General features: G+C 48.8%; 2 protein-coding genes and 2 non-coding genes across 8 annotated transcripts; 1 reads left to right on the forward strand and 3 right to left on the reverse strand.

Moving 5' to 3' along the window:
• Positions 1 to 59,037: 59,037 nt before the first annotated feature.
• On the forward strand, positions 59,038 to 145,250 carry TP53BP2 (tumor protein p53 binding protein 2). Of its 5 annotated transcripts, none has more exons than XM_063919012.1 (19): positions 59,038 to 59,156; positions 61,455 to 61,590; positions 83,615 to 83,762; positions 109,232 to 109,345; positions 117,488 to 117,567; positions 118,278 to 118,382; positions 118,830 to 119,001; positions 119,277 to 119,458; positions 125,848 to 126,012; positions 127,251 to 127,467; positions 128,355 to 128,462; positions 130,398 to 130,546; positions 130,906 to 131,311; positions 131,429 to 132,240; positions 132,925 to 133,062; positions 134,358 to 134,491; positions 135,607 to 135,773; positions 137,637 to 137,836; positions 144,624 to 145,250. In XM_063919012.1, exons 2-19 carry the CDS (start codon positions 61,564 to 61,566, stop codon positions 144,663 to 144,665), a joined length of 3,366 nt encoding a protein of 1,121 aa, XP_063775082.1. In that variant the 5' UTR covers positions 59,038 to 59,156; positions 61,455 to 61,563; the 3' UTR covers positions 144,666 to 145,250. The 5 variants fall into 5 exon arrangements, with proteins under 5 accessions (XP_063775082.1, XP_063775081.1, XP_063775084.1 ...); XM_063919011.1 differs by lacking the exon at positions 59,038 to 59,156 and adding an exon at positions 59,258 to 59,367; XM_063919014.1 differs by lacking the exon at positions 59,038 to 59,156 and adding an exon at positions 59,258 to 59,367 and having other exon boundaries at positions 127,278 to 127,467.
• Positions 145,251 to 153,578: 8,328 nt separating this feature from the next.
• LOC134910694 (calpain-2 catalytic subunit-like) lies at positions 153,579 to 219,517 on the reverse strand. Its single transcript, XM_063919017.1, has 21 exons — positions 219,114 to 219,517; positions 203,006 to 203,075; positions 195,152 to 195,270; positions 193,975 to 194,108; positions 193,351 to 193,519; positions 191,611 to 191,694; positions 191,155 to 191,240; positions 188,173 to 188,247; positions 184,015 to 184,175; positions 181,445 to 181,614; positions 180,778 to 180,789; positions 180,299 to 180,510; positions 180,030 to 180,066; positions 173,776 to 173,841; positions 171,477 to 171,534; positions 163,901 to 163,965; positions 159,074 to 159,142; positions 158,007 to 158,085; positions 155,262 to 155,378; positions 154,932 to 154,990; positions 153,579 to 154,616 (listed from the first exon to the last, which is right to left on the reverse strand). The coding sequence occupies exons 1-21, from the start codon at positions 219,348 to 219,350 to the stop codon at positions 154,593 to 154,595; spliced, it is 2,103 nt and encodes a 700-aa protein (XP_063775087.1). The 5' UTR covers positions 219,351 to 219,517; the 3' UTR covers positions 153,579 to 154,592.
• On the reverse strand, positions 176,042 to 176,155 carry LOC134913385 (U5 spliceosomal RNA). Its single transcript, XR_010177152.1, has one exon. It is a non-coding gene; the product is annotated as a U5 spliceosomal RNA (small nuclear RNA).
• Positions 177,844 to 177,954, reverse strand: LOC134913567 (U5 spliceosomal RNA). Its single transcript, XR_010177292.1, has one exon. It is a non-coding gene; the product is annotated as a U5 spliceosomal RNA (small nuclear RNA).
• Positions 219,518 to 288,358: the final 68,841 nt, after the last annotated feature.

Consider the following 288,358-nt stretch of genomic DNA (forward strand, 5'->3'; position numbering starts at 1 on the left):
ACCTCTTTTTTCTTTTCTTTTTCTTTGCATCATGTGCTGATTGGGGAGGGTTTTTTGGAAGGGACATCCTGCGTGACACTGCAGTGCCACTCCTAGATGGGCCCGGTGTTTGTGTCGGCCACTAGGGTCGCTAATCTTACTCACACAGCTACCTCATTGCGCCTCTTTTTTTCTTTGCGTCATGTGCTGTTTGGGGAGGGTTTTTTGGAAGGGACATCCTGCGTGACACTGCAGTGCCACTCCTAGATGGGCCCGGTGTTTGTGTCGGCCACTAGGGTCGCTAATCTTACTCACACAGTCAGCTACCTCATTGCGCCTCTTTTTTTCTTTGCGTCATGTGCTGTTTGGGGAGGGTTTTTTGGAAGGGCCATCCTGCGTGACACTGCAGTGCCACTCCTAGATGGGCCCGGTGTTTGTGTCGGCCACTAGGGTCGCTAATCTTACTCACACAGCTACCTCATTGCGCCTCTTTTTTTCTTTGCGTCATGTGCTGTTTGGGGAGGGTTTTTTGGAAGGGCCATCCTGCGTGACACTGCAGTGCCACTCCTAGATGGGCCCGGTGTTTGTGTCGGCCACTAGGGTCGCTAATCTTACTCACACAGCTACCTCATTGCGCCTCTTTTTTTCTTTGCGTCATGTGCTGTTTGGGGAGGGTTTTTTGGAAGGGACATCCTGCGTGACACTGCAGTGCCACTCCTAGATGGGCCCGGTGTTTGTGTCGGCCACTAGGGTCGCTTATCTTACTCACACAGCGACCTCGGTGCAAATTTTAGGACTAAAAATAATATTGTGAGGTGTGAGGTATTCAGAATAGACTGAAAATGAGTGTAAATTATGGTTTTTGAGGTTAATAATACTTTGGGATCAAAATGACCCCCAAATTCTATGATTTAAGCTGTTTTTTAGTGTTTTTGGAAAAAAACACCCGAATCCAAAACACACCCGAATCCGACAAAAATAATTCGGTGAGGTTTTGCCAAAACGCGTTCGAACCCAAAACACGGCCGCGGAACCGAACCCAAAACCAAAACACAAAACCCGAAAAATTTCAGGCGCTCATCTCTAGTTTTTTCATAACTATCTAGGTCTCTCTTGTTTTGTTCAAAAACCCTCTGGAATTGACCATCCTGTTCCCATTGTTCTAAGGTTTTACCCAATGTATCAATTTCTTTTTCACATTCATCCAGCATTAAATTATCATGCTTCAGTAAGATGTTCGTAAGTTCATGTGAACATCTTAACAAGCATGTTTCCCATTCTGTTTTTAATGCTTCTGTGGCCAAGGGAAAAGCAGGAAAAACTTTCGGTCTCAAACCCCTAGGGTAAATGCGTTGTTTTTGATAATTCTCTAATGTGGTCAAATCCCAGCTGATTCTCAACTGTTTTTGAAGAACATATTTTAACTTATTAAAGTCTTCTTCCCACTTGGGGTTTGTGTCCGTGTGATTAATGTCACTGGGAAATATGGTACTGATGTCCTCATTAATTTTACGCCTTACAGTCAATTCATTTTTTAAGCTGATGCTAGTCATCTCAAAGAAGTATTATACAGTGTTCAACTCTACAATCCTATCTCAAACTCTTCCCAAAAGAAAATAACGATACCAGACAAGTATATTGGCCTATAAAAATATTATATATATATATATATATATATATACTAGGTGCTTCATCGCGCCCTACGGGCGCTCTTCACACCGTCGCAAGGGGCTACGCCCCCTTAACCCTTGCATGCCTTTCTGGGGTTCAATATTTGTGTTATATGGAGTATCACCTGCATTCCTTTGTTAGTGGTTAAATATTGCACAATGAAAGGGTGTGCGATGGTGAAGGAGGCGCAGCCCCTTGCGACGGCGTGAACAGCACCTGCAGACCACAATGTACAGAATGTAGCGGGTGCGGGGGGTACTGCGGATGGTGTCTGTAGATGCTGCGGATGGAGGGGGGGCGGAAGTGGGGGTGGGGCCCGGATGGGGAAGGGTTGGGAGGTGCTGCGGGTGGGGGAGGGGCAGAGGAGTGGGGGATGCAGATGGGGGAGGGGTCCGTAGGCACTGCAGGTGGGGGAGGGGCAGGGGTGCCATGGGTGGGGGAGGGGCAGGTGTGGGGATGTTGCAGATGGGTGAAGGGTTCCGGAGGTGCTGTGGGATGGGAAGGGGCGGGAGTGCCACTGGTGGGGTAGGGGTCCGTAGGCGCCATGGGTAGGGGAGGGGCAGGTACGGGTGTTGCGGCAGATGGGGAAGGAGGTCCGGAGGTGCTGCAGGTGGTGGTGGGGCAGGTGCGGGGGTGCCATTGGTGGGGGAGGGGTGGGTGAGGGGGGGACCGCGGATGGAGGAGGGTGTCTGCAGATGCTGCGGGTGGAGGGGGGCAGGTGTAGGGGAGACATATAAGGGGGGTGAATGGTGGAGGGGGCCTGGAGATTGCTGGGGGTGGTGAAGGGGCGGAGGAGTGGGAGCCGCGGGTGGTGTAGGGGGTCTGGAGGCACAGCATGTGGGGGAGGGGTGGAGTGCCGCATGTGGTGGAGGGGAAGGTGCGGAGGTGTGGTGCATTGGGGAGAGGTCTGGAGGTGCTGCGGGTACTGTACCTGCCAAAAAGGTAGTTGGAGGGTATGCAGTAACAGGGCCAGGACAGGGGTGACAGGGTCAGAACAGGGTTGACTGGGCCAGGACAGGGGTGACAGGGTCAGAACAGAGGTGACAGGGTCAGAACAGGGTGACGGGGCCAGGACAGGGGTGACGGGGCCAGGACATGGGCGACGAGGCCAGGACAGAAATGACAGGGACAGGATAGGGGTGACAGGGTCAGTGTAGGGGCGGCAGGACCAGGACAGGGGTGTCAGGGCCAGTATAGGGTTGACAGGGCAAGCACAGGGGTGACAGGGCCAGGATAGGGGTAGCAGGGCCAGCATAAGGGTGACAGGGCCAGGATAAGGGTGAAAGGGCCAGGATAAGGGTGAAAGGGCCAGGATAAGGGTGGCAGGTCAAGGCCAGGGGTTACAGGGACATGACAGAACACAGGGCACGGGAGAGATTGGTATTAGGGACAGAACAGTGGTGACAGACAGATGTGTCTTACCGGAGTCACTGCTGCTGGCTGCTGCTGTTCCACTCCAACCTGTTGGCATCTGCTGCTGGTGGAGACTTGGCATGGCTGACTCTCTTAGGCTGTATTCCTGCTTCCTCTGCCCGTCCGCATCACTCCCCCCCTCCTCAGTCACACACCGCAGACCTCGCGCAGCTGCCGGGCACTGTGGTAAGGTGAGACTGGGAGTGACTGGTTAGCCCCCAGGAGATGCTGCGGCTGGAGGGAGGAGGGGGTCATAGCATGCAGGTGGCGCGGACCTCACGGCTGCTGGGCACTATGGTAAGGGGAGACTGGGAGTGACTGGTTAGCTCCCAGGAGACGCTGATGCTGGAGGGAGGAGGGGGTCAGAGCCTGCAAGCAGCGCGGACTTCTGCAGCGCTACCCGCCGGCTAAAGTGTGTGAAGGAGCTGGGCGCAACTCACTGCGGGTGGCAGCGCTGCAGCTAGCGGTGGGGTCGCAGGGGCTGGAGATAACAGAGGCAGTACGGAAAGTGCACAGCGGCTGGTGACCCACAAAACTACAGCTAAGAAGCGTGGAGTGTGCCAGAATGTGACGCTCCTCCCTGCCAGAGAGACCCTGCTGAGTATGCTGATGTGGGGGTCAAGTATGGCATACCCCCTCACACACCCCCATACCTCCCAAATGTCCCAATTTTCGCGGGACAGTCCCATTCTTTGGGGTCTGTCCCGCTGTCCCACCCGCGGGTCGCAGTGTCCTGCGGTGGGGGGGGGGGGAGCAGTTGGAAAGCTCCTGTACTCGCTGTTCTGCTTAGCAGAGCAGCGGTGAATAGTGGAGGGAGAGGGAGAGGGGGCATCAGGGGGTACGGATTAAGGGGGGGTTCCAGCAGCAGAGCTGGATTAAGGGGGGGGCAGGCGGTACGTACCGTTGGGCCCACAGTTTTAGGGGCCCCCCCGGCTCGAGTAGCTCTGTCCCAGCTCAGAAGCTCCCCCGTCCTGCCAGCAACAACGGCAGCATTGTGCTACAGTCAGCACACGCTGCTGCGTATTGGCAGGTCTGTGGTGTTGCAGGGAGGCAGCAGTCTCCCTGCTTTCTTCTGCCTGTGCGGGTGTGTAGGGGGAGCGACCACCTCCTCTGGATTTACCTCTAGCTGAGGGGCCAAAATACCATTAAAAAAAAAAAAAAAAAATATCCCGGAATTTGCATAATGGGGCGTGGCCTCGCGTCCCGCGATTAGGCCACGCCCCCAACCCACAGCAGGCACAGCAATGAGATTGGGCTCCCCTGTCTCAAGTACCCTGTGCCCCCCGGACTCATAATCAGCCCCTGGGGCCATGCCAGCAGCTCACAGAGCGCTGGGCATGCCCCCTCACTGACGAAAAAATTGGGACATTTGGGAGGTATGGGGGTGTGTGAGGGGGTATGCCATACTTGACCCCCACATCAGCATACTCAGCAGGGTCTCTCTGGCAGGGAGGAGCGTCACATTCTGGCACACTCCACGCTTCTTAGCTGTAGTTTTGTGGGTCACCAGCCGCTGTGCACTTTCCGTACTGCCTCTGTTATCTCCAGCCCCTGCGACCCCACCGCTAGCTGCAGCGCTGCCACCCGCAGTGAGTTGCGCCCAGCTCCTTCACACACTTTAGCCGGCGGGTAGCGCTGCAGAAGTCCGCGCTGCTTGCAGGCTCTGACCCCCCTCCTCCCTCCAGCATCAGCGTCTCCTGGGAGTTAACCAGTCACTCCCAGTCTCCCCTTACCATAGTGCCCAGCAGCCGTGAGGTCCGCGCCACGTGCATGCTATGACCCCCTCCTCCCTCCAGCCGCAGCATCTCCTGGGGGCTAACCAGTCACTCCCAGTCTCACCTTACCTTATCCTGGCCCTTTCACCCTTATCCTGGCCCTTTCACCCTTATCCTGGCCCTGTCACCCTTATGCTGGCCCTGCTACCCCTATCCTGGCCCTGTCACCCCTGTGCTTGCCCTGTCAACCCTATACTGGCCCTGACACACCTGTCCTGGTCCTGCCGCCCCTACACTGACCCTGTCACCCCTATCCTGTCCCTGTCATTTCTGTCCTGCCCCCGTCGCCCATGTCCTGGCCCCGTCACCCCTGTCCTGGCCCCGTCACCCCTGTTCTGACCCTGTCACCCCTGTTCTGACCCTGTCACCCCTGTCCTGGCCCAGTCAACCCTGTTCTGACCATGTCACCCCTGTCCTGGCCCTGTTACTGCATACCCTCCAACTACCTTTTTGGCAGGTACAGTACCCGCAGCACCTCCAGACCTCTCCCCAATGCACCACACCTCCGCACCTTCCCCTCCACCACATGCGGCACTCCACCCCTCCCCCACATGCTGTGCCTCCAGACCCCCTACACCACCCGCGGCTCCCACTCCTCCGCCCCTTCACCACCCCCAGCAATCTCCAGGCCCCCTCCACCATTCACCCCCCTTATATGTCTCCCCCACACCTGCCCCCCTCCACCCGCAGCATCTGCAGACACCCTCCTCCATCCGCGGTCCCCCCCTCACCCACCCCTCCCCCACCAATGGCACCCCCGCACCTGCCCCACCACCACCTGCAGCACCTCCGGACCTCCTTCCCCATCTGCCGCAACACCCGTACCTGCCCCTCCCCTACCCATGGCGCCTGCGGACCCTACCCCACCAGCGGCACTCCCGCCCCTTCCCATCCCACAGCACCTCCGGAACCCTTCACCCATCTGCAACATCCCCACACCTGCCCCTCCCCCACCCATGGCACCCCTGCCCCTCCCCCACCTGCAGTGCCTCCGGACCCCTCCCCCATCTGCATCCCCCACTCCTCTGCCCCTCCCCCACCCGCAGCACCTCCCAACCCTTCCCCATCCGGGCCCCACCCCCACTTCCGCCCCCCCTCTATCCGCAGCATCTACAGACACCATCCGCAGTACCCCCCGCACCCGCTACATTCTGTACATTGTGGCCTGCAGGTGCTGTTCACGCCGTCGCAAGGGGCTGCGCCTCCTTCACCATCGCACACCCTTTCATTGTGCAATATTTAACCACTAACAAAGGAATGCAGGTAATACTCCATATAACACAAATATTGAACCCCAGAAAGGCATGCAAGGGTTAAGGGGGCGTAGCCCCTTGCGACGGTGTGAAGAGCGCCCGTAGGGCGCGATGAAGCACCTAGTATACAATATATATGCACTGTTGTATCTTAGATTGGTACAGTATTATTAACTCTAATGATATAATCTGTGCTGGATCTTCAGAGAGCTAGTGAGAACTAGCAGAAACAGTAGGAAGAAACATTTGTGATGATCCGCAACAAGATACCCCCTTGTTTGTGCCTGGATGACACAGTTACACACAAATGAACACACGAGGGGGGTTAATTCTTTAAAGAAAACCAAATACCTATGATTACTCGGGTAGATTCACCATAATACAGGGTTGGTGTTGCTCCCCAGAGTCAGAAAACCAAATATTCTAGAAAGAGAAAAGAAGACTCTATCTTGGGGGCACTCTTTGAAATATAAATAGGGCCAGATATACCCTTAGGTATCATTAAAATATAACCTTTAATTGTATCTTTAAAATTAATAGGGATTTGAAAAGGAAAAATATATAAACACACACACAGGTTTATTCATATACACCTTGGGATCACTTGTCTATCACAAGGAGTTCAAAGAACACTGATTGCTCACTATGGAGCTTATTGGTTCAGAGAACACTGATTGCTCACCGAGGAGCTTGTTTTAATTATTTTTATTCAGATTTTTTTATAACCAATTATGATCTCTCACTGTTTAAACAACCATATCATGAATAGGTATTGATTTACCGAACGTCAGCTCCTATATTCTCAAACACATGTATAATTATAAAAATTAAAAATTTGCCCAAATGGTATATACACAGTGTTGAGAGATGCAGAATGCCCATCATATTTATATGGTATCTTATGCGCTCATTAGTAGCCCGACATAAATAGTTGGTATAGAGAGAAAAAAGGAAAGAGTAAAAAAGATGATCAGTATGCCATGGTACATTGCTTCTACTGTCTCACCGTCACGAGCTCAAGGTTTTTGTTAGCTCAGCGGCCGGTGGATGAGAGGGCAGCGACCTTGAAATTTCTGACCAGAAAGAGGATAAGTGGCCGTACTGCTTTCCCTGTTAGAGCGGATGGAATGTCTCGATATCCTAGGACATTGCAGGACACTGCAGGACATCTTGATTTTTCATGTGGATCGAGCTGAATTGAGGACACGTCCGCAATTTTTGCCTAAGGTGGTTTCTTCATTCCATGTGAATCAACCTATTGTGGTGCCTGTGGCTACAAGTGACCTGGAGTATTCCAGATCCCTGGACGTAGTCAGGGCCTTAAAGATTTATGTAGCCAGGACGGCTAGAATTAGGAAAACAGAGGCTCTGTTTGTCCTGTATGCGGCCAATAAGATTGGCGCACCTGCTTCGAAGCAGACTATTGCTCGCTGGATCTGTAATACGATTCAGCAGGCTCACTCTACGGCTGGATTGCTGGTACCAAATTCGGTTAAGGCCCATTCCACTAGGAAGGTGGGCTCTTCTTGGGCGGCTGCCCGAGGCGTCTCGGCATTACAACTTTGCCGAGCGGCAACTTGGTCGGGGTCAAACACTTTTGCTAAATTCTACAAGTTTGATACCCTGGCTGATGAGGACCTAGCGGATGCTCAGTCGGTGCTGCAGAGTCATACGCACTCTCCCGCCCGATTGGATGCTTTGGTATAAACCCCATGGTCCTTACGGAGTCCCCAGCATCCTCTAGGACGTAAGAGAAAATAAGATTTTAAACCTACCGGTAAATCTTTTTCTCCTAGTCCATAGAGGATGCTGGGCGCCCGTCCCAGTGCGGAAACTCTGCAAGACTTGTATATAGTTGTTGCTTACATAAGGGTTATGTTACAGTTGACATCGGTCTTGGACCGTTACTGTTGTTTTGTTCATACTGTTAACTGGTTATGTATGATCCAGGTTACATGGTATGATTGGTGTGGGCTGGTATGAATCTTGCCCTTGGATTTCTAAATCTTGCCTTGTATTGTCCATCTCCTCTGGGCACAGTTCTCTAACTGAGGTCTGGAGGAGGGGCATAGAGGGAGGAGCCAGTGCACACCGATAGTAAAAGTTCTTTTTAGGTGCCCTATCTCCTGCGGAGCCCGTCTATACCCCATGGTCCTTATGGAGTCCCCAGCATCCTCTACGGACTAGGAGAAATAGATTTACCGGTAGGTTTAAAATCTTATTTTATATATATATATATATATATATATATATATACTGGAAAGACGAGGCGGCACTCAGAGGCTTGTAACTGCAATCATATATTTGTGCAAATGGTGCAAATTGATATGATTTGCACCATTTGCACAAATATATGATTGCAGTTACAAGCCTCTGAGTGCCGCCTCGTCTTTCCAGTATACATCACCGGTTCCCGGTTGGGGAGGGCACCAGAGCAGCATCAGTCCAGTATTGGACTAAGTGGAGTGCCGGAGCATCTGTTCACCTTATATATATATATATATACATATATACAGTATACATATATATATATATATATACATATATAAATATATAGACACACACACACACACACACACACACACACACACACACACACACACACACACACACACACACACACAGTGTATATATATATATATATATATATATATATATACTCTTTATCTTCTAGATTCAAGCAGCACACTCCACTGGGTGCTGGCTCCACACCACAACCCCTCACTTCAGAGGCCGTCCGACTCCTCCTTGTTCCCTGCAGCCTTCACAGATGATTGGGCAGCTGAGCCGTCGCTCAGCTGCCCTGCCTGTAGCTCAGCACCCTCGTGGCATCACTGGCATGCGGCGCTGCGCCTGTGTTTTGTAGTTGCAGATGGGAACCAGGAGAGCTGGGACAGCCATTGCCCAGCTGCCTGCCCTGCTTGTGGCGTGGCCGCACAAGCATCTTGCAGTGCAGTGGGGAGCCGCTGCCAGGAGCACAGCACCGCAGATCGGATCAAAGATCCGATCTGTGGTAGGTGGCGGGGATGCAGGGAGCCCTTTTAAAAAAGGGGGCCCGGGTTACATGCCCCCAGGGTCCCCCCCCCCCCCCCCTTAATCCTGCTCTGAGCTGAGGCGACTTGCGGCTGGGGCATGTTGGCGGGTCCTCCCCCCTCCCATGCTCCGTAGTACGGAGTATGGGAGTGGGGAGGACCCGTCAACATGCCCCAGCCGCAAGCCGCCTCAGCTCCACTGTATGGAGTCCGTACAGTGGAGCTGAGGCGGCTTGCTGTGCTGGGGCGGGCTGCGGCTGGCCAATGGAGCTGTACGGAGCTCTGATGCTCCGTACAGTGTTAAACAGGGTCGTGACTGTGCGCTCCCCAGGGCTCTTTCCCTGTGTGCGAGGCCCCTCTCGCACACACCTAGTTACGGCCCTGTCTGTTTGTTTGTCTGATTGTGATACACTCTGAAACCAAAGTGCCTAAACCTAACCCCCCACACCCTACAACCTCACCTCCCTCCCCCCTTAGTGCCTAAACCTAACCTCCCACACTCCGCAGCCTAACCCTCCCCCTTAGTGCCTAAACCTAACCACCCTGCCCCTGCCCTGCCTAAAACCTAACCGCCCCCCAGTGGTGCCTAACTCTAACCGCCCTGCCTAAAACCTAACCGCCCCCCAGTGGTACCTAACCCTAACCGCCCTGCCCCTGCCCTGCCTAAAACCTAACCGCCCCCCCAGTATCCCGGCTGTCTGTATCCCTGCTGTCTGTATCCCGGCTGTCAGTATCCCTGCTGTCTGTATCCCGGCTGTCTGTATCCGGCTGTCTGTATCCCTGCTGTCTGTATCCCGGCTGTCTGTATCCCTGCTGTCTGTATCCCGGCTGTCTGTATCCCTGCTGTCTGTATCCCGGCTGTCTGTATCCCGGCTGTCTGTATCCCGGCTGTCTGTATCCCTGCTGTCTGTATCCCGGCTGTCAGTATCCCTGCTGTCTGTATCCCGGCTGTCTGTATCCCTGCTGTCTGTATCCCGGCTGTCTGTATCCCTGCTGTCTGTATCCCGGCTGTCTGTATCCCGGCTGTCTGTATCCCTGCTGTCTGTATCCCGGCTGTCTGTATCCCGGCTGTCTGTATCCCGGCTGTCTGTATCCCGGCTGTCTGTATCCCTGCTGTCTGTATCCCGGCTGTCTGTATCCCGGCTGTCTGTATCCCTGCTGTCTGTATCCCGGCTGTCTGTATCCCGGCTGTCTGTATCCCGGCTGTCTGTATCCCGGCTGTCTGTATCCCTGCTGTCTGTATCCCGGCTGTCTGTATCCCGGCTGTCTGTATCTCTGCTGTCTGTATCCCGGCTGTCTGTATCCCGATATTTTCTGGATTCCATCGTCGGTGTTCTGACGGGTGACAGGATTCCGGCGTCTGTATTTCTGCTGTGGGGATCCCGACGGGATATCGAACATCAAAGGCCCTTATACCTACCCCTGATCATGGCGTCCAGAATGCATGCGCAAGACTTAGCGTAACGCTGGCTACACGCCCACGATCCCCACAACACCCGTCATATGGTTCTCCCAGAAATGCCTATTTAGCAGCTGCAGAAACGTGGCAGATACCGCTCTGATCCCCTATGGCTAGATGGCGACAGTGAAACACCTGACAAACGGCGATATTGAGTTGTCTATTCTATTGAAGCAGCGAAAAGAGAGGAGAAGTGAGCCAGTGGAGAAGTTGCCCATGGCGACCAATCAGCTGATCTGTATCATTTTATAGAATGCACTTTATAAAATGTTACCTATAAAGCATTAATATCCATTATTTGTGAAGACGTGCACATGGGGCCAGTGGTGCAAGTAGAAAAAATGTCTTAAAGGTACTGTGTGTGTGCGCCAAAGGCGCGCGCAGCAAAAAATGGGTGTGGCCAAATGCCACATGGGGTGTGGTCAATGAAAATGGGGGCGTGATACACATATGGGGGGAGGGGCAGATACACATATGACCCCAATAGTGCCAGATACACGTTGCCCCACAGTGCCAGATATACATTGCCCCACAGTGCCAGATACACATTGCCCCACAGTGCCAAATACACAAATGCCCCCAGAGTGCCAGCTATACATTGCCTCACAGTGCCAGATACACATTGCCCCACAGTGCCAGATACACAAATGCCCCCACAGTGCCAGATACACATTGCCCCACTGTGCCAGATATACATTGCCCCACAGTGCCAGATACACAAATGCCCCCACAGTGCCAGATACACATTGCCCCACTGTGCCAGCTATACATTGCCTCACAGTGCCAGATACACAAATGCCCCCAGAGTGCCAGATACACATTGCCCCACAGTGCCAGATACACATTGCCCCACAGTGCCAGATACACAAATGCCCCCAGAGTGCCAGATATACATTGCCCCACAGTGCCAGATATACATTGCCCCACAGTGCCAGATATACATTGCCCCACAGTGTCAGATACACATGTCCCCCCAGTGCCAGATATGCCCCCAGTGCCAGATATACATGCACTCCCTCCCCTCCCCCCGCGCTGCTCAGCGCTGCTGCCGTCCTGTGTGTGTGTGAGGGGAGGAGAGCGCAGCGTACGCCTCTCCTTCCCCTCAGTCTCCGGCGGTGTTGCGGGTGTCTTAGTTCAATTCAGCGCCGATCCATAAGCCAATCAAAGCTCGCGGTCCGCGAGCTCTGATTGGCTTACGGGCGGCGCTGAATTGAATGAAGACACTGAGGGGCAGGAGAGGCGCAGGCTGCGCTCTCCTCCCCTCACATCAGCGGCGGTGAGCAGCAGAGGGAGGGAGGGAGCGGCGAGGAGTGGCGGCCCGTTGGTGTGGGTACGGCGTACCCACGGCTAAATTCTTAACCCGTACCCGCACACTTGCACCGCTGCATGGGGCCTAATTCAGACCTGATCGTAGATGCACATCTACGATCAGCCACCCTGACATGTGGGGGGACGCCCAGCACAGGGCTAGTCCGCCCCGCATGTCAGGCCCGACTCCCCCCCGCACAAGTACAAAAGCATCGCACAGCGGCGATGCTTTTGTACTTGAAGAGTAGCTCCCAGCCAGCGCAGTTCCTGCGCGCTGGCAGGGAGCTACTCGCCGCTGTCTGGGTCGCAGCGGCTGCGTGTGATGTCACGCAGCCGCCGCGGCCCGCCCCCCGCAATGGTCCAGCCACGCCTGCGTTGCCCGGGCTGTGCCCCTAAAATGGCAGCCAAATGCCGCCGGCCCGCCCAGCGTCCACTTCTGGCTGTCAATCAGGCAAAGGTGATCGCAGGGCTGAGACGGCTGTCGGCTGTCTGGCATGCGCCGGCACACTGCGGCACTGGCGCAGTTCAGACCTGATCGGCTGCTGTGGGAAAACGCATAGCAGTGATCAGGTGTGAATTAGTCCCTAGAGCCTTGGAAAAGCACAGCGGAGTCACTAACATGCACCTGGAATTATTTTATGTTTACTCGAACAATTAGAGCAGGCATTCCCAACCACGGTCCCCATGACACACTAACAGTGCAGGTTTTAGTGATATCCAGGCTTCAGCACAGGTGACTTAATTAGTAGCTCAGTTATTTTGATTTAACCATCTGTGCTGCAGCCTGGATATCACTAAAACCTGCACTGTTGGTGTGCCTTGAGGACCGTGGTTGGGAATGCCTGAATTAGAGACTTACTCAAACTACAGAGTATCTCCTATATAATAGCCCTATTCTGTGATCTTGTGATTCATTTGCTAACGCTGGGCGGAGTCACAACAGTGGGCGGAGTTAGTCAAATGAGTCACAGATCTGGCCAAATCTATAGGACACTAGGAGCAGCTGCAGAAGCAGATAGTATGGACATACACACACACACACACACACACACACACACACACACACACACACACACACACACACACACACGTACGTCCGGGGGGCACAGGGTACTTGAGACAGGGGAGCCCTATCTCATTGCTGTGCCTGCTGTGGGTTGGGGGCGTGGCCTAATCGCGGGACGCGAGGCAACGCCCCATTATGCAAATTCCGGGATTTTTTTTTTTTTTTTTTTTTTTATGGTATTTTGGCCCCTCAGCTAGAGGTAAATCCAGAGGAGGTGGTCGCTCCCCCCTACACACCCGCACAGGCAGAAGAAAGCAGGGAGACTGCTGCCTCCCTGCAACACCACAGACCTGCCAATACGCAGCAGCGTGTGCTGACTGTAGCACAATGCTGCCGCTGTTGCTGGCAGGACGGGGGAGCTTCTGAGTTGGGACAGAGCTACTCCAGCCAGGGGGCCCCCTAAAACTGTGGGGCCAACGGTACGTACCGCCTGCCCCCCCCCCCTTAATCCGGCTCTGCTTCTGGAACCCCCCCTTAATCCGTACTCCCTGATGCCCCCTCTCCCTCTGTCTCCACTATTCACCGCTGCTCTGCTAAGCAGAACAGCGAGTACAGGAGCTTTCCAACTGCCCCCCCCCCCCCCACCGCAGGACACTGCGACCCGCGGGTGGGACAGCGGGACAGACCCCAAAAAATGGGACTGTCCCGCGAAAATTGGGACATTTGGGAGGTATGGGGGTGTGTGAGGGGGTATGCCATACTTGACCCCCACATCAGCATACTCAGCAGGGTCTCTCTGGCAGGGAGGAGCGTCACATTCTGGCACACTCCACGCTTCTTAGCTGTAGTTTTGTGGGTCACCAGCCGCTGTGCACTTTCCGTACTGCCTCTGTTATCTCCAGCCCCTGCGACCCCACCGCTAGCTGCAGCGCTGCCACCCGCAGTGAGTTGCGCCCAGCTCCTTCACACACTTTAGCCGGCGGGTAGCGCTGCAGAAGTCCGCGCTGCTTGCAGGCTCTGACCCCCTCCTCCCTCCAGCATCAGCGTCTCCTGGGAGTTAACCAGTCACTCCCAGTCTCACCTTACCACAGTGCCCAGCAGCCGTGAGGTCCGCGCCACGTGCATGCTATGACCCCCTCCTCCCTCCAGCCGCAGCATCTCCTGGGGGCTAACCAGTCACTCCCAGTCTCACCTTACCACAGTGCCCGGCAGCTGCGCGAGGTCTGCGGTGTGTGACTGAGGAGGGGGGGAGTGATGCGGACGGGCAGAGGAAGCAGGAATACAGCCTAAGAGAGTCAGCCATGCCAAGTCTCCACCAGCAGCAGATGCCAACAGGTTGGAGTGGAACAGCAGCAGCCAGCAGCAGTGACTCCGGTAAGACACATCTGTCTGTCACCACTGTTCTGTCCCTAATACCAATCTCTCCCGTGCCCTGTGTTCTGTCATGTCCCTGTCACCCCTGGCCTTGACCTGCCACCCTTATCCTGGCCCTTTCACCCTTATCCTGGCCCTTTCACCCTTATCCTGGCCCTGTCACCCTTATGCTGGCCCTGCTACCCCTATCCTGGCCCTGTCACCCCTGTGCTTGCCCTGTCAACCCTATACTGGCCCTGACACCCCTGTCCTGGTCCTGCCGCCCCTACACTGACCCTGTCACCCCTATCCTGTCCCTGTCATTTCTGTCCTGCCCCCGTCGCCCATGTCCTGGCCCCGTCACCCCTGTCCTGGCCCCGTCACCCCTGTTCTGACCCTGTCACCCCTGTTCTGACCCTGTCACCCCTGTCCTGGCCCAGTCAACCCTGTTCTGACCCTGTCACCCCTGTCCTGGCCCTGTTACTGCATACCCTCCAACTACCTTTTTGGCAGGTACAGTACCCGCAGCACCTCCAGACCTCTCCACAATGCACCACACCTCCGCACCTTCCCCTCCACCACATGCGGCACTCCACCCCTCCCCCACATGCTGTGCCTTCAGACCCCCTACACCACCCGCGGCTCCCACTCCTCCGCCCCTTCACCACCCCCAGCAATCTCCAGGCCCCCTCCACCATTCACCCCCCTTATATGTCTCCCCCACACCTGCCCCCCTCCACCCGCAGCATCTGCAGACACCCTCCTCCATCCGCGGTCCCCCCCTCACCCACCCCTCCCCCACCAATGGCACCCCCTGCACCTGCCCCACCACCACCTGCAGCACCTCCGGACCTCCTTCCCCATCTGCCGCAACACCCGTACCTGCCCCTCCCCTACCCATGGCGCCTGCGGACCCTACCCCACCAGCGGCACTCCCGCCCCTTCCCATCCCACAGCACCTCCGGAACCCTTCACCCATCTGCAACATCCCCACACCTGCCCCTCCCCCACCCATGGCACCCTTGCCCCTCCCCCACCTGCAGTGCCTCCGGACCCCTCCCCCATCTGCATCCCCCACTCCTCTGCCCCTCCCCCACCCGCAGCACCTCCCAACCCTTCCCCATCCGGGCCCCACCCCCACTTCCGCCCCCCCTCTATCCGCAGCATCTACAGACACCATCCGCAGTACCCCCCGCACCCGCTACATTCTGTACATTGTGGCCTGCAGGTGCTGTTCACGCCGTCGCAAGGGGCTGCGCCTCCTTCACCATCGCACACCCTTTCATTGTGCAATATTTAACCACTAACAAAGGAATGCAGGTAATACTCCATATAACACAAATATTGAACCCCAGAAAGGCATGCAAGGGTTAAGGGGGCGTAGCCCCTTGCGACGGTGTGAAGAGCGCCCGTAGGGCGCGATGAAGCACCTAGTTATATTAATAACAGGATGGTCTGATAGGTTTTTTCACCCATATGTGATCAAGGGGATCAAGTAAGGATTGTAAATTCTGCTAAACAGTCCTTTTGCTCTCATGGGGGCTGCTCATCGCAGGGCAAAGCCACAGCCCATCCACTACGATGGCACTGAAACTGTAGATGGCTCACGCATACCCAACCCGTTTGGAGCTGGTTTGGACTTTTAACAAGAGAAAGCAGCCTCATATCTTTCTCTATTTTATTATAATTATTTGTTAAAAGCATTTTTATATGAAATAGTGGTAGATATAATACTCATTCATTTCTCTAACGTCCTAAGTGGATGCTGGGGACTCCGTAAGGACCATGGGGATTAGCGGCTCCGCAGGAGACTGGGCACAACTACAAAGAAAGCTTTTAGAATACTGGTGTGCACTGGCTCCTCCCACTAAGACCCTCCTCCAGACCTCAGTTAGATTCTTGTGCCCGGCCGAGCTGGATGCACACTAGGGGCTCTCCTGAGCACCTAGAAAGAAAGTATATTTAGGTTTTTTATTTTCAGTGAGATCTGCTGGCAACAGACTCACTGCAGCGAGGGACTAAGGGGAGAAGAAGCGAACCTACCTAACAGGTGGTAGTTTGGGCTTCTTAGGCTACTGGACACCATTAGCTCCAGAGGGATCGACCGCAGGACCCGACCTTGGTGTTCGTTCCCGGAGCCGCGCTGCCGTCCCCCTTACAGAGCCAGAAGCACGAAGAAGGTCCGGAAAATCGGCGGCAGAAGACTTCAGTCTTCAACAAGGTAGCGCACAGCACTGCAGCTGTGCGCCATTGCTCCTCATGTACACCTCATACTTCGGTCACTGATGGGTGCAGGGCGCTGGGGGGGGGGGGGGGCGCCCTGAGGGCAATAGATAACACCTTGGCTGGCAAAATATACATCATATATAGTCCCAGAGGCTATATAGATGTAAAATTACCCCTGCCAGTATCACAGAAAAAGCGGGAGAAAGTCCACCGAAAAGGGGGCGGGGCTTCTCCCTCAGCACACTGGCGCCATTTTTCCCTCACAGTTCCGCTGGAAGGAAGCTCCCTGGCTCTCCCCTGCAGTCTGAGAAAACTACAGAAGGGTAAAAAAGAGAGGGGGGGCGCTAAATTTAGGCGCAGTATAGATATATATATACTAGGTGCTTCATCGCGCCCTACGGGCGCTCTTCACACCGTCGCAAGGGGCTACGCCCCCTTAACCCTTGCATGCCTTTCTGGGGTTCAATATTTGTGTTATATGGAGTATTACCTGCATTCCTTTGTTAGTGGTTAAATATTGCACAATGAAAGGGTGTGCGATGGTGAAGGAGGCGCAGCCCCTTGCGACGGCGTGAACAGCACCTGCAGGCCACAATGTACAGAATGTAGCGGGTGCGGGGGGTACTGCGGATGGTGTCTGTAGATGCTGCGGATAGAGGGGGGGCGGAAGTGGGGGTGGGGCCCGGATGGGGAAGGGTTGGGAAGTGCTGCGGGTGGGGGAGGGGCAGAGGAGTGGGGGATGCAGATGGGGGAGGGGTCCGGAGGCACTGCAGGTGGGGGAGGGGCAGGGGTGCCATGGGTGGGGGAGGGGCAGGTGTGGGGATGTTGCAGATGGGTGAAGGGTTCCGGAGGTGCTGTGGGATGGGAAGGGGCGGGAGTGCCGCTGGTGGGGTAGGGTCCGCAGGCGCCATGGGTAGGGGAGGGGCAGGTACGGGTGTTGCGGCAGATGGGGTAGGAGGTCCGGAGGTGCTGCAGGTGGTGGTGGGGCAGGTGCGGGGGTGCCATTGGTGGGGGAGGGGTGGGGGAGGGGGGGACCGCGGATGGAGGAGGGTGTCTGCAGATGCTGCGGGTGGAGGGGGGCAGGTGTGGGGGAGACATATAAGGGGGGTGAATGGTGGAGGGGGCCTGGAGATTGCTGGGGGTGGTGAAGGGGCGGAGGAGTGGGAGCCGCGGGTGGTGTAGGGGGTCTGGAGGCACAGCATGTGGGGGAGGGGTGGAGTGCCGCATGTGGTGGAGGGGAAGGTGCGGAGGTGTGGTGCATTGGGGAGAGGTCTGGAGGTGCTGCGGGTACTGTACCTGCCAAAAAGGTAGTTGGAGGGTATGCAGTAACAGGGCCAGGACAGGGGTGACAGGGTCAGAACAGGGTTGACTGGGCCAGGACATGGGTGACAGGGTCAGAACAGGGGTGACAGGGTCAGAACAGGGGTGACGGGGCCAGGACAGGGGTGACGGGGCCAGGACATGGGCGACGGGGCCAGGACAGAAATGACAGGGACAGGATAGGGGTGACAGGGTCAGTGTAGGGGCGGCAGGACCAGGACAGGGGTGTCAGGGCCAGTATAGGGTTGACAGGGCAAGCACAGGGGTGACAGGGCCAGGATAGGGGTAGCAGGGCCAGCATAAGGGTGACAGGGCCAGGATAAGGGTGAAAGGGCCAGGATAAGGGTGAAAGGGCCAGGATAAGGGTGGCAGGTCAAGGCCAGGGGTTACAGGGACATGACAGAACACAGGGCATGGGAGAGATTGGTATTAGGGACAGGACAGTGGTGACAGACAGATGTGTCTTACCGGAGTCACTGTTGCTGGCTGCTGCTGTTCCACTCCAACCTGTTGGCATCTGCTGCTGGTGGAGACTTGGCATGGCTGACTCTCTTAGGCTGTATTCCTGCTTCCTCTGCCCGTCCGCATCACTCCCCCCCTCCTCAGTCACACACCACAGACCTCGCGCAGCTGCCGGGCACTGTGGTAAGGTGAGACTGGGAGTGACTGGTTAGCCCCCAGGAGATGCTGCGGCTGGAGGGAGGAGGGGGTCATAGCATGCACGTGGCGCGGACCTCACGGCTGCTGGGCACTATGGTAAGGGGAGACTGGGAGTGACTGGTTAACTCCCAGGAGACGCTGATGCTGGAGGGAGGAGGGGGTCAGAGCCTGCAAGCAGCGCGGACTTCTGCAGCGCTACCCGCCGGCTAAAGTGTGTGAAGGAGCTGGGCGCAACTCACTGCGGGTGGCAGCGCTGCAGCTAGCGGTGGGGTTGCCGGGGCTGGAGATAACAGAGGCAGTACGGAAAGTGCACAGCGGCTGGTGACCCACAAAACTACAGCTAAGAAGCGTGGAGTGTGCCAGAATGTGACGCTCCTCCCTGCCAGAGAGACCCTGCTGAGTATGCTGATGTGGGGGTCAAGTATGGCATACCCCCTCACACACCCCCATACCTCCCAAATGTCCCAATTTTCGCGGGACAGTCCCATTTTTTGGGGTCTGTCCCGCTGTCCCACCCGCGGGTCGCAGTGTCCTGCGGTGGGGGGGGGGGGGGGAGCAGTTGGAAAGCTCCTGTACTCGCTGTTCTGCTTAGCAGAGCAGCGGTGAATAGTGGAGACAGAGGGAGAGGGGGCATCAGGGGGTACGGATTAAGGGGAGGTTCCAGCAGCAGAGCCGGATTAAGGGGGGGGGGCAGGCGGTACGTACCGTTGGCCCCACAGTTTTAGGGGGCCCCCTGGCTGGAGTAGCTCTGTCCCAGCTCAGAAGCTCCCCCGTCCTGCCAGCAACAGCGGCAGCATTGTGCTACAGTCAGCACACGCTGCTGCGTATTGGCAGGTCTGTGGTGTTACAGGGAGGCAGCAGTCTCCCTGCTTTCTTCTGCCTGTGCGGGTGTGTAGGGGGGAGCGACCACCTCCTCTGGATTTACCTCTAGCTGAGGGGCCAAAATACCATAAAAAAAAAAAACAACAACGGAATTTGCATAATGGGGCGTGACCTCGCGTCCCGCGATTAGGCCACGCCCCCAACCCACAGCAGGCACAGCAATGAGATAGGGCTCCCCTGTCTCAAGTACCCTGTGCCCCCGGGACTCATAATCAGCCCCTGGGGGCATGCCAGCAGCTCACAGAGCGCTGGGCATGCCCCCTCACTGACGAAAGCGGGGGCCCTCCCGCGAAGCCACGCCCCCTTTTCACTGTGTGTGTGTGTGTGTGTGTGTGTGAAAGCTGGGAGGTATGTACCCTGCCTGTGCCATGTCCATACTATCTGCTTCTGCAGCTGCTCCTAGTGTCCTATAGATTTGGCCAGATCTGTGACTCATTTGACTAACTCCGCCCACTGTTGTGACTCCGCCCAGCGTTAGCAAATGAATCACAAGATCACAGAATAGGGCTATTATATAGGAGATGTAATATATATAAAAAAGCAGCTATAGGGAAAACACTCATTGATAGTGGGATCCCAGTGTTATATAGCGCTCTGGTGTGTGCTGGCATACTCTCTCTCTGTCTCCCCAAAGGGCTTTGTGGGGTCCTGTCCTCTGTCAGAGCATTCCCTGTGTGTTTGCGGTGTGTCGGTACTAGAGATGAGCGGGTTCGGTTTCTCTGAATCCGAACCCGCACGAACTTCATGTTTTTTTTCACGGGTCCGAGCGACTCGGATCTTCCCGCCTTGCTCGGTTAACCCGAGCGCGCCCGAACGTCATCATGACGCTGTCGGATTCTCGCGAGGCTCGGATTCTATCGCGAGACTCGGATTCTATATAAGGAGCCGCGCGTCGCCGCCATTTTCACACGTGCATTGAGATTGATAGGGAGAGGACGTGGCTGGCGTCCTCTCCGTTTAGAATAGATTAGAGAGACACTTGATTTACTAATTTTGGGGAGCATTAGGAGTACTCAGTACAGTGCAGAGTTTTGCTGATAGTGACCACCAGTTTTATTTATAATCCGTTCTCTGCCTGAAAAAAGCGATACACAGCACACAGTGACTCAGTCACATACCATATCTGTGTGCACTGCTCAGGCTCAGGCCAGTGTGCTGCATCATCTATTATCTATATATAATATTATATATATCTGATTATCTGTCTGACTGCTCAGCTCACACAGCTTATAATTGTGGGGGAGACTGGGGAGCACTACTGCAGTGCCAGTTATAGGTTATAGCAGGAGCCAGGAGTACATAATATATTATATAGTGAGTGACCACCAGACACACAGTGCAGTTTATTTAATATATCCGTTCTCTGCCTGAAAAAAGCGATACACACAGTGACTCAGTCAGTCACATACCATATCTGTGTGCACTGCTCAGGCTCAGGCCAGTGTGCTGCATCATCTATATATATTATATATCTGTCTGACTGCTCAGCTCACACAGCTTATAATTGTGGGGGAGACTGGGGAGCACTACTGCAGTGCCAGTTATAGGTTATAGCAGGAGCCAGGAGTACATAATATTATATTAAAACAGTGCACACTTTTGCTGCAGGAGTGCCACTGCCAGTGTGACTAGTGACCAGTGACCTGACCACCAGTATATATAATATTAGTAGTATACTATCTCTTTATCAACCAGTCTATATTAGCAGCAGACACAGTACAGTGCGGTAGTTCACGGCTGTGGCTACCTCTGTGTCGGCACTCGGCAGCCCGTCCATAATTGTATATACCACCTAACCGTGGTTTTTTTTTCTTTCTTTATACATACATACTAGTTACGAGTATACTATCTCTTTATCAACCAGTCTATATTAGCAGCAGACACAGTACAGTGCGGTAGTTCACGGCTGTGGCTACCTCTGTGTCGGCACTCGGCAGCCCGTCCATAATTGTATATACCACCTAACCGTGGTTTTTTTTTCTTTCTTTATACATACATACTAGTTACGAGTATACTATCTCTTTATCAACCAGTCTATATATTAGCAGCAGACACAGTACAGTGCGGTAGTTCACGGCTGTGGCTACCTCTGTGTCGGCACTCGGCAGCCCGTCCATAATTGTATATACCACCTAACCGTGGTTTTTTTTTCTTTCTTTATACATACATACTAGTTACGAGTATACTATCTCTTTATCAACCAGTCTATATATTAGCAGCAGACACAGTACAGTGCGGTAGTTCACGGCTGTGGCTACCTCTGTGTCGGCACTCGGCAGCCCGTCCATAATTGTATATACCACCTAACCGTGGTTTTTTTTTCTTTCTTTATACATACATACTAGTTACGAGTATACTATCTCTTTATCAACCAGTCTATATATTAGCAGCAGACACAGTACAGTGCGGTAGTTCACGGCTGTGGCTACCTCTGTGTCGGCACTCGGCAGCCCGTCCATAATTGTATATACCACCTAACCGTGGGTTTTTTTTCTTTCTTTATACATACATACTAGTTACGAGTATACTATCTCTTTATCAACCAGTCTATATATTAGCAGCAGACACAGTACAGTGCGGTAGTTCACGGCTGTGGCTACCTCTGTGTCGGCACTCGGCAGCCCGTCCATAATTGTATATACCACCTAACCGTGGTTTTTTTTCTTTCTTTATACATACATACTAGTTACGAGTATACTATCTCTTTATCAACCAGTCTATATATTAGCAGCAGACACAGTACAGTGCGGTAGTTCACGGCTGTGGCTACCTCTGTGTCGGCACTCGGCAGCCCGTCCATAATTGTATATACCACCTAACCGTGGTTTTTTTTTCTTTCTTTATACATACATACTAGTTACGAGTATACTATCTCTTTATCAACCAGTCTATATATTAGCAGCAGACACAGTACAGTGCGGTAGTTCACGGCTGTGGCTACCTCTGTGTCGGCACTCGGCAGCCCGTCCATAATTGTATATACCACCTAACCGTGGTTTTTTTTTCTTTCTTTATACATACATACTAGTTACGAGTATACTATCTCTTTATCAACCAGTCTATATATTAGCAGCAGACACAGTACAGTGCGGTAGTTCACGGCTGTGGCTACCTCTGTGTCGGCACTCGGCAGCCCGTCCATAATTGTATATACCACCTAACAGTGGTTTTTTTTTCTTTCTTTATACATACATACTAGTTACGAGTATACTATCTCTTTATCAACCAGTCTATATATTAGCAGCAGACACAGTACAGTGCGGTAGTTCACGGCTGTGGCTACCTCTGTGTCGGCACTCGGCAGCCCGTCCATAATTGTATATACCACCTAACCGTGGTTTTTTTTTCTTTCTTTATACATACATACTAGTTACGAGTATACTATCTCTTTATCAACCAGTCTATATATTAGCAGCAGACACAGTACAGTGCGGTAGTTCACGGCTGTGGCTACCTCTGTGTCGGCACTCGGCAGCCCGTCCATAATTGTATATACCACCTAACCGTGGTTTTTTTTTCTTTCTTTATACATACATACTAGTTACGAGTATACTATCTCTTTATCAACCAGTCTATATATTAGCAGCAGACACAGTACAGTGCGGTAGTTCACGGCTGTGGCTACCTCTGTGTCGGCACTCGGCAGCCCGTCCATAATTGTATATACCACCTAACCGTGGTTTTTTTTTCTTTCTTTATACATACATACTAGTTACGAGTATACTATCTCTTTATCAACCAGTCTATATATTAGCAGCAGACACAGTACAGTGCGGTAGTTCACGGCTGTGGCTACCTCTGTGTCGGCACTCGGCAGCCCGTCCATAATTGTATACTAGTATCCAATCCATCCATCTCCATTGTTTACCTGAGGTGCCTTTTAGTTGTGCCTATTAAAATATGGAGAACAAAAATGTTGAGGTTCCAAAATTAGGGAAAGATCAAGATCCACTTCCACCTCGTGCTGAAGCTGCTGCCACTAGTCATGGCCGAGACGATGAAATGCCAGCAACGTCGTCTGCCAAGGCCGATGCCCAATGGCATAGTACAGAGCATGTCAAAACCAAAACACCAAATATCAGTAAAAAAAGGACTCCAAAACCTAAAATAAAATTGTCGGAGGAGAAGCGTAAACTTGCCAATATGCCATTTACCACACGGAGTGGCAAGGAACGGCTGAGGCCCTGGCCTATGTTCATGGCTAGTGGTTCAGCTTCACATGAGGATGGAAGCACTCAGCCTCTCGCTAGAAAACTGAAAAGACTCAAGCTGGCAAAAGCACCGCAAAGAACTGTGCGTTCTTTGAAATCCCAAATCCACAAGGAGAGTCCAATTGTGTCGGTTGCGATGCCTGACCTTCCCAACACTGGACGTGAAGAGCATGCGCCTTCCACCATTTGCACGCCCCCTGCAAGTGCTGGAAGGAGCACCCGCAGTCCAGTTCCTGATAGTCAGATTGAAGATGTCAGTGTTGAAGTACACCAGGATGAGGAGGATATGGGTGTTGCTGGCGCTGGGGAGGAAATTGACCAGGAGGATTCTGATGGTGAGGTGGTTTGTTTAAGTCAGGCACCCGGGGAGACACCTGTTGTCCGTGGGAGGAATATGGCCGTTGACATGCCAGGTGAAAATACCAAAAAAATCAGCTCTTCGGTGTGGAGGTATTTCACCAGAAATGCGGACAACAGGTGTCAAGCCGTGTGTTCCCTTTGTCAAGCTGTAATAAGTAGGGGTAAGGACGTTAACCACCTCGGAACATCCTCCCTTATACGTCACCTGCAGCGCATTCATAATAAGTCAGTGACAAGTTCAAAAACTTTGGGTGACAGCGGAAGCAGTCCACTGACCAGTAAATCCCTTCCTCTTGTAACCAAGCTCACGCAAACCACCCCACCAACTCCCTCAGTGTCAATTTCCTCCTTCCCCAGGAATGCCAATAGTCCTGCAGGCCATGTCACTGGCAATTCTGACGAGTCCTCTCCTGCCTGGGATTCCTCCGATGCATCCTTGCGTGTAACGCCTACTGCTGCTGGCGCTGCTGTTGTTGCCGCTGGGAGTCGATGGTCATCCCAGAGGGGAAGTCGTAAGCCCACTTGTACTACTTCCAGTAAGCAATTGACTGTTCAACAGTCCTTTGCGAGGAAGATGAAATATCACAGCAGTCATCCTACTGCAAAGCGGATAACTGAGTCCTTGACAACTATGTTGGTGTTAGACGTGCGTCCGGTATCCGCCGTTAGTTCACAGGGAACTAGACAATTTATTGAGGCAGTGTGCCCCCGTTACCAAATACCATCTAGGTTCCACTTCTCTAGGCAGGCGATACCGAGAATGTACACGGACGTCAGAAAAAGACTCACCAGTGTCCTAAAAAATGCAGTTGTACCCAATGTCCACTTAACCACGGACATGTGGACAAGTGGAGCAGGGCAGGGTCAGGACTATATGACTGTGACAGCCCACTGGGTAGATGTATGGACTCCCGCCGCAAGAACAGCAGCGGCGGCACCAGTAGCAGCATCTCGCAAACGCCAACTCTTTCCTAGGCAGGCTACGCTTTGTATCACCGCTTTCCAGAATACGCACACAGCTGAAAACCTCTTACGGCAACTGAGGAAGATCATCGCGGAATGGCTTACCCCAGTTGGACTCTCCTGTGGATTTGTGGCATCGGACAACGCCAGCAATATTGTGTGTGCATTAAATATGGGCAAATTCCAGCACGTCCCATGTTTTGCACATACCTTGAATTTGGTGGTGCAGAATTTTTAAAAAAACGACAGGGGCGTGCAAGAGATGCTGTCGGTGGCCAGAAAAATTGCGGGACACTTTCGGCGTACAGGCACCACGTACAGAAGACTGGAGCACCACCAAAAACTACTGAACCTGCCCTGCCATCATCTGAAGCAAGAAGTGGTAACGAGGTGGAATTCAACCCTCTATATGCTTCAGAGGTTGGAGGAGCAGCAAAAGGCCATTCAAGCCTATACAATTGAGCACGATATAGTAGGTGGAATGCACCTGTCTCAAGTGCAGTGGAGAATGATTTCAACGTTGTGCAAGGTTCTGATGCCCTTTGAACTTGCCACACGTGAAGTCAGTTCAGACACTGCCAGCCTGAGTCAGGTCATTCCCCTCATCAGGCTTTTGCAGAAGAAGCTGGAGGCATTGAAGAAGGAGCTAAAAGGGAGCGCTTCCGCTAGGCATGTGGGACTTGTGGATGCAGCCCTTAATTCGCTTAACAAGGATTCACGGGTGGTCAATCTGTTGAAATCAGAGCACTACATTTTGGCCACCGTGCTCGATCCTAGATTTAAAGCCTACCTTGGATCTCTCTTTCCGGCAGACACAGGTCTGCTGGGGTTGAAAGACCTGCTGGTGACAAAATTGTCAAGTCAAGCGGAACGCGACCTGTCAACATCTCCTCCTTCACATTCTCCCGCAACTGGGGGTGCGAGGAAAAGGCTCAGAATTCCGAGCCCACCCGCTGGCGGTGATGCAGGGCAGTCTGGAGCGACTGCTGATGCTGACATCTGGTCCGGACTGAAGGACCTGACAACGATTACGGACATGTCGTCTACTGTCACTGCATATGATTCTCTCAACATTGATAGAATGGTGGAGGATTATATGAGTGACCGCATCCAAGTAGGCACGTCACACAGTCCGTACTTATACTGGCAGGAAAAAGAGGCAATTTGGAGGCCCTTGCACAAACTGGCTTTATTCTACCTAAGTTGCCCTCCCACAAGTGTGTACTCCGAAAGAGTGTTTAGTGCCGCCGCTCACCTTGTCAGCAATCGGCGTACGAGGTTACATCCAGAAAATGTGGAGAAGATGATGTTCATTAAAATGAATTATAATCAATTCCTCCGCGGAGACATTGACCAGCAGCAATTGCCTCCACAAAGTACACAGGGAGCTGAGATGGTGGATTCCAGTGGGGACGAATTGATAATCTGTGAGGAGGGGGATGTACACGGTGATATATCGGAGGGTGAAGATGAGGTGGACATCTTGCCTCTGTAGAGCCAGTTTGTGCAAGGAGAGATTAATTGCTTCTTTTTTGGGGGGGGTCCAAACCAACCCGTCATATCAGTCACAGTCGTGTGGCAGACCCTGTCACTGAAATGATGGGTTGGTTAAAGTGTGCATGTCCTGTTTTGTTTATACAACATAAGGGTGGGTGGGAGGGCCCAAGGACAATTCCATCTTGCACCTCTTTTTTCTTTTCTTTTTCTTTGCATCATGTGCTGATTGGGGAGGGTTTTTTGGAAGGGACATCCTGCGTGACACTGCAGTGCCACTCCTAGATGGGCCCGGTGTTTGTGTCGGCCACTAGGGTCGCTAATCTTACTCACACAGTCAGCTACCTCATTGCGCCTCTTTTTTTCTTTGCGTCATGTGCTGTTTGGGGAGGGTTTTTTGGAAGGGACATCCTGCGTGACACTGCAGTGCCACTCCTAGATGGGCCCGGTGTTTGTGTCGGCCACTAGGGTCGCTAATCTTACTCACACAGCTACCTCATTGCGCCTCTTTTTTTCTTTGCGTCATGTGCTGTTTGGGGAGGGTTTTTTGGAAGGGACATCCTGCGTGACACTGCAGTGCCACTCCAAGATGGGCCCGGTGTTTGTGTCGGCCACTAGGGTCGCTAATCTTACTCACACAGCTACCTCATTGCGCCTCTTTTTTTCTTTGCGTCATGTGCTGTTTGGGGAGGGTTTTTTGGAAGGGCCATCCTGCGTGACACTGCAGTGCCACTCCTAGATGGGCCCGGTGTTTGTGTCGGCCACTAGGGTCGCTAATCTTACTCACACAGCTACCTCATTGCGCCTCTTTTTTTCTTTGCGTCATGTGCTGTTTGGGGAGGGTTTTTTGGAAGGGACATCCTGCGTGACACTGCAGTGCCACTCCTAGATGGGCCCGGTGTTTGTGTCGGCCACTAGGGTCGCTTATCTTACTCACACAGCGACCTCGGTGCAAATTTTAGGACTAAAAATAATATTGTGAGGTGTGAGGTATTCAGAATAGACTGAAAATGAGTGTAAATTATGGTTTTTGAGGTTAATAATACTTTGGGATCAAAATGACCCCCAAATTCTATGATTTAAGCTGTTTTTTAGTGTTTTTTGAAAAAAACACCCGAATCCAAAACACACCCGAATCCGACAAAAAAAATTCGGTGAGGTTTTGCCAAAACGCGTTCGAACCCAAAACACGGCCGCGGAACCGAATCCAAAACCAAAACACAAAACCCGAAAAATTTCAGGCGCTCATCTCTAGTCGGTACGGCTGTGTCGACATGTTTGATGAGGAGGCTTATGTGGAGGCGGAGCAGATGCCTGTAAATGTGATGTCACCCCCTGCGGGGTCGACACCTGAGTGGATGGTGCTGTGGAAGGAATTACGTGATAGTGTCGACTCCTTACATAAAAGGTTTGACGACATGCCTAATGTGGGACAGCCGGCTTCTCAGCCTGTGCCTGCCCAGGCGTCTCAAAAACCATCAGGCGCTCTAAAACGCCCGCTACCTCAGATGGTTGACACAGATGTCGACACGGATACTAACTCCAGTGTCGACGACGAAGAGACTAATGTAACTTCCAGTAGGGCCACACGTTACATGATTGAGGCAATGAAAAATGTGTTGCACATTTCTGATGTTACCCCCGGTACCACAAAAAAGGGTATAATGTTTGGAGAGAAAAAACTACCAGTAGCTTTTCCTCCATCTGAAGAATTAAATGAAGTGTGTGAAGAAGCGTGGGCTTCCCCTGATAAAAAGATGGTAATTTCTAAGAGGTTACTAATGGCGTACCCTTTCCCGCCAGAGGATAGGTCACGCTGGGAAACATCCCCTAGGGTGGATAAAGCGCTCACACGCTTGTCGAAGAAGGTGGCACTACCGTCTCCGGATACGGCCGCCCTGAAGGAATCTGCTGATAGAAAGCAGGAGGCTATCCTGAAATCTATATATACACACAGGTGTGATACTGAGGCCAGCTATAGCTTCAGCCTGGATGTGCAGCGCTGCTGCTGCGTGGTCAGATTCCCTGTCAGAAAATATAGATACCCTAGACAGGGACACTATTTTGCTGAATGTAGAGCATATAAAAGACGCACTTTTATACATGAGGGATGCACAGAGGGATATTTGCCGGCTGGCATCCAAAATTAGTGCAATGTCCATTTCTGCCAGGAGAGGGTTATGGACTCGGCAGTGGACAGGTGATGCAGATTCCAAACGACACATGGAAGTTCTGCCTTATAAGGGTGAGGAATTGTTCGGGGATGGTCTCTCGGACCTCGTTTCCACAGCAACAGCTGGGAAGTCTACATTTTTGCCCCATGTTCCCTCACAACCAAAGAAAGCACCGTATTATCAGGTACAGTCCTTTCAGCACAATAGGGGCAAGCGGGTTAAAGGAGCGTCCTTTCTGCCCAGAGGCAGAGGTAGAGGGAAAAAGCTGCAGCATACAGCCAGTTCCCAGGAGCAAAAGTCCTCCCCCGCTTCCTCTAAGTCCACAGCATGACGCTGGGGCTCCACAGGCAGAGCCAGGTACGGTGGGGGCCCGTCTCAAGCATTTCAGCAAGCAGTGGGCTCGCTCACGGGTGGATCCCTGGATCCTTCAAATAGTATCTCAGGGGTACAAACTGGAATTCGAGACGTCTCCCCCCCGCCGTTTCCTCAAATCTGCCTTGCCAACCACTCCCTCAGGCAGGGAGGCAGTGTTACAGGCAATTCAAAAGCTGTATTCACAACAAGTGATAGTAAAGGTGCCCCTACTTCAACAAGGAAGGGGTTACTATTCCACAATGTTTGTGGTACCGAAACCGGACGGTTCAGTGAGACCCATTTTAAATTTGAAATCCTTGAACACATATATCAAAAAATTCAAGTTCAAGATGGAATCGCTCAGGGCGGTTATTGCGAGCCTGGACGAGGGAGATTACATGGTATCGCTGGACATCAAGGATGCTTACCTACATGTCCCCATTTACCATCCTCACCAGGAGTACCTCAGGTTGTGGTACAAGATTGTCATTACCAATTCCAGACGTTGCCGTTCGGTCTCTCCACGGCTCCGAGGGTCTTTACCAAGGTAATGGCGGAAATGATGATACTCCTTCGAAGGAAGGGAGTTTTAATTATCCCGTACTTGGACGATCTCCTGATAAAGGCGAGGTCCAGAGAGCAGTTGTTGGTAGTGATAAAGCTAAATATTTATCTTATTTAAAACCCTTTATGAGGTCTAAGAACACTGTACGCTATTGACGTATGGAGTACCGTAAGGATACGCACGTTGCGTAGCAATCGCTTAGCCGAGGTCGAGACGCTCAAGCGTCACGTTCGCTCACGGCCAAGAGATCACAGGCAGGCACACTATTGGCTGCCGACTAACGTAATGCTTTGCTATAGCGATGCGAACGCTCGAGACCACGAGGAGATCACCAGCGGCGCAGACGCTCACAATGTTAAACCTTTGTAACTATACCATAAAACAGCGTATTATGCAGTAAACCTTGGTGCAGAGATTGAGTGTAGATGCAACACCGTGTAACCTTATTAACTTAAAAGCTGTTCGAGCGTCACCGACGCTCTGAGAATACTTAACACTATAAGAAATACACAAATACCGTGCTTAGGGTCTAACGCCTAATATGAATGTTATACTTGAAAAAGAATAATACAATTACAAGTCATACACTACAATATAACATAGACTAACTAACCAGATAACTACACAGTAAATACAATACAATACTATTACGTTTAAGAGAATACTAGAGAAAGAGAAGAGAGAGAGAGAGAGATATGGCCCATAATAACAAGAAAGACAATATGATTGCGGAGAAAACTTACGCACAAGGGGAACGATCGCATGCGCCTCTGGACATCCAGCTCCCGATTTTCAGCAATGAGAACCGTTGAAGAGTGAGCTGGATGTGATCGGCTTGTCTATTTATGCCCCACACACAATACAATTCAATGGTCCCTACAATCTCATTGTTCATTGGACACAGGAATTCCTCCTCGCATTATAACAAAAGGTCATAGGTTGATTCATACAGGTGGGCTGTGACGATTTCCAACTGCTCAGGTGGGTGGGAAACTGGGTTTCCCGCCGCATGGATAAGTAAGTGCAAATAATAGTAAATGGACATAAACTTCTTATGTCCATAACTATTCGCACGAGCGATTAATTTGCTTCAAACCAACACCGGAATATTGCTAATTAAATACTCTTCCGATGGATACTAAACACCACTGTATTACTCCTGTCTGACCCTTCGTATCAAACAAAGAGGGATTTCTCTGTCCATGAACATGCTACATTAACCAAACTTTCAGAATCTATCAAAGGGACCATGATCTACAAAATACATTATATAGTGGAAATATGTAACGAAAGAGTCGCCCGCTAGACGCATACAATCTCTACCGTAAATGCGCATACCGTGCGCCTGCGGGTGCCCGCAACAGCGAGTATGCGCACGCACGGGAGAGCGCACGCATGCGCAGCAGGGACACATATGAGGTGCAAATATGGCAGTGTGCATCGTGATATTTTTCTGACTTTGACAGTCCACCCTTTGGCAGTCAACTATAACTGCCACTTCCTAAAACATTTCAAAACGAGAAAAATATATGTCAGGGGTTAATACATTTCCATTGTTGGGTAGGGGAGGAGAGGAGAAGGTAGGAAAAGGGTATGACCTAGTGAGATAGCAGAAGCATGTGTGTATGAATCCGTGTTTGGGGGTCATGTATCATCGTGCCGTACGTGTTTTAAATCAAGCTTCGAGGCATTGCGAAGTATACATTTGAATTCCTTCTTATCACGTGGTACGGGTCTGTGGATGGGCTGTCAAACTTTACCGAGCTCTTTTCGGCTGTGATTGTAACAAAATGGGGAGCAAATTTTAGTTGATGATACATGAATGGGGGAATATGTGATTGCTGATATATGTGCCTGTATTCCCTATCGACTATGTGTGTAATTACCTGAAGGTTGTAGAGATGAAGAAAAGACATAATTACGGTAAATGCAGTGGTATTCTATGTCAGGTAAATGAACATTTGTCGGTTGAAGTCTTGTTCGGTGTCTGTTGAATGCAGTCTTCTTTGTGCTTTTGCCAAAAGGCGTGTGGGCAAAAAGCTTTGTCAATGTCCATAGATTTACAAAAGTGTTGGGCTAGCGTAATTTTAAAATTTCTAGGGAAACTGGGGATCTATGGCAAAGTTCATCAAATATCTGTGTATAAGGTTGTCAAAACTTCTTCTTTAATCCATCAGTTGTCTGTATACAGGATCATCAAATTCCTCGTCCAAGTGGGTCTTTTTACCTTGGAGAAAACGGAAAAACAGGTGAAAGAAACGGACCGTAGAAATCGCATTTACATCACATCATTGTTTCTACATTTGGGTCATAAATCAAATCCATTGGAATTACAATTTCCTCACTCCTTAAACTCATTACCCTGGTACTACGTTTGCACTTCATTAAAGCCTGACCGCATCTAAATATCAAGCCAATCGTTATGACAACACCTAAGATACATAGGAGAAACTTCCCAACATCCATTATGACTCCTTGAGCCCATTCTCCTAAACCAGAGAACCAATTTCGCGGGTTCAACCATGACACCCAACCAGTCAGCTCATTACCTACAGCAGCAAGAGTGAGATTGTGTCTCCTGCGAAATTCCCACTTCAGTTGGAGAATATCGTCCATCTTTTGGTCTATGACCACGACCGGGTCCTCGGTACTATTTGTAATATATGTGCAACATTTCACGCCGTACTGCGTTGCCAGTGTGACACAATATCCACCTGTCACTGCCGTGAGATAATTGAGAATCATTCTATGCTGAACCAGTTCTGTTTTATAAGCTTGAAGTTCTCTTCCAGTATACCTAAACGTGTCATCATACATTTCTGTGATATTGTCTAACAAATTTGCGAGCGCAGATATGTATTTATAATTCAACACTCCTCTGGCGGTGCGAGTGATGTCTAACGCGATTAGAAACTGAATCCCGGTGGATTCATGGATCATGTCAGAGGCCGGATGCTCTGTTCTTTCTATCAGGTGCCGTTTAACTACGTGCTCGTAATGGGTGTGAGTATAAGGAGCTTGGGCAACACGGTGTATATCTTTCATTTTGGCATGTGATACAGTCATTACTTCAGGCAATACTTTTCCAATATAACACAATCCTTCAGAGTTTGGGGCAAGCCACTTATACGCCTTCCTCCCCCATATGAAATATGCATCATCGGGGAGAACATATGGGACGGAGTAGGACATAACCATATTACACATCTTCCATGTGAAATCTCCTAACCCTAATTCTCCCATCTGTCTAGTACACGTATCAGCTTGTACGATATGTGCACAGTATCCTGGTGATTCCTCTCCAACTCTCGTAATCCTATTTCCTAGGGTATACCTATATCTGAAAGATTTTCCTCTACTGGCTATGTGGCGTATAAGCTCTGTATCTGTCGGCATTCTATCTGCTCTATATGAAAAGGTCATGGTTTGGTTACTCCATGACACTTCCCAATTTCCCGGCTTTCGGGGATTGGAAATGTTAAAACATATGAGGGATCTATCCACATGATATTGGTGGAGCTTCAAACTAGGAGGACTGGAGATATTAAACCTCCTGTCCACCGGCCTCCCACCACTTAGCTCAAGTACCTCCCCTATCGTTAAAGGAAATGGTACTAGTCCTGATTTGCTATGATCTTGAGGTACTTGAGAGCATACCCAACAATCTGTTTGATTTAACACACTACCCACTAAGGAGTGATAGTCACTCAAGGGATGCCGGTCCATGTGGATATTAAAACTGGATTGGCATTTCTTGATGCATCCATCCTCAACTACATTGTCACAGAGCCTACAGATACAGTTTTCTTCAGCTAACAATCCTTCACAATTCCTTCTATGGTCAATGCTATCGGATCGTTTTCTGATACTCGCCTTTGCTTGTTGGTTATGTTGTTTTCGGAAAACTACGCCTCCATCTCTGTCATCAGAACCCATTCCAGAACCTCTCTCGACCTCCATGGTACTCTCGCCGGAACAGACTGCTCTGGTCAACATCATGGTCAACAGGAAAATCCGGATCACAGTCTCTTGGGGCAAGTCCATCTTATAGGAGGAAACGAAGAAGAATGAGAAGGGGGAAAAATAATTTGAGGGAGGGGGAATGGGAAGTGGAGAAAAACAATAAAAGGGAACAGGGAATCGACAACTGCTTTTGATCTTGTGATTCTCAATGCTCAGGTGCCGCCTCAGTCCTCCTGGAACAGACACTCCAGTGATACAACTTCCTCTACCGTCTGTTCCTTATCACGGGACCTCTCTGGATCAGCAACCTTCTTACAATGGGACTAATGAACCCAAGTCTCTCTCTCGGCAACTTTCAATGCTGTAGTGCTAGTCAATAAGACTTGGTATGGTCCTTCCCATCTGTCAATAAGGCAACCTGAGCGTAGAAAATTCTGTATCATTACATAATCCCCAGGTTCAATGTCATGACAATTACTATCTGGTAAATCAGGAATCACCAACTTCAAATTATCATTTTGATTCCTTAGCTGTTTACTCATATTAACCAGGTACTTTACAGTCACTTCATTGTTACACTTCAAATCATCCTGAGGGTTAATCATAACATGCGGTTGTCGACCAAACAAGATTTCAAAGGGAGACAGATTAAGAGGGGACCTGGGAGTGGTTCTGATGCTGTATAATACAATGGGTAAAGCTTCTGGCCATGTCAATCCTGTCTCTGCCATAACTTTGCTCAGTTTATTTTTAATAGTGCTGTTCACTCTTTCCACCTTCGCGCTCGCCTGTGGACGGTATGGAGTGTGCAGCTTGCTATCAATTCCCATCAACTTACACATTCCTTGAAAGACATCACCTGTAAAATGGGTACCCCTATCACTTTCAATTATTCTAGGGATACCATATCTACATACAAATTCCTGCACAATTTTCTTAGCAGTAAACATGGCGGTATTTGTGGCCGCAGGAAATGCTTCGACCCAATTTGAGAATACATCTATACAAACAGGTACATATTTCAAATTTCGACAAGGGGGTAATTGAATAAAGTCAATCTGTATTACCTGAAAAGGTCCGCCTGTAGGTGGGATATGAGATGGTTCTGTTGGTATTGCCTTTCCGATATTCTTTCTCAAGCATGTAAGGCATGACATTGCTCTCTTACTTGCATGAGATGAAAATCCTGGGGCGCACCAATATGCTCTTACCAGCTTGCACATTCCTTCCTTGCCCAGATGAGTCAGCCCGTGAGCTGCCTCAGCTAAACATGGAAGATATGCTCTGGGGGCCACCGGTTTACCTTGTCCATCCGTCCAGAGTCCTGAGGACTCCTGGCCATATCCCTTTGCCTTCCAGACTGCCTTTTCCTGTGTGGAACACAAATTTTGCATCTCACACAACTTCTGTGTGTTGATGGTATTAAATACCATGAGTTGTGTGGTGTCTGTCTGTCTGGGGGTCCCAGCTGCTAACTTAGCTGCTTCGTCTGCTCGGCTGTTACCAAGTGATACTGGGTCTTGGCTATATGTGTGTGCTTTACACTTGATAACAGCCACTCTGTCGGGTTCCTGTATCGCTGTTAGAAGCCTTTTGATGTGAGCTGCATGCGCTACCGGTGTACCAGCTGCCGTCATGAAATTTCTGAGGCGCCATAGGGCTCCGAAATCATGGACTACCCCGAATGCGTATCTAGAATCGGTGTAGATATTGGCTGATTTGCCCTTAGCCAATTCACATGCTCTGGTTAGGGCGACCAGTTCAGCAACCTGGGCTGAGTGAGGTGGGCCTAGCGGTTCCGCTTCTATGATGCCTTGGTCATCTACGACTGCGTATCCAGTACACAAGTCTCCCGAGTCTGACTGTCTGTGACAACTACCGTCCGTGTAGAAAGTTAGATCTACATCTTCCAGTGGGTTGTCACTGATGTCAGGCCTTGCGGTAAAATTTTGGGTCAAATATTCCATACAATCATGTGTGTCCTCCTTTGTATTAAATTCTCCTTCCCCACCACTCTCATCCTCCACCCTTTGTGCCTGTCCAGGCACACCTGGGAGATATGTTGCAGGATTTAATGCACTGCATCTCCTTATGGTGATGTTTACGGGGGCCATTAGTGCCAATTCCCATCTTGTAAACCGCGCTGATGAGACGTGCCTGGTTTGGGCAGAATTTAGCAAGGCTGACACTGCATGTGGTGTATGAATTGTGAGGTTGTGACCTAGCACTACATCTTCGCTTTTCGTTACTAGCAATGCTATCGCAGCAACGCTTCGCAAGCATGTGGGGAGGGATCGCGCTACCGTGTCTAGCTGAGCGCTGTAGTATGCTACTGGCCTGCTGGCATCACCGTGCTTTTGGGTTAAGACGCCTGCCGCGCAACCAGCACTTTCTGTTCCGTACAGCTCAAAGAGTTTCCCATAGTCTGGCATACCTAATGCTGGTGCCTGCGTTAGGCACTGTTTAAGTCTCTCAAATGCCAACTCGGACTCGTCTGTATGCGAAATCCGATCAGGTTTGTTTGAGGAGACCATCTCCTGCAAAGGTAACGCTAGAATGGAAAACCCTGGGATCCAGTTACGGCAATACCCACACATTCCTAAAAATGTTCTGATCTGTTGCTGGGTTTGTGGCAGAGTCATGTCTCTAATTGCTTGAATTCTATCAGCGGTCAGGTGTCTCAGTCCTTGTGTCAGACAGTGTCCCAAATATTTTACCTTAGTTTGGCATAATTGCAACTTGTCTTTGGAAACCTTGTGTCCTGTGTCTGAAAGATGAAACAGGAGCTGTTTCGTATCCTTCAGGGATGCTTCCAATGAATCAGAACACAGTAGTAGATCATCCACGTACTGTATTAATACTGATCCATTCTCTGGTTGGAAAGACTGTAAACAATCATGCAAAGCCTGGGAAAATATACTTGGACTGTCTATGAAACCTTGTGGTAATCGAGTCCATGTGTATTGGACTCCTCTGTATGTGAATGCAAACAAATATTGGCTGTCAGGGTGCAGAGGTACCGAAAAGAAAGCGGAGCAGAGGTCAATAACAGTGAAAAATTTCGCAGTGGGAGGGATTTGCATAAGGATGACAGCTGGATTTGGCACTACGGGGAACTGACTGTCAACTATTTTGTTAATCCCCCTTAGATCCTGCACTAGCCGGTAACCCCTCCCCCCACTCTTTTTAACAGGGAAGATGGGACTATTGGCAGTGCTGGACGTTCTTACCAGAATGCCCTGTTGTAGCAAGCGCTCTATTACGGGATAAACTCCTAACTCCACCTCTGGCTTCAGAGGGTACTGTGGGATTTTTGGAGCTATCCTACCATCTTTTACTTGTACAATTACTGGAGCTACGTTTGCCATCAATCCAGTGTCTTGTCCGTCTTTAGTCCAAAGTGACTCTGGTATCTGGGATGTCATTTCTTCTACTTGGGATGGAGTCCTATTTGTCATAATGGTATGTGACATTAATTTTGATGGGGAGTCTAACATGTCTTGCACTTCCTGAGCGTGATTCTCAGGTATGTCCAAGAATACACCTTCAGGAGTACAATAGATGACGCACCCCATTTTACACAATAAGTCTCTTCCCAGGAGATTAGTCGGTGCCGATGCAGCCAGCAAAAAGGAATGCTTGGTATGTAAAGGCCCTACTGTAATCTCGGCTGGTTTGCTAACAGGGTAGTGCTGGACTACTCCCGTTACCCCTATGGCTGGAATTGTCTTACCAGTGGTTCTCATGCCCACTGTCGAATTTATCACTGATTTGGCCGCCCCTGTATCTACAAGAAAGTTTAATGATTTACCAGCTACATTGATTGCAATTTCGGGTTCACTTCCAAGATTTGCAATCAATTTTACTGGCTGCAGATTCCAGGTATGGCCACACCCCTATTGGGTATGGTGACCTCCCTGAATCCCGCTGGCAGCAACTACTTGTGAAGGGGTTAAATGGGAACTACCAGAGGCTTTCCAGTCTCTGTTCGGGGGATATCTTTTTGTTTCCCCTGCATGTGGCTCATAACTCCGTTTCTGCGGACCCTGCTCCCAATGTCGTGTGTCGTGCCGTTGTCTAGGGGGTTGATACGAGTTTTGTGAATTTTTCACTCTACAGTCTCGTGCCATGTGTCCCTGTCTATGACATGAAAAACAAGTTACCACATTTGACTTACCGTATTTTTCGGACCATAAGACGCACCTGACCATAAGACGCACCTAGTTTTTAGAGGAGGAAAACAGGAAAAAAAATATTCTGAACCAAATAGTGTAATATAATATTTAATAAACTGAGGGGGGGAAATCACTTTATTATGGCAAATATTTAAGAGTAAACCTTGGCATTTGCTGAAATTGCGGTAGATCTTTACACACACACACACACACACACTCTCACTGTAAACACAGGTTCCCCGCATCCAGCCTGCATTAAACACACACACACTGTAAACACAGGTTCCCCGCGTCCAGCCTGCGTTAACCACTCTGAGAAAGGAAGAGGTGAGGGGGGGGAGCGGGGGGACTCACTTTATTGCCTGTCACAGCCTGTCAGTTTACGCTGCCCAAAGCACACTACTCTGAGGAAGGAATCGGAGGAGGTGAGGGGAGGGAGCGGGGGAGTCACGTGATGCCGGCGCTCTGCTGCCGCGCTCTCAGATGACGGGCTCTGAGATGACGGCAAAGCAGCAGCAGCAGCAGACAGGACCCACCGCTACCCGCACCCGATAACTGCTGCCTCTCCCACCCAGTGCACTCCCACCCAGCGCATTGAGAGCGCTCCATAAGGTTTTTATGGCTCTGCATAATGTACTATTCGGACCATAAGACGCATGTACTTTTCCCCCCACATTTTTGGGGAGAAAAAGTGCGTCTTATGGTCCGAAAAATACGGTACCCACAGGGTTTGGTGATTTATACAAAGGCTGCCTTGTGGTCAGGGCCTGTATACTTACGGCCATTAACTTATCACCTTGTGACTCCCTGTGTCGGGTGATATTCCGGTCGTGATCAATAGCAGCCTCTCTCAAAGTAGCCACCGACAGACCTCGCCAACATGGTTGCGTGGTCTGTACTCTTGTCTTTAATGTCTCTTTTAAACCGTCCATTAGTACAGATACTGCTACTTCTCGATGGTTTATGTTCGTTTTAATGTCTTCTATACCTGTGTATTTTGCCATTTCTAGTAATGCCCTGTGAAAATATTCTGCAGCAGTTTCTGACTCTTTCTGTCTAATGGAGAAAATCTTGTTCCACTTAACTACCGCTGGGAAATACTCCTTTAACTGTAAACTTATTCTTTTTACGTTATCTTTGTTGTACACATCTGTAAGAGGTACATCCTGATCTAATCCACAGTCAGCTAAAAATTGAGTTGCGTCGACATTGGAGGGTAAACATGCCCTCAGCAATACCTGCCAGTCTTTGTTATTGGGCTCTAAAGTGTTCCCTAGGTCTCTGATGTATTTCTGGCTAGCAACTAAGTCTTTTCTAGGATCAGGGAATTCGGACACTATGGTTCTTAATTCCATTCGGGAAAATGGGCTGTACATGGCAATGTTCCTAACAGGTGTGATTCCTGTCGTGTCAGTTTTCCCATTTGGCACTGCTATTACCCTAACAGGATTAAGTCTACTAACATCACTCTGTGTAGGTTCTACAGCCTGTGGTGAAATGGTTTCAGCATAGTGTATGGTGCCGTACTTACCTGTAGATACGACCTCACCTATCCCTCCGCTAGGGGCTTTTGTTACTAATCTCGTGGGTGGAGCCGTGCCTACTGTTGTCTCTGCTATGGTGGCTGCTAGAGAGAGCGCTGATATTGTTGCCGATTCGTCCTCTTGATCACACTCCTGGGGAAAGTTCAAAACAGGATACAACTTGCACGGGTTAATACTTGCATTAGTTAACTTATTAACATTTACACAGTTGCTAAGTGTTTGTTTGTTACACCCTAATGCGTCATTCTCCGCAACCAATTTCTCTCCTGATATGTATGGTGGCGGCGGGGCCGTCGCTATCAATTTCTTGATAGGATTAGATCCCGCCGCCAGAGCCAATCCTCTCTGTATTTCACCCTCCTGTTGCCATAACTGCAAATAATCATAATGTTGGATTCGTCTCTTTGTTGATTTAATGAGACATATCCTCCTCCTTAAATTTTGCAACACTTCTGGGCTAAAGCTACCTACTCTTGGGAATTTCTCCCCGTCATGCACTGTCATTCTCTCCCATTCATCACATAAAACCTCTGTATGTGAACGATATTTTTCACACATTACGTACCTTGCCGACCCGACTGGTCGGTTTACTGAATCAACCCGAACCGAGGTTGATCGCCCCCTTCCTGAACAATTGGCCCCCATAACTTGCAGGCGTTGCTTTCACCACCTCTGACCTTCAATCAGGGTCTTCAGCGAACCCTTACAAAAACCAAAATGTTCACGATAGGCTGACGGTGGCGGTTTACCGAGTACCCCACTCACTCGCCCACGCCGACCAATACGACCCACACACTGCCTTAGCGCTGGCGTACTCGACCCAGGGCCCCTATGAACCTCTATTTACTGGAACATGCGAGGGATATCCGCAGAACACTTACTCTTTCCAGTAACTATTGGTTGTTGGACAATTCCTGAGTGACCAGCGAACTTCCCTTCAGAAAATAAAAAATTACACAAATCACATCAGAGTGTACAAATAGTTTTATGACCGGGTTCGTACACAAATGGTACTGGTCAGATTAACTAATGTACACAATTACGTGCGGTACAATCGTTCAGCACATAAGCAACTAATCTTATGTACTGAGCGACCAGTGGAATCGAAAATTTCGGCTGCGAATTCCTTCAGCCAGAGCTTTATTGGCCTATATGGGTTTTGCACCAACCCCCTGGGTTGTGCCCTTTTCTCTTATTTATGGCAGACTTCTTAGTCTGCTGTACCTGGACCTCCTGGTCTGTACCTCTTGGTCTGTAGTATGACCTCCTGGTCTACTATACTCTACTGCTCAAATTTTATATTTAACAAGGGATGCCTCCCTCGCCACCATGTACGACACTTACATGCATGTACCTCTGCGAGAGCTCGACTTCTTGTGGTTCAACCTGGAAAATTGTATAAACTTATATATACAAAACACTCACTCACCACACGTACACTTTTGTTTCTATTTCTATTTCTGCGCAGAAATTTTCTTTAGACCAGATGTGTTGTGAATTTGGAGAAGGATCTGTTAATCTAAATTTCGGACACTAAAATAGACTTGCGCTACTTACCGCCTATTGCGCTATTTATCGCCTGTTGCGCTATTTATCGCCTGTTGAAAATCAACACTATCGCGTGATTTTGAGTTACGTGGGCGTACCCGGACGCTCCGTTGCGTAATTTAAGCTGCGTGCGTCGGCCTTTGAGTTGCGTACGCGAGTCTCACCCTTTGTTAGAGACACGTGTATGCAAAGCAAATATCCACCGTAACACAACTAACACGTTTATCAATGTAGATGATCCTCGATCGTCTACCGCGCAACACACCAATCTCTCCTTATACCTTAGGTAGAGTTGCGTGTGGGTTTTACACTTTAACTATGAAATAGCGACAAATCTCTCTTAGCACGTTTTATCAATTATAAAATGGCAAACAGGAGAGTGATATATGAAAATACACGAATGAAAAAGAAATGCAGATATGTGCGTGCGTGCGTACGCAAGACAGAAATAAACAGTTTTAAAAGACACTAGCGTGTTGTTCTTACCTCCGGTTCCGGATTCCTTCAGCACCCTTTACTAAGCGAAGCAGACGCTTATCCAAACAGCACTACGAGGAATATGACCTCCCGCCCTTTGCTGCTGGATAATGTCTGCTGAAATTACCTAGCAGAGATATGTGAAGGACAGGACGAGCCGCCAATTGATAAAGCTAAATATTTATCTTATTTAAAACCCTTTATGAGGTCTAAGAACACTGTACGCTATTGATGTATGGAGTACCGTAAGGATACGCACGTTGCGTAGCAATCGCTTAGCCGAGGTCGAGACGCTCAAGCGTCACGTTCGCTCACGGCCAAGAGATCACAGGCAGGCACACTATTGGCTGCCGACTAACGTAATGCTTTGCTATAGCGATGCGAACGCTCGAGACCACGAGGAGATCACCAGCGGCGCAGACGCTCACAATGTTAAACCTTTGTAACTATACCATAAAACAGCGTATTATGCAGTAAACCTTGGTGCAGAGATTGAGTGTAGATGCAACACCGTGTAACCTTATTAACTTAAAAGCTGTTCGAGCGTCACCGACGCTCTGAGAATACTTAACACTATAAGAAATACACAAATACCGTGCTTAGGGTCTAACGCCTAATATGAATGTTATACTTGAAAAAGAATAATACAATTACAAGTCATACACTACAATATAACATAGACTAACTAACCAGATAACTACACAGTAAATACAATACAATACTATTACGTTTAAGAGAATACTAGAGAAAGAGAAGAGAGAGAGAGAGAGATATGGCCCATAATAACAAGAAAGACAATATGATTGCGGAGAAAACTTACGCACAAGGGGAACGATCGCATGCGCCTCTGGACATCCAGCTCCCGATTTTCAGCAATGAGAACCGTTGAAGAGTGAGCTGGATGTGATCGGCTTGTCTATTTATGCCCCACACATAATACAATTCAATGGTTCCTACAATCTCATTGTTCATTGGACACAGGAATTCCTCCTCGCATTATAACAAAAGGTCATAGGTTGATTCATACAGGTGGGCTGTGACGATTTCCAACTGCTCAGGTGGGTGGGAAACTGGGTTTCCCGCCGCATGGATAAGTAAGTGCAAATAATAGTAAATGGACATAAACTTCTTATGTCCATAACTATTCGCACGAGCGATTAATTCGCTTCAAACCAACACCGGAATATTGCTAATTAAATACTCTTCCGATGGATACTAAACACCACTGTATTACTCCTGTCTGACCCTTCGTATCAAACAAAGAGGGATTTCTCTGTCCATGAACATGCTACATTAACCAAACTTTCAGAATCTATCAAAGGGACCATGATCTACAAAATACATTATATAGTGGAAATATGTAACGAAAGAGTCGCCCGCTAGACGCATACAATCTCTACCGTAAATGCGCATACCGTGCGCCTGCGGGTGCCCGCAACAGCGAGTATGCGCACGCACGGGAGAGCACACGCATGCGCAGCAGGGACACATATGAGGTGCAAATATGGCAGTGTGCATCGTGATATTTTTCTGACTTTGACAGTAGGGGTAGCACTATCTCGGGAAGTGCTACAACAGCACGGCTGGATTCTAAACATTCCAAAGTCACAGCTGGTCCCTACGACACGCCTGCTGTTCCTAGGGATGGTTCTGGACACAGAACAGAGAAAAGTGTTTCTCCCGGAGGAGAAGGCCAAGGAGCTGTCATCTCTAGTCAGAGGCCTCCTAAAACCAAAGCAGGTGTCGGTGCATCACTGCACGCGGATCCTGGGAAAAATGGTAGCTTCCTACGAAGCGATTCCATTCGGCAGGTTTCATGCAAGAAGCAGGACGGCGATGGCAGAAGCCACAAGGATTCTCCGATGGGCGGAAAATCACGTGTTAGCACTGTCAGCAGTGTTCATTCCGGGAGTGGACAACTGGGAAGCAGACTTCCTCAGCAGGCACGACCTCCACCCGGGAGAGTGGGGACTTCATCCAGAAGTCTTTCAAATGATTGTAGACCAGTGGGAAAAACCACAGGTGGACATGATGGCGTCCCGCCTAAACAAAAAGCTAGAAAAATATTGCGCCAGGTCAAGAGACCCGCAGACGATAGCTGTGGACGCTCTGGTAACACCGTGGGTGTACCGATCGGTTTATGTGTTCCCTCCTCTTCCTCTCATACCAAAGGTACTGAGGATAATAAGGAGAAGAGGAGTAAGAACTATACTCATTGTTCCGGATTGGCCAAGAAGAGCGTGGTATCCGGAACTTCAAGAAATGAGGTCAGAGGACCCATGGCCTCTACCGCTCAGACAGGACCTGCTGCAGCAGGGGCCCTGTCTGTTCCAAGACTTACCGCGGCTGCGTTTGACGGCATGGCGGTTGAACACCGGATCCTGAAGGAAAAGGGCATTCCGGAGGAAGTCATTCCTACGCTGATAAAAGCTAGGAAAGAAGTAACCGCGAACCATTATCACCGCATATGGCGAAAATATGTTGCGTGGTGTGAGGCCAGGAAGGCCCCAACGGAAGAATTTCAGCTGGGCCGGTTCCTGCACTTCCTACAGTCAGGGGTGACTGTGGGCCTTAGATTGGGTTCCATTAAGGTCCAGATTTCGGCTCTATCGATTTTCTTCCAGAGAGAATTGGCTTCACTACCTGAAGTTCAGACTTTTGTTAAGGGAGTGCTGCATATTCAGCCCCCTTTTGTGCCTCCAGTGGCACCTTGGGATCTCAACGTGGTGTTGGATTTCCTAAAGTCACATTGGTTTGAGCCACTGAAAACCGTGGATTTAAAATATCTCACGTGGAAAGTGGTCATGTTGTTGGCCTTGGCTTCGGCCAGGCGGGTTTCAGAATTGGCGGCTTTGTCATGTAAAAGCCCTTATCTGATTTTCCATATGGATAGGGCAGAATTGAGGACTTGTCCCCAGTTTCTCCCCAAAGTGGTATCAGCTTTTCATCTGAAACAACCTATCGTGGTGCCTGCGGCTACGAATGACTTGGAGGCTTCCAAGTTGTTGGATGTAGTCAGGGCCCTAAAAATTTATGTTTCCAGGACAGCTGGAGTCAGGAAGACTGACTCGCTTTTTATCCTGTATGCGCCCAACAAGTTAAGTGCACCTGCTTCAGACTATTGCTCGCTGGATCTGTAGTACGATTCAGCTTGCACATTCTGCGGCTGGACTGCCGCATCCTAAATCAGTAAAAGCCCATTCCACAAGGAAAGTGGGCTCTTCTTGGGCGGCTGCCCGAGGGGTCTCGGCTCTTCAACTTTGCCGAGCTGCTACTTGGTCAGGGGCAAACACGTTTGCTAAATTCTACAAATTTGATACCCTGGCTGAGGAGGACCTTGAGTTCTCTCATTCGGTGCTGCAGAGTCATCCGCACTCTCCCGCCCGTTTGGGAGCTTTGGTATAATCCCCATGGTCCTTACGGAGTCCCCAGCATCCACTTAGGACGTTAGAGAAAATAAGAATTTACTCACCGGTAATTCTATTTCTCATAGTCCGTAGTGGATGCTGGGCGCCCATCCCAAGTGCGGATTGTCTGCAATACTTGTATATAGTTATTGCTTAACTAAAGGGTTATTGTTGAGCTATCTGTTGAGAGGCTCAGTTGTTATCATGCTGTTAACTGGGTATTGTATCACGAGTTATACGGTGTGATTGGTGTGGCTGGTATGAGTCTTACCCGGGATTCAAAATCCTTCCTAATTGTGTCAGCTCTTCCGGGCACAGTATCCTAACTGAGGTCTGGAGGAGGGTCTTAGTGGGAGGAGCCAGTGCACACCTGTAGTCTAAAAGCTTTCTATGTAGTTGTGCCCAGTCTCCTGCGGAGCCGCTAATCCCCATGGTCCTTACGGAGTCCCCAGCATCCACTACGGACTATGAGAAATAGAATTACCGGTGAGTAAATTCTTATTTTCTAATAAATCCCTACTGACAATATTTGTCAGTCTTTTCATGTCAGGATCCGATGGTGTCAGCAGAACTGGTTTTACATCGGTAGGGTACAATCCTGCTATAATAGTTCCTGGAGTAAAAGCGCAGGGAAACATTTGCTGACAGTTTCTCCCTTCTTATATCGGACAAAGCTGATACAGCCCTTTGGCTGGAGAAAACCCCACTTTCATAAACTGGCCCCTACGTATACATCTATTATTACACTCATACGCTTATGCACTTTTACTCACAATTGTGAAACTCCACTGCGCAGTATCAAGGGAAAGAGATTGTTCCTGTACAAATCACACATCCTGCAAAAATGTTCCCCCTGCGTCAGTGTGCGCTCAGCGCAGACCCTCCCTCCTCCAGAATGCTAGACGTGCAATTACACTGTCACTGCGGGCAATGGCTGAGTCACCTAGGCTGGAACTATTTGGGCATATTTTAGTTTCATTAAAGACGGCCTAATCTATCTATATAAATGTATATAACTTCTAGATATTTGTATCACTGAGGTTAGACACTCACAGGCAATCAGGATTGGTTCCCAGCCAGTGGCAAACGCAGGATTTCCAGACGGGGGTTTCCAAATGCCACTCCACAATCTCCCGCTCTGCGGAACATTGGAGCAACTGCGGGAGTCTGGTGGAGCGGTAGAACAACCCAGTACAGACCCTGGACGTAGAACATTGGTCTTTTTATACACTGGATACTGTATAAAATACTGTATTATTATTTAACACTTTAGATGGCCTAGGGCACAGGTTCTCAAACTTGGTACTCAGGACCCCACATAGTTCATGATTTCCAGGACACCTGTGGATTTTTAAAATGTGACAGTTGTTGAGAAACCTTGCGGGCGACCTGGAAAACGTGACCTCCGTGGGGTCCTGAGGACCGAGTTTGAGAAACCCTGGTCTATAGTATAGGCTGTATCAAACATATGTAAATAATATAAATACGATAAATGGTCAGAAAATGGTTATACATTCCATAATAAATTAGAGATGTGCGGCGGGCATTTTTCGTGTTTTGGATTCGGGTCCGCGGTCGTGTTTTGGATTCGGACGCGTTTTGGCAAAACCACCCTTTCGGGTTTTGGATTCGGGTGATTTTTAAAAAACCTCAAAAACAGCTAAAATCATAGAATTGGGGGGTAATTTTGATCCTATAGTATTATTAACCTCAATAACCATAATTTCCACTCATGTCCAGTCTATTCTGAACACCTCACACCTCACAATATTATTTTTAGTCCTAAAATTTGCACAGAGGTCGCTGGATGACTAAGCTAAGCGACCCAAGTGGGCGGCACAAACACCTGGCCCATCTAGGAGTGGCACTGCAGTGTTAGACAGGATGGCACTTAAAAAAATAGTCCGCAAACAGCACATGATGCAAAAAAAAGAGAAAAAGAGGTGCAAGATGGAATTGTCCTTGGGCCCTCCGGCCCTCCCACCCTTATGTTGTATAAACAGGACATGCACACTTTAACAAACCAATCATTTCAGCAACAGGGTCTGCCACACGACTGTGACTGAAATGACTGGTTGGTTTGGGCCCCCACCAAAAAAGAAGCAATCAATCTCTCCTTGCACAAACTGGCTCTACAGAGGCAAGATGTCCACCTCATCCTCATCCTCCTATTCCTCACCGCTTTCACTGTGTACATCCTTCTCCTCACATAATATTAATTCGGCCCCACTGGAATCCACCATCTCAGGTCCCTGTGTACTTTCTGGAGGCAATTTCTGGTAAATGTCTTCACGGAGGAATTTATAATTCATTTTGATGAACATCATCTTCTCCACATTTTCTGGAAGTAACCTCCTACGCCAATCGCTGACAAGGTGAGCGGCTGCACTAAACACTCTTTCGGAGTACACACTGGAGGGAGGGCAACTTAGGTAAAATAAAGCCAGTTTGTGCAAGGGCCTCCAAATTGCCTTTTTCCTGCCAGTATACGTACGGACTGTCTGACATGCCTACTTGGATGCGGTCACTCATATAATCCTCCACCATTCTTTCAATGGTGACAGAATCATATGCAGTGACAGTAGACATGTCAGTAATCGTTGGCAGGTCCTTCAGTCCGGACCAGATGTCAGCATTTGCTCCTGACTGCCCTGCATCACCGCCAGCGGGTGGCTTTGGAAATGTTATCCTTTTCCTGGCAGCTCCAGTGGCGGTAGAAAATGAAGGAGGAGCTGTTGGCGGGTCACGTTCCGCTTGACTTGTCAATTGTCTCACCGGCAGGTCTTTGAACATCTGCAGACTTGTGTCTGCCGGAAAGAGAGATACAACGTAGGCTTTAAACCTAGGATCGAGCACGGTGGCCAAAATGTAGTGCTCTGATTTCAACAGATTGACCACCCGTAAATCCTGGTTAAGCGAATGAAGGGCTCCATCCACAAGTCCCACATGCCTAGCGGAATCGCTCCGTTTTAGCTCCTCCTTCAATTTCTCCAGCTTCCTCCTCAGCGCCAGCAACACCCATATCCTCCTCATCCTGGTGTACTTCAACACTGACATCTTCAATTTGAATATCAGGAACTGGACTGTGGGTGCTCCTTCCAGCACTTGCAGGGGGCGTGCAAAAGGTGGAAGGAGCGACCTCTTCCTATACACTGTTGGGAAGGTCAGGCATCGCACCCGCCGACACATTTGTACTCTCCTTGGGGATTTGTGATTTAGAACGCACAATTCTTTGTTGTGCTTTTGCCAGCTTAACTCTTTTCATTTTTCTAGCGGGAGGATGAGTGCTTCCATCGTCATGTGAAGCTGAACCACTAGTCATGAGGAACATAGGAGAGGGCCTAGCCGTTCCTTGCCACTCCGTGTCGTAAATGGCATATTGGCAAGTTTACGCTTCTCCTCAGACGATTTTAATTTAGAGTTTTGGGTCATTTTACTGGACATTTGCTTTTTGGATTTTACATGCTTTCTACTATGACATTGGGCATCGGCCTTGGCAGACGACGTTGATGGCATTTCATCGTCTCTGCCATGACTAGTGGCAGCAGCTTCAGCACTAGGTGGAAGTGGATCTTGATCTTTCCCTATTTTACCCTCCACATTTTTGTTCTCCATTTTTTAATGTGTGGAATTATATGCCAGCAATATATCTGGAATTAGACGGCAGTAATGTCTGGAATTAGATACCACTAGATAGATACCAGATACTTCTGTGACTGGAATGATGATGACCTATGCACAGTGACAGGACACTACCACAGCACCCTACAGCAGCAAGATGTAGCACAAGACAATGAGCAGTGTTACTGAGCACTGATGATACTACTGAGCACTGACACTGAGCAGCACAAGACACTGTACTAGTATTAGTATTGTAGTATTACTGAGCACCACAATGCAGCACAAGACAATGAGCAGTGATACTGAGCACTGATGATACTACTGAGCACTGACACTGAGCAGCACGATGCAGCAGAATACACTGTACTAGTATTAGTAATGTAGTATTACTGAGCACCAAAAGACAATGGCCCTCATTCCGAGTTGATCGCTCGCTAGCTGCTTTTAGCAGCATTGCACACGCTAGGCCGCCGCCTACTGGGAGTGTATCTTAGCTTAGCAGAAGTGCGAACGAAAGATTAGCAGAGCCGCACAGGAAAAATGTCATGCCGTTTCTGAGTAGCTCCAGACCTACTCCTATCTTGCAATGACTGCAGTCTGTTTAGTTCCTGGTTTGACATCATAAACACGCCCTGCGTTCGGCCAGCCACTCCCCCGTTTCTCCAGCCACTCCTGCGTTTTTCCCTGGCACGCCTGCTTTTTTTAGCACACTCCCTGAAAACGCTGAGTTGCCGCCCAGAAACACCCACTTCCTGTCAATCAAACAACGAACACTCGAGCGACTGAAAAACGTCGCTCGAGCTTCTGTAAAACTACAAAGTTTTGTGTGAAAGTACTTAGCGCATGCGCGCTGCGTACCATGCGCATAAATGCCGATTTTTCACCTGATCGCTGCGCTGCAAAAAACGGCAGCGAGCGATCAACTCGGAACGAGGGCCAATGAGCAGTGATACTGAGCACTGATGATACTACTGAGCACTGACACTGAGCAGCACAAGACACTGTACTAGTATTAGTAATGTAGTATTACTGAGCACCACAATGCAGCACAAGGAATGAGCAGTGATACTGAGCACTGATGATACTACTGAGCACTGACACTGAGCAGCACAAGACACTGTACTAGTATTAGTAATGTAGTATTACTGAGCACCACAATGCAGCACAAGGAATGAGCAGTGATACTGAGCACTGATGATACTACTGAGCACTGACACTGAGCAGCACAAGACACTGTACTAGTATTAGTAATGTAGTATTACTGAGCACCACAATGCAGCACAAGACAATGAGCAGTGATACTGAGCACTGATGATACTACTGAGCACTGACACTGAGCAGCACAAGACACTGTACTAGTATTAGTAATGTAGTATTACTGAGCACCACAATGCAGCACAAGGAATGAGCAGTGATACTGAGCACTGATGATACTACTGAGCACTGACACTGAGCAGCACAAGACACTGTACTAGTATTAGTAATGTAGTATTACTGAGCACCACAATGCAGCACAAGGAATGAGCAGTGATACTGAGCACTGATGATACTACTGAGCACTGACACTGAGCAGCACAAGACACTGTACTAGTATTAGTAATGTAGTATTACTGAGCACCACAATGCAGCACAAGACAATGAGCAGTGATACTGAGCACTGATGATACTACTGAGCACTGACACTGAGCAGCACAAGACACTGTACTAGTATTAGTAATGTAGTATTACTGAGCACCACAATGCAGCACAAGGAATGAGCAGTGATACTGAGCACTGATGATACTACTGAGCACTGACACTGAGCAGCACAAGACACTGTACTAGTATTAGTAATGTAGTATTACTGAGCACCACAATGCAACACAAGACAATGAGCAGTGATACTGAGCACTGATGATACTACTGAGCACTGACACTGAGCAGCACAAGACACTGTACTAGTATTAGTAATGTAGTATTACTGAGCACCACAATGCAGCACAAGGAATGAGCAGTGATACTGAGCACTGATGATACTACTGAGCACTGACACTGAGCAGCACAAGACACTGTACTAGTATTAGTAATGTAGTATTACTGAGCACCACAATGCAGCACAAGACAATGAGCAGTGATACTGAGCACTGATGATACTACTGAGAACTGACACTGAGCAGCACAAGACACTGTACTAGTATTAGTAATGTAGTATTACTGAGCACCACAATGCAGCACAAGACAATGAGCAGTGATACTGAGCACTGATGATACTACTGAGCACTGACACTGAGCAGCACAAGACACTGTACTAGTATTAGTAATGTAGTATTACTGAGCACCACAATGCAGCACAAGGAATGAGCAGTGATACTGAGCACTGATGATACTACTGAGCACTGACACTGAGCAGCACAAGACACTGTACTAGTATTAGTAATGTAGTATTACTGAGCACCACAATGCAGCACAAGGAATGAGCAGTGATACTGAGCACTGATGATACTACTGAGCACTGACACTGAGCAGCACAAGACACTGTACTAGTATTAGTAATGTAGTATTACTGAGCACCACAATGCAGCACAAGACAATGAGCAGTGATACTGAGCACTGATGATACTACTGAGAACTGACACTGAGCAGCACAAGACACTGTACTAGTATTAGTAATGTAGTATTACTGAGCACCACAATGCAGCACAAGACAATGAGCAGTGATACTGAGCACTGATGATACTACTGAGCACTGACACTGAGCAGCACAAGACACTGTACTAGTATTAGTAATGTAGTATTACTGAGCACCACAATGCAGCACAAGGAATGAGCAGTGATACTGAGCACTGATGATACTACTGAGAACTGACACTGAGCAGCACAAGACACTGTACTAGTATTAGTAATGTAGTATTACTGAGCACCACAATGCAGCACAAGGAATGAGCAGTGATACTGAGCACTGATGATACTACTGAGCACTGACACTGAGCAGCACAAGACACTGTACTAGTATTAGTAATGTATTATTACTGAGCACCACAATGCAGCACAAGGAATGAGCAGTGATACTGAGCACTGATGATACTACTGAGAACTGACACTGAGCAGCACAAGACACTGTACTAGTATTAGTAATGTAGTATTACTGAGCACCACAATGCAGCACAAGGAATGAGCAGTGATACTGAGCACTGATGATACTACTGAGCACTGACACTGAGCAGCACAAGACACTGTACTAGTATTAGTAATGTAGTATTACTGAGCACCACAATGCAGCACAAGGAATGAGCAGTGATACTGAGCACTGATGATACTACTGAGCACTGACACTGAGCAGCACAAGACACTGTACTAGTATTAGTGAGCAGCACAAAAGCACTCTGGAATTGTCACCCCCCAGATACCACTGTGACTGGAATGATGATGACCGATGCACAGTCACAGGACACTACTACCACAGCACCCTACAGCAGCAAGATGCAGCACAAGACACTGTACTAGTATTACTGAGCAGCAATAAGCACTGATACTGAAAACGGAGACTGAGAGAACGTAGCCACGTCCTCTCTGTACTCTCTACAATGCCCAAGTGAAAATGGCAGGGGGACGCACGGCTCTTTATATGGAATCCGAATCTCGCGAGAATCCGACAGCGGGATGATGACGTTTTGCCTCGTTCGTGTTTTCCGAGTCAGGCGGGAACAACCGAGCCGGCTCGGAACCGTGTTTGACATGTGGAGTTCGGGGGGGTTCGGTTCTCGGTGAACCGAACACGCTCATCTCTATAATAAATACACAAACATAATAGAACCAGTACTGCACTTTCTAAGCACACATTCTCCCACCTCATGGTAAGGCTCCTGTCTCTTCTTCCTGGCAGCTACTCTCTGGTCCAGTGCACTGACTGAGGACTCAGATCCACACACACAGTAAACATGGAAGATGAAGCTGCAACCACTGGGCATGAGCTGCAGCTCTGCCCTGTCCCTTACACTGCACGATGCGGCGGCAGCTCTAGTAATCGCATTATATACCATTGCTATTGTTGTCATAATTTGAGCCACTCGCCAAGAGAAGGGAGGGGTTTCCAGGCAGCCTGAAACCCTCCCTGGGTTTGCCTATGCCCGGAGAGTAATATGGAAGGTTAATGTTCTGGTATAGTCAGTGTGTGAAATCTGCAGCGAGTCAGACAGGTTACTCCTCTGTGTCTGTAGTTAATATATGTACAGTACACTGATTATCTGATGCACTTTGCAAGCTGTAGCGGAAGCTGGGTCTGATCCAGGGTTCCTTTATTATGCAAAACACCGGCTCTTCCCCTGAGTCTGATACGGGCAGGCGCAGTCTTCCTATGTTGTCTGTTTGTACCTGCATCACAACAAATCACGTAGTGAAAGCATGATACACACTGAGCGATGGTGGGGTTAAGTAGCCTGGAATGTTACACCGTTAGTGGTGCTTGGACACAGGTTAAATAAACTGTCCCCAACTGTAGCCACAAGCAGAGCACCGGTCGGCTGATCCAGGCCGGAATCGCCCATTGTGGTACACGCATTGGAGGCAGAAGTCACCTTTTCTCTGAACAGCGTATTGCGTGTAAGATACCAGCATCAGACATTGGGTCTGATTCGCAGGTGCTGCAGTTGCATGTGCAGCTGCGGTTTTGCTCGCAGGTTACTTGCAAAAATAGGCGAATGGCTCATATGCTGCATGTGTGCAGAGACACCCACTGCCCGCATCTCACATCCGCTGCGTACGTACAAAAGCGGAAATATTTAGGGCGCATCGGATCTCTCTCTCAGACAGAGCGGCCCTTCTAAGACGCCGGGGCCTCTCCAGCGGCGTACGAATTTGAAGCGGATTTGGCGCATGTGCAATGGAAAAAAACCTCTCCACTGCGTCCGACATCTTCACCAGTATATGCATCGCTGATTCAGGGCCTTTGTTCCTACGTCACTTTTTTCACTGTTGTCATGAGTGCATGACGCCATAACACTTAGGGTCAGCTTCCGAGCCCCACGCCGGTCCCTATACAGCTGGAATGCGGGTATTTTGGTAACAATTGCTAATGCCATGTACCTATGTGTTTATGTGGAGGCACAGCAGCTACCCACTGAGTTCCGTTTGCTGACACGGCCGCCATCACTAGTACTGGGACTTAAGCCTATCCCGATGCTGGGTGCAAGAGATCTGTTAGAATAGGACGCAACTCTGGGTAGACGTCCGTCACTTCCATGAAGCTCCTACGATATAGTTCTCTCCCATTAAATAAAATGCCCATTTCACGGGGCAGATGTATTAACCTGGAGAAGGCATAAGGAAGTGATAAACCAGTGATATGTGCAAGGTGATAAAGGCACCAGCCAATCAGCTCCAATATGTAAATTAACAGTTAGGATCTGATTGGCTGGTTCCTTTATCACCGTGCACATATCACTGGTTTATCACTTCCTTATGCCTTCTCCAGGTTAATACATCTGCCATGGGCGAGATACGTTTGACTCACAATCACCGGAATCAGGGGCAGATGTATTAAACTTGGAGAAGTGATAAAGTGGAAGGTGATAATGCTCCAGCCAGTCAGCTCCTAACTGTCATTTTTCAAAACCAGCCTGTAACTTGGCAGTCAGCAGCTGATTGGCTGGTGCGTTATCACCTTCCACTTTATCACTTTTCCAGGCTTAATACATCTGCCCCTCAGTTTGCTAAAATTCGCTAGATATGAACACGTGACACAAAATCAGGCCCTTACTGTGTACCCGGTATTCACCTCGCCATGATCCTCTGTAACAGCGACACAGAGCAATGGAGGGAGGGTGTGTGTGTGTGTGTGTGTGTGTGTGTTAGGGGGGCGGGCGTTTGACAATTGGCGAGTTTTTGTGTTGATGCTCTAATGCTATATTGTAAAAAGGACAATGTGGCCGGTTCATCTATAAACTGGCCGTCAGGGTTGTCCTGTGCGCTGTCTGGCCCCTGTGCAGATAGTTTTGGACGCACACCACTGGCCTGGAGGAATAGAGAAGTGATGTTATCTGAGAGCTCGGCACATTCCACAACGCCCAGTCATCCCCGTGTCTGTACTACAGTCAGGTAACCGGAGAAAGTACAGGAGCTGCACTACAGACACCACCCTACCCGGCTGTCCTCGCTCCCAGGACTGCAATTATATCTAGTGGGCAAACCTGGGCACTCAGTGAAAGGATGCCACATGCAACATGTGTAACTCAATTATCTGGTTTAATCTACCTGTAAGCAGAGGGCTTGGGGCTACCAGAACAAGAGACTCAATGGTCGCCGACTGCACATACGAAGACATCGGCCGATGTCTGACTTTGGACCTCCGCAGCAGATGCTCACCATGGGAGGTCCAGTAGATCCAGATTAAGGCACCTACAGGATTCTAGGCACAGGGCCCAATTAAAGCGTATTACAGGCCCTCCCCTAATGGAGGTATATTAGGGCACTGTGTATTACATGCCCTCCCCTGATGGAGGTATATTAGGGCACTGTGTATTACAGGCCCTTCCCTGATGGAGGTATATTAGGGCACTGTGTATTACAGGCCCTCCCCTGATGGAGGTATATTAGGGCACTGTGTATTACAGGCCCTTCCCTGATGGAGGTATATTAGGACACTGTGTATTACAGGCCCTCCCCTGATGGAGGTATATTAGGGCACTGTGTATTACAGGCCCTTCCCTGATGGAGGTATATTAGGGCACTGTGTATAACAGGCCCTTCCCTGATGGAGGTATTTTAGGGCACTGTGTATTACAGGCCTCCCCTGATGGAGGTATTTTAGGGCACTGTGTATTACAGGCCTCCCCTGATGGAGGTATTTTAGGGCACTGTGTATTACAGGCCCTCCCCTGATGGAGGTATATTAGGGCACTGTGTATTACAGGCCTCTCCTGATGGAGGTATATTAGGGCACTGTGTATTACAGGCCTCTCCTGATGGAGGTATATTAGGGCACTGTGTATTACAGGCCTCTCCTGATGAAGGTATATTAGGGCACTGTGTATTACATGCCTCTCCTGATGGAGGTATATTAGAGCACTGTGTATTACAGGCCCTCCCCTGATGGAGGTATTTTAGGGCACTGTGTATTACATGCCTCCTCTGATGGAGGTATTTTAGGGCACTGTGTATTACAGGCCCTCCTCTGACGGAGGTATATTAGGGCACTGTGTATTTCATGCCTCCCCTGATGGAGGTATATTAGGGCACTGTGTATTACAGACCCTCCTCTGACGGAGGTATATTAGGGCACTGTGTATTACATGCCTTCCCTGATGGAGGTATATTAGGGCACTGTGTATTACAGGCCCTTCCCTGATGGAGGTATTTTAGGGCACTGTGTATTACAGGCCTCCCCTGATGGAGGTATTTTAGGGCACTGTGTATTACAGGCCTCCCCTGATGGAGGTATTTTAGGGCACTGTGTATTACAGGCCCTCCCCTGATGGAGGTACATTAGGGCACTGTGTATTACAGGCCTCTCCTGATGGAGGTATATTAGGGCACTGTGTATTACAGGCCTCTCCTGATGGAGGTATATTAGGGCACTGTGTATTACAGGCCCTCCCCTGATGGAGGTATATCAGGGCACTGTGTATTACAGGCCCTCCCCTGATGAAGGTATATTGAGGCACTGTGTATTACATTCCTCCCCTGACGGAGGTATTTTAGGGCACAGTGTATTACATGCCTCCCCTGATGGAGGTATATTAGGGCACTGTGTATTACATGCCTCCCGTGATGGAGGTATATTAGGGCACTGTGTATTACATGCCTTCCTTGATGGAGGTATATTAGGGCACTGTGTATTACAGGCCATCCTCTGACGGAGGTATATTAGGGCACTGTGTATTACATGCCTCCCCTGATGGAGGTATAGTAGGGCACTGTGTATTACATGCCTCCTCTGACAGCGGTATATGAGGGCACGGTGTATTACAGGCCTCCCCTGATGGAGGTATATTAGGGCACTGTGTATTACAGGCCTCCCCTGATGGAGGTATATTAGGGCACTGTGTATTACATGCCTCCCCTGATGGAGGTATATTAGGGCACTGTGTATTACATGCCTCCCCTGATGGAGGTATATTAGGGCACTGTGTATTACAGGTCCTCCCCTGATGGAGGTATATCAAGGCACGGTGTATTAGGCTCTGATGGAGGTATATTAGGGCACTGTGTATTACAGGCCCACCCCTGATGGAGGTATATTAGAGAGAAGTGCATCACATGCCTCCCCTGATGAAGGTATATTAAGGCACTGTGTATTGGAATAGAGAGTGTGTGGAGCACAGTGAGTGAGTGTGAGCGGAGGACAGTGAGTGAGAATGGAGGACGATGAGTATGCTTGAAGCACAGTGAGTGAGAGTTGGGTAAGGGAATGTGAGTGGAGTACAGACAATGTGTGGAGCAGTTCGTGTGCATGGAGCACAGTGAGTGAGAGTGGAGTATAATAAGTCTGTATGGAGCACAGTGAGTGAGAGTGGAGGACAGTGAGTGAGAGTGAAGTAAAGTGAGTGTGACCGGAGGACAGTGAGTGAGAGTGGCGCACAGTGTGTGTGTGAGGACAGTGCGTGACAGTGAAGCACAGTGTGAATGTGTGTGAGGATAGTGAGTGAGAGTGAAGTACAGTGAGTGAGAGTGGAACACAGCGTCTGTGTGTGAGGACAGTGAGTGAGAGTGGCGTACAGTGATTGAGAGTAAAGTATAGGGAGTGTGTGTGGAGGATAGTGAGTGAGAGTGGAGGAGAGTGTGAGTGTGTGTGAGGACAGTGAGTAATAGTGGAGTACAGTGATTGAGAGTAAAGTATAGGGAGTGTGTGTGTGGAGGACAATGAGTGTGAGCGGAGGACAGTGAGTGAGAGTGGAGGACAGTGTGAGTGAGGACAGTGAGTGTGAGTGAAGTATAGGGAGTGTGTGTGGAGGACAGTGTGTGTGTGACCACAGTGCGTGAGAGTGGAGTACAGTGTGAGTGTGTGTGAGGACAGTGAGTGAGAGTGAAGTATAGGGAGTGTGTGTGGAGGACAGTGTGAGTGTGTGTGTGTGCGGACAGTGCGTGAGTGGAGTACAGTGTGAGTGTGTGTGAGGACAGTGAGTGAGAATGAAGTATAGGGAGTGTGTGTGGAAGACAGTGAGTAAGAATGAAGTACAGGGAGTGAGAGTGGAGTACAGTGAGTGAGAATGAAGTACAGGGACTGTGAGTGGAGGACAGTGTGAGTGTGTGTGAGGACAGTGAGTGAGAATGAAGTATAGGGAGTGTGTGTGGAAGACAGTGAGTAAGAATGAAGTACAGGGAGTGAGAGTGGAGTACAGTGAGTGAGAATGAAGTACAGGGACTGTGAGTGGAGGACAGTGTGAGTGTGTGTGAGGACAGTGAGTGAGAATGAAGTATAGGGAGTGTGTGTGGAGGACAGTGTGAGTCTGTGTGCGGACAGTGAGTGAGAGTGAAGTATAGGGAGTGTGTGTGGAGGACAGTGTGAGTGTGTGTGAGTACAGTGTGAGTGTGTGTGAGGACAGTGAGTGAGAGTGAAGTATAGGGAGTGTGTGTGGAGGACAGTGTGAGTGTGTGTGTGTGTGTGTGTGTGCGGACAGTGCGTGAGTGGAGTACAGTGCGAGTGTGTGTGAGGACAGTGAGTGAGAATGAAGTATAGGGAGTGTGTGTGGAAGACAATGAGTAAGAATGAAGTACAGGGAGTGAGAGTGGAGTACAGTGAGTGAGAATGAAGTACAGGGACTGTGAGTGGAGGACAGTGTGAGTGTGTGTGAGGACAGTGAGTGAGAATGAAGTATAGGGAGTGTGTGTGGAGGACAGTGTGAGTCTGTGTGCGGACAGTGCGTGAGAGTGGAGTACAGTGTGAGTGTGTGTGAGGACAGTGAGTGAGAATGAAGTATAGGGAGTGTGTGTGGAAGACAGTGAGTAAGAATAAAGTACAGGGAGTGAGAGAGGAGTACAGTGAATGAGAATGAAGTACAGGGAGTGTGAGTGGAGGACAGTGTGAGTGTGTGTGAGGACAGGGAGTGAGAGTGGAGTACAGTGAGTGAGAATGAAGTACACGGAGTGTGAGTGGAGTACAGGGAGTGTGAGTCAAGTACAGGGAGTGTGAGTGGAGGACAGCGTGAGTGTGTGTGAGGACAGTGAGTGAGAGGACAGTGTGAGTGGAGGACAGTGTGAATGTGCGTGAGGACAGTGAGTGAGAGTGGAGGCCAGTGAGTGAGAGTGGAGTACAGGGAGCGTGTGCGAGGACAGTAAATGAGTGTGGAGTACAGGGAGTGTGAGTGGAGGACAGTTTGAGTGGAGTACAGGGAGTTTGAGTGGAGGACAGTGTGAATGTGTGTGAGGACAGTAAATGAGTGTGGAGTACAGGGAGTGTGAGTGGAGTACAGGGAGTTTGAGTGGAGTACAGTGTGAATGTGTGTGAGGACAGTGAGTGAGAGTGGAGTACAGGATGTGAGAGTGGAGGACAGTGTGTGTATGAGGACAGTGAGTGAGAGTGGAGTACAGGATGTGAGAGTGGAGGACAGTGAGTGAGAGTGGAGTACAGGGAGCGTGTGTGAGGACAGTGTGAGTGTGTGTGAGGACAGTAAATGAGTGTGGAGTACAGGGAGTGTGAGTGGAGGACAGTGAGTGAGAGGACAGTGAGTGTGTGTGGAGGACAGTGAGTGTGAGTGGAGAACAGTGTGAGTGTGTGTGAGGACAGTGAGTGAGAGGACAGTCACGTGTGAGGACAGTGTGAGTGTGTGTGAGGACAGTGTGTGTGAGGACAGTGTGAGTGTGTGTGGAGGACATCGGCTGTTACTATGGTAACCCATGTTGTGCCCGGGATTGGGAGGAGGGGAGAGGGGCAGCGGCCATTTTATTTTCTCCCAACTTCTCCCACACTCGGCCAGACGGTGACAGCGCGGCCCGGGGTCGGTGACTCTGGAGGGCGCTTATATCACCCCGTGCCGCAGGCGGAGTTCAGGTACAACGAGAACCGGAGAGAGGCCGGGCGGTGACCAGGGCGGGGATGAGGGCGGCCCGGGAGGGGCGGGGCTAGGAAGGGGCGTGGGTGACGTCACGGCCGCCGGCGGGGGAGGGTCAGTATCGGCCTGTGTGTCCGCAGCGATCAGTCACCTCAGCTCCGTCACACAAAGCTGGAGACACGGACGGGGCTGCGCTACCGGTGCCAGCAGGTGGGTCCCAGCGGCGGCTTCCTACCAGGTCCCGGGAACAGCGCGGGGGGCCCCGGATGTGATTTCACGACGGGAGGGGGGCACTGTGTGGCACCGGCCCCTGTGAGGGTGTGTGGGGTGACTGGTGCAGAGCACTATGGGGGGGACAGGAGGTCTGACTGGTGCAGAGCACAATGGCTGGTGGTGACTGGTACAGAACACAATGAGAGGTGCAGAGCACTGTATGGGGCGGTCTGACTGGTACAGAGCACTATATGGGGGCGGGGGTCTGACTGGTACAGAGCACTGTATGGGGGATCTGACTGGTACAGAGCACTGTATGGGGGATCTGACTGGTACAGAGCACTATATGGGATGGGGGGGTATGACTGGTACAGAGCACTATATGGGGAGGGGGGGTATGACTGGTACAGAGCACTATATGGGGGGGATCTGACTGGTACAGAGCACTGTATGGGGTGTCTGACTGGTACAGAGCACTATATGGGGGGATCTGACTGGTACAGAGCACTGTATGGGGTGTCTGACTGGTACAGAGCACTATATGGGGGGATCTGACTGGTACAGAGCACTGTATGGGGTGTCTGACTGGTACAGAGCACTATATGGGGGGATCTGACTGGTACAGAGCACTGTATGGGGTGTCTGACTGGTACAGAGCACTGTATGGGGGATCTGACTGGTACAGAGCACTATATGGGATGGGGGGGTATGACTGGTACAGAGCACTATATGGGGAGGGGGGGGGGTATGACTGGTACAGAGCACTATATGGGGGGGATCTGACTGCTACAGAGCACTATATGGGGGGATCTGACTGCTACAGAGCACTATATGGGGGGATCTGACTGGTGCAGAGGTCTGTATGGGGGATCTGACTGGTACAGAGCATTATATGGGGGGGTATGACTGGTGCAGAGCACTATATGGGGGGGGGGGGGTGTCTGACTGCTGCAGAGCACTATATGGGGGGTCTGACCGGTACAGAGCACCATATTGGGGGGGGGTGTCTGACTGGTGCAGAGCACTATATGGGGGGGTCTGACAGCTGCAGAGCACTATAATGGGGGGTCTGACAGCTGCAGAGCACTATATGGGGGGGACTGACTGCTGCAGGGCACTATATGGGGGTCTGACTGGTACAGAGCACTACATGGGGGGGTCTGACTGGTACAGAGCAATATATGGGGGGGCCTGACTGATACAGAGCACTACATGAGGGGGCTGACTGGTACAGAGCTATATATGTGGGGGCCTGACTGGTGCAGAGCACTATGTGGTGGGATCTGGCTGGTGCAGTGCACTATGTGGTGGTATCTGGCTGGTGCAGTGCGCTATGTGGTGGGATCTGGCTGGTGCAGTGCGCTATGTGGTGGGATCTGGCTGGTGCAGTGCGCTATGTGGTGGGATCTGGCTGGTGCAGTGCGCTATGTGGTGGGATCTGGCTGGTGCAGTGCGCTATGTGGTGGGATCTGGCTGGTGCAGTGCGCTATGTGGTGGGATCTGGCTGGTGCAGTGCGCTATGTGGTGGGATCTGGCTGGTGCAGTGCGCTATGTGGTGGGATCTGGCTGGTGCAGTGCGCTATGTGGTGGGATCTGGCTGGTGCAGTGCGCTATGTGGTGGGATCTGGCTGGTGCAGAACACTATGGGGAAATGTAATTTGTACAAAGCACTATGGCTTTTTTTTTTGACTCGCACAGAGAACTATGTTGGGGGAGGTTAGGTGCTCTGTGGGGTCCTGACTGGTACAAAGGTCGTCTGACATATGGCAGCCGGCACAAGTTTGGGGGCAAGCTGATAGATCAGCGGGCACAAGGTTGGGTGCTGACTGGTGGGAGCAGTGGGCACAAAGTGGAGTCTGGTTGGAACAGTACAGCTGGCACAGTTGACACAAGGTTGGCAGAGATCATTTGATAACATGGGGGTCTAAACCCTTTCCACAAAGCACGAGTAAGAGGGGCATGTGGGTGAAGGCCTGTGGGCACAGGGTCTCTGTGAGAATGGCATATGGTACATGTATACAGCAGAGCAGGGTATACAGGAGGCACCTGGTGTATAATTTCTGCATCTGCTTGTACAATCCTAGGTCTCCTGCCCATCAGTAATTCTGTGGTTGTGTTTACACTGAGCACCGTGGTCTGAAATCGTCCAACACAACTAGCGGGCACGGCCTCTGGCTTCCATCCGCTGCGTAAATGCGGTACGGACCTAAAATGATGCCGGTAAGTAACGTGTTTCCATCCCGTATACTTATGCTGTTTGATAGTATAGGTAGAGCCACTGTAACCAGTAATTATGTACTAAGTCAAGAACTAGAATGGCTGCTGGTTTCTTTGAAATGTAAAAGTGTGTAATTGTAGCAGTAGTTGCAGAGAGAGAGCTCTCATCTGATTCGCTGATGGTGGTAATGATTCCTTTACCTGGGAGATTTCACATTCACCTGGTTACTACGCGGGAGGTAAATACTCCGGAATATCTCGTTACCAGCATTGTGATGTAAATGTGGGAACCATTGTTTTGGAAAGCGCCCGCACTGTGTAGACCGGCTGGCCGGCCATCCGAGAAGCCTAAACAGTGTGTCTGTGTCCCTCCTCCCCTTATCTGCTTCATTCTACCACCCATCCCTTATAATGCCACCTTTCCACGCCAAACGTAATTGCTCTGGGATTGTGGCGGTAGTGAGCCCTTCTGGTCACGGTGAAATCTTGGGCTTATAGACAACACTCCACCGACCAATCCCTTCCCCCATGTGTTCCTTTGGGGCTAACGCAAAGATTTGTCGTACCAAACGCCTACTCCGCAACACAAGCGCCAGAGGTTATGGGGTCTTGGAACGTATGGGATCCATTGTCTTCTCTGTTTACATGCTTTCACTAGCATTAATTACCGTCCCGCTTGTGTTGCACGTGACGCATATTTTGTTTTTGAGCGTTCTAGTTCAAATCTCTCGCAGTTAGAGGTTTCAGTGTAAAGTTCACACATGTAGCAATAAAATGGAGTGGGAGTGACACTGACGGAACTGTTGCGACACTTCGTGTTCAGTGAGAATTTTCCGTGTATTATCTGCAGGATCTAGGAATTCTCGCATGCCCACTCATATCTGTAATTGTCGGAGAACCTTCAGATTCTCAGTATTAGTAGATGTGTTATATACAGTATGTGTATTAATGTTATTTGAAATACATTGTGAATTGGTGAAGGTTGAGCAGGCCCTTGTACACCTCTGAGATGCCCCTGGGTTACAGATTCCGCAGGGTACAGTACCTTGAGGTATTCGCTGGCCGCCACGACTGGCTGGCGGTGGGCAGAATCTCTCATGCAGTACTTTATTTTTCCTGGATAGTCTATATTCCATGGCCCTAACTGTGTGGAGTTTGTATATTCTCCCCGTACCTGCGTGGGTTTCCTCCGGGTACTCTGGTTTTCTCCCACAATCCAAAAATATATTGGTAGGTTAATTGGTTCCCAACAAAATTAACCATAGTGTGAATGTGTGCGCGTGTACATGTGGTAGGGAATTTAGATTGTAAGCTCCACTGGGGCAGGGACTGATGTGAACGGGAAATTCGGGAAAATTTTTGATTTGCTCTAATTGTCGGACAGTAGCGTTCTTGTTGGTCTGTTAATTAAAGGACAATTATGGTGAATTAGGATAGTGTTTTCCTTTTTTTTAATAGCCTGGGTGAGTTGTGCAGGCTGAGAATACATGACGTAACTTGGTGTATTTACATTATTTGGTTGGTGATTGTACAGTATGTTTGTGACAGGGCAGTAGGGATGACTTTCATCTGGTTACGTAACGAGCCACTTTGTAGCTGTGACTGGTCTCTTGCCGGCTGTGTAGTCATTCCCATAGGAAGTGTCGTTTCCTGGTCTCATGCAGTAATAATGGTCAGGAGAGTTACCTGAAACTGGTGGCCATTAGTGAAGTCCACCCCATTTATATTCTAACACCTCTGACAGAGGACTGGGATGCAGCTTTCTTACTGGTAACCCCTCTGACAGAGGACTGGGACGCAGCTTTCTTACTGGTAACCCCTCTGACAGAGGACTGGGACGCAGCTTTCTTACTGGTAACCCCTCTGACTGAGGACTGGGACGCAGCTTTCTTACTGGTAACCCCTCTGACTGAGGACTGGGACGCAGCTTTCTTACTGGTAACCCCTCTGACAGAGGACTGGGACGCAGCTTTCTTACTGGTAACCCCTCTGACAGAGGACTGGGATGCAGCTTTCTTACTGGTAACCCCTCTGACAGAGGACTGGGACGCAGCTATCTTACTGGTAACCCCTCTGACAGAGGACTGGGACACAGCTTTCTTACTGGTAACCCCTCTGACAGAGGACTGGGACGCAGCTTTCTTACTGGTAACCCCTCTGACAGAGGACTGGGACGCAGCTTTCTTACTGGTAACCCCTCTGACAGAGGACTGGGATGCCGCTTTCTTACTGGTAACCCCTCTGACAGAGGACCGGGATGCCGCTTTCTTACTGGTAACCCCTCTGACAGAGGACCAGGATGCAGCTTTCTTACTGGTAACCCCTCTGACAGAGGACTGGGACGCAGCTATCTTACTGGTAACCCCTCTGACAGAGGACTGGGACACAGCTTTCTTACTGGTAACCCCTCTGACAGAGGACCAGGATGCAGCTTTCTTACTGGTAACCCCTCTGACTGAGGACTGGGATGCAGCTTTCTTACTGGTAACCCCTCTGACAGAGGACTGGGATGCCGCTTTCTTACTGGTAACCCCTCTGACAGAGGACCAGGATGCAGCTTTCTTACTGGTAACCCCTCTGACAGAGGACTGGGACACAGCTTTCTTACTGGTAACCCCTCTGACAGAGGACTGGGACGCAGCTTTCTTACTGGTAACCCCTCTGACAGAGGACTGGGACGCAGCTTTCTTACTGGTAACCCCTCTGACAGAGGACTGGGATGCCGCTTTCTTACTGGTAACCCCTCTGACAGAGGACCGGGATGCCGCTTTCTTACTGGTAACCCCTCTGACAGAGGACCAGGATGCAGCTTTCTTACTGGTAACCCCTCTGACAGAGGACTGGGACGCAGCTTTCTTACTGGTAACACCTCTGACAGAGGACTGGGACGCAGCTTTCTTACTGGTAACCCCTCTGACAGAGGACTGGGACGCAGCTTTCTTACTGGTAACCCCTCTGACAGAGGACGGGGACGCAGCTTTCTTACTGGTAACCCCTCTGACTGAGGACTGGGACGCATTTTTCTTACTGGTAACCCCTCTGACAGAGGACTGGGACACAGCTTTCTTACTGGTAACCCCTCTGACAGAGGACTGGGACGCAGCTTTCTTACTGGTAACCCCTCTGACAGAGGACTGGGACGCAGCTTTCTTACTGGTAACCCCTCTGACAGAGGACTGGGATGCCGCTTTCTTACTGGTAACCCCTCTGACAGAGGACCGGGATGCCGCTTTCTTACTGGTAACCCCTCTGACAGAGGACCAGGATGCAGCTTTCTTACTGGTAACCCCTCTGACAGAGGACTGGGACGCAGCTTTCTTACTGGTAACACCTCTGACAGAGGACTGGGACGCAGCTTTCTTACTGGTAACCCCTCTGACAGAGGACTGGGACGCAGCTTTCTTACTGGTAACCCCTCTGACAGAGGACGGGGACGCAGCTTTCTTACTGGTAACCCCTCTGACTGAGGACTGGGACGCATTTTTCTTACTGGTAACCCCTCTGACAGAGGACTGGGACGCAGCTTTCTTACTGGTAACCCCTCTGACAGAGGACTGGGATGCAGCTTTCTTACTGGTAACCCCTCTGACAGAGGACTGGGATGCAGCTTTCTTACTGGTAACCCCTCTGACAGAGGACTGGGATGCAGCTTTCTTACTGGTAACCCCTCTGACAGAGGACGGGGACGCAGCTATCTTACTGGTAACCCCTCTGACAGAGGACTGGGACGCAGCTTTCTCACTGGTAACCCCTCTAACAGAGGACGGGGACGCAGCTTTCTTACTGGTAACCCCTCTGACAGAGGACTGGGATGCAGCTTTCTTACTGGTAACCCCTCTGACAGAGGACCGGGATGCAGCTTTCTTACTGGTAACCCCTCTGACAGAGGACGGGGACGCAGCTTTCTTACTGGTAACCCCTCTGACAGAGGACCGGGATGCAGCTTTCTTACTGGTAACCCCTCTGACAGAGGACGGGGACGCAGCTTTCTTACTGGTAACCCCTCTGACAGAGGACTGGGACGCAGCTTTCTTACTGGTAACCCCTCTGACAGAGGACCAGGATGCAGCTTTCTTACTGGTAACCCCTCTGACTGAGGACGGGGACGCAGCTTTCTTACTGGTAACCCCTCTGACAGAGGACTGGGACGCAGCTATCTTACTGGTAACCCCTCTGACAGAGGACCGGGATGCAGCTTTCTTACTGGTAACCCCTCTGACAGAGGACTGGGATGCAGCTTTCTTACTGGTAACCCCTCTGACAGAGGACGGGGACGCAGCTTTCTTACTGGTAACCCCTCTGACAGAGGACGGGGACGCATTTTTCTTACTGGTAACCCCTCTGACAGAGGACTGGGACGCAGCTTTCTTACTGGTAACCCCTCTGACAGAGGACTGGGACGCAGCTTTCTTACTGGTAACCCCTCTGACAGAGGACTGGGACGCAGCTTTCTTACTGGTAACCCCTCTGACAGAGGACGGGGACGCAGCTTTCTTACTGGTAACCCCTCTGACTGAGGACTGGGACGCATTTTTCTTACTGGTAACCCCTCTGACAGAGGACTGGGATGCAGCTTTCTTACTGGTAACCCCTCTGACTGAGGACTGGGACGCAGCTTTCTTACTGGTAACCCCTCTGACAGAGGACTGGGACGCAGCTTTCTTACTGGTAACAAAAGCTAAATATAAAACTCAGACTGTTTAGGTCTTTGCATTTGCAGGTTGAGCAGTTGCCTGCTAACGCTGGAAGTGCAGCCATATAAATCCACTTAAACAGCTCCAGTGCCTCATGCCTCAGTGATCTCATTAGTTTCTGCATCTAATGAATATGGCTTCAGCCTCTGGAAATATGCTCTCCTGCATTTCATATGGTGTCCGGGATGAGTGTGTATTGCAAGCGGTATTTACCATCGCTGCGTAATGCGATCCCTCACCGCTGTCTGACCCTCAGAAGCGCATGTTAGGGGTTGCAGGTACTCTGGAATGGCTCTCCCTTTATCTCATTCTGCAGCAGTGTTTGTGTTATGTCCACATGCCTTAATGCTATGTACACGCCAACTATTTACCACCTAACAGGCCCTTATCTATGAGAGGTCTAAGTGGGAGATGGGTTCTGGTAATGATGTGTACACAACAAGCCACTGCCCTGCTCGGAGGCCCTAACTGCCTGCCCCCCCTCTCGGGGTCCCTAACTGCCTGCACCCCCCCTCTCGGAGGCCCTAACTGCCTGCCCCCCCCCTCTGGGAGGCCCTAACTGCCTGCACCCCCCCCCCCCCTCTCGGAGTCCCTAACTGCCTGTACCCCCCCTCCCCCCTCTCGGAGGCCCTAACTGCCTGCAACCCCCCTCTCGGAGGCCCTAACTGCCTGCACCCCCCCCCCCTCCCCTCTCGGAGTCCCTAACTGCCTGCCTGCACCCCCCCCCCTCTCGGAGTCCCTAACTGCCTGCGCCCCCCCCTCTCGGAGTCCCTAACTGCCTGCGCCCCCCTCTCGGAGTCCCTAACTGCCTGCGCCCCCCCTCTCGGAGTCCCTATCTGCCTGCGCCCCCCCTCTCGGAGGCCCTATCTGCCTGCACCCCCCCTCTCGGAGTCCCTAACTGCCTGCACCCCCCCCCCCCCTCTCGGAGTCCCTAACTGCCTGCACCCCCCCTCTCGGAGTTCCTAACTGCCTGCGCCCCCCCTCTCGGAGTCCCTAACTGCCTGCGCCCCCCCTCTCGGAGTCCCTAACTGCCTGCGCCCCCCCTCTCGGAGTCCCTAACTGCCTGCACCCCCCCCCCCCTCTCGGAGTCCCTAACTGCCTGCACCCCCCCCCCTCTCGGAGTCCCTAACTGCCTGCACCCCCCTCCTCTCGGAGGCCCTAACTGCCTGCGCCCCCCCTCCTCTCGGAGGCCCTAACTGCCTGCGCCCCCCCTCCTCTCGGAGGCCCTAACTGCCTGCGCCCCCCCTCCTCTCGGAGGCCCTAACTGCCTGCGCCCCCCCCCTCTCGGAGGCCCTAACTGCCTGCGCTCCCATTGTTTAGAACCCCTAACTGCCTGCATCCCCCCTGCACTCATGGCCTCTAACTGCCTTGTGCCCCCCCTCTCGGAGCACATAACTGACTGCCCCCCCATTTCCTCCCCAGAACCCCTGCCTGCATCTCCCCAGCTGAGAGCCCCTGTCTGCACCCCCCACCCCCCTTCCCACCACTGTGTTCATAGCCTGTAACTGCCTGGTGCCCCAACCCTGCTCAGAGCCCCTAACTGCCTGCCCCACCCTGCCCGGAGCCTGTGTCTACCTATATCCTCTCCTGGAGGACTGCAGGATACAAGCAGTGCTGTCCTGTAGTTTCTGGCAGTGCTGTATACACAGGGCAGCCTTATCCTTTCCCCTTATCTCTGCGGCCTGCCAGATAAGGGCTGTATACTATAAACAGGTATGTCAGGCTGACAGGAAGCAGGGCTGGAGTGACCGGGTGATACACAGACCGCATACATTCTGGGGGCCCGCCATTATTTATTAACCATTTATCATTTTATTGTGTTGTATCTTTCTGATGATTTGGATATGTATGCAGTTCTATGCAGAACACTTGGCCCTATATACAGGCAATAGAAATCCCACCATATAGACTGTACCCGATATCCACTGCCAGTGGCGCTATCCGCGCTGTGAGCGGGAGGAATATGCGATTACGTCCCACCTGATCACTAGGAAGCAGCGACATGACCTTGCGAGTTGCTGGGTTCTCCGCGGTCAGGTAGCGATGGCTGTTTAATGGGACTTTTTACACAAATGTTTATTAGCATTATCTAATGATGTGACTGCTGTGAAATCCTGTACCTCAAGCTCTCATGTTTCATGGGAATCCTCGTGTGGATTGCGTGACATCTGACGGCTTTCCATAGCCCCTGGCTACACATATGGTTGTGGAGCTGGCCCCCGGCTGGAGACACTTCTGCTCGCCATGGGGTCCTGGTCGTAGGTCGCAACCAGCCTGGTAGTGCGGGCGGAAGATGGCTGACCGTGGGCATCTGTGGCAATATTCTGACAGCATTTACCAGCAGTATCCAGTCAGAGGGCGAGATTCAACTGTTTTTTAAATGCCGACAGCCAGAAGATCTCACCCAGCGGAGCTATTCAATTGTTTCTCCGATCAGGCGCCGGCATTTCAGCTCTCTACTCCCGGGGGGCGGCTAGCTGAGATTATCAAAAAGCGGCCCATTTTGGCACCCAAACGGGACTTTTCGTGTTGTGCCCATTACTTTGGTTGGGTTTAGCTGCTTAATGTGGCTAAATGCAACCTCACTGGGCGTGATGTGCGATAAAAATGCGCAATTGAATATCGTGCCCCGGACCTCCCGTCACTTTAGACGGGAGATCAGGAGCAATAAATAAGGGGCGGATGCGCAAAGCTCGCGGAGAGAGAGAAAGTACCAAACCAATCAGCTCCCACTTGTCACTTTTCAAACACAGCATGTAAGGGGCTGATTGGCTGGCACTTTACCTCTCTCCACTGTCACTCTCCAGATCTTAGTACATCATCTCCCCCATAATGTATAGTAAAGGTGTTGCATTACTGATGTGGAGGAGACGGCCGTCACGCTCCATGTCGGCACTCTGTGGTTAGGATGGAGCACGCTGGGCAGGCAGTGTGTGAATGATAGCTTTGTGCACTTGCTGTGGGAGGCAGGATTGTGTTTTGTCTAGGGAGGGGGATGATAATACTCCTTATTCTTAGTAAAGCTGCAGCGTCAGGTGTGCACTGAACACTGTATTCACCTCCGTCATTTATAGCTAAAGGTTTCAGTCCTGGCACTTAGTGGTATGGAGTCTGCCGTGCAGTTACGCAGCACGGTAATACGCTGCCGCTACTGTGAGCGATAGATTCTGCCTGGCGTTCATTCCCTCTCTGGGGAAGACCATTTGTTGCTTTCAATTCCGCAGCACAAATAAAACGCTGTTACTTCTGCAAAGCTCCGTTTGCATTAGCTGGGAGCAGTAATGTTGTTATTTTATACAGAATGGAACCATTTAATGCAGGACGTGATGTCTGTACATCTCTCTGTCTCAGCTCAGCTTGTGGCTCTCCGGCTGTTGTGGAACTGCAAGTCTCAGCATGCCCTGCCCCTTTCTTGCACCCCTGACTTACATAAATTCACTAAACTGCTCCCTCCTGATTGGTGCTGGATCAATTCTAGGCGAGACTCTTGCCGCAGTTCGCTGCAGGCACCAAGCAGAGGGTCTTCCTTTCTCTTCTGTTGCCCAGACATTCCTGGGAGGCACTACAAGGGGTTTGCCATGAAACGTTAAGCCATTGGCCTGATATTGAGAGGTGGGAGGCTGCTCTCTCACCTTGGAGCCAAATTCAGCTTGTAGGGGTTGCTAGACTAAGGTGCTGGGGTCAGAGAAGTGTTTGGAAAATGAGATTTCCCTGCCCGGAATAAGTGGTGCTGGGAGGGGCAGAACCCCCTTTGCTTTTGTCTTCTACCTTCTAGTGTAGATGTAAAATGTCCAAACTGACCCTCGTGGTGATACACCGGTGCTCTGGTACACTGTATATGCACATGGGACGGCTCTTATAAACTCTTATTGAGTCAATAATCTTTCCTGCTTGTTCCTGCGCGATGTCTGCGCCTGCACTGAGACCAACACGGTTCCTGTGACCAGCAGATTATAGCTAACACTTTAATCCACCCCCTGGCTGCCCCACGATGAGCACAGCATTCCTGAGTCAGCACTCTCTGCCAGCAGCCCAGATCCACCGTACGCGGTCAGGGAGGATCCAGCCAGCGCCACCAGCAAAGAGGTGCTGCAGCAGCTGCATATGTCCCAGGAAGTCGGTGAAGTAACCTGGTGGGGGCAGCAATTACTGTTTGCAGCGTGCAGTTGGGGGGTGGCTGGCTTGGCGCCAGTAGAAGTTGGTGATACCTAGGTGCACCTGTGTGCATGGCATGGGGTGGCATAGTGTACCCATCTTGTCACAAGAAACTTGTATGGAACCACCCCTGCACCTGTCAGTTTGGTGTCATTTGCATTTCTTCTGACAGCGTTCCACTTCTGTTATTGCCAAGTACCTGCATTGTCTTCCCATATAAACAGGATCACGCTGATCGGTGTGTTTTCCGAGTAGTACAATTGAAAGGAAGAAGCCGTCATAGGTTATAGAGCATTATAAACAATTCACACGATTCTAAGTACTTCCTACTGCGCTCCGCCTCGTTGGCTGACGCCGCTTGTGTTCCTCGTCTTATGATCTACGGTGTACTGGGGCCTAGCACGTGATACCTGCACATTCCACATCTCCCCCGAGCAGGTGATATTGGATATTCAGCCAGGGCTGTAACCAGAGAAACTCAGAGGCTTTTGTTTTTCATTCCTGTTTGGTAAGAGAGGAGATTCCAGCGTCTTTTACTCTGTGTGTGCACCAGATAGATAGATAGATAGATTGGGGCAAGGTCTCCCGTTACCGATCATTGTTTCGTGGCGTATTACCTTTATGCCTGGTTTAATACTTGTCGTCCCTGACACTTATACTATTTGCCCGTGGCGCAATAGACTGAATGTCAACATGACTGGGGGGCTCAGTTGCAGCTTTTGGGGAGGGAGGGGGGTGGGTGTCTCCCCTCTGCCACATCCCCACCAAATTGTGGTCCTCCTATCTTATAATTTTCTGGAGAGATGGAAGCAATATCTTGTGGCGGTGGGAAATGTGGGAAGGTAAAAATTATATCCCGTGTGTGTAGTGTGAAAATGTTGAGCTTAATGTAAATGAGTCGGTGAGGTCGTTTCTCAGGGCCAAGGCCCTTTCGGATATAAGCTCTCACGAGCAGGGCCCTCTTCTCTTACTTAAATCATCTTCTACTCCATACTCCATCGATGGCACCAAATCCTGCGGTTTTCTGCCGCCCTGATACTTATGTCAGTGCCGTCTGCCGACACAGCTATGGTTATATGGCCTGTACTTGTCCTATATTGTTTTGAACTGTAAGTCACTGTTTTCCTGTTTTGCTTATTTGTTTATGTACTCTGTAATTGGGCGCAGCGGATCCCTTTTGGCGCCATATGAATAAAGGATAATAATAAGTAGGTCTGCTCCCAGGCTCCCCAAAATTGTCCCATATGTGACGCATTGTATCAGGAACAGTCTAGTCTCTCTTAGGGTCCCAGAATTGGTCGCTATTGCTGAAGTGTCGTTTTCACAAACTCTTCCTCAGGCTGCGCTACAAAGCAGGGCCCAATACAGAGATGGATGCAGAAGTAGCCGCAGTTTCATGTGTTGGCGGTCAGCCGTCTGCGCCTTCATCGCAAAGTCCTTTGTTTATGTACATCCGTGCGTGCGAATGTGCACTTCCACTGTCGGCGTCCGTATACTCAGTAATACCCTATGTCAGGGGCCCGTCCTCCGTCTGAGTATGGTTTCCTATGGGAGCGGTCGAGTATTAGTACACAACCAATTTCACCAACCTGCCCATACGACGGGCCATATCCGTGCGTGGGTAGCGATCCATTGCCTTCCGCAGCAACGCTCCCGCTGCTGGCACAGATATCGGTAATAACCTACAAGTCGTGTATTATAATACTGAGGTCATGCACCTGGAGAGACTGCTGGTATGTGACGGTCACCGCTGGCCTGGTACAGTAACCCTACGGGAGATGTTATGGTAACCAGGACCTGCCGCAATGGGCTCATCACTCTGCCTTTCCAGTTCAGTCCTATTTTGGGATTAACCATGCGTAAACTGGTTCCACCTGGGCGTGCTGCTTCTAGTACCAGTTGTTCCTGCTCTGTGGAAGCGTCGGTGATATAAGCGAGCGGTGCGGCCTCTGCTTTCCTTCATGCACCTTTTCCGTCTTGAGAGCTATTCTAGGAATGCCTGGAATGTCCATTAGAGCCAGCACGGTGTGTACCTGGCGCTACCGCACACCTCTCACCCACCCAGATCTGAATGTACAGTATACAGTGACAGGGACGGCACCTCGTGCCTCTGCCTGCCAATCCATAAACCTGGAGATTGACTCGCCTGACAAATGGGTCACCCATTGTACTAGTCTGTGTTCAGAGAGGCATCCTGTTTCCCCCATGAGACTGGGGTGGCTTTCCCTCTGTCAGTAAAGTTTCCCTTTATTATATATTGCTTTCATTTTAAAAACAAAAACTAACCAAAAATCAGAATTAAAGAGCCCCCAGGATCACCTGTAATTCTGCTCCCTTTTAGGGTTAAATGATCATTTGGATCAGGGCGCTTCCTAGTTGCACGGTTCAGTCACCCGGATACAGCTGTCTGTGCCCAGGAAACCGGGAGAACCAGTTGTTGTTTAGGAAGAGAGACGGCTTGTGTAATGCTGTCCTGGCTCTGTACACGCTGCTGGTTACATCATTGTTTGCAGGAATACGGCGTGTGCGGTGAGTGACTCACACTGTCCTCTCCGTCACACATCATGTTACCGTATATCTAGGCTGAGCAGTGATCTGTGGTCTGTCCCTACCACCCACCAGTTAAAGGGCTCCCGGAAAAGAAATATGCAGGAAAGAAACAAATAAGCATAAGGCTAGTGTTCATGACAAGGCTTCTTTGGGGCAGGGCGTCGAGCCGTTCCCAGGGCACTACTAGGTGGGTAAGAAATGAAATCTTTCCTAGCTTGTTATCTCCATGTCCTCTGATCATTGTTATATTTACTACATAGTGTTGTCCACCCCAGAACCATATTCGCCTTCAGAAAGAGCATTTTGTTTAGCACCCTGTTCATGTGCTGGGCTCTCCCCCAGGCAGAGGTATAGGGTACTTTGACTTGGTGGGAGAGTACTAATCACTAGGACACAATGTCCCATGCTAGCTTCACCCCTGTTACTGGAGTACTCCCATTCAGAGCTGTGCAGGTCCCATGCTAGCTTCATCCCTGTTACTGGAATACTCCCATTCAGAGCTGTGCGGGTTCCATGCTAGCTTCATCCCTGGTACTGGAGTACTCCCATTCAGATCTGTGCAGGTGCCATGCTAGCTTCATCCCTGGTACTGGAGTACTCCCATTCAGATCTGTGCAGGTGCCATGCTAGCTTCATCCCTATTACTGGAGTACTCTCATTCAGAGCTGTGCGGGTCCCACGCTAGCTTCATCCTTGGTACTGGAGTACTCCCATTCAGAGCTGTACGGGTCCCATACTAGCTTCATCCCTATTACTGGAGTACTCCCACTCAGAGCTGTGCATGTCCCATACTAGCTTCATCCCTGGTACTGGAGTATCCCCATACTAGCTCAACCCTGATACTGGAGTACTCCCATTCAGATCTGTGCAGGTGCCATGCTAGCTTCATCCCTGGTACTGGAGTACCCCCATTCAGAGCTGTGCGGCTCCCATACTAGCTTCATCCCTGGAACTGGAGTACTCCCATTCAGAGCTGTGCGGCTCCCATACTAGCTTCATCCCTGGAACTGGAGTACTCCCATTCAGAGCTGCGCGGCTCCCATACTAGCTTCATCCCTGGAACTGGAGTACTCCCATTCCGAGCTGTGCGGCTCCCATACTAGCTTCATCCCTGGTACTGGAGTATCCCCATACTAGCTTCATCCCTATTACTGGAGTACTCCCGTTTAGAGCTGTGCTGCTTCCATACTAGCTTCATCCCTGGTACTGGAGTACTCTCCTTCAGATCTGTGTGGGTCCCATGCTAGCTTCATCCCTAGTACTGGAGTACTCCCATTCAGAGCTGTGTGGGTCCCATACTAGCTTTATCCCTGGTACTGGAGTACTCCCATTCAGAGCTGTGCGTCTCCCGTACTAGCTTCATCCCTGTTACTGGAGTATCCCCATACTAGCTTCATCCCTATTACTGGCGTACTCTCATTCAGATCTGTGCTGGTCCCATGCTAGCTTCATCCCTGGTACTGGAGTACTCCCAATCAGAGCTGTGCGGCTCCCATACTAGCTTCATCCCTGGTACTGGAGTATCCCCATACTAGCTTCATCCCTATTACTGGAGTACTCCCATTCAGAGCTGTGCTGCTTCCATACTAGCTTCATCCCTGGTACTGGAGTACTCTCCTTCAGATCTGTGTGGGTCCCATGCTAGCTTCATCCCTAGTACTGGAGTACTCCCATTCAGAGCTGTGTGGGTCCCATACTAGCTTCATCCCTGGTACTGGAGTACTCCCATTCAGAGCTGTGCGTCTCCCGTACTAGCTTCATCCCTGTTACTGGAGTATCCCCATACTAGCTTCATCCCTATTACTGGCGTACTCCCATTCAGATCTGTGCTGGTCCCATGCTAGCTTCATCCCTGGTACTGGAGTACTCTCCTTCAGATCTGTGTAGGTCCCATGCTAGCTTCATCCCTGGTACTGGAGTACTCTCCTTCAGATCTGTGTAGGTCCCATGCTAGCTTCATCCCTGGTACTGGAGTACTCTCCTTCAGATCTGTGTAGGTCCCATGCTAGCTTCATCCCTAGTACTGGAGTACTCTCCTTCAGATCTGTGGGGGTCCCATGCTAGCTTCATCCCTGGTACTGGAGTACTCTCCTTCAGATCTGTGTAGGTCCCATGCTAGCTTCATCCCTGGTACTGGAGTACTCTCATTCAGAGCTGTGCGGGTCCCATACTAGCTTCATCCCTGGTACTGGAGTACTCCCATTCAGGTCAGTGCAAGTCCCAAGCTAGCTTCATCCTTGATGCTGGAGTACTCCCATTCAGAGCTGTGCGGGTCCCATACTAGCTTCATCCCAGGTTCTGGAGTACTCTGCTTCACCAATGTGGCACTGGAAACCACCACAAGGGTGGGGGTTGCGAGGTGGGGGGTGCGAGGTAGAGGTGGGGTGGGAGGACAACTCAGGATCTGCTTGCATGTAAAATGAGTGAATTTTGAAGACTGCGCAGTTTGAACATGCGTCTGCACAATACCCGGATTATACCATTTGCCTGTACCATTGATGCATCCCTTGTAAGGCAGAGCGAGGCACTAACATTATCATCTTGTGATGCTGCAGAATGAGCGGTGTAATGTATTATCTAATCTCTTATTGCGTGGTTTGTTAATCTATTTTCTATGATTTCAAACATGTGATCCTCATTTGAGAGAAGACAGCTTCCGGAAGGCATGTCTGTGTCAGCTGTATGTGACTATCATGTGACTGTAAATCCTCCAATGTGGATACATTACACATGGATATGTTGTGCGTGGAGCCGCTATCGGTGTTGAGGCAGATGGTTCTTTTCCTAGGATGAGATGGAGAGACGATCTGCATGTTGTGTGATTACTTTATTGTACAGTCGTCATGTGCAGACCTTGGAAATCATTTCTGGAACCCGCAAAGGGCTGCTCCGCGGCATAAATCCCCGCTCCGCAGGGCGCATTGATTTGCAAGAGTTATCACGCCAGGGGGACCATTTTGTTACCTACTGTACAGGCCAAAATGGCAGTGCGGGGCTGGTAGCCTATGGGAAATGGGGGTGGGGTGGGAATCGGACCATCCTGTGTTTGCAGCGATAATGTAAAGCTTTATATTCATAATTGCTGATCTCTGCAAATTCCCTGTTCCGCTTAGCTGACAGAATAATATCTGCCGAGTAGGAATGTCCCACTTTCTATATGAAGTTTCTGCAGATTTGTGCAGCCTTAGCGGCGGTAATTGCTGCGCGCTTGCCGACAATCTCACAGTAGCTGTAATAAAAGGGCCTGGTTCTCCATGTAACGCGTGTAAGGGTGCATTATTATTATTATTTCTCTAACGTCCTAAGTGGATGCTGGGGACTCCGTAAGGACCATGGGGATTAGCGGCTCCGCAGGAGACTGGGCACAACTATAAAGAAAGCTTTTAGACTACTGGTGTGCACTGGCTCCTCCCACTAAGACCCTCCTCCAGACTTCAGTTAGATTCTTGTGCCCGGCTGAGCTGGATGCACACTAGGGGCTCTCCTGAGCACCTAGAAAGAAAGTATATTTAGTTTTTTTATTTTCAGTGAGATCTGCTGGCAACAGACTCACTGCAGCGAGGGACTAAGGGGAGAAGAAGCGAACCTACCTAACAGGTGGTAGTTTGGGCTTCTTAGGCTACTGGACGCCATTAGCTCCAGAGGGATCGACCGCAGGACCCGACCTTGGTGTTCGTTCCCGGAGCCGCGCCGCCGTCCCCCTTACAGAGCCAGAAGCAACGAAGAGGTCCGGAAAATCGGCGGCAGAAGACTTCGGTCTTCACCAAGGTAGCGCACAGCACTGCAGCTGTGCGCCATTGCTCCTCATGTACACCTCACACTTCGGTCACCGATGGGTGCAGGGCGCTGGGGGGGGCGCCCTGAGGGCAATAAATAACACCTTGGCTGGCAAATATACATCATATATAGTCCTAGAGGCTATATAGATGTAAAATTACCCCTGCCAGTATTACAGAAAAAGCTAGAGAAAGTCCGCCGAAAAGGGGGCGGGGCTTCTCCCTCAGCACACTGGTGCCATTTTTCCCTCACAGTTCCGCTGGAAGGAAGCTCCCTGGCTCTCCCCTGCAGTCTGAATACTACACAAGGGTAAAAAAGAGAGGGGGGGCACTAAATTTAGGCGCAGTATAGATATTATATATACATAAGATATATAAAAAAGCAGCTATAGGGAAAACATTCATTGATAGTGGGATCCCAGTGTTATATAGCGCTCTGGTGTGTGCTGGCATACTCTCTCTCTGTCTCCCCAAAGGGCTTTGTGGGGTCCTGTCCTCTGTCAGAGCATTCCCTGTGTGTTTGCGGTGTGTCGGTACGGCTGTGTCGACATGTTTGATGAGGAGGCTTATGTGGAGGCGGAGCAGATGCCTGTAAATGTGATGTCACCCCCTGCGGCGTCGACACCTGAGTGGATGGTGCTGTGGAAGGAATTACGTGATAGTGTCGACTCCTTACATAAAAGGTTTGACGACATACCAAATGTGGGACAGCCGGCTTCTCAGCCTGTGTCTGCCCAGGCGTCTCAAAAGCCATCAGGGGCTCTAAAACACCCGCTACCTCAGATGGTTGACACAGTTGTCGACACGGATACTGACTCCAGTGTCGACGAGGAGGAGACTAATGTAACTTCCAGTAGGGCCACACGTTACATGATTGAGGCAATGAAAAATGTGTTGCACATTTCTGATGTTACCCCCGGTACCACAAAAAAGGGTATAATGTTTGGAAAGAAAAAACTACCAGTAGCTTTTCCTCCATCTGAAGAGTTAAATGAAGTGTGTGAAGAAGCGTGGGCTTCCCCTGATAAAAAGCTGGTCATTTCTAAGAGGTTACTAATGGCGTACCCTTTCCCGCCAGAGGATAGGTCACGCTGGGAAACATCCCCTAGGGTGGATAAAGCGCTCACACGCTTGTCAAAGAAGGTGGCACTACCGTCTCCGGATACGGCCGCCCTGAAGGAATCTGCTGATAGAAAGCAGGAGGCTATCCTGAAGTCTATATATACACACACAGGTGTTCTATTGAGACCGGCTATAGCTTCAGCCTGGATGTGCAGTGCTGCTGCTGCTGCGTGGTCAGATTCCCTGTCAGAAAATATAGATACCCTAGACAGGGACACTATTTTGCTAAACGTAGAGCATATAAAAGACGCACTTTTATACATGAGGGATGCACAGAGGGATATTTGCCGACTGGCATCCAAAATTAGTGCAATGTCCATTTCTGCCAGGAGAGGGTTATGGACTCGGCAGCGGACAGGTGATGCAGATTCCAAACGACACATGGAAGTTCTGCCTTATAAGGATGAGGAATTGTTCGGGGATGGTCTCTCGGACCTCGTTTCCACAGCAACAGCTGGGAAGTCTACATTTTTACCCCATGTTCCCTCACAACCAAAGAAAGCACCGTATTATCAGGTACAGTCCTTGCGGCCCAATAGGGGCAAGCGGGTTAAAGGCGCGTCCTTTCTGCCCAGAGGCAGAGGTAGAGGGAAAAAGCTGCAGCATACAGCCAGTTCCCAGGAGCAAAAGTCCTCCCCCGCTTCCTCTAAGTCCACAGCATGACGCTGGGGCTCCACAGGCGGAGCCAGGTATGGTGGAGGCCCCTCTCAAAAATTTCAGCAATCAGTGGGCTCGCTCACGGGTGGATCCCTGGATTCTTCAAGTAGTATCTCAGGGGTACAAACTGGAATTCGAGACGTCTCCCCCCCGCCGTTTCCTCAAATCTGCCTTGCCAACCACTCCCTCAGGCAGGGAGGCAGTGTTACAGGCAATTCAAAAGCTGTATTCACAACAAGTGATAGTAAAGGTGCCCCTACTTCAACAAGGAAGGGGTTACTATTCCACAATGTTTGTGGTACCGAAACCGGACGGTTCGGTGAGACCCATTTTAAATTTGAAATCCTTGAACACGTATATAAAAAAATTCAAGTTCAAGATGGAATCGCTCAGGGCGGTTATTGCAAGCCTGGACGAGGGGGATTACATGGTATCTCTGGACATCAAGGATGCTTACCTACATGTCCCCATTTACCATCCTCACCAGGAGTACCTCAGGTTTGTGGTACAAGATTGTCATTACCAATTCCAGATGTTGCCGTTCGGTCTCTCCACGGCTCCGAGGGTCTTTACCAAGGTAATGGCGGAAATGATGATACTCCTTCGAAGGAAGGGAGTTTTAATTATCCCGTACTTGGACGATCTCCTGATAAAGGTGAGGTCCAGAGAGCAGTTGTTGGTAGGGGTAGCCTATCTCGTGAAGTGCTACAACAGCACCGCTGGATTCTAAACATTCCAAAGTCACAGCTGGTCCCTACGACACGCCTGCTGTTCCTAGGGATGGTTCTGGACACAGAACAGAGAAAAGTGTTTCTCCCGGAGGAAAAGGCCAAGGAGCTGTCATCTCTAGTCAGAGGCCTCCTAAAACCAAAACAGGTGTCGGTGCATCACTGCACGCGGATCCTGGGAAAAATGGTAGCTTCCTACGAAGCGATTCCATTCGGCAGGTTTCATGCAAGAACCTTTCAGTGGGACCTGTTGGACAAGTGGTCCGGATCGCATCTTCAGATGCATCGTCTGATAACCCTGTCTCCGAGGACAAGGGTGTCTCTGCTGTGGTGGCTGCAGAGTGTTCATCTTCAAGAGGGCCGCAGATTCGGCATACAGGACTGGGTCCTGGTGACCACGGATGCCAGCCTTCGAGGCTGGAGAGCAGTCACACAGGGAAGAAACTTCCAAGGACTATGGTCAAGTCAGGAGACTTCCCTGCACATAAATATTCTGGAACTAAGGGCCATTTACAATGCCCTAAGTCAGGCAAAACCCCTGCTTCAAAACCAGCCGGTACTGATCCAGGCAGACAACATCACGGCGGTCGCCCATGTAAATCGACAGGGCGGCACGAGAAGCAGGACGGCGATGGCAGAAGCCACAAGGATTCTCCGATGGGCGGAAAATCACGTGTTAGCACTGTCAGCAGTGTTCATTCCGGGAGTGGACAACTGGGAAGCAGACTTCCTCAGCAGGCACGACCTCCACCCGGGAGAGTGGGGACTTCATCCAGAAGTCTTTCAAATGATTGTAAACCAGTGGGAAAAACCACAGGTGGACATGATGGCGTCCCGCCTAAACAAAAAGCTAGAAAAATATTGCGCCAGGTCGAGAGACCCGCAGGCGATAGCTGTGGACGCTCTGGTAAACCGATCGGTACACCCACGGTGTTATGTGTTCCCTCCTCTTCCTCTCATACCAAAGGTACTGAGGATAATAAGGAGAAGAGGAGTAAGAACTATACTCATTGTTCCTGATTGGCCAAGAAGAGCGTGGTATCCGGAACTTCAAGAAATGATGTCAGAGGACCCATGGCCTCTACCGCTCAGACAAGACCTGCTGCAGCAGGGGCCCTGTCTGTTCCAAGACTTACCGCGGCTGCGTTTGACGGCATGGCGGTTGAACACCGGATCCTGAAGGAAAAGGGCATTCCGGAGGAAGTCATTCCTACGCTGATTAAAGCTAGGAAAGAAGTAACCGCAAACCATTATCACCGCATATGGCGGAAATATGTTGCGTGGTGTGAGGCCAGGAAGGCTCCAACGGAAGAATTTCAGCTGGGCCGGTTCCTGCACTTCCTACAGTCAGGGGTGACTATGGGCCTTAAATTGGGTTCCATTAAGGTCCAGATTTCGGCTCTATCGATTTTCTTCCAGAGAGAACTGGCTTCACTACCTGAAGTTCAGACTTTTGTTAAGGGAGTGCTGCATATTCAGCCCCCTTTTGTGCCTCCAGTGGCACCTTGGGATCTCAACGTGGTGTTGGATTTCCTAAAGTCACATTGGTTTGAGCCACTGAAAACCGTGGATTTGAAATATCTCACGTGGAAGGTGGTCATGTTATTGGCCTTGGCTTCGGCCAGGCGTGTTTCAGAGTTGGCGGCTTTGTCATGTAAAAGCCCTTATCTGATTTTCCATATGGATAGGGCAGAATTGAGGACTCGTCCCCAGTTTCTCCCAAAAGTGGTATCGGCTTTTCATCTGAACCAACCTATCGTGGTGCCTGCGGCTACAAATGACTTGGAGGCTTCCAAGTTGTTGGATGTAGTCAGGGCCCTAAAAATTTATGTTTCCAGGACAGCTGGAGTCAGGAAGACTGACTCGCTCTTTATCCTGTATGCGCCCAACAAGTTGGGTGCACCTACTTCTAAGCAGACTATTGCTCGCTGGATCTGTAGTACAATTCAGCTTGCACATTCTGCGGCTGGACTGCCGCATCCTAAATCAGTAAAAGCCCATTCCACGAGGAAAGTGGGCTCTTCTTGGGCGGCTGCCCGAGGGGTCTCGGCTCTTCAACTTTGCCGAGCTGCAACTTGGTCAGGGGCAAACACGTTTGCAAAATTCTACAAATTTGATACCCTGGCTGAGGAGGACCTTGAGTTCTCTCATTCGGTGCTGCAGAGTCATCCGCACTCTCCCGCCCGTTCGGGAGCTTTGGTATAATCCCCATGGTCCTTACGGAGTCCCCAGCATCCACTTAGGACGTTAGAGAAAATAAGAATTTACTCACCGGTAATTCTATTTCTCATAGTCCGTAGTGGATGCTGGGCGCCCATCCCAAGTGCGGATTGTCTGCAATACTTGTATATAGTTATTGCTTAACTAAAGGGTTATTGTTTAGCTATCTGTTGAGAGGCTCAGTTGTTATCATGCTGTTAACTGGGTATTGTATCACGAGTTATACGGTGTGGCTGGTATGAGTCTTACCCGGGATTCAAAATCCTTCCTAATTGTGTCAGCTCTTCCGGGCACAGTATCCTAACTAAAGTCTGGAGGAGGGTCTTAGTGGGAGGAGCCAGTGCACACCAGTAGTCTAAAAGCTTTCTTTATAGTTGGGCCCAGTCTCCTGCGGAGCCGCTAATCCCCATGGTCCTTACGGAGTCCCCAGCATCCACTACGGACTATGAGAAATAGAATTACCGGTGAGTAAATTCTTATTTATTATTATAATAATATCCTGGATATATGGGTTTCATAATCCTGCCGTCACACCGCATACAGCTCACCTGCTCCGTTCTCACTTCGCCCTTTTGTGTGCGCTGACGAGAACTGTTTGTCTAAACCTGACAGCTCTTCATTAGCTAATATTTCCCCTCTTTTCTGTATTGTTCACTGTTTATACAGGTATACCTCATGCGTGTACCTTACACGGGAGCAAGTATTGTCTTGAGTGGCAGACGTCATACTTGGCTTCATTTAAAAACTGTACTCTGACGGCAAGTAAGAGTGCGGTCATCGCGTCTGTAACGCACTGGCGCAGAACTCCTGGGCTGCAGGACCGACTTGGGGGGTCTATTCATGAAACCGTGAAAACTGGAGAAGTGATGCCAGTGGAGAAGTTGCCCGTGGCAACCACTCAGCTGCTCTGTATGATTTTATAGTATGCAAATTATAAATGTTACTTCAATGCTGATTGGTTCTTCTCCACAGGCTTCACTGCTTCATGAATAACATTTATCTTTACTTAACTTTTATAGCGGCCGCACATTCCGTCGCGCTTTCTGATGTAATCCAACAAGCCCATTTCATTGGCTTGGGAAGCAGGACAGGTACAGGGGGCCTAGCGCAGTGGTTAGTATTGCAATAGTTTATCTGTCCCTGGTCCCTCTATATGTGTCGCGTGCTGGGTCTCGCTGTGGCTGGGACGGTGGGGATTCTTATCAGCTCCCATCCGTGAGAACCAGCCTGCCGGTGACTCAGAATAAAGGATTCACTGCCAGCTTGTCTCTGCGCTGGGATGAGGCATAATGAATGGCAGAAAGGGGGGGGGGGGGGGGGGTAACTGGGAAGGGGAGATGTGACTACAGAGGTCAGAAGGGGCCGAATGACGATGCATGACCTGTGACACCATGGGGGCATTGGCCGTGGTAGCGTTCCGGGGACGGGGCACTTGTAGAAGTCATGAGGATGTTTCTTGGAAGTTCTGCACCCATTGAACTCTGTAGAAGTGATTAGGCCCATTGGGTAAAGGCAGCGTTGGATTAGGCCGCAGTGTCGCTGCTGCCGTCGCCTGTGATCTGTACCCGATTGGCATGTTTGTCACGGCACCACTAGGCCACATATAATAACACAGCGCTGCTTTGTAAGGAGCAGATGTATACGCGGCCGACTCCTTTACCGTTAATTCTGCGTAGCCTGTTTCTCCCAGGGGTATGCAGTCACTCTGTCTCCGTTCGGTATGACAGCGTTTGCAGTTTTGACAGCCGACGGCCGGCACGGTTACCTTTTAATGTTGACATTTCCATGAAGTTTAGGGGTTGCCGTCAGGAAAGAGTGACTGCAAATAACAATGACCTGTTCATTGTCAATATAGTGAATGTCTTACAGTACATATGAACCGAACGCCGCCCTGGCAAGTTGTGTTTTTGGAATCAAACCCCTGAAAATGAAATCTAGCTAGCGGTGTAGGGGCGGTCAGTAGTCCTCCGTACTAGTAATAATGTACATGTTCTGTGGCGTACACTCGTGGATGCAGCCATTCCTGGGTGGAACCGATAGGTTCTTTCATCTACAAAATATGTCTTCTTCCAGAATGTGTTTTTTTATCACTTAATTTAATAATATTTGTCTCTGTCTTTCACAGATGTTCCTCACGGTTTATCTGAGCAACAACGAACAACATTTTACAGAGGTGCCGGTCACCCCCGAGACCACTTGCAGAGAGGTGGTGGAGCTTTGCAAGGAGCCGGGCGAGACGGAGTGCCATTTATCCGAAGTGTGGCGAGGCACAGGTATGGCTCCTATTCATTACTGAGTACTTCCGCGCTATGGAAGTCTGTCTTTAATGCTGCCAGATGTGTATCGGAGACTTGCAGAAACCTATTTCCACCTTTTTGAAATGAAGCAATATATTTTGAAGTGTTGGGCTTATGGCATACCTGCATCAGGTGACCTAAAGAGAGTTAAGCCAAGTTTTTAAAACCCCAATAATTTAAACGTAAGGATGGTTTTTCCTTTGAAATTATTGCCCCTTTAAAAATATTGGCAAACTCACCGTAATTGTGCCCGTGCCCGCGCCTGCATCTCACAGGCTATTGGATAAGGCCCAAGATGTGTTCAGACAGTCTAATATATACCCAGGGGCCTATGCGTACATCAACAAATTGTCTTACCAGTTGTGTGAAGTCTGTACATGTTATATAGAGCAGATGCTGCTGAACAGCTGTGAGGCCGTTCCCTTGTCATTTAATGAAATGCATCACTGTTGGGGATCTGTACAGAATTGCAGACCGTGTACCTGCGCTCCCCCCGGGGGGGGAGCGGCTGCTGGATGGTGACCCCCAAACATTGTGCCTCTTTGCCAGTTTTCCAGGCAGTCTCTGTGAGTGAACCCGCCACGATAGAGGGGTAACCACCCCCCCTCCCTAATGTCAGTGTGTTTGGTCTCTCACGGACCTGTGTATGCAATGCCGCGACGAGGGAAGTGTGCATAGATGGTGATTGTGAAATGCTCTTCTGTTCCCTGTATCCAGCAGAGGAGAATGGGTCTTTGTCTTCATACTTTAGCTTTTGGCACTCGCTGAGAATAATTCCCTTTATTCATAGGCAGAATGTGAGCGCTGAGCTTGGCAGAGCGGATTTCGCTTTTTAAACCTGTTTTCATTTTATTCTGGCAAACACTTTATAAAAATGTTGAAGTTTAGGAATGGACGTTGTGTGCGCTCGGCTGCGTTTCTGCTCCGCACGTTATAACGCAGCAGCCCTCGTTACCCTGGATGTCCGCAATGCTGCATTCTCTCACTGTGTCATTAAATGCTATATGGTGCTAGGTGCAGGAAGTACTACGGACTTCTGGCTTTCCCTTCCTGGGGCCGGTGTCATAGCTCAGGGGGGAGAGGAAGATTTAGCTGTATTCTAAGAATGGAAATGGAAAATTGTTCTGTGGCTGAAAATATAATTGCAGAGAGCGCTGGCAGCAGCGAGAATTCTTCTTACATTACGGAATAAAATTTATGTAATTCCTGTATTCCAGTTTTACCATTGCTCAGTTTAAAATGCAGAAATGCAAAATAAAAAAACAACCGAGACGTTTCTTTGTTACCGATCCATTATTCAAAGTTTTCGATGTTTGTCTCCTTTGCTAAAATCTATTTCTCTGACGTCCTAGTGGATGCTGGGAACTCCGTAAGGACCATGGGGGGATAGCGGCTCCGCAGGAGACTGGGCACAAAAGTAAAAGCTTTATGACTAGCTGGTGTGCACTGGCTCCTCCCCCTATGACCCTCCTCCAAGCCTCAGTTAGATTTTTGTGCCCGGCCGAGAAGGGTGCATGCTAGGTAGCTCTCCTGAGCTGCTTAGAGTAAAAGTTTAAATAGGTTTTTTTTTATTTTCAGTGAGACCTGCTGGCAACAGGCTCACTGCATCGTGGGACTAAGGGGAGAAGAAGCGAACTCACCTGCATGCAGAGTGGATTGGGCTTCTTGGCTACTGGACATTAGCTCCAGAGGGACGATCACAGGCTCAGCTTGGATGGGTCCCGGAGCCGCGCCGCCGGCCCCCTTACAGAGCCAGAAGAGCGAAGAGGTCCGGAAAAATCGGCGGCAGAAGACGTTCCTGTCTTCAATAAGGTAGCGCACAGCACTGCAGCTGTGCGCCATTGCTCTCAGCACACTTCACACTCCGGTCACTGAGGGTGCAGGGCGCTGGGGGAAAGCGCCCTGAGACGCAATAAAACACGTTTTAAACCTTATATGGCTACAGAAATGCATCACATATAGCTCCTGGGCTATATGGATGCATTTAACCCCTGCCAGTTTTCCTAAAAAAAGCGGGAGAAAAGGCAGCCAAAAAGGGGGCGGAGCCTATCTCCTCAGCACACAAGCGCCATTTTCCCTCACAGCTCCGCTGGAAGGACGGCTCCCTGACTCTCCCCTGCAGTCCTGCTACAGAATCAGGGTAAAACAAGAGAGGGGGGGGCACTAATTGGCAGATAATACAAATACAGCAGCTATAGAAGGGAGAAACACTTATATAAGGTTATCCCTGTATATATATAGCGCTCTGGTGTGTGCTGGCAAACTCTCCCTCTGTCTCCCCAAAGGGCTCGTGGGGTCCTGTCCTCTATCAGAGCATTCCCTGTGTGTGTGCTGTGTGTCGGTACGATTGTGTCGACATGTATGAGGAGGAAAATGATGTGGAGGCGGAGCAATTGCCTGTAATAGTGATGTCACCCCCTAGGGAGTCGACACCTGACTGGATGGTCGTATGGAAGGAATTACGTGACAGTGTCAGCACTTTGCAAAAAAACTGTTGACGACATGAGACAGCCGGCAAATCAGTTAGTGCCTGTCCAGGCGTCTCAAACACCGTCAGGGGCTCTAAAGCGCCCGTTACCTCAGATGGTCGACACAGACCCAGACACGGATACTGACTCCAGCGTCGACGGTGACGAGACAAACGTAATGTCCAGTAGGGCCACACGTTACATGATCACGGCAATGAAGGAAGCTTTGAACATTTCTGATACTACAAGTACCACAAAAAGGGGTATTAGGTGGGGTGTGAAAAAACTACCCATAGTTTTTCCTGAATCAGATGAATTAAATGAGGTGTGTGACAAAGCGTGGGTTTCCCCCGATAAAAAAACTGCTGATTTCTAATAAATGATTGGCATTATACCCTTTCCCGCCAGAGGTTAGGGCGCGTTGGGAAACACCCCCTAGGGTAGATAAGGCGCTCACACGCTTATCAAAACAAGTGGCGTTGCCGTCTCCTGATACGGCCGCCCTCAAGGAACCAGCTGATAGAAAGCTGGAAAATATCCTAAAGGGTATATACACACATACTGGTGTTATACTACGACCAGCAATCGCCTCAGCCTGGATGTGCAGCGCTGGAGTGGCTTGGTCGGATTCCCTGACTGAAAATATTGATACCCTGGATAGGGACAGTATATTATTGACTATAGAGCATTTAAAGGATGCATTTCTATATATGCGAGATGCACAGAGGGATATTTGCACCCTGGCATCAAGAGTAAGTGCGCTGTCCATTTCTGCCAGAAGAAGTTTATGGACACGACAGTGGTCAGGTGATGCGGATTCCAAACGGCATATGGAAGTTTTGCCGTATAAAGGGGAGGAGTTATTTGGGGTCGGTCTATCGGACCTGGTGGCCACGGCGACGGCTGGGAAATCCACCTTTTTACCCCAGGTCACCTCTCAGCAGAAAAAGACACCGTCTTTTCAAACTCAGTCCTTTCGTCCCCATAAGGGCAAGCGGACAAAAGGCCACTCATTTCTGCCCCGGGGCAGAGGAAGGGGAAAAAGACTGCAGCAGGCAGCCTCTTCCCAGGATCAGAAGCCCTCCCCCGCTTCTGCCAAGTCTTCAGCATGACGCTGGGGCTTTACAAGCGGACTCAGGCACGGTGGGGGCCCGTCTCAAAAATTTCAACGCGCAGTGGGCTCACTCGCAAGTGGACCCCTGGATCCTGCAGGTAGTATCACAGGGGTACAAATTGGAATTCGAGACGTCTCCCCCTCGCCGGTTCCTGAAGTCTGCTCTACCAACGTCTCCCTCCGACAGGGAGGCAGTATTGGAAGCTATTCACAAGCTGTATTCCCAGCAGGTGATAATCAAGGTACCCCTCCTACAACAGGGAAAGGGGTATTACTCCACGCTGTTTGTGGTACCGAAGCCGGACGGCTCGGTGAGACCGATTTTAAATCTGAAATCATTGAACACTTACATAAAAAGGTTCAAATTCAAGATGGAGTCACTCAGAGCAGTGATAGCGAACCTGGAAGAAGGGGACTATATGGTGTCTCTGGACATCAAAGATGCTTATCTCCATGTCCCAATCTACCCTTCTCACCAAGGGTACCTCAGGTTTGTGGTACAAAACTGTCATTATCAGTTTCAGACGCTGCCGTTTGGATTGTCCACGGCACCACGGGTCTTTACCAAGGTAATGGCCGAAATGATGATTCTTCTTCGAAGAAAAGGCGTCTTAATTATCCCTTACTTGGGCGATCTCCTGATAAGGGCAAGGTCCAGGGAACAGTTAGAGGTCGGAGTAGCACTATCTCAGGTAGTGCTACGTCAGCACGGGTGGATTCTAAATATTCCAAAATCGCAGCTGATTCCAACAACACGTCTACTGTTCCTAGGGATGATTCTGGACACAGTCCAGAAAAAGGTGTTTCTCCCAGAGGAGAAGGCCAGGGAGTTATCCGAGCTAGTCAGGAACCTCCTGAAACCAGGACAAGTGTCAGTGCATCAATGCACAAGGGTCCTGGGAAAGATGGTGGCTTCTTACGAAGCGATTCCATTCGGAAGATTCCATGCAAGAACTTTTCAGTGGGATCTGCTGGACAAATGGTCCGGATCGCATCTTCAGATGCATCAGCGGATAACCCTATCTCCAAGGACAAGGGTGTCTCTCCTGTGGTGGTTGCAGAGTGCTCATCTTCTAGAGGGCCGCAGATTCGGCATTCAGGACTGGATTCTGGTGACCACGGATGCCAGCCTGAGAGGCGGGGGAGCAGTCACACAGGGAAGAAATTTCCAGGGCTTGTGGTCAAGCATGGAAACGTCTCTTCACATAAATATCCTGGAACTAAGGGCAATTTACAATGCCCTAAGTCAAGCAAGGCCTCTGCTTCAGGGTCAGTCGGTATTGATCCAATCGGACAACATCACGGCAGTCGCCCACGTAAACAGACAGGGCGGCACAAGAAGCAGGAGGGCAATGGCAGAAGCTGCAAGAATTCTTCGCTGGGCGGAAAATTATGTGACAGCACTGTCAGCGGTGTTCATTCCGGGAGTGGACAACTGGGAAGCAGACTTCCTCAGCAGACACGACCTCCACCCGAGGGAGTGGGGACTTCACCCAGAAGTCTTCCACGTGATTGTAAACCGTTGGGAAAAACCAAAGGTGGACATGATGGCGTCTCGTCTCAACAAGAAACTAGACAGATATTGCGCCTGGTCAAGGGACCCTCAGGCGATTGCGGTGGACGCTCTGGTAACACCGTGGGTGTACCAGTCAGTGTATGTGTTCCCTCCTCTGCCTCTCATACCCAAAGTATTGAGAATCATAAGAAGGAGAGGAGTAAGAACTATACTCGTGGCTCCGGATTGGCCAAGGAGGACTTGGTACCCGGAACTTCAAGAGATGCTCACGGAGGACCCGTGGCCTCTACCTCTAAGAAAGGACCTGCTCCAGCAGGGACCTTGTCTGTTCCAAGACTTACCGCGGCTGCGTTTGACGGCATGGAGGTTGAACGCCGGATCCTGAAGGAAAAAGGCATTCCAGATGAAGTCATCCCTACCCTGATCAAGGCCAGGAAGGATGTAACCGCGAAACATTATCACCGCATTTGGCGAAAATATGTTGCGTGGGGTGAGGCCAAGAAGGCCCCTACAGAGGAATTTCAACTGGGTCGTTTCCTGCATTTCCTGCAAACAGGACTATCTATGGGCCTAAAATTAGGGTCCATTAAGGTTCAAATTTCGGCCCTGTCAATATTCTTCCAAAAAGAACTGGCTTCAGTGCCTGAAGTTCAGACGTTTGTCAAAGGGGTACTGCATATACAGCCTCCTTTTGTGCCTCCAGTGGCACCTTGGGATCTCAATGTAGTGTTGAGTCTCCTAAAGTCACATTGGTTTAAACCACTCACCACTGTGGAATTAAAATATCTCACATGGAAAGTGGTCATGCTGTTAGCCCTGGCTTCAGCCAGGCGTGTCTCGGAATTGGCGGCTTTATCATATAAAAGCCCTTACCTAATTTTTCATTCAGACAGGGCAGAACTGAGGACTCGCCCTCAATTTCTACCTAAGGTGGTTTCAGCGTTTCACATGAACCAGCCTATTGTGGTGCCTGCGGCTACTAGGGACTTGGAGGACTCCAAGTTGCTGGACGTAGTCAGGGCCCTGAAAATATGTTTCCAGGACGGCTGGAGTCAGAAAATCTGACTCGCTGTTTATCCTGTATGCACCCAACAAGCTGGGTGCTCCTGCTTCTAAGCAGACGATTGCTCGTTGGATTTGTAGTACGATTCAGCTTGCACATTCTGTGGCAGGCCTGCCACAGCCAAAATCTGTAAAAGCCCATTCCACAAGGAAGGTGGGCTCATCTTGGGCGGCTGCCCGAGGGGTCTCGGCTTTACAACTTTGCAGAGCAGCTACTTGGTCAGGGGCAAACACGTTTGCTAAATTTTACAAATTCGATACCCTGGCTGAGGAGGACCTGGAGTTCTCTCATTCGGTGCTGCAGAGTCATCCGCACTCTCCCGCCCGTTTGGGAGCTTTGGTATAATCCCCATGGTCCTTACGGAGTTCCCAGCATCCACTAGGACGTCAGAGAAAATAAGAATTTACTTACCGATAATTCTATTTCTCATAGTCCGTAGTGGATGCTGGGCGCCCATCCCAAGTGCGGATTGTCTGCAATACTTGTATATAGTTATTGTTACAAAAATCGGGTTGTTTATTGTTGTGAGCCATCTTTTCAGAGGCTCCTACGTTTATCATACTGTTAACTGGGTTCAGATCACAAGTTGTACGGTGTGATTGGTGTGGCTGGTATGAGTCTTACCCGGGATTCAAGATCCTTCCTTATTATGTACGCTCGTCCGGGCACAGTATCCTAACTGAGGCTTGGAGGAGGGTCATAGGGGGAGGAGCCAGTGCACACCAGCTAGTCATAAAGCTTTTACTTTTGTGCCCAGTCTCCTGCGGAGCCGCTATCCCCCCATGGTCCTTACGGAGTTCCCAGCATCCACTACGGACTATGAGAAATAGAATTATCGGTAAGTAAATTCTTATTTTCTCTAACGTCCTAGTGGATGCTGGGAACTCCGAAAGGACCATGGGGAATAGCTGCTCCGCAGGAGTCTGGGCACAACTAAAATAAAGCTTTTAGACTACCGGGTGTGCACTGGCTCCTCCCACTATGACCCTCCTCCAAGCCTCAGTTAGATTTTTGTGCCCGGCCGAGCTGGATGCACACTAGGGGCTCTCCTGAGCTCTTAGAAGAAAGTATATTTTAGGTTTTTTATTTTACAGTGAGAGCTGCTGGCAACAGGCTCACTGCAACGAGGGACTAAGGGGAGAAGAAGCGAACCTACCTGCTTGCAGCTAGCTTGGGCTTCTTAGGCTACTGGACACCATTAGCTCCAGAGGGACCGACCGCATGGAACTGGCCTTGGTGTTCGGTCCCGGAGCCGCGCCACCGTCCCCCTTACAGAGCCAGAAGCAAGAAGAAGTCCGGAAAATCGGCGGCATGAAGACTTCTGTCTTCACCAAGGTAGCGCACAGCACTGCAGCTGTGCGCCATTGCTTCTCATACACACTCCGGTCACTGAGGGTGCAGGGCGCTGGGGGGGGGGGGGGGGGGGGGGGGGGCGCGCCCTGAGCAGCAATAAAAACACCTTGGCTGGCAAAACAATCACAATATATAGCCCCAGAGGCTATATATGTGATAATTACCCCTGCCAGAATCCTTAAAAAAGCGGGAGAATAGTCCACGAAAAAGGGGCGGAGCTATCTCCCTCAGCACACTGGCGCCATTTTCCCTCACAGTTCCGCTGGAAGGAAGCTCCCTGGCTCTCCCCTGCAGTCTACACTACAGAAAAGGGTAAAAAAGAGATGGGGGGGCACTAAATTTAGGCGCAGTATATATAACAGCAGCTATAGGGGACATAATTCAGTTAGTCCCTGCAGTATATAGCGCTCTGGTGTGTGCTGGCATACTCTCTCTCTGTCTCCCCAAAGGGCTTCTGTGGGGTCCTGTCCTCTGTTAAAGCGTTCCCGGTGTGTGTGCGGTGTGTCGGTACGGCTGTGTCGACATGTTTGAGGAGAAAAATTATGTGGAGGCGGAGCAGATGCCTGTAGAAGTGATGTCACCCCCTGCGGGGCAGACACCTGAGTGGATGGTTTTATGGAAGGAATTACGTGCAAGTGTCGACTCCTTACACAAAAAATTTGACGACATGCCAAATGCGGGACAGCCAGCTTCTCAGCTCGTGCCTGCCCAGGTGTCTCAAAGGCCATCAGGGGCTCTAAAACGCCCGCTACCTCAGATGGCAGACCCAGATGTCGACACGGATACTGATACCGATGTCGACGACGATGAGTCTAATCTAATGTCCATTAAGGCCATTCGCTGCATGATTGAGGCAATGAAAGAGGTGTTACACATTTCAGATATAAACCCAGGTACCACTAAAAAGGGTATTATGTTTGGAGAGAAAAAACTACCCGTAGTTTCTCTGACGTCCTAGTGGATGCTGGGAACTCCGTAAGGACCATGGGGAATAGCGGGCTCCGAAGGAGGCTGGGCACTCTAGAAAGATTTATGACTACCTGGTGTGCACTGGCTCTTCCCACTATGACCCTCCTCCAAGCCTCAGTTAGATTTTGTGCCCGGCCGAGGTTGGATGCACACTAGGGGCTCTCCTGAGCCTTTAGAAAGAAAGTATAGAAATTAGGTTTTTTATTTTCAGTGAGACCTACTGGCAACAGGCTCACTGCAGCGAGGGACTAAGGGGAGAAGAAGCGAACCTGCCTGCTTGCAGCCAGCTTGGGCTTCTTAGGCTACTGAACACCATTAGCTCCAGAGGGATCGACCGCAGGCCCAGCCATGATGTTCGGTCCCGGAGCCGCGCCGCCGTCCCCCTTACAGAGCCAGAAGCAAGAAGAGGTCCGGAAAATCGGCGGCAGAAGACATCAGTCTTCACCAAGGTAGCGCACAGCACTGCAGCTGTGCGCCATTGCTCCTCACACACACTTCACACTCCGGTCACTGAGGGTGCAGGGCGCTGGGGGGGGGGCGCCCTGAGAAGCAATAATAACACCTTGGCTGGCAAAAATACCACAATATATAGCCCCAGAGGCTATATATGTGGAAAATACCCCTGCCAGAATATAGGAAAAAGCGGGAGAATAGTCCGCGGAAAAGGGGCGGAGCTATCTCCTGCAGCACACTGGCGCCATTTTTCCCTCACAGCTCCGCTGGAAGGAAGCTCCCTGGCTCTCCCCTGCAGTCTACACTACAGAAAAGGGTAAAAAAGAGAGGGGGGGCACTAAATTTAGGCGCAGTATACATTTATATAGAAAAAGCAGCTATAGGGGACATAACTCAGTTAGTCCCTGCATTATATAGCGTTCTGGTGTGTGCTGGCATACTCTCACTCTGTCCCCCCAAAGGGCTTTTGTGGGTCCTGTCCTCTGTTGGAGCATTCCCTGTGTGTGTGCGGTGTGTCGGTACGGCTGTGTCGACATGTTTGATGAGGATAATGATGTGGAGACGGAGCAGATGCCTTTAGAAGGGATGTCACCCCCTGCGGGGCAGACACCTGAGTGGATGAGCTTATGGAAAGAAATGAGTGCACGTATAGACTCCTTACATAAGAAATTTGACGACATGCCAAATGTGGGACAGCCGACTTCTCAGCTCGTGCCTGTCCAGGCGTCTCAAAGGTCATCAGGGGCTCTGAAACGCCCGCTACCTCAGACCGCAGACCCAGATGTCGACACTGATACTGACACCAGTGTCGACGACAATGAGTCTAACCTGATGCTCACTAAGGCCATTCACTGCATGATTGAGGCAATGAAAGAGGTGTTACACATTTCTGATATAACTACAGGTACCACTAAAAAGGGTATTATGTTTGGGGAGAAAAAACTACCCGTAGTTTTCCCCCCCTCAGATGAATTAAATGAAGTGTGTGAAGAAGCGTGGGCTTTCCCTGATAAAAAATTGGTAATTCCTAAGAAGGTACTAATGGCGTTCCCTTTCCCGCCAGAGGATAGGTCACGTTGGGAAACACCTCCTAGGGTGGATAAAGCGCTCACACGTTTGTCTAAAAAGGTGGCACTACCGTCTCCGGATACGGCCGCCCTCAAGGAACCTGCTGATAGAAAGCAGGAGGCGATCCTGAAGTCTGTATATACACACACAGGCATTATACTTAGACCAGCTATTGCGTCAGCATGGATGTTCAGTGCTGCCGCTGCGTGGTCAGATTCCCTGTCAGAAAATATTGACACCCTAGACAGGGACACTATTCTGCTAACCATAGACCATATCAAAGACTCAGTCTTATATATGAGAGATGCACAGAGGGAAATCTGCCGGCTGGCATCTAGAATAAGTGCATTGTCCATTTCTGCTAGGAGAGGCTTATGGACTCGCCAGTGGACAGGAGATGCAGATTCTAAAAGGCACATGGAAGTTTTGCCTTATAAGGGTGAGGAATTATTTGGGGATGGTCTCTCGGACCTAGTTTCCACAGCAACGTCTGGGAAGTCAGCATTTTTACCCCATGTCCCCTCACAGCCTAAGAAGGCACCGTTTTATCAGGTTCAGTCCTTTCGGACCCAGAAAAACAAGCGTGGAAAAGGCGGGTCTTTTCTGTCCAGAGGCAGAGGTAGGGGAAAAAGGCTGCAACAAACAGCAGGTTCCCAGGAGCAAAAGTCCTCCCCCGCTTCTTCTTCCAAGTCCGCCGCATGACGGTGGGGCTCCACAGGCGGAGCCAGGTACGGTGGGGGGCCGCCTCAAGAATTTCAGCGATCAGTGGGCTCGCTCACAGGTGGATCCCTGGATCCTTCAAATAGTATCTCAGGGGTACAAACTGGAATTCGAGGCGTCTCCACCCCACCAGTTCCTAAAATCTGCCTTGCCGATTGCTCCCTCAGACAGGGAGGCGGTGCTAGCGGCAATTCACAAGCTGTATTCCCAGCAGGTGATAATCAAGGTACCCCTACTTCAACAAGGCCGGGGTTACTATTCCACACTATTTGTGGTGCCGAAACCGGACGGTTCGGTGAGACCCATTTTAAATTTGAAATCCTTGAACACATACATAAAAAAATTCAAGTTCAAGATGGAATCGCTCAGGGCGGTTATTGCAAGCCTGGACGAGGGGGATTACATGGTATCCCTGGACATCAAGGATGCTTACTTGCATGTCCCCATTTACCATCCTCACCAGGAGTACCTCAGATTTGTGGTACAGGATTGCCATTACCAATTCCAGACGCTGCCGTTTGGACTGTCCACGGCACCGAGGGTATTTACCAAGGTTATGGCGGAAATGATGATACTCCTTCGAAAAAAGGGAGTTTTAACTATCCCGTACTTGGACGATCTCCTAATAAAGGCGAGATCCAAGGAACAGTTGTTGGTGGGAGTAGCACTATCTCAGGAAGTGCTGCACCAGCACGGCTGGATTCTGAATATCCCAAAGTCACAGCTGGTTCCGACGACACGGCTACTGTTCCTGGGTATGATCCTGGATACAGTCCAGAAAAAAGTGTTTCTCCCGGAGGAGAAAGCCAGGGAGTTGTCATCTCTAGTCAGAGACCTCCTGAAACCAAAACAGGTATCGGTGCATCACTGCACGCGGGTCCTGGGAAAGATGGTAGCTTCTTACGAAAGAATTCCCTTTGGCAGGTTCCATGCCAGAATCTTTCAGTGGGACCTATTGGACAAGTGGTCCGGATCGCATCTTCAGATGCATCGCTTAATAACCCTGTCTCCAAGAACCAGGGTGTCTCTACTGTGGTGGCTGCAGAGTGCCCATCTTCTGGAGGGCCGCAGGTTCGGCATACAGGACTGGGTCCTGGTGACCACGGATGCCAGCCTTCGAGGCTGGGGGGCAGTCACACGGGGAAGAAACTTCGAAGGACTATGGTCGAGTCAGGAAACTTCCCTTCACATAAATACTCTGGAACTAAGGGCCATTTACAATGCCCTAAGTCAAGCAAAATCCCTGCTCCTACACCAGCCGGTGCTGATCCAGTCAGACAACATCACGGCAGTCGCCCATGTAAATCGACAGGGAGGCACAAGAAGCAGGATGGCAATGGCAGAAGCCACAAGAATTCTCCGATGGGCGGAGAATCATGTACTAGCACTGTCAGCAGTGTTCATTCCGGGAGTGGACAACTGGGAAGCAGACTTCCTCAGCAGACACGACCTCCACCCGGGAGAGTGGGGACTTCATCCAGAAGTCTTCCAGATGCTGGTAAACCGTTGGGAAAAACCACAGGTGGACATGATGGCGTCCCGCCTCAACAAAAAGTTAAAAAGATATTGCGCCAGGTCAAGGGGCCCTCAGGCGATAGCTGTGGACGCTCTAGTGACACCGTGGGTGTACCAGTCGGTTTATGTATTCCCTCCTCTGCCTCTCATACCAAAGGTATTGAGAATAATAAGAAAGCGAGGAGTAAACACAATTCTCGTGGTTCCGGATTGGCCAAGACGAGCGTGGTACCCGGAACTTCAAGAGATGATCTCAGAGGACCCGTGGCCTCTGCCGCTCAGACGGGACCTGCTACAGCAGGGGCCCTGTCTGTTCCAAGACTTACCGCGGCTGCGTTTGACGGCATGGCGGTTGAACGCCGGATCCTGAAGGAAAAGGGTATTCCGGAAGAAGTCATTCCTACGCTTATTAAAGCCAGGAAAGATGTTACGGCAAAGCATTATCACCGCATATGGCGGAAATATGTTGCATGGTGCGAGGCCAAAAAGGCCCCAACAGAGGAATTTCAACTAGGTCGATTTCTGCATTTCCTGCAAGCAGGAGTGAATATGGGCCTAAAACTAGGCTCCATTAAAGTACAGATCTCGGCTCTGTCAATTTTCTTTCAAAAAGAACTAGCTTCAGTACCTGAAGTTCAGACATTTGTGAAAGGAGTGCTGCATATTCAGCCCCCGTTTGTGCCTCCTGTGGTACCTTGGGATCTCAACGTGGTGTTGAGTTTCTTAAAATCACATTGGTTTGAGCCACTAAAAACCGTGGATCTAAAATATCTCACGTGGAAAGTGGTCATGTTATTGGCCTTGGCTTCAGCCAGGCGAGTGTCAGAATTGGCGGCTTTATCATGTAAAAGCCCTTAAGCAGACTATTGCTCGCTGGATTTGTAGTACAATTCAGCTTGCACATTCTGTGGCAGGCCTGCCACAGCCAAAATCTGTAAATGCCCATTCCACAAGGAAGGTGGGCTCATCTTGGGCGGCTGCCCGAGGGGTCTCGGCTTTACAACTTTGCCGAGCAGCTACTTGGTCAGGGGCAAACACGTTTGCAAAATTCTACAAATTTGATACCCTGGCTGAGGAGGACCTGGAGTTCTCTCATTCGGTGCTGCAGAGTCATCCGCACTCTCCCGCCCGTTTGGGAGCTTTGGTATAATCCCCATGGTCCTTACGGAGTTCCCAGCATCCACTAGGACGTCAGAGAAAATAAGAATTTACTCACCGGTAATTCTATTTCTCGTAGTCCGTAGTGGATGCTGGGCGCCCATCCCAAGTGCGGATTGTCTGCAATACTTGTAAATAGTTATTGCTAACTAAAGGGTTATTGTTGAGCCATCTGTTGAGAGGCTCAGTTGTTTTCATACTGTAAAACTGGATATAGTATCACGAGTTGTACGGTGTGATTGGTGTGGCTGGTATGAGTCTTACCCGGGATTCAAAATCCTTCCTTATTATGTCAGCTCGTCCGGGCACAGTGTCCTAACTGAGGCTTGGAGGAGGGTCATAGTGGGAGGAGCCAGTGCACACCAGGTAGTCATAAATCTTTCTAGAGTGCCCAGCCTCCTTCGGAGCCCGCTATTCCCCATGGTCCTTACGGAGTTCCCAGCATCCACTACGGACTATGAGAAATAGAATTACCGGTGAGTAAATTCTTATTTTTTTCCCCCATCTGAAGAATTAAATGAAGTGTGTGAAGAAGCGTGGGCTTTCCCTGATAAAAGATTGATAATCTCAAAAAAATTACTAATGGCGTTCCCTTTCCCGCCAGAGGATAGGGCACGTTGGGAAACACCTCCTAGGGTGGATAAAGCGCTCACACGTTTGTCTAAAAAGGTGGCACTTCCGTCTCCGGATACGGCCGCCCTCAAGGAGCCTGCGGATAGAAAGCAGGAGGCGATCCTAAAGTCTATATATACACACACAGGCATTATACTTAGACCAGCTATTGCGTCAGCATGGATGTTCAGTGCTGCCGCTGCGTGGTCAGATTCCCTGTCAGAAAATATTGACACCCTAGACAGGGACACTATTCTGCTAACCATAGAGCATATAAAAGACTCAGTCTTATACATGAGAGATGCACAGAGGGAGATCTGCCGGCTGGCATCTAAAATAAGTGCATTGTCCATTTCTCTGACGTCCTAGTGGATGCTGGGGACTCCGTAAGGACCATGGGGAATAGACGGCTCCGCAGGAGACTGGGCACATCTAAAGAAAGATTTAGGACTATCTGGTGTGCACTGGCTCCTCCCCCTATGACCCTCCTCCAAGCCTCAGTTAGATTTCTGTGCCCGGCTGAGCTGGATGCACACTAGGGGCTCTCCTGAGCTCCTAGGAAGAAAGTGTTTGTTAGGTTTTTTATTTTCAGTGAGACCTGCTGGCAACAGGCTCACTGCATCGAGGGACTAAGGGGAGAAGAAGCGAACCTACCTAAGTGGTGGTAGCTTGGGCTTCTTAGGCTACTGGACACCATTAGCTCCAGAGGGATCGAACACAGGACCCGACCTTGTCGTCCGTTCCCCGAGCCGCGCCGCCGTCCCCCTTACAGAGCCAGAAGCAAGAAGGTGGTCCGGAAAATCGGCGGCTGAAGTTCTCCAAGGTAGCGCACAGCACTGCAGCTGTGCGCCATTGCTCCTCATGCACACCTCACACTCCGGTCACTGATGGGTGCAGGGCGCTGGGGGGGGGGGCGCCCTGAGCAGCAATACTGACACCTTGGCTGGCAAACTGGCACCATATATAGCCCCAGAGGCTATATAGGTGCTTTTTAACCCCTTCCAGAATCCATAAAAATGCGGGAGAAAGTCAGCGAAAAAGGGGCGGAGCTATCTCCTTCACCACACTGGCGCCATTTTTCCCTCCGTTGGAGGGAAGCTCCCTGGCTCTCCCCTGCAGTCAATACACTACAGAAAGGGTTAAAAAGAGAGGGGGGGCACAATTTAGGCGCAGTATACAATATATATAGGCAGCTATAAGGGAAAACACTCTTTATATGTGATATCCCTGTGATAATATATAGCGCCCTGGTGTGTTCTGGCATACTCTCCCTCTGTCTCCCCAAAGGGCTTTGTGGGGTCCTGTCCTCTGTCAGAGCATTCCCTGTGTGTATGCTGTGTGTCGGTACGGCTGTGTCGACATGTATGAGGAGGATAATGATGTGGAGGCGGAGCGAATGCCTGTAAATGTGATGTCACCCCCTGCGGGATCGACACAGGTGTGGTTGGACTTATGGAAGGATTACGTGAAAGTGTCAACTCCTTACACAAAGGTCGACGACACAGAACAGCCGGCTACTCAGCTTGTGCCTGTTCCAGCGTCTCAAATGTCATGGGGGGCTCTAAAAACGCCCGCTACCTCAGATGGCAGAAACAGATGTCGACACGGATACCGACTCCAGTGTCGACGATGATGAGACTAGTGTACCCTCCAAATAGGCCCACCCGTTACATGATTGAGGCAATAAAAAATGTATTACACATTTATGATAATACCCCTGGTACCACATAAAAGGGTATTATGTTTGGTGACAGAAAACTACCAGTAGTTTTTCCTGCATCTGAGAAATTTAAATGAGGTGTGTGTGAGGAAGCGTGGTCTTCCCCCGGTAAGAAATTGATAATTTCTAAACGGTTATTGGCAGTGTACCCTTTCCCGCCAGAGGATAGGTCACGTGGGAAACACCCCATAGGGTAGATACAGCGCTTACACGCTTATCAGAAAAGGTGGCACTACCATCTCCGGATACGGCCGCCCTGAAGGAACCTGCTGATAAAAAGCAGGGGGTTACCCTGAAAGATATAGTCACACACTCGGGCATTATATTGCGACCAGCCATTGCTTCGGCATGGATGTGCAGTGCTCCCGCTGCGTGGTCAGATTCCCTGTCGGAAAATAACTATGGATAGGGACAATATTTTGCTGACAATAGAGCATATAAAAGACGTGGTCTTATACATGCGTGATGCACAGAGGGATATTTGCCGGCTGGCATCAAAAATAAGCGCTAGGTCCATTGCCGCCAGACGGGGGTTATGGACTCGGCAATGGTCAGGCGATGCCGACTCGAATCGGCACATGGAAGTTTTGTCCTATAAGGGGGTAAAACTGTTTGGGGATGGTCTTTCAGACCTCGTTTCCACAGCTACTGCTGGGAAATCGACTTTTATGCCACAGGCTACCCCACAACAAAGGAAAGCACCGTATCATCAAGTACAGTCCTTTCGGCCCCAGAAAAGCAAGAGGGCTAGAGGCTCATCCTTTCTGCCGAGAGGCAAAGGTAGAGGAAAAAGCTGCAGCGCACAGCTAGTTCCCAAGAGCAGAAGTCCTCCCTGCGTCCGGTAAGTCCACAGCATGACGCTGGGGCTGCTCAGGCGGACCCGGGTACGGTGGGGGCCCGTCTCAGAAATTTCAGCGCCCAGTGGGCTCTCTCACATGGCTCCCTGGGTCCTTCAAGTAGTATCTCAGGGGTACAGGCTGGAGTTCGAGACGTTCTTCCCCCCGCCGTTTCCTAAAATCTGCCTTACCGGCACCTCCCTCTGCCAGGGAGGCGGTGTTGGTGGCTATTCAACACTATAATCACAACAAGTGATTGTCAAGGTGCCCCTCCTTCAGCAAGGAAGGGGTTACTATTCCACAATGGTTGTGGTACCGAAACAGAACGGTTCGGTGAGACCCATCTTAAAATTAAAATACTTGAACTTTTATATCAGAAGATTCAAGTTCGAGATGGAATCGCTCAGGGCGGTTATTACGAGCCTGGACGAGGGGGATTACAGGGTCTCCCTGGACATCAAGGATGCATACCTGCATGTCCCCATTTACCCTCCTCACCAGGAGTACCTCAGATGTGTGGTACAGGACTGTCACTATCAGTTCCAGACGCTGCCGTTGGAGTTGTCCACGGCACCGAAGGTCTTTACCAAGGTAACGGCCGAAATGATGATACTCCTTCGCAAGAAGGAAGTTTTTATTATCCTGTACTTGGACGATCTCCTGATAAAGGCGAGGTCCAAAGAACAGTTGGTAGTAGGGGTAGCACTCTCTCGGGAAGTGCTACAACAGCACGACTGGATTCTCAATATTCCAAAGTCACAGCTGGTCCCGACGACACGTCTTCTGTTCCTGGGAATGATTCTGGACACAGACCAGAAAAGAGTGTTTCTTCCAGTGGAAGCACACGAGTCCTGGAAAAAATGGTAGCTTCGTACGAAGCATAATTCCATTCGGAAGGTTCCACGCAAGGACGTTCCAGTGGGACCTGTGGGACAAATGGTCCGAGTCCCATCTACAGATACAACAGCGGATAACCCTGTCGGCAAGAAACAGGGTGTCGCTGCTGTGGTGGCTGCAGAGGGCTCATCTACTAGAGGGCCGCAGATTCGGAATACAGGACTGGGTCCTGGTGACCACGGTTGCCAGCCTTCGGGGCTGGGGTGCAGTCACACAGATAAGAAATTTCCAAGGAGATTTCGCTTCACATAATTATTCTGGAGCTAAGGGCCATTTACAATGCCCTAAGCCAAGCAAGGCCCCTGCTTCAAAACCAGCCGGTACTGATCCGTTCAGACAACATCACGGCGGTCGCCCATGTAAACAGACAGGGCGGCACAAGAAGCAGGATGGCGATGGCAGAAGCCACAAGGATTCTCCGATGGGCGACCTACACCCGGGAGAATGGGGACTTCTTCCAGAAGTTTTCCAAATGCGGGTAAACCGTTGGGAATGACCACGGGTGGACATGATGGCGTCCCGCCTCAACAAAAAGTTGAAAAGATATTGCGCCAGGTCAAGGGACCCTCAGGCGATCGCTGTGGACGCTCTAGTGACACCGTGGGTGTACCAGTCGGTTTATGTGTTTCCTCCTCTACCTCTCATACCCAGGGTGCTGAGAATAATAAGAATGCGAGGAGTGAAAACCATACTCATGGTTCCGGATTGGCCAAGAAGAGCTTGGTACCCGGAACTTCAAGAGATGCTGGCAGAGGACCCTTGGCCTCTGCCACTCAGACAAGACCTGCTGCAGCAGGGACCCTGTCTGTTCCAAGACTTACCGCGGCTGCGTTTGACGGCATGGCGGTTGAACACCGGATCCTAAAGGAAAAGGGTATTCCGGAGGAAATCATCCCTACCCTGATCAAAGCCAGGAAGGATGTCACCGCAAGACATTATTACCACATTTGGCGGAAATATGTTGCTTGGTGTGAGGCCATGAAGGCCCCGAAGGAGGAATTTCAACTGGGTCGATTCCTACACTTCCTGCAAGCAGGGGTGACGTTGGGCCTCAAATTGGGGTCCATCAAGGTCCAGATTTCGGCTCTGTCGATTTTCTTCCAGAAAGAACTGGCTTCACTGCCTGAAGTTCAGACATTTGTTAAGGGAGTGCTGCATATTCAGCCTCCTTTTGTGCCCCCAGTGGCACCTTGGGATCTCAATGTGGTTTTGGTATTCCTGAAATCACATTGGTTCGAACCACTTAAGACTGTGGAATTAAAATATCTCACGTGGAATGTGGTCATGTTATTGGTCTTGGCTTCAGCCAGGCGGGTTTCAGATTTGGCGGCTTTGTCTTGAAAAAGCCCTTATCTGATTTTCCAGATGGATAGGGCAGAATTGAGGACTCGTCCTCAGTTTCTCCCGAAGGTGGTCTCAGCTTTTCACTTGAACCAACCTATTGTGGTGCCTGCGGCTACTAGGGACTTGGAGAATTCCAAGTTGCTGGACGTAGTCAGGGCCCTGAAAATGTATGTTTCCAGGACGACTGGAGTCAGAAAAACTGACTCGCTGTTTATCCTGTATGCACCCAACAAGCTGGGTGCTCCTGCTTCTAAGCAGTCTATTGCGCGCTGGATTTGTAGCACTATTCAGCTGGCGCATTCTGCGGTAGGATTACCGCAGCCTAAATCAATAAAAGCCCATTCCACAAGGAAGGTGGGCTCATCTTGGGCGGCTGCCCGAGGGGTCTCGGCTTTACAACTTTGCCGAGCAGCTACTTGGTCAGGGGCAAACACGTTTGCTAAATTCTACAAATTTGATTCCCTGGCTGAGGAGGACCTGGAGTTCTCTCATTCGGTGCTGCAGAGTCATCCGCACTCTCCCGCCCGTTTGGGAGCTTTGGTATAATCCCCATGGTCCTTACGGAGTCCCCAGCATCCACTAGGACGTCAGAGAAAATAAGAATTTACTCACCGGTAAATCTATTTCTCGTAGTCCGTAGTGGATGCTGGGCGCCCATCCCAAGTGCGGATTGTCTGCAATACTTGTACATAGTTATTGTTACAAAAATCGGGTTTTGTTGTGAGCCATCTCTTCAGAGGCTCCAATTGTTATCATACTGTTAACCGGGGTTCCTATCACGTGTTATATGGTGTGGCTGGTATGAGTCTTACCCGGGATTCAAAATCCTTCCTTATTGTGTCAGCTCTTCCGGGCACAGTTCCTAACTGAGGCTTGGAGGAGGGTCATAGGAGGAGGAGCCAGTGCACACCAGATAGTCCTAAATCTTTCTTTAGATGTGCCCAGTCTCCTGCGGAGCCGTCTATTCCCCATGGTCCTTACGGAGTCCCCAGCATCCACTACGGACTACGAGAAATAGATTTACCGGTGAGTAAAATCTTATTTTCTGCTAGGAGAGGCTTATGGACTCGGCAGTGGACAGGGGATGCAGATTCCAAAAGGCACATGGAAGTTTTGCCTTATAAGGGTGAGGAGTTATTCGGGGATGGTCTCTCGGACCTCGTTTCCACAGCGACAGCTGGGAAGTCAGCATTTTTACCCCATGTTCCCTCATAGCCTAAAAAAGCGCCGTTTTATCAGGTACAGTCCTTTCGGACCCAGAAAAACAGGCGAGGAAAAGGCGGATCCTTTCTGTCCAGAGGCAGGGGAAAAAGGCTGCAACATACAGCTAGTTCCCAGGAGCAAAAGTCCTCCCCCGCTTCTTCCAAGTCCGCCGCATGACGGTGGGGCTCCACAGGCGGAGCCAGGTACGGTGGGGAGCCGCCTCAAAAATTTCAGCGATCAGTGGGCTCGCTCACAGGTGGATCCCTGGATCTTTCAAGTAGTATCTCAGCGGTACAAGCTGGAATTCGAGGCGTCTCCCCCCCGCCGTTTCCTCAAATCTGCCTTGCCAACAACTCCCTCGGACAGGGAGGCTGTGCTAGAGGCAATTCACAAGCTGTATTCCCAGCGGGTGATAGTCAAGGTGCCCCTACTTCAACAAGGACGGGGTTACTATTCCACTCTGTTTGTGGTACCGAAACCGGACGGTTCGGTGAGACCCATTTTAAATTTGAAATCCTTGAACACGTATATAAAAAAATTCAAGTTCAAGATGGAATCGCTCAGGGCGGTTATTGCAAGTCTAGACGAGGGGGATTACATGGTATCCCTGGACATCAAGGATGCTTACCTGCATGTCCCCATTTACCATCCTCACCAGGAGTACCTCAGATTTGCGGTACAGAATTGCCATTACCAATTCCAGACGCTGCCGTTTGGTCTGTCCACGGCACCGAGGGTGTTTACCAAGGTAATGGCGGAAATGATGATACTCCTTCGAAAAAAGGGAGTTTTAATTATCCCGTACTTGGACGATCTCCTAATAAAGGCGAGATCCAAGGAGCAGTTGATGGTAGGAGTAGCACTATCTCAGGAGGTGCTACACCAGCACGGTTGGATTCTGAATATTCCAAAGTCACAGCTGGTTCCGACGACACGTCTACTGTTCCTGGGAATGATTCTGGACACAGTCCAGAAAAAAGTGTTTCTCCCAGAGGAAAAAGCCATGGAGCTGTCGTCTCTAGTCAGAAACCTCCTGAAACCAAAACAGGTGTCGGTGCATCACTGCACGCGAGTCCTGGGAAAGATGGTGGCTTCTTACGAAGCAATTCCTTTCGGCAGGTTCCATGCCAGAATCTTTCAGTGGGACCTGTTGGACCAATGGTCCGGATCGCATCTTCAGATGCATCGGCTAATAACCCTGTCTCCAAGAACCAGGGTGTCTCTGCTGTGGTGGCTGCAGAGTGCTCATCTTCTAGAGGGCCGCAGATTCGGCATACAGGACTGGGTCCTGGTGACCACGGACGCCAGCCTTCGAGGCTGGGGGGCAGTCACACAGGGAAGAAACTTCCAAGTACTATGGTCGAGTCAGAAGACTTCCCTACACATAAATATTCTAGAACTGAGGGCCATTTACAATGCCCTAAGTCAGGCAAAACCCCTGCTTCAAAGCCAGCCGGTACTGATCCAGTCAGACAACATCACGGCAGTCGCCCATGTAAACCGACAGGGCGGCACAAGAAGCAGGACGGCGATGGCAGAAGCCACAAGGATTCTCCGATGGGCGGAAAATCACGTGTTAGCACTGTCAGCAGTGTTCATTCCGGGAGTGGACAACTGGGAAGCAGACTTCCTCAGCAGACACGACCTCCACCCGGGAGAGTGGGGACTTCATCCAGAAGTCTTCACACTGATTGTAAATCGTTGGGAACGGCCACAGGTGGACATGATGGCGTCCCGCCTATACAAAAAACTAGAGAGATATTGCGCCAGGTCAAGGGACCCTCAGGCGATAGCGGTGGACGCTCTAGTGACACCGTGGGTGTACCAGTCAGTTTATGTGTTCCCTCCTCTGCCTCTCATACCAAAGGTACTGAGAATAATAAGAAAACGAGGAGTAAGGACAATACTCGTGGTTCCGGATTGGCCAAGAAGAGCGTGGTACCCGGAACTTCAAGAGATGATCTCAGAGGACCCATGGCCTCTGCCACTCAGACAGGATCTGCTACAGCAGGGGCCCTGTCTGTTCCAAGACTTACCGCGGCTGCGTTTGACGGCATGGCGGTTGAACACCGGATCCTAAAGGAAAAGGGCATTCCGGAGGATGTCATTCCTACGCTGATTAAAGCCAGGAAAGATGTAACTGTGAAACATTATCACCGCATATGGCGAAAATATGTTGCTTGGTGTGAGGCCAATAAGGCCCCAACAGAGGAATTTCAGCTGGGTCGATTTCTGCACTTCCTACAGGCAGGAGTGTCTATGGGCCTAAAATTAGGCTCCATTAAGGTGCAGATATCGGCTCTGTCGATTTTCTTCCAAAAAGAACTGGCTTCACTACCTGAAGTTCAGACATTTGTAAAAGGAGTGCTGCATATTCAGCCCCCTTTTGTGCCTCCAGTGGCACCCTGGGATCTCAACGTGGTGTTGAATTTCCTAAAATCACATTGGTTGAGCCACTGAAGACCGTGGATCTTAAATATCTCACGTGGAAAGTGGTCATGTTATTGGCCTTGGCTTCGGCCAGGCGTGTATCAGAATTGGCGGCTTTGTCATTTAAAAGCCTTTATCTGATTTTTCATATGGATAGGGCAGAATTGAGGACTCGTCCCCAGTTTCTCCCTAAGGTGGTATTAGCTTTTCACTTGAACCAACCTATTGTAGTGCCTGCGGCTACTAGTGACTTGGAGGATTCCAAGTTGCTGGACGTAGTCAGGGCCTTGAAAATGTATGTTTCCAGGACGGCTGGAGTCAGGAAAACTGACTCGCTATTTATCCTGTATGCACCCAACAAACTGGGTGCTCCTGCTTCTAAGCAGACTATTGCTCGCTGGATTTGTAGCACAATTCAGCTGGCGCATTCTGCGGTTGGACTGCCGCGTCCTAAATCAGTTAAAGCCCATTCTACAAGGAAGGTGGGCTCATCTTGGGCGGCTGCCCGAGGGGTCTCGGCTTTACAACTTTGCCGAGCTGCTACTTTGTCAGGGGCAAACACGTTTGCAAAATTCTACAAATTTGATACCCTGGCTGAGGAGGACCTTGAGTTCTCTCATTCGGTGCTGCAGAGTCATCCGCACTCTCCCGCCCGTTTGGGAGCTTTGGTATAATCCCCATGGTTTTTTCGGAGTTCCCAGCATCCACTAGGACGTTAGAGAAAATAAGATTTTACTCACCGGTAAATCTATTTCTCGTAGTCCGTAGTGGATGCTGGGCGCCCGTCCCAAGTGCGGATTGTCTGCAATAATTGTACATAGTTATTGTTCAATAACGGGTTATTGTTATGAGCCATCTGTTGAGAGGCTCAGTTATGTTACATACTGTTAACTGGATATGGTATCACGTGTTGTACGGTGTGATTGGTGTGGCTGGTATGAGTCTTACCCGGGATTCAAAATCCTTCCTTATTGTGTCAGCTCTTCCGGGCACAGTATCCTAACTGAGGCTTGGAGGAGGGTCATAGTGGGAGGAGCCAGTGCACACTAGGTAGTCTAAAAGCTTTCTTTTAGTTGTGCCCAGACTCCTGCGGAGCCGCTATTCCCCATGGTCCTTTCGGAGTTCCCAGCATCCACTACGGACTACGAGAAATAGATTTACCGGTGAGTAAAATCTTATTTTTAAGAATTTTTAAATTGCTGTCATTATTTATCGTGTAATTAATTTACTGGAGTCTCCTCTGCAATTAGTGCTTTAATTAAGTGCAAGTTACAAATACCTGTCTGTGAGAGGTCCAGCATTTGGTTAGTGCAAAGGTTCCCAAATGCTGTCTCCAAGGCACCCCAGCGGTCCAGGTTTATAGTATATCTGTGCTTGGCCACAGGTGACTTAATTAGTACCTCAATTTGATTTAACCATCTGTGCTGAGCCATGAATATCTTTAAAACTTGGACTGTTGAGGTGCCTTGGGGACCGTGTTTGGAAACCTCCTAGGTTAGTGCATTTCCAAGCCAGAGCTTCATCATGAAGACCAAAGAACATTCCAAATATAGCTGAAAAAAGTTATTGGTAAGCATTCATTAGAGGAGTGATGATAACATTTGAAAAGACTTTTAATAGTTTCCAGAGTAGTGGCGTTTTTTTTCACCTAATGCCGCATGAGCCGCCTCACACATGCCAAGGAGGGATGTAGTTAAAATGCAGCCTTTGCCGGATTCACGAATGGCGGCATAATGCTAGCATCAAAATCCTGACTCTGTTCGGGATCCCGGCGTCAAAATACAGACACTTGGAATCCAGAACGTTCTTTTAGCGGGACACGCTTGCGTCCTGCTGCGGGGAGGGGTGAGAGGTTAGTTGTAGGCATTAGAAGGGGGGTTAGGGTGCAGTGACGGGAAGGGGATGGTTAGGTATCGGGGCGGGGGTTTAGGGTTAGGCACCAAGGTAGGGAAGGTTAGGTTTAGGCAGTGGGAAGGGAGGGTTAGGGTTAGGCACCACCTGGGAAGGTTAGGGTTAGGCACCCACAAGGGAGGGTTGGGGTACTTTTCTGGGGGGTTGTTGGGATTCTGATGGATGGGATGCCGCTATTAGTATTCTGACCGCGGCATCTCGTCCATCGCTACTGAATCCAAGGAGGTATGTTACCCTCACCACAAATCATAGTAACTGGATGATCTGAGGAGGCTCCTGTACTGGGAACCTTAAGGGAACAAGAAAACTCTAGGAAGAGAACCTGCTGCAGTCCGTAGGACACTTGGGTGACCTGGGTGAAAATGGACTCGCAGCCGTAACTGCACCAAATCTGCTTCTACTAAATATTAACACACCGGGGAGGGGGGTGAATAATTATGTAATTCATTGTCTGATTTCTCTCTCCAGTTATGAGAGAGTTTGAATTGCGTGTGGTTGTTACTTTTGATCATTGGTGACATTTCCCGGAGAAAGACGCAATTTAGTTCCGTGACGACAGAATAGAATGTGAAAAATGCTAAAGGGAGCGAATACCTTTTTTAAAGCCACCGTAGAGGCGTTCAGGAGGAAATCATTCCGTTATCAGTGTTCCCTAACGATAGTTTATAGTTGTGAGAATCATTATCCTTCATTTATAACGTACCACAAATCTACACAGACAGCTGGTGCAAGAAATCCTGCAAAAACTAATCCTATGTAGAAACGGAACAAGGAGAGAGGGGGAGACGTGAGACAGAGGGCTGGGAGGTTCCTGACCGCCAGAGCTTACACTCTAGTAGAAGTAGCATAGAGCGCGGTCTGTGACGGGTGTCTGTTAGCTTTTAGTGGTGTGTTTATTCAGAAAGATCAATATTTACCCAGCAGCAGAGACTGTGACCGTGGCGCTACGGCGCTTTGCAGTGACGTCACTCCTAGTTTATTTTTGTAGTCGATGATTGTAGATTTTCTTGTTCTGTGTTCATCAATTCCTGAGCTACAGTTAGGAGTCTTTACTAACACATTTGGACCTTCTAACCACGTCAATGTTTGTTTCAGAGCGCCCTGTAGCGGATAACGAGCGGATGTACGATGTTCTGCATAAGTATGGGACACAGCGGAATGAGGCGCGGTTCTACTTGCGTCACGAGCGTCCTCCTTCTAGAGACTCTGGTAGGTTGTGTCCTTATCAATAGCAAACGTCTGCAGGGAACTTTTACTCTACAGCTCGCTCACGTTTTCTGTCCAGCTCAGGAGGTGATGCGTTTGACAGAAATGGGGGGGTCAGCTGTATCTCCGTAGATAAGAGCGCTGATGGACTAGTGGGATTCCCACGTCTGTAGCCCCACATCGGAACTGTATGCCTTTGTATAAGCCTCTTCTGTCACTTACATGTAAACCTAGTGCTGTAAGTGCGTTTAGGCAGGGAAATTATGTATAAATTATTCTTTACTTATTCTTTTGAAATGTTCGCAATGGTTGTGGTGGGGGGGGGGGAGGTTTTCAATTCCTAGAGATATATGGAGGTGCAGTTACTCTGAATTACGGTAGCCCAGCAACGTCTATTTTCCTGTAGCCCTCTATGGGGTGCAAGGAACAATCTGCGATGTTGGTGACTATACATTGCCAGCAAAATTGTTGGAACCCCAACAACTTCCGCCAATTACATGGAATTGTAATGCCCATTAATACTGATTTCTCTATCGTCCTAGTGGATGCTGGGGTTCCTGAAAGGACCATGGGGAATAGCGGCTCCGCAGGAGACAGGGCACAAAAAGTAAAGCTTTTCCGATCAGGTGGTGTGCACTGGCTCCTCCCCCTATGACCCTCCTCCAGACTCCAGTTAGATTTTTGTGCCCGGCCGAGAAGGGTGCAATCTAGGTGGCTCTCCTAAAGAGCTGCTTAGAGAAAGTTTAGCTAGGTTTTTTATGTTACAGTGATTCCTGCTGGCAACAGGATCACTGCAGCGAGGGACTGAGGGGAGAAGGAGTCAACTCACCTGCGTGCAGGATGGATTGGCTTCTTGGCTACTGGACATCAAGCTCCAGAGGGACGATCACAGGTACAGCCTGGATGGTCACCGGAGCCGCGCCGCCGGCCCCCTTGCAGATGCTGAAGACAGAAGAGGTCCAGAATCGGCGGCTGAAGACTCCTGCAGTCTTCTAAAGGTAGCGCACAGCACTGCAGCTGTGCGCCATTTTCCTCTCAGCACACTTCACACGGCAGTCACTGAGGGTGCAGGGCGCTGGGAGGGGGGCGCCCTGGGAGGCAAAATGAGTACCTATAAAGGCTAAAAATACCTCACATATAGCCCTAGAGGCTATATGGAGATATTTAACCCCTGCCTGATTTCTCAAAATAGCGGGAGACGAGCCCGCCGGAAAAGGGGCGGGGCCTATCTCCTCAGCACACGGCGCCATTTCCTCTCACAGCTCCGCTGGTCAGGACGGCTCCCAGGTCTCTCCCCTGCACTGCACTACAGAAACAGGGTAAAACAGAGAGGGGGGGCAAATTTATGGCGATATTTTTATATAACAAAGCAGCTATAGGGGAGCACTTATTATAAGGCTATCCCTGATATATATATAGCGCTTTTGGTGTGTGCTGGCAAACTCTCCCTCTGTCTCCCCAAAGGGCTAGTGGGTCCTGTCTTCATTAGGAGCATTCCCTGTGTGTCTGCTGTGTGTCGGTACGTGTGTGTCGACATGTATGAGGACGATATTGGTGTGGAGGCGGAGCAATTGCCAAATATGGGGATGTCACCTCCTAGGGGGTCGACACCAGAATGGATGCCTTTATTTATGGAACTACGGGATAGTGTCAACACGCTAAAGCAGTCGTTTGACGACATGAGACGGCCGGACAATCAATTAGTGCCTGTCCAGGCGACTCAAACACCGTCAGGGGCTGTGAAACGCCCTTTGCCTCAGTCGGTCGACACAGACCCAGACACAGGCGATGACTCCAGTGGTGACGGTGACGAATCAACCGTATTTTCCAGTAGGGCCACACGTTATATGATTTTGGCAATGAAGGAGGCGTTACATTTAGCTGATACTACAGGTACCACTAAACAGGGTATTATGTGGGGTATGAAAAAACTACCTATAGTTTTTCCTGAATCAGAAGAACTAAATGACGTGTGTAATGAAGCGTGGGTTGCCCCTGATAAAAAGCTGATAATTTCAAAGAAATTATTGGCATTATACCCTTTCCCGCCAGAGGTTAGGGAGCGCTGGGAAACACCTCCTAGGGTGGACAAGGCGCTAACACGCTTATCTAAACAAGTGGCGTTACCCTCTCCTGAGACGGCCGCACTTAAAGATCCATCAGATAGGAGGATGGAAAATATCCAAAAAAGTATATACACACATGCAGGTGTTATACTACGACCAGCTGTAGCAACTGCCTGGATGGGCAGTGCGGGGGTAGTTTGGTCAGAATCCCTGATTGAAAATATTGATACCCTGGACAGGGACAATATTCTACTGTCGTTAGAACAAATAAAGGATGCATTTCTTTATATGCGTGATGCACAGAGGGATATATGCACACTGGCATCACGGGTAAGTGCTATGTCCATTTCGGCCAGAAGAGCTTTATGGACGCGACAGTGGACAGGCGATGCGGATTCAAAACGGCATATGGAAGTTTTGCCGTATAAGGGGGAGGAGTTATTTGGAGTCGGTCTATCAGATTTGGTGGCCACGGCTACAGCCGGGAAATCCACCTTTCTACCTCAAGTCACTCCCCAACAGAAAAAGGCACCGACTTTTCAACCGCAGCCCTTTCGTTCCTTTAAAAATAAGAGAGCAAAGGGCTATTCATATTTGCCACGAGGCAAAGGTCGAGGGAAGAGACAGCAACACGCAGCTCCTTCCCAGGATCAGAAGCCCTCCCCGGCTTCTACAAAAGCCTCAGCATGACGCTGGGGCTTCTCAAGCGGACTCGGGGACGGTGGGCGGTCGTCTCAAAAATTACAGCGCGCAGTGGGCTCACTCGCAAGTAGATCCCTGGATCCTGCAGATAATATCTCAGGGATACAGGTTGGAATTAGAGACAGATCCACCTCGCCGTTTCCTGAGGTCTGCTTTACCAACGTCCCCCTCCGAAAGGGAGACGGTGTTGGAAGCCATTCACAAGCTGTACTCTCAGCAGGTGATAGTCAAGGTACCTCTTCTGCAACAAGGGAAGGGGTATTATTCCACTCTTTTTGTGGTACCGAAGCCGGATGGCTCGGTAAGGCCTATTCTAAATCTGAAGTCCTTGAACCTGTACATAAAGAAGTTCAAGTTCAAAATGGAGTCACTCAGAGCAGTGATAGCGAACCTGGAAGAGGGGAACTTTATGGTATCCTTGGACATCAAGGATGCGTATCTCCACGTTCCAATTTACCCCTCACACCAGGGGTACCTCAGGTTCGTTGTACAAAACTGTCACTATCAGTTTCAGACGCTGCCGTTCGGATTGTCCACGGCACCTCGGATCTTTACAAAGGTAATGGCCGAGATGATGATTCTTCTTCGAAGAAAAGGCGTATTAATTATCCCATACTTGGACGATCTCCTAATAAGGGCGAGGTCCAGAGAACAGCTAGAGATGGGATTAGCACTGTCTCAAGAAGTGCTAAAACAGCACGGGTGGATTCTGAATATTCCAAAATCCCAGTTAATGCCGACAACTCGTCTGCTGTTCCTAGGGATGATTCTGGACACGGTTCAGAAAAAGGTTTTTCTCCCGGAGGAAAAAGCCAAGGAGTTATCCGAGCTTGTCAGGAACCTCCTAAAACCAGGAAAGGTGTCTGTACATCAATGCACAAGAGTCCTGGGAAAAATGGTGGCTTCTTACGAAGCGATTCCATTCGGCAGATTCCACGCAAGAATTTTCCAAAGGGATCTGTTGGACAAATGGTCAGGGTCGCATCTTCAGATGCACCTACGGATAACCCTGTCTCCAAGGACAAGGGTGTCTCTTCTGTGGTGGTTGCAGAGTGCTCATCTATTGGAGGGCCGCAGATTCGGCATACAGGATTGGATCCTGGTGACCACGGACGCCAGCCTGAGAGGCTGGGGAGCAGTCACACAAGGAAGAAACTTCCAGGGAGTATGGACGAGCCTGGAAACGTCTCTTCACATAAACATTCTGGAACTAAGAGCAATATACAATGCTCTAAACCAGGCAGAACCTCTGCTTCAGGGAAAACCGGTATTGATCCAGTCGGACAACATCACGGCAGTCGCCCATGTGAACAGACAGGGCGGCACAAGAAGCAGGAGGGCAATGGCAGAAGCTGCAAGGATTCTTCGCTGGGCAGAGAATCATGTGATAGCACTGTCAGCAGTGTTCATCCCGGGAGTGGACAACTGGGAAGCAGACTTCCTCAGCAGACACGATCTTCACCCGGGAGAGTGGGGACTTCATCCAGAAGTCTTCCACATGCTGGTAACCCGTTGGGAAAGACCAATGGTGGACATGATGGCGTCTCGCCTCAACAAAAAACTGGACAGGTATTGCGCCAGGTCAAGAGATCCGCAGGCAATAGCTGTGGACGCGCTGGTAACGCCTTGGGTGTACCAGTCGGTGTATGTGTTTCCTCCTCTGCCTCTCATACCAAAAGTATTGAGAATTATACGGCAAAGAGGCGTAAGAACGATACTAGTGGTTCCGGATTGGCCAAGGAGGACTTGGTACCCGGAACTTCAAGAGATGATCACGGAAGATCCGTGGCCTCTACCTCTAAGGAGGGACTTGCTTCAGCAGGGTCCCTGTCTGTTTCAAGACTTACCGCGGCTGCGTTTGACGGCATGGCGGTTGAACGCCGGATCCTAAAGGAAAGAGGCATGCCGGAAGAAGTCATTCCTACTTTGATTAAAGCAAGGAAGGAAGTAACCGTGCAACATTATCACCGAATTTGGCGAAAATATGTTGCGTGGTGCGAAGATCGGAGTGCTCCGACGGAGGAATTTCAACTGGGTCGATTCCTACATTTCCTGCAATCAGGATTGTCAATGGGTCTCAAATTGGGATCTATTAAGGTTCAAATTTCGGCCCTGTCGATTTTCTTTCAAAAAGAATTGGCTTCAGTCCCTGAAGTCCAGACCTTTGTTAAGGGAGTGCTGCATATACAGCCTCCTGTGGTGCCTCCAGTGGCACCGTGGGATCTAAATGTGGTTTTGGACTTCCTAAAATCTCATTGGTTTGAACCACTAAAAAAGGTGGATTTGAAATATCTCACATGGAAAGTGACCATGCTTCTAGCCCTGGCTTCTGCCAGGAGAGTGTCAGAATTGGCAGCTTTATCTTACAAAAGCCCATATCTGATTTTCCATTCGGACAGGGCAGAACTGCGAACTCGTCCGCATTTTCTCCCTAAGGTGGTGTCAGCATTTCATCTGAACCAGCCTATTGTAGTGCCTGCGGCTACAAGTGACTTGGAGGACTCCAAGTTACTGGACGTTGTCAGAGCATTAAAAATATATATTGCAAGGACAGCTGGAGTCAGAAAATCTGACTCGTTGTTTATATTGTATGCACCCAACAAGATGGGTGCTCCTGCGTCTAAGCAGACGATTGCTCGTTGGATCTGTAGCACAATCCAACTTGCACATTCTGTGGCAGGCTTGCCACAGCCTAAATCTGTAAAGGCCCACTCCACAAGGAAGGTGGGCTCATCTTGGGCGGCTGCCCGAGGGGTCTCGGCATTACAACTTTGCCGAGCAGCTACGTGGTCAGGGGAGAACACGTTTGTAAAATTTTACAAATTTGATACTCTGGCTAAGGAGGACCTGGAGTTCTCTCATTCGGTGCTGCAGAGTCATCCGCACTCTCCCGCCCGTTTGGGAGCTTTGGTATAATCCCCATGGTCCTTTCAGGAACCCCAGCATCCACTAGGACGATAGAGAAAATAAGATTTTACTTACCGATAAATCTATTTCTCGGAGTCCGTAGTGGATGCTGGGCGCCCATCCCAAGTGCGGATTATCTGCATAAGTTGTACATAGTTATTGTTAACTAATTCGGGTTATTGTTAAAGGAAGCCATCTTTCAGAGGCTCCGCTGTTATCATACTGTTAACTGGGTTTAGATCACAAGTTGTACGGTGTGATTGGTGTGGCTGGTATGAGTCTTACCCGGGATTCAAAATCCTCCCTTATTGTGTACGCTCGTCCGGGCACAGTACCTAACTGGAGTCTGGAGGAGGGTCATAGGGGGAGGAGCCAGTGCACACCACCTGATCGGAAAAGCTTTACTTTTTGTGCCCTGTCTCCTGCGGAGCCGCTATTCCCCATGGTCCTTTCAGGAACCCCAGCATCCACTACGGACTCCGAGAAATAGATTTATCGGTAAGTAAAATCTTATTTTAATCTATTTCACCATAAAGGCAGATATCCGCACTAGAGTGTCCTCTGCCCTCTCCTGCCACACTTGGAAATGAATTTACTGTTAGTTAGGAGTCATGTATTGCCATTCCGCCCTACAGAATAATCCTCCTCTCGTGATTTCACCCAATTACCTGTGGTCACTTTGTTTCCTTGTATTCATTTGATGTGCTGTAACGTAACCAGAGATGTGTTCCTCTCCCGTCACTGAATCATACAGCGTGTACAGTGTGTTCTCCTGGTATAGTCAGTCTTATAGGAGCCCCTTTGATTTAATATCGGTGGTTAATGACGTTGTGTTTTGTATGTAAACAAACACCTGAATCTCACCGAGCCATTCAGACAGGTTCAGCCAGCGGCACACATGAAACAATGCCGAAAATCTTTGTCTTCATAGCAAATGGCAGTAAAAAGGTATTTATACAACTAAGGGCATGCCTGTGGTGCAAGCAAAAGAAAGAAATCCTGATTAGTAGCTGCTCCATGCCTCGGTGATGTCACTAGTACCTGGGGAATGGATACTCTCCTCCATGCCTCGGTGATGTCACTAGTACCTGGGGAATGGTTACTCTGCTCCATGCCTCGGTGATGTCACTAGTACCTGGGGAATGGATACTCTGCTCCATGCCTCGGTGATGTCACTAGTACCTGGGGAATGGATACTCTGTTCCATGCCTCGGTGATGTCACTAGTACCTGGGGAATGGTTACTCTGCTCCATGCCTCGGTGATGTCACTAGTACCTGGGGAATGGATACTCTGCTCCATGCCTCGGTGATGTCACTAGTACCTGGGGAATGGATACTCTGCTCCATGCCTCGGTGATGTCACTAGTACCTGGGGAATGGATACTCTGCTCCATGCCTCGGTGATGTCACTAGTACCTGGGGAATGGATACTCTGTTCCATGCCTCGGTGATGTCACTAGTACCTGGGGAATGGATACTCTGCTTTATGCCTCGGTGATGTCACTAGTACCTGGGGAATGGATACTCTGCTCCATGCCTCGGTAACGTCACTAGTACCTGGGGAATGGATACTCTGTTCCATGCCTCGGTGATGTCACTAGTACCTGGGGAATGGATACTCTGTTCCATGCCTCGGTGATGTCACTAGTACCTGGGGAATGGATACTCTGCTCCATGCCTCGGTGATGTCACTAGTACCTGGGGAATGGATACTCTGCTCCATGCCTCGGTGATGTCACTAGTACCTGGGGAATGGATACTCTGCTTTATGCCTCGGTGATGTCACTAGTACCTGGGGAATGGATACTCTGTTCCATGCCTCGGTGATGTCACTAGTACCTGGGGAATGGATACTCTGTTCCATGCCTCGGTGATGTCACTAGTACCTGGGGAATGGATACTCTGCTCCATGCCTCGGTGATGTCACTAGTACCTGGGGAATGGATACTCTGCTCCATGCCTCGGTGATGTCACTAGTTCTGGGGAATAGATACTCTGCTCCATGCCTCGGTGATGTCACTAGTTCTGGGGTATGAATACTCTGCTCCATGCCTCGGTGATGTCACTAGTTCTGGGGAATGGTTACTCCGCTCCATGCCTCAGTGATGTCACTAGTACCTGGGGAATGGTTTCTCTGCTCCATGCCTCGGTGATGTCACTAGTACCTGGGGAATGGATACTCTGCTCCATGCCTCGGTGATGTTACTAGTTCTGGGGTATGGTTACTCCGCTCCATGCATCGGTGATGTCACTAGTACCTGGGGAATGGTTACTCTGCTCCATGCCTCGGTGATGTCACTAGTTCTGGGGAATGAAGGGTCTGCTCTGTGCCTTGGCGACTTCTTCTTCGTGATCTCTTAACCTTGGTTCTCATGAATACTAATTCCGCCTCACCTATGTTATGTGTAAATAACACTTCAGGTTGTTAGCGATATTTTCTGGTTTAAGCCTTTTCTCCCCCCGTTCCAGGGAATGCTCAGAGAAGCCATGACCCCAATGTAAAGTGGAATGGGGTGAAGGCCCCCGCTGACAGGAGGATAGAAAATGGGGTAGGTACTTTTTAAAAGGGCCGATTACAACTATATGTACGTATTGTATTTTATTACTGATTATTTGCTAACAAAATAAATGTGCAACCAGTGCCGGTTGTGTATTATAGAAAGGAAGATGAGTGTGATTGGAATTATTCTCTCTGTAATGAGCAGTGAATTATATCTTTACTTTGTGTACTGAGACATTTATCTATAGTACATACAGTATATATAGCTATATTCCTATCTGGTTTACGATTTGTTTCGATTTTTAAGTAAAAGCAAAGCTTGCCTAGAGATTGCAAAAGCAGCCGTGCCATCACGGAGATTCACATACCTTCCACCCCAATTCTGAACACATCCAGTGACCTTTTGGCCAAGCTGGTAGTTTTTCAGTAAACTGGCCCATATTCAGTTTCTCTGTTCATCCACTGGGGGGCACTGAAGCAGCATGGGTACAGAGCGCACTGTAAATGTAGCGGCAAAAGGCTCAGTCTCCTCCCCTTCTGCATCCACAACACACAGCATTGGTTAGCCAGTGCGGGTACAGTTATTGGGCAGCCACACTGTGTAGGGGCTCCTTTGTTGTAGACAATCAGTACTAAAGACACACAACCAGATCTATGCAGTTTGAGCAACCACATTGGTCACAGAGGTAGGCGCCAGCATATGTGAGGCTACTGAGGACTGGGGCACGTAGACTAATGTTCATGAGTGTCTGTGTAAAGCAGGTTAATAGCCCCCGGATGGACATGACGCTGGCGGAACTGCAGGAGATGGCAGCGCGGCAACAGCAGCAGATTGAGACGCAACAACTAATGCTGGCCACTAAGGTACGTTTACTGGGGGTGAGGAAGGGGGGCGGGTGCAAATAGTTTAAAAGAGAAACTAATAAAAAAAAAAAAACCCTGTAATCCGCCGATCCCTTGTCCGTTCATGGGATTGTTAACCGCAGTGTTAAACATTTTTAAAATAGCATCTTTGTTGATCTGTCTGCCTAAAGCAGTAATATTCCTACCACAGTTCTGTATCGTTTTGCTCTTCGCCAATTTCAGATGACATCGCAAGCAGGGTTGCAACTGTCACTCATCAATTTACACTGCGCAGATAAATCCACTCTGTGGAAAGTGACAAAGTGCCCCTGTGTATAAGCAGTTGTTTTAAACAATAGCAAAGAGAAAACCCTCTTTAGAACAGCTGTCATACCTGGTGGTACTATTGTGCGTGCAATCGCTTATTCCGCCGCCATACAACTGACGTGGCTTCTGTGGTTCCTGTAGGAGCAGCGGCTGAAGTACCTGAAGCAGCAGGACCAGCGACAGCAGCAGGCTAGTGAGCAGGACAAGCTGAAGCGGCTGCGGGAGATTGCGGAGAACCAAGAGGCCAAGCTGAAGAAAGTGCGAGCGCTGAAGGGTCACGTGGAGCAGAAGAGGCTCAGCAACGGCCGATTAGGTGAGACCATGCGGTTTGTTTGGTCTGGTAAATATGCGCTAACGCCTTGACTGCAATGTGATGTTACGTATGATTATACGCCAAGCTACAAGTGGGGTAAATAAAATATATAAGGAGTTACTGTTACATATTGGGATGTTTTTATCAGTTATTGTCTGTTTTTCTCGCATTATGCCGCTTTTTGCAGCGTAAGAGATTTTATTTATTTTTTCCCACTGCTTTCCTCACTCCCTCATTGTGCGCTCTTTGTGTCTCTCTCCCTCCCCGTCTGTCAGTGGAGGAAATCGAGCAGATGAATAACTTGTTCCAGCAGAAGCAGAAAGAGCTGATGGTGGCCGTGTCCAAAGTTGAGGAGCTGAACCGCCAGCTGGAGATGCTGAAGAACGGTCGCATTGAGGGCTATCATGACAACCAGTCCGCTGTAGCTGAACTTGACCGCTTGTACAAAGAGCTCCAGGTGAGTTGCGGAAGCCACCATTTTGTGGACGGGGACAATAGCCATGATATAGCAGAATATTCATTTAACAGGACGAAGACAGAATGCAATGCAGTTTAGGCATGTTTTATCATGAAAACCGTTTCTCTCTCTCTCTGTCTCTGTGTGTGTCTCTCTCTCTCTGTCTCTCAATCTCTCTCTTTTTATTTCTAGAGTGGGCGGGGACAATAGCCATGAGATAGCAGAATATTCATTTAACAGGACGAAGACAGAATGCAATGCAGTTTAGGCATGTTTTATCATGAAAACCGTCTTTTTCTTTTCTTTCTTTCTTTCTTTCTTTCTTTCTTTCTTTCTTTCTTTCTTTCTTTCTTTCTTTCTTTCTCTTTCCTTACATTTTTAAAACTTTTATTTCTAGTGTGGACGGGGACAATAGCCATGAGATAGCAGAATATTCATTTAACAAGACAAAGACAGAACGCAATGCAGTTTAGGCACATTGTATCATAAGAACCTTTTTATTTTATTTTTTCTTTCCTACATTATTAAAACTTTTATTTCTAAAGTATTATTCGTATTAGTAGAGTATTATTCATTTGGAATTTATTTAATGCAATAGATATTTCTCTAACGTCCTAGTGGATGCTGGGAACTCCGTAAGGACCATGGGGAATAGCGGGCTCCGAAGGAGGCTGGGCACTCTAGAAAGATCTTAGACTACCTGGTGTGCACTGGCTCCTCCCACTATGACCCTCCTCCAAGCCTCAGTTAGATTTCGTGCCCGGCCGAGGTTGGATGCACACTAGGGGCTCTCCTGAGCTCTTAGAAAGTTATAGTCTTAGAATTTGTTATTTTCAGTGAGACCTGCTGGCAACAGGCTCACTGCAGCGAGGGACTAAGGGGAGAAGAAGCGAACTCGCCTGCTTGCAGCCGGATTGGGCTTCTTAGGCTACTGGACACCATTAGCTCCAGAGGGATCGACCGCAGGCCCAGCCTTGATGTTCGGTCCCGGAGCCGCGCCGCCGTCCCCCTTACAGAGCCAGAAGCAAGAAGATGGTCCGGAAAATCGGCGGCATGAAGACTCTGTCTTCACCAAGGTAGCGCACAGCACTGCAGCTGTGCGCCATTGCTCCTCTCACACACTTCACACTCCGGTCACTGAGGGTGCAGGGCGCTGGGGGGGGCGCCCTGAGGCAGCAATAAAAACACCTTGGCTGGCTAAAATACCTCAATATATGGCCCCAGGGGCTATATATGAGGTAAATACCCCTGCCAGAATTCCATAAAAAACGGGAGAATAGGCCGCGAAAAAGGGGCGGAGCCTATCTCCTCAGCACACTGGCGCCATTTTTCTCTCACAGCTCGGCTGGAGGGAAGCTCCCTGGCTCTTCCCTGCACAGTAAGAGGGAAAAGAGAGGGGGGGGCATTAAATTTGGCACTGTATACAGTATATTATATAAAAGCTATTAGGGACATAACTCAGTTAGTCCCTGTATATATATAGCGCTCTGGTGTGTGCTGGCATACTCTTACTCTGTCCCCCCAAAGGGCTTTTGTGGGTCCTGTCCTCGTTTAGAGCATTCCCTGTGTGTCTGCGGTGTGTCGGTACGGCTGTGTCGACATGTTGAATGAGGAGGCTTATATGGTGACAGAACAGAGGCCGATATATGTGATGTCGCCCCCTGTGGGGCCGACACCAGAGTGGATGGATAGGTGAAAGGTATTAACCGACAGTGTCAACTCCTTGCATAAAAGGGTGGATGACGTAACAGCTGTGGGACAGCCGGCTTCGCAGCCCGCGCCTGCCCAGGCGTCTCAAAGGCCATCAGGGGCTCAAAAACGCCCGCTCTCTCAGATGGCAGACACAGATGGCGACACGGAGTCTGACTCCAGTGTCGACAAGGTGGAGACATATACACAATCCACTAGGAACATCCGTGACGTGATCCCGGCAATAAAAAATGTGTTATACATTTCTGACTTTAACCCAAGCACCTCTAAAAATGGGTTTTAGGTTTGGGGAGAAAAAACAGGCAGTGTTTTGTTCCCCCATCAGATGAATAAATGAAGTGTGTGAAAAGCGTGGGTTCCCCCGTTAAGAAACTGGTAATTTATAAAAAGTTACTGATGGCGTACCCTTTCCCGCCAGGTGGATAAGTTACGCTGGGAGATATCCCCTAGGGTGGATAAGGCGCTCACACGTTTGTCAAAAAAGGTGGCACTGCCGTCTTAGGATACGGCCACTTTAATAGGTACCTGTTGATAAAAAACAGGAGGCTATCCTGAAGTCTGTATTTACACACTCAGGTACTAGACTGAGACCTGCAGATAGTGCTGCTGCAGCGTGGTCGGTGACCCTGTCAAACAGGGATACTAGTTGGCAAACATAAAAACATATTAAAGACGTCGTCTTATATATGGGGGATGCACAGAGGGATATTTTGCCGGCTGGCATCCAAAATAAATGTAATGTCCATTCTGTCAGGAGGGTATTAGAGACCTGTCACTGGACAGGTGATGCTGACTTAAAAAGCGCATAGAGAGCCTTATAAGGGTGAGGAATTATTTGGGGATGGTCTCTGGGACCTCGTATCCACAGCAACTGCTGGGAAGAAATAATTTTACCTCAGGTTTCCTCACAGACAAAGGTACAGTCCTTTCGGCTTCAGAAAAGCAAGCGGGTCAAATGGCGCTTCCTTTCTGTACAGAGACAAGGGTAGAGGGAAAAAAGCTGCACCAGTCAGCCTGTTCCCAGAATCAAGATTCTTCCCCCGCCTCCTGTGAGGCCACACCATGACGCGGGTGCTCCACAGGTGTAGCCAGGTACGGTGGGGGGCCGTCTCAAAAAATTTCAGCAATTAGTGGGCTCGCTCACAGGTGGATCCCTGTTTCTTTCAAGTAGTATTTCAGGGGTACAAGCTGGAATTAGAGATGTCTCCCCCCAGCCGTTTCCTAAAATATGCCTTGCTGACAACTCCCTCAGGCAGGGAGGCTGTGCTAGAGGCAATTAATAAGCGGTATTCCCAGCAGGTAATACTCAAGGTGCCCCTACTTCAACAAGGACGGGGTTACTATTCCACACGGGTTGGGGTACCGAAACCGCATGGTTCGGTGTGACCCATTTTATATTTAAAATCCTTGAACACAAAAATTCAAGTTCAAGATGGAATCACTCAGGGCGGTTATTCCAAGCCTGGACGAGGGGGATTACATGGTATCCTGGGACATCAAGGATGCTTACCTGCATGTCCCCATTTACCATCCTCGCCAGGAGTACCTCAGATTTGTGGTACAGGATTACCATTACCAAGTCCAGACACTGCCGTTTGGACTGTACATGGCACCGAGGGTGTTTTATCAAGGTAATGGCCGAAATGTTGATACTCCTTCAAAAAAAGGGAGTTGTAATTATCCCGTACTTGGACAATCTCGTTATAAGGGCGAAGTCCAAGGAGCAGTTGGTAGTCGGGGTAGCACTATTTTGGAAAGTGCTACAACAGCATGGTTGGATTCTAAACAGTCCAAAGTCACAGCTGGTTCCTATGACACGTCTACTGTTCCTGGGGATGGTTCTGGACATAAACCAGAAATAGTGTTTCTCCCGGAGGAGAAAGCCAAGGAGTTGTCATCTCTAGTCAGAGACCTCCTGAAGCCAAAATAGGCAGCGGTGCATCATTGCACGCGAGTCCTGGGAAAAATGGTAGCTTCCTACGAAGCAATCCCATTAGGCAGGTTCCATACAAGAACTTTTCAGAGGGACCTGTTGGACAAGTGGTCCGGATCGCATCTTCCGATGCATAGGCTGATAACCCTGTCTCCAAGGACCAGGGTATCTCTACTGTGGTGGCTGCAGAGTGCCCATCTTCAAGAGGGCCGCAGGTTCGGCATACAGGACTAGGTCCTAGTGACCATGGATTCCAGCCTTTGAGGCTGGGAGGCAGTCACACAGGGAAGAAATTTCCAGGGACTTTGGTCAAGTCAGGTTATTTCCCTACACATAAATATTCTGGACCTGAGGGCCATTTACAATGCCCTGAGGCCGGCAAGGCCTCTGCTTCAAAACCAGCCGGTACTGATCCAATCAGACAACATCACGGCAGTCGCCCATGTAAACCAACAGGGCAGCACAAGAAGCAGGATGGCGATGGCAGAAGCCACAAGGATTCTCCGATAGGCGGAAAATCATGTGTTAGCACTGTCAGCAGTGTTCATTCCCGGAGTGGACAACTGGGAAGCAGATCTTCTCAACAGACACGACCTCCACCCGGGAGAATGGGGACTTCCTCCAGAAGTCTTCCAATAGGATTGTACACCATTGGGAAAGGCCACAGGTGGACATGATGGCGTCCCGCCTCAACAAAAAGCTATAAAAGATATTGCACCAGGTCAAGGGACCCTCAGGCGATAGCTATGGACGCTCTGGTAACACCGTGGGTGTACCAGTCGGTTTATGTGTTCTCCCCTCTGCCTCTCATACCAAAGGTACTGAGAATAATAAGAAGGCGAGGAGTAAGAACGATACTCGTGGATGGCCAAGAAGAGCTTGGTACCCAGAACTTCAAGAATTTATATCAGAGGACCCATGGCCTCTGCCACTCAGACAGGACCTGCGGCAGCAGGGGCCCTGTCTGTTCCAAGACTTACCGCAGCTGCGTTTGTCGGCATGGCGGTTGAACGCCGGATCCTGAAGGAAAAGGGCATTCCGGAGGAAGTCATTCCTACGCTTACTAAAGCCAGGAAAGAGGTTACAGCAACTCATTATCACCGCATATGGCGAAAATATGTTGCATGGTGTGAGGCCGAAAGGGCCCCAACAGAGGAATTTCAACTAGGTCGATTTCTGCATTTCCTGCAAGCAGGAGTGACTATGGGCCTTAAATTGGGTTCCATTAAGGTACAGATCTCGGCTCTGTCGATTTTCTTTCAAAAAGAACTAGCTTCAGTACCTGAAGTTCAGACATTTATAAAAGGAGTGCTGCAGAGTCAGCCCCCGTTTGTGCCTCCTGTGGCACCTTGGGATCTCAACGTGGTGTTGAGTTTCTTAAAATCACATTGGTTTGAACCACTAAAAACCGTGGATCTGAAATATCTCACGTGGTAGGTGGTTATGTTATTGGCCTTGGCTTCTGCCAGGCGAGTATCAAAGTTGGCGGCTTTGTCTTGTAAAAGCCCTTATTTGATTTTCCATATGGATAGGGCAGAATTGAGGACTCGTCCCCAGTTTCTCCCAAAGGTGGTGTCAGCGTTTCACCTGAACCAGCCTATTGTGGTGCCTAGGCTACTAGGGACTTGGAGGACTCCAAGTTGCTAGACGTTGTCAGGGCACTGAAAATATGTTTCCAGAACGGCTAGAGTCAGAAAATCTGACTCGCTGTTTATCCTATATGCACCTAACAAGCTGGGTGCTCCTGCTTCTAAGCAGACTATTGCTCGTTGGATTTGTAGTACAATTCAGCTTGCACATACTGTGGCAGGCCTGCCACAGCCAAAATCTGTCAATGCCCATTCCACAAGGAAGGTGGGCTCATCTTGGGCGGCTGCCCGAGAGGTCTCGGCTTTACAACTTTGCCGAGCAGCTACTTGGTCAGGGGCAAACACGTTTGCAAAATTCTACAAATTTGATACCCTGGCTGAGGAGGACCTGGAGTTCTCTCATTCAGTGCTGCAGAGTCATCCGCACTCTCCCGCCCGTTTGGGAGCTTTGGTATAATCCCCATGGTCCTTACGGAGTTCCCAGCATCCACTAGGACGTTAGAGAAAATAAGAATTTACTCACCGGTAATTCTATTTCTCGTAGTCCGTAGTGGATGCTGGGCGCCCATCCCAAGTGCGGTTTATCTGCAATACTTGTACATAGTTATGGTTAACTAAATCGGGTTATTGTTGAGCCATCTGTTGAGAGGCTCTATTGTTTCATACTGTTAACTGTGTTTCATATCACGAGTTGTACGGTGTGATTGGTGTGGCTGGTATGAGTCTTACCCGGGATTCAAAATCCTTCCTTATTGTGTACGCTCGTCCGGGCACAGTACCTAACTGAGGCTTGGAGGAGGGTCATAGTGGGAGGAGCCAGTGCACACCAGGTAGTCTAAGATCTTTCTAGAGTGCCCAGCCTCCTTCGGAGCCCGCTATTCCCCATGGTCCTTACGGAGTTCCCAGCATCCACTACGGACTACGAGAAATAGAATTACCGGTGAGTAAATTCTTATTTTTTCCCGTGTATCTTCCCCTTTTTTTAAGCAGACATCTACGTATAATACCTGAAATATTCCCTATATAGATAGGCTTTCATTTCCACGATCCGTGCTCCTCCACTTGTCACTGGTGCAGATTAGCATTCAGGGCTTGTCTAGCTGTTCTCCTAGAGTCCTCTGTCTAAGCTTTCTCTCCCTGTGTGTGACTGCATTCAGCTGAGGAACAAGCTGAACCAGGAGCAGAATGCCAAGCTGCAGCAGCGCAGGGAGAGCCTGAACAAGCGCAACTCCGAGGTGGCCGCCATGGACAAGCGCGTCAGCGAGCTGCGAGACCGGCTGTGGAAGAAGAAGGTGGCCCTGCAGCAGAAGGAGAACGTTCCAGTAAGTGACGCACTGAATGCGCAGCGAGCTGTGCTCTGTCTGGTTGGTACCCTGAACCACCTTTATATCTTGCAGTATTAACCCAGGGGCTGCCGTGTTACACCGTAATACCCAGCAGAATTGTGTCTGGGCCTCAGTGTTGCTAGAACAGACTAACCCAGAGGGGCTGACTGCGCCTCTGGCCATAGGATAATGGTGATCCTGTATAGGAATGATGCTGACTCAGTGTTCGTGTATTGCTCACAGGTCACATGTCGGCTCCTTCGTGCCAATCAAAGCCGTGTTAGCGATGAGGTTCCGGTGCCTGCCCTGTAGAGGGAAATTAGTGCAGTTAGCTTAGTAAATAGTAATGAAGGGAATTTTTTACTTATTAAAATAAAATCCATATTTTCACATACCTAGCAATTGGCTTTCTCCATGAAACAACAGTCACCAGAGAGTTCTGAGAAATAGTGAACGTAACTCATAAAACGACAGAAGACTGAACAGTCTATTACCTATGACCATAGAAGCCCCCTGACTGCTGTAGGTCACATGATCGCGACGGAGCGGCCTATAATGTGCTGATCTACGTAGATCATTCCGCCTCCGAGGGCAGAATGTGCTTGGTTCCAGTTTTGCAAATTCAAAGGTTTTTGCTGATTTTTTTTTTTTTTCTGACCAGCAAAACCGGGAATCATTACTTTCACATCCTACGTCTCTGTCCTCTGGAGCGTGTTACCAGGGGTATATTCCAATCCGTCACGCTAGGTTTCTTTTATAGTCCATAAGCTATGTGTGATTTCATATAGTACGTGTGCCGCCATTGCCAGTAGATCACATGACTGTCTTCTGTCAGTTCTGCTAGCTGTGCGGTCATTTATGATATAATATAACTGATAGGCGTAATGGTCTGTCGTCTGCTACACTGGGGCTAACATACGCCGTAGCATCACATATTCAGTCTCTATCACTAAATGTGCAATGTAGCCGCTGCTTGGACTGGGTGACGGAACAGATTGGGCAGAAGCAAACTGTTTGTGAAGTATGTGCCTTTTATATTGACGCTATTTGGAGCTTGGGACTTGGCTGTGTATTGGAAAGATGCTTGATCCGTGGCCATGGATTGCGCTTGATACACTGCTTTACCGCTGTATGACCTGTGCTGCCCGGTCCCGCTAGGCCCCTCCCATCTGTAGTATTGCTTTGTGCGTGTGGGTGCTTTGTGTTGAAAAGCTTGCAACCTCTCTTCAATTTAGATTACATCTGATGGGAATCTACCTCAGCAGGTAGCGAGTACCCCCAGCAGGGTGGCAGCTGTCGGCCCTTACATCCAGTCTGCCACAATGCCCCGCATGCCGTCCCGACCAGAGCTGCTGGTGAAACCACCCTACTCCGAGGGCACCGTCACTTTACAAGTACCTGAAGTTCCTCTGAAGTCACAAACCTTGCCTAACATGAAGACCACATCCCAAGGTAAGGCTGCTGTGTAGTAAGGGATTGTATAGGTATAGGAGTTAAAGTTTCTGCCTATGGACTTCTCTAAGCTGAGGAAGATGGATATAAATGCAGCAGAAACGTTGCACACATGGAATTACATTCCATCTGTAACAAACTGGGAACCGCTCAGGACGCAGAGACTGACTACAGGGCCCATTGCTTTTGTAGATCGCTTGGTCCATTTATGATGCAGTAAGGAAAGTTATTCAGGATCACGGCTGTCACTGCACATTAGTGACTTCAGCATTATTGTCAAATAAAATGAAACGTTAGGAAATTTTTACACCCGTTTTTATGATCATTTTAAGGTTAGAGTGGATTAAGTCTACAAAGCATCCTCATTGGCTAATGCCTTGCGGCCATACATACGTGTCTGTGCATAATACTATAGATCCGTGTACTGACATCCTTGTAGTCCTTGAAGCTGTAACATTTATAAACCCAACACAGGGTTAAACGCTGTCCTGCTTGGGCCACCACTGACCCCTCGGGTTATACAGGATGCAGATTGAGCAGGCTGGTTTCCCACGTGTTGGGTCATTTTGTGCTTTTCTCCTTGAAGAGAAGTTGTTGGATGTATATTGTGCAGCCGTTCTCCTCTCTGGTCCTTATTCCTGGGTGTATAGTTCCTGTATAGTTCCTGTATAGTTCCTGGGTGTATAGTTACACCAGCTGATAGCACTGCCCCGTTACAGGGAGCTCCCCGGCTGTTTCCTAGCTCACGCTGTGCCCCCATAATTTATTCCCGTCCAGATGGGCAGTGAATAGAGGGTTTGTTGTGTGTGTCCTGCGGCTGTGTTTGGAGCACCACAGAACAGTAGGCATTGTGTGTGATGTTTGTTTTTGCTGGTTGTGTCTCCCAGGCACGGCGGTCCACACGCACAAACCTCAGCCGCCTGGCACTGATTGGAGCACCGCCAATGGCGATAGTCAAGGACCAGCAAACAGCTCTGTCAGCGCCGCCGGGCAGGGTGAGTGGCAATATCCGAGATTTGTAGTAAGAATAGTGACCTGGATTTATCTGTATTCCAATTCATATACCCCGCGGCAGTGATGCCACTTTCGGGCGCTGCAGGGAGGGGAGGGGATTTCCCTTTGGCAGCAATGACATTTCTTTTTATATGATATCCGTTACCTGCGGAACAGCAGACACAGAGCAAGCAACGCGTCGCAGGATATGTACTTGTCTGATTCTCCAAGGGTTAACAGATCCCTGTATTGTCAGTCACAGCCTTGGTTATATGTGTATGTATGTATATATGTTAACCCCTTCCTAGATCTCCAGTATACGGTCCTTAGGTCGACATGCATTAGGTCGACACCTGGAAAAGGTCAACATGAGGTTTTTTATTTTCAATAATTTTTTTAACTTTTTCATACTTTGCGATCCACGTGGGCTACGATTGGGACTAGTAACCTGTTCTGAGCGCAGCGGTAACAGAGCGAGGCACCTTGCCCGAAGCATGACGAGCAAAGGGGACACTGTGCACTAATTGGGGTTCCTGGTCACTTTACGAAGAAAACGACACCCAAAAACCTCATGTCTACCTTTTTCCATGTTGACCTTTCCCAGGTGTCAACCTACTGCCTGTCGACCAATAGTGGTCAACGTAATGAGTGTCGGCCTAAATAGAGTCGACCCAACAAACCCATTCCAGTTCTTCAGAATTATTAAGTGTTTGATGCTGTGCTATTTTATCACGGACAGGCCCATGGCAGCAGGGTGTAATAGAGATGCCTTCAGTGGGACAGGTGATTCCGCCATGCGGTGCAACACACCAGACCTGGCTACTGCGGGGTGTGACGCTTGTATGTGTGCTTCACAGGGTGTGCGGTCAGTAACTGCGTGCAGCTGTGTGTGTGTGCTTCACAGGGTGTGCGGTCAGTAACTGCGTGCAGCTGTGTGTGTGTGCTTCACAGGGTGTGCGGTCAGTAACTGCGTGCAGCTGTGTGTGTGTGCTTCACAGGGTGTGCGGTCAGTAACTGCGTGCAGCTGTGTGTGTGTGCTTCACAGGGTGTGCGGTCAGTAACTGCGTGCAGCTGTGTGTGTGTGTGTGTGTGATCAGTAACTGAATGCAGGGTTCCTGACCTCACTGCTATACTCACCAGCTGTCTGTGACCTCCACAGTGTTGTGTGTGTGTGTGTGCGTGTGTGAGTGTGCGTGTGTGTGTGTGAGTGAGAGATCAGTAACTGAATGCAGGGTTCCTGACCTCACTGCTGTACTCACCAGCTGTCTGTGACCTCCACAGTGTTGTGTGTGTGTGTGTGTGTGTGTGTGAGAGAGAGATCAGTAACTGAATGCAGGGTTCCTGACCTCACTGCTATACTCACCAGCTGTCTGTGACCTCCACAGTGTTGTGTGTGTGTGTGTGTGTGTGTGAGAGAGAGATCAGTAACTGAATGCAGGGTTCCTGACCTCACTGCTGTACTCACCAGCTGTCTGTGACCTCCACAGTGTTGTGTGTTTGTTTGTGTGTGTGTGTGAGAGAGAGATCAGTAACTGAATGCAGGGTTCCTGACCTCACTGCTGTACTCACCAGCTGCCTGTGACCTCCACAGTGTTGTGTGTGTGTGTGTGTGAGTGAGAGATCAGTAACTGAATGCAGGGGTTCCTGACCTCACTGCTGTACTCACCAGCTGTCTGTGACCTCCACAGTGTTGAGCTGAGGCATTATCATTCATCTCTTTAATGATCTCTTCAAAAATAAAAAATAATCAGCCATTCTCCGCCTTGCACTGTTAATGTGCCGCTTGCAGACATTACTAGGCACAGGCGGAACGTAGATGCATCTCGTCTTGCTGTGACTGTGTGACCCGCGGGCACCTCTTGGGCATCCCTCTGTCAGAACATGAGCCATACTGATCTTCTCTCTGTGTTTTGTCTAATTGTCCTAATGTCTTGCAGCTGCAAACACTGATCCCTCTGTGCGGGACAAGGATAAGAAGACCCGACCGAGCTCCATGTTTGACTCCGTCCAGCCACCTCCAGGGCCCCCCAATTTTGGAACGTTAAGAAAAAATCAGAGCAGTGAAGATCTTCTGAGAGATGTCCAGGTATCTCATACATACCCATACAGGAGATGGCTGGGAAATGTCATTTCATGTTGTGTCTAGATGCGTCGTTCCACTAATGTTTACATCATAAAGCCTTAAAGTAACTGCGCCCTTGTCTATAGATAAAGCGTTCCATTTGGGAAGTGAAGCCACGTTGCCCTAATTATAATCCATTACGGCTTGACCCTGGTCACTTACATTAAGCAGCGGCAGCCAATGGTCACCTGGACCAATGATGAAGTGTCGCCTGTTCCTAGCTGTATTCTTATTATCAGTTGGTCAGATTGCCTCCGATGTGGGTAGGGCTACATTAACAATGGGGGTGGTATTAATATTGTTTTTCTCTTCTCCCTCTCCAGATGGCTAATAAAAACGTGGTAAAGGTCCCCCCACCAGTACCTTCAAAACCGAAACAGATGCACCTGCCTTACTATGGACAAGCCCCCCAGGCTCCTCCTGCCGAAGCAAAGGCTGAGGTCCCGCCTAAGGTGAACAAACAGAAGGGCGCATCTCAGCAGAGGGTACCTGCACCCCCTAGTCAGGAACTTCCCCCGCCTGCCAAAATGGACAATCCACCTGCCGTAGCTGTTCGTCCGTTCACACCTCAGCCAGCCAAAGAACCACCGCCTCCACCGTTCCGCAAACCCCAGATGGTGGCCGCTAGTTCTATATATTCCATGTACACCCAACATCAAACATCTGGGAAAAACTACAGCGTGCACAACGCCCTGAACAGAGCCCAGACCCGACAACATTACCCCAGCGGTAAGATCTCTATGTAATGTAAGAGCTTGTGGTTCATTGTTTCATATCACTGTTCTATGAAGGAACCAAAGGCTCTATATATAGAGTTTAATGGTACATTATTTGCTTTATTTTCAGTATACGGTAAACCAGTCATTGGCGGAGCGGGAGGTCAGAACCAGCACAACGGCAATCTGCTGACAGACGTAGTAGATGGACATAGTAAATCGGGCAGCCCGGAGCCAGAGTCCGAGGTGCCGGTGTCTGGTGGTGACAACCCGGAGACTGAAAGAATCCCCCGTCCTCTTAGTCCAACCAAACTCCTTCCATTCTTATCCAATCCTTACCGAAACCAGAGCGATGCCGACTTGGAGGCTCTCCGAAAGAAACTTTACAACGCCCCTAGGCCGCTAAAGAAACGCAGCTCCATCACAGAACCTGAAGGACCCAATGGGCCGAACATTCAGAAGCTCCTCTACCAGAGGACGACTCTGGCTGCGATGGAGACCATCTCTGCCCCTAAACAGACCTCTGTGACCTCTATCTCTGAGAGCACGGCGGAGAGCCAAGGTGCACAGGTCTCTGTGGACCTAGAGACTGAGGCTCCCTCAGAAAGTGCTTCCACTCTACATGTCCTGGACATTGTCCCACCTGAGGAGGTGGAGGAGGAGGAGGTTCATGCAACTATGTTTCCTGAGGAAATAGAGATCCTTTCACCAGAGCTAGGCCCTGATAGTATCCCAGAGGGCATTCCTTTCGAAGTGCTTGTGCCTACAATTGAGGAGACTGAGCAGAGTCCAGAATCGGAACAGCCGTCTCTACCCTATATCGAGGAGTACCCACCTTACCCTCCACCTCCGTATCCCACTGCTGGAGACCCGGAGAGTATAGCGGAGGATTCCAATAGCATGCGGCCTCCGGAGATCACCGGACAGTTCTCTCTGCCCCCTGTGAGTACTGGACGCCTCAGTCCACAACACGCACTGCATGTTTAGCCCTGTGGTATATTACTGAGGTAACATAGGTACGTGGCCACGCATTGTTTAAACCGGGGACTGTCATTTCTAATGATGGGGCCCTTGCCACGAATAATAATAATGTTTTTTTAAATAGCGCGACTCAAGGAACTTTACAGATACTATTACATAATACAGAGGATTAGATTTTCATGAAATACGGGAACCATTGAGGTAATATAGAGCTGTGGCAGCCATTTTGGGTCATGAATTCCACAGATTATTCCTCCTACCCACAAAGGTGAGGCAGCCATGTTGGGTGCACTACAAAGGATTATTCTGGGCAATACCTGGAATTGATGACCCATAATGGGGGAGATAGAAATACTAGGCGAGATCATTGCATCCTATGCATTGTTCATTCTACACAATAGAGCACCAGACGAGGTAGCCATGTTGGGCGCGCTACATTGGTTACAAAGTGCAGTATGCAATAAGTGGGTATCAGACCTACAGGGATAAAATGAACAGCACTCTTGTGTAACGGGTGAAGCGGCGATTCCTCTACACACAGCGCTCGGCTAACATGGCAGCGGCCACTCTGCGGTGCGACCCTTACACTGGGGCAATAAGAGAATGCACTGGCTGTATGGTTACAGGTGATCTCTCTCCTCACAGGGGAAACGGACAAACCTGCGGAAGAACGGCTCGGAGCGGATCGCGCATGAGATGAGAGTGAGGTTTAACCCGCTCGCCCTGCTCCTGGATTCCTCATTGGAGGGAGAGTTTGACCTCGTCCAGAGAATAATCTATGAAGTAAGTGGTGTGTTCCTCTAGTGTAGCACCTCTGTCCCAAAACTTCAGGACCCCAGATCTATTCCCCCCTGTGTAACTCATAACCCTCTGTCCCACAGCCGAAACCCAATCCCTTCATGTACCTCTCGCATAGAAATATTTGTTCAAAAGGCGTTTCCAGTATTTAGAAGTCCTTTATAACCTAATAATGATGGTCTCTCCTGAGGGACCCCTATATTCAGCCCCATCTTAGAATCATTGGTGCTTTCTACCCCCCCCCCCCCTATAATTAGTGCCCCTGATTAGTCGGCTGACCCCTGAATGCACAAGTAGGCTAGTGTGTGACCCGTACCCCCACCCCCTTTGTAGCCAACCCTAAATTCCCTTCCCACAGCCTAACCCCTCCCCTAGTGTCTAACCTTAACCCCCCCCTCCTTGCCAAACCCTCCCCTCCAGCAGCCTAACCCCTATGCTCCACTAATAGCCTAAACATAACCCCCCCCCCTCCTCCCAAATTGCCTATCCGTAACACTACCCTCATTTTAGTGCCTAACGCTATCCTCCCCTAATAGCCTAACCCCTGGCAGCCTAACCCTCCCCCAGTGCCTAACCCTCCCCCTAGTGCCTAACCCTAACCCTCCCCCTAGTGCCTAACCCTAGCCCTTCCCCTAGTGCCTAACCCTAGCCCTCCCCCTAGTGCCTAACCCTAGCCCTCCCCCTAGTGCCTAGCCCTCCCCCTAGTGCCTAGCCGTAACCCTCCCCCTAGTGCCTAGCCGTAACCCTCCCCCTAGTGCCTAGCCGTAACCCTCCCCCTAGTGCCTAGCCGTAACCCTCCCCCTAGTGCCTAGCCCTAACCCTCCCCCTAGTGCCTAGCCCTAACCCTCCCCCTAGTGCCTAGCCCTAACCCTCCGCCTAATCCTAACCCTCCCCCTAGTGCCTTTCCCTCCCCCTAGTGCCTAGCCCTAACCCTCCCCCTAGTGCCTAGCCCTATCTTCCCCTAATAGCCTAACCCTCCAGTCCCGCTCAGCCTAACCCTCCCGTCCCCGGCAGCCTAACCCTCCCGTCCCCGGCAGCCTAACCCTCCCGTCCCCGGCAGCCTAACCCTCCCGTCCCCGGCAGCCTAACCCTCCCGTCCCCGGCAGCCTAACCCTCCCGTCCCCGGCAGCCTAACCCTGACACTCTGCTGCCGGTCCATGCAGAACGTCGGCATTGAACACGTGGACAATATGACTACATCCTGAGTGTGACTCCGGCATGATTAGACCCGTCCTCCGCTGCTTGTTATGGTAATTTGCATCTCTGTGCCCTGATACCAGGTGGAAGATCCCAGTCAGCCCAATGATGAGGGTATCACTGCCCTTCACAACGCCGTGTGCGCCGGTCACACCGAGATCGTTAAGTTCCTGGTGCAGTTTGGAGTGAATGTGAACGCAGCAGACAGCGACGGCTGGTACGTGACTTCACCATATTCTGTTATACGTTTGTATTTAAGTTGATTGCAAAAATCCAGAAACCGTGCGCACTACGAAAGCGCTACGTGCGCCCTTTATTAAAGAGTACTGGTGGGCTGCGCACTTGTTTTGGAGGATATTTTCTTTGCTGCACAATACTGGTGAGAGCGATCACCATCAAATCACATGGGCCTATTGTGTCTCAGGCCTCAGTGGGGTCACTAGTTTCTAATTAGGATGGCCAATCCCCGTATCGGCGGGATCCCGGAATTGGCCGGGATTCAGTCCCGGGAATTTCGGTATTAGGAAGCCCCTTCATTTTCAATGCTGGGCAGCGTTGAGACTCAGATGCTGCCCGGCTCCCTCTGGTCACCTCCCCCTGCCCCCAGCTGTGCTCTCTACGGATCGTGACATGATGTCAAAGGTCACACCGCACATCCAGTAATGTGGGACTGGGCGGGGCAGCGCCGGATAATGAAAAGGAACCAGTCCCGGATAACCTGGAAATCCCGAGATTTATTATTTTTCAATCCCAATTCCCAGAATTTAAAAAAAATGGCCCGGGATTGGCTACTCTATTTCTGATTCAGATGGGTTGGGTACGGGATCCGGCGGTCGGAATCCCGACGGTCAAAATACTGATGCAGGAATCGGAATGCTGGCAGGGGGGGGGGGGGGGTGAGCGGAACATCGTGGACACCCAGGAGTGGGAATAGCTGTGGCGGCGCGGTCGGGATTCCGGCGTCTGTATTTTGACCATTGGGATTCCACCCACTGGGATTCCAACGACATCCCATTCAGATGTGTACGGTATAGCACAGCTGCAGGGAACGCTAAAAGCATGCAGGAGGTGTCTGTAGGAAAAAGACGCATCTGCCATCAGAGTGCTGCATCCAAAGACGCAGCATCCGATCACCATCGCTCCCAGCCCCTGGCCATCTGCGTAAACCAGAGCTTACTGGTGGTTAGAACCCTTCTGCTGGGTCCAGGAAGTCTGACAACGCAGACCCTGGCCTATGGCAGTCGGGCCCGCAGGATGTAGATTTTGCTTAGGAGTTTCTGGACGTCTTGGTTTCTGTATCACTAATGTTCTGTCTCATCCCCCCAATGCCAGGACCCCGCTGCACTGCGCTGCCTCCTGTAACAACGTGCAGGTCTGCAAGTTCCTGGTGGAGTCCGGGGCGGCTGTCTTTGCCATGACGTACAGCGACCGACAGACAGCTGCCGACAAATGCGAGGAGATGGAGGAAGGTTACAGCCAGTGCTCCCAGTTTCTCTACGGTAAGGATGGGCGAGGCGCTGTAATGCTGCGCGAGAGTTTGGGAAGTGATTGGGTATTGTCGGGTAATGGGCTGTCACACACCTAGCTGTTGATCAGCGCTGTTCTACATCAGGTTTTCCCATACTCTGGCCTCAAGGCAGCCGAACAGTCCAGGTGTTAAGGACGTCCCTGCTTGTGCACAGATGGGATAATTATACTGACTGAGGTACTAATTGCCACCTGTGATCAAGCATGGATACCCTTAAGACCTGGACTGTGAAGGTGCCTTGAGGGTGAGTTTGGGAACCACTGAGCTAAGGGAATATTTTGGGCTGACAGTGTACTAGGAACATGCCCCCAGCTTCTGTGTGTAACGCCCCTTGTTTCTAAAGGGGAACGCCAACTTTACAGAAGAATTATCTTCTGGTCCGATCTCTGTTATACGACAACAGGGGATCACAGACCCGATCATAGCGGATTCAGAGATTAAGGAGGGAGGTTTGGAAGCTGTCAGGTCCGGTGGAGGACCTGTGAGTCTCTAGGGCTCTCCTTTATCAGTATATTGGGGGTCATTCCGAGTTGATCGCTAGCTGCCGTTGTTCGCAGTGCAGCGATCAGGCTAAAAATCGATATTTATGCGTATGCACGACGTACGGGTACAAAGTTCTTTGTGGTTTTGCACAGGTTCTAGCGAAGCTTTCAGTCGCACGGCAAAACGTGGGAAGATTGACAGGAAGTGGGTGTTTCTGGGTGGCAACCGACCGTTTTAGGGAGTGCTTAGAAAAACGCAGGCGTGGCTGGGCGGGTGTGTGACGTCAAAAGCCGGCCCACCGTCGTTAGAATCAACGTACATGAAGAGTAACTACAGGGCTGGTCTTGTTTTGCACAAAATGTGTTTGCAGGCACTCGGCTGCACAGGCGTTCGCACTTCTGCAAAGCGAAAATACACTCCCCGGTGGGCGGCGCCAATGCGTTTGCACGGCTGCTAAAGACTGCTAAAGACTGCTAGCGAGCGATCAACTCGGAATGACCCCCATTGTGCTTTTACTGAATGGGATTATGTAGTATCTAATAATATTTGGTACAGAACAGTAGATAGTGGTAGCCATTGCTCTGTCATAGGGGGTTATTCAGAGTTGTTGGCAAACAAAAAAAAGTTAGCAATTGGGCAAAACCATGTGCACTGCAGGCGGGGCAGATGTAACATGTGCAGAGAGTGTTAGATTTGGGTGGGGTATATTGTTTCTGTGCAGGGTACTTGTTATACTGCAGTTCAGATTTCAGTTTGAACACGGTGTTCAGTGTAACCCTCAGGGTCTTCCGTGGGACACTGTTCCCAGTTGTGTGGAGCTGGGTTACGTGTGCTTCTTCCCTGGCTCCCAGCGCATGTATTGGCGGCTGCCAGCGATTGCCAGGAATGTGACAGATTGATTATAGGCCTCCGGCTTTCACTGCTTGGGGCTGAGAAAATAATCGTCTGCGTGCTGATTAGATTACTCACTACATGAACGCCCAGATTCACCCCTTAGTAGATCACACAATGCTGCAGAGAAACTAATCCCATTACCGCTTCCCTGGCCGTTATATTAGGATTTTTCGCTGTGTGCGCGCGATGGCTTCTGTGGAAGCAGAGCAGCACCAGGCACTCTGTATCCACTCCTCTGCTGTGGAACTACAAGTTGCAGCAATTCCGGTCCGCTCCTGTGGCTCTCCAAGTGTGTTTATAATCTCAGATTGCCTGCTTTTCTTATGTAATATAGACCATGTGTAAATTGGCGCTGTGTCCCCGCGGCTTCCTCCAGTCCTGTATACTGTGTTACAGGCGAATCTCTGTCCTGGCCATTAGGTTCAACATCCTAATCTACAGTGTATTGTATCCACAGGCGTGCAGGAGAAAATGGGGATCATGAACCGCGGCGTTATCTACGCTCTGTGGGACTACGAGCCGGAGGATGACGACGAGCTGAGCCTGAGGGAAGGGGACTGTATGACCATTATGCGCAGGGAGGACGAGGATGAAACCGAATGGTGGTGGGCTCGCCTACAAGACAAGGAAGGATACGTCCCACGCAACCTGCTCGGGGTAAGTAGCCTTTCCCTCCGTTGTGCCATGTACAGAATTATAAGTGTGTGGATTTGGGATCACATTGTGTATGTCAGTACATAAACCTCCACCAGTGGTATAGGAGAAATGACCTAACCCTTGAAGTAGTTTTATGAAGTGACAGCAAGTCTTCTGTAAAGTCTCCAGCAACGATTTGTATGGATGGCCGGCATTCGTGGTACTTTACGTCTGTGCAGGCCGCTGACCAGAGCTGCCTGAATGTAACGTTCTGAAAACGCCTGTACTTAGAGGCTGGCGGCCACCCTCCTGCAGCATGATCAACAGTAAACCCATCTGACTGTTCTCGGGCTCATTTTGGGGTCACACACTCCAGGCTAACAAGCCACTATTGCAGTGTAGGCTGCTTTTTAAGGCCTTGTGCAATCATGGACTATTTCGTTATGAGTTCCAGCTAAAGGGCTTTATAGGAGGAATTACTGGGTTGGTATGAGACGTAACACAGAATCGGAACTGGGTCTGTCGGATTATGTGACTCTGCTCTGCAACATGCCTTGGTATGAAAATAAGAATTTACTTACCGATAATTCTATTTCTCATAGTCCGTAGTGGATGCTGGGGACTCAGAAAGGACCATGGGGAATAGCGGCTCCGCAGGAGACTGGGCACAAAAGTAAAAAGCTTTAGGACTACCTGGTGTGCACTGGCTCCTCCCCCTATGCCCCTCCTCCAAGCCTCAGTTAGGATACTGTGCCCGGACGAGCGTACACAATAAGGAAGGATTTTGAATCCCGGGTAAGACTCTTACCAGCCACACCAATCACACCGTACAACTTGTGATCTGAACCCAGTTAACAGCATGATAACAGAAGGAGCCTCTGAAAAGATGGCTCACAACAACAATAACCCGATTTTTGTAACAATAACTATGTACAAGTAATGCAGACAATCCGCACTTGGGATGGGCGCCCAGCATCCACTACGGACTACGAGAAATAGAATTATCGGTAAGTAAATTCTTATTTTCTCTAACGTCCTAGTGGATGCTGGGGACTCCGAAAGGACCATGGGGATTATACCAAAGCTCCCAAACGGGCGGGAGAGTGCGGATGACTCTGCAGCACCGAATGAGAGAACTCCAGGTCCTCCTCAGCCAGGGTATCAAATTTGTAGAATTTAGCAAACGTGTTTGCCCCTGACCAAGTAGCTGCTCGGCAAAGTTGTAAAGCCGAGACCCCTCGGGCAGCCGCCCAAGATGAGCCCACTTTCCTTGTGGAATGGGCTTTTACAGATTTTGGCTGTGGCAGGCCTGCCACAGAATGTGCAAGCTGAATTGTACTACAAATCCAACGAGCAATAGTCTGCTTAGGAGCACCCAACTTGTTGGGTGCATACAGGATAAACAGCGAGTCAGATTTTCTGACTCCAACCGTCCTGGAAACATATATTTTCAGGGCCCTGACTACGTCCAGTAACTTGGAATCCTCCAAGTCCCTAGTAGCCGCAGGCACCACAATAGGCTGGTTTAAGTGAAATGCTGAAACCACCTTAGGGAGAAATTGAGGACGAGTCCTCAATTCTGCCCTGTCCGTATGAAAAATTAGGTAAGGGCTTTTATAGGATAAAGCCGCCAATTCTGAAACACGCCTGGCTGAAGCCAGGGCTAACAGCATTACCACTTTCCATGTGAGATATTTTAAGTCCACAGTGGTGAGTGGTTCAAACTAGTGATGAGCGAGGTTCGGTTTTACTCGGTTCTCAAAACGGCATCTTATTGGCTATCCAAAACACGTGACATCCGTGAGCCAATAAGATGCCGTTTTGAGAACCGAGTAAAACCGAATCCGCTCATCACTAGTTCAAACCAATGTGATTTTAGGAACCCCAAAACTACATTGAGATCCCAAGGTGCCACTGGAGGCACAAAAGGAGGCTGTATATGCAGTACTCCCTTGACAAACGTCTGAACTTCAGGAACAGAAGCTAGTTCTTTTTGGAAGAATATTGACAGGGCCGAAATTTGAACCTTAATGGACCCTAATTTTAGGCCTATAGACAGTCCTGTTTGCAGGAAATGCAGGAATCGACCCAGTTGAAATTCCTCTGTAGGGGGCCTTCCTGGCCTCGCACCACGCAACATATTTTCGCCAAATACGGTGATAATGTTGTACGGTCACATCCTTCCTGGCTTTGATCAGGGTAGGGATGACTTCATCCGGAATGCCTTTTTCCTTCAGGATCCGGCGTTCAACCGCCATGCCGTCAAACGCAGCCGCGGTAAGTCTTGGAACAGACATGGTCCCTGCTGGTGCAGGTCCTTTCTTAGAGGTAGAGGCCACGGGTCTTCCGTGAGCATCTCTTGAATTTCCGGGTACCAAGTCCTTCTTGGCCAATCCGGAGCCACGAGTATAGTCTTTACTCCTCTCCTTCTTATGATTCTCAGTACTTTTGGTATGAGAGGAAGAGGAGGGAACACATACACTGACTGGTACACCCACGGTGTTACCAGAGCGTCCACAGCTATTGCCTGAGGGTCCCTTGACCTGGCGCAATATCTGTCCAGTTTTTTGTTGAGGCGGGACGCCATCATGTCCACCTTTTGGTTTTTCCCAACGGTTCACAATCATGTGGAAGACTTCTGGGTGAAGTCCCCACTCCCCCGGGTGAAGATCGTGTCTGCTGAGGAAGTCTGCTTCCCAGTTGTCCACCCCCGGAATGAACACTGCTGACAGTGCTATCACATGATTTTCCGCCCAGCGAAGAATCCTTGCCACTTCCGTCATTGCCCTCCTGCTTCTTGTGCCGCCCTGTCTGTTTACGTGGGCAACTGCCGTGATGTTGTCCGACTGGATCAACACCGGCTGACCCTGAAGCAGAGGTCTTGCCTGACTTAGGGCATTATAAATGGCCCTGAGTGCCAGGATATTTATGTGAAGTGACGTTTCCATGCTTGACCACAAGCCCTGGAAATTTCTTCCCTGTGTGACTGCTCCCCAGCCCCTCAGGCTGGCATCCGTGGTCACCAGGACCCAATCCTGAATGCCGAATCTGCGGCCCTCTAGGAGATGAGCACTCTGTAACCACCACAGGAGAGACACCCTTGTCCTTGGAGACAGGGTTATCCGCTGATGCATTTGAAGATGCGATCTGGACCATTTGTCCAGCAGATCCCACTGAAAAGTTCTTGCGTGGAATCTGCCGAATGGAATCGCTTCGTAAGAAGCCACCATCTTTCCCAGGACCCTTGTGCATTGATGTACTGACACTTGGCCTGGTCTTAGCAGGTTCCTGACTAGGTCGGATTACTCCCTGGCTTTCTCTTCCGGGAGAAACACCTTTTTCTGTACTGTGTCCAGAATCATTCCTAGGAACAGCAGACATGTCGTCGGAATCAGCTGCGATTTTGGAATATTTAGAATCCATCCGTGCTGTCGTAGTACTACTTGAGATAGTGCTACTCCGACCTCTAACTGTTCTCTGGACCTTGCCCTTATCAGGAGATCGTCCAAGTAAGGGATAATTAAGACGCCTTTTCTTCGAAGAAGAATCATCATTTCGGCCATTACCTTGGTAAAGACCCGGGGTGCCGTGGACAATCCAAACGGCAGCGTCTGAAACTGATAGTGACAGTTCTGTACCACAAACCTGAGGTACCCTTGGTGAGAAGGGCAAATTGGGACATGGAGGTAAGCATCCTTGATGTCCAGAGACACCATATAGTCCCCTTCTTCCAGGTTCGCTATCACTGCTCTGAGTGACTCCATCTTGAACTTGAACCTTTTTATGTAAGTGTTCAAGGATTTCAGATTTAAAATGGGTCTCACCGAGCCGTCCGGCTTCGGTACCACAAACAGCGTGGAATAATACCCCTTTCCCTGTTGTAGGAAGGGTACCTTGATTATCACTTGCTGGGAATACAGCTTGTGAATGGCTTCCAATACCGCCTCCCTGTCGGGGGGAGACGTTGGTAAAGCAGACTTCAGGAACCGGCGAGGGGGAGACGTCTCGAATTCCAATTTGTACCCCTGAGATACTACCTGCAGGATCCAGGGGTCCACTTGCGAGTGAGCCCACTGCGCGCTGAAATTCTTGAGACGGGCCCCCACCGTCTTGCCCGAGTCCGCTTGTAAGGCCCCAGCGTCATGCTGAGGACTTGGCAGAAGCGGGGGAGGGCTTCTGTTCGTGGGAAGAGGCTGTCTGCTGCAGTCTTTTTCCCCTTCCTCTGCCCCGGGGCAGATATGAGTGGCCTTTTGCCCGCTTGCCTTTATGGGGACGAAAGGACTGAGCCTGAAAAGACGGTATCTTTTTCTGCTGTGAGGTGACTTGGGGTAAAAAGGTGGATTTCCCAGCCGTTGCCGTGGCCACCAGGTCCGATAGACCGACCCCAAATAACTCCTCCCCTTTATACGGGAATACTTCCATATGCCGTTTGGAATCCGCATCACCTGACCACTGTCGCGTCCATAACCCTCTTCTGGCAGAAATGGACATCGCACTTACTCTTGATGCCAGAGTGCAAATATCCCTCTGTGCATCACGCATATATAGAAATGCATCCTTTAAATGCTCTATAGTCAATAATATATTGTCCCTTTCCAGGGTATCAATATTTTCAGTCAGGGAATCCGACCAAGCTACCCCAGCACTGCACATCCAGGCTGAGGCGATTGCTGGTCGCAGTATAATACCAGTATGTGTGTATATACTTTTTAGGATATTTTCCAGCTTCCTATCAGCTGGTTCCTTGAGGGCGGCCGTATCAGGAGACGGTAACGCCACTTGTTTTGATAAGCGTGTGAGCGCCTTATCCACTCTAGGGGGTGTTTCCCAACGCGCCCTAACCTCTGGCGGGAAAGGGTATAATGCCAATAATTTTTTAGAAATTAGCAGTTTTTTATCGGGGGAAACCCACGCTTCATCACACACCTCATTTAATTCATCTGATTCAGGAAAAACTACGGGTAGTTTTTTCACACCCCACATAATACCCTTTTTTGTGGTACTTGTAGTATCAGAAATGTTCAAAACCTCCTTCATTGCCGTGATCATGTAACGTGTGGCCCTACTGGAAAATACGTTTGTTTCCTCACCGTCGACACTGGAGTCAGTGTCCGTGTCAGTGTCTGTATCGACCTGAGGTAACGGGCGTTTTATAGCCACTGACGGTGTTTGAGACGCCTGTACAGGTATTAACTGATTTGCCGGCTGTCTCATGTCGTCAACAGTCTTTTGTAAAGTGCCGACACTATCACGTAATTCTTTCCATAAGACCATCCAGTCAGGTGTCGACTCCCTAGGGGGTGACATCACTAACACAGGCAATTGCTCCGCCTCCACACCATTTTCCTCCTCATACATGTCGACACAGCGTACCGACACACAGCACACACACACAGGGAATGCTCTGATAGAGGACAGGACCCCACTAGCCCTTTGGGGAGACAGAGGGAGAGTTTGCCAGCACACACCAGAGCGCTATATATAATGTATAGGGACAACCTTATATAAGTGTTTTTCCCTAATATAGCTGCTGTATATATTAATATGCCAATTTAGTGCCCCCCCTCTCTTGTTTTACCCTGTTTCTGTAGTGCAGGACTGCAGGGGAGAGTCAGGGAGCCTTCCTCCAACGGAGCTGTGAGGAAAAAATGGCGCCAGTGTGCTGAGGAGATAGGCTCCGCCCCCTTCACGGCGGCCTTTCTCCCGCTTTTTAATGGAAAAATTGGCAGGGGTTAAATGCATCCATATAGCCCAGGAGCTATATGTGATGTATTTTTTGCCAAAAAAAGGTTTTTTATTGCGTCTCAGGGCGCCCCCCCCCAGCGCCCTGCACCCTCAGTGACCGGAGTGTGAAGTGTGCTGAGAGCAATGGCGCACAGCTGCGGTGCTGTGCGCTACCTTATTGAAGACAGGACGTCTTCTGCCGCCGATTTTCCGGACCTCTTAACTCTTCTGGCTCTGTAAGGGGGCCGGCGGCGCGGCTCCGGGACCCATCCATGGCTGGGCCTGTGATCGTCCCTCTGGAGCTAATGTCCAGTAGCCTAAGAAGCCCAATCCACTCTGCACGCAGGTGAGTTCGCTTCTTCTCCCCTTAGTCCCTCGGTGCAGTGAGCCTGTTGCCAGCAGGTCTCACTGAAAATAAAAAACCTACTTTAAACTTTTACACTAAGCAGCTCAGGAGAGCCCCTTAGCCTGCACCCGTCTCGTTCGGGCACAAAAATCTAACTGAGGCTTGGAGGAGGGTCATAGGGGGAGGAGCCAGTGCACACCAGGTAGTCCTAAAGCTTTTTACTTTTGTGCCCAGTCTCCTGCGGAGCCGCTATTCCCCATGGTCCTTTCGGAGTCCCCAGCATCCACTAGGACGTTAGAGAAAGGGGTATTAAGAGTGTAAACGAAGATGAGAGGTCTGCCTAATTGTCTAGCAATGGTCACCAGAACCACTGATAAATCATATTTTTCCCGGGTCCTTGCCACTGTGTGAAAGAGGTATCAACACGGGGCAAAACCGTGCTCATTATTCTGACTTGGATTTTTGTGTGAAAGGGGTATGAGGAGGGGTATTCAGCTACTGGCGATGTGCTGACATTCATCACGGTACCGCAGAGCATCGCAAGTTTTCCTGCGCACCTCTCTGGCTGGGTGAAACAAAACTTGCATTGTGATGAAGACAAAGTGACGTTCCGGGAACAACACCCCGCACCCATCCCATTGAGTCCCCACAAAAGTTTTTCTTGTGTTTTTTGAGTGTTAGAACTGATCTATAAATTTTATAATATTTATATCTTTTTTTTTTTTTTTTTTTCTGCAGCTCTACCCAAGAATTAAACAAAGACAAAGAACTTTGGCGTAAATCCTGGTTTGGGAAGAGCGGCTGGTGAGAAGCAGCAGTTCGGCCTTCCCAGAAACACCTAGAACGTAGTGTCGTGAGGAAACAAAGTACGTTTGCCAAACTAATGAAGGACTGCGGCAGTCACTGCATCTGCACATATATACACAAACCATGTATTGGATTACCGCTGCTGAACGGACTCGCAACAGCGCCTGCGTCTGTAAACTGTCCTAAACGGCCACTGACGCACGACGCCACCTGCGCAGCCTTTACATTCATCATCCGTTAGTGACTGGGGCTCATTCCTAGATCTGCGCCCTTGGACATTCCTGCGTCGGAGTAGAGCCCGGAGGCTGTTTCTCCATCGGTCCGCGTATGGACCACTTTCTATGAATGTTGACTCATGAGTCATTTTATTTTTGTGATCACTAATACGAAGCGTATACATTTTTGTGGCCATCTAGATATTTTTAGTATTTTACTAAAACATTGTTTTATATTTATATTTTTCCTTATTTTAAAAAAAAATATGTAGCTTAGAACTACTGTGTAAACTTGAAAGGAAAAGAGATTTTAATAAAAAACTTCAAGTTGTGATGTGTAAAATGTTGATTGGAAGTGATTTCAGGGACTATACCTGCCGCAAGGTGGGCTCCTGTGGGAGATGCACCGATATTAGGGTTTACATACAGCTTGATGAGATCATCTGTTCTTCAGATCTACGGGGGTCGCCAGCGAGTCCCACTCTTACTATTGGGCTTGTTAGAAACATTCTAAACAGATGTTGACCCCTTTTCCACTTGAACTTCCCATACATGGACACTAACAAACTCCATGCAAGGCTATAGATTGGTGGTTGAGTTACCAATTAATTTTCCCATGACCTGATTGTTAGCTTTAATAAGGGGGAATGTACGGTCAGGGTAAGAGGACAAGAGAAACTTGAGCACAGGTAGTAGGAATTAAATGATACGGTTGTGACAACCAATGAATTATTAAACCACAATAGTCTAAAATATTATCCCTCCGAAAAGGGTTTCATAAATGACTCAGGTGGAGGTGGGTATCCGTTCACATGGTCGACCATGTTATGGTTGACCACTATTGGTCGACACATGAAAGGTCGACACATGAAAAGGTCGACATGAGTAACTTTTTTTTCTTTTGGGGAACTTTTCCATACTTTACGATCCATGTGGACTACGATTGGAACGGTAATCTGTGCCGAGCGAAGAGGGGACGCCGTGCACTAATTGGGGTTCCCAGTCACGTTACGAAAAAAACGACACCAAAAAAAGTTAAAAAACTCATGTCGATCTTTTCATGTGTCGACCTTTCACGTGTCGGACATTTTCATGTGTCCATGTCGACCATGTCAATGTCGACCAATAGTGGTCGACCTAATGACTGTCGACCATAACATGGTCGACCATTCATACCGGAACCGTGGAGGTGCACCCCTGAGAGTAGATTATCAATCAATAGTACACAGGAGAAAAAGAAACTTATTTTTTGGGGGGGCACTCATTGAATTTTTTTAAAATAAAATATAACTGATTTCTTATTATTAAAATACTATACCACAAACCAAGACAAAGACATTGACATATACACATAAATGACCTAAAACCACACCCAAATTTTCGTGTGGAATAATAATATCACGTTGGGAGATAAATGCAATTAATTTAGATGTAACTCATAATTGATGGTATCAAAGTTAGGGATCATCTATGCGACAAGCAACTTTCCAACCCACAATTTCATAAGGATTATGGGGTAGTGTGGCTGATTAAGTGTTAATCAATTAGATAACATCAGTAAGAATCAACTATCGGCACTTCAGCTAATTATAGTTGAAAATACCAATGTAGTAAATCCGTAAGTCACAGCCACAATTCATAAAATCACACCCAGTGTTTCATGTGGATCCTTTGGGTAGTGTTACATATATCCCAAGAATTTGCGGTACCACAACAAATAACGACCTATTGATTACGTGATGTATTATCTTCTTGTGGAGGTAATAGCGAAATATTGTGGTACTATTCAACAAATACAGGATACAGATATCCACAGTGTAAGCAGAACTTATTATAGAAATGTCTTAGTACAAATACTGTAAATTTACCTAGTGCAGTGTAGAGGTTCGCATGCTATTAAAACGATATATCCAGTATATAGGGCTCCCTAATCCATGTCTCAGGTATTAGAAAAATGCTCTCTGTAGTAAATTTCAATATAATCAAGCAGGAACACTTTGTCTAAATCTAAACAGCCTGACCTGATTGTTGTCAGGTACTGTGCTTTGGGCCTAAGTCAGACCTGATGGCAAAAGCAAACTTTCTTTCTAATGGGCAAAACCATGTGCACTGCAGGGGGGGCAGATGTAACATGTGCAGAGAGAGTTCAATTTGGATGGGTTATTTTGTTTCTGTGCAGGGTAAATACTGGCTGCTTTATTTTTTACACTGCAATTTAGATTTCAGTTTGAACACACCCCACCCACATCTAACTCTCTCTGCACATGTTACATCTGCCCCACCTGCACTGCACATGGTTTTACCCATTAGAAAGTTTTCTGTTGCAATCAGGTCTGAATTGGGCCCTTTGTTTTTATGATGGAAAACTTCATTAAAATGTTTCTATCCTTATGTTAGAAATTGCAATATACACATCTTGTAGTAGAGTGTACTGTATATAACCCTCTGTTACTGCAGCTTCTGCCCTTCCCAGGGTCCAAGCATAGTAAGGCATCTGCGGACAGCCCCAAATGCTGTAAAATAATTAGAATATTTAGTGACGTTCGCAGCAATCTTCGCTGGGTGTAAATTCTTTGTAAGAGTTTGGCCTCCAATGTGAGCTATTAAGTATCTAGGCTCACATAACGCATCCATTCAACAAACCATCTCTGAGTGTAAATAGCGATTGCCGATACAGTGCGTCTCCATCACAACTGCTGTTGTGTATATACACTGCATAACGCATGCGCCAAACAAGTTTTTAGGGATCTCTCTTTCATCCACTAGGGGACACTGGAACTCCTCATACAGCTGGGGTGTGAAGTATGCAGACCGGAGGTAGCACAATCTAAAGAACAAATTTATGCACAGTTGGCTCCTCCCCCTTCACACCCCATAATCCCTCAGTTTGAAAAATTGTGCTGGAGGTGCAGCACAGGAAAGAAGCTGCTGCTCCACTAAAGATTTAATTTTTAAAATAATTCTGTCTGGAGCCAAACAAACCTATCTGAAAGGGGGCAAAGTCTCCAAGGTGCAAGAGAGACGAGATCCTGTTTGAAGGGGTCGGCCTCTCTCTCTCAGGAGATTGTTCATCAGCAGCAGGAGCAGAGTGTGTAATCACTGAGGTAAAGATTAGGCGCTCGGCAGCAAAGTGACCGTCTATCCCTGCAGTGAGTTATTCCCTGTAGCAGCCACGCAGAGATCAGCCGCGTTAGTGATACACACGCTGCTGGGGCTGTAGGAGGTCCGGCCGCGGTGGGACCGGAGGCTCCGGAGCGGGCGCATGGGAGCCGCTGGGGTCACTGCGGAGACCCGGCGGCTTGACGGCACGCAGAAGTAGAAAAGAATCGGGTAGATGGGGGAGAGCCGCTGATCAGGTTCCCGGGTGCGGGATGAGGTTAGCTGAGCTGGAAGAGGCTCCGTGCAGAAGTACGGTGGCAGGAGTGACTATGATGTGACCAAGAAATTTGCTGCTGAGTGGTGTGTGTTTGTATGTTTTAACATGTCAAAAGCACCAACCACAAAGACCTGCTATGTGTGCTCAAAATGTGTTAAAAAGAGCACTAATGTTAAAAGGCAGTTCCAGGGTGTGCGACACATGTTTAGGAATTGACGCTCAACCCGAGAGCAGTGGTCCGTCTGCGTCATGGGAAAGTGCCCTAGCAGATATTTCTAAAGAAATGGTGGAATCCCGCAAGCAACATTTAGAATGGGCAGCAGGGTTTTCCAAAGGTATGGAGGAATTTCTAATTAGAATTACTTTGTCCGCACAAGTAGAAAAGAATGCGTAACGCGGTAAAAGAGACCACTCCCTATCCTACGGGAAGAGGAGGAGGGTCTCATAGAAGACGAGGATGAGGGACAGTCAGTGGAGCAAATCATGGATGTCAGTCCTCAGGAGGACGCTGATGTCAAGGGATTAGCTTCCGTTAATGAGGAGGTAAAGCAGGTCCTTAACTTCAAGGAAGAAGTAGTTAAGGAACCTGAGGTCTTTGATTTATTTGAATCTCAGAGACCGCAGTTCCTCAGACTCTCCAGGATCAAATGGGAGAGGCATGGAAGCAGCCTGATAAACGCTTCCAGATTCCCAAAAAGTTTACGGCTAATTACCCACTACCCAAGAGTGTCATGTCCAAGTGGGAGGTCCCGCAGATTGTGGACGCCTCCCTGGCAAGACTGTCAAAAAAGACAATATTGCCGATACCAAACATGACTACACTAAAGGATGTGTCAGATCGTAAGTTGGATACGGCATTAAAATCTATCTTTGCGGCTGCTGGAGTATCACACAGGCCCGCAATTATTAGTGCATGGGTGTCCAAGGCTATTGTAGCATGGGCTGGTCATGTTGTTCAGGCTATAGAGGAAGGTAACAGCCAAGAGGAAATAGACTAGCGGAGCATATCCGTGAGTCGGCCACATACATTTGCCAAGCTACAAAGGATGCTAGCAGAAGAGCATCACGCATTTCTGCTTCGGCCATATTGGCCAGAAGGATGGCAATTGGATTCTGATTCCAAGAAGGCAGTGGAGGTGATTTCCTTTGTAGGAGAGACTTTATTTAGTCCGGAATTAGACAAGTGGATTTCCCAGGCAACAGCGGAGAAATCCACTTTTCTGCCTACCACGTATCCTAGAACCACGCCACCTGTCAAAAGAAATTATTCTGGTGTGGTGTTCAATTCATTTAGGTCTCAATTCTTTCGAGCTAGAGAAAGAGGTTTTGGTGGTCAAGCTCGTGGAAACAGAGGTAGAGGCCGTTCCCAGTCCAGAAGCAGGATCCTAAACCTGCTGGCATGACGGTCTCCTATGGTGGGCGCACGGTTGGAAAGGTTTCGGGACACCTTTGCCGAAACCTCACCAGATGTCTGGGTCAACAATATTATCTCCCAGGGATACCAAATCGAGTTTCTACAACGCCCTCACAGTCAGTTCTTTACAACAGGCCTTCCCCGGTGTCCTCAGAAAGCGAGAGCATTAGATACAGCGATTCAAATGTTACTTCAAACGGAAGTAATTATGCCTGTCCCTACTTCTCAAAGAGGAACGGGATTTTATTGAATTATTTTTGTAGTGCCAAAACCGGATGGGTCTGTCAGGACAATCCTCAATTTAAAAGTTCTAAAATCCAATACGGCAGGCTTCATTCCAGACCTTTTCAGATGTATCTTATTGCTCAGGGGGCAGGCAAGCATTGACTTCTCCACCGAAGGATTCACTTGTCGCCCCAGGCCAGGACCTCATTGATTTGGTGGTTGGTCCACAAGAATCTAGCGGCGGGAAAGAGGTTTGGGATTGGAAGATTCTGACAACAGATGCCAGTCTCAGAGGATGGGGAGCTGTACTAGAAAACCATCAGTTTCAGGGAGGATGGTCACCGCAGGAGAGCAGTTTTCCAATAAATATTCTGCAACTAAGAGCCATTTACAATGCACTACTTCTGGCAGAGGATCTTGTGAGTGCTCAACATGTGAGAGTACAGTAGGACAATGTGACGGCAGCGGCTTACATAAACCATCAGGGAGGAACAAAGAGCCGCATGGCTTTAAAAGAGGCCACAAGGATCCTGTCGTGGACAGAAAAGCGCAACGTAATCCTGTCAGCAGTCTTCATTCCAGGGGTAGAAAATTGGGAAGCAGACTACCTCAGTCGCCAAGATATGCATCCAAAAGAGTGGTGTCTACACCCACAGGTTTTCGAGGCAGTAGTACGAAGGTGGGGTCTACCGCAGATAGACTTAATGGCCTCTCGAAACAACCATCAGTTACAAAGGCATGTAGCCAGGACACGGGATACAGCAGCAGAGGTGGTGGCCGCGCTGGCGATACCCTGGCCATACGATCTGGTGTACATCTTTCCGCTGTTTCCCTTTTTACCGAGAGTGTTAAAGAAGGTGAAACCGGAAAGAGCGTGGGAGATTTTAATAGCACCAGATTGGCCTCGCAGAAGTTTATACTCTGACTCCTGGCGGAAGATCCTTGGAGGCTGCCTCAGAGGGCAGACCTCTTGTCACAAGGCCCATTCCTTCACCCAGACCCGAACGTCTACGTTTGACGGTGTGGTTAGGATTCTAAGAGACAGTGTATTCCGAAATCGGCTATTCCTACCATGTTAGCTGCAAGGAAACTAGACACGGCTGCACATTACTACAGAATATGTAAAAAAGATATGGACTCGTGTCAGTCTAAGCGATGGAATTCCAGGGAGTTCCGCCTTAATAGACTTTTGCGGTTTCTCAAATGGTTTAGATGAAGGTCTAAGGTTGGGATCCTTGAAGGTACAAGTCTCGGCCCTCTCTATTCTGTTTCAACAACATCTGGCGTCCTTACAGGAGGTTCAGACATTTTTACAAGGTGTGCTGAGGATGCAACAACTTTTTTGCCCTCCCACGGCTCTGTGGGATCTAAAGTTAGTGCTCGAATTTTTGAAATTCGCAGTTTGAGCCTTTGGAGAAAGCAGATCTTAAATATATATATCCTGGAAAGTTACCCTGCTCTAAGCTTTGGCATCAGCAAGAAGGGTCTCAGAGTTGGGAGCTCTGTCGTGTAAAAGTCCCTTCCACGTTTTTCATGAGCACAGAATGGAGTTCCGTACAAAAGCAGAGTTTCTCCCTAAAGTGGTTTCGGGTTTCCACATTAACCAGCCTATTGTGGTACCCTCCTTCCAGGGATTTGCGGAAGGGGACTTGTCTTTGGATGTGCTCAGAGCCTTAAGAATTTACGTACAGGCTACGACCTCTATTAGAAAGTCTGACTCTTTGTTTGTTCTGTATGATGGGTCCAAGAAGGGTTGGCCCGCTTCTAAACAGACTCTAGCCAGATAGATACGATTTACCATCAGACAGACTTGTATCTCTAGTGGTAAGAGGGTCCCATTTTGGGTAGGTGCTCATACCACCAGATCAGTGGGTGCTTCATGGGCGGCGGCTTCAGAAGCCTCCATTACCCAACTTTGTAGAGCGGCAACGTGGTCATCAGCACACACGTTCACTCGATACTTCAAATTTGATACGTCTGCGTCTAGGGATATCAGGTTTGGACGTTTGGTTCTGCAGCCTTTGGACAGCAGTCCCGCCCATCAGAGTATCTTTGGGACGTCCCCAGCTGTCTGAAGAGTTCCAGTGTCCCCTAGTGGATGAAAGAGAAAAGAGGATTTTGGTACTTACCGATAAATCCATTTCAATGAATACACGGGTATGGGTCGTTGGGTCGACCCAACCTAGGTCGTCATTCATTAGGTCGACCACTGAAGGTCAACATTGTCCTTAGGTCGACATGCACTTGGTCGACATGTACTAGGTTGACAGGTTAAAAGGTCGACATGAGGTTTTTGACTGTTTTTGGTGTCGTTTTCTCTGTAAAGTCACGGGGAGCCCAAATTAGTGCACAGTGTCCCTTCGCATGGCTCACTTTGCTCGCCGCTGCGCTTGGCACAGATTACCGTTCCAGTCGTAGTCCACGTGGATCGTGAAGTATGAAAAGATCCAAAAAATGTGAACAACTCATGTCGACCTAGTACATGTGAAAAACTCATGTCGACCCAATGGCATTGTCAACCTTCAGGGTTGACCTAATGTGTTGACCTAATGACCGCAACCCGTCCCGAATCCACTCTGGGACACTGGACGCCTGCCTCAGTGCTGTCAACCTGCAGTGATCTTGTTAAATTTAGTTCAAACAGTTTTCATTATTATGTCAATGGTTCTTGGTTGCTGTTTGACTTGTTGCTACGGTTGGTTCCTCTCCATATGGCCGAAAGTTTATGTTCCCTCATCGCTCAGTAAAATTTTTCAAACTGAGGAATTATGGGACGTGAAGGGGGAGGAGCCAGCTGTGCATAAATTTGTTCTTTAGATTGTGCTACCTCTGGTCTGCATACTTCACACCCTAGCTGTATGAGGAGTTCCAGTGTCCCCTAGTGGATTCAGAGAAATGGATTTATTGGTAAGTACCAAAATCCTCTTTTTTGATAATCGCTGAACCCCATGAACACCGCATTGCGGGCCTGATTCTGATGTGTTTGCAACTGAGCGATTATCAGCCGACTGCGTGGGATGTGGTCAAGATCCCGCTGGATGGGATCCCGACGGTCGGAATACCGACACCGGGATCCCGACAGTCACAATCCCGACATATTCTCCACGACACCCATAGAGGGAGAGCAATTTAGTGTGCCAAGAGTAGCGAGGCACCGTGCCCGCAGGGCGGGGAGCGCAGCGAGCCAGCAAGGGGCTGCATTGCGCTCGCCCCCCCTATCGGGATTGTGCCGGTCGGGATCTCCTACGGATCCCGACTGCGGATGTCGCGGGCCGCAGTGCGCATGCGCCAAGTTACCTTGTGATGCCGTCGCAGTGTGGTATCAGTTGCAGAGTGATTGTCAGGAAAAGGCTGTTTCGGGGAGTGTCTGCAAAACACGGGTGTGTCGTGACTTTTCAGGGAATGTGTCTGCGATCTCGTACGCATAAAACATGGCGTCCGTGTTGCAACTTTCCCACGGCCATGGAGGCACTTGTGGGTGTCCGCTACACTTGCGTTGCCTCGCCGTTCCCTCACTGAAAAGGATCGCTGCTATGTCGGCATTGCCACCGCATCTGAATCAAGCACTTAGTTTGGTTTATCTGTGTTGTGTTATAATTGAGCTACTCCTAACCTGTAGTCTGGATCCCAGCCATGGAATAAACGGAAGACACGCCTTGTTATTTCACGCCTTTTATTTACCAGTATATATTAAAGTTGCAGAACACGTCCTGAGCATTGCTCCTTATATATAAATACCTCTCGTCCTAAAATATAGCACTTCCAGTTTTGCATAGATCATTTATTGGTGAACACTGAGACTAGTTTGCCTAAAACCACATCACCTGTTACTGTCACACTCCCCCTTAATGTACCCATATACCACACGCAGAGAGAAGCCATGGAGACCACTATTCATGGGGTGGAGCCTCACCCTTAGCAGGGAACCAGTGACGTCACAGCGCGCCTTACGTCTTATCTTCGCTAATTAATGCTTCCGATGGCTGCCTGTGTTGTCAGGGATTAATGCTTCTGATGGCTGCCTGTGTCCTGTCAGTGATTAATGCTTCTGATGGCTGCCTGTGTCCTGTCAGTGATTAATGCTTCTGACGGCTGCCTGTGTCCTGTCAGTGATTAATGCTTCTGATGGCTGCCTGTGTCCTGTCAGTAATTAATGCTTCTGATGGCTGCCTGTGTCCTGTCAGTGATTAATGCTTCTGATGGCTGCCTGTGTCCTGTCAGTGATTAATGCTTCTGACGGCTGCCTGTGTCCTGTCAGTGATTAATGCTTCTGACGGCTGCCTGTGTTGTCAGGGATTAATGCTTCTGATGGCTGCCTGTGTCTTGTCAGTGGCTCCACTTTATAATTTGTCCTACGTCCCATAATCTAAGAAATTATTCTCCTGGATAAAAACAGTTTGGTTGATGCTGTAGGCAGTTGTAGCAATGAGCTTGAAGGCAAATTAAAGAGCCCTTCCAGATGCATAGTCCTAGTGGCCGTATGGCTGGACCCTCTATAAAGGGGTTTACATTCCTGCGTAGCGGCTGTGGGATAAGTAGGGTCTGTCCCTTTGACAGTAAGATGACCCACAAAGGCACATAATCCTAAACATAACATTTCGGACATTTTTTGTCCTCCAGTTTCTCCTGGTGCATAGCGAGTCCGGCATCCATCTCCTCGTCACAGTGTCTCATAGTACAGTATAGGACATCCACTGAAAGGACAATCACTCAGTTATTACATATGTTCTCACGCCTTTACCGTAGAGTACATTTTAAAAGAACTACACGGATAAAGCAGGTTCTAAGTTGAGCTAGTAAGCCAGTATTGCACCAAAACTAAACTACTGAAGTCTAGGTTCCTCTACTGCAGATGGAGAACTAACAGAGTTGCTATTTGTTTGTTGGAAATATCACTTTGGGATAACTATAGCTGTAGGTAGCGGCTGCAGCAATTACTAACGGCCACTAGATGGTGCCAACGTTTTCGGAAATGTGATGGATAGTATCAACCATTAGTTAATACTTACAGAATCCATAGAAAGAGGCACCACGCCGCTGTCATCTGCATCCATCTTCTTGAACAGTTCTGCGGATTTATAAAGAGACTGATTTTAAAAGAAAAATAATTAGCTTGGTGGCGACCGAGGGAATCAGGGACGGAGGATGGTCAGACACAATCACCGCCATAGCCAATTGTGCTCAGGGATACAAGAGATGGGGCGCAGGGATTTAAGACCAGACATCTGAAAGTAAGACTGTAGCTGTAGGCAGCATGCAGCTGTTTAGCGGCAATGGAACTACAAGTCCCAGCACGGCAACCTGGCCTTTGTGAATTGCGTTAGGCACCTGTCACTTACTAAACATGATCTCCAGCCGCAGCAGACATCTCACAAAGTTATCGAAGTCTATGGCGAGGTCGTCATCCGCAAACCGGGCCACGAGCATTTGGTGCAGTTGGGAGTTCAACTTAAATCCTGAAAGTACAACACGGAAAATGTGTCAGCCTGCGTATGGTACAAAGTATCTCTCTGGTAAAGTACAATGCAACCTGAACAAGGGTCCAGTCCCATCAGACACCCCACTGGGCCACCTCAATGGCTGGATAGAGTGGGTGCAGGGACCAGTAGTTTCCTATTGCTCTATGCGATCGTTTGTCTCCTAGGCTGCATATGTGTAGCGCCCGCTTTTGCAGGAGTGTTGTCTAGGTGCAGAACACGCAGTCACACACCCTGATGAGTGGCCCCAAGGCGTGTCAGTGTAACCAAATTGTCGTGTTGTCTTTCACGTATCATTACTAGATGTTGGATGAGTGTCTCTAATATATTAAGTGCTTGTGTGAAACCCAATGTAACCAATACGGGTTCTGGATATTGGAATGTGATCTGTCCCAGATACTGACTAACTACTTGCAACTTAAGACCAGCGTGCTATTGTTTCCTCATAAGCCGGGAGGCCTTGGAATATAATACATTGTATTACACTAATATGAGATATCCGCTGATGTTGCTAATTATCTAGGTTCCTTACAAGAAACAGCATCTCTTTGTTAATAATTGGTTTAGGCAATGCTGCCCCCTACTGCTAATAACTAATAGAGCACAAATGTATTATATACAAGCATTTGTATACATTATATGGGCCGTATCAGACTGCCCCTAGGGGATAAAGAGGGCTTGTAAGAGCACACACCAGCCAGGGATTCCGGGCATAACTATTTAGACGCCGGGTTCCAGAGTCCTGTCTGTATTTCGACGCCGGTGTTCCTGCTACGGAAGGTATTCCGGCGTCGGTATTTTGAGCGCCGGAATCACGTCCGTCGGCGTCCTGACTACATCCCGCCTGGGGTGACATGTGAGACTGCAGTAAGATGTTCCCCAAAGTTGCTTTATGGATCTGCCTGGTCATACACCGACCTGTGACATCACTCGAATCCCATGTACAGCGACGCTGCTCATTTCAGCTTTACATTTGTTTAATTAAGAAAACAAACCATCTCCCTCTGCCGGAGATTATTCCCCAACCGCACAGTGGATAGTACAGAACTCTACAAAAGTAACAGATCTCAGGAGAGACCTTCACCGTCTGGACCCTAGGCAGGAGCCTGGGCTGCTCAATGGATGCTCCGGCTAGGTCTACGGTTCCATTTAGCTAAAGGACAGAGATACATTACTTGTGTAACCCGCACTGACCTAGAACGTTGTTACAGATGAACTCACACAAAGATACAAAGTTTGTAGCAGCTTCCGCACTCTGTGCCTAATTCAGAGTTGATCGCAGCAGGAAATATGTTGGCAGTTGGGGAAAACCATGTGCACTGCAGGTGGGGCAGATGTAACATGTGCAGAGAGAGTTAGATTTGGGTGGGGGGTGTTCAAACTGAAATCTAAATTGCAGTGTTAAAATAAAGCAGCCAGTATTTACCCTGCACAGAAACAATATAACCCACCCAAATCTAACTCTCTCTGCAAATGTTATATCCAGTGCTGCAAGTATGGCGGTACGGCGTACCTGTAAGAAAATCCCAGCAGGTACGTCGTACCGCCGAGCCACCACCTTGCAGGCATCGGGTGTTGGAGAGAGGAGAGGAGAGCGCAGCATGCGCCTCTCCTCTCCTACCTGCGAGTCCCCTGAATCTGGCGGTGGCGTGCACTGAGCCGGTTCATGAGCCAATCCGAGCTCGCGGACCGGCAGCCAATCAGGAGCCGCTGCCGCCGGACCGCAAGCCCTGATTGGATCACGGACCGGCGCCAGTTCAGGAGACCGGACTGAGGGCAGGAGAGGGACAGGAGGAGCGTGTGCTGAGCTGTCCTCTCCCCAGCAGCAGGCCAGCAGCAACTACAACGGTGAGTTGCACTGCTGGGGCATATCTGGCACTCTGGGGGCATGTGTATCTGGCACTGCGGGGGCATATCGCACTCTGGGGGCATGTTTATCTGGCACTGCGGGGGCATATATGGCACTGTGGGGGCATATCTGGCACTGAAGGGGCATATCTGACACTGAAGGGGCATATCTGACACTGAAGGGGCATATCGGACACTCTGGGGCAATGTGTATCTGGCACTGTGGGGGCATATATGGTACTACTGGGGGCATTTGTGTATCTAGCACTGTAGGAGCATATCTGGCACGGTGGAGGAGTATCTGGCACGGTGGAGGAGTATCTGGCACGGTGGAGGAGTATCTGGCACGGTGGAGGAGTATCTGGCACGGTGGAGGAGTATCTGGCACGGTGGAGGCGTATTTGTATCTGGGCCCCCCCACATATGTGTATCATGCCCCCATTTTCATTAGCCACGCCCCATGTGGCATTTGGCCACACCCATTTTTCGGCACGCGCACACAGTACCTATAAGACATTTTTTCTACTTGCACCACTGGTTATATCTGCCCCACCTGCAGTGCACATGGTTTTGCCCAACTGCTAACAAATTTGCTGCTGCGATCAACTCTGAATTACCCCCTCTGTGCAGTGAATTATTTTATTCATTTCTGAAATTATTTTACTGATTTCTTACCGTTTCTGGAACTTGTCATGAGAATAATGATATACACCGTGTACCCCCGAGTACGCCCCACAAAAAAAAAGCATTTGCACTTACCTGCCGCCTCCAGGGCTTTCCTCATCTCGCAGGAGTTCATGGTCCCGGAACGATCCACGTCGATAGCCTGGTAAATTTTCTACAGTAATCAGCAAAATAAAAGCCATCAGTATTATCCAATGCTGTAGTAATTAGTCTGGGATTATAAAGGAGCCCAAATTCATACACGGTAGTGACAACCTTCTGTCCAAAACCACCAGATAAGGGAGGTTCAGCCGGGACAGATGGGGGAAGGACAGTTCTAACCGTGACAAGGTTTCAGCAGGACACGTTCATCTTTCACGTCTCCACCTTTTGTTGTCTCTTCTCATTCCAACTGTGGCGCACTGCACAGCTGCGCAGAAATGGCATCCACCCATGGTCGCCACAGCAACTGATAATACTTTCTGCCTTACAGGGTCTTTATGCACCTTGAGACGAGCGGAAGGGTTCTAGGTGAATGTATGGGATTATGGGCTGATTCAATTAGGGGTGATGTGCCGCACTGGGAAAATCACATTGCATGACATCAAATATTTGTATTTGCTGAAACAGGCACGCACAGAAATTGTCAATGTAGTGGGTACCGCAGCGCCATAGCAGGGCAAGAGTGCACCTTGTTCCAGCCCCTCCCCTAACACCATGATATCACACCAAGGGGGCGGGGCAGTCAGCTCTGGTAAGTAGAGCATCACCCTAAGGGCGCACCGGGCAGCTCTGCAGTAGCGCTACTGGCTGTTCCCACCACCCTGCAAGCCACATGTAGGTGATGTGGAGCAGCAAACATGCGGGCCCCAGGCCCTGTGTTGTGGCACCATTTGCACACCCCTAGTTACAGCCCTGTATGACAATTATGCAGCATGCCGTACAACGCGCCTGCAAATTGTGGAAAAAGAATGGCGGTCAGCCTAGCCTATATGATGTCTACTGTCCCGCTTATAGGGCGCACCTTTCCATTGATAAGTACAGTACACATGCAGCTGTACGTATAGCTATTCCATGAGTACAGAGGAAACAGAAGGGTGAGGGAGCGCTCTCCTTATATCACCCTGTGGGTACAGGACGACACGACTACAGGTGACACTTACTTGGTATTTCAGGATTTTTGACCAGAGAATGTTGAATTCGGTCAGTCCTAGTTTTCCGGACCCATCATTCTGTGACAATGTTTCAAGTCAAAGGAAAAACACATAATAATGGGGACAAACGCAAGTGTGGAATGCAAATACTGTACTGCCGGAACTGTGACGCTCTGTGACGCCGCATCTTCCGCCGCAAAACTTCATTTCTGCAAAATTGTGCGCCTTGATGAATATTATAATTACTAGGTCCCAATACTATTGTGTACGGGGGCGATGTGGCACATTGTGTCTGTTCTGTACGCAGGAGATATCGGTGGTACCTCCTGCATTGCTGCATTGGTGAATGGCCACACAACGGAGATACTTCTAAAACATACAGGAACTATTATTTCCACATATGTAAAGGAGCCGAAGATCGTGATGACTCCTCACCGTTTTACAGATAATGCGGGGAACTATGTCTAGAATAAAGGATATCTAAAAATGCTCCTCACAGTGACTGTAGGGGGCACTAGGCGCTCTCTCCTCACAGTGACTGTAGGGGGCACTAGGTGCTCTCTCCTCACAGTGACTGTAGGGGGCACTAGGTGCTCGCTCCTCACAGTGATTGTAGGGGGCACTAGGTGCTCTCTCCTCACAGTGACTGTAGGGGGCACTAGGTGCTCTCTCCTCACAGTGACTGTAGGAGGCACTAGGTGCTCGCTCCTCACAGTGAGTGTAGGGGGCACTAGGTGCTCGCTCTTCACAGTGACTGTAGGGGGCACTAGGTGCTCGCTCTTCACAGTGACTGTAGGGGGCACTAGGTGCTCGCTCCTCACAGTGACTGTAGGGGGCACTAGGTGCTCGCTCCTCACCGTGACTGTAGGGGGCACTAGGTGCTCGCTCCTCACAGTGACTGTATGGGGCAGTAGGTGCTCGCTCCTCACAGTGAGTGTAGGGGGCACTAGGTGCTCGCTCCTCACCGTGACTGTAGGGGGCACTAGGTGCTCGCTCCTCACAGTGACTGTAGGAGGCACTAGGTGCTCGCTCCTCACAGTGACTGTAGGGGACTGTAGGGGGCACTAGGTGCTTTCTCCTCACAGTGACTGTAGGGGACACTAGGTGCTCTCTCCTCACAGTGATTGTAGGGGGCACTAGGCGCTCGCTCCTCACAGTGACTGTAGGGGGCAGTAGGTGCTCGCTCCTCACTGACTGTAGGGGGCACTAGGCGCTCTCTCCTCACAGTGACTGTAGGGGGCACTAGGCTCCTCACAGTGACTGTAGGGGGCACTAGGCTCCTCACAGTGACTGTAGGGGGCACTAGGCGCTCTCTCCTCACAGTGACTGTAGGGGGCACTAGGCGGTCTCTCCTTACAGTGACTATAGGAGGCACTAGGTGCTCTCTCCTCACAGTGACTGTAGGGGGCACTAGGCGCTTTCTCCTCACAGTGACTGTAGGGGGCAGTAGGTGCTCTCTCCTCACAGTGACTGTAGGGGGCACTAGGCGCTTTCTCCTCACAGTGACTGTAGGGGGCAGTAGGTGCTCTCTCCTCACAGTGACTGTAGGGGACACTAGGCGCTTACTCCTCACAGTGACTGTAGGGGGCAGTAGGTGCTCTCTCCTCACAGTGACTGTAGGGGGCACTAGGTGCTCTCTCCTCACAGTGACTGTAGGGGACACTAGGTGCTCTCTCCTTACAGTGACTGTAGGGGACACTAGGTGCTCTCTCCTCACAGTGACTGTAGGGGGTACTAGGTGCTCTCTCCTCACAGTGTCTGTAGGGGGCACTAGGTCCTCACAGTGAATGTAGGGGACACTAGGTGCTCTCTCCTCACAGTGACTGTAGGGGGTACTAGGTGCTCTCTCCTCACAGTGTCTGTAGGGGGCACTAGTTCCTCACAGTGACTGTAGGGGGCAGTAGGTGCTCTCTCCTCACAGTGACTGTAGGGGGCACTAGGTGCTCTCTCCTCACAGTGACTGTAGGGGGCACTAGGTGCTCTCTCCTCACAGTGACTGTAGGGGGCACTAGGCGCTCTCTCTCCTCAGTGACTGTAGGGGGCACTAGGCGCTCTCTCCTCACAGTGACTGTAGGAGGCACTAGGCGCTCTCTCCTCACAGTGACTGTAGGGGGCACTAGGCTCCTCACAGTGACGGTAGGGGGCACTAGGTGCTCTCTCCTCACAGTGACTATAGGAGGCACTAGGTGCTCTCTCCTCACAGTGTCTGTAGGGGGCACTAGGTCCTCACAGTGACTGTAGGGGGCACTAGGTGCTCTCTCCTCACAGTGACTGTAGGGGGCACTAGGTGCTCTCTCCTCACAGTGACTGTAGGGGGCAGTAGGTGCTCTCTCCTCACAGTGACTGTAGGGGGCAGTAGGTGCTCTCTCCTCACAGTGACTGTAGGGGGCACTAGGTGCTCTCTCCTCACAGTGACTGTAGGGGGCACTAGGTGCTCTCTCCTCACAGTGACTGTAGGGGGCACTAGGTGCTCTCTCCTCACAGTGACTGTAGGAGGCACTAGGTGCTCTCTCCTCACAGTGACTGTAGGGGGCACTAGGTGCTCGCTCCTCACAGTGAGTGTAGGGGGCACTAGGTGCTCTCTCCTCACAGTGACTGTAGGAGGCACTAGATGCTCGCTCCTCACAGTGAGTGTAGGGGACACTAGGTGCTCGCTCCTCACAGTGAGTGTAGGGGGCACTAGGTGCTCGCTCCTCACAGTGACTGTAGGGGACACTAGGTGCTCGCTGCTCACAGTGAGTGTAGGGGGCACTAGGTGCTCGCTCCTCACAGTGACTGTAGGGGGCACTAGGTGCTCGCTGCTCACTGTGACTGTAGGGGGCACTAGGTGCTCTCTCCTCACAGTGACTGTAGGGGGCACTAGGTGCTCTCTCCTCACAGTGACTGTAGGGGGCACTAGGCGCTCCCTCCTCACAGTGACTGTAGGGGGCACTAGGCGCTCTCTCCTCACAGTGACTGTAGGGGGCACTAGGTGCTCGCTCCTCACAGTGAGTGTAGGGGGCACTAGGTGCTCGCTCCTCACAGTGACTGTAGGTGGCACTAGGCGCTCTCTCCTCACAGTGACTGTAGGCGCTCTCTCCTCACAGTGACTGTAGGAGGCACTAGGTGCTCTCTCCTCACAGTGACTGTAGGGGACACTAGGTGCTCGCTCCTCACAGTGAGTGTAGGACGCACTAGGTGCTCTCTCCTCACAGTGAGTGTAGGGGGCACTAGGTGCTCTCTCCTCACAGTGACTGTAGGGGGCACTAGGTGCTCGCTCCTCACAGTGACTGTAGGAGGCACTAGGTGCTCTCTCCTCACAGTGACTGTAGGGGGCACTAGGTGCTCGCTCCTCACAGTGACTGTAGGAGGCACTAGGTGCTCTCTCCTCACAGTGACTGTAGGGGGCACTAGGTGCTCGCTCCTCACAGTGACTGTAGGAGGCACTAGGTGCTCTCTCCTCACAGTGACTGTAGGGGGCACTAGGTGCTCGCTCCTCACAGTGACTGTAGGAGGCACTAGGCGCTCGCTCCTCACAGTGAGTGTAGGGGACACTAGGCGCTCTCTCCTCACAGTGACTGTAGGAGGCACTAGGTGCTCGCTCCTCACCGTGACTGTAGGAGGCACTAGGTGCTCGCTCCTCACAGTGACTATAGGAGGCACTAGGTGCTCGCTCCTCACAGTGACTATAGGAGGCACTAGGTGCTCTCTCCTCACAGTGACTGTAGGGGGCACTAGGTGCTCGCTCCTCACAGTGAGTGTAGGGGGCACTAGGTGCTCGCTCCTCACAGTGAGTGTAGGGGGCACTAGGTGCTCGCTCCTCACAGTGAGTGTAGGGGGCACTAGGTGCTCGCTCCTCACAGTGAGTGTAGGGGGCACTAGGTGCTCGCTCCTCACAGTGAGTGTAGGCGACACTAGGCGCTCTCTCCTCACAGTGACTGTAGGAGGCACTAGGTGCTCGCTCCTCACAGTGACTGTAGGGGGCAGTAGGCGCTCTCTCCTCACAGTGACTGTAGGGGGCACTAGGTGCTCGCTCCTCACAGTGACTGTAGGGGGCACTAGGTGCTCGCTCCTCACAGTGACTGTAGGGGGCACTAGGTGCTCGCTCCTCACAGTGACTGTAGGGGGCACTAGGTGCTCGCTCCTCACAGTGACTGTAGGGGGCACTAGGTGCTCGCTCCTCACAGTGACTGTAGGGGGCACTAGGCTCCTCACCGTGACTGTAGGGGCACTAGGTGCTCGTTCCTCACCGTGACTGTAGGAGGCACTAGGTGCTCGCTCCTCACCGTGACTGTAGGAGGCACTAGGTGCTCGCTCCTCACAGTGACTATAGGAGGCACTAGGTGCTCTATCCTCACAGTGACTGTAGGGGGCACTAGGTGCTCGCTCCTCACAGTGAGTGTAGGGGGCACTAGGTGCTCGCTCCTCACAGTGAGTGTAGGGGGCACTAGGTGCTCGCTTCTCACAGTGAGTGTAGGGGGCACTAAGTGCTCGCTCCTCACAGTGAGTGTAGGGGGCACTAGGTGCTCGCTCCTCACAGTGACTGTAGGGGGCACTAGGTGCTCTCTCCTCACAGTGACTGTAGGGGGCACTAGGTGCTTGTGCCGCACAGTGACAGTAAAAGGCAATTGCTGCTCACGCCTCACAGTGACGAGGAGGCATCTAATGATCAGGCCTGTTCACGTCCTATCTCCAAGCTGCAGCAATGACGCTTTTTACTGTTTTGTTCTCAGAGATATCTGTAGAAGATTCATATTCCCCAGGATGAATCCCTGTGTTAGAGCAATGTGTACATGGCCGCCCGGACAGGACGCTGTAATGAAGGTGTGATCGTGTTCAGCGCAAGTCACAGGATACATCCAGCAGATCAACGATGGTCTTGCAGGTTTCTATACTGAAGCCGTCAGATTTGATGTCCACCTCTACGTGAGACAACAAGCAGCAGGTTACCACAGCAAATCATTCTCTAACCACATTAATTACCCTCTAATCCCTGACCTAGAAGCGTAAAGGAGAGATTACCTGCGTATAACATAATGGCTACATTAGGGCGGTGTCAGACCAGCATGGCGGTGGCTGTTATATTTGGGTAGTGTCAGACCAGCACTTCAATGGATATTACATTAGGGTAGTGTCAGACCAGCATTGCAGTGGCTATTATATTAAGCGGTGTCAGACCAGCATTGCAGTGGCTATTATATTAGGGCGGTGACAGACCAGCATTGCAGTGGCTATTATATTAGGGTGGTGTCAGACCAGCATTGCAGTGGCTATTATATTAGGGTGGTGTCAGACCAGCATTGCAGTGGATATAGTGATGTGCACCTGAAATTTTTCGGGTTTTGTGTTTTGTGTTCTGTTCCGTGGCCGTGTTTTGGGTTCGGACGCGTTTTGGCAAAACCTCACCGAATTTTTTTTGTCGGATTCGGGTGTGTTTTGGATTCGGGTGTTTTTTTCAAAAGACCCTAAAAAACAGCTTAAATCCTAGAATTTGGGGGTCATTTTGATCCCATAGTATTATTAACCTCAATAACCATAATTTCCACTAATTTTCAGTCTATTCTGAACACCTCACAATATTATTTTTACTCCTAAAATTTGCACCGAGGTCGCTGGATGGCTAAGCTAAGCGACCCTAGTGGCCGACACAAACACCTGGCCCATCTAGGAGTGGCACTGCAGTGTCACGCAGGATGGCCCTTCAAAAAAATACTCCACAAACAGCACATGACGCAAAGAAAAATGAAAGAAAAAAGAGGTGCAAGATGGAATTGTCCTTGGGCCCTCCCACCCACCCTTATGTTGTAAAAACAGGACATGCACACTTTAACGAACCCATCATTTCAGCGACAGGGTCTGCCACACGACTGTGACTGAAATGACTGGTTGGTTTGGGCCCCCACCAAAAAAGAAGCAATCAATCTCTCCTTGCACAAACTGGCTCTACGGAGGCAAGATGTCCACCTCATCATCATCGTCCGATTCATCACCCCTTTCACTGTGTACATCCCCCTCCTCACAGATTATTAATTCGTCCCCACTGGAATCCACCATCTCAGGTCCTCGTGTACTTTCTGGAGGCAATTGCTGCTGGTGAATGTCTCCATGGAGGAATTGATTATAATTCATTTTAATGAACATCATCTTCTCCACGTTTTCTGGAAGTAACCTCGTATGCCGATTGCTGACAAGGTGAGCGGCGGCACTAAACACTCTTTCGGAGTACACACTGGAGGGAGGGCAACTTAGGTAGAATAAAGCCAGTTTGTGCAAGGGCCTCCAAATTGCCTCTTTTTCCTGCCAGTATACGTACGGACTGTCTGACGTGCCTACTTGGATGCGGTCACTCATATAATCCTCCACCATTCTTTCAATGGGGAGAGAATCATATGCAGTGACAGTAGACGACTTGTCAGTAATCGTTGGCAGGTCCTTCAGTCCGGACCAGATGTCAGCATCAGCAGTCGCTCCAGACTGCCCTGCATCACCGCCAGCGGGTGGGCTCGGAATTCGTAGCCTTTTCCTCGCACCCCCAGTTGCGGGAGAATGTGAAGGAGGAGATGTTGACGGGTCGCGTTCCGCTTGACTTGACAATTTTGTCACCAGCAGGTCTTTGAACCTCTGCAGACTTGTGTCTGCCGTAAAGAGAGATCCAAGGTAGGTTTTAAATCTAGGATCGAGCACGGTGGCCAAAATGTAGTGCTCTGATTTCAACAGATTGACCACACGTGAATCCTGGTTAAGCGAATGAAGGGCTCCATCCACAAGTCCCACATGCCTAGCGGAATCGCTCTGTTTTAGCTCCTCCTTCAATGCCTCCAGCTTCTTCTGCAAAAGCCTGATGAGGGGAATGACCTGACTCAGGCTGGCAGTGTCTGAACTGACTTCACGTGTGGCAAGTTCAAAAGGTTGCAGAACCTTGCACAACGTTGAAATCATTCTCCACTGCGCTTGAGACAGGTGCATTCCACCTCCTTTGCCTATATCATGGCCAGATGTATAGGCTTGAATGGCCTTTTGCTGCTCCTCCATCCTCTGAAGCATATAGAGGGTTGAATTCCACCTCATTACCACCTCTTGCTTCAGATGATGGCAGGGCAGGTTCAGGTGTTTTTGGTGGTGCTCCAGTCTTCTGTACGCGGTGCCTGTACACCGAAAGTGGCCCGCAATTCTTCTGGCCACCGACAGCATCTCTTGCACGCCCCTGTCGTTTTTTAAATAATTCTGCACCACCAAATTCAAGGTATGTGCAAAACATGGGACGTGCTGGAATTTGCCCAGATGTAATGCACTCACAATATTGCTGGCATTGTCCGATGTCACAAATCCCCAGGAGAGTCCAATTGGGGTAAGCCATTCTGCGATGATCTTCCTCAGTTGCCGTAAGAGGTTTTCAGCTGTGTGCCTATTCTGGAAAGCGGTGATACAAAGCGTAGCCTGCCTAGGAACGAGTTGGCGTTTGCGAGATGCTGCTACTGGTGCCGCCGCTGCTGTTCTTGCAGCGGGAGGCAATACATCTACCCAGTGGGCTGTCACAGTCATGTAGTCCTGAGTCTGCCCTGCTCCACTTGTCCACATGTCCGTGGTTAAGTGGACATTGGGTACAACTGCATTTTTTAGGACACTGGTGAGTCTTTTTCTGACGTCTGTGTACATTCTCGGTATCGCCTGCCTAGAGAAGTGGAACCTAGATGGTATTTGGTAACGGGGGCACACTACCTCAAGAAATTGTCTAGTTCCCTGTGAACTAACGGCGGATACCGGACGCACGTCTAACACCAACATAGTTGTCAAGGCCTCAGTTATCCGCTTTGCAACAGGATGACTGCTGTGATATTTCATCTTCCTCGCAAAGGACTGTTGGACAGTCAATTGCTTACTGGAAGTAGTACAAGTGGTCTTCCGACTTCCCCTCTGGGATGACGATCGACTCCCAGCAGCAACAACAGCAGCGCCAGCAGCAGTAGGCGTTACACTCAAGGATGCATCGGAGGAATCCCAGGCAGGAGAGGACTCGTCAGACTTGCCAGTGACATGGCCTGCAGGACTATTGGCTTTCCTGGGTAAGGAGGAAATTGACACTGAGGGAGTTGGTGGTGTGGTTTGCGCTAGCTTTACAAGAGGAAGGGATTTACTGGTCAGTGGACTGCTTCCGCTGTCGCCCAAAGTTTTTGAACTTGTCACTGACTTATTATGAATGCGCTGCAGGTGACGTATAAGGGAGGATGTTCCGAGGTGGTTAACGTCCTTACCCCTACTTATTACAGCTTGACAAAGGCAACACACGGCTTGACACCGGTTGTCCGCATTTCTGTTGAAATACTTCCACACTGAAGAGCTAATTTTTTTGGTATTTTCACCAGGCATGTCAATGGCCATATTCCTCCCACGGACAACAGGTGTCTCCCCGGGTGCCTGACTTAAACAAACCACTTCACCATCAGAATCCTCCTTGTCAATTTCCTCCCCAGCAACACCCATATCCTCATCCTGGTGTACTTCAACACTGACATCTTCAATTTCACTATCAGGAACTGGACTGCGGGTGCTCCTTTCAACACTTGCAGGGGGCGTGCAAATGGTGGAAGGCGCAAGCTCTTCCCGTCCAGTGTTGGGAAGGTCAGGCATCGCAACCGACACAATTGGACTCTCCTTTGGGATTTGTGATTTCGAAGAACGCACAGTTCTTTGCTGTGCTTTTGCCGCAAGTCTTTTCTTTTTTCTAGCGAGAGGATGAGTGCTTCCATCCTCATGTGAAGCTGAACCACTAGCCATGAACATAGGCCAGGGCCTCAGCCGTTCCTTGCCACTCCGTGTCGTAAATGGCATATTGGCAAGTTTACGCTTCTCCTCAGACGCTTTTAATTTTGATTTTTGGGTCATTTTTTTACTGATCTTTAGTGTTTTGGATTTTACATGCTCTGTACTATGACATTGGGCATCGGCCTTGGCAGACGACGTTGATGGCATTTCATCGTCTCGGCCATGACTAGTGGCAGCAGCTTCAGCACGAGGTGGAAGTGGATCTTGATCTTTCCCTATTTTTTTAACCTCCACATTTTTGTTCTCCATATTTTGCAAACAACTAAAAGCCACCACAGGTATACAATGTAGATGGATGGATAGTATAGTATTACTTATACTTATGGACGACGAGTGACGACACAGAGGTAGGTACAGCCGTGGCCTACCGTACTGCTGCTTAGTGCTTATATATAAATATAATATACTGTGTGTATAACGGACCTGGTGGACAGTGTCAGCAGACTGCTAAACTAGTATGAAGAAAGAAAAAAAAAAACACCACAGGTATACAATGTAGATGGATGGATAGTATAGTATTACTTATACTTATGGACGAGTGACGACACAGAGGTAGGTACAGCCGTGGCCTACCGTACTGCTGCTTAGTGCTTATATATATATATATATATATATAAATATAATATACTGTATAACGGACCAAGTGGACAGTGTCAGCAGCAGACTGCTAAACTAGTATGAAGAAAGAAAAAAAAAAAACACCACAGGTATACAATGTAGATGGATGGATAGTATTACTTATACTTATGGACGACGAGTGACGAGTCGACACAGAGGTAGGTACAGCCGTGGCCTACCGTACTGCTGCTTAGTGCTTAATTATATATATATATAATATACTGTATAACGGACCTGGTGGACACTGCAGTGTCAGCAGACTGCTAAACAAACTAGCATGAAGAAAGAAAAAAAAAAAAAACACCACAGTGTTTTTCAGGCAGACAAACGTATACTGGACTGGTGGTCACTGTCAGCAAAACTGTGCACTGTACTCCTGCTATAACTGCTCCCCAGTCCCCACAATTAGGCAGTGTGAGCAGTGCACTCAGCACAGATATATCATGCAGCAGTGCAGCACACTGAGTGAGCACAGATATGGTGGAGCGTTTTTTTTCAGGCAGAGAAACAACGGATTAAACTCAAAACCCTGCACTGTACTCCCTAACAGCTGCTCCCCGTCCCCAATCCTCCCCACAATTATAACTAACTAAGTTCTAATATAATACAACGGACTCTGAGAGGACGCCAGCCACGTCCTCTCCCTATCAATCTCAATGCACGTGTGAAAATGGCGGCGACGCGCGGCTCCTTATATAGAATCCGAGTCTCGCGAGAATCCGACAGCGGGATGATGACGTTCGGGCGCGCTCGGGTTCACCGAGCAAGGCGGGAGGATCCGAGTCGCTCGGACCCGTGTAAAAAAAAGGTGAAGTTCGGGCGGGTTGGATTCAGAGGATCCGAACCCGCTCATCACTAGACTAGATATTATATTAGGGTGGTGTCAGACCAGCATTGCAGTGGATATTATATTAGGGTAGTTTCAGACCAGCACTGCAGTGGATATTATATTAGGGTGGTGTCAGACCAGCATGGCAGTGGCTATTTTATTAGGGTAGTGTCAGACCAGCATTGCAGTGGATATTATATTAGGGCGGTGTCAGACCAGCATTGCAGTGGCTATTATATTAGGGCGGTTCAGACCAGCATTGCAGTGGCTATTATATTAGGGTAGAGTCAGACCAGCATTGCAGTGGATATTATATTAGGGTGGTGTCCGACCAGCACTGCAGTGGTTATTATATTAGGGTAGTGTCAGACCAGCATTGCAGTGGATATTATATTAGGGTGGTGTCAGACCAGCATTGCAGTGGCTATTATATTAGGGCGGTTCAGACCAGCATTGCAGTGGCTATTATATTAGGGTAGTGTCAGACCAGCATTGCAGTGGATATTATATTAGGGAAGTGTCAGACCAGCATTGCAGTGGCTATTATATTAAGCGGTGTCAGACCAGCATTGCAGTGGCTATTATATTAGGGTAGTGCAGAGGTTCCCAAACTGTGTGCCGTGGCTCCCTGGGGTGCCTCGGGACACTTGCAGGGGTGCCCTGGGTTGGTGGTCCAGGACCAATTAAAAGTATTCATGGTCAATATAATAGGCAAAACCAGTGCTGGTGGCTGCCAGTCATAAAATATATGGCCAAACAGAAGCAAATCTTGTCCCTCACCACACAACTGACCCTAAGGATGACATATAAATGCGATCTACTTAGTGTAATATTTATTTCTAAATTTCTTAATAAAAATTTTTGGCCTAGGGGTGCTACGAATATAATTCTGATATTCTAGGGTGCCGTGATTCAAAAAAGTTTGGAAACCACTGGGGTAGTGTCAGACCAGCATGGCAGTGGCTATTATATTAGGGTAGTGTCAGACCAGCATTGCAGTGGCTATTTTATTAGGGCGGTTCAGACCAGCATTGCAGTGGCTATTATATTAGGGTAGTGTCAGACCAGCATTGCAGTGGATATTATATTAGGGTAGTGTCAGACCAGCATTGCAGTGGATATTATATTAGGGTAGTGTCAGACCAGCATTGCAGTGGCTATTATATTAAGCGGTGTCAGACCAGCATTGCAGTGGCTATTATATTAGGGTGGTGTCAGACCAGCACTGCAGTGGTTATTATATTAGGGTAGTGTCAGACCAGCATTGCAGTGGCTATTATATTAGGGTAGTGTCAGACCAGCATTGCAGTGGATATTATATTAGGGTTGTGTCAGACCAGCATGGCAGTGGCTATTATATTAGGGCGGTGTCAGACCGGCATTGCAGTGGATATTATATTAGGGCGGTGTCAGACCAGCATTGCAGTGGCTATTATATTAGGGTAGTGTCAGACCAGCATTGCAGTGGATATTATATTAGGGTTGTGTCAGACCAGAATGGCAGTGGCTATTATATTAGGGCGGTCTCAGACCAGCATTGCAGTGGATATTATATTAGGGCGGTGTCAGACCAGCATTGCAGTGGATATTATATTAGGGCGGTGTCAGATCAGCATTGCAGTGGATATTATATTAGGGTGGTGTCAGATGCCCTGCGGAATGTGTTCCGTCTGATTCCTGTCCATCACAGCGCACAGAAACATCTCACCGATTACTACACCTGCTTTATAAAACACATTTCAGAGACATTTCTATTTTATATGCGACTTCTTACTCATCAGTAAAAACTTTGATGTCTGTCTATACATCATCAGGCAGATTTACATCAGGATACAACACACCTCTATTGTGCATTCTCCATCAGACACAATGTTACTCAGAAAGCAGCTTTGTGTTGTCTCATGAGATACAATTCCACCTGATGATATGAAGACATAGATGAAAGGCACTGCAAAAGCTGGAAAGTAAAAAGCAAAGCATTTAGTTAAAGCTGTAGAAGGCCATACGCAAGTCAGTAAGTCATGCAAAAAGGTGAAAACCCCTTTAATGTTTGGCCAGACATCTGCACTGAACGTAGCATTACCTTACTCCCAGTCCTATATTGTCCCATGTATGGCAGCCACATTTCACTACAGAGGGTTACGCTGAACAGCAGCTACTTACGTTTTGAAATCACCTTCTTTAGAATATTATAAAGTTCGAATGCGGAGATCTCCTTGTCCTGGGGGCAGAATAAGAGCGTTAGAGACCTGTACAGTTGGGGGACCCACATTTTTTATTAGATTTCCATTCTAGTCTATGAGGTCTATATGGTATGACGCCTACTGATAAAGAGGGACCCATTGTCCAATTATATTAAGGCATTTATTACTGAAACATAGGAAATGGATCAGAATAGGACAACAGTCATAGCGGGGTCTTCAGTCGTCCCCCTGTATGTGTTATGTATGTAACCGATGACACCATCTATGTAGTCTGATTAGTTCCTACATAGACAGTTGGGGTGTATATATTACAGGTGAGGGAACTCACAGCACTCCATTGATGAAACGACCCCATCCCTGAATCAGCGATTCATGCGCAAATCCGCTCTCACGGTGCAGGAAAAGCCTATTGCAGCCCGCAGGTGGAGGGGGGCTTATTATGCAGGTTTTGTTTTTTCAGCTTAAGCGTATCTGGGAGGGGGACCGGTGGTGGTGGAAGCGGCAGGATGAAGCTGGACAGGAAACAGCCCACCCGATACTTTATCTTTGAGAACAAATATGTGTCCCACACACACCGCACTCCTACTTGCGCCTTCTATAAACCAAACCATGCACTGAAACCCACCACCCAACATCAGCCGCAGACTGCGTCCTCCCGCGGTTGTAGGAAACCATTACCGGCTCATGAAAATGCAGAACCTCGGGAGTCAGAGTCGCAGGTTTCATCGTCCATTTTTTATTTTTTTTTATGACGTGTTTTTATGAAAGATTAAAAATACAAGCGTGGAGCCAATTCTCTACCATAGTAGATTTTTTAAACATATAAGACGGAGACAGCAGCTAAGAGCTTCCATATGCCAAGCGGGTACAAAAGGGATGATAGAGAACCTGCTTCCAGAACAGACTGCAAGCTCCGAGGCCCAGTCTCACCCACATCTGATATAACCGAAGTCACAATTTTAGACATTTCTCTAAATAAAATTTAAGTTAGTCTATAAAATGTGTAGGCTGTAACCAGATCTCATTGGTTAGCAAGAACAGAGCGCATGTTTCCCCGTCTCACTGCATCGCTAATCAGTGCGTACAGGTGGCCATGGGACACGGAGCGCTCTGCAGAGATGTTTTGTTCAGCGCTCAGACCGGGATAGGGAGACGGCAGACAGGTGAGGAGCAGAGCAGAGGGAGAGCTGGGAACTGCACACATAGTGATACAATCGTCCTACCTCCGGTGCCAGCTTTACCGATGGCAAAACAAAACCAAAACAAGTGGTTAGTAGGATGAGAATGGAAGAGCTGCGGAGCCCATGAAAAGAGGTTAGTGCGGACTATTAAAATTACAAAACAAGTTTATGTATGTCATACAATATATAGCAGCTACCAAGATTCACATGTTATAAAAATATGGACAAAGTCGGCCATGACCCTTACCAGGTGCCACTCCCATTATCAATGCCACACCCCTTTAACAGCTGAAAACCAGGAACGTTTTGCAAAAAAATTGGGACTGCCAATAGACATGTGCATCAACGTGTAATAAACATTAGAAGATTGCAGCTGTAGCTCGGATGAATCCTAGAACGTGACACTGACCCTAATACTGCTGTGTCTCTGCCTGCACTGCATACTGTCCTGATCACATTCTGGCTGCCTGGCTCTGCTGCTGCACAAGAGGGAGAGCTAGTGATGTCACTGTGTTCTGGCAAGGTGGGGGCCCCCTGATATCAGGGGGCCCGGGGTACAGTATGCCCTGCGTTCCCTCCTTAATCTGGCTATGTTTATGCCTAATCATCATGCGTAAGCAATCAAAACATAACGTATTCTAGAATATACATTACAATGTATTAGCAATAAAGCACTTCAAAGCATCATTAAAAATTCAGCCTCCGGATAACCATTACTCTGCCTGAATAATAGATGGATAAATGCACTCGGTAATGTGGGAAAGGAGTGTGCAGTAATGCAAGTTGCTTGCTGGCAGCTGCCACAGGCAAGACATAACTATTGCACTAGTGCGTTCCGTCCACCCGTATGTCCGCACCCGGGAAACAGGCTCTGCCCACATGGAACATATATGTATGATGGAATTTATAACTGAATTAATAAAAGGACAGACACGCCTAGATGAGCGGGTGAGTTACGGGGTAAGGCCTGGAGTGCACACAGAGTCTGGCGAGTAGGAGATATAAAACACATTCACACCGTAATTACTAAGAAGTGGGCGGAAATCCGTAATGAGCGAAACCGCCGCATACACTCACCTCACCCGCCAGCTGCAGGAACAGCCGCCTGAAATTCGGATCAATATGGTCTTCATTCAGATCAGGCTAGGAGGAAAAAATAGGATTTTGGTACTTACCAGGTAAATCCTTTTCTTTGAATCCATAGGGGGCACTGGAGTACTCTTGGGATATGGACGGGCGTAGCCGAACAAAGGCACTGAATATTTAAATTTAGGACTCTCCCCCCCCTCCATATCCCCGAGTACCTCAGTGTACTCTCTCAGTGTTTTTTACTGAGCGAACAGGAACGATATAGAGAGGTTGACAATGGAGAATACCTATAACATAACGGACAACAACAATGTTGACCCATAACCTTACTGTCAACTAAACAGTTGACACCATAACCGATAGAACTTTATAATTTGAACCAATCGGTGAAAATGTGTTACCATAAGCTCCTCTGAGCTTAATATCAATCAAGTAAAACTTGTTACCCTAAGCTCCCTTGAGCTTAAAACAACCCAGGTAAAACTGCTCTGGGTGGGCGTCCAGTGCCCCCTATGGATTCAAAGAAAAGGATTTACCTGGTAAGTACCAAAATCCTATTTTCTTTATCATCCACTAGGGGTCACTGGAGTACTCTTGGGACGTACCAAAGCTTCCCTCGTGGGTGGGAGAGCTGTTTGATACTTGTAACAGTAGGCAGCCCAAAGCTAGATGCTGATGGCGCCACCATTTATAACGTGTAAACGTGCACAAACGTGGTGCACATGAAGGCTATATAGCCGCGTTTTAGACGCTCCACGACCCACTGGGTCTGACATTCCCACAGAACCTGTGGGATGAGCTATTACTGACGTAGGCGATTGTAACTTAGCCTTAAAGTAAGCCTGACTTGTAGTCATTATTATTACCCAACTGGATAATGTCTGCTGAGAAACTGGCTAACCCCAGTTGGCAGTATCATAGAGAACAAACAACGGATTCATATCACGTACTGTTGACGTTCGGGACATATATAAACGCGTAATGCGTGTACCACATTCAGAATTCTAGAATGTGCTGTCCACACAGGAACCCCTATTGGTATATTGATGTGAAGAATACGAAAGCGTGATTCGTCCGAAGATCTGCTTTGTCATGAGAAAACTCAAATACGGTGGCTTGGAATACAAGGCACCCAAATATGAAAACAAAACCCTTGCCGAAGCCAAGGCTAGAAGAAAAATGTTTTCCAAAGTGAGAAACTTAATTCCCATTTGTTGAAAAGGTTCAAAATATGAAAACTGTAAGAAATCTGAACCCAACTTCAAGTCGCCTGGCGCTGTAGGTGGGATAAATAGAGTCTGAACTTTGATGACACCTTGTAGAAAGATGTGTACAGACGCAAATAGAGGCAAACGTCTTTGAAAATAAGTTTACCACACAGATACCTGCACTCTTAGTGCAGATCAACTCAGTTTTCCATCCCACCCCGTTTAACAGAATACGGGTAACTTGAAGGATGATGTTGGAAACTTCCGAGGTTTACAACCTATGTAAGCACACGAAATTTTGTAATAATGAGCTGCCTTAAGCGGCTTACTATTTCGTAACATGGTTGGTATAACCGATACTGTAATGCTCTATTTCTTAAGAGGGCGGTCTGAACCCTCATCCCGTCAACCGCAGCTGCGGTACATAGATAATAGGTACATAGGTAACTATGGGTAAACTAACGTTCCCTGATGTAACAGGTTGGACGTATTATGAGCGGGCCAAGATCGTGTGCAAGTATTCCTTGAAAATTCGAGAAGCAAACTTCTCCGAAACCCATGAGATACCACCAGTATGACTGTGACAAACTGTCTTATGATCCGTTTTGGCAACGGAGAGAGCAGCGGAAAATGGTGGAGCCAGATACACGATGCTGAATGACCACATGAATGTGAGAGACTCCACCGCCACTGCCCTTGTGATCTGTTTTGTACACATACTGAGCTTTTCTAATTGTGGCGAGATGCCATCATGTATACTTGAGGGTAACCCCCTTCTGTGGACTCACATATGACACACCTCTGGATTTAATGTCCAGTTTTCAGGATCCAAATCCTGACGGGTGAGATCCTCTGTCTAACAGATGTCCACTCACGGAATGATCTCTTGACATTTTCACATAATGGTGTTCTGAGCCATTGAGGATTTGAGTCACATGCCGCATTGCCATGCGGCTTCTTGGTTCTCATGCCGCATTGCCATGCGGCTTCTTGGTTCTCACTGGTTGTTGTGTATGCAACTGCCGTTGCCTTGTTTGACTGCTTAAGGCCAGCGTGAGGCAGGCATCAAAAATTTACATGAAACTCACGGTTGTTCCTCTCCACGGAAATCTTTAGTAAAAGGCGAAAGATTTATTCGTTCTGAAGAGAAACCAGAGTATATCCCTGGTCAGACTGAAAGCGAATCATGTATTGCATTGTAAAATGCACAGAGTTCTAGGACATTTATCGACCGCAATCTGTCGTGTTTTAGAACCTTTGTCGCTGATTTTAACTACAAATCCTGACCCTCTGCGACTGTCGTCCAGAGTATATGCACCCTTGTCCCTCTGTGGGAAACGCGAGTGAAGGGTGGCGAACTAAATTGAAAACACATCTTTATTCTTAATAGGTGAATACACCAATGTACCGCTAGTGTGCGTGTTTTGTGCTAATTACTAGATGTACATTTGTTCTTGCTGGTGTAGTAGGTAAAAGTCTTTGATTTACCGTATTTATAATCTTACCTAGGAATTGACATCGTTTAGACGGAATTAGATGCGATTGTTTTCGAACTTGATCTGCTACCGCAGTATACCTTAGTAGCGCAAGTTAGAGGAACTTTGTTGAGACAGAGTTCTTATGTGAGATGAGCTATCATCCCAACATCACTTTGGTAAATAGTAAATACCCAAAGCGATAAGCAACGGTAGACATGAAATGGTTAATGGTTGTGGCGATTTGCAAACGCTAGAACCTGTGATGAACAAACCGGACTGGGTAAATACGCATTGTGAAGATCAAATGCAATTATGCAAATTTTGTGGCTCCAATAAGCAAATACTAACCGCAGAAAATCCATTTTCTAACTGTAGTAAATGACTTGCTGATTGATATTGCGACGGAGCTGTTTGGTTTTGCTCAAACAGAAGGGAATAAGTAACTCTGACTCTGTTGGCGTACTACTGCCTGGTTTATAAACCAGCAAAGACTAAATGACAACCTGCCAAACCGTTCGACAGAGGCAGTTTTGTACTTTAAGCTGTAAATAGCTGAGACATGTATGAGTTGAAGTCCTGAAACCTCGCAAATGTAACATGTAAAGACGCGCTTCCACAATTGTAAAAGAGGTCATCAAACCACTGGCTTGCTGACTGTAACGTCCTGTCGTTACAAGGCGTGACTGTTTCTTATAAAGGGATAAAACGCCGTTACAAGTATACTGTATGCGGTAATGGCTGAATATCATAAAGGGATAAAATACCGTTACAAGTATATCAAATTTATGAGCAAACAAGCTCTGGCCTTGTCGCGCTTAACTAGCGACAATGAAAATAACCGGCGTTAGCAGAAGCTTTACAGATATACTCTGCAGCTTCTTTTACCAGTGATCGTCATTGTTTCATACATAGATTCTAGTGACCCAAATGTATCCTGGGTTTTTATAATGTTTGACAGAAAATCATCTACCAATGGCGGATCGCGTCCTTTTGGAAACGATTATGTATGGTTGTTAAAAAGCCCCCCGCACTATCTGAGTGCTGGACTAATGTACCCTTCTCACTCGTAGTTATCGGTGTGAAATTTGACATAGAATCGTGCATTAAATTATAAGACCAGTGAAATAAACACTCTGGTACCCAAAGGGAAATTGGCCCTTTGGAAAGACTGTCTTTTGTTAGAGCTGGCGGAGACATTCCGAGACTCCGATGTTACCGCTCTTTTAATTTGAATTGCCAATGTTAACATAGGATTTTTAAAATTATTTTTAGTCTGCACTATAGCCCTACTCGCTATGTAGACAGACACCACAATAGGCAACAGACAGACACTTGCACGGCTTAATGAAGTTATTATGTGTCATATATATATATGTTATTGCTGAACAGCCTATTCATATGAAACTCAAGCTTGTTTCTCTCTTCGGAAATCTTTAGCAAAAACCGAAAGATTTATTCGATATGAAGAGAAATCAAAGTATTCTTTATGTGAAAAGCAGTTCACATGGGCATATGAAACCCGAACCAAATTCCTACTAACTTCCCTGCGCCTCTGGTGGCTTAGAGATGTAGGGCAGGAATGTTCTAGAATTAAGTAGAAATACAGATTACATGGCTAACTTATGTGAAACTGAACCAAAAACTTCCCACTAACACCCCTGCGCCTCCTTGTGGAGTATAGGTGTATGGGCGGAATGTTCTGGAATTATAACCTGTAAGAACAGCAATGATTAAAATGACCGTCATGCCATGCTTCCACTGAAAATCACAGGACAGGTTACCTGCTGCAGTGTTAATATAGGCTTAATAGCCTATTATACATTAAATATAGGCTTAATAGCCTATTCTACAGTTACAGGTCTATTATACAGTAAAATCCGTGCAGTTTACAATACATTATCTTGCAGCCTTATGCTTTAGCTAGCCTTCCAGTTATTTCCATTAACTGTTTAAACACTAAGCAGTCTCTTAACCCATGCAGCCTTCTGCTGCTATGGGCTTTACTCAACACTGCCTGCAGTGATGTATTATTTCCAATATATCTTATTCCCAAGCAGCCTTTGCTGCTGCTATGGGTCAATAACTTGTTTAAAACTGAGCAGTCTCTTATTTAAAACTGAGCAGTCTCTTAACCCATGCAGCCTTTGCTGCTGCTATGGGCTTTACTCACCGTCACCCCCCTGCAGCCGCGCTGCTTGTGATGTAGCTTTTAGCTTCTCCCTGTGCAGCGGCCGGAAGCGAGTGCAGGGAGCCTAGGGAAACCCGGGGAGCGCTGCTATATTGCGCCGGGGAGCCCTCCGGAAGAACGGGCGGCGCCTCATACAGCAGTGGCCGGGTGCAGCGCTGGAAGAGCGGCCGGCGTCTTTAGTGACGTACGGCCGCTCGGAGCTTTAGACACGGGTACGCAGAGTGGCTGCTTGGGCGGCGCTCGCGTACAGTGGCTGGGAGAGCGGCCGGCGTCTTTGAATGACGTGCGGCCGCTCGGATACGTTTCTCCAGTGGCAGAGTTCTGGTACAGTGGCTGGGAGAGCGGCCGGCGTCTGTGAGTGACGTGCGGCCGCTCTCTTCGTTCAGCGGGGTATCCTGCTAATGAGCGCGCTGTAAGCGGCGGGCAAAGCGGTGGTAACAATAAAGGCTTTCCCCACACAGCAGGGCGGCAGCGTGAGCTGACCGCCCTGACCCCCCACCATACCTTGTAGTGCCGCACTCTGTAAGCTCCGTCCAGATTGTGACGGGGCTTTCATCCTGGCTGTGACGGGGCTTCTTTCTGTAAGCTCCGTCCAGTTGCAGTAGGATACAGTGTCTGCCTGTGGCTGTGAGGGTGCTCTTTGTGAGGACCGACACGCCATGCGCTTAGCGCCTGTGGCTGTGAGGGTGCTCTTTGTGAGGACCGACACGCCATGCGCTTAGCGCCTGTGGCTGTGAGGGTGCTCTTTGTGAGGACCGACACGCCATTCGCTGCCCGTGCAGCGGCACTATCCCGGACCCATGTTTTTCCAGAAACTGGGAAGGGATGTGCTAAGTGTAAAAATAAAAATTAAAAATAAAAATCCAAGTGTGGTTATACCACAAGCCAATGTTCGTGCTGTGAGCACCGAAAAAACACAGAGAGTACACTGAGGTACTCGGGGATATGGAGGGGGGGGAGAGTCCTAAATTTAAATATTCAGTGCCTTTGTTCGGCTACGCCCGTCCATATCCCAAGAGTACTCCAGTGACCCCTAGTGGATGATAAAGAAATAAAACATGAAATAAGATTATGAAGGAAAACATTTTAGGAGATCGTTTTCACACTACTGAAAATAAATAACAATACTGCAGTTTTCTATGTATAAACCGACGGATCCGCACATTATGTAAGGGCCTGAGCAAAATCAAATAAAATGCAAAAAAATTAAAAAAAGGTCATCAGAACTTTTTTGGCCCATTTCCCCAGCTGTACGGTCACAGACTTCAGGCCGCGGGATGCTATGGCGTATACGGACATAACTCAATGTAAGGGTAAGAATTGCATCTTAAGGTTTCACGTCAAGTATGTATATAATGTACAGATTACCTCATCAATGTTGGCCTCAATCTCATCATCGACAACTCTGAAACCATAAAGAACAATAAGTCAGTCGCTACGGTAAGAATGGAAGCACTACGCGGGCGCTCCAGCCAGCCATTGTTAAATAGCGGCCACCAATACCGCCGGGACTTAGCGTGCCACCAACCTCAAAGATGACAAGCCCCACTCCCACCCCCCCCTCAAAATTGACTCTTTAAATAAGCAGTGGAGCAATTCAGCCAGGATGGGTCACGAGATCTCCCTGTTACACTCACTGAGACTCTGCATTCTTCTCGGAGAAGACACGGACGCAGAAGTCGCCCACTTTGTTGGGCTCAAAGGTGGAAGGGACGATGATGTACTCTCCGGGGGGCAGGCGGAATCGGTTGAGAACTTCGCGCAGGTTTATGAAGGTGTCCGATCGGTCTTTGGCCTTGTTCCTCAGAAAGAAGTTTAAGCCCAGGTGGACGTTGGTCTGGCCCTGCATCTGGGAAGGACACAGAATGGCGCAGTGAGAGGGATTTATCCGTATGTCAACGTATTTCAATGGATTTATAGCTTAATAAATCAACTAAATTAATAAGAAATAGGGTTAATTTACCTATAAAGGAGATGTTTCCCTCTGTATAAGTTTATCACCACAGTCATTGAAACATTTTTCTATTCTTTCCCAATGTGTGTCATGCACTTACCTGGTTATAGGGTAAGTATAAAAACCTTTAGTAAGGCAGTAACGGAAACACAAGTAACGTACCTGCGGCGGGACCTGGAAACAGAAATAAAAAGTTAACACTAACATAATGTACGTAGCAATATATACATACATACTGGCCCTATACATACATAGTGGCCCTAGATATTATATACGTTTTGCGTGAAATGGGCGCTAGAGTACTGCGAGATTCTGAGTCATGCGTATGGGGGAGGGAAGCCCGGACCCTCGCCATAGCCGTACAGAATCTAGCTTTAGCATAAGGCAGTAAATTCGGCTTCCGCAGCTGCCCGCGACTACAGCCACTTACCGCGTGACTCAATCATATCTATCAATTATAAATGAGGCCACAACGGTTATATAAGGACCTCTACATTTTCCATTTGTCCTTTTTGCATTATTTATTTGCATATATGTCAATCTATTTTGGTCCGGTTATATCTGTACATATAGAAGAAAGTCTTAGAACCCTTAGACATCGTACTTGGTATTAAAGCTCGGGAACCATCCACTTTAAAACACCGCGGGGCTGACTTAGAGCAAATGACCACGGCGCGCTGTACGCAGGGCGGATACTGAACGCATTTTACATCCTCCCACCGCTGATGATTTCCTGGAGCAGATTGTGCACCCAGTAGCCGGGTTTGCTCCCAGCTCTAGATCAGCCCCTGTACATCTGCGTGGATCCGATCCGTTGGGATGGACTCACCTCGTAGATTGCGAATCCAATGGTGTGCATGTCCTCTCCCATCTTCCTCGCCTTCCTGCGGTTCTTCTGTATCAGACCCACAATGAAGGTGCAGCCTTCCTCCCCGTCATCCGGATCATCATCAGCCTCATCCAGTTTTATCATGTACTGCGGGTTCATCCAGAACGTATCTGCAGACAGAAATGGCAGCTGTGTTATATAGACAGACGCGCTGCGCAATGTTCTCCTGGACCACGGGTCAGTCTAGTGCTGAGAAAAACCAAATGATCCGATTGTTAGCCAGACAGGACCCACCTTTAACCAATCAGATCTATAGAATGTTCACAGGGCTGGATCAACAAGTAGCCAATCAGATCATTGGAATGTTTACAGGGATGGATCAACATGTAGCCAATCAGATTTTAAGATAGTTGACTGGATTGACTCCACCTCTAGCCAATCAGATGATTGCCTACAGGTTGATCCAGCAGTGTGAACAATCCAATCAGATCAATAGATTGTTAGCCAGACAAGACCAACCTTTAACCAATCTATTGATCTGATTGGATTGTTCACACTGCTGGATCAACCTGTAGGCAATCATCTGATTGGCTAGAGGTGGAGTCAATCCAGTCAACTATCTTAAAATCTGATTGGCTACATGTTGATCCATCCCTGTAAACATTCCAATGATCCGATTAGCTACCAGTTGATCCAGCAGTGTGAACAATCCAAACTTATGATTGGCTAGAGTCAACCCAGGTAACTATCTTACAATCTGATTGGCTACATGTTGGCCCAGCCACACTGAACATCCTATATCAGAGATAAACAAAATTGTGGAAAACATAAGTGGAAATCAAGTTTCCGAGGGGAACCGGCCGTATCACAGACGTGCACGGATCCAGCAATAGAGTCTTCATCTCCCGCTTTTGTTTCCCCATTCCTGTTCTGTACTGTATTTGTACATTTCCTGTAAAATGTGTAATGTAAGTACTGGGCGGTGACAATGTGCAATATGACTACTGTATATAGTCACCCAGGTGTACGGTGCAGTTATTGCTTGGCGCCGCGGATGAGCGAAAGGACTGTAGCATGCGTCAGCCGTGTAAAACAGCGAGTAAGAGACGTGTGGGTCACATGCATGGAGTCTCAGGCTGCACACACACAGGTGGAGAATGTAAGCGGTCCACGCTCCATTCACATCACCCAAGGAAAACTCTGAGTGCATAGAGGACGCGATGAGCAGGTACAGAGGCGCTCTGCCTGGAGCAGGCTCTGGTTAATTCGTGGTCTGTGTATCTGCAGATCCTCGTTACGTTTCCAATAAAATTTCATGGGAACGGTCAATGGGCACCCATGAAGTTTGCCGAGCGCCTCCATGTAGTCTCATGTTAGCGTTTTTATTACACCTTTGCCCGGAACACACCCGGAACACCCTTTTCTGACCACTGTGAGCAGAAACTGGGTTTTGTTGTTACAGAAATAATTCCTTAATCCTTACTATGTCCTTCCAAGCCACTCTGTAATTGTATAACAAATGTGTACTACTAGGCGTCAGCAATACAGGTCTTCCACATAGTACTGTCATCCAAAGCCGGAACTAGGGGTGTGCGTGCGGTGCGGTCACACAGGGCACCGGAGGTGGCACCATCGCTGCCCCATGGCACCTGCATGTGTCTTGCAATGGAATGGCGCCCTGGAGCCAGTAGCGCTACTGCAGAGTCACCCGGGAGGGGGATGCTGAGGACGCTCGAGGCTAAGCTCTTCTTCCCGGCACCAACGGCCCAGACCCCTAGACATGACCTTGTGAGGTCACAGATGTAGGGAGCAGCATAGGGCGCGCTGCCACCTTGTTACTGTGCAACCTCATGTGTGACATGAAATGCGCCAAAACAACCACTGGGGCCAATTCTGCGGTGGGAGATAAATAAGCAGTAGCTTTGTATCTGGGACAAATCCTGCTGCAACACAAGGGGGCAAATACATGTTATGTCTGCATGCAGGGTAAATACTGGCTTCCGCTGCATGTAGCCCACACATGATGGCCAGCACACTGCAATGCAGATGTGAGCTAGGACACGCCCCTCCCAAATATATTTATACATATTAGTATTTTAGTACTATATTTATACATATTATTGCTATACATATTTAAACTAAAAAAATCCAACAGCAATGACCAGACCTGACGAGGACAGGAATTCTCACGCCGCCTGGATCGGACTTGATAAATTATATGACTGCTAGCACTGTAATAATACCTAATCCTTGCAGAACATGGACATATCAACTTCTATAATCTGGAACCTTATTTAGACCACTTTGGCCGGTCACCGATTAGCTGCACACATTCATACCTTAAGAAACCACCGTTCCTGCATGTAATTCTGTGTAGGAACATTTTCCACTCCATCAAAGGTTACTTCTAGCATGGACTGCCTCTGAACCCGTCCTATCCTCACCCTGGTGTGATAACATTTTATTTCCCTATTCCACCGAACACCATAAAATACCAATATTACATACAGGAGTGTTATAAGCCAGGACACCCCTATAGGACACAATACAACAGTCTCCCTGGGCGTCACCTGGAAAATTCCGGCATCCCCCGGCCGTAGAACCTCTTCTCCACATTCCGTCCATCTTGACCATACTCCACTTCTTGTATTTGTCGGACTCTAGGGTGTCTGGGGTGAGGTTACAGATCTCCAGCCTCGAGTAATGTCTGAGGAAATCATTATAGGCCATCCTGAGAGAGACATAAAACCAGAAACACAGCTGTGACAGCAGCTACATACATCACCAACATTGCGTGTATAGACATTACGTGTACAGATAATGCGTGTACAGATATCACGTGTAGGTACAGGGCCTGGGTACATTTACCAGGCAAGTCGTCGCTATAAAGATATAACAGGCCATGGACGATATTATTTCTCTTCACGTATTACTTTACTTTTTATAAGCACATCTGTAATTCACACACAGAACAAGACATTCGGGTGTACGGCCTATGGACCCATTGGGAACCGCCGACATTACACAGGCTTTATGTGGCAGCCATTTTGTGGACTTAACATATATTCCTGGGTCACTGTAAACCAGTGATATCACTGTAGCACAACACGCCCCATCAGTGGTGAATTTACCATCAGGCATGTATCTAGGGGCGCCTCTTCTCATTTTCAGTCTGAAACTACTAAGGGGTCTATTCCTGAAACAGTGGAGAAACACACCAGTGGTGAAGTTGCCCATGGCAACCAATCAGCACCTCTCTTACATTTTATAAAATGTACTTGATAAAGGCTTCCTTCAAAGCTGATTGGTTGTCATGGGCAACTTCCCCACTGGTCCGTACCCCATCTTAAGAAGAGTGTGGAGCATACTTGCCTACTCTCCCGGAATGGCCGGGAGGCTCCCGAAAATCGGGTGGCACTCCCGGCCCCCCGGAAGAAAAGGCAAGTCTCCCGGACGAGTGCCCACCACCCGCAACCCACCCGCATCACCTACATAACCCCCGGCGGCGCAGTTCAAAGTGCGCGGTCCGGGAGTCAGATGACGCGATTCGCGTCATCCTGGCCCCGCCCCCTGCCTTGCAATGCCAATATTAACGGCATTGCTAGACAGGGGCGGGGCCACGATGACGTGATCGTGCAGCCACTCCCCCAACCCCACCCCTAAGCGTCATCAAGCCGCATCTCCACACCCCTGCTGCTCCGACCTGGCTGCCTCCTCCCAGAGGGGGCAGCCAGATTGTCGGTAAGTATGGTGTGGAGGGGTAGGACATACTCAGACTGCCTCTGTAAGATGTCTTATTTAGTAAATATGTACACATAATTACAAATAAAATAAAATGTCAAGGCTTATTTTTATATTATATTAATTTTGCAATTGCCAAATGAGGGCTTATAATTAATGAAAATGATAAAATTGGGAGGTGAGTGGTGGCCATTTCTGTTGTGCTTTGGGTCACCCTGAGGCCTAAATCCGTCCTTGGCCCTCATGGTGTTACTGGTGCCTAATGAAACAATTCATGCATTCTCATAAACACAAAATGGCTGACAGGGCTCCATGCGTCAGCCATATTGTCCTGTTTCACAGACTGTACTCTACTGAGGTGAGAGGGTATCAGAAGGAAACAAACAATGATTATATAAAGAACTATATGACATTTTATTTCAGAAAAATTGTAAAGTTCTGTAATATTTCCCATGATATATCTCAGAATGATATACTGAGGAGGGCTCTCCTTTACCAGCAGTTCTGGAAAATGCAATGACATTTCGCCTATAATTAACAATCGCAGCAGCGAGAAACCACCAGACTTCTAAATAAGGGAACTTGGTGGCGTAATAAACAAACAAAATGAATTTTAATCACTTAGACGACAAACAGTGCAGAGTCTAAATAAACCACTGTTGAACGTTGTAATACAGTATTATTATTATGATTATGGTTCCCGCTAATTGTGATTTTGGCACGAGTAGGGGAGTCTAGAATTACATATAAAGTGCAGTATTACAGCGTGTGGTGATGTCGGGCGCCCTGCACCCACCGGCACAAAATCACCGCAACAATCTGCAGAATTTAGTTTTGGAAGAAATAAAAATAAGGGTCGGGGAGAACTTTTATAACTCTGAAACCTAAATGACCAAATCTAAGCTGGGTATTTCAGTGTATTGTACTATATCCTGCCACTGCCAGCGTACGGGTTACACCCAGATTACTCACTGCACAACATGTGGTGTTCATTTATTTGCATAGGAGGTGCGGTTTCCACTCCAGGCCGCAGCGCACAATCTGAGCCTCTAATGTAGAAACTGGAGATCCTGTGACAGCTGGAAATCCGATCTTGCATTATCAGATTTCTACCAGCAGGGGGAGCCCTAACTCACTGTCCTGCCAATGTGACCAGGGTAAGAATTTCCTGCTGTCTGTGGGTGAGGTTACGTGACTCATCCCTGGTGCCTCATTCTCTTCCTTTATGTATCATGGAAATAACGTGTGTGTGAAAGAAAACAGAAAAACACAATGCGGTTTTCCGTATAATAAAGGCAACTTTGTGTGTGTGTGTGTGTGTGTACATGTACAATATACACACTTGAAGTTGTACATGTAATAAATAAACCCTTACGTCTTTGCACTATTAATCAGCACAAATGGACGCTGCACAGACTGCGCCTAACTTGATTTACAAGTTCCATGTTCTGTATTAAATTAGGGGTCTGTCCGGCCTCACAGAAACCAATTACCAGACGGAAACATTTGTTCATTTCATTATTTTACTCATTGTGGATTTCACTGGAAAACAGAAAAATTATGTAAACAGAAAACAAAGAAATGTTTCCTATGAGCAGCGGTGCAAGTATGCGGGTACGGAGTACCCTTAAGAATTTGGCAGCGGGTACGCTGCCACACACTTTGCCATTACCACAATTATAATGTGCCACAAAGCAACAAGACCATGGTGCTTTGCAGCATGACGGCTCCTCCCACTTTGTCAGGGTTACTGGGAGTGCGACAGTGGCTGTATTTTCCTGTTATAATGGAGGCATGACTGTATATTGTTATTAAATGGGGCATTACTATATATTTCTATTATACTGGAGGCATTACTATATATTTATATTATACTGGAAGTATCACTATATATTTCTATTATACTGGAGGCATTACTATATATTTCTATTATACTGGAGGTATCACTATGTATTTCTAATATACTGGAGGCATTACTATATATTTCTATTATACTGGAGGCATTACTATATATTTCTATTATACTGGAGGTATCGCTATGTATTTCTAATATACTGGAGGCATTACTATATATTTCTATTATACTGGAGGCATCACTATATATTTCTATTATACTGGAGGTATCACTATGTATTTCTAATATACTGGAGGCATCACTATATATTTCTAATATACTGGAGGCATTACTATATATTTCTATTATACTGGAGGCATTACTATATATTTCTATTATACTGGAGGCATTACTATATATTTCTATTATACTGGAGGTATTACTATATATTTCTATTATACTGGAGGTAGTACTATATATTTCTATTATACTGGAGGTATCACTATATATTTCTAATATACTGGAGGCATTACTATATATTTTTAGCCTTGCCTCCAGATTTAAAAAAAAAAATGGGCTGTGTCGTGTGGCCACGCCGCTAGTATCATGTAGCCACTCCCACTAGCAGCATGTGGCTACGCCCCCTCACAACACATGCCCACGCCCATTTTTCGACACTCAGTACCACTAAGAAAATATTTCTACTTGCACCCCTGCCTATGAGAGGTGTGATATATAGACTTTGCCTTGCAGATAGGGCACATACAGCGCTGGCAAAGTGATTGGTGCCCAGGTCCTGGCCCTACGTGGTGCATTTCATATTGGCACTGTACTTGTTGGCAGGGAGGGTGTTAGAACTCGCACTGTGAACACTCCAATAAGGTCATTTATGGGGCATATTTGGAGACAGATATATACAGGAGGTATATAAAGGGAGCAGAACAAGAAAAATTGGTAATAATTTGTTACATAAAAACGTAAATGTATTAACACAAAATATATAATTGATCACAAAAATGTTATTTCTTCTGCCGTTTCTGCTTATTTTTCACCAACTTGACCTTAGGGGGCGACTTTATATACATTGCCGTTCCCTTTACATTGAGACCAGCTGCAATAACAGAAACGTGTAACTCCACGTGATTTTCCTTACCAAAACTCTCCATCGTCACACCTCTTGATCAGTCGTTCCCTCTCGCTGGGATCCACAGCATTCCATTCACTTGAGCTGGACAAAAGAGACAGAAGCAACGTGAGCTGCATAGAAGAGACAGGAAAAGTAACGTGAGCCGGACAGAAGAGACAGGAGAAGTAACGTGAGCCGGACAGAAGAGACAGGAGAAGTAACGTGAGCTGGACAGAAGAGACAGGAGAAGTAACATGAGGTGGATAGAAGAGACAGGAGAAGTAAAAGGAGGTGGATAGAAGAGGCAGGAGACGTAACATGAGGTGGATAGAAGAGACAGGAGAAGTAACATGAGGTGGATAGAAGAGACAGGAGAAGTAACATGAGGTGGATAGAAGAGGCAGGAGACGTAACATGAGGTGGATAGAAGAGGCAGGAGAAGTAACATGAGGTGGATAGAAGAGGCAGGAGACGTAACATGAGGTGGATAGAGGAGGCAGGAGAAGTAACATGAGGTGGATAGAAGAGACAGGAGACGTAACATGAGGTGGATAGAAGAGACAGGAGAAGTAACATGAGGTGGATAGAAGAGACAGGAGACGTAACATGAGGTGGATAGAAGAGACAGGAGAAGTAACATGAGGTGGATAGAAGAGGCAGGAGACGTAACATGAGGTGGATAGAAGAGACAGGAGAAGTAACATGAGGTGGATAGAAGAGACAGGAGAAGTAACATGAGGTGGATAGAAGAGGCAGGAGACGTAACATGAGGTGGATAGAAGAGGCAGGAGAAGTAACATGAGGTGGATAGAAGAGGCAGGAGACGTAACATGAGGTGGATAGAGGAGGCAGGAGAAGTAACATGAGGTGGATAGAAGAGACAGGAGACGTAACATGAGGTGGATAGAAGAGACAGGAGAAGTAACATGAGGTGGATAGAAGAGACAGGAGACGTAACATGAGGTGGATAGAAGAGACAGGAGAAGTAACATGAGGTGGATAGAAGAGGCAGGAGACGTAACATGAGGTGGATAGAAGAGACAGGAGAAGTAACATGAGGTGGATAGAAGAGGCAGGAGACGTAACATGAGGTGGATAGAAGAGGCAGGAGAAGTAACATGAGGTGGATAGAAGAGACAGGAGACATATCATGAGGTAGATAGAAGAGGCAGGAGACATAACGTGAGCCGGATAGAAGAGGCAGGAGACGTAACATGAGGTGGATAGAAGAGGCAGGAGACGTAACATGAGGTGGATAGAAGAGGCAGGAGAAGTAACATGAGGTGGATAGAAGAGACAGGAGACATATCATGAGGTAGATAGAAGAGGCAGGAGACATAACGTGAGCCGGATAGAAGAGACAGGAGAAGTAACATGAGGTGGATAGAAGAGACAGGAGACGTAACATGAGGTGGATAGAAGAGACAGGAGAAGTAACATGAGGTAGATAGAAGAGACAGGAGAAGTAACATGAGGTGGATAGAGGAGGCAGGAGACGTAACATGAGGTGGATAGAAGAGACAGGAGAAGTAACATGAGGTGGATAGAAGAGACAGGAGAAGTAACATGAGGTGGATAGAGGAGGCAGGAGACGTAACATGAGGTGGATAGAAGAGACAGGAGACGTAACATGAGGTAGATAGAAGAGACAGGAGACGTAACATGAGGTGGATAGAAGAGGCAGGAGAAGTAACATGAGGTGGATAGAAGAGACAGGAGAAGTAACATGAGGTGGATAGAGGAGGCAGGAGACGTAACATGAGGTGGATAGAAGAGACAGGAGACATAACATGAGGTGGATAGAAGAGACAGTAGACATAACATGAGGTGGATAGAAGAGACAGGAGACATAACATGAGGTGGATAGAAGAGACAGGAGACATAACATGAGGTGGATAGAAGAGACAGGAGACATAACATGAGGTGGATAGAAGAGGCAGGAGACATAACGTGAGCCGGATAGAAGAGACAGGAGACGTAACATGAGGAGGATAGAAGAGACAGGAGACATAACATGAGGTGGATAGTAGAGACAGGAGAAGTAACATGAGGTGGATAGAGGAGGCAGGAGACGTAACATGAGGTGGATAGAAGAGACAGGAGAAGTAACATGAGGTGGATAGAAGAGACAGGAGAAGTAACATGAGGTGGATAGAAGAGGCAGGAGAAGTAACGTGAGGTAGATAGAAGAGGCAGGAGACATAACGTGAGCTGGATAGAAGAGGCAGGAGACGTAACATGAGGTGGATAGAAGAGGCAGGAGACGTAACATGAGGTGGATAGAAGAGACAGAAGAAGTAACATGAGGTGGATAGAAGAGGCAGGAGACGTAACATGAGGTGGATAGAAGAGGCAGGAGACGTAACATGAGGTGGATAGAAGAGACAGAAGAAGTAACATGAGGTGGATAGAAGAGGCAGGAGAAGTAACATGAGGTGGATAGAAGAGACAGAAGAAGTAACATGAGGTGGATAGAAGAGGCAGGAGAAGTAACATGAGGTGGATAGAAGAGACAGAAGAAGTAACATGAGGTGGATAGAAGAGGCAGGAGAAGTAACATGAGGTGGATAGAAGAGACAGGAGATGTAACATGAGGTGGATAGAAGAGGCAGGAGAAGTAACATGAGGTGGATAGAAGAGACAGAAGAAGTAACATGAGGTGGATAGAAGAGGCAGGTGACGTAACATGAGGTGGATAGAAGAGACAGGAGATGTAACATGAGGTGGATAGAGGAGGCAGGAGACATAACATGAGGTGGACAGAAGAGACAGGAGAAGTAACAGGAGATAGATAGAAGAGGCAGGAGACATAACGTGAGGCTCCATCATCAGACAAATCATAGATCCTGGCATTTTACGTAAACTGCATCTAGGTGTAAACTGCAATCACAGCCACCTATCAGCTTCCATTTATCTTGTGTGAGTCAGACAATGAAAGCTCAGGTACGATTAGCTTTTCTACTTCATGCTACTAAACAAACCTTACGGCCCTTTACTGCCAATACTCACTTATCGCTCCAGGCTCCGGTCCACTCAACTTCTCCCCAGGGATTTCGAATTCGGATCAGCTTCTCCTGGCGACCTCTGTAGTCTACCTGGGAGAACGAGAAAGCGCATTCATACAAAATAATCTGTTTACTCAAATTAACAGGTATTTGGCGGTAAGCACCAACACCATCTGTGTGGGGTTTGTATGTTCTCCACATGCTTTGTTGGTTTCCTCACACCGGTTTTGTGCCTGTAATGGGTTATTAGATCGTCAGCTCTGCAGCGATAAGGACTGATGTGAATAAACATTCTCTGATTGTACAGCGCTGTGCAATATGTTGGTGCTACATAAATATATAACACTCATAAAACACAGTATAATATTCATTCATAAATACAGATAAATGTATGAGAATTTTCGGTAAACAAAAGCATAGCCAGCATTGTGTGGCTGTGAACGGGTCACCGTGCCCTCACCTCTTCTGCGGCAGTCACGGAGTAGGCGTGGCCCTTCACCAGTTTCTGGGAAGTAATCGCCTCCGTCTCGGCGGCGCTTGTGATCTGCAAGATGGAGAGAGGTGAAACGGTTGCTGTGTGCTTGTTTGCCAATAGCCACAGGCATTTTTTAGTGAATGCTATCACATAGTACTCCACAGCAAAGAACAATGCAATTTTCCTTTGTACACCTGCTACAGCCTGATCATGCTGTAAGGAAGGAAGCTCGGAGCTCACCACCTGATGGCAGAACCTATTGAATACAGAACAACTGAAAATGCTTTGAAGTTGTGAACAAAGGTCCTATAGATCCTACTAGTCAAGGAAATATATAACGTACTGGTAACTAACAAAACATTGTGCAATATCAGCCCATACGGTATACAGAAGAATAAGTCTCTTGCACAGACATAGACAGCAATAGCAACAGCTCCACCCGTACGTAGCCTTGAGAGCCTCGATAGACCTTGCACTTCTCCCCTGCCAAACACATTTTCATATCTCTTCTGTCATATTAATGAGCCATATTTCTATGCAAATCAACTATTAATGTGGCCTGGGCAGATGTCTGGGCACCCTGCCAGTCACCCACCTCTTCCCTGGCAGAAATCACAGCTCATAAACAAGTTCTGTAGCCATGGACTCTAAGAAGAGAGAAGATCCCGAAAACTGGCTGTAACATCGTTTCAGCCAGATTTAGGGATTCATCCAATGGGTCAGATATTGCAGACAGTGCAGGCGTCTCCTGTGACAGGCACATATTGCAGGCAGTGGCAGGGCGGGGGCTCTCCTGCGACAGGCAGACAGATATTGCAGGCAGTGCAAGCGCAGGGGCTCTACTGTGACAGGCAGTCAGATATTGCAGGCAGTGCCAAGGTGGGGGCTTTTCTGTGACAGGCAGTCAGATATTGCAGGCAGTGCCAGCGCGGGGGCTTTCCTGTGACAGGCAGTCAGATATTTCAGGCAGTGCCAGCGCGGGGGCTCTCCTGTGACAGTCAGATATTGCAGGCAGTGCCAGCGCAGGATCTCTCCTGTGACAGGCAGTCAGATATTGCAGGCAGTGCCAGCGCGGGGGCTCTCCTGTGACAGGCAGTCAGATATTACAGGCAGTGCCAGCGCGGGGGCTTTCATGCGACAGGCAGTCAGATATTGCAGGCAGTGCCAAGGCGGGGGCTTTCCTGCGACAGGCAGTCAGATATTGCAGGCAGTGCCAAGGCGGGGGCTTTCCTGCGACAGGCAGTCAGATATTGCAGGCAGTGCCAAGGCGGGGGCTTTCCTGCGACAGGCAGTCAGATATTGCGGCAGTACCAGCGCGGGGGCTTTCCTACGACAGGCAGTCAGATATTGCAGGCAATGCAAGCGCGGGGCTCTCCTGTGGCAGTCAGTCATATATTACAGGCAGTGCCAGCGCGGGGCTTTCCTGCGACAGGCAGTCAGATATTGCAGGCAGTGTCAGTGCGGGGCTCTCTTGCGACAGGCAGTCAGATATTGCAGGCAATGCAAGCGCGGGGCTCTCCTGTGACAGGCAGTCATATATTACAGGCAGTGCCAGCGCGGGGCTCTCCTGTGACTGGCAGTCAGATATTGCAGGCAGTGCAACCCCCTAGCAAGCTTTCATTGTACAACATGCATCACACAGATCAAAGCCAGCCACAGCTTCTTCTACTGCACTAGTGCCACGGACGTCCCCCCTTATCATCGGATGAATAAGACGCCACTCACATCTATAGAGCAGCCCAGGAGCGAGCCAGTCTTCAGAGCCTTCTGTATGATCTTGTAGAGATCGGCTGGAGCCTTCTTCAGGTCGTACCACTCGGCAAGACCCCCGGTGAAATCTTCGAAGCCCTCAGTGGTGGCACCGCCAGACAAAGCCTCGTAAGAGCCATTCAGCCTGCATGAGACGACACAGCCACACTTACAGGTAACCTAACATTAATGTCCAACGAGGGCTGTCCGCGTACCAGCGCCAGGGTATACAGTGGTACAGGGCAGATCATAGTACCAGGGATGAGATGACAGCAAAGCTCTGATCAGTGCAGCAAAGGTTTAAGCACCATATTGGGCTGACGCGTTTCGCCTATACACTCTAATGCGTTTTACACCCTTTATCTAATAAGCCAGGCAGATGGCGGTACCGTGTGCTCGGATATATGATGTAAACTGTGATCCTTCCAATATAGCTCTCTGGGGCACACAAGCCGGTTTTGCTGACAGACCAATTATTTGCTCTGCACCTATGGACGACTGCAAGCCGTGCGCATCCCAGTCGATCACCGCTTGCGGCTGTTCGGGCGTCACTGGGCGATACAAATGAATCCACTCAATATGCACAATACACACACTTACTTGGCATAGGCTTTCTCCAGCAGTGCGCTCCAGAATTCAGTCCCCTCAGCGGAGTGCAGGAAGACAAGTTCCCCGTTTTTGGTCGGCAGACGATCATCTATCACCACGTCCACCCATTCGCCAAACTGCCAGAACTGGAGGACGGGGAGAGAAACCACTGTTACTGGGAAAAACGGGTCACAGCCTCGCCCGCTTCATCTCACGGAAATAATCCCAACCCTGAAAACATGACCCGGTTTATGTAGCTCAGAGTATACCTTGGAACTCGCTTACCTTATACGTTCTGGCGCCGCGGCAGATGTCCCCCATGTTGGCTGATACACCACGCGCTTCCCCATAACCGTGTGAACATTTATTGATTTATTAACTAAACCATGACCACTTTGTTATCATTAAATGAAGAGGTGGAGGCGGGGGTAAGAGGAAATTAAGCGCTTTCAGATGTACGGCTGTGAAGTGTTGTAAGGAAGTATACAAAACATAAGGAGCGCTTGGAGAAAAGTACAAAAATATTCGAAGCCCCTTTGCCTCTTCCAACAGGCTAAAAGGTTGTCGCTGCCCCTCCCCTTTAAGCTTCCCATACAGTAAATGAGAATACGGACCACACTGGTCCTGGCTGAGATATCCCCAGCAGTAAGCCTGTAGGGGAACGCAGCACGGGGCCATTGGGAATCCATGCCGGTCCTGCGAATGTCGCATCCACAAAAAGACGTGTCAAACCTTGGAGAGAGATAAAGTACCAACCAATCAGCTCCCAACTGTCATGTTACAGTCTGTGTTTGAAAATGGCAGGAGCGGACTGATTAGTCCTTTATCTCTCTGCAAGGTTTGATACATCCCCCCACCCCTCAGTCCTCAAGGCACCTTAACAGTCCAGGTTTTAAGTATATCTGTGTTTGAGCACAGGTGACAATTAGTACCGCAGTACATTTTATTTAACCATCTGTGCTCAACCATGGATATCCTTACATCCTGGCCTGTTAGGATGCCTTGAGGACCGAGTTTGTGAACCACTGCTTTAAGGGAAAACTTCCATTCCTCCTCATTCATAAATCAATTGCCGACGGCTGATGACATCTCGTCCAAATATCGTGACTAAAATAACCGGGGACCTCCAGTCGTCAGGTTCATTCTCTTCCTCACAGAATCCCCTAGATGTGTTTTATTCTGGTATTACCTGGAAATGGAATATTCCTGCATAGCTGTCCTGGAAGCTCTGGTCTGTGGGGACCACCCGGGACAGGATCTGCTCATTGAGCGTGAGCGAGGCAATGGCGGCCAGCAGCCAGCAGTCCCCTGGAAGACAGAGAACGGGTTATGTGAGGCGACGCTGGGCTGAGCTGACGTCTGGACACAGGCTCGTACTGTACGGAGGGATTTATCATGCTGCTGCTCAGGGACAGTAACGTTTTTGTGTCCTTCATTTAGAATATAAACAATATATTCCTCTACAGTTACATAAAGATGTGTCTGGAATATATAAGTATTATATCTGATGACTAAACTGTATACCAGGTAATACTGCCCCATTTCTGTTTGGGGGCAGTTTAGTTTGAGGGCCTGGCGCAGAGGCGCACGCTAACGGCACGCAATGCGGAAGCCTACGCAGCTGAGCAATTAGTTGCTAATGCGCATTTGTGAACTATTCTGAAAACTCCCATGGCGCACGTGTTACCCTGAGTGTACGCACAAACCGCGGTCACATACGGAAACACTGGGATCAGATATAGCAAGGGAAACCCTGTGCGTCTATAAATGTAAATAAGTCATATTATACTTCCCAACGCTTCCAGCAGCCATCGCGGCAACACATCGCGTGACCCAGGAGCACAGGCAGGTCCCACATTCTACATGAATAAACATTTGCTGAACCCAGTGATTGTGGGGAGGAGGGGACTGATGTTCTGAATAGGAGATGTGTGCCTGCGGCTGCATGTTATACAGCTGATTATACAACTGCATTCCAGGCCTGATGGGAAATGCCAGCAGTGTGCACTCATAAGGGGGTGTTACAGCCAGCAGGGAGCACACTACAGGCTCCTCCAATACAGCCGCCTGCACTCTCAGGGCCGGATAGGAAACGCCAGCAGTGTGCACTCACAGGGGGGTGTCAGAGCGAGCAGGGAGCACACTACAGGCTCCTCCAATACAGCCGGCTGCACTCTCAGGGCCTGATGGGAAACGCCAGCAGTGTGCACTCACAGGGAGGTGTCAGAGCGAGCAGGGAGCACACTACAGGCTCCTCCAATACAGCCGCCTGCACTCTCAGGGTCTGATGGGAAACGCCAGCAGTGTGCACTCACAGGGGGGTGTCAGAGCGAGCAGGGAGCACACTACAGGCTCCTCCAATACAGCCGCCTGCACTCTCAGGGCCGGATAGGAAACGCCAGCAGTGTGCACTCACAGGGGGTGTCAGAGCGAGCAGGGAGCACACTACAGGCTCCTCCAATACAGCCGCCTGCACTCTCAGGGTCTGATGGGAAACGCCAGCAGTGTGCACTCACAGGGGGGTGTCAGAGCGAGCAGGGAGCACACTACAGGCTCCTCCAATACAGCCGGCTGCACTCTCAGGGCCTGATGGGAAACGCCAGCAGTGTGCACTCACAGGGGGGTGTCAGAGCGAGCAGGGAGCACACTACAGGCTCCTCCAATACAGCCGCCTGCACTCTCAGGGTCTGATGGGAAACGCCAGCAGTGTGCACTCACAGGGGGGTGTCAGAGCGAGCAGGGAGCACACTACAGGCTCCTCCAATACAGCCGCCTGCACTCTCAGGGTCTGATGGGAAACGCCAGCAGTGTGCACTCACAGGGGGTGTCAGAGCGAGCAGGGAGCACACTACAGGCTCCTCCAATACAGCCGCCTGCACTCACAGGGTCTGATGGGAAATGCCAGCAGTGTGCACTCACAGGGGGGTGTCAGAGCGAGCAGGGAGCACACTACAGGCTCCTCCAATACAGCCGGCTGCACTCTCAGGGCCTGATGGGAAACGCCAGCAGTGTGCACTCACAGGGGGGTGTCAGAGCGAGCAGGGAGCACACTACAGGCTCCTCCAATACAGCCGCCTGCACTCTCAGGGTCTGATGGGAAACGCCAGCAGTGTGCACTCACAGGGGGGTGTCAGAGCGAGCAGGGAGCACACTACAGGCTCCTCCAATACAGCCGCCTGCACTCTCAGGGTCTGATGGGAAACGCCAGCAGTGTGCACTCACAGGGGGTGTCAGAGCGAGCAGGGAGCACACTACAGGCTCCTCCAATACAGCCGCCTGCACTCACAGGGTCTGATGGGAAATGCCAGCAGTGTGCACTCACAGAGGGGTGTTACAGCGAGCAGGGAGCACACTACAGGCTCCTCCAATACAGCCGCCTGCACTCACAGGGTCTGATGGGAAACACTAGCAGTGTGCACTCACAGGGGGGTGTTACAGCCAGCAGGGAGCACACTACAGGCTCCTCCAATACAGCCGCCTGCACTCACAGGGTCTGATGGGAAATGCCAGCAGTGTGCACTCACAGGGGGGTGTTACAGCCAGCACACTACAGGCTCCTCCAATACAGCCGCCTGCACTCACAGGGTCTGATGGGAAATGCCAGCAGTGTGCACTCACAGGGGGGTGTCAGAGCGAGCAGGGAGCACACTACAGGCTCCTCCAATACAGCCGCCTGCACTCACAGGGTCTGATGGGAAACACTAGCAGTGTGCACTCACAGGGGGGTGTTACAGCCAGCAGGGAGCACACTACAGGCTCCTCCAATACAGCCGCCTGCACTCACAGGGTCTGATGGGAAATGCCAGCAGTGTGCACTCACAGGGGGGTGTTACAGCCAGCACACTACAGGCTCCTCCAACACAGCCACCTGCACTCTCAGGGCCTGATGGGAAACACTAGCAGTGTGCACTCACAGGGGGGTGTTACAGCCAGCAGGGAGCACACTACTGGCTCCTCCAACACAGCCGCCTGCACTCTCAGGGCCTGGCCTACAGTTACATATGGAGTGCAGTTGTGTAACATACAGACGTGGCCTAGAGCAAAATGTAGGCAGACAACTGCATCCGCACCCAGAGATACATGTATCTGGCATTTGTGGGCACTTGCGCCTAGAGTAGCCGTTCAGGGGTGCTTGCACGCAGGCGCAGTACAATGGCAGAGGGAAGCAGCACGTTACACCACTTTCAGAAGGGTCTAATTCAGAGTTATACAAAGGTTTACATTCATTAGATACTCTGAGTATATACTCTGTACAGTGCTGAGGACACTTTGTGGTTCCTTAATAATAAAGGATAAATTTGCCCCTGGATAATTGCCCCCCTGATCCTGGCCATGTCCCAGCGTAGACTATCCGCCACTGCAGGGTACCAGGTGTGATCTATTATTTCCACAACTGTAACGTAACACACAGGAACACACAATACTCTGTGCACTATACCCCAGTGTAGGTAACAGAATATTGCTGCATTAAACGCTCGGCAGGTTCAGCGGTTCCGCACAGATTCTCAGATGTTCTTCAGGACAATAGAAGCGGCCACCGGATCCTATTGTTATTCCGGACTACAGGTTAACCGGTGACAGAAGAGGAGACAACACCTGCACCTGCCTCCTAACAACGCACGGGGCCCAAAGTGTCTGCTGACACAACAGACGGATGGGGAGACGTTGTACAGAGGCCAAGTCACCCTCGGCAACCTCAGGAGTTCCCGTACGGGGTGTGGATGAACGACACTCCCTCACCTACTAAATAGGTCACACGAATTTTGCAATCATTATATTGTGTACAGACAGAGAAGTTACAACGTATTAAAATGTAGAACCAAATACAATCATACCTCCCCTTTACTGCTAAGAAACTGGTGGCTGATGGCAATCAGTACCACAGACGTGTCTAATTATCATAATTTACTTTTATAGTGCCAACATATGCTGCTGCGCTGTACAATCACATCCTACAGCGCCTCACACAGTCCACTGACCTCTGCCACAGAACCTCCCAGCTTCGGCCCGCGGAGAGGCCATTAGGTGATGCGCTGAGTGCGCGCCGTGTGGCAGGCGGGATCATTAAACATTGTTATGATTGAGGAAATCCTATAATGGGCCTGATTCAGAGTAAAACATGCAGAGGAATCCCCAGCACTGCCCGTTCTCGCAACAGGTTCTAGTTTAGAAGACTATACTGTAGCTTGCGTTTAGAATGTAAGCACTCACGAGCAGGGCCCTCTTCCCTCATGTGCTTTTCTGTCTGTTACTTAAACCATCTTCGACAACACCAAATCCCTCGGTTTTCTGCCACCCTGATATTTATGTCAGTGTCAACTGCTGATGTAGCTATGTTTATTTACCCTGTACTTGTCCTATACTGTCATCAACTGCAAGTCGCTGTTTTGCCGTGTTGCGTAATTGTTTATGTACTCTGTAATTGGGCACTGCAGAACCCTTGTGGCGCCATATAAGTAAAAGGATGATAATAATAATGAAACCGCTCTTCTTTGCCAGTGGTGACGCAGCTCCTAGTGCAGCGGATTATCAGACTAATAGGATAACCCGCCTGACTAGTATGCTAATCGCTCGTCTGATCAGCTTTGCATCACCGCCCTCAGGGCTTTCTCACCCCAATCAGCTCTTAGAGTGCACTAAATACAGAACAAATAACAGTCCGTGGTGATGTCACAGCAACGCCTTCTAAACCGTGAATGGCGGCTTCTATAACGCATATATCTCGTGGGGTAATACCCACTGCCAGTATAACAGATAATTGCCCTCATTCAGAGTTGTTCGCTCGCTAGCTGCTTTTAGCAGCATTGCACACGCTAAGCCGTCGCCCTCTGGGAGTGTATCTTAGCTTAGCAGAATTGCGTATGAAAGATTAGCAGAATTGCGAATAGAAATTTCTTAGCAGTTTCTGAGTAGCTCCAGACTTACTCCTACACTGCGATCAGCTCAGTTAGTTTCGTTCCTGGTTTGACGTCACAAACACACCCAGCGTTCGCCCAGACACTCCCCCGTTTCTTCAGACACTCCCACGTTTTTCACAGAAACACCTGCGTTTTTCCACACACTCCCATAAAACGGCCAGTTTCCGCCCAGAAACACCCACTTCCTGTCAATTACATTACGATCACCAGAACGAAGAAAAAACATTGTTACACCTTGAGTAAAATACCAAACTTTTGTACTGATTTACTTGGCGCATGCGCACTGTGAACATTGCGCATGCGCCGTTTGCGACTAATCGCTCTGTAGCGAAAAAAACAACAAGCGAACAACTCGGAATTACCCCCAATGTACAGATGTGTCCTCATACGTCTATCCTCAATACGCAATGCATCTTTTGTGCAACGCAATAAACCTAGGACGCACAGGGAGACTGTGCTGACTAATGTGATATAGGACACTTGTATATCTGTGTGCGACTGAGTCTGTATACGGAGCAGAGCAGAACAGAACTTGTATTGGAGAAAAGCTGCGGCTCCTACTTTATAGCACTTCACATACAGATTCAGAGACTCCGTCACACACAATATACAAGTGTCACATATCACAGTCTCCTTGTGCATCCTAGTGTTGTGACTAAGACGCATTTTCGGCAAAAAAGACGCCCGGCGCTAGAAGATTATCACGCGACCTGGCGTGCCAAGAGGGGTTGCTTGGCGTGACTGCGGAAAAGATGTATGAGGACAGATATGTATCATATATTATATAGAATAATGATTTATAGAGAATATTTAATCATTCACATCAGCCTGTGGACCTTAAACTCTATAGGGGAGGTGTATTAAGATTTAGAGGGAATTTGGTCGCATTTCTCATGAGCACTAAGCTCTGGAATGCGTTGCTATGCATTCTGGGACTTGATTGTGTTGGGTAACGCCATCTTTAGATGGCGTTACCCAGTAGAAGCCTATGGGATTCTTTTTGCAATTCCCACTTAGGGATCCAAATGGATTTCTCCTATCACCCCTGCAACGTGTGTGTCACAATGTATGTGCAGACAGTCTCCCAGCTCCTGGAAGTCCTATCGCAATGGACCGTTCCTACCGGGAGAACTGTCCTTGACCATTTATTTCAAGCATACAGTGTTAATAAACGTCATTATGCTTGCGATGGAATGTGATGCATCCGCCCTCTGTCATTACTCTAGCACAGTCTTTTTGGTTGCTATAGGCAACTTCTCCCTCCCTATCTAACTCAAAGGTTTGGTACATCTCCTGCTATGTCCCCCGCGAGTGGTCTTCAATGTGCCGGCTGCCGGGATCCCGACAGCCGACATACCGACACTTATTCTCCCTCGTGGGGATCCACGACCCCCCTGGAGGGAGAATAAAATCGCGTCGCGCGCCACCGTGCCCGCAGCGAGCCCGCAAGGGGCTCATTTGCGCTCGCCACACTGTCGGTATGCCGGCGGTTGGGCTCCCGGCGCCGGGAGCCCGACCGCTGGCATACATTACTACACCCGTCCCCCGCCATATCTACATACTGTACACACACATTAGGCTTAATACTGTTAACCTACCAATAAATGTTTGGAGTGTGGGACGAAATAAATATTTAAGGGAAGTTACAAAGTCTTATAGCTATAAATAATAGCAATCTACGGGGCCCATTTATCAATGCTTTTTAGCTATTTAAAAGCTTGTTGCGTATGATAAATGATGCGGCAGCCAATCAGCTCCCAACTGTCAGAGTTTCAAATAGCTAAAACTCATTGAAAATGGGCCCCTAATTGAGTGTAAATCAGATGCACGCAATCCGTGACTTACAAGTGCAGAATCAGTTTGGAGGGCATGCTGAGTCATGTAGTTCCAGAATACTTCTGCCAGTATATCAGTAAGTGGCATATTAACGGTTAAGTGGCTGTGCAACAGTAATGTAAGTATTAGCAGAATTAATGGAGCGTGTCATATACTAGCCTCCACAACTGCATATATGGAAAAGTAGTTTAGGCTGCTTGGTTACCATGGTGATGTGTAACAGGAAATCACAGACACGAACCCTCTTCCACCATTCACTTCCTCTCCTATGTCTGCTCAATCCCCCACCTGCCGCTGACTGAGGTGTCTTGCAGAGGAGGGGGCACCCATCAGACAGCGGGGGGCTGCTTATTCATGTAAATGGAGTCACAGGCAAATGCTTCAAACTTAGGGGTCTATTTACTAAGCAGTGATAAGAGCGGAGAAGTGAGCCAGTGGAGAAGTTGCCCCATCAACCAATCAGCAGTTCTGTATAATTTTGTAGTAAGCAAATTATAGATGTTACTTCAGTGCTGATTGGTTGCCATGGACAACTTCTCCACTGGCTCACTTCTCAGCTATTATCACTGCTTAGTAAATGTCCCCCAAAGTGTACTAAGATAAAGTACCAGCCAACCAGCTCCTAACTGTCATTTTTCAAACACAGCCTGTAACTTGGCAGTTAGGAGCTGGCTGGTTGGTACTTTATCTCAGTCCACTTTATCTCTCTCCAAGGCTTAATACATAGGCCCCTAAACTTGCAAAGAAGTAGCAACGTCAATGCGCAGTTCGCAGCTACAGAAGCAACACAATTCCAGGAGGGTAACTCCTATCTTCCCAGGCTTAGGTGTGATAATTACTGTATTATAACTTACTGTGCCATCGTATACATGATACATCATAGATATTGTAACAAGAAGAGTCAATGAGCATATTGGAGATGCAAACGTCCAGATCCGGCCACATTTCTGTCGGATAGGTTCGGGGTGATTACAAACTGCACGAGAACCTGATGCCGTGTAATTAAATGCATTTAAATGATTCTCTACACTGAAGAGTGACCTGAATATTAAGACAATACAGACAGTCTATAACAGAAGCTCTGGGGAGCAGGGATCTCTCTACTACGTAGCTATGTTATTTTATATACTTGTAATTGTCTGCAATGGTCAAATGTACTTAAGTAACATTGCTGTATGCTCTGTATGACGCTACAGAACCCTTGAGGCACCATATCAACAAAAGATGACAGTAATATTATATAATGAATGATGCTCCCGGTGTACCTGCAGGGAGCTTAGTCCTCTTACCTAGTGCTCCTTGACAAATATCAGTCCGAGTTGCTCCTCCACTGATGAACTGAGGGTTGGAACACAGATCCTGAAACGCAAGAAACTCTGTTATGTTCTGGAAGGAAACTGTGGACACGACGAGCCCCCACTAACCAGAAATTCTAACCGGAAGTTACAGAACAAGAAGGAACGGAACAGATCTGGTCTCCAGTCACAATGAATGTTCTCTGTTGGACCTCTGTAGAACCTGACCTAAGGGGGCTGCCGCGTGCAGCGCTTCCCAGGATGGTCTCACATTTTTCACCCAATCACAATAATTATTTTGGGATACTTTAAACTCCTGATGGATCCAAACTAACAGGACAAGTTGGAACAGGGTTCATGTCTTATTCAGGACCTACAGTGATCATGTATGGGGTGGATTCTATGGGATGAACAACCTTCAGGTCACATGGGTTTATTTAATTATAGGAGGCCATCCTTCACCATCAGCTTCTCTAGGAGCTGGGAGTTTCCCTATAGGCACAACCTAAGGACAGGTCATTGGTCATTATAATCCCCGGAATGACTGGGTGTAGGGGACAAAAAATGTCCATTAATCCCACATCAATATCTAGTGTGGAATCTGCACCTATTCAATCTAAGACCCAGTCGCTCCGCACAGTAAAAGCAACAGGGTGCGTCCGTACAGCGACAGCGGAATGTCTCCGTGTAATGCCCCCACATTCATTGTACAGCACTGTGTAATATGTCGGCATTATGAAAGCTAAATATTAAATAATAATAATAATGACTGCGTTCATTGGAATAAGGGGGCGTGGTTCATAGGGTCAACCACACTTAATGTCGACCAATAGTGGTCAACCTAAGTCAACATCCAAAATAGGTTGACACAAGCTTAGATCGACGTGATTAAGGTCGAAATGACAAAAGGTCGACATGAGGTTTTTAAAAAAAAATTGTGTCGTTTTCTTCGTAGAGTGACAGGGAACCCCAATTAGTGCACCGCTTTGCTCGCCACACTCCGGGCAAGGTTACCGTTACCAGTACCAGATTAAGGTCATGATGGGCCTGGAGCTGAAATTTATAAAGGGCCTATTTTGCACCGCCACAATGGGTGTGATCAGCATGGTGGGGGTGTGACTACTGATATGGGGGTGTGGTCTGTGCCATGGGGTGTGGCTAGCACCATCGGGGGCTTAACTAGCCACCTACCATCAATTTATGGACTAACTATACAGATTTACTCAATATATATATATATTATAAAAAATTAGATGCAGTCAGGATACTGACGGACGGGATCCTGGTGCTTGAAATACTGATGTCGGAATCCCGTCCGCACCAGGAACACAGTCGTTGAAATCCAGCCAGGACTCGGAATCCCGGCATCTAAATAACGACACCTGGAATCCCAATCCTTTATTCAGTGGGGCGCAATTGCGTCTCGGTGCGCGCGTGGTGAAGGAGGGGATTAGGTTTACCCATCAGAAGAGTGATTAGGGTTAGGGTTTAGGGATGATTAGGCTATGGTTAGTTACCGGGCAGGGAGGGTTAGGGTTAGGCATTTAGCAGGGGAGTTTAGGGTTAGGCAGTGGGGAAGGGAGGATTAGGGTTAGGCACCGAGGTGGGTTAGGGAGCTTAATGGGGGGCTGTTGGGATTCTGATGGACGGGATGCCGCTGTCTGTATACTGACAGCCAGCATCCTGTCCATCGGCGAATCTTACTGAACCTTTACAATGTACAGTTTGCCTTATTACTAAAAAATATATATATATATTTACACACACACACATATACATATACACACACACACAGTGGTAGAAGTGGAAATTTTGAAGTGGGGGTATGCAAAAATCAAGGAAGTAATTATGCGCACGCCAAAGGCACGCTCCAGAAAAGGGCGTGGTCACCCAAAAGGGGGCGTGTCCAGTGTAGTAGAACCCCTTATACTATCTAGTACTGGTGCCCCTTTCACCTTATAGCACACTGAATGAGCCGAAATTTACATTGTAGCACACTGAATAAGCCGAAATTCACATTATAGCACACCGAATGAGCCGAAATTCACATTGTAGCACACCGAATGAGCCGAAATTCACATTGTAGCACACCGAATGAGCCGAAACTCACATTGTAGCACACCGAATGAGCCGAAACTCACATTGTAGCACACCGAATGAGCCGAAACTCACATTGTAGCACACCGAATGAGCCGAAACTCACATTGTAGCACACCGAATGAGCCGAAACTCACATTGTAGCACACCGAATGAGCCGAAACTCACATTGTAGCACACCGAATGAGCCGAAACTCACATTGTAGCACACCGAATGAGCCGAAACTCACATTGTAGCACACCGAATGAGCCGAAACTCACATTGTAGCACACCGAATGAGCCGAAACTCACATTGTAGCACACCGAATGAGCCGAAATTCACATTGTAGCACACTGAATGATCCGAAATTGTGACAGCAGGGACAGCCAGAGTGACGACAGGGAGAGAGAGAGTGACGACAGGGAGAGAGAGAGTGACGACAGGGAGAGAGAGTGACGACAGGGAGAGAGAGTGACGACAGGGAGAGAGAGTGACGACAGGGAGAGAGAGTGACGACAGGGAGAGAGAGTGACGACAGGGAGAGAGAGTGACGACAGTGACGACAGGTAGAGAGAGTGACGACAGGGAGAGAGAGTGATGACAGTGACGACAGGGAGAGAGAGTGACGACAGGGAGAGAGAGTGACGACAGGGAGAGAGAGTGACGACAGGGAGAGAGAGTGACGACAGGGAGAGAGAGTGACGACAGGGAGAGAGAGTGACGACAGGGAGAGAGAGTGACGACAGGGAGAGAGAGTGACGACAGGGAGAGAGAGTGACGACAGGGAGAGAGAGTGACGACAGTGACGACAGGGAGAGAGAGTGACGACAGGGAGAGAGAGTGACGACAGGGAGAGACGACAGTGACTACAGGGAGAGACGACAGTGACGACAGGGAGAGACGACAGTGACGACAGGGAGAGACGACAGTGACGACAGGGAGAGACGACAGTGACGACAGGGAGAGACGACAGTGACGACAGGGAGAGACGACAGTGACGACAGGGAGAGACGACAGTGACGACAGGGAGAGACGACAGTGACGACAGGGAGAGACGAGAGTGACGACAGGGAGAGAGAGTGACGACAGGGAGAGAGAGTGACGACAGGGAGAGACAACAGTGAGAGACGACAGGGAGAGAGTGATGACAGTGACGACAGGGAGAGAGAGTGACGACAGGGAGAGACGACAGGGAGAGACGACAGGGAGAGAGAGTGACGACAGGGAGAGAGAGTGACGACAGGGAGAGAGAGTGACGACAGGGAGAGAGAGTGACGACAGGGAGAGAGAGTGACAGCAGGGGAACATTACCTCATTTGTTGCTGGTGGCTGGCAGCGGTGAGCGGTGGGCTGCTGGAGGCGGCGGGTGGCTGGCGGCGGACGGCTGGTGGCGAGCGGCTGGCAGTGAGCGGCTGTGAGCTAATACAGTGCTCTACACAGCCGCCGGCCGCCACGCAGGGACTCCACAATATGCAGCAGGATGGCCACTTCCCTCGCCTCCTGCTGCACTTTCAGGTCCGCATTTCCGGGTCAGTGGAAGTGGCGGTATACCATAACGCTGTATACCGCCCCACTTTGACCAATGCACACACACACACTTACATATACAGTATATGTATATTTTATATATCCTATAGTTTGTCTTAAATATATATACACAGCATATTTTATAGATAGATATACATATCTATATATATATATAGATATCTATATGTATCTGCAATTACCATTGCCTCAGTATGTTACATGATGTCTGATATCTCACCTCAGTATGGAGGATGTCAGACGTTCTACTGCAACCTTCACGGAGCTACAGCTAGGGGATATTGGCGGCAGTGCTGCTACACTGCTTTTATTGGCCTGGGCTATTGATTCTTGAATGTGGACGGGAGTCCGGGTGCGGAAGTGGCGGGGCGTCACCTTCTAATGTCACATGCTGTGACCTCACCCGCCGCGGAGGAGGCGCCACTGAGACACGCTGTGTCATGCAGGGAAGGCTGAGAAAGCCTCACTTTATCGGTCAGTGGCGCTGTTAAATTCGCCAGCGCGGCTGCAGGAGGGGGGTCTCGGGTGTTAAGGGCGGAGGGCGCACGAGGTGGGGCCTGCCTAGGAGGCTGCAGTAGCAGGAAATTGTATTTCCTGTCTACTGAAGCACGGAGATCTGCGATGCAGTGGGCCTATTTTAGAAGGTGGGCCTGGAGCTGCAGCTCCATCAGCCCCATTGTTAATCCGGCCCTGACCGTTACCAATTGTAGTCCACGTGGATCGTAAAGTATGAAAAAGTTAAAACAATTTAACAAATTGTGAAAAACTCATGTTGACCTTTTGTCACGTCGAACTAGAACATGTCGACCTAGAAACCCTATTGACCTAATGCATGTCGACCAATAATGGTTGACCTAATGACTGTTGACTTAAGTGTGGTCGACCTAGAGACTGGATACCGGAATAAGGATGCAACATGGACAGTTTCCAAAACAGTGACCAATGGTAGCTATGACAGAAACGGACCATGGGGGTCATTCCGAGTTGATCGCTAGCTGCATCTGTTAGCAGCACAGTGATCAGGCTAAAAAACGGTAGTTCTGCGCATGAGTTTGTGGCGCAATGCGCACGCGCATCGTACGGGCACAACGAACTATGTCGTTTCACACAGGGTCTAGCGACACATTTCAGTCGCACTGCTGGCCGCAGAGTGATTGACATGAAGTGGACGTTTCTGGGTGTCAACTGACCGTTTTCAGAGAGTGTTTGGAAAAACGCTGGCGTGCCAGGGAAAACACAGGCGTGGCTGGGCGAACGCAGAGCGTGCTTGTGACATCAAAACAGGAACTGAACAGTCTGAAGTGATCGCAAGCGCCGAGTAGGTTTTGAGCTACTCTAAAACTGCACAAAAAAACTTTTTAGCCGCTGGGCGATACAACCGTTCGCACTTCTGCTAAGCTAAAATACACTCCCAGTGGGAGGCGGCATAGCGTTTGCACGGCTGCTAAAAACTGCTAGCGAGTGAACAACTCGGAATGACCACCATGAACACAGATTTGATGCAGTTTTGGACCATCTGCTATAACTGCACGGATCCTGTCACAGCCTTTACCGTAGGGATCATCTGACAGGAATCAGGGTGCTTTCCTCCTCAGAGTATTGCAGAGCAGGGAATCGCACCAAGGACGAGCACTTACCTCACTCTGCTCCACAATTCCCCCCAGTAACTGCCCCCACTGGGAATAGTTTTGCTCTTTTTGAGCAATTGCTGTGAGGATCCCGTGGTATAAGGGGAATTACAGACTTATCAGCTAAAGCAGCGGTGGCCAACCAGTGGCTCTTGAGCCGCATGCGGCTCTTTCGTAATTCAGATGCGGCTCCTGACACTTGAGGTCAGGTGACCGCAAAAGATCCAGAAACCACTGTGCTCCAGCCAGGCACGCAGTGCCAGCGTCACTAAGTGGACTGAGGGAGCCGGATACTAGGTGAGAACCCACTGGCAAGCAAAGGGGGACTACAGCTACCTCAGCATGGACCACCTCAGGTTTGGAGCAGGGGCTACTGGACACGTGAAGGGCTACTACAGTGGCATGGGGGCCTGGAGTGACACATGGAGGAACTGAAGGGTATTATGTTAATCTTGCTTTTAAATGTATTTTATTTGGCTCTGGCTTTTTTAATGTATTTTATGTGGATTTGTCCCTTTCTATGTATTTTATTCTGGATCTGGCTTTTTCAATGTATTTTATAACAGGCGTGGCCTAGCGGGCACAAGACCACGCCCCATTTTTGCAACACGTGCCTTTGGCGTGCACATGATGTCGGCTCTTTGGTATGCCCAAAGATTTTTCTTGGCTCTTTGTCGCTGACTGATTGGCCACCCCTGAGCTAAAGCATTATAACCCATCTAGAGCATGCAAATATTGGTTTAGTCAGACGTAGCAGACCGTGGCCCAGATTTATCAAGCCTTGGCGAGTGATAAAGTGCACGGTGATAAAGTACCAACCAATCAGCTCCTACATGTCATTTTTCAAACACAGCCTGTCACGTGGCAGCTAGGAGCTGATTGGTTGGTACTTTATTACCGTGCTATTATCACTCTCCAAGGCTTGATAAATCCTGGCCTTGTCTGCTGCAAGAAAGTGTCACCACGGATTCACCTTTACCTGTCGCGGTATTCTGCATTTTAATACAATTTTGATGGAAAGTTCCGAGTCACTGAATTTATAGAGTTTCCCTAGAATCAGCCATTTTGTCTGTTGAGCCATAATTTACCTCAACCCAAGTGACGTCCGCTGACCTGCGTGAATTGATGGGCCGGCTTCTCATGGACACTGACTTATTCAGAGCTGGACCAGGATCTTGCTTCCCGTAGCCAGAGCTGCGTCCATCTCCTCACACGCCGGGGGCCGCCCAGCACAGAGCAAGACCGCCCAGCATGTGTGTGGCGCCACCTGCGATGCACCCGCTATTTCATTGTGAAGGCATCGATGTAAGGTCTGGATTTTTTCTCTCGGAGCAGCTGCGCAGCTGTCCTGAAAACATTCATGAAAATGCCCGCGTTTTCCGGACCATTTCCTACAAAATGCTGCGTCGACGCTCCCCCCTTCCTCCCGACGGCCTTCACTCTCAATCACCTGGATGCGGTCGCAAGGTAAAGGGTCGCACACGTGCACTGCGGCTGCCGGTGCCAGACTCTCTGCATGCAGCCTCTGCGTACAGACGAGCGCATGCCAGAAAACACTCCAGGCCTTTCCGCAGTTTTTCTTTTATGCTGCAAATCCGGTTTACAAACTGCACATTCCCAGCAGGATTATGGGAGGACAATGATTGTTTCGCTAAGAACATTGACGATTTATAAATAGGTACTTAAGCCGCGGCCAATACAGCAATCTCCCCGGCTAATGTACTGCTCCTAATGCACCACCGCTGACGCTGCACTTCTGCACGGCCCTCAGGTCCTGTCCTCTGGCGTTTATGGTGATGACGTCACAAGGCGGATGGTTATGGCTGTAAGACTGGGTCTCTCAGTCATTATCCCAAATAAACCCAACAGACTGCACTCCCACCCCAGCCTCGGATGTCCCCATGGGTTCTGCATGGGTAGAGACTGAAGAGGAGAAGTATCAGAGTTTGGAGAGAGATAAAGTATCAGTCAGCTTCTGCCATGTTACAGGCTGTGTTTAAAAAAAATGGCCGTTACATACTGATTGGTTGGTACTTTATCTCTCTCTCCAAGCTTTGATAAATCTTAGCAAATCAATGATAAAATGACACGGTGGCTGGAGCCATGGAGTGACGTCAGGTGCCTTTTACTTCCTTGCGCACTCTCCAGCTTCAGCGCAGGATCCCAGGAGACCTGTACATCTGTGCTAAGGATGATCCACTAGCGACGCGTTTCTCTTCTTCATTCTCCACACGGAGAAGGTTTGATAAATCTGTCCCTAAATTGATAATACGCAGCAGAGCCACGAGGTGACGTGTTGGAGGGATACCTCCTTTCTTGACTCATCACAAACACTTTTGGAAAGGGGAGTGGTTTGCATCAATGTGGGCGGGGTTACTCGGATTGGGTGCATAGAAAGGGGGTTTCTTGTCCGGATCAGAGATTGATTTATTCTACAACTTCAAATCTCTGAATTACGGTGTCTAGTGGATTCCAGAGACGCCCGGAACCGACTGACTGTAAGGGGGGAAAACACTATGGGGCAGATGGAGCAAACCTTAGAGAAAGATAAAGTGGAGAGAGATAAAGTACCAGCCAATCAGCCAGGGGCGTCACTGCCACTTATGACACCCAATGTGGGTGTCCACATGGGGTGTGGCCTCGCTGGAGGGATGTGCTTAACAGAGGGCGTGGCCTCACGCCCCAAACCCCCATTTTCTGCATTCCAGGGGTACGGGAGATGAGAGCTCCCCCGGGGAATGATACTACTGCAGTGCCGCCTGCTACAAGGTGACAGGAGCCAGGTGCTGCATGTAATGCTACACTGCAGCACCAGGCTCCTATCACTAAGCTGGAGCTGGCATTTCGGGGTCACCCCTCAGTGGGTGACACCCGGGTGTGACCCGCATCCCCCCGTTATGATGCCACTGCAATCAGCTCATGTCATTTTTCAAACACAGCCTGGAACACGGCAGTTAGGAGATGTTTGGCTGGTACTTTATCTCTCTCCAAAGTTATGAATCTCCCCAATCATCAGTTTTAGAATCTGGATGCTTAGGCGTCAGATCCTGAGCGTTGGGATGCCGCCGTCGGTATTCTGATTGCCGGCGTCCCATACGTCGGGATACCGGTACCATCCCCTCATACACGTATGCCAATACCGCCAGGATCTGATTCTGATGGGGTTGGTACTGCTTAGCCGCCGCACCACAAATATTCTAACGCTGCAGGAGGGGTCTGTAGGAAATAGACGCCTACCGTCGGCATCTGCGATCCAAGTGCTGCGTCTTCGTATCACCATCGCGATCATCGGTCATGATGGTTGCAGCCCTCGGTCAGTCTGCATAAGCTGAATCTTACTCAGACTTTCCGCCAGAACCCCTCCGATGATGCAGACCCTGAGCTCCACACGCTCCTGTTTTGTAAATCGGTCCCAGTCCCACAAATGTCGCCCCATGTCATGCTGCAGCTGAGGGTGACTGCGAGTGATCACGCAGGACCCATTCTGCCCATGCGCAGTTCCGCTAACATCGGACTTGTGCTGAAACCATCGGGTTACGTACCAATCTGAATCAAGCCCATAATCGGGAAACTAAGTAACCTGGTACAGAACAAGGGACGAGAGTATTATACTCCCATTATATAAATCACTAGTGAGGCCTCATCTTGAATACTGTGTGCAATTTTGGGCACCATATTACAAAAAGGATATCCTGGAGCTAGAAAAGGTTCAGAGGCGGGCGACCAAACTAATCAAGGGCATGGAGACGCTGGAATACGAGGAAAGGCTTGCAAGGCTAGGCATGTTTACATTGGAAAAGAGGAGACTAAGAGGGGACATGATCAACATCTACAAATATATAAGGGGTCAACACGCAAAGCTCGGGAGGGACCTGTTTTCTATAAGATCAGCACAGAGGACACGTGGTCACTCGCTTAGGTTAGAGGAGAGGAGATTCCGCACAATACGGCGTAAAGGCTTTTTCACAGTAAGGACAATACGTATTTGGAATTCCCTGCCTGAGGGAGTAGTAACAGCGGACTCAGTCATCACCTTTAAGAATGGGTTAGATAAATTCCTATTGGATAAAGATATTCAGGGTTATGGTGCGTAGGCATGCATTATAGTTAATATAACTAGTCCTAACATAAAAATAACTAGTCCTATAATTAGACTACATAGGAGACCACAAATAGGTTGAACTCGATGGACAATTGTCTTTTTTCAACCTTAGTTACTATGTTAAGCTAAAAAAAATTATGTTAAGAACGGCTGTTTGTCCCACCTACGCGTCTTATGTTAATCCAGGTGTCTCACACACACATATACATATATATATATATATATATATATATATATATATATATATATATATATATATATATATATATATATATATATATATATATATATCTCACACACACACACTGACTCTCTGCTAGTTACACATCATTATATCACCATAGTAACTATACTGTAATTACCCATTATAGTCCTAGTCACCAGGGATAGCTAGGGCCACAGCTTTAACAACTTTTTCTGTAAGGAGCCATTAACCCTAATACTCAGGAAAGTACCTCATTGTAGTAATTACTACTTAATTTCTAAAACTCTTCTTTAGTTATTGTAGTTGCAGCATGATACATGTGACTCTACAGAGCAAGCAACTGACGGCTAATTATGCAACATGATTCACTTAATTAAGGAAGAAAAAAGAAAGAAAGGGTAATTGCTTGGACTCTGATTTAATTGCTATAATTGGTTTATTTGTGCAGGTCGCTGATGTTGCAGAGTGGCCAGCGATATAGATCCATATTCTAAATGATTGTGCAGCTATGGTGTAATATATTATTTCACATTACTGTGGTCTGGTTGTAACTTCATTTACTAATGGCTTTCAGGTGCCCAGGCCAGAGCAATTTACAAAGTGCAGCAACAGAGGGAGAGAGAGTCTGCGGGGCATTAAATGCATATCTGCAGCATAGGAGAGAGAGAGAGGGAGAGGTGCACAGCTGCAAATATTACCCCTGATGTGTCAGTTCTGCAGCATAGGAGGGAGAGGTGCACAGCTGCAATTATTACCCCTGATGTGTCAGTTGTGCAGCATAGGAGGGAGAGAGGGAGAGGTGCACAGCTGCAATTATTACCCCTGATGTGTCAGTTCTGCAGCATAGGAGGGAGAGAGGGAGAGGTGCACAGCTGCAATTATTACCCCTGATGTGTCAGTTCTGCAGCATAGGAGGGAGGGAGAGGTGCACAGCTGTCATTATTACCCCTGATGTGTTAGTTCTGCAGCATAGGAGGGAGAGGTGCACAGCTGTCATTATTACCCCTGATGTGTCAGTTCTGCAGCATAGGAGGGAGAGGTGCACAGCTGTCATTATTACCACTGATGTGTCAGTTCTGCAGCATAGGAGGGAGAGGTGCACAGCTGTCATTATTACCCCTGATGTGTCAGTTCTGCAGCATAGGAGGGAGAGGTGCACAGCTGTCATTATTACCCCTGATGTGTCAGTTCTGCAGCATAGGAGGGAGAGGTGCACAGCGGTCATTATTACCCCTGATGTGTCAGTTCTGCAGCATAGGAGGGAGAGGTGCACAGCTGTCATTATTACCCCTGATGTGTCAGTTCTGCAGCATAGGAGGGAGAGGTGCACAGCTGTCATTATTACCCCTGATGTGTCAGTTCTGCAGCATAGGAGGGAGAGAGGGAGAGGTGCACAGCTGTCATTATTACCCCTGATGTGTCAGTTCTGCAGCATAGGAGGGAGAGAGGGAGAGGTGCACAGCTGTCATTATTATTACCCCTGATGTGTCAGTTCTGCAGCATAGGAGGGAGAGGTGCACAGCTGTCATTATTACCCCTGATGTGTCAGTTCTGCAGCATAGGAGGGAGAGAGGGAGAGGTGCACAGCTGTCATTATTACCCCTGATGTGTTAGTTCTGCAGCATAGGAGGGAGAGGTGCACAGCTGTCATTATTACCACTGATGTGTCAGTTCTGCAGCATAGGAGGGAGAGGTGCACAGCTGTCATTATTACCCCTGATGTGTCAGTTCTGCAGCATAGGAGGGAGAGAGGGAGAGGTGCACAGCTGTCATTATTACCCCTGATGTGTTAGTTCTGCAGCATAGGAGGGAGAGGTGCACAGCTGTCATTATTACCACTGATGTGTCAGTTCTGCAGCATAGGAGGGAGAGGTGCACAGCTGTCATTATTACCCCTGATGTGTCAGTTCTGCAGCATAGGAGGGAGAGGTGCACAGCTGTCATTATTACCCCTGATGTGTCAGTTCTGCAGCATAGGAGGGAGAGGTGCACAGCTGTCATTATTACCCCTGATGTGTCAGTTCTGCAGCAAAGGAGGGAGAGGTGCACAGCTGTCATTATTACCCCTGATGTGCCAGTTCTGCAGCATAGGAGGGAGAGAGGGAGAGGTGCACAGCTGTCATTATTACCCCTGATGTGCCAGTTCTGCAGCATAGGAGGGAGAGGTGCACACCTGTCATTATTACCCCTGATGTGTCAGTTCTGCAGAACAGTCTCTGCGCTCAGTGTAGGACACGTGCGTGTCAGATATAATGATGCAGCCACTATAACCCCCTCATTCCCTGCATGGGGCTGGGCCTCCCTTCCTGGGATCAGTCAGTTCTAACATAACGTTACATAGGAACATAAATAATAAAGTGATCTGTATGTATATGGCCACATCATGCAGAACTGTTACAGAACCCTAGTGGGGAGAGAGACAGGCCCAGCTGTTGTGGAACTACAAGTATCAGCAATTCCTTTGACACATCAGGCTGTGACTTGCAGTTCCACAACAGTTGCAAATGCAGAGAGAGAGAGAGAGAGAGAGAGAGAGAGAGAGAGAGAGAGAGAGAGAGAGAGAGGCACTGATAGAGACATACACTCACTGGAGAGAGGCACTGATAGAGACATACACTCACTGGAGAGAGGCACTGATAGAGACATACACTCACTGGAGAGAGGCACTGATAGAGACATACACTCACTGGAGAGAGGCACTGATAGAGACATACACTCACTGGAGAGAGGCACTGATAGAGACATACACTCACTGGAGAGAGGCACTGATAGAGACATACACTCACTGGAGAGAGGCACTGATAGAGACATACACTCACTGGAGAGAGGCACTGATAGAGACATACACTCACTGGAGAGAGGCACTGATAGAGACATACACTCACTGGAGAGAGGCACTGATAGAGACATACACTCACTGGAGAGAGGCACTGATAGAGACATACACTCACTGGAGAGAGGCACTGATAGAGACATACACTCACTGGAGAGAGGCACTGATAGAGACATACACTCACTGGAGAGAGGCACTGATAGAGACATACACTCACTGGAGAGAGGCACTGATAGAGACATACACTCACTGGAGAGAGGCACTGATAGAGACATACACTCACTGGAGAGAGGCACTGATAGAGACATACACTCACTGGAGAGAGGCACTGATAGAGACATACACTCACTGGAGAGAGGCACTGATAGAGACATACACTCACTGGAGAGAGGCACTGATAGAGACATACACTCACTGGAGAGAGGCACTGATAGAGACATACACTCACTGGAGAGAGGCACTGATAGAGACATACACTCACTGGAGAGAGGCACTGATAGAGACATACACTCACTGGAGAGAGGCACTGATAGAGACATACACTCACTGGAGAGAGGCACTGATAGAGACATACACTCACTGGAGAGAGGCACTGATAGAGACATACACTCACTGGAGAGAGGCACTGATAGAGACATACACTCACTGGAGAGAGGCACTGATAGAGACATACACTCACTGGAGAGAGGCACTGATAGAGACATACACTCACTGGAGAGAGGCACTGATAGAGACATACACTCAATGGAGACACTGATAGGGACATACACTCACTGGAGACACTGATAGGGACATACACTCACTGGAGAGAGGCACTGATAGGGACATACACTCAATGGAGACACTGATAGGGACATACACTCACTGGAGACACTGATAGGGACATACACTCACTGGAGAGAGGCACTGATAGGGACATACACTCAATGGAGACACTGATAGGGACATACACTCACTGGAGACACTGATAGGGACATACACTCACTGGAGAGAGGCACTGATAGAGACATACACTCACTGGAGAGAGGCACTGATAGAGACATACACTCACTGGAGAGAGGCACTGATAGGGACATACACTCAATGGAGACACTGATAGGGACATACACTCAATGGAGACACTGATAGGGACATACACTCACTGGAGAGAGGCACTGATAGGGACATACACTCACTGGAGAGAGGCACTGATAGGGACATACACTCACTGGAGAGAGGCACTGATAGAGACATACACTCACTGGAGAGAGGCACTGATAGAGACATACACTCACTGGAGAGAGGCACTGATAGAGACATACACTCACTGGAGAGAGGCACTGATAGAGACATACACTCAATGGAGACACTGATAGGGACATACACTCACTGGAGACACTGATAGGGACATACACTCACTGGAGAGAGGCACTGATAGGGACATACACTCAATGGAGACACTGATAGGGACATACACTCACTGGAGACACTGATAGGGACATACACTCACTGGAGAGAGGCACTGATAGGGACATACACTCACTGGAGAGAGGCACTGATAGAGACATACACTCACTGGAGAGAGGCACTGATAGAGACATACACTCACTGGAGAGAGGCACTGATAGAGACATACACTCACTGGAGAGAGGCACTGATAGAGACATACACTCACTGGAGAGAGGCACTGATAGAGACATACACTCACTGGAGAGAGGCACTGATAGGGACATACACTCAATGGAGACACTGATAGGGACATACACTCAATGGAGAGAGGCACTGATAGGGACATACACTCACTGGAGAGAGGCACTGATAGAGACATACACTCACTGGAGAGAGGCACTGATAGAGACATACACTCAATGGAGACACTGATAGGGACATACACTCAATGGAGACACTGATAGGGACATACACTCACTGGAGAGAGGCACTGATAGGGGCATACACTCACTGGAGAGAGGCACTGATAGAGACATACACTCACTGGAGAGAGGCACTGATAGAGACATACACTCAATGGAGACACTGATAGGGACATACACTCAATGGAGACACTGATAGGGACATACACTCAATGGAGACACTGATAGGGACATACACTCAATGGAGACACTGATAGGGACATACACTCACTGGAGAGAGGCACTGATAGGGGCATACACTCAATGGAGACACTGATAGGGACATACACTCAATGGAGACACTGATAGGGACATACACTCACTGGAGAGAGGCACTGATAGGGGCATACACTCACTGGAGAGAGGCACTGATAGAGACATACACTCACTGGAGAGAGGCACTGATAGAGACATACACTCACTGGAGAGAGGCACTGATAGAGACATACACTCACTGGAGAGAGGCACTGATAGAGACATACACTCACTGGAGAGAGGCACTGATAGAGACATACACTCAATGGAGACACTGATAGGGACATACACTCACTGGAGACACTGATAGGGACATACACTCACTGGAGAGAGGCACTGATAGAGACATACACTCACTGGAGAGAGGCACTGATAGAGACATACACTCACTGGAGAGAGGCACTGATAGAGACATACACTCACTGGAGAGAGGCACTGATAGAGACATACACTCACTGGAGAGAGGCACTGATAGGGACATACACTCAATGGAGACACTGATAGGGACATACACTCAATGGAGACACTGATAGGGACATACACTCAATGGAGAGAGGCACTGATAGGGACATACACTCACTGGAGAGAGGCACTGATAGAGACATACACTCACTGGAGAGAGGCACTGATAGAGACATACACTCACTGGAGAGAGGCACTGATAGAGACACACACTCACTGGAGAGAGGCACTGATAGAGACACACACTCACTGGAGAGAGGCACTGATAGAGACATACACTCACTGGAGAGAGGCACTGATAGAGACATACACTCACTGGAGAGAGGCACTGATAGAGACATACACTCACTGGAGAGAGGCACTGATAGAGACATACACTCACTGGAGAGAGGCACTGATAGAGACATACACTCACTGGAGAGAGGCACTGATAGAGACATACACTCACTGGAGAGAGGCACTGATAGAGACATACACTCAATGGAGACACTGATAGGGACATACACTCAATGGAGACACTGATAGGGACATACACTCAATGGAGACACTGATAGGGACATACACTCACTGGAGAGAGGCACTGATAGGGACATACACTCACTGGAGAGAGGCACTGATAGAGACATACACTCACTGGAGAGAGGCACTGATAGAGACATACACTCAATGGAGACACTGATAGGGACATACACTCAATGGAGACACTGATAGGGACATACACTCAATGGAGACACTGATAGGGACATACACTCACTGGAGAGAGGCACTGATAGGGACATACACTCACTGGAGAGAGGCACTGATAGAGACATACACTCACTGGAGAGAGGCACTGATAGAGACATACACTCACTGGAGAGAGGCACTGATAGAGACATACACTCACTGGAGAGAGGCACTGATAGAGACACACACTCACTGGAGAGAGGCACTGATAGAGACACACACTCACTGGAGAGAGGCACTGATAGAGACATACACTCACTGGAGAGAGGCACTGATAGAGACATACACTCACTGGAGAGAGGCACTGATAGACACACACACACACACACACACACACACACACACACACACACACACACACACACACACAGTGACTTACCGTCGGTCTCTTCCACACCACCCCCTGGGCTTTGGAGGAGTTCTGCCCCAGCTCGTCGAACCCCAGCGAGGAGTGTATGGCCGGGAATGAGACGTCCTTGAACAGGGTCCCGGCTTGGAGGCACTCCGCTCTCAGTGCCTCATAGTCCTGGTTGAGGTACTTCAGAGCCTTCTCATTGGTGCCATAGCCGGAGGCCAGAGCCCGGTCACGGGCCAGCCTGGCAGACGCTCCGATCATGCCGCAGCCGGGGGGGATGATGCGGGTACAGCGCCGGCTCTGTGTGATACAATGTATCAGGCGGCGGCTCTGTGTGGTCTGTAATCCCAGTGATACAATGTATCAGGCTGCTGCTGCTGCTGGGTACCGGCCCCTCCCGCAGGGTGTGCCCCATCTGCAGGCAGCGCCCTCACCCTGCCCACCCCACAGGCCTGCAGCATGGCAGGGAGATGGGACATTCCTCCCAGGTGACAGTGCACTCCCTGCGGCTGCCCTCACACATATGATATCCATGTTTCTAATGCTCGGGATACAGTCATTTTTTAAAGCATATATAAAACTCTGACAGAGTTTTACCTACTTGCCTACCTGACCCTCTCCATGAGGGAGAAAACGCTCTGTTCCTGGACTTTCCTGGTAATGTATGATTGCCCTCACCTGTGGTGAAACACCTTTCTTATCAATTACCTAGCTCATCACAGGTGATGGCAATCATACATTACCAGGAAAGTCCAGGAACAGAGCATTTTCTCCCTCATGGAGAGGGTCAGGTAGGCAAGTATGCATATGTGATGTCTGCACAGTACCACTGCTCTTACTCTGTGTGCTGGGTGTCATTCTCAGTATATGTGATGTATGCACAGTACCACTGCTCTTACCCTGTGTGCTGGGGGCCATTCTCAGTATATGTGATGTATGCACAGTACCACTGCTCTTACCCTGTGTGCTGGTGTCAATCTCAGTATATGTGATGTATGCACAGTACCACTGCTCTTACCCTGTGTGCTGGGGGCCATTCTCAGTATATGTGATGTATGCACAGTACCACTGCTCTTACTCTGTGTGCTGGTGTCAATCTCAGTATATGTGATGTATGCACAGTACCACTGCTCTTACTCTGTGTGCTGGTGTCATTCTCAGTATATGTGATGTATGCACAGTACCACTGCTCTTACTCTGTGTGCTGGTGTCAATCTCAGTATATGTGATGTATGCACAGTACCACTGCTCTTACTCTGTGTGCTGGTGTCAATCTCAGTATATGTGATGTATGCACAGTACCACTGCTCTTACTCTGTGTGCTGGGTGCCATGCTCAGTATATGTGATGTATGCACAGTACCACTGCTCTTACTCTGTGTGCTGGGTGCCATGCTCAGTATATGTGATGTGTGCACAGTACCACTGCTCTTACTCTGTGTGCTGGTGTCATTCTCAGTATATGTGATGTCTGCACAGTACCACTGCTCTTACTCTGTGTGCTGGGTGCCTGTGGCCGAACAGCCCCTGGTGGCCACATGGACCATGGCGGCCGTGGCACTGAAGGGGTTAACCCCTAGTGCCCTGCACCATTAGGAGGACAATGGGTACTTGGCGCCACTTTTAAACTGTGCACTGGCGCTAGGCGCCATCTTTAAATGATGTCCACAAAGTACCACTGCTCTTACTCTGTGTGCTGGTGTCAATCTCAGTATATGTGATGTATGCACAGTACCACTGCTCTTACTATGTGTGCTGGTGTTATTCTCAGTATATGTGATGTCTGCACAGTACCACTGCTCTTACCCTGCGTGCTGGGTGCCATGCTCAGTATATGTGATGTATGCACAGTACCACTGCTCTTACTCTGTGTGCTGGGTGCCATTCTCAGTATATGTGATGTATGCACAGTACCACTGCTCTTACTCTGCGTGCTGTGTGCCATTCTCAGTATATGTGATGTATGCACAGTACCACTGCTCTTACTCTGTGATGGATGTCATTCTCAGTATATGTGATGTCCGCATAGTACCACTGCTCTTACTCTGTGTGCTGGTGTCAATCTCAGTATATGTGATGTCCGCATAGTACATCTGCTCTTACTCTGTGTGCTGGTGTCAATCTCAGTATATGTGATGTCCGCATAGTACCACTGCTCTTACTCTGTGTGATGGATGTCATTCTCAGTATATGTGATGTATGCACAGTATCACTGCTCTTACTCTGTGTGCGGGATGCCATTCGCAGTATATGTGATGTCTGCATAGTACCACTGCTCTTACTCTGCGTGCTGCGCGCCATTCTCAGTATATGTGATGTATGCACAGTACCACTGCTCTTACTCTGTGTGCTGGTGTCAATCTCAGTATATGTGATGTCTGCACAGTTCCACTGCTCTTACCCTGTGTGCTGGGTGCCATTCTCAGTATATGTGATGTCTGCACAGTACCACTGCTCTTACTCTGTGTGCTGGTGTCAATCTCAGTATATGTGATGTATGCACAGTACCACTGCTCTTACCCTGTGTGCTGGGGGCCATTCTCAGTATATGTGATGTATGCACAGTACCACTGCTCTTACTCTGTGTGCTGGTGTCAATCTCAGTATATGTGATGTATGCACAGTACCACTGCTCTTACTCTGTGTGCTGGTGTCAATCTCAGTATATGTGATGTATGCACAGTACCACTGCTCTTACCCTGTGTGCTGGGGGCCATTCTCAGTATATGTGATGTATGCACAGTACCACTGCTCTTACTCTGTGTGCTGGTGTCAATCTCAGTATATGTGATGTATGCACAGTACCACTGCTCTTACTCTGTGTGCTGGTGTCATTCTCAGTATATGTGATGTATGCACAGTACCACTGCTCTTACTCTGTGTGCTGGTGTCAATCTCAGTATATGTGATGTATGCACAGTACCACTGCTCTTACCCTGTGTGCTGGGGGCCATTCTCAGTATATGTGATGTATGCACAGTACCACTGCTCTTACTCTGTGTGCTGGTGTCAATCTCAGTATATGTGATGTATGCACAGTACCACTGCTCTTACCCTGTGTGCTGGGGGCCATTCTCAGTATATGTGATGTATGCACAGTACCACTGCTCTTACTCTGTGTGCTGGGTGCCATGCTCAGTATATGTGATGTATGCACAGTACCACTGCTCTTACTCTGTGTGCTGGGTGCCATGCTCAGTATATGTGATGTGTGCACAGTACCACTGCTCTTACTCTGTGTGCTGGTGTCATTCTCAGTATATGTGATGTCTGCACAGTACCACTGCTCTTACTCTGTGTGCTGGGTGCCTGTGGCCGAACAGCCCCTGGTGGCCACATGGACCATGGCGGCCGTGGCACTGAAGGGGTTAACCCCTAGTGCCCTGCACCATTAGGAGGACAATGGGTACTTGGCGCCACTTTTAAACTGTGCACTGGCGCTAGGCGCCATCTTTAAATGATGTCCACAAAGTACCACTGCTCTTACTCTGTGTGCTGGTGTCAATCTCAGTATATGTGATGGCTGCACAGTACCACTTCTCTTACTCTGTGTGATGGATTTCATTCTCAGTATATGTGATGTATGCACAGTACCACTGCTCTTACTCTGTGCTGGGTGCCATTCTCAGTATATGTGATGTATGCACAGTACCACTGCTCTTAATCTGTGTGCTGGTGTCAATCTCAGTATATGTGATGTATGCACAGTACCACTGCTCTTACTATGTGTGCTGGTGTTATTCTCAGTATATGTGATGTCTGCACAGTACCACTGCTCTTACCCTGCGTGCTGGGTGCCATGCTCAGTATATGTGATGTATGCACAGTACCACTGCTCTTACTCTGTGTGCTGGGTGCCATTCTCAGTATATGTGATGTATGCACAGTACCACTGCTCTTACTCTGCGTGCTGCGTGCCATTCTCAGTATATGTGATGTATGCACAGTACCACTGCTCTTACTCTGTGATGGATGTCATTCTCAGTATATGTGATGTCCGCATAGTACCACTGCTCTTACTCTGTGTGCTGGTGTCAATCTCAGTATATGTGATGTCCGCATAGTACAACTGCTCTTACTCTGTGTGCTGGTGTCAATCTCAGTATATGTGATGTCCGCATAGTACCACTGCTCTTACTCTGTGTGATGGATGTCATTCTCAGTATATGTGATGTATGCACAGTATCACTGCTCTTACTCTGTGTGCGGGATGCCATTCGCAGTATATGTGATGTCCGCATAGTACAACTGCTCTTACTCTGTGTGCTGGTGTCAATCTCAGTATATGTGATGTCCGCATAGTACCACTGCTCTTACTCTGTGTGCTGGGTGCCATTCTCAGTATATGTGATGTATGCACAGTACCACTGCTAATACGCTGTGTGCTGGGTGCCATTCTCAGTATATGTGATGTATGCACAGTACCGCTGCTCTAACTCTGTGTGCTGGGTGTCATTCTCAGTATATGTGATGTATGCACAGTACCACTGCTCTTACTCTGTGTGCTGGTGTTATTCTCAGTATATGTGATGTATGCACAGTGCCACTGCTCTTACTCTGTGTGCTGCATGCCATTCTCAGTATATGTGATGTATGCACAGTACCACTGCTCTTACTCTGTGTGCTGGATGTCATTCTCAGTATATGTGATGTATGCACAGTACCACTGCTCTTACTCTGTGTGCTGGATGTCATTCTCAGTATATGTGATGTATGCACAGTGCCACTGCTCTTACTCTGTGTGCTGCATGCCATTCTCAGTATATGTGATGTATGCACAGTACCACTGCTCTTACTCTGTGCGCTGGTGTCAATCTCAGTATATGTGATGTCTGCACAGTACCACTGATCTTACTCTGTGTGCTGGTGTTATTTTCAGTATATGTGATGGCTGCACAGTACCACTGCTCTTACTCTGTGTGCTGGTGTTATTCTCTGTATATGTGATGTCTGCACAGTACCACTGCTCTTACTCTGTCTGCGGGATGCCATTCACAGTATATGTGATGTCTGCATAGTACCACTGCTCTTACTCTGTGTGCTGGGTGCCAATCTCAGTATATGTGATGTCTGCACAGTACCACTGCTAATACGCTGTGTGCTGGGTGTCATTCTCAGTATATGTGATGTATGCACAGTATCACTGCTCTTACTCTGTGTGCTGGCATCAATCTCAGTATGGGTGATGTATGCGCAGTACCACTGCTCTTACTCTGTGTGCCATTCTCAGTATATGTGATTTATGCACAGTACCACTGCTCTTACTCTGCGTGATGGATGTCATTCTCAGTATATGTGATATATGCACAGTACCACTGCTCTTACTCTGTGTGCTGGTGTTATTCTCAGTACATGTGATGTATGCACAGTACCACTGCTCTTACTCTGTGTGCTGGTGTTATTCTCAGTATATGTGATGTATGCACAGTACCACTTCTCTTACTCTGTGTGCTGGGTGCCATCCTCAGTATATGTGATGTCTGCATAGTACCACTGCTCTTACTCTGTGTGCTGGGTGCCATTCTCAGTATATGTGATGTCTGCATAGTACCACTGCTCTTACTCTGTGTGGTGGGTGCCATCCTCAGTATATGTGATTTATGCACAGTACCACTTCTCTTACTCTGTGTGCTGGGTGCCATTCTCAGTATATGTGATTTATGCACAGTACCACTTCTCTTACTCTGTGTGCTGGGTGCCATTCTCAGTATATGTGATGTCTGCATAGTACCACTGCTCTTACTCCGTGTGCTGGTGTTATTCTCAGTATATGTGATGTATGCACAGTACCACTGCTCTTACTCTGTGTGCTGGTGTTATTCTCAGTATATGTTATGTATGCACAGTACCACTTCTCTTACTCTGTGTGCTGGGTGCCATTCTCAGTATATGTGATGTCTGCATAGTACCACTGCTCTTACTCTGTGTGCTGGTGTCATTCTCAGTATATGTGATGTCTGCATAGTACCACTTCTCTTACTCTGTGTGCTGGGTGCCATTCTCAGTATATGTGATGTCTGCATAGTACCACTGCTCTTACTCTGTGTGCTGGTGTTATTCTCAGTATATGTGATGGCTGCACAGTTGCACTGCTCTTACTCTGGGGTAATTCAGACCTGATCGCTTGCTAGTGTTTTTTGCAGCGCTCCGATCAGGTCAGAACTGCGCATGCGTATGCACCGCAATGTGCAGGCGCGTCGAACGGGTACAAAGCGGATAGTTGCTGTGCGATGAGTTTTACGGAGAATCCATTCGCACAGCCGATCACAAGGAGATTGACAGGAAGGAGGCGTTTGTAGGTGTCAACTGACCGTTCTCTGGGAGTGGTTGGAAAAACGCAGGCGTGTACCTATGGGGGAGTGTATTTTTGCATAGCAAGGCTGCGGTCGCTTGTGCAGCCGAGCTATGCAAAAACATTTTGTGCAGATGAGGAGTAGGTCTGGACTTACTTACCCACTGCGATAACTTCAGCGTCTCGGGACCCGGAATTGACGTCAGACACCCGCCCTGCAAACGCCTGGACACGCCTGTGTTCGGATCTCCACTCCCCGAAAATGGTCAGTTACCACCTCGGAACGCATTTCTCTTGTCAATCACGTTGCGATCGAGGCAGCGATCATTTTCTTCTTCAATTCAGTCTCTGCCCGGCGTTCCCCATCGCCGGGCAGTGACGCGCCTGCTGCGCAAGCAAATTCCGGACCCGTTCGCACAGCTGTGAAAAAAAGCAGCGTGCAAACGGGTCGGAATGACCCCCGTAATACATCAGACATTTACAGGGGCAGTGATCACAGTAACCCGGTATATACAGCAGTAGTGCCAGCCATACATAGTGCAGTGTGTGTAATACATCAGACATATACAGGACCAGTGATCACAGTAACCCGGTATATACAGCAGTAGTGCCAGCCATACATAGTGCAGTGTATGTAATACATCAGACATATACAGGCCAGTGATCACAGTAATCCGGTATATGCGGCAGTAGGACCAGCCATACATAGTGCAGTGTATGTAATACATCAGACATATACAGGGGCAGTGATCACAGTAACCAGGTATATGCGGCAGTAGTGCCAGCCATACATAGTGCAGTGTGTGTAATACATCAGACATATACAGGACCAGTGATCACAGTAACCAGGTATATGTGGCAGTAGTGCCAGCCATACATAGTGCAGTGTATGTAATACATCAGACATATATAGGACTAGTGATCACAGTAACCCGGTATATGTAGCAGTAGGGCCAGCCATACATAGTGCAGTGTATGTAATACATCAGACATATACAGGCCAGCGATCACAGTAACCCGGTATATGTAGCAGTAGGGCCAGCCATACATAGTGCAGTGTATGTAATACATCAGACATATACAGGACCAGTGATCACAGTAACCCGGTATATGCGGCAGTAGTGCCAGCCATACATAGTGCAGTGTATGTAATACATCAGACATATACAGGACCAGTGATCACAGTAACCCGGTATATGCGGCAGTAGTGCCAGCCATACATAGTGCAGTGTGTGTAATACATCAGACATATACAGGGCCAGTGATCACAGTAACCCGGTATATGCGGCAGTAGTGCCAGCCATACATAGTGCAGTGTGTGTAATACATCAGACATATACAGGGCCAGTGATCACAGTAACCCGGTATATGCGGCAGTAGTGTCAGCCATACATAGTGCAGTGTATGTAATACATCAGATATATACAGGACCAGTGATCACAGTAACCCGGTATATGCGGCAGTAGTGCCAGTCATACATAGTGCAGTGTATGTAATACATCAGACATATACAGGACCAGTGATCACAGTAACCCGGTATATGAGGCAGTAGTGCCAGTCATACATAGTGCAGTGTATGTAATACATCAGACATATACAGGACCAGTGATCACAGTAACCCGGTATATGTGGCAGTAGTGCCAGTCATACATAGTGCAGTGTATGTAATACATCAGACATATACAGGGCCAGTGATCACAGTAACCCGGTATATGCAGCAGTAGGACCAGCCATACATAGTGCAGTGTATGTAATACATCAGACATATACAGGACCAGTGATCACAGTAACTCGGTATATGTGGCAGTAGTGCCAGCCATACATAGTGCAGTGTATGTAATACATCAGACATATACAGGACCAGTGATCACAGTAACCCGGTATATGCGGCAGTAGTGCCAGCCATACATAGTGCAGTGTATGTAATACATCAGACATATACAGGGCCAGTGATCACAGTAACCCGGTATATGCAGCAGTAGGAGCAGCCATACATAGTGCAGTGTATGTAATACATCAGATATATACAGGACCAGTGATCACAGTAACCCGGTATATGCGGCAGTAGTGCCAGCCATACATAGTGCAGTGTGTGTAATACATCAGACATATACAGGGCCAGTGATCACAGTAACCCGGTATATGCGGCAGTAGTGCCAGCCATACATAGTGCAGTGTGTGTAATACATCAGACATATACAGGGCCAGTGATCACAGTAACCCGGTATATGCGGCAGTAGTGCCAGCCATACATAGTGCAGTGTGTGTAATACATCAGACATATACAGGGCCAGTGATCACAGTAACCCGGTATATGCAGCAGTAGGACCAGCCATACATAGTGCAGTGTGTGTAATACATCAGACATATACAGGACCAGTGATCACAGTAACCCGGTATATGCGGCAGTAGGGCCAGCTATACATAGTGCAGTGTATGTAATACATCAGACATATACAGGACCAGTGATCACAGTAACCCGGTATATGCGGCAGTAGTGCCAGCCATACATAGTGCAGTGTATGTAATACATCAGACATATACAGGGCCAGTGATCACAGTAACCCGGTATATGCGGCAGTAGTGCCAGCCATACATAGTGCAGTGTGTGTAATACATCAGACATATACAGGGCCAGTGATCACAGTAACCCGGTATATGTAGCAGTAGTGCCAGCCATACATAGTGCAGTGTATGTAATACATCAGACATATACAGGACCAGTGATCACAGTAACCCGGTATATGCGGCAGTAGTGCCAGCCATACATAGTGCAGTGTATGTAATACATCAGACATATACAGGACCAGTGATCACAGTAACCCGGTATATGCGGCAGTAGTGCCAGCCATACATAGTGCAGTGTATGTAATACATCAGACATATACAGGACCAGTGATCACAGTAACCCGGTATATGCGGCAGTAGTGCCAGCCATACATAGTGCAGTGTATGTAATACATCAGACATATACAGGGCCAGTGATCACAGTAACCCGGTATATGCGGCAGTAGTGCCAGCCATACATAGTGCAGTGTAATACATCAGACATATACAGGACCAGTGATCACAGTAACCCGGTATATGTGGCAGTAGTGCCAGCCATACATAGTGCAGTGTGTGTAATACATCAGACATATACAGGACCAGTGATCACAGTAACCCGGTATATGCGGCAGTAGGACCAGCCATACATAGTGCAGTGTATGTAATACATCAGACATATACAGGACCAGTGATCACAGTAACCCGGTATATGTGGCAGTAGGAGCAGCCATACATAGTGCAGTGTGTGTAATACATCAGACATATACAGGACCAGTGATCACAGTAACCCGGTATATGCGGCAGTAGGGCCAGCCATACATAGTGCAGTGTGTGTAATACATCAGACATATACAGGACCAGTGATCACAGTAACCCGGTATATGTGGCAGTAGTGCCAGCCATACATAGTGCAGTGTATGTAATACATCAGACATATACAGGACCAGTGATCACAGTAACCCGGTATATGTGGCAGTAGTGCCAGCCATACATAGTGCAGTGTATGTAATACATCAGACATATACAGGACCAGTGATCACAGTAACCCGGTATATGCGGCAGTAGGACCAGCCATACATAGTGCAGTGTATGTAATACATCAGACATATACAGGACCAGTGATCACAGTAACCCGGTATATGTAGCAGTAGTGCCAGTCATACATAGTGCAGTGTATGTAATACATCAGACATATACAGGACCAGTGATCACAGTAACCCGGTATATGTAGCAGTAGTGCCAGTCATACATAGTGCAGTGTATGTAATACATCAGACATATACAGGACCAGTGATCACAGTAACCCGGTATATGCGGCAGTAGTGCCAGCCATACATAGTGCAGTGTATGTAATACATCAGACATATACAGGGCCAGTGATCACAGTAACCCGGTATATGCGGCAGTAGTGCCAGCCATACATAGTGCAGTGTAATACATCAGACATATACAGGGCCAGTGATCACAGTAACCCGGTATATGTGGCAGTAGTGCCAGTCATACATAGTGCAGTGTGTATAATACATGAGACATATACAGGGCCAGTGATCACAGTAACCCGGTATATGCGGCAGTAGTGCCAGCCATACATAGTGCAGTGTATGTAATACATCAGATATATACAGGACCAGTGATCACAGTAACCCGGTATATGCGGCAGTAGTGCCAGCCATACATAGTGCAGTGTATGTAATACATCAGACATATACAGGACCAGTGATCACAGTAACCCGGTATATTATGCGGCAGTAGTGCCAGCCATACATAGTGCAGTGTATGTAATACATCAGACATATACAGGACCAGTGATCACAGTAACCCGGTATATACAGCAGTAGTGCCAGCCATACATAGTGCAGTGTAATACATCAGACATATACAGGGCCAGTGATCACAGTAACCCGGTATAAGCGGCAGTAGTGCCAGCCATACATAGTGCAGTGTATGTAATACATCAGACATATACAGGGCCAGTGATCACAGTAACCCGGTATATGCGGCAGTAGTGCCAGCCATACATAGTGCAGTGTATGTAATACATCAGACATATACAGGACCAGTGATCACAGTAACCCGGTATATGTGGCAGTAGTGCCAGCCATACATAGTGCAGTGTGTGTAATACATCAGACATATACAGGGCCAGTGATCACAGTAACCCGGTATATGCGGCAGTAGTACCAGCCATACATAGTGCAGTGTATGTAATACATCAGACATATACAGGACCAGCGATCACAGTAACCCGGTATATGCGGCAGTAGTGCCAGCCATACATAGTGCAGTGTATGTAATACATCAGACATATACAGGACCAGTGATCACAGTAACCCGGTATATGCGGCAGTAGTGCCAGCCATACATAGTGCAGTGTGTGTAATACATCAGACATATACAGGGCCAGTGATCACAGTAACCCGGTATATGCAGCAGTAGTGCCAGCCATACATAGTGCTGTGTATGTAATACATCAGACATATACAGGACCAGTGATCACAGTAACCCGGTATATGTGGCAGTAGTGCCAGCCATACATAGTGCAGTGTGTGTAATACATCAGACATATACAGGGCCAGTGATCACAGTAACCCGGTATATGCGGCAGTAGTGCCAGCCATACATAGTGCAGTGTGTGTAATACATCAGACATATACAGGGCCAGTGATCACAGTAACCCGGTATATGCGGCAGTAGTGCCAGCCATACATAGTGCAGTGTATGTAATACATCAGACATATACAGGACCAGCGATCACAGTAACCCGGTATATGTGGCAGTAGTGCCAGCCATACATAGTGCAGTGTATGTAATACATCAGACATATACAGGACCAGTGATCACAGTAACCCGGTATATGCGGCAGTAGTGCCAGCCATACATAGTGCAGTGTATGTAATACATCAGACATATACAGGACCAGTGATCACAGTAACCCGGTATATGAGGCAGTAGTGCCAGCCATACATAGTGCAGTGTATGTAATACATCAGATATATACAGGACCAGTGATCACAGTAACCCGGTATATGGGGCAGTAGGGCCAGCCATACATAGTGCAGTGTATGTAATACATCAGATATATACAGGGCCAGTGATCACAGTAACCCGGTATATGCGGCAGTAGTGCTAGCCATTCATAGTGCAGTGTATGTAATACATCAGACATATACAGGGCCAGTGATCACAGTAACCCGGTATATGCGGCAGTAGTGCCAGCCATACATAGTGCAGTGTGTGTAATACATCAGACATATACAGGGCCAGTGATCACAGTAACCCGGTATATGTGGCAGTAGGAGCAGCCATACATAGTGCAGTGTATGTAATACATCAGATATATACAGGACCAGTGATCACAGTAACCCGGTATATGCGGCAGTAGTGCCAGCCATACATAGTGCAGTGTGTGTAATACATCAGACATATACAGGGCCAGTGATCACAGTAACCCGGTATATGCGGCAGTAGTGCCAGCCATACATAGTGCAGTGTGTGTAATACATCAGACATATACAGGGCCAGTGATCACAGTAACCCGGTATATGTGGCAGTAGGAGCAGCCATACATAGTGCAGTGTATGTAATACATCAGATATATACAGGACCAGTGATCACAGTAACCCGGTATATGCGGCAGTAGTGCCAGCCATACATAGTGCAGTGTATGTAATACATCAGACATATACAGGACCAGTGATCACAGTAACCCGGTATATGCGGCAGTAGTGCCAGCCATACATAGTGCAGTGTATGTAATACATCAGACATATACAGGGCCAGTGATCACAGTAACCCGGTATATGCGGCAGTAGTGCCAGCCATACATAGTGCAGTGTAATACATCAGACATATACAGGACCAGTGATCACAGTAACCCGGTATATGTGGCAGTAGTGCCAGCCATACATAGTGCAGTGTATGTAATACATCAGACATATACAGGACCAGTGATCACAGTAACCCGGTATATGTGGCAGTAGGAGCAGCCATACATAGTGCAGTGTGTGTAATACATCAGACATATACAGGACCAGTGATCACAGTAACCCGGTATATGCGGCAGTAGTGCCAGCCATACATAGTGCAGTGTGTGTAATACATCAGACATATACAGGACCAGTGATCACAGTAACCCGGTATATGCGGCAGTAGTGCCAGCCATACATAGTGCAGTGTATGTAATACATCAGACATATACAGGACCAGTGATCACAGTAACCCGGTATATGTGGCAGTAGTGCCAGCCATACATAGTGCAGTGTATGTAATACATCAGACATATACAGGACCAGTGATCACAGTAACCCGGTATATGTGGCAGTAGTGCCAGCCATACATAGTGCAGTGTATGTAATACATCAGACATATACAGGGCCAGTGATCACAGTAACCCGGTATATGCGGCAGTAGTGCCAGCCATACATAGTGCAGTGTAATACATCAGACATATACAGGGCCAGTGATCACAGTAACCCGGTATATGTGGCAGTAGTGCCAGTCATACATAGTGCAGTGTGTATAATACATCAGACATATACAGGGCCAGTGATCACAGTAACCCGGTATATGCGGCAGTAGTGCCAGCCATACATAGTGCAGTGTATATAATACATCAGACATATACAGGACCAGTGATCACAGTAACCCGGTATATGAGGCAGTAGGACCAGCCATACATAGTGCAGTGTATGTAATACATCAGACATATACAGGGCCAGTGATCACAGTAACCCGGTATATGAGGCAGTAGTGCCAGCCATACATAGTGCAGTGTAATACATCAGACATATACAGGGCCAGTGATCACAGTAACCCGGTATATGTGGCAGTAGTGCCAGCCATACATAGTGCAGTGTATGTAATACATCAGACATATACAGGGCCAGTGATCACAGTAACCCGGTATATGTGGCAGTAGTGCCAGCCATACATAGTGCAGTGTATGTAATACATCAGATATATACAGGACCAGTGATCACAGTAACCCGGTATATGCGGCAGTAGTGCCAGTCATACATAGTGCAGTGTATGTAATACATCAGACATATACAGGACCAGTGATCACAGTAACCCGGTATATACAGCAGTAGTGCCAGCCATACATAGTGCAGTGTATGTAATACATCAGATATATACAGGGCCAGTGATCACAGTAACCTGGTATATGCGGCAGTAGTGCCAGCCATACATAGTGCAGTGTGTGCAATACATCAGACATATACAGGACCAGTGATCACAGTAACCCGGTATATGCGGCAGTAGTGCCAGCCATACATAGTGCAGTGTATGTAATACATCAGACATATACAGGACCAGTGATCACAGTAACCCGGTATATACAGCAGTAGTGCCAGCCATACATAGTGCAGTGTATGTAATACATCAGATATATACAGGGCCAGTGATCACAGTAACCTGGTATATGCGGCAGTAGTGCCAGCCATACATAGTGCAGTGTGTGCAATACATCAGACATATACAGGACCAGTGATCACAGTAACCCGGTATATGCGGCAGTAGTGCCAGCCATACATAGTGCAGTGTATGTAATACATCAGACATATACAGGACCAGTGATCACAGTAACCCGGTATATGCGGCAGTAGTGCCAGCCATACATAGTGCAGTGTGTGTAATACATCAGACATATACAGAACCAGTGATCACAGGAACCCGGTATATGCGGCAGTAGTGCCAGCCATACATAGTGCAGTGTATGTAATACATCAGACATATACAGGACCAGTGATCACAGTAACCCGGTATATGCGGCAGTAGGACCAGCCATACATAGTGCAGTGTATGTAATACATCAGACATATACAGGACCAGTGATCACAGTAACCCGGTATATGCGGCAGTAGTGCCAGCCATACATAGTGCAGTGTATGTAATACATCAGACATATACAGGACCACTGATCACAGTAACCCGGTATATGCGGCAGTAGGACCAGCCATACATAGTGCAGTGTGTGTAATACATCAGACATACAGGACCAGTGATCACAGTAACCCGGTATATGTGGCAGTAGTGCCAGCCATACATAGTGCAGTGTATGTAATACATCAGACATATACAGGACCAGTGATCACAGTAACCCGGTATATGCGGCAGTAGTGTCAGCCATACATAGTGCAGTGTATGTAATACATCAGACATATACAGGACCAGTGATCACAGTAACCCGGTATATGCAGCAGTAGTGCCAGCCATACATAGTGCAGTGTATGTAATACATCAGACATATACAGGACCAGTGATCACAGTAACCCGGTATATGCAGCAGTAGTGCCAGCTATACATAGTGCAGTGTATGTAATACATCAGACATATACAGGGCCAGTGATCACAGTAACCCGGTATATGTGGCAGTAGTGCCAGCCATACATAGTGCAGTGTATGTAATACATCAGACATATACAGGGCCAGTGATCACAGTAACCCGGTATATGTGGCAGTAGTGCCAGCCATACATAGTGCAGTGTATGTAATACATCAGACATATACAGGACCAGTGATCACAGTAACCCGGTATATGCGGCAGTAGGAGCAGCCATACATAGTGCAGTGTATGTAATACATCAGACATATACAGGACCAGTGATCACAGTAACCCGGTATATGTAGCAGTAGGGCCAGCCATACATAGTGCAGTGTATGTAATACATCAGACATATACAGGACCAGTGATCACAGTAACCCGGTATATGCGGCAGTAGGGCCAGCCATACATAGTGCAGTGTATGTAATACATCAGACATATACAGGACCAGTGATCACAGTAACCCGGTATATGCGGCAGTAGTGCCAGCCATACATAGTGCAGTGTGTGTAATACATCAGACATATACAGGACCAGTGATCACAGTAACCCGGTATATGCGGCAGTAGTGCCAGCCATACATAGTGCAGTGTATGTAATACATCAGATATATACAGGACCAGTGATCACAGTAACCCGGTATATGTGGCAGTAGTGCCAGCCATACATAGTGCAGTGTATGTAATACATCAGATATATACAGGACCAGTGATCACAGTAACCCGGTATATGCGGCAGTAGTGCCAGCCATACATAGTGCAGTGTATGTAATACATCAGACATATACAGGACCAGTGATCACAGTAACCCGGTATATGCGGCAGTAGGAGCAGCCATACATAGTGCAGTGTATGTAATACATCAGACATATACAGGACCAGTGATCACAGTAACCCGGTATATGCGGCAGTAGTGCCAGCCATACATAGTGCAGTGTGTGTAATACATCAGACATATACAGGACCAGTGATCACAGTAACCCGGTATATGCGGCAGTAGTGCCAGCCATACATAGTGCAGTGTATGTAATACATCAGATATATACAGGACCAGTGATCACAGTAACCCGGTATATGTGGCAGTAGTGCCAGCCATACATAGTGCAGTGTATGTAATACATCAGACATATACAGGACCAGTGATCACAGTAACCCGGTATATGCGGCAGTAGTGCAGCCATACATAGTGCAGTGTGTGTAATACATCAGACATATACAGGGCCAGTGATCACAGTAACCCGGTATATGCAGCAGTAGGGCCAGCCATACATAGTGCAGTGTGTGTAATACATCAGACATATACAGGGCCAGTGATCACAGTAACCCGGTATATGCGGCAGTAGTGCCAGCCATACATAGTGCAGTGTATGTAATACATCAGACATATACAGGACCAGTGATCACAGTAACCCGGTATATGTGGCAGTAGTGCCAGCCATACATAGTGCAGTGTGTGTAATACATCAGACATATACAGGACCAGTGATCACAGTAACCCGGTATATGCGGCAGTAGTGCCAGCCATACATAGTGCAGTGTGTGTAATACATCAGACATATACAGGACCAGCGATCACAGTAACCCGGTATATGCGGCAGTAGTGCCAGCCATACATAGTGCAGTGTATGTAATACATCAGACATATACAGGACCAGTGATCACAGTAACCCGGTATATGCGGCAGTAGTGCCAGCCATACATAGTGCAGTGTATGTAATACATCAGACATATACAGGACCAGTGATCACAGTAACCCGGTATATGCGGCAGTAGGACCAGCCATACATAGTGCAGTGTGTGTAATACATCAGACATATACAGGGGCAGTGATCACAGTAACCCGGTATATGTGGCAGTAGTGCCAGCCATACATAGTGCAGTGTATGTAATACATCAGACATATACAGGACCAGTGATCACAGTAACCCGGTATATGCGGCAGTAGTGCAGCCATACATAGTGCAGTGTGTGTAATACATCAGACATATACAGGACCAGCGATCACAGTAACCCGGTATATGAGGCAGTAGTGCCAGCCATACATAGTGCAGTGTGTGTAATACATCAGACATATACAGGGCCAGTGATCACAGTAACCTGGTATATGCGGCAGTAGTGCCAGCCATACATAGTGCAGTGTGTGTAATACATCAGACATATACAGGGCCAGTGATCACAGTAACCTGGTATATGCGGCAGTAGTGCCAGCCATACATAGTGCAGTGTGTGTAATACATCAGACATATACAGGGCCAGTGATCACAGTAACCCGGTATATGCGGCAGTAGTGCCAGCCATACATAGTGCAGTGTTTGTAATACATCAGACATATACAGGGCCAGCGATCACAGTAACCCGGTATATGTGGCAGTAGTGCCAGCCATACATAGTGCAGTGTATGTAATACATCAGACATATACAGGACCAGTGATCACAGTAACCCGGTATATGTGGCAGTAGTGCCAGCCATACATAGTGCAGTGTATGTAATACATCAGACATATAGAGGCCAGTGATCACAGTAACCCGGTATATGCGGCAGTAGTGCCAGCCATACATAGTGCAGTGTATGTAATACATCAGACATATACAGGGCCAGTGATCACAGTAACCCGGTATATGCGGCAGTAGTGCCAGCCATACATAGTGCAGTGTATGTAATACATCAGACATATACAGGACCAGTGATCACAGTAACCCGGTATATGTGGCAGTAGTGCCAGCCATACATAGTGCAGTGCAGAGGCGGAACTACCGGCAGTGCAGGCAGTGCACTGCACTGGGGCCCGCCTCTGTCCAGGGGCCCAAGCATGTAATGAGTCAAACTGACTCATTACATGCAGCTGTGCGCTGCAGGCAACCGCTGCCCGCAGCGCACAGCCGCCCGAAGATAGGAGCTGAGCAGCGGTACAGACGGGGGAAGGAGGAGGGAGCCGGAGGACGGAGCCGCAGCAGCGCTTTGTTACTGGTGGAGGCGCTGCTGCTGCTGCTCCTCTGCTTCCCTATAGGCTGTCTTCCGAGAACAGCCTATAGGGAAGCAGAGGGGCAGCAGCAGCAGCGCCTCCACCAGTAACAAAGCGCTGCTGCGGCTCCGTCCTCCGGCTCCCTCCTCCACCTCCTCTACTGCCCGGGAATCGTCGTCTGACGCAGCTGCACCGAGGAGCCTGAGGGTAAGTATAATTCTTCTTTCTTTCTTTCTTTCTTTCTTTCTTTCTTTCTTTCTTTCTTTCTTTCTTTCTTTCTTTCTTTCTTTCTTTCTTTCTCTTTCTTTCTTTTTCTTTCTTTCTTTCTTTCTTTCTTTCTCTTTCTTTCTTTTTCTTTCTTTCTTTCTTTCTTTCTTTCTTTCTCTTTCTTTTTCTTTCTTTCTTTCTTTCTTTTTCTTTCTTTCTTTCTTTCTTTCTTTCTCTTTCTTTTTCTTTCTTTCTTTCTTTCTTTCTTTCTTTTTCTTTCTTTCTTTCTTTCTTTCTTTCTTTCTTTCTTTTTCTTTCTTTCTTTCTTTCTTTCTTTCTTTCTTTCTTTCTTTCTTTCTTTCTTTCTTTCTTTCTTTCTTTCTTTCTTTCTTTCTTTCTTTCCTTCTTTTTCTTTCCTTCTTTCTTTCTTGTGCCTGCCTGCCGCAATGTGTAAAAAGGGGGGACTGCCTGCCGCAATGTGTAAAAAGGGGGGACTGCCTGCCGCAATGTGTAAAAAGGGGGGACTACCTGCCGCAATGTGTAAAAAGGGGGGACTGCCTGCCGCACTGTGTAAAAAGGGGGGACTGCCTGCCGCAATGTGTAAAAAGGGGGGACTGCCTGCCGCAATGTGTAAAAAGGGGGGACTGCCTGCCGCAATGTGTAAAAAGGGGGGACTGCCTGCCGCACTGTGTAAAAAGGGGGGACTACCTGCCGCAATGTGTAAAAAGGGGGGACTGCCTGCCGCAATGTGTAAAAAGGGGGGACTACCTGCCGCAATGTGTAAAAATGGGGGACTGCCTGCCGCTATGTGTAAAAAGGGGTAATCTGCCCGACGCAATGTGTAAAAATGGGGGACTGCCTGCCACTATGTGTAAAAAGGGGAATCTGCCTGCCGTAATGTGTAAAAATGGGGACGCTGTCTGCCGTAATGTGTAACAAGGGCACGCTGTCTGCCGTAATGTGTAAAAAGGGCACGCTGTCTGCCGTAATGTGTAACAAGGGCACGCGGTCTGCCGTTATGTGTAAAAAGGGGTAATCTGCCCGACGCTATGTGTAAAAATGGGGAATCTGCCTGCCGTAATGTGTAAAAAAGGGGGGCTGCCTGACGCTATGTGTAAAAATGGGGAATCTGCCTGCTGCTATGTGTAAAAAGGAGGAATCTGCCTGCCGTAATGTGTAAAAATGGGGACGCTGTCTGCCGTAATGTGTGACAAGGGCACGCTGTCTGCCGTAATGTGTAACAAGGGCACGCTGTCTACCGTAATGTGTAAAAAGGGCACGCTGTCTGCCGTAATGTGTAACAAGGGCACGCGGTCTGCCGTTATGTGTAAAAAGGGCACGCTGTCTGCCGTTATGTGTAAAAAGGGCACGCTGTCTGCTGTAATGTGTAAAAAGAGGAATCTGTTCGCTGTAAGGTGTAAAAGGGTCTCTACCTGGTGTAGTGGTGCTACTGTGCGGCGTAATTTGAATAATGGAGACTACTGTGTTGGTATTATTTTGTGGCCACACCCCTTCCCCACGAAGCCACGCCACTATGTATTTTTGCGCGCGCCTACGGCGCGCACTGCCCCCGGGGTGGACTTGGATGGGGGGGGGGGGGGGCCCCAAAGCATTTTGTCGCACCTGGGCCCACCGCTTGCTTGTTCCGCCACTGGTGCAGTGTATGTAATACATCAGACATATACAGGGCCAGTGATCACAGTAACCTGGTATATGTGGCAGTAGTGCCAGCCATACATAGTGCAGTGTATGTAATAAATCAGACATATACAGGACCAGTGATCACAGTAACCCGGTATATGTGGCAGTAGTGCCAGCCATACATAGTGCAGTGTTTGTAATACATCAAACATATACATAGAAACATAGAATGTGACGGCAGATAAGAACCACTTGGCCAATCTAGTCTGCTCCCTTTTTTTTATCCTTTAGGTAATCTCAACCCTATTTGAACCTTAATTCTTTGTAAGGATATTCATATGCCTATCCCAAGCATGTTTAAGTTGCTCTACAGTCTTAGCCTCTACCACCTCTGATGGGAGGCTATTCCACTTATCCACTACCCTTTCTGTGACGTGATTTTTCCTTAAATTTCCCCTGAACCTCCCCCCCTCCAGTCTCAGTGTATGTCCTCGAGTTCTAATACTTCTTTTCCTTTGAAGAATGTTTCCCTCCTGAACTTTGTTAAGACCCTTGGTATATTTGAAAGTTTCTATCATGTTCCCCCTTTCCCTTCTCTCCTCCATACTATACATGTTAAGATCTTTTAGCCTTTCCGGGTAAGTTTTGTGATGTAGGCCATGCACCATTTTAGTTGCCCTTCTTTGTACACTCTCTAATGTATTTATATCCTTCTGTAGATATGGTCACAGAACTGGACACAGTATTCCAGATGAGGCAGCACCAATGACCTATACAGTGGCATTATTACTTCTCTTTTCCTGCTACTGATTCCTCTCCCTATGTAACCAAGCATCTGACTTGCCTTTCTCATTGCTTTGTTGCATTGCTTTCATGCCTTCAAGTCACTTGAAATAGTGACTCCTAAATCTCTTTCCTCCTCAGTAGTTTCTATTATAATACCCTTGATACTATATTTAGCCTTTGGGTTTTTGAGACCCAAGTGCATCATTTTGCATTTTTTAGCATTAAACTGTAGTTGCCACATTCTTGACCATTTCTCAAGCCTACCTAGGTCATCAATCATTTGTTTTACCCCTTCCGGTGTGTCTACCCTGTTGCATATCTTTGTGCCATCTGCAAAAAGGCATACTTTCCCTTCAATACCATTTGCAATGTCACCAACAAAGATATTAAAGAGAACTGATCCGAGTACAGATCCCTGGGGTACTCCGCTGGTAACATTTCCCTCCATAGATTGCACTCCATTTACTACAACTGTCTGTTTCCTATCCTGCAACCAGGTTCTTATCCATTTAACTGATTTATAATCCACCCCTAGGCTTTTCAAGTTTATTTAGCAGTCTGCGATGTGGGACAGTGTCAAATGCCTTACTAAAGTCTAGATATGCTACATCTACAGCTCCCCCTTGATCTATTATTTTCGTCACAGAGTCAAAAAAGTCAATAAGATTTGTTTGGCATGATCTCCCACCAGTAAATCCATGCTGTTTTGGATCCTGCAAGTTGTTTGATTTAAGATATTCCACAACTCTTTCTTTTAATAGTTTTTCCATTACTTTCCCCTTACTGATGTAAGGCTTACTGGTCTGTAGTGCCAGCGTATACAGGGCCAGCGATCACAGTAACCCGGTATATGTGGTAGGGTCATTGTGTTAGCTTACCTGCTTTTCCAGGGTTTGGTTTATCGAAACTCGGAACACTCTCGCTGTGTTATTATTATTTCAACTATTAAATGACATAAACGCTAATTTGAAGGTTCGCCATTACATTTTGTACATTTTTTTTATCTGACACCACTATAATATTGTACTCTGTGCTCCTATTCATTAGCGCATCCCCTGAACAATTGTGGTGACTAATGCCCCATAGTGTATAGCGCAGTGGTACTATGGGGGAGATGTACCAAGCCTTGGAGAGAGACAAAGGTGGTCATTCCGAGTTGATCGCTAGCTGCATTCGTTCGCTGTGCAGTGATGAGGCTAAAATATGTCACTTCTGCGCATGCATATGCGGTGCAATGCGCTCGCGTGACGTACTATTACAACGAATGATGTAGTTTCACACAGGGTTTAGCGAAGCTTTTCAGTCGCACTGCTGGCCGCAGAGTGATTGACATGAAGTGAGTGTTTCTGGGAGGTAACTGACCGTTTTCAGGGAGTGTTCGGAAAAACGCAGGCGTGCCAGGAAAAACGCAGGCGTGCCAGGAAAAACGCAGGAGTGGCTGGGTGAACGCAGGGCGTGTTTGTGACGTCAAAACAGGAACTGAACAGTCTGAAGTGATCGCAAGCGCTGAGTAGGTTTTGAGCTACTCAGAAACTGCACAAAAAAACGTTGTAGCCGCTCTGCGATCCTTTCGTTCGCACTTCTGCTAAGCTAAAATACACTCCCAGTGGGAGGCGGCATAGCGTTTGCACGGCTGCTAACAGCTACTAGCGAGCAATCAACTCGGAATGACCCCCATAGTACCAGCTTTTTACTTTCATGTTACAGGCTGTGTTTGATAAATGGCAGTGGGGAGCTGATTGGTTGGTACTTTAACTCTCTCTCCACTTTATCTCTCATTAAGGCTTAGCACATCTGCCCCATATTACTGAGACTAATGGACAGACACCCACAGGTCCGTCACCAGCCGCAGCAGAGATCCGTACACATGTGCAGCAGGGTTTTGTGCATTTTCTGCAATGTGTTATTTCCTATGCGATGCTGCGTTTGTCACTGATCTCAGAGAAGTAATAACACTGTACGAGTTTCTCCGCTGAATCACATAAATCTGTGACTCACAACAGGAAGCGATCAGTTTCCTCTGCTCTGAGCTGAGTGTGAGAGTCACTAATTAATGTACTTGTCCGACCTACCCCCACTTTTATCATTACCCGCGCTCGGCTGCCCAGGGATGCCGGACAGTTTTTGGTGAGTTTCACCCCTCTGGATGCAGTAGAGAGAAACGCGTCGGGCCCTTCACAAGCACTGCTCGTAGTTCTGTTTTTCACATTTTTCAATACAAATCACCGGATGTTATATTCAGCGAGTTAGAACGCGGCCAAAAAATTGAGGTCAGCGGGAATTGCTCAAATAATTGCATGAGTTTTGTTTTATTGGTTCAGCCAGAACATAACAAAGAGCCAAGTTACATGTGTGTATTACTTTGTCACTAATCATTATTCATTCAGAGGAACCCCAAAAACTAATAAATATATTGCTATGTCATAAACATTAACTTTATTATTGGGGGCACGGGAGGTATAAGTGTGTACAGTGGGGTGTGCAACACTGTACAGTAGCATGGTCATCTTAACAGCAGTGTAGAACCCTGGGCACAGCAAAGCACTGGGGGCCCTACCCATGCCCCAGCACTAGGGTTGGGGAAGGGGTGCTATCAGATACAGCTTTGATGTCCCGCGGGCGGTAGGGGATGTTCTATCTTCCGCTCAGCATGTAGGACCTGGAGCAGTTATTTTTGCTAATTGCCCCTTTACTGCACAGATGGGGCAGGAGGGAGAACACTAAACTGTAGAAGGGGCATTGGGCTGAATGAAGGGGCCAGGTACATGACTTCCAGGGTGCTAGGGGGTGTTTAATATGCAGGGGAGGGGTGGATAGTGGAGTGGGCTTAATATTCATCATTTTCCGGTGGGGGCAGCTAGCTTTCAATGGGGTAAAACACTAGAGAGTCCCACCTTTCAGGAGGTACTGGGGACACCTTTCAGGAGGTACTGGGGACACCTTTCAGGAGGTACTGGGGACACCTTTCAGGAGGTACTGAGGACACCTTTCAGGAGGTACTGGGGACACCTTTCAGGAGGTACTGGGACACCTTTCAGGAGGTACTGGGGATACCTTTCAGGAGGTACTGGGGATACCTTTCAGGAGGTACTGGGGACACCTTTCAGGAGGCACTGGGGACAACTTTTAGGAGGCACTGGGGACTTGAAGATTGGGGTTCAGGAGCCGGAGCAATCCACCAACGAATATATAACCCTGCATACCAGGTGTGTGGAGCTGGAGCAAGGACCATCTGCTGGAAGGTTGATATCTCTGGTTCTGGGCACAGTAGAGACAAGCTGCCAGTGGCCAGTGAAAGGGGAGAGTCCCAGATTTTGGAGTATATCCTCAGAAAAACTCCAAGTCAGACAGAACCTGAGATATAGGGTTGGGAGAAGTAATTAACAGGCACCGATGGGGACCACTGCTTTGAAGTCGAATATCTCTGGTTCCCCAGGGCTGATTTACAAAAATCTGGTACCCCTGGAAAAAGGGGACCCTCAGCTATCAGCCTAGAGCCCTTATACTCCTGGAGCCCTTGGGCAACTGCCTACTGAGCACATACGAAAAGACAGCTCTGCACAGTAGGCTGTATGATAAGATGTGTCAGAGCGTACAGTACAGTGTAGAAGAGTATACAGTAGGATGTATATGAGTGGCATCCTTATGTTGAGAATCCCGACATCAGCCTAACCCTAACCCTCCCGGGGGTGCCTTAACCTCCCCCCCCCCTTTCCTCCGCTCCCCACAGCCTAAATCTACCCCCCCCCCCCCCCGGCCTGCAGCCTAACCATAAAGGACGCTGGGTGGATGTGCAGAGCATTGTCCGGGTTGCAGGGTGCCACTCCAGGCCCCAGCAATGCATCTACACTGCTGCCCCTCAGCCTTTCACTCGGGGCAGCACCAGCAGTATGGTAAGTAGTCTACTTGGAGGGACATTTAGCAAATCTTGGAGATGAATAATGTGGAGAAGTTGCTCATGTAATACCATGCTAAGCCTCCTTTGTGCGTGATCTATATATAATTCATAGTTATGTTATGATAATCCTCTAATATCCCTCTGTGAGGGCATTTGTATATATATATATATATATATATATATATATTTATTTATATATAGTAACTTTTATTATTTATACTAGCAAAACATACATTTAATTTCCTTACAGTAGCCACATTGCAGTCTGAGTACTCTGAACACCTCGTTGGTGCACATGGGATGATAACGTTGTGGTACCAATAAAGGAGGAATGTCTCCTCACTGGGGAATCGCTGTATTCCTTTGAATAGAGCTTCAGTCACTAGTCTCCAGAGACATTAAGCAGTAGCAATTGAATGTTATTTTGTACCTCAGGCTCTGTTTAGTATTCCTTTGTAACAGTAACAGTAGTTTTGCTAACAGTAGTTTTACAATGACAGCAGTGTAGCCACTTTATAATCCTACTCTGTTGTATCTGTTCTCTGGTGGAGCAAATGGGAAACGTACAATGGGTAACTTCCTAGCTGGCAACAATGCACTTAGAATTCCGATCTGACAGCGTTAAGCAGTAGATTTCTGTCTGACAGCATTAATTACTATTCCTTAGTGTACGTATGTGTATCTCTCTGACTAGTGGAGCCCGGTGCTGGTTCAAAAAATACGGGGGACCCCTACGCTTTTTGTCCCCCGTATTTTTTGCACCAGGACCAGGCGCAGAGCCCGGTGCTGGTTGATGAAATATGGGGGAACCCCTGTCATTTTTCCCCCCATATTTTGACAACCAGGACCGGCTCAAAGAGCCCGAGGCTGGTTTTGCTTAGGAGGGGGGACCCCACTCATTTTTTTTCTTAAACAACAAGAGAGGCTGCGCTGTGTGTCAGTAGTTAAGTACAAAAAGAGCAAACGTGTACTATAAAGGTATTAAATTTATTAAAAATGACATGTGGTTAATAAAACAAACTTAAAATAAAAGCACACCTGTATCTGTCTCAAAGGTATATGGAGTAGTGATAACTGGTATATGGTATATGGCAATAAAGGTCCAATATAAAGTTCAGAAAAAAGAAACTCAATGCGGTGCAGTCCCAGAGAAATGGTTACCTCGTATATGTCACCCGGCAGATGGTGATGTGTGTGTATAGTACCTCTCCGATTGGGCTGGTATAAATTTCGGCCGAGCGTCCCCGGCCAAAACAATCCTGCTTTGCCCAAATTGTTGCACAGCGGAGGGACGATATCTAGTAGACAGCCTGTCAGTAGTCACTCGTCGCGGTGAGGAGATGGTATAAGCTTGCGGCTGGATGGAAGCAAAGTCCGGTAATGCTCACCAGTTACATTTAACACTTTCCCACCCCTTCCCACTGATAAACATGCACGGATCTTACGGAAAACTTACGATTTGTATTTATTCATGGCAGTGTTTGGCTATTGCCGGCAGTGTTTGTGAAATACAAATTTTAGTAAATTACTGAGTTCTACCAAATAACAGGCGTATTTGAAAGATGGTGTATTCATTCGTAATTTTTTACTTTGACTTCAACAAAAATACGAATGCCCTCATCACTGCCGTGATTTGAGTTTAGTAAATTCCCGAGATGACAAACCATCTCGGTCAAAATCGGGAGCTTAGTAAATATACCCCATAGTCCCTGGTACCGTAACCTACCCGAGCACAGAATTGGTTGCTACACTCATATGAACCATACTCTGTAATTTTTCTTGCAGAGCCTGTAAAGTGACAATTGGAAACGGTTTGTCCAGCAATGGGCATGCATACACACCTATACCATCATCATCTGGTACCAGGTGAGCGGGCTATGGATTGTACAGATGTGTACCCAGGTATATAAAGATAAGCTACATTAGGCTTTTTCAAACTCTGGCTGTCTAGTGGATGCTAAACTCTGAGTATCAGTATACCCTGGAAGTCTCTGGATACCAGTTCATGCTGGTAGTTATAGTTCAGTAAATGAAGAGCGACACAGATGGTCTCCCTATGACCCAACGAGATAAGTACTGCTGTATACTGTAATAGCAGGGGTTGGCCATAAAAGTATAGTTACATCAATGATGATCCTTACAGGGGAGAATAAACCGTTTGCAATAGTCTTTTGAGTGTGGGCTACTTGATGGTGTAGATTGTAGAAGAATGACAAAGTTACTTATAAGAGTTTAGATGTGTCACATACATTCCTAGCATTCTAATAAAGTCAATATAACTGAAAACAAAAGACTTCTTTCAGTCCTTCAAATAACTTGGAGCACGGGGAGTGGAGGAAAGCGAAAATTATTTGAAATGGTTCTTTCCTCATAAAACTACTGGAAAATGGAAATACATGAAATTAAATATAAGACATGTGACACTACCATCTTGTGGTCATTTATAGGTACTACAAGTCTACAGAATTGCGTATGCTGTTTTCAAAGTTATTTTAACTTAGATCAGGCATGTCCAAACTGCGGACCTCCAGCTGTTGAGAAACTACACATCCCAGCATGTCCTGACACAGCTGTGTCAGGGCATGCTGGGATATGTAGATTCACAACAGCTGGAGGGCAGCATTTTGGACATGCCTGACTTAGGGGGTAATTCAGATCTGATCGCTGCTGTGTGTTTTTGCATGCGTCAGAGCGACACTGCAACGGTGCATTGCACAACAGCAACAGGCATCGGCGCCTAGCGACGGGATGGTGCAAAAAATCCGAACGCACGGGCGTTCGCAAGGAGATTGAAAGGAGGAGGCCATTTGTGGGTGGCAACTGACCATTTTCCAGGACTGTCCGGAAAAACGCAGGCGTGCTCAGGCGTTTTCAGGGAGGGTGTCTGATGTCAGCTCCGGCCCCGATCAGCAGGATTTCATCGCACTGGAAGAGTAAGTCCTGGGATGCACAGAGATTGCACAAACTGATGTTTGCGCACACTTGCACAGCGCTTTCCCCCTCCCCCTGTAGGCAGCGACTATCTGATCGCAGGGCAGCAAAAATTGTGGACCAGCGATCAGATCTGATTTAGGCCCTTAATCTACTCATAGAAATGTTCTTAAATAAAAAAATAATAATAATAAATGTCACAGCTATCCTTACTTCACAAGCTACAGGTTCTGATGGGTACTAGAAACAGTCTAAGCTATCTGCAACCTTCTCAATGTTTACCCCTGATATAATAATACAGGCACAATGGGAAGTGAAATCAGAGAGTGTCCCATGGTTTTATAGGCCCCCTCTCCCCCTAGTCGGGTTTCTTTCAGCATTTTATCATTATTATTATTATTATTATTATTATTATTACTACATTTTATTTATAAGGCGCCACAAGTCTTTTGCAGCGCCGTACAGAGGACAGTACAGGGAGACAAAACTTAGCATTACAGTAAATAAATAACAGAAATAGAGTACAGGTAACAAAGAGCACCACAATTCTCACTACATAATACAGCTTAGATGTAAGTAGTGAGGGAGTAATCATCGTACTACTTGGGGCTGGTGGCTATAGATGGAGATGAGCTTTTACCAGCAGGAGAAAAAGCAGGTAAAGATGGTCGCTGAGTAGAGGAGAGCTGCCAGTGAAATGTGTGGAGCAGAGGGCTTAGATAACAAGAGGAAAGAGGGCCCTGCTCTGAAGAGCTAACAATCTAGTGGGAAGAGTCGACAGACAGATGACATGAGGTGCAAGCAAGCGGAAGGTAGCCTGATGGCAGTATGTAATGTCGAAGTCAAAAATATTACATAAAGAAAACATACAAACTACACACATATAAGTCGCTATACTTGCAAATACGCACAGCGAGCACAGCATTATATGGAAACATGCATTTACACGGACATGCCACAGAGATGGATTTGACACTTATTTTTATGCAGTACATAATTATAATAATATCAAGCGCCAGACATCATGATGATTTCAAATGATCTAATGAAGTAATGTCATGTATGTGTATTATTCGAACGAAACAAGATAGACCTGTCATATTTAATATTAAAACAACCAGATTAATGTGTAGATTCATTTGATACTTGTTATTAAGTTGTAGGACATTGCAAAACGGAATTATGATTAAATGTATAAAAGCTAAAATCACTCTTATTAGGATAGTGGACAGGAAACTCAGGCCAGCCCTTTGGACGTCCCCAAGGCTGAAACTGATTAGCATATACAAAGGGACTGGTGACTCCCTCCCCCAGAAACTAGATAACACATTGATCACACAGGAAGTTAGTTGCTTTTTGGTCTCAGAGGATGAAGGAGTTGCTGGCAGATCAGTTCCTGAATTTATTTACAGAGAGAGAGAGAGACATAAGATGCATTGGAGGGAATGGTAATTGTATCGCTGGTCTGTAACTGTAATTGTATGTAACTGTATGTTTTAACTGCTTACTGTGTGAGTGTAACCATGTAACTATAGGTATACTGTACTTTGTAATATATATTGAATCCATATCCTTTTAATAACAAATATATACATCAATGAGCTTTGGAACTCAGATAATGTGCGGGTGTATTGTTTTCTCTTATGGGATGCAGTGTTTTGCGATGTATAGCGCACATTCATGGGATATGGTAATAAGAGGTGCAGGCGTTTACAATATATATTAGAGCAGGCATTTTAAATATTTGTGAGAAATCAATTTGGCATTCACAGTAAGCAGAGCTGAGATGTTCAAGGCATGAGGCAGGGGGATGGAGGAGCAGCCTCAGGACTAGGTTATGCGTCGGGAGGGTATGCTTTGATGAATACTGTAGCTGGGTTTTTAGTGCCCGTTTGAAGCTTTGCAAGGTCGGGGAGAATCTAATGGAGCGGAGGAGCGCATTCCGCTGAAAGGAGGCAGTACGGGCATAGTCTTGAACTCGAGCACGGGAAGCAGTGACCAGTGAGAGGAGAGACGACGGTCATTGGTCGACCGTAGGGGGCGAGAGGGAGTATGAAGGGAGAGGAGGTTGGAGATGTAGTGAGCAGTGGATTAGAGATGGCCTTGTATGTGAGGGTGAGGAGTTTAAAGAGGATTCTGTAGGGGAATGGGAGCTAGTGTAGATTTTGTCGAAGGGGAGTGGCTGATGTGGAGTGGCAGGAGAGGAAGATAAGCCTAGCTGCGGAGTTCAGGACAGATTGGAGGAGAGCAAGATGGGAGCAAGCGAGGCCAGTGAGGAGGACATTGCAGTAGTCAAGTCGTGAGATGACCAGTGAGTGGATGATAAGTTTAGTTGCACTCTGGGAGAGAAATGGCCTGATACGAGCAATGTTGTGTAGCTGGAACCGACAGGATTGTGCCAGAGCTTGGATGTGGGGTGCAAAGGAGAGGGAGGAGTCAAAAGTGACGCCCAAGCAGCGGAGTTGGGGGAACGGGGGAGATGGTGGTGTTGTCAACAGTGATAGAGATATTTGTAGGGGGTGTTGCTCTGGATGGGGGAAAGAAGATGAGTTCAGTTTTGTCCATGTTGAGCTTCAGAGAGCGTTCAGACATCCAGGAGGAGATGGCAGAGAGGCAGCTGGAAACCTGAGAGAGGACAGAGGGGGACAGATCAGGAGAGAAGAGGTAGAGTTGTGTGTCATCAGCATAGAGGTGGTATTGAAGGCCAAAGGAGTTAATTAGCGCTTCCAGGGAAGAGGTATACAGGGAGAACAGAAGGGGGCCTAGGACAGAACCCTGAGGGACACCAACAGGAAGAATGGGAGGGTGTGAGGTGGTGCCAGAGGCAGACACAGAGAAGGAGCGGTTAGTGAGGTAAGAAGAAAACCAGTCAAGGACAGTGCTAGAGATGCCAACGTTTTGAAGTGCGCGGAGGAGGAGAGGATGATCCATGGTGTCAAAGGCAGCAGAGAGGTCCAGAAGGATGAGCAGAGAGAAGTGGCCCCTGGATTTGGCTGAAAGCAGGTCATTGGTGACTTTCACCAGGGCAGTCCCAGTGGAGTGGAGTGGGCGAAAGCCAGATTGTAGTGGATCAAGGATGGAGTTGTCAGAGAGGTAGCTTGTGACACGGCTGTAGACCAGTCGTTCAAGTAGTTTGGAGGCAAATGGGAGAAGAGAGATGGGGTGGTAGTTAGTGGGTGATGAAGGGTCGAGGTTGGGTTTTTTGAGAAATGGTGAGACCAGAGCATGTTTGAATGGTGAGGGTAAGATGCCGGTAGAGAGCGATAGGTTAAAGAGGTGAGCAAGGTGGGAGCAGGCAGTGGGGGAGAGGGAGCGGAGAAGACGGGAGGGAAGGGGGTCCAGGGGGCTTAGGGGGGAGATGCACTAAACAGTGAAAATAGTGGAGAAGTGAGCCAGTGGAGAAGTTGCCCATGGCAACTAATCAGCTGCTCTATATATGTTTATAGTATACAAATTATAAATGTTACTTCAATGCTGATTGGTTGCCATGGGTCACTTCTCCACTCTTTTCACTGCTTAGTACATCTGCCCCTAAGCTGGAGAGTCTCCTCCCAAACCGGCTGCTGTACTTACATATTGATTTTTTTGGGGCGCAAAAACATTTTTGCAACCAGTTTTCTTAAAAATTGAATATCGTGGGTATGGGCGCTTCCGATATTGGTTGCGAAGTCTGTGAAAGTTTTTGTGGCCAAAATCCTGCGCATAGTTGAATATGCCTCCATATGTCTTACTCGCTTGGGACTGTTTTAACTGCAATTTTTATTACACCATTGAATCATTTCACTATAGGATGTTTGTGTTAGGTTGTGGCATTTGCTTTTATTATTTGTAATGTATGTTCTGTATATTTTCAATGCATTGTAAAATAACGACTTTGATACTTTGTTTAATATATTGCTTTGCTCGCTGCTAGATTTCTAACTAATTCTATTATTAATATATTGTATGTTTTTAGCAAATATTTATTTCCGTAAACAAAACATAAAGGGAAAACAAGAGGAAATAACGATTAACAACCAAGATAACGTCCAAGATTAACAGCACTTAACAAACATTACTGAATGAAGCAAATATGCATAACGGGGGTCATTCCGAGTTGTTCGCTCGCAAGCTGCTTTTAGCAGCTTTGCACACGCTAAGCCGCCGCCTACTGGGAGTGAATCTTAGCTTCTTAAAATTGCGAACGAAAGATTCGCAATGTTGCGATAAGACACTCTGTGCAGTTTCTGAGTAGCTCGAGACTTACTCGGCATCTGCGATCAGTTCAGTGCTTGTCGTTCCTGGTTTGACGTTACAAACACACCCAGCGTTTGCCCAGACATTCCTCCGTTTCTCCAGCCACTCCCGCGTTTTTCCCAGAAACGGTAGCGTTTTTTCACACACACCCATAAAACGGCCAGTTTCCACCCAGAAACACCCACCTCCTGTCAATCACATTACGATCACCAGAACGAAGAAAAAGCCGTGAGTAAAATTCCTAACTGCATAGCAAATTTACTTGGCGCAGTCGCAGTGCGAACATTGCGCATGCGCACTAAGCGGAAAATAGCTGCGATGCGAAGAAATTTACAGAGTGAACAACTCGGAATGACACCCAACGATGGCAACTTAACAAACAGACCCACGATGAGATGTCTTCATATTGCATGGTGAGTGAAGCAAAAATGTTTTAGACCAGTGATTCTATAACTGTGTGCCGTGGCACCCTGGCCTCAGGACACTTGCAGGGGTGCCCTGGGTTGGTGGTCCAGGACCAGCTCAAATTATTTAATGTCAATGTAATAGGCAAAACCAGTGCTGGCGGCTTCCAGTCATAACATAAATGGAGAAACAGAAGCAAATCCTGTCCCTCACCACACAACTGACCCTAAGTATGACATATAGTCAAATCATACCTCCCAACTTTCTCCTGTTGAAAAGAGGGACACACGCGCGGCGAAGCCACGCTCGCTCCCGAAAAGGGGATGTGGCCTATGAAAAGGGGGCGTGGCTTCGCGGGAGGACCCGCGATCGCGAGCCACTCCCCGTTTTGGTCACGGAGGGGGCATGCCCAGCGCTCTGTGAGCTGCTGGCATGCCCCCTCTCCTCCTGTCTCCCCTGAATAGACGTAGTGCGCATGCGCACAGCGTCTATTCACCGCTGCTCTTCTAAGCAGAGCAGCGAGTGCAGGAACCTCCTAACTGCCCCCCTCACTGCGGGACACTGCGGCCCGCGGGTGGGACAGCGGAACATGTCCCCAAAAAACGGGACTGTCCCGCGAAAATCGGGACAGTTGGGAGGAATGGTCAAATATAGCAAATGGAAGCACTCACCAGTCTTGTTGTATAGTGAAAAGACTGCACAACGGCATTACAGATAGCGTCAACGTTTCGGTCCTAGCATGGATCTTTCTCAAGACCAAACAACAAAATGCTGAATCTGGCGCTCTGTCACTCCTAATCAATATGCTGCCAGCAACATAGGGCTACTCACCCCTATTAGATTAAAAATCAAACAAGCAAGAAAGAAAAGTTGCAGCGCATATAGATTAGAATTAATAAGATTCTATTTATTAAAACACATATAAGAATAAAAATATATATATTTAAACAAACTGTGCAATTTATACCACCGGCCGGTCAGTACATTTTTACAATAATTAATGCATGCATATATCAAATGTAGCATAAATTGTAACAAATTGCTTCCTCTCTGTTCAATCACTTTAAGCAATAAAATTATAATATAATCTGATATATCTGATAATTATACAGACTGGATAATGCGCTCAGAAGTTTTTCCTTTGAGATTATATATCAGTCATTTTTGGTGAAGAAGATAATGATGGTAAGATATATTTCTCACTTCAGGTGCAGGTAATTATGCTGTGAATAACTGCAACCTGTAATTGAGCCGATGCTCTCACTGAAAATGTGTCTGGCCAGACATAAATACAAAGCCGCTGAACCCGGAGGGAGGCGGGGAAACGCGTTAACCACTCATTCAGACTGTTATACTGCTGTCCGGAGGTCTTTTCAGCAAAATCCTACACTCCATTAAGATGCGATTGGAATTCTTCACCGTTTATACGATCCCCCAGAGATGACTGCACAATAAAAGGTTGAGAGCACCAGCAGCCGGGAGGACATTCCAGGTGAAAGTACCCACGCACAGGAGTGGTGAGACCGCATTGTATTTATGTCTGGCCAGACACATTTTCAGTGAGAGCATCGGCTCAATTACAGGTTGCAGTTATTCACAGCATAATTACCTGCACCTGAAGTGAGAAATATATCTTACCATCATTATCTTCTTCACCAAAAATGACTGATATATAATCTCAAAGGAAAAACTTCTGAGCGCATTATCCAGTCTGTATAATTATCAGATATATCAGATTATATTATAATTTTATTGCTTAAAGTGATTGAACAGAGAGGAAGCAATTTGTTACAATTTATGCTACATTTGATATATGCATGCATTAATTATTGTAAAAATGTACTGACCGGCCGGTGGTATAAATTGCACAGTTTGTTTAAATATATATATTTTTATTCTTATATGTGTTTTAATAAATAGAATCTTATTAATTCTAATCTATATGCGCTGCAACTTTTCTTTCTTTCTCAAGACCAGTTACACAGCAGACAAGGTCACAGACAAGGAAGACATGTAAATACAATTTACTTCATTTTATATTTTTTTTCTTAATTTTTTCAACAAGAAACATTTGGCCTAGGGGTGCCGTGAAAGAAAGTCTGATACTCTAGGGCATGGGTCTTCAACCTGCGGCCCTCCAGCTGCTGTGGAACTACACATCCCAGCATGCCCTGCCTTAGTTTTAGTATACCTTAATAGCAAAACTGTTGCAGGGCATGCTGGGATTTGTAGTTTCATAGCAGCTGAAGGGCCATAGGTTGAAGGGGATCCGGTCTCTAGGTCGACAGTAACTAGGTCGACACTATCTAGGTTGACCACTATTGGTCGACAGTAACTAGGTCGACAGGGTCTCTAGGTCGACAGGTCAAAATGTTGACATGAGTTTTTCACAATTTTTGTCTTTTTTTGAACCTTTTCATACCTGACGATCCACGTGGACTACAATTGGGAACGGTAATCTATGCCGAGCGCAGCGAGGGGACACGGTGCACTAATTGAGGTTCCCGGTCACTGTACGAAGAAAACAATACAAAAAAAACATTAAAAACTCATGTCGACCTAGAACATGTTGACCTATACACCCTGTCGACTTAGTTACTGTCGACCATGTTACTAATACTATCTACATTCCATACCACACCCGGTTGAAGACCCATGCTCTAGGGCACCGTGACTCAGATAAGTTTGGGAACCACTGTTCTAGACAATGGAGGGCTGCCTAAGCCTGACGACACATAAGCGCCTGGGTTTGTGGTTGAGCGTTGATTAGAGAGAGGGGGAATAGGGGTGACATTGTTACATTTTGGCAGAATTCCCTGGGTGACATCTGCTGGGTGAGGTCTTAGCCTATAGGAAATGAGGGAGTGTATTTTTTTTAAGGATCAGTATGTAGTTGCTTGAGGAAATAGTTTCCTCTTTCCTATTGGAAGTTCCTATACCCCCCCATCCTAACCTCTTTCCTTTGTGCAGCTTGTCAGGAAAGCACAGAAGGGTAGTTATTGCTGGAGGTGGCAGTCAAAATACCATCAGTATGTCGACATGTCCAAAATGTTGACATAGAATACCATCATTTGAAATTCTGTCAAGACAAAATGCCGACAAGCATTTTGAAGGATTATTTCACAAAAACAGACTTGTTCATACTTTACCTTCCCAGTGGACCTTGGGGGGGAGGGGGGGGGGGGGGTATATAATAGTGTGCTGAGCACAGCAAGGCATCGTTCCTGAAGCGGTACACTTAGAAGGTGTTTGTGTTGACCTATGTTGATATTGACACAAAAAACTTAAAAACTCTTGTCGATATTTTGACATGTCGGTACTTCAAATCAATAATTGAATTCTGATACCATTTGCATTGCACAAACCATCCAGAGTGAGAGTCTTAGGGTCTAATTCAGATCTGATCTCAGCAGGAATTTTGTTAGCAGTTGGGCAAAACCATTTGCACTGCAGGTGGGGCATATGTAACATGTGCAGAGAGGGTTAGATTTGGATGGGGTGTGTTCAATCTGCAATCTAAATTGCAGTGTAAAAATAAAGCAGCCAGTATTTACCCTGCACAGAAAAATCTAACTCTCTCTACACATGTTATATCTGCCTCCCCTGCAGTACACATGGTTTTGCCCAACTGCTAAAAAATTTCCTGCTGCGATCAACTTGGAATTACCCCCATGTGCACTGCAGGGTGGGCAGATGTAACATGTGCAGAGAGAGTTAGATTTGGGTGGGGTGTGTTCAAACTGAAATCTAAATTGCAGTGTAAAAATAAAGCAGCCAGTATTTACCCTGCACAGAAAAAAAATAACCCACCCAAATCTAACTCTCTCTGCACATGCTACATCTGCCCCACCTGCAGTGCACATGGGTGGTCATTCCGAGTTGTTCGCTCGCAAGCTGGTTTTAGCAGCATTGCACACGCTAAGCCGCCGCCTGCTGGGAGTGTATCTTAGCATCTTAAAATTGCGAACGAAAGATTCGCAATATTGCGATAAGACATCTCTGTGCAGTTTCTGAGTAGCTCGAGACTTACTCTGCCAGTGCGATCAGTTCAGTGCTTGTCGTTCCTGGTTTGACGTCACAAACACTCCCAGCGTTCGCCCAGACACTCCCCCGTTTCTTCAGCCACTCATGCGTTTTTTCCGGAAACGGTAGCGTTTTTCCCCACACGCCCATAAAACGGCCAGTTTCCGCCCAGTAACACCCATTTCCTGTCAATCACACTACGATCACCAGAACGATGAAAAAGCCGTGAGTAAAATTCCTAACTTCTTAGCAAATTTACTTGGCGCAGTCACAGTGCAAACATTGCGCATGCGCACTAAGCGGAAAATCGCTGCGATGCGAAGAAATTTACCGAGCGAACAACTCGGAATGACCACCATGGTTTTTCCCAACTGCTAACAAATTTGTTGCTGCGATCAGATCTGAGGTGGTCATTCCGAGGTGATCGCACGTAGCAACTTTTTGCTGCTGGTGCGATCAACCTGACCCCGCCTATGGGGGAGTGTATGTTAGCATAGCAGGGCTGCGAACACTTGTGCGGCCCTGCTATGCTAAAAAAGTTTCAAGTAAAACAAGACCAGGGCTGTTACTTACCCAGTGCGACGGATCCAGCAATGAAGGTCCCGACTGTGACGTCAGACATCAGCCCTCCAAACGCCTGGATCCTCCTGCGTTGGACTCACCACGCCTGGAAATCAGTGAGTATCCGCCCCAGAACGCCTCCCGCCTTTCCATCTTCTTGTGATCGCCGCTGCGATCACATTTCTCGTTGGCGGTGGCGTTGCTCGGCAACGACGCGCGTGTGCAATGCGGCCACCGTGCATGAGCATTTCCGACCCGCTCGCACCACAGTGAAGAACCACTGCGTGCGAACAGGTCGGAATGAACCCCTGAATTTGTCCGTTTGCTAAAATCTACATGATTCGCAAACTGGCAACATACACAAATTGTAATTTTCAAGAAAAGGAACCATAATGATTAAAGACTCCACGTGTGGCATCCGAAACCTGATGTGATCCCTCAATTCCCTCCGGCAGCCGAAGCCCCTATAGGTCTCTATGGGGATGTGATGCTGCAAGATTTACCAATATCTAGAATGCGAAGCAAAATATTGCAAATAGGAGAAATATGACTTCACTGCACTTTCCCAGGACAGATGTCACAGGACTCACGGTGAGGATGAGCGCAGCCTTCAGCAGAGAATGACCCGGGAGTGGCGCTTCAGGGAGTTTATCCTCACTGTACATAAATAGTATTTGCTCCTGTTATTGTTTAAAGGTTTCTGGAGCTTCCATGTTAATACCAGATATCTAGCAGGCTTAGACAGTTGCATCGTGTCCTTGAGAAAGTCATCGGTGACATTGTATGTCACCACGGCTGGGGTATGTGAGCGGGGAACATTGTTTAGGCTCCAAATCCCAAGTTCAGCTCTCCTGGCAAAGCTTTAACAGTTACTTGGGAACAGCTACGGATAGATTACCTGTGGGGCTGTGCTCCAGGGGGGAAATTTACTAAAGGTCAACTCTGGTCGATTTGAAATTTTTTTGCAAACAAGCCTCGATTTTACAAATCTCAAATTTACTATGGTTTAAGTTACATAGAAGTTGCAAATTTGCTAAAATTCGTCTTTGCAAATGAGCACGAATTCGCACCAAAGTCGCAGAATAATCGCACCTCAGCGCACTGTTTTTTGTTTTTGTCTTTTGAATTCTCTTTATTTGTAAAGGTAGGAGACAGACAAAAAGAATAAACCAGCAATCAAAAACAGCGTATAGCAGCTGCAACAGTACATAGGGCCTAATTCAGTAAGGATTGCAAATCCGATGCTGCCTCCACCCCCACAACGCTCCGTCTACGAAATGGAGCATTGCCCCCCCCCCCCCGCCCCACGTCCACCTCTGCCTGATTGACAGGCAGAGGCGATCTCATTTTCTGTGCGCCCAACCCCGCAGAGAATGTGGGCGCATGCGCCCGCATCTTATTAGCAGTTTTTGCAGGTTGGATCCTGTTTTGCGATCCAACCTGAATTAGGCCCAGGGTCAGACTGGCCCACAGGAGAACAGGCAGATCCAGATTAAGGGGGGGGGGGGGAAGCAAGGGGGTACGTAACCCGGGCCCCCCATTCCAAAAGGGCCCCCTGCCACACCACAGATCGGATCTCTCTTCCGATCCGATCTGCGGTGCTGCGCTCCCCGGCTCCCGTCCCCACTGCAGTGGCAGCCGCACAGACAGGACACAGGACAGCTGAGCTGAGCGACGGTTTAGCTGTCCAATAATGTATGAATGAAGTAGCCTGCCCCTGCAGCCTGTGTGCCCAGCCAATGACTGGGCGGCAGGCTGCTTCATTCATACATTATTGGACAGCTGAGCTGTCGCTCAGCTCAGCCGTCCTGTCTGTCCGGCCGCCGCTTCAATGGGGACGGGAGTGCAGGAAAGGCAAATTTTACTAAGCTGCTGCCTGTCTGTATTATAAATATATATATACTAGGTGCTTCATCGCGCCCTACGGGCGCTCTTCACACCGTCGCAAGGGGCTACGCCCCCTTAACCCTTGCATGCCTTTCTGGGGTTCAATATTTGTGTTATATGGAGTATCACCTGCATTCCTTTGTTAGTGGTTAAATATTGCACAATGAAAGGGTGTGCGATGGTGAAGGAGGCACAGCCCCTTGCGACGGCGTGAACAGCACCTGCAGGCCACAATGTACAGAATGTAGCGGGTGCGGGGGGTACTGCGGATGGTGTCTGTAGATGCTGCGGATGGAGGGGGGGCGGAAGTGGGGGTGGGGCCCGGATGGGGAAGGGTTGGGAGGTGCTGCGGGTGGGGGAGGGGCAGAGGAGTTGGGGATGCAGATGGGGGAGGGGTCCGGAGGCACTGCAGGTGGGGGAGGGGCAGGTGTGGGGATGTTGCAGATGGGTGAAGGGTTCCGGAGGTGCTGTGGGATGGGAAGGGGCGGGAGTGCTGCTGGTGGGGTAGGGGTCCGTAGGCGCCATGGGTAGGGGAGGGGCAGGTACGGGTGTTGCGGCAGATGGGGAAGGAGGTCCGGAGGTGCTGCAGGTGGTGGTGGGGCAGGTGCGGGGGTGCCATTGGTGGGGGAGGGGTGGGTGAGGGGGGGACCGCGGATGGAGGAGGGTGTCTGCAGATGCTGCGGGTGGAGGGGGGCAGGTGTGGGGGAGACATATAAGGGGGGTGAATGGTGGAGGGGGCCTGGAGATTGCTGGGGGTGGTGAAGGGGCGGAGGAGTGGGAGCCGCGGGTGGTGTAGGGGGTCTGGAGGCACAGCATGTGGGGGAGGGGTGGAGTGCCGCATGTGGTGGAGGGGAAGGTGCGGAGGTGTGGTGCATTGGGGAGTGGTCTGGAGGTGCTGCGGGTACTGTACCTGCCAAAAAGGTAGTTGGAGGGTATGCAGTAACAGGGCCAGGACAGGGGTGACAGGGTCAGAACAGGGTTGACTGGGCCAGGACAGGGGTGACAGGGTCAGAACAGGGGTGACAGGGTCAGAACAGGGGTGACGGGGCCAGGACAGGGGTGACGGGGCCAGGACATGGGCGACGGGGCCAGGACAGAAATGACAGGGACAGGATAGGGGTGACAGGGTCAGTGTAGGGGCGGCAGGACCAGGACAGGGGTGACAGGGCCAGTATAGGGTTGACAGGGCAAGCACAGGGGTGACAGGGCCAGGATAGGGGTAGCAGGGCCAGCATAAGGGTGACAGGGCCAGGATAAGGGTGAAAGGGCCAGGATAAGGGTGAAAGGGCCAGGATAAGGGTGGCAGGTCAAGGCCAGGGGTGACAGGGACATGACAGAACACAGGGCACGGGAGAGATTGGTATTAGGGACAAAACAGTGGTGACAGACAGATGTGTCTTACCGGAGTCACTGCTGCTGGCTGCTGCTGTTCCACTCCAACCTGTTGGCATCTGCTGCTGGTGGAGACTTGGCATGGCTGACTCTCTTAGGCTGTATTCCTGCTTCCTCTGCCCGTCCGCATCACTCCCCCCCTCCTCAGTCACACACCGCAGACCTCGCGGAGCTGCCGGGCACTGTGGTAAGGTGAGACTGGGAGTGACTGGTTAGCCCCCAGGAGATGCTGCGGCTGGAGGGAGGAGGGGGTCATAGCATGCACGTGGCGCGGACCTCACAGCTGCTGGGCACTATGGTAAGGGGAGACTGGGAGTGACTGGTTAGCTCCCAGGAGACGCTGATGCTGGAGGGAGGAGGGGGTCAGAGCCTGCAAGCAGCGCGGACTTCTGCAGCGCTACCCGCCGGCTAAAGTGTGTGAAGGAGCTGGGCGCAACTCACTGCGGGTGGCAGCGCTGCAGCTAGCGGTGGGGTCGCAGGGGCTGGAGATAACAGAGGCAGTACGGAAAGTGCACAGCGGCTGGTGACCCACAAAACTACAGCTAAGAAGCGTGGAGTGTGCCAGAATGTGACGCTCCTCCCTGCCAGAGAGACCCTGCTGAGTATGCTGATGTGGGGGTCAAGTATGGCATACCCCCTCACACACCCCCATACCTCCCAAATGTCCCAATTTTCGCGGGACAGTCCCATTTTTTGGGGTCTTTCCCGCTGTCCCACCCGCGGGTCGCAGTGTCCTGCGGTGGGGGGGGGGGGGGGGGAAGGGAGCAGTTGGAAAGCTCCTGTACTCGCTGTTCTGCTTAGCAGAGCAGCGGTGAATAGTGGAGACAGAGGGAGAGGGGGCATCAGGGGGTACGGATTAAGGGGGGGGTCCAGCAGCAGAGCTGGATTAAGGGGGGGGCAGGCGGTACGTACCGTTGGGCCCACAGTTTTAGGGGGCCCCCCGGCTCGAGTAGCTCTGTCCCAGCTCTGAAGCTCCCCCGTCCTGCCAGCAACAGCGGCAGCATTGTGCTACAGTCAGCACACGCTGCTGCGTATTGGCAGGTCTGTGGTGTTGCAGGGAGGCAGCAGTCTCCCTGCTTTCTTCTGCCTGTGCGGGTGTGTAGGGGGAGCGACCACCTCCTCTGGATTTACCTCTAGCTGAGGGGCCAAAATACCATAAAAAAAAAACAAAACAAAAAAAAACCTGGAATTTGCATAATGGGGCGTGGCCTCGCGTCCAGCGATTAGGCCACGCCCCCAACCCACAGCAGGCACAGCAATGAGATAGGGCTCCCCTGTCTCAAGTACCCTGTGCCCCCCGGACTCATAATCAGCCCCTGGGGGCATGCCAGCAGCTCACAGAGCGCTGGGCATGCCCCCTCACTGACGAAAATGGGGCCCTCCCGCGAAGCCACGCCCCCTTTTCGCTGTGTGTGTGTGTGTGTGTGTGTGTGTGTGTGTGTGTGTGTGTGTGTGTGTGTGTGTGTGTGTGTGAAAGCTGGGAGGTATGCACCCTGCCTGTGCCATGTCCATACTATCTGCTTCTGCAGCTGCTCCTAGTGTCCTATAGATTTGGCCAGATCTGTGACTCATTTGACTAACTCCGCCCACTGTTGTGACTCCGCCCAGCGTTAGCAAATGAATCACAAGATCACAGATCTGGGCTATTATATAGGACAGGGGTGGCCAACCAGTCAGTGACAAAGAGCCAAAAAACCTTGTTACGTACGTCAAAGAGCCGACATTGAGCCAAAGGTGCACATGCAAAAATGGAATGTGGCCTTGTGCCTGCTAGACCACGCCCCTGGTATAAAATACATTGAAAAAGCCAGAACGACATAAAATTAAATTTTAATGCCAGATTCATTGAAAAAGCAACTTTCACACAAAATAACTGAAAAAGCCAGATTCACATAATAAACTTTAACTCTCCCATGTGTCACTCCAGCCAACTCCCCCATGTGTTACTCCTGCTAGCACCCCCTGCGTCACTCCAGTCAGCTCCCCCATGTGTCACTCCTGCCAGGACCCTCCTGTGTCACACCAGCCAGCTCCGCCGTGTGTCACTCTAGCCCACACTCATGTATCACTACAGCCCCCCCACCAACTCGTGCCATTGCAGCAGCCCCTTATGTGTCCTCTGTTTTCCAGTGGGTGTCACACCGCTAGTATCTGGCTCCTTCAGTTTTCAGTCCCTGTAGTGATGCTGCGTGTCTGGCTGGAGTGCAGCAGTTTCTGTATCTGTTGTGGTCACATGATTTAGAGCAGGCATGTCCAAACTGCGGCCCTCCAGCCGTTGTAAAACTACAAATCCCAGCATGCCCTGATACAGTTTTGCTGTCAGAGAATGCTAAAGCTGTGTCAGGGCATGCTGGGATGTGTAGTTTCTCAACAGCTGGAGGGCCGCAGTTTGGACATGCCTGATTTAGAGTGATGGGAGCCACATTTGAATAAACAAAGAGCCACATGCGGCTCAAGAGCCACTGGTTGGCCACCGCTGATATAGGAGATATATATATATATATATATATATATATATATGGAAATGGTGAAAAAGCGCTACTACCTGATGTTATCCAATGTACATTTTTAACACCAATATTTCAAAAGTAAGCGTTATGTGTATAGTTAAAAATTACAATAGACATAAAATTATGTTTCCCTTATGAGATTCTTTCTGTATTATTGCACCCCAAAGTAAAGTGGCAGCAAAACAGTTTTCAGGTGACTTATCTTTCTGTAAGTGCAGGTAGTTAAATGTTCATAAATGGTAAAACTATTGCGCCTTTGGTGCTTTCTACAGCTCAATAAATATTTATATGCGTACCAGATTTCCAAGTATTAATTGCCTGTAGTGAGGTCTTTCTTGGATGTTCTTCCTCTATTCCTTGTAGCAGTATGGATGTACTCATCAGATGTAAAATAATGCACAAGGGAAGAGAGGAATGTATCAGTACTGCGTGCTATTATGATCATTAAAGTGACTTTGGGGGTCATTCCGAGTTGTTCGCTCGTTGCCGATTTTCGCAATGGAGCGATTAATGCGAAAAATGCGCATGGTACGCAGTGCGCATGCGCTAAGTATTTTAGCTCAAAACTTAGTAGATTTACTCAGGTCCGAATGAAGAAATTTCATTGTTGAAGTGATCGGAGTGTGATTGACAGGAAGTGGGTGTTTCTGGGCGGAAACTGACCGTTTTCTGGGAGTGTGCGGAAAAACGCAGGCGTGCCAGGAAAAAACGCGGGAGTGTCTGGAGAAACGGGGGAGTGGCTGGCCGAACGCAGGGCGTGTTTGTGACGTCAAACCAGGAACGAAATGGACTGAACTGATCGCAGTGTAGGACTAAAGGCCCATACACACTTGACGATAAAATGAGCGACGTCGTTCATTTCAGCCCTCATCAACGACGTCGCTCATTATATCGTCAAGTGTGTATGCATCCGACGACCACCGATGCGCGGCCCCGCGGGACGTTAATGACCCTCGCTTATCTGTGGAGCATGTATGCTCAATTTCCACTATGGTCGTTACCGACCAGAGACGTCATTGAATGTGTTTGGTGTGAACGACCAACGACCAAGCCACTGTTCACCAGCCCTGTACCCAGCTCATTATTTTAATAAACTGTTCAATTTGGATGCTTCAACGATGAATGGTCTTTGGTCTTTGGTTGTTGGTCTTTGGTCGTTGGTAGTGTGTATGCTCATGTCGTTTGCTCAGCTGTTCAAGGGAAGTTCAAGGGAAGTAAACGACGGTCGTTAACGATGTGTGCATCGTCAAGTGTGTATGGGCCTTAAGTCTCGAGCTACTGAGAAACTGCTAAGAATTTTCTATTCGCAATTCTGCTAATCTTTTGTTCGCAATTCTGCTAAGCGAAGATACACTCCCAGAGGGCGGCGGCCTAGCGTGTGCAATGCTGCTAAAAGCAGCTAGCGAGCCAACATCTCGGAATCACACCCTTTGTGCAATCACAAAAAAGTGCCCAGTGCATATAAATAAAATTAGCCCAGTGAGTGTTTCATGATATGAAAAGGGTAAAAATGTATAAAACAATTCACTTTTTTCTTTGTACAATGAGGAGATAGGTTTTTTGGCTCAAGTGTCCACCTTGTTTTCCACAGATATACGCTGTACTATACCTGCGGCGCAGTCTAAAGCGCTGTTCACCATTCTCTGGTCCAGCTGTCAGTCACAGCATCCATTTCAGGATAGTTAAAGGCCCTACACACTGGGCGATAATCCTCATAGATATGAACGATCTCGTTCATTAATGAACGAGATACCGCCATTACTTACCTTTCAGATGCCTCCTAAGGCTGGCTCAGCATTCCAGGACCGGATCTCATCTGTTATTCTGATGTCCACATTCCTGCCTCCTCTCCTGTCACTCTGAGACGCTGTCACAGCGGCGCCATGTTACATCTTAAATGGCGTCTCCCGCGGCCTCCGCCGCCCCTGAGTTTCTGCATGCAGGATGTCAGAGTGGCGCTTACGTCAGCCGCGGCGTCCGCTGTTGCCCGCGTGGTTCAAATGTGTACTCATCAGTCTGGCGTCTCCTGTTTACTGTGGCCGGCGCCGCCATTACTGTCTAAATTCCCACATGGATTACAAACCAATCTTCCCTTCAAGTGTCTGCATGGGCGCAGCCATGTTGGATTCTGTCACCTGCTCAAATTCCTCCAATCCGTTGTTTGCATTGTAATCTGCATAATTGCCTAGCCAATCCCTTCCTTGCTGCAGGTATAAGTATTCTGTGCCTGAGCAAGGAAGGCGTCAGTGCTTTGGTTGTCAAACCTAGTTCCTGTTTGTCTCTCTCTCCTGTGGTTGTTTTCCAGGTTCCAGTTCCTATCTCCAAACCTCCACTAAAGAGACCCGCTCCAGTCTACCACCTGCGGTGCAGCCTGACTCTCCAGTCCTCTGGGACTCATCTGTTTCCAGTTACAGAATTACCTGCTTCCAGCCTAGCTTCCAGCAGAAATCAGCTTTTCTTAAAGGGCCGGTATCATTTCTGCAGATTACCACTCACCACCGGTACTATTATTTCACCGCTCTCAAGCTCCATATATCAGTCATATTTCATCGCTCTCAAGCTTCATTTACTATTTGGCTGGTTCCATCCAGCAATCCACTCCGTGCTTACATCAGTCTGGTTCCAGCCAGTACCCACAGCAGCCATTTTATCCACAGCAGCCCAGCTTTTCCTGGAACACCAGCTGGTACGATCCTGGGCTATCTCCATTGCTACAGTCGGGCTTGGTAAGGACTTTCCAACTAGAAGATAATAAGAACTGTCTCATACTACCAGAGCCCTGTAGCCCTTGCCACCCTGTAGTACCCAGGAACTGTATTATTTCTCTGCTGATTTTATGTTTTCATTTTATTGCTGCTGTGATGCATGGAGTTTGTCATAATAAACATCATTGACTTTTATTCTGGTTGTCGTGGTCACGCCTTCGGGCATTTCTTCTACGTGTAACTTACATGTCCAGGGGTCTGATACAACCTCCCAGGTTCCACTACACCTCAGCCCCTACAACTGAGGCTGCCTCCCGTCAGCTCAGGCCCTCAGTTGTGACATATTTATTGAGCTGTAGAAAGCACCGAAGGCGCAAAAGTTTTACCATTTATGAACATATATATATATATATGTTATGTGTGTATGTATGTGTGTATATATATATATATATATATATGTGTGTGTGTGTGTGTGTGTATATATATATATATATATATATATATAATTATTATTGTTTTTTTCACCTGCCTTCTCTTTATTAGGGGCCCCACTGAGAACAGGGGAAACCATCAGTGGGCCCCACTACCTGTGGGCCCTCCTCCTCCTTTAGGGATCAGGTTTCAGACTCTTTCCTAGTGCACTTGAATTATGCATAATACTTATGTGACATTATACTTCATAAGAACATGGTTTATTATATATTTACCAAGGGGAACAGAACATGTACTCTGTAACGGTTAGCCAAACCTCTGTGGTGGCTGGCCACGCCCCCACTGGAGCCTGGCCACACCCTTAAGCCATACTTGCCTACTTTTGAAAAAGCATTTCAGGGAGATTGTGAAAGTAACACCTATAAGCGCGGGCGTGTACCGCTACATCTGAGAGGCCTGTCATAAACACGACTGACATCCAAATGTAAATGAGCCCCAAAGTTAGTAAGATCTACGTGATGAAGATGAGACAGTGATATTTTGCAGGATTTGTTCGTGTACTGTGTTTTTACAAAAGGTTCCATATACTGTAAGTGGCCACGAGAAACCTTATTTAAAACGCATGTAGACATAGGGATGATTGTGCCTTACAACCAATGCAGGGAAACGGCTCTGATGAGCCCATATGAATGTATTTATCTCTGATTTCTTTTCCCCCCAAGAATGTTACAGCTACATAATGGGGTTAAGGGAGATTGATGGTCTATTCAGGGAGTGAGGGAGATTGCTACTATTTCAGGGAGTCTCCTGCAGAATGAGGGAGGGTAGGCAACTATGCCTTAAGCATTGGCCCCTACAACAGCATTTCCCCTGGTGGGCGCTTAATGCCCCAGTCCGACACTGATTAGGCCCATAGCCAGTAAGAATCAAAAGTATGAGGTAATACGAGTAACCAAACAATTACTACATATAAAATATTATCAGCAATCCTATAAATGGAGAAATATCGTCACACTACTAAAAAGTGTTTTTTCTTTTTTTTTCTTTTTTACACGAAGTACATTAAACAAAAATGCCCCCCCCCCCTTTTTTTTGAGCGTGTTGACATGTAAAAAACATTTTTCCCCTAAGATCCATCCAAAGCTCCACCAAAATCGCACAAAAACATAAACCTCAATGCACCACTTCCAAAAAGCAACATGTGAAAACCAACCAGAATGCTAATAAAAGCCCGCCATCTTACCTGCAGCGCTCACTTTCTGCTCGCAACCATGGCACAGGTAGGTTTTGGAGTAGCCTGGATCATACTTACCGCCTTGGCTGCCTCCTCCTCCAGGGGGGGGGACACACGGTCAGTGCATGGGGGGGCATCACCGGCACACTGGTGTACTGTCCTGGGGGCATGGCGGCATGATTGCATCATCATGACTCCGCCCCCGCACTACAGTGGCGAGAAAACAGGCACTGTATAGTAGGGGACAGGACTACGATGATGTGATACAGTAAAAATTGCGTCATCGGGCCACCTCGGACAGCCCACTTGAGGTCTAGTGTGAGCGGTTGCGGGGGGTTGGAGGGGGGCTGGAGGATACTTTCCTGCCCTTTCTGGGGTGGGGTGAGGGTTGGGGGGGGGAGCGCCACCCAATTTTCAGGAGCTTTTGGCTGTTCCATGAGGGTAGGCAAGTATGGGCTGCACCAGCTGACTGACAGGGCCCAGGAGCAAGAAACAGTACAGAGGAACCAGCAGGTCGGAATGTATTTGGGGATTTTATTGGTTTACTGTGACTTGTAGTGCACATTGCGGCATTGTAGTGCGATTTATAGCACTTTCATGAGCGACTTCTGCAGTAACTTCCCATGAGAAAGCCGGAAAAACGCACAAAAATTGCACAATCGAAAGATGTCATCGGTGTCGGACTGGGGCAAGAAGGGCCCACCGGGGAAATGCAGTGGTAGGGGCCCATGCTTAAGGATGTGGCCAGGTAATAGTGGAGGTGTGGCCAACTACCACAGAGGCCCACCGAACCGTAAGAGAGTGCATGGGCTGGTTCCATAGTCCCGTGCAGTATAAAGTAACATAATTATAATGTATAATTAAAGTAGACTAGGATACAGCCTGGAACATAATCCCTAGAGGAGGAGGTGGGCCCACAAGCAGTGGGACCCACTGGTGGTTTCCCCTGTTCCCCTGTGGGCCAGTCCAACCCTGGATGTCATGCAAGCCAAAACTCTTGTTAGTAATTTTGTGATGTGTGCTCCGGTGATTAGGGGCGATTTGTAAATTCTCCCAAAATCGATTCCTAGTAAATTCCCCTCCAGGTCTTTATCGTCTTCCATTATCATAGTCTGAGTGTAGTAATGCTCCAAATAATGTGGTAGCTGAAGGTTGACGTGACTTTACCCAGGGTCTGCAGCCTGTGTGTGTCTGTGGGCGGGGGGAGAGGGGGGGGGGGGGGGGGGGGGGGGGGGCGCATCCGCAGTGAACTCACCAGTGCTGGACTACCCTGGGGCTACTGCATGTGGTGAAATACTCCATTCTGGGGGTGACTTTCTCCTCTTCTCCCCTCCTATTACTACTCCCTGACCCACCTGACCGGACCCCTCTCCCCCTTAATCCTCCAGTTTTAATTGCTCCCTTACAGCTTACCTCTTCACCTTTAACAAGGAGACAGAGAGGGGAGAGGGGGAGATATGAGAGAGGGAGGGAGAGTGAGGGAGAGAGGGAGAGAGAGAGGGAGAGGGAGAGGGGGAGAGAGAGGGAGAGAGATATGAGAGGGAGAGAGATATGAGAGAGAGAGAGAGAGAGGGAGAGAGATATGAGAAGGAGAGAGATATGAGAGAGAGAGAGAGAGAGAGAGAGAGAGAGAGAGAGAGAGAGAGAGAGAGGCGCCTCCTAGTGTAATATGTAGGTAATTAAACACAGTTAAAAAAATTGGTTCAAATAAATATTTGTGTGGCCCCGTCTGAAGAGAGCAGATAAAGGTGATTATCTGGGCCAATATTGGATTGGTGAGGGTTTTCCTCTTTTCCCATTTTCATATTAATTCTAACCTAAAGCCTAACTCTAACCCCCCCGCAGCCTAACCCTAACCCTCCCTGCAGCCTAACCCTACCCCACCGCAGACTAACCCTAATCCCCCCCCCGCAGCAGCCTAACCCTAAACCCTCCCCCCACCCTAACCCTCCCCCCGCAGCCTAACCCTAACCTTCCCCCCACAGCCTAACCCTCCCCCTGCAACCTAACCCTACCCCTCCCCCTGCAGCCAATCCCAAACCCTTTCCATGCATCCTAACCCAACCCCCTGCAGCCTAACCCTCCCTTCACGCAGCATAGCCCTAACCATCCCCGCAGCCTAACCCTAACCCTCCCTGCAGCCTAACCCTATGCCGCCTGCAGCCTAACCCTAACCCTCCCTGCAGCCTAACCCTACCCCACCGCAGCCTAACCATAAACCCCCCCGCAGCAGCCTAACCCTAAACCCTCCCCCCGCAGCCTAACCCTAACCCTCCCCCTGCAGCCTAACCCTAACCCTCCCCCCACAGCCTAACCCTCCCCCTGCAACCTACCCCTACCCCTCCCCCTGCAGCCAATCCCTAACCCTTCCCATGCATCCTAATCCAACCCCCCTGCAGCCTAACCCTCCCTTCACGCAGCCTAGCCCTAACCATCCCCGCAGCCTAACCCTAACCCTCCCCACAGCCTAACCCTACCCTGCCTGCAGCCTAACCCTAACCCTCCCCGCAGCCTAACCCTACCCCACCTGCAGCCTGATCCTAATCCTCCCCCCGCAGCCTAACTCTAAACCCTCCCCTGCAGCCTAACTCTAAACCCTACCCCCTGCATCCTAACCCTAACCCTTCCCATGCATCCTCATCCAACCCCCCTGCAGCCTAACCCTTCCTTCCCGCAGCCTAATCCTAACCCTCCATCGTCCACCGCCTAACCCTAACCCTCCACCAACAGACTAACCCTAACCTTCCCCACACAGCCTAACCCTAACCACCCTAACCATTCCTGCAGCCCAACTCTAACTCTCTCCACAGCCTAACCCTAACCTCCCCCCGCAGCCTAACCCTAACTCCACCCCCACCCTAACACTAACCACCCTAACCCTCCCTGCAGCCTAACCCCAACCCCCCCAGCCTAACCCTATCCCCTCCCCACACCCTAGCCCTTTCCACCCTAATCCTCTCCGCAGCCTAACCCTAAACCCCCCCCCCCCCACAACCTAACCCTGGCCCTCCCACGACAGACTAACCCTAACTCTCCCCCATAGCCTAACCCTCCCTGCAGCCTAACCTTAACTTCCCCCCCGCAGCCTAACCCTAACCCTCACCTGACAAACTAACCCTAACCCTCTCCGCAGCTTAACTCTCCCCCCGATAGCCTAACCCAGGGTGGCCAAACAGTCGATCGCGACATGCGACCAGTCGATCGCGATCCGCCGCCCAGCCACCCGAAGCCGCGCCTCTCCTGCCTGCTGCTCTGCCTCCTCAGTCTGGTCTGCGGCAGTGACGGCGGAGTGTATAGCTCAAATCAGGTGCCAGTTCGTTAGCCAATGAGAGCTCGCGGACCGGCGCCTGATTTGAGCTATACACGCTGCCGTCACCGCCAGAGATTAGACTGAGAAGCAGGGCGGGTGGCAGACAGGAGAAGCGCGCGCTGCGCTCCCCACTCCGGTGAGCTCTACTATGGGGGCATATCTGGCATTGTGGGCACATGGCTCAGTGGGGGCATGTCGGGCACTGTGGGGTCATATGTGGCACTGGGGGCATATCTGGCTCTGCGGGCACATGGCACTGTGGGGGCATATCTGGCACTGTGGGGGCATATCTGGCACTGTGGGCACATGGCACTGTGGGAACATATCTGTAATATGGCGCTGTGGGGGCATATCTGGCACTGTGGGCACATGGCACTGTGGGGGCATATCTGTATCTGGCACTGTGGGGGCATATCTGGCACTGTGGGCACATGGCACGCCACTGTGAGGGCATATCTGGCACTGTGCGGGCATATCTGTAATCTGGCGCTGTGGGGGCATATCTGGCAATGTGGGGCATATCTGGCACTGTGGGGGCATATCTGGCACTGTGGGCACATGGCACTGTGAGGGCATATCTGGCACTGTGGGGGCATATCTGTAATCTGGGCACATGGCACTGTGGGGGCATATCTGTAATATGGCGCTGTGGGGGCATATCTGGCACTGTGGGCACATGGCACTGTGGGGGCATATCTGTATCTGGCACTGTGGGGGCATATCTGGCACTGTGAGGGCATATCTGGCACTGTGGGCACATGGCACTGTGGGGGCATATCTGTATCTGGCACTGTGGGGGCATATCTGGCACTGTGGGGGCATATCTGTAATATGGCACTGTGGGGGCATATCTGGAACTGTGGGCACATGGCACTGTGGGGGCATATCTGTATCTGGCACTGTGGGGGCATATCTGGCACTGTGGGCACATGGCACTGTGAGGGCATATCTGTATCTGGCACTGTGGGGGCATATCTGGCACTGTGGGGGCATATCTGTAATATGGCACTGTGGGGGCATATCTGGAACTGTGGGCACATGGCACTGTGGGGGCATATCTGTATCTGGCACTGTGGGGGCATATCTGGCACTGTGGGCACATGGCACTGTGAGGGCATATCTGGCACTGTGGGGGCATATCTGGCACTGTGGGGGCATATCTGTAATCTGGGCACATGGCACTGTGGGGGCATATCTGTAATATGGCGCTGTGGGGGCATATCTGGCACTGTGGGCACATGGCACTGTGGGGGCATATCTGTATCTGGCACTGTGGGGGCATATCTGGCACTGTGAGGGCATATCTGGCACTGTGGGCACATGGCACTGTGGGGGCATATCTGTATCTGGCACTGTGGGGGCATATCTGGCACTATGGGGGCATATCTGTAATATGGCACTGTGGGGGCATATCTGGAACTGTGGGCACATGGCACTGTGGGGGCATATCTGTATCTGGCACTGTGGGGGCATATCTGGCACTGTGGGCACATGGCACTGTGGGGGCATATCTGTATCTGGCACTGTGGGGGCATATCTGGCACTGTGGGGGCATATCTGTAATATGGCACTGTGGGGGCATATCTGGAACTGTGGGCACATGGCACTGTGGGGGCATATCTGTATCTGGCACTGTGGGGGCATATCTGGCACTGTGAGGGCATATCTGGCACTGTGGGGGCATATCTGGCACTGTGGGGGCATATCTGTAATCTGGCACTGTGGGGGCATATCTGGCACTGTGGGGGCATATCTGTAATATGGCACTGTGGGGGCATATCTGGAACTGTGGGCACATGGCACTGTGGGGGCATATCTGTATCTGGCACTGTGGGGGCATATCTGGCACTGTGGGGGCATATCTGTAATATGGCACTGTGAGGGCATATCTGGAACTGTGGGCACATGGCACTGTGGGGGCATATCTGTATCTGGCACTGTGGGGGCATATCTGGCACTGTGGGCACATGGCACTGTGAGGGCATATCTGGCACTGTGGGGGCATATCTGGCACTATGGGGGCATATCTGTAATCTGGCACTGTGGGGGCATATCTGGCACTGTGGGGGCATGTGTATCTGGCACTGTGGGGGCATATCTGGCACTGTGGGGGCATATGTGTTTGAGGTTTTTACCTGTGGGGGCCAATGTGTTATTTCATGTGAGGCAGTCATTACACTCTGTGCAGCAAGGCTACGTCCCTTTTTTTGTTATACCACGCCCACTTTTTGTTATACCACTCCCACTTTGTGTTATGCCACGCCCTTTTTTTTTGCACCTCTTCCCATACAGCCTAACCCTGACCCCCCCCCAGCCCCCTGCAGCCTAACCCTCCCTAGCATACTTAATTTCGGGATTCTAGCGTGGGCATTCTGGACTTCTGACGTCGGGATGCCAACTACATCCCTGCAAATCACAATACCACATGGCACCACTTACAGGAGCAGCTGGAATATAGATATAGCACATACATGTCCCAGCTGCCTGTGCATTGAGTGGTGCAGCGTACTGTACTCTACACAGAAGCAGCGTCATGATGGCGCATCGTAGTATAAGGCTGTTTCTGAGCGGGGCCGGTTCTAGATCATGTGGGTCCCAGGGCAAAAATTCCCACTCCCGCTCACCAAACATGACCATGAAAGTGTCTATACAATATATATAGGCTGCTGGTAGCTTAATGCACAATCTATGATCAGCCTCCTTCTGCAGCAGTGGAAACTATGTCAACACTTATAATGGCGGCACCACAGTGTCGACACTACAATGTTGACATGGTGCAACATGTTAACAAGCACCATATCATCATCCTCAGAATGTCGACATATGCAACGTCAACAACTGAAATGTCGCCATGTGAAATCAAATGTTGACATTCTCAAAATGCCTGCGGAGAGGTGTAGGTGCCGCCGGGAGCGTTAGCCTGCGGGGGTTGGGGTTCGGTGTAAGGAAATGGGGGGAGGATTAGAGTTAGGGATTAGGGATAGGAGGACTCCACTCACCAGAACCCCGCTCGTCAGACCTCTGCGTCGGAATTGCTCATCACACGACCACCAGGACTTGGAAGACGACACTCAAGCCGCTGCAGCCATGGGGACCAGGTAAGTGACCACTGGGACACCATGGATGTTATGTCAACATTCAATCATGTCGATATGTCAGCAGTGTAGACGTGATTACTGCCGACCTCACATACCACACCTGCAGCTGTGGGGTGTGAAAGTGTGATAAATTAAAGAAAAAAATTGCGTGGGGTCCCCCCTCCTAAGCATAACCAGCCTCGGGCTCTTTGAGCCGGTCCTGGTTGTAAAAATACAGGGGAAAAAATGACTGGGGTCCCCCCATATTTAAACAACCGGCACCGGGCTCTGCGTCCGGTCCTGGTTAAAAAATACGGGGTACAAAACACCTAGGGGTCCCCCGTATTTTTTAAACCAGCACCGGGCTCCACTAGCCAGAGAGATAATGCAACAGCCGGGGGACACTTTTATATAGGTCATGCTGGTTATGCTTAGGAGGGGGGACCCCACGCAATTTTTTTTCTATTTTAACACTTTCCACTCTTCATATAATGGGGGTCATTCCGAGTTGTTCGCTAGCAGAAAATGTTCGCTGTGCAGCGATGATGCAAAAAAACGGCAGTTCTGCGCATGCGTATGTGGGGCAATGCGCATGCGCAACGTACTTTCACAACGGCCGATGTAGTTTCACACAAGGTCTCGCAAAGCTTTTCAGTCGCACTGCTGGCCGCAGAGTGATTGACAGGAAATGGGCATTTCTGGGTGTCAACTGACCGTTTTCAGGGAGTGTTCGGAAAAACGCAGGCGTGCCAGGAAAAACGCAGGCGTGGCTGGGAGAATGCAGGGCGTGTTCATGACGTCAAAACAGGAACTGAACAGTCTGAAGTGATCGCAAGCGCTGAGTAGGTCTGGAGCTACTCTGAAACTGCACAAAATTATTTTGTAGCCGCTCTGCGATCCTTTCATTTGCACTTCTGCTAAGCTAAGATACAGTCCCAGAGGGCGGCGGCCTAGCGTTTGCACGGCTGCTAAAAACAGCTAGCGAGCGAACAACTCGGAATGACCCCTAATGTACACAATGAAGCCCTGCACGGATCTCACTGATCCGCCCAGGATTCATTGTGTTAAGTCCGGCAGTGTTTTACTAATCACTCCCGTAAAACACTGCTCGACAATACGAATCACATCAACATCGGAGAATACGAAAGAAGACAACTCGGCAGCTTAGTAAATTACATGCAATTTATTAAAAAAGTTGCCAAAAAACATGACCGATACAATTTGATATGAAACTCCCACCAAATCGACACAAATACGATTCTCAGTACCCCTGGGTGAGATGTATCAAATCTTGTACAGAAATAAAGTACCAACCAATCAGCTCCTAACTTATTTTTCAAAGAGAGCGTGAGATTTACCAAAGCTTGGATGGAGATAAAGTGGAGAGAGACTAAAGTACCAGACAATCAGCTCCTAACTGTCATTTTACAAACACAACCTGTAACATGGGAGTTAGGAGCTGATTGGCTGGCACATCATCTCTCTCCACTTTATCTCTCACAAAACTTTGATCAATCTCACCCTCTGTCTGTAAAAGCTTTGCCAGGAGACCTGAGCTTGGGACACAAAGCCCAAACAATGTCCCCGCTCACATATCCCAGCCGTGGTGTCATACAATGTCACAGGTGACCTGAAGGTGACTTTCTCAAGGACAAGATGCTACTGTCTAAGCCCAGTAGATATCTGGTATTAACATGGAACCTCCCGAAACCATTAAACAATAAGAGGAGCAAATACTATTTATGTACAGTGAGGATAAACTCGCCCTCCCAGGTCATTATCTGCTGAAGGCTGCGCTCATCCTCACGTGAGTGTCCTGCGACATCTGTCCTGGGAAAGTAAAATATTCAGGTCTCCACGCCCTGTCCTGCGGGATTATCTCCCAGGCCATGGGCTGAGAAATTAGGTGCTGAGATCGCAACAAGCGAAGCTACAACTAGGGGTAAACACTACTAGACGTGTAACATTATTGTACTGAAAATAGCTACAAAACAACATTAAAAAACATTTATCTTTTTTCTTAAATTATTATTAACATTTATTTTTTACAGATGCGTTCTCATTCACCTGGCGTTATGGCGCCGCATGGTGTGAGATGCGGGGCGTGACTTAGACGTTCCATCACAGGTAGTGATTCTCTTTTGTACTTTATCATAAATGTTGTGACTTATTCGCATCGTAGCCACCTACAACGTCGCTTACAGTGTATACTGGGCAGACTGGATTAGTTTCTGTGTTTCTGGTATAAAGTCGCAGATTACGCACGAGGATACGAGGCGCGAGGCACAGCGCAGGTCGCTCATATCATGTTTAGAAGCTTCTGTGACTCTACCCCTGAGAGCTTATACGCAGGCAGAAGCAGCTGCTGGACACACTTCTGTAGGAGACCCTTTGCTAAGTCACTCACGCTTCATTTAGGATAAACGTACCAGCCAATCAGAAGTTACCCTTTACCGGACTAGTGCACTTTAGACAATGAAAATAAGTGTCCGGTGGATTACTGTGGTCTCCTGCAATTTTTGCACCTGTGGCCAGCAGAAATGGGTATTTTTGGCTATAGTAGGGCATCAGCTGCAGCAAGGGGAAGGCAGTTTAACGAGCATATAACAGCATGGTAAGGGACATATTTATTAGTATCCGAACATGGACTGCTGCTCTGATAAACTATAAGCCTGAAATTTGCCATTAGCAATATCCTTACCCCAATAGGGCCTTGTTTTGGGGTGCAGTGTAGCTGGATAGGACCCCTTGATTTAGGGGCACCGCATACTCTAAAGTTGCTTTTAGAGCTGGACTGTACACTATAGATAAATGCCTTAGGGGTGTATTTACTAAAGTGTGGGTTTGAAGACGTGAATATGTTGGCCCAAATCAACCAATCGGATTCTAGCTATTATGTTCTAGGAGGTGCTAGATAAATGATAAGTAGAATCTAGTTGCTGTGGGCAACAGCTCCACTTCTAAAAACCCACACCTTAGTAAATATACCCCTTAGTGTCATCTCCATTAGTGATGAGCGGGTTCGGTTCCTCGGAAACCGAACCCCCCCGAACTTCACCCATTTTACACGGGCATACTCGGATTCTCCCGTATGGCTCGGTTAATCCGAACGCGCCCGAACGTCATCATCCCACTGTCGGATTCTCGCGAGATTCGGATTCTATATAAGCAGCCGTGCGTCGCCACCATTTTCAATCGTGCATTGGAAATGTTAGGGAGAGGACGTGGATGGCGTCCTCTCCGTTTATTAATAATATTTGTGCTGCAGTGCTCACACTGCTTAATTGTGGGGACTGGGCAGCAGCAGCTGTATTATATAGGAGGAGTACAGTGCAGAGTTTTGCTAACCAGTGACCACCAGTATACGTTGTCTGCCTGAAAAAACACTCCATTTCTGTGCTCAGCGTGCTGCATATATCTGTGCTCACACTGCTTAATTGTGGGGACTGGGGAGCAGCTGTATTATATAGGAGGAGTACAGTGCAAAGTTTTGCTGACCAGTGACCACCAGCATACGTTGTCTGCCTGAAAAACACTCCATATCTGTGCTCAGTGTGCTGCATATATCTGTGCTCACACTGCTTAATTGTGGGGACTGGGGAGCAGCTGTATTATATAGGAGGAGTACAGTGCAGAATTTTGCTGACCAGTGACCACCAGTATACGTTGTCTGCCTGAAAAACACTCCATATCTGTGCTCAGTGTGCTGCATATATCTGTGCTCACACTGCTTAATTGTGGGGACTGGGGAGCAGCTGTATTATATAGGAGGAGTACAGTGCAAAGTTTTGCTGACCAGTGACCACCAGCATACGTTGTCTGCCTGAAAAACACTCCATATCTGTGCTCAGTGTGCTGCATATATCTGTGCTCACACTGCTTAATTGTGGGGACTGGGGAGCAGCTGTATTATATAGGAGGAGTACAGTGCAGAATTTTGCTGACCAGTGACCACCAGTATACGTTGTCTGCCTGAAAAACACTCCATATCTGTGCTCAGTGTGCTGCATATATCTGTGCTCACACTGCTTAATTGTGGGGACTGGGCAGCAGCAGCTGTATTATATAGGAGGAGTACAGTGCAGAGTTTTGCTAACCAATGACCACCAGTATACGTTGTCTGCCTGAAAAACACTCCATATCTGTGCTCAGTGTGCTGCATATATCTGTGCTCACACTGCTTTATTGTGGGGACTGGGGACCACCAGTATATTATACAGGAGGAGTGCAGTGCAGAGTTTTGCTGACCAGTGACCACCATTATACGTTGTCTGCCTGAAAAACACTCCATATCTGTGCTCAGTGTGCTGCATATATCTGTGCTCACACTGCTTTATTGTGGGGACTGGGGAGCAGCAGTATATTATATAGGAGGAGTACAGTGCAGAGTTTTGCTGACCAGTGACCACCAGTATTATACGTTGTCTGCCCGAAAAACACTCCATATCTGTGCTCAGTGTGCTGCATATATCTGTGCTCACACTGCTTAATTGTGGGGACTGGGGAGCAGCTGTATTATATAGGAGGAGTACAGTGCAGAGTTTTGCTGACCAGTGACCACCAGTATTATACGTTGTCTGCCTGAAAAACACTCCATATCTGTGCTCAGTGTGCTGCATATATCTGTGCTCACACTGCTTAATTGTGGGGACTGGGGAGCAGCTGTATTATATAGGAGGAGTACAGTGCAGAGTTTTGCTGACCAGTGACCACCAGTATACGTTGTCTGCCTGAAAAAACACTCCATGTCTGTGCTCAGTGTGCTGCATATATCTGTGCTCACACTGCTTAATTGTGGGGACTGGGGAGCAGCTGTATTATATAGGAGGAGTACAGTGCAGAGTTTTGCTGACCAGTGACCACCAGTATACGTTGTCTGCCTGAAAAACACTCCATATCTGTGCTCAGTGTGCTGCATATATCTGTGCTCACACTGCTTAATTGTGGGGACTGGGGAGCAGCTGTATTATATAGGAGGAGTACAGTGCAGAGTTTTGCTGACCAGTGACTACCAGTATACGTTGTCTGCCTGAAAAACACTCCATATCTGTGCTCAGTGTGCTGCATATATCTGTGCTCACACTGCTTAATTGTGGGGACTGGGCAGCAGCAGCTGTATTATATAGGAGGAGTACAGTGCAGAGTTTTGCTAACCAGTGACCACCAGTATACGTTGTCTGCCTGAAAAACACTCCATATCTGTGCTCAGTGTGCTGCATATATCTGTGCTCACACTGCTTAATTGTGGGGACTGGGGAGCAGCTGTATTATATAGGAGGAGTACAGTGCAGAGTTTTGCTGACCAGTGACCACCAGTATTATACGTTGTCTGCCTGAAAAACACTCCATATCTGTGCTCAGTGTGCTGCATATATCTGTGCTCACACTGCTTAATTGTGGGGACTGGGGAGCAGCTGTATTATATAGGAGGAGTACAGTGCAGAGTTTTGCTGACCAGTGACCACCAGTATACGTTGTCTGCCTGAAAAAACACTCCATATCTGTGCTCAGTGTGCTGCATATATCTGTGCTCACACTGCTTAATTGTGGGGACTGGGGAGCAGCTGTATTATATAGGAGGAGTACAGTGCAGAGTTTTGCTGACCAGTGACCACCAGTATACGTTGTCTGCCTGAAAAACACTCCATATCTGTGCTCAGTGTGCTGCATATATCTGTGCTCACACTGCTTAATTGTGGGGACTGGGGAGCAGCTGTATTATATAGGAGGAGTACAGTGCAGAGTTTTGCTGACCAGTGACTACCAGTATACGTTGTCTGCCTGAAAAACACTCCATATCTGTGCTCAGTGTGCTGCATATATCTGTGCTCACACTGCTTAATTGTGGGGACTGGGCAGCAGCAGCTGTATTATATAGGAGGAGTACAGTGCAGAGTTTTGCTAACCAGTGACTACCAGTATACGTTGTCTGCCTGAAAAACACTCCATATCTGTGCTCAGTGTGCTGCATATATCTGTGCTCACACTGCTTTATTGTGGGGACTGGGGACCACCAGTATATTATATAGTAGGAGTGCAGTGCAGAGTTTTGCTGACCAGTGACCACCATTATACGTTGTCTGCCTGAAAAACACTCCATATCTGTGCTCAGTGTGCTGCATATATCTGTGCTCACACTGCTTTATTGTGGGGACTGGGGACCACCAGTATATTATATAGGAGGAGTGCAGTGCAGAGTTTGCTGACCAGTGACCACCAGTATACGTTGTCTGCCTGAAAAACACTCCATATCTGTGCTCAGTGTGCTGCATATATCTGTGCTCACACTGCTTTATTGTGGGGACTGGGGAGCAGCAGTATAGTATATAGGAGGAGTACAGTGCAGAGTTTTGCTGACCAGTGACCACCAGTATTATACGTTGTCTGCCTGAAAAACACTCCATATCTGTGCTCAGTGTGCTGCATATATCTGTGCTCACACTGCTTAATTGTGGGGACTGGGGAGCAGCTATATTATATAGGAGGAGTACAGTACAGAGTTTTGCTGACCAGTGACCACCAGTATACGTTGTCTGCCTGAAAAACACTCCATATCTGTGCTCAGTGTGCTGCATATATCTGTGCTCACACTGCTTAATTGTGGGGACTGGGGAGCAGCTGTATTATATAGGAGGAGTACAGTGCAGAGTTTTGCTGACCAGTGACCACCAGTATACGTTGTCTGCCTGAAAAAACACTCCATATCTGTGCTCAGTGTGCTGCATATATCTGTGCTCACGCTGCTTAATTGTGGGGACTGGGGAGCAGCTGTATTATATAGGAGGAGTACAGTGCAAAGTTTTGCTGACCAGTGACCACCAGCATACGTTGTCTGCCTGAAAAACACTCCATATCTGTGCTCAGTGTGCTGCATATATCTGTGCTCACACTGCTTAATTGTGGGGACTGGGGAGCAGCTGTATTATATAGGAGGAGTACAGTGCAGAGTTTTGCTGACCAGTGACCACCAGTATACGTTGTCTGCCTGAAAAACACTCCATATCTGTGCTCAGTGTGCTGCATATATCTGTGCTCACACTGCTTAATTGTGGGGACTGGGCAGCAGCAGCAGCTGTATTATATAGGAGGAGTACAGTGCAGAGTTTTGCTAACCAGTGACCACCAGTATACGTTGTCTGCCTGAAAAACACTCCATATCTGTGCTCAGTGTGCTGCATATATCTGTGCTCACACTGCTTTATTGTGGGGACTGGGGACCACCAGTATATTATATAGGAGGAGTGCAGTGCAGAGTTTTGCTGACCAGTGACCACCAGTATACGTTGTCTGCCTGAAAAACACTCCATATCTGTGCTCAGTGTGCTGCATATATCTGTGCTCACACTGCTTTATTGTGGGGACTGGGGACCACCAGTATATTATATAGGAGGAGTACAGTGCAGAGTTTTGCTGACCAGTGACCACCAGTATTATACGTTGTCTGCCTGAAAAACACTCCATATCTGTGCTCAGTGTGCTGCATATATCTGTGCTCACACTGCTTAATTGTGGGGACTGGGGAGCAGCTGTATTATATAGGAGGAGTACAGTGCAGAGTTTTGCTGACCAGTGACCACCAGTATACGTTGTCTGCCTGAAAAAACACTCCATATCTGTGCTCAGTGTGCTGCATATATCTGTGCTCACACTGCTTAATTGTGGGGACTGAGGAGCAGCTGTATTATATAGGAGGAGTACAGTGCAGAGTTTTGCTGACCAGTGACCACCAGTATACTTTGTCTGCCTGAAAAACACTCCATATCTGTGCTCAGTGTGCTGCATATATCTGTGCTCACACTGCTTAATTGTGGGGACTGGGGAACAGCTGTATTATATAGGAGGAGTACAGTGCAGAGTTTTGCTGACCAGTGACCACCAGTATATATAACAGTACGGTACGGAAGGCCACTGCTCTACCTACCTCTGTGTCGTCAAGTATACTATCCATCTAGATTCTATACCTGTGGTGCATTTTAGTTTTGCAGTTTGCTGACAGTGACCACCAGTATATATAGCAGTACGGTACGGAAGGCCACTGCTCTACCTACCTCTGTGTCGTCAAGTATACTATCCATCTAGATTCTATACCTGTGGTGCATTTTAGTTTTGCAGTTTGCTGACAGTGACCACCAGTATATATAGCAGTACGGTACGGAAGGCCACTGCTCTACCTACCTCTGTGTCGTCAAGTATACTATCCATCCATACCTGTGGTGCATTTCAGTTGTGCGCAGTATATATAGTAGTAGGCCATTGCTATTGATAGTTACTGGCATATAATTTCACACATTAAAAAATGGAGAACAAAAATGTGGAGGGTAAAATAGGGAAAGATCAAGATCCACTTCCACCTCGTGCTGAAGCTACTGCCACTAGTCATGGCTGAGACGATGAAATGCCATCAACGTCGTCTGCCAAGGCCGATGCCCAATGTCATAGTAGAGAGCATGTAAAATCCAAAAAACAAAAGTTCAGTAAAATGACCCAAAAATTAGAGATGTGCACTTGAAATTTTTCGGGTTTTGTGTTTTGGTTTTGGGTTCGGTTCCGCGGACGTGTTTTGGGTTCGACCGCGTTTTGGCAAAACCTCACCGAATTTTTTTTGTCGGATTCGGGTGTGTTTTGGATTCGGGTGTTTTTTTTAAAAAACACTAAAAAACAGCTTAAATCATAGAATTTGGGGGTCATTTTGATCCCAAAGTATTATTAACCTCAAAAACCATAATTTCCACTCATTTTCAGTCTATTCTGAATACCTCACACCTCACAATATTATTTTTAGTCCTAAAATTTGCACCTAGGTCGCTGGATGACTAAGCTAAGCGACCCTAGTGGCCGACACAAACACCGTGCCCATCTAGGAGTGGCACTGCAGTGTCACGCAGGATGGCCCTTCCAAAAAACCCTCCCCAAACAGCACATGACGCAAAGAAAAAAAGAGGCGCAATGAGGTAGCTGTGTGAGTAAGATAAGCGACCCTAGTGGCCGACACAAACACCGTGCCCATCTAGGAGTGGCACTGCAGTGTCACGCAGGATGGCCCTTCCAAAAAACCCTCCCCAAACAGCACATGACGCAAAGAAAAAAAGAGGCGCAATGAGGTAGCTGTGTGAGTAAGATAAGCGACCCTAGTGGCCGACACAAACACCGGGCCCATCTAGGAGTGGCACTGCAGTGTCACGCAGGATGGCCCTTCCAAAAAACCCTCCCCAAACAGCACATGACGCAAAGAAAAAAAGAGGCGCAATGAGGTAGCTGTGTGAGTAAGATAAGCGACCCTAGTGGCCGACACAAACACCGGGCCCATCTAGGAGTGGCACTGCAGTGTCACGCAGGATGGCCCTTCCAAAAAACCCTCCCCAAACAGCACATGACGCAAAGAAAAAAAGAGGCGCAATGAGGTAGCTGTGTGAGTAAGATAAGCGACCCTAGTGGCCGACACAAACACCGTGCCCATCTAGGAGTGGCACTGCAGTGTCACGCAGGATGGCCCTTCCAAAAAACCCTCCCCAAACAGCACATGACGCAAAGAAAAAAAGAGGCACAATGAGGTAGCTGTGTGAGTAAGATAAGCGACCCTAGTGGCCGACACAAACACCGGGCCCATCTAGGAGTGGCACTGCAGTGTCACGCAGGATGGCCCTTCCAAAAAACCCTCCCCAAACAGCACATGACGCAAAGAAAAAAAGAGGCGCAATGAGGTAGCTGTGTGAGTAAGATAAGCGACCCTAGTGGCCGACACAAACACCGGGCCCATCTAGGAGTGGCACTGCAGTGTCACGCAGGATGGCCCTTCCAAAAAACCCTCCCCAAACAGCACATGACGCAAAGAAAAAAAGAGGCGCAATGAGGTAGCTGTGTGAGTAAGATAAGCGACCCTAGTGGCCGACACAAACACCGGGCCCATCTAGGAGTGGCACTGCAGTGTCACGCAGGATGGCCCTTCCAAAAAACCCTCCCCAAACAGCACATGACGCAAAGAAAAAAAGAGGCGCAATGAGGTAGCTGTGTGAGTAAGATAAGCGACCCTAGTGGCCGACACAAACACCGGGCCCATCTAGGAGTGACACTGCAGTGTCACGCAGGATGGCCCTTCCAAAAAACATTCCACAAACAGCACATGACGCAAAGAAAAATTAAAGAAAAAAGAGGTGCAAGATGGAATTGTCCTTGGGCCCTCCCACCCACCCTTATGTTGTATAAACAGGACATGCACACTTTAACCAACCCATCATTTCAGTGACAGGGTCTGCCACACGACTGTGACTGAAATGACGGGTTGGTTTGGACCCCCACCAAAAAAGAAGCAATTAATCTCTCCTTGCACAAACTGGCTCTACAGAGGCAAGATGTCCACCTCATCATCATCCTCCGATATATCACCGTGTACATCCCCCTCTTCACAGATTATCAATTCGTCCCCACTGGAATCCACCATCTCAGCTCCCTGTGTACTTTGTGGAGGCAATTGCTGCTGGTCAATGTCTCCACGGAGGAATTGATTATAATTAATTTTAATGAACATCATCTTCTCCACATTTTCTGGATGTAACCTCGTACGCCGATTGCTGACAAGGTGAGCGGCGGCACTAAACACTCTTTCGGAGTACACACTTGTGGGAGGGCAACTTAGGTAGAATAAAGCCAGTTTGTGCAAGGGCCTCCAAATTGCCTCTTTTTCCTGCCAGTATAAGTACGGACTGTGTGACGTGCCTACTTGGATGCGGTCACTCATATAATCCTCCACCATTCTTTCAATGGTGAGAGAATCATATGCAGTGACAGTAGACGACATGTCCGTAATCGTTGTCAGGTCCTTCAGTCCGGACCAGATGTCAGCATCAGCAGTCGCTCCAGACTGCCCTGCATCACCGCCAGCGGGTGGGCTCGGAATTCTGAGCCTTTTCCTCGCACCCCCAGTTGCGGGAGAATGTGAAGGAGGAGATGTTGACAGGTCGCGTTCCGCTTGACTTGACAATTTTCTCACCAGCAGGTCTTTCAACCCCAGCAGACTTGTGTCTGCCGGAAAGAGAGATCCAAGGTAGGCTTTAAATCTAGGATCGAGCACGGTGGCCAAAATGTAGTGCTCTGATTTCAACAGATTGACCACCCGTGAATCCTTGTTAAGCGAATTAAGGGCTCCATCCACAAGTCCCACATGCCTAGCGGAATCGCTCCGTGTTAGCTCCTCCTTCAATGTCTCCAGCTTCTTCTGCAAAAGCCTGATGAGGGGAATGACCTGACTCAGGCTGGCAGTGTCTGAACTGACTTCACGTGTGGCAAGTTCAAAGGGCATCAGAACCTTGCACAACGTTGAAATCATTCTCCACTGCGCTTGAGACAGGTGCATTCCACCTCCTATATCGTGCTCAATTGTATAGGCTTGAATGGCCTTTTGCTGCTCCTCCAACCTCTGAAGCATATAGAGGGTTGAATTCCACCTCGTTACCACTTCTTGCTTCAGATGATGGCAGGGCAGGTTCAGTAGTTTTTGGTGGTGCTCCAGTCTTCTGTACGTGGTGCCTGTACGCCGAAAGTGTCCCGCAATTCTTCTGGCCACCGACAGCATCTCTTGCACGCCCCTGTCGTTTTTTAAAAAATTCTGCACCACCAAATTCAAGGTATGTGCAAAACATGGGACGTGCTGGAATTTGCCCATATTTAATGCACACACAATATTGCTGGCGTTGTCCGATGCCACAAATCCACAGGAGAGTCCAATTGGGGTAAGCCATTCCGCGATGATCTTCCTCAGTTGCCGTAAGAGGTTTTCAGCTGTGTGCGTATTCTGGAAAGCGGTGATACAAAGCGTAGCCTGCCTAGGAAAGAGTTGGCGTTTGCGAGATGCTGCTACTGGTGCCGCCGCTGCTGTTCTTGCGGCGGGAGTCCATACATCTACCCAGTGGGCTGTCACAGTCATATAGTCCTGACCCTGCCCTGCTCCACTTGTCCACATGTCCGTGGTTAAGTGGACATTGGGTACAGCTGCATTTTTTAGGACACTGGTGAGTCTTTTTCTGAGGTCTGTGTACATTTTCGGTATCGCCTGCCTAGAGAAGTGGAACCTAGATGGTATTTGGTAACGGGGGCACACTACCTCAAGAAATTGTGTAGTTCCCTGTGAACTAACGGCGGATACCGGACGCACGTCTAACACCAACATAGTTGTCAAGGCCTCAGTTATCCGCTTTGCAGCAGGATGACTGCTGTGATATTTCATCTTCCTCGCAAAGGACTGTTGGACAGTCAATTGCTTACTGGAAGTAGTACAAGTGGTCTTCCGACTTCCCCTCTGGGATGACCATCGACTCCCAGCAGCAACAACAGCAGCGCCAGCAGCAGTAGGCGTTACACGCAAGGATGCATCGGAGGAATCCCAGGCAGGAGAGGAATCGTCAGAATTGCCAGTGACATGGCCTGCAGGACTATTGGCATTCCTGGGGAAGGAGGAAATTGACACTGAGGGAGTTGGTGGGGTGGTTTGCGTGAGCTTGGTTACAAGAGGAAGGGATTTACTGGTCAGTGGACTGCTTCCGCTGTCACCCAAAGTTTTTGAACTTGTCACTGACTTATTATGAATGCGCTGCAGGTGACGTATAAGGGAGGATGTTCCGAGGTGGTTAACGTCCTTACCCCTACTTATTACAGCTTGACAAAGGCAACACACGGCTTGACACCTGTTGTCCGCTTTTCTGTTGAAATACCTCCACACTGAAGAGCTGATTTTTTTGGTATTTTCACCAGGCATGTCAACGGCCATATTCCTCCCACGGACAACAGGTGTCTCCCCGGGTGCCTGACTTAAACAAACCACCTCACCATCAGAATCCTCCTGGTCAATTTCCTCCCCAGCGCCAGCAACACCCATATCCTCCTCATCCTGGTGTACTTCAACACTGACATCTTCAATCTGACTATCAGGAACTGGACTGCGGGTGCTCCTTCCAGCACTTGCAGGGGGCGTGCAAATGGTGGAAGGCGCATGCTCTTCATGTCCAGTGTTGGGAAGGTCAGGCATCGCAACCGACACAATTGGACTCTCCTTGTGGATTTGGGATTTCGAAGAACGCACAGTTCTTTGCGGTGCTTTTGCCAGCTTGAGTCTTTTCAGTTTTCTAGCGAGAGGCTGAGTGCTTCCATCCTCATGTGAAGCTGAAACACTAGCCATGAACATAGGCCAGGGCCTCAGCCGTTCCTTGCCACTCCGTGTGGTAAATGGCATATTGGCAAGTTTACGCTTCTCCTCCGACAATTTTATTTTAGGTTTTGGAGTCCTTTTTTTACTGATATTTTGTGTTTTGGATTTGACATGCTCTGTACTATGACATTGGGCATCGGCCTTGGCAGACGACGTTGCTGGCATTTCATCGTCTCGGCCATGACTAGTGGCAGCAGCTTCAGCACGAGGTGGAAGTGGATCTTGATCTTTCCCTAATTTTGGAACCTCAACATTTTTGTTCTCCATATTTTAATAGGCACAACTAAAAGGCACCTCAGGTAAACAATGGAGATGGATGGATACTAGTATACTTATGGATGGACTGCCGAGTGCCGACACAGAGGTAGCTACAGCCGTGGACTACCGTACTGTGTCTGCTGCTAATATAGACTGGATGATTGATAATGAGATGAAATCAATATATATATGTATGTATATATAATATCACTAGTACTGCAGCCGGACAGGTAGATAATATATTTATTAGGTAATGATGACTGATGACGGACCTGCTGGACACTGTCAGCTCAGCAGCACCGCAGACTGCTACAGTAAGCTACTATACTATAGTAGTATGTACAAAGAAGAAAGAAAAAAAAAAAACCACGGGTAGGTGGTATACAATTATGGATGGACTGCCGAGTGCCGACACAGAGGTAGCTACAGCCGTGGACTAACGTACTGTGTCTGCTGCTAATATAGACTGGATGATTGATAATGAGATGAAATCAATATATATATGTATGTATATATAATATCACTAGTACTGCAGCCGGACAGGTAGATAATATATTTATTAGGTAATGATGACTGATGACGGACCTGCTGGACACTGTCAGCTCAGCAGCACCGCAGACTGCTACAGTAAGCTACTATACTCTATAGTAGTATGTACAAAGAAGAAAGAAAAAAAAAAAAACCACGGGTAGGTGGTATACAATTATGGATGGACTGCCGAGTGCCGACACAGAGGTAGCTACAGCCGTGGACTAACGTACTGTGTCTGCTGCTAATATAGACTGGATGATTGATAATGAGATGAAATCAATATATATATGTATGTATATATAATATCACTAGTACTGCAGCCGGACAGGTAGATAATATATTTATTAGGTAATGATGACTGATGACGGACCTGCTGGACACTGTCAGCTCAGCAGCACCGCAGACTGCTACAGTAAGCTACTATACTATAGTAGTATGTACAAAGAAGAAAGAAAAAAAAAAAAACCACGGGTAGGTGGTATACAATTATGGATGGACTGCCGAGTGCCGACACAGAGGTAGCTACAGCCGTGGACTAACGTACTGTGTCTGCTGCTAATATAGACTGGATGATTGATAATGAGATGAAATCAATATATATATGTATGTATGTATATATAATATCACTAGTACTGCAGCCGGACAGGTAGATAATATATTTATTAGGTAATGATGACTGATGACGGACCTGCTGGACACTGTCAGCTCAGCAGCACCGCAGACTGCTACAGTAAGCTACTATACTCTATAGTAGTATGTACAAAGAAGAAAGAAAAAAAAAAACTACGGGTAGGTGGTATACAATTATGGATGGACTGCCGAGTGCCGACACAGAGGTAGCTACAGCCGTGGACTAACGTACTGTGTCTGCTGCTAATATAGACTGGATGATTGATAATGAGATGAAATCAATATATATATGTATGTATATATAATATCACTAGTACTGCAGCCGGACAGGTAGATAATATATTTATTAGGTAATGATGACTGATGACGGACCTGCTGGACACTGTCAGCTCAGCAGCACCGCAGACTGCTACAGTAAGCTACTATACTATAGTAGTATGTACAAAGAAGAAAAAAAAAAAAAAAACCACGGGTAGGTGGTATACAATTATGGATGGACTGCCGAGTGCCGACACAGAGGTAGCTACAGCCGTGGACTAACGTACTGTGTCTGCTGCTAATATAGACTGGATGATTGATAATGAGATGAAATCAATATATATATGTATGTATATATAATATCACTAGTACTGCAGCCGGACAGGTAGATAATATATTTATTAGGTAATGATGACTGATGACGGACCTGCTGGACACTGTCAGCTCAGCAGCACCGCAGACTGCTACAGTAAGCTACTATACTCTATAGTAGTATGTACAAAGAAGAAAGAAAAAAAAAAAAACACGGGTAGGTGGTATACAATTATGGATGGACTGCCGAGTGCCGACACAGAGGTAGCTACAGCCGTGGACTAACGTACTGTGTCTGCTGCTAATATAGAGTCTAGACTGGATGATAAATTATTGATAATGAGATGAAATCAATATAATATCACTAGTACTGCAGCTGGACAGGTACTATATATATTTATTATGTAATGACTGATGACGGACCTGCTGGACACTGTCAGGTCAGCACAGCACCGCAGACTGCTACAGTAAGCTACTATAGTAGTATGTATAAAGAAGAATGAAAAAAAAAAAACCACGGGTAGGTGGTATACAATATTATATATATATATATATTATATACAATTATATATATATATATATATATATATTAAACTGGTGGTGATTGATTATTAAACTGGTGGTCACTTCAGGTCACGTTGCAACTTGCAACTAGTACTCCGAGGCCTAAGCAGACAATCACAAAATATATTATTATACTGGTGGTCAGTGTGGTCACAACA

Source organism: Pseudophryne corroboree, chromosome 4 (genome assembly GCF_028390025.1).
Source record: "Pseudophryne corroboree isolate aPseCor3 chromosome 4, aPseCor3.hap2, whole genome shotgun sequence".
Lineage (NCBI taxonomy): Eukaryota > Metazoa > Chordata > Amphibia > Anura > Myobatrachidae > Pseudophryne > Pseudophryne corroboree.

Excerpts from the sequence above, each read along its gene's own strand:
- TP53BP2 (XM_063919012.1), top strand. The coding sequence starts at position 61,564 with ATGCGGTACGGACCTAAAATGATGCCG. Across the intron at positions 119,459-125,847 it reads GCTTGTACAAAGAGCTCCAG|CTGAGGAACAAGCTGAACCA; the intron begins GTGAGTTGCGGA and ends GACTGCATTCAG. Across the intron at positions 126,013-127,250 it reads AGCAGAAGGAGAACGTTCCA|ATTACATCTGATGGGAATCT; the intron begins GTAAGTGACGCA and ends TCTTCAATTTAG.
- LOC134910694 (XM_063919017.1), bottom strand. The coding sequence starts at position 219,350 with ATGATCGGAGCGTCTGCCAGGCTGGCCCGTGACCGGGCTCTGGCCTCC. Across the intron at positions 191,695-193,350 it reads TCCTGGGCTGCTCTATAGAT|ATCACAAGCGCCGCCGAGAC; the intron begins GTGAGTGGCGTC and ends TCCATCTTGCAG. Across the intron at positions 155,379-158,006 it reads GAAAGCCCTGGAGGCGGCAG|GATTTAAGTTGAACTCCCAA; the intron begins GTAAGTGCAAAT and ends TTGTACTTTCAG.